Source organism: Heterocephalus glaber, unplaced genomic scaffold (genome assembly GCF_053883595.1).
Source record: "Heterocephalus glaber isolate CG9 unplaced genomic scaffold, H.glaber_assembly_v1.0 deba00001666, whole genome shotgun sequence".
NCBI classification, from domain to species: domain Eukaryota; kingdom Metazoa; phylum Chordata; class Mammalia; order Rodentia; family Bathyergidae; genus Heterocephalus; species Heterocephalus glaber.
The window spans coordinates 19,228,589-19,472,381 of NW_028258406.1; the positions used below are offsets into that span (position 1 = coordinate 19,228,589).

General features: G+C 36.3%; 3 protein-coding genes and 1 pseudogene across 7 annotated transcripts; 3 read left to right on the forward strand and 1 right to left on the reverse strand.

The window, feature by feature from the left end:
• Nucleotides 1-33,446: 33,446 nt before the first annotated feature.
• LOC110348965 (uncharacterized) lies at nt 33,447-35,216 on the reverse strand. Its single transcript, XM_021257773.2, has 3 exons — nt 35,122-35,216; nt 34,634-35,078; nt 33,447-34,408 (listed from the first exon to the last, which is right to left on the reverse strand). Exons 1-3 carry the CDS (start codon nt 35,214-35,216, stop codon nt 34,082-34,084), a joined length of 867 nt encoding a protein of 288 aa, XP_021113432.1. The 3' UTR covers nt 33,447-34,081.
• Fndc3a (fibronectin type III domain containing 3A) lies at nt 34,401-224,652 on the forward strand. Of its 5 annotated transcripts, XM_021257842.2 has the most exons (27): nt 34,401-34,613; nt 35,029-35,229; nt 52,306-52,443; nt 81,175-81,250; nt 127,581-127,657; nt 156,946-157,180; nt 162,652-162,921; nt 164,340-164,398; nt 170,334-170,491; nt 172,343-172,402; nt 173,908-174,046; nt 177,264-177,317; nt 179,909-180,033; nt 181,004-181,178; nt 182,952-183,038; nt 194,381-194,519; nt 195,715-195,783; nt 196,670-196,788; nt 198,653-198,758; nt 198,849-199,024; nt 200,660-200,773; nt 201,492-201,641; nt 201,740-202,023; nt 202,120-202,332; nt 205,204-205,370; nt 206,340-206,467; nt 222,116-224,652. In XM_021257842.2, the coding sequence occupies exons 3-27, from the start codon at nt 52,345-52,347 to the stop codon at nt 222,428-222,430; spliced, it is 3,594 nt and encodes a 1,197-aa protein (XP_021113501.1). In that variant the 5' UTR covers nt 34,401-34,613; nt 35,029-35,229; nt 52,306-52,344; the 3' UTR covers nt 222,431-224,652. The 5 variants fall into 5 exon arrangements, with proteins under 5 accessions (XP_021113501.1, XP_087053474.1, XP_004844229.1 ...); XM_004844172.4 differs by lacking the exon at nt 35,029-35,229 and having other exon boundaries at nt 34,407-34,613; XM_087197348.1 differs by lacking the exons at nt 35,029-35,229; nt 156,946-157,180.
• On the forward strand, nt 194,532-195,079 carry LOC110348992 (small ribosomal subunit protein eS27-like pseudogene; annotated as a pseudogene).
• Nucleotides 224,653-234,424: 9,772 nt separating the features above from the next.
• Mlnr (motilin receptor) lies at nt 234,425-236,783 on the forward strand. Its single transcript, XM_004844171.3, is given in 3 exon segments — nt 234,425-235,075; nt 235,077-235,404; nt 236,291-236,783. Coding segments are annotated over 3 exon segments (1,191 nt in total). The 5' UTR covers nt 234,425-234,544; the 3' UTR covers nt 236,623-236,783.
• The last annotated feature ends 7,010 nt before the right edge of the window (nt 236,784-243,793 follow it).

Here is a 243,793-nt window from a genome sequence, read left to right on the forward strand (position 1 = left end):
CTTTGGAAACTGTATGTTACTGCACCTGGCTAGACTACCATTATTTTTATACAAACTTACAGAAGGAAGTATTCATTAATTCACATATTAACTGAATCTAGGTGTAGGACAGGTGAAAGAAGGCGTGAGTTAAAATATTGTCCCGTAAGTTGAAGGATATACTACTGCTTTTCAGCATCTAAAAAGCATTCTGGTATATATTTTGTTTTTATTTTCTTGGTTTTCATTCAGTTTACCCTTTCTTCACTGGCTTCTCCCTCTGCCTATCTGGTCCCACCTATTTCTAGAAGAGAAATGTCATTGTCATAAAAAAGTAGTACAAGTAAGGAAAAGGCCAGATGAGTACAAAAATCAGAGTTGTGGGAAAAGATATTCTGTCTAGGATATCTAGATAACTATGTGCCTCATAGAAAATTGTGATTCTATTCTAGCCAGGAAAGCTCTGTCTCTGAGAAAGATCAGTGCAGCACTTGTTGTCATACGTAATGACAGGAAAATATGCTAGGGTAGGGCATTACCTCAGGAATTCTGGGCTCTCTTTCTACTTAAAGTAGAAAAAAAAAAAAAGTACTCTGAGACAGTCCAACACCACACAGGGCTGTCTCAGAGTAAAAAATCAGAAAAATCTCCTATAACAGTTAGTATACTATGCATAGGAAAAAAAAAATCTCACATTCCACGCCTTGCTTTTTCCATTAAAAATTATGGGTGGAAATGTTTTGAAATACTTGCCTATCTTATCAACCCCAAATAAAACATTCACTGCAGTCATAACAATTTTTACCTTAGATCTGTTTTGAAATGTTTGCTGATGGTGCAAATGTTCCCTCTTACAAATGTGCTTGTTTTTAAAACAATTCCAAATGAAACCATTTTCTGTTCATATAGAACATTTTATTTTGAAAATTCTTGCTGATGTATGCAAGGTCTGTGCAGTGTCAAGAAACATTTAATGAAACATCCCTGGGAGAACAGCTTAGCAGCATTAGCTTCATTGTACAGATAAGAATGCTGAGATCTAAATAGGTTAACTAGAGGTTGCGGGATGCTTCTTGATGGCTGAGTACTCCAAAAATATTATGTATACAGAAAGAAAAATGTGGTTTTTTGTGGACAAGAGACAAGGGAAAACAGCCTAGAGACAAGAAAAATTTATACTTTTGTTTTAAAAGCTTTCATGGCTAATGTTAAAGAATAGAGTGTTCTCAGCAATGTACAATTTTTCTCATCCAGTGTTTTGGGGAATTATACTATTCATCTACAGAATTCAAGCACATTAGAGGTATATCCATGGCTTTTCTCTGTGGAGTACAAAACATTAAGAAAATTATGGTTATATTATTGCTATCAGTACTGTGCATAATCAGCACATTGCTGATGGTGTATATCCCGTATAAAACTAATAAATAAATTACAAGAACATACCAACTCCAGTTTTTCCATTCATCAAATATTTATTGAGTAGCAACTCTGGATTAGTGAATGTGCTAAGTAAGGAGATAATCATAAAAGGTAGGTCCTATGATCCAGTAGTTTCGTATGTAGAAGAGAAAAATAAGGTATAATCAAATAGTTTAAAATAACAATGAAATTAGAAAAACATGTAGTGTATCCCAGAAGCATGAGAGAAGAGAGTAGTGTGCTCTTTCTGGATAAAATGACAAAATAATTAAAGGATGTGATATTTGAGCAACAGCTTAAAGTAAAACCAGATGAAAGGCATTCCACACAGATACAGTTGTAAGTAGAAGGGTCTCAAGCAGTATTGAGTGCATACTGTGTGACCTGCATGTGTTGAGTACAGGTGGGAAATGAAGATTGAAAGATAGAATGAGATGGGCTTGTGGATGGCTACATTCCATCATCAATGAGGAACCACTAAAGGGAAGGAGTATGATCATATTTGTGTTCTACAAAGACAAATCTGGATGGAGAATGGCTTGAAAGTGTGGTCCTGGAAGTAAACCAGGGCCCATTAGGAAACTTTGCACAGTGGTCCAGGGCAGAGATGAAGACCTGAATAATTATGATTGCAGTGGGAGTAGAAACAGCTTCAGAAGTCACTTGAGTAGTAGAATCAATAAGACTTCAAATAACACAGGAGGTAGTAACTTGGGTTTTATGTGCAGCTTGTTATCTGAGTTAAGATCATGGGAGAAAGAGCAAGTTTAAGAGGAGATAATGAAAAGATTTTACATGTATATGATTTTATTCTGAATATCATACATGACAAATAATTGAATCTGAGATTGAGTGTCTTGTAATACCTTACAATCATCATCTAGAACTGAAGAGCTTCCTAATTCTATTAGGAATGTGTAAGCTTATGAGTTTAGTGGTACTCTTTTTGAAGCTTCCTTTTGCTTGCCTAAAGAGAAAGAGGCTTCTTTCTTAGCCACTTTCTCATCACTGAGACAAAATATTTGAAACCCACAATTTAAAAGAGGACAGGTTTATTTTGGCTCACAGTTTTTGGAAGATTCAGTCCCTAGTTGGCTGTTTCCAAGAGAGGAAAGTCATAGCGGAAGGGCCTGGCAAAGGAAAGCTACTGACACTATGATGGCCAGGAAGCAGAGAGTGAAGAGAAGAGTTGGGGAGGGAGATACATGCTTCCAGGTCACACACACTCCTCCCAGTGACCTATCTTTTCCTCCTCAACACACCTCCTAGCAGCACATTTAGCTAAAGTGTCCTTATTATACAATCACCTTCCAAACACATGAAGCTTTGGGGGAAGATCTATATATGAACCATAACATGCTACCTCTGTCTTCCAAAAGACTCATGGCCATCTCATTATGTAAAATACATTTAGTCCATCTATAAGAGTCACCAAGGTTTTAACAATTCCAGTGCTTTTTTAAAAAGTCCAAGTCCAAAATCTCTGAGATTCAAAGCAAATTCTTAGCTGTAAATGCCTATAAACTCAGAGAGAAAGTTTAATACTGCTGATATACAATGGCACAAGGTAAACATTCCCATTCCAAAAAAGAAGAGATATGGGGATAAAAAGGAATAGAACAAAATCAATACAGAAATCCAGCAGGGCAAACTTTAAATCCTATAACTCTGTGTCTAGCATGCAGGGCAAGTTGTAGCAAGATATAACTTACATGGCCTTAGACAGTCCCACCCCTATGACATTACCAATTGCAGCACTCATAGCTTCTCTCATGGAGTGGCTCTACTCACTGTCTGTAGTTTTCCTTGGCAGATAATTCACATTGCTGGCACTGCCAAATTCCTGGGGTCTCCACAGCACTTGTGGCTTCACTCTCACAGCAGCATGTAGTGTCCTTTCAGGGGCACACTGCCTAGCCTCCCAGGCCATATTCTGAAATCTGGGTGGAAGTCTCCCTGGCCTCACAACTCTTGCCTTCTACATGCCTAAAACCAGCCTATGTGGATGATGCCAAGGTTTGCTGCCAGCTCAAGCAGTAGCCAGGCACCTGTGGATCATGGCTGGAGAGGCCTCCAAGTGCCTGCATGGCTGAGCACTGTGAATTAAATCCTATGGAACCAATTCCATAGATGGTGGCCAGAGCATTGGATTAAAGACCAAAAAACTACCAAGCCACACAGAGAAAAAACTATTCCTAGGTGGTAACTTATAGGTAGTAGAAGACATTTTAAACATTATAATAAAGGGAAGTAACTTCATTGATTTATCATTAAAATAACACCCTGAATAATCCAATAAGAAAAGAATTTAGTTTTTAGCAAAAAAGAGTTTAATTCTAGAATAGATACATTTAATTGTCCATTTTATTAAAATTTTAAAATTAGATGATGTTCATGCTAAAGACTTGTCAGTCAAAACCATTGAAAGTTTGCTGTAATTAACTCAGAGAAATACTTACCTACCTCTTTAACTCTATCACTTTCATACGTATAATCCTATATTTAAGGATGCAAATTGGTTGCTCCATTCTTTAAAGAGAAAATTCTCTATTCCCTCAAAAATTAGAATGTATCAGTTTGAATGATCATTCTGTCAAAATCTTAGACCAGTTTCCCTTGTCAAACTGTAGGCCTGGGTTGTTTCTCTGTTCATTATTTTGTTCAAGGAGCAAATGGATTCAAGTATACTTAGACAATTATTGACTACTGTAATATCATTTACTTTGTGGCAATATTTGTCAAGAGCAGCATAAATCTAGAAAGCTTTTGTATATTTTACTTTGCATCACTTTGAGAAAGAAAAGGTGACAATGGGATATGCATTGTGAACACAATTACAGTTGTTGATCTCATATACAGCACTCACGTTAGTACTACTGGTTAAATAGAAAGTCACCAGCAGTTTGGACAAAAGTATCTAACTTGTATATTTTTTTAAATTTCATTTTATTAGTACATTTTAAGTATACAATATAATGACATTCATCATTGGAAATTTGCACCTTTACATAATCTCTCTTGGTTCTTATATTTTCCCCATTCCCCTGCCCTCCCTTCAACCCCTCCGTCCCTCCCTATTTACAAAGAATTTGTTTCCATTTTTTCATTTTCTCATAATAATTCCATTCCCTTCTATCCTTTCCCCTAGCCCTCCCACTTCCTTCCCCTTTGCCCCTTTTCTTCCTATTTCACATTACCTATTATACATTTAGTCCTTATTTACACTTTCAGTTTCTCACACCAGAGAAACTATTCGGTATTTACACATGTGTGTCCTATTTATTTCACTCAAGAGTATCGCCTCAATGTACATCCATTTAGCTATAAATGTCTCTAATTTCTCCTTTTTTTTATGGCTGAATAATACTCCATTTTATTTTTTTTAAAACCACATTTTCTTTATTCAGTCTCCAGTTGATGGTCAATTGGGCTGCTTCCAAGTTTGGTTTTTTTTTCATTAAGTTTATTGGTACATTTTAGGTATAAAATACACTTACATTCATCATTGGGATCTTGTACTTTTGCATGATGTATCTTGGTTCTTATTTTTCCCCCTTCCCCTTCCCTTCCTTGACCCAATCCACCCTTACCTGTTTGCAAAGACTTTGTTTCCATTTTTTTCATTTTCTCCTATTTTTTCTTTCCTTCTTTCCTTTCCCCTACCCTTCCCACTTCCCCTTTGCCCCTTTTATTCCTATTTTACATTAACTATTATACATTTTAGTCCTTATTTACACTTTCAGTTTCTCACACTAGAGAAACTATTCAGCATTTACACATGTGTGTCCTATTTATTTCACTTAAGAGTATCACCTCAATGTGCATCCATTTAGCTATAAATGTCTCTAATTTCTCATTTTTTATGGCTGAGTAGTACTCCATTTTAGAAAAAAATGACATTTTCTTTATCCAGTCTCCAGTTGATGGGCAATTGGGCTGCTTCCAAGTTTTTTTTTTTCCATTAAGTTTATTGGTACATTTTAGGTATAAAATACAGTTACATTCATCATTGGGATCTTGTAACTTTACATGATGTATCTTGGTTCTTATTCTTTCCCCTTCCCCTGCCTTCCCTTCACCTCCTCCACCCTTTTCTATTTGCAAAGACTTTGTTTCCATTTTTTTTCCTTTTCACGTATTTTTTCTTTCCTTTCCTTTCCCCACCTCTCCCACTTCCTCTACTCCTTTAGACCTTTTCTTCCTATTACACAATATCAATTATACATTCTTTTAATTACAGTATCAAAATGTAGAGGACATTACCACAGATTTTACAGAATTTTAAAGATTATAGAAAGCATATTACAAAAATCTTTTTTGAAATAAATTTGACAACTTCTAAAAAGTACCTTGGAAGACAAATTAATGAAAATGATTCTGGAGCAAATATAAAATTTGAATAGCACCTATTAAAGAAAGTATATTCTTAGTTTAAAAACCTACCTACATGACAACAACAGGCTCATATACATTTGAACTGATGAATTGTATCAAACATTTAAAGAAGGAAAAAGAAGGAACACTTCTCCCCTCATTTTAGGAAATCAACATTGTGCTAATACTAAAACTGGATAAAGATAATAGAAGAAAAAAGTATGAACATAGATCGAAATTTGTTTGACAAATCAAACTATTAGAAGTCAGATCTGACAGTATGTAGAAAGTGGTTTTATTATAGGGATGGCAGTGTTGGTTCAGCATTAGAAGATCCACCCCCATAAGTCATCATTTTAACAGAGGAAAGGAAAAAGCCATATGATCCTGTCAGCAGTTGCAGAAAAAGTATTGGACTAAATTCTACAGGTGTTCATGGTAAAAGCTTTCAGGAGACTAGAAGTAGAACAGAATCTTCTCAACAGATAAAAGACATGTACTCCATACTTCCAGCAAAAATGCCTTATATGAATGGAAAAGATACAATGCTTTCTCCTTAAGGTGGTGAACAGGGGCAGATATGCCTACTCTTCATCTGAACATTAAACTTTGAAACATAGGCCCAAACCAAAATAATCTGGCAATAAAAAGAAACAAATAGTATAGGATTGGCAAGGTAGAACTAAAATCTTTATATGTAGATGAAATGATCATCTACAGAGAAAATACTAAGAAATCTCTAGGAGCCCCTACAACTTGTATCTGAATTTAGCAGGATTAGAAAACACAAGGTATATATAAAAATTCAAGTCTATGTATACTTGTTATAAATGGAGAATTGGATATTGAAATTTAAAAGTTATGTAGGAGTAAAAAGGACTTAGAAAAGTAAAAAGAAACAAAAAACAGTGTTGGAAGACATTTATTACCCAATCTTAAGACTTCTCTAAAGCTACAGTAATCAAGGCAGTATTGGCATAAGGAAAGACATATAGATCATTTGAATAAAACAGAGAATCTAGAAATAGAACCACACATATATGGTCCACTGAGTTTTGAAAGATTATTTGACATTAACATTTTATAGAACATAAACTCAACTCAAGAGCAGAGGAAAAGATAGTGTTTTCAGCAAATGGTACTAGAACAGCTGTTATCTGTATTTTAAAAATTAACCTCAACCCTTCATTTTCATACATAAAAATAACTTGAAAGGATCTATAAACCTAAATATGAATGATTAAAAATATAAAACTTTAAGAAGAAAATATAAGGGAAAATGTTCATGAATTTAGGGTAGGCAAGAATTTCCTAGGATACAACAAACATGATGTATAAAAGAAAAAAAATGATAAATGAGATTCCATCAAAATTTAGAACTTTAAATGACGTTAAGAAAATGAAAAAGTAGTCCTTAAACAGACTATGTTTATAATACATATAACCTATGACCAGAATATATAAAAAACACTTACAGCTCATTAATAGACAACCCAATTAAAAAGTAGACAAAAGAAGATGACAAATAGCCAGTACAGCACAAGGAAATGTGTACAACACTAGAATCAGAAAAATACTAATCAATACAATAACAAGATTGTATTATACACTCATTAGGGAGATGAAGTTAAAAGTTTCAAAAGAACAAATGTCAGCTTAGGTGTGAACCAGTTAGAACTTTTTAATACTTCTAATGTGAATGTAAAATGATAAAACCATTTTGGAAAACAATATAGAAATTTCTTGTATTACTGTTAAGAACCAACAGTTCTGTTCTTAAGTTTTTACTTAAGAGGAATGAAAACACATGTTCACAATAGATTTGTACATACAAGTTGACTATCCCTTATCTGAAATTCTTGGGACCAGAAGTGTTTCAGATATTGGTTTGAAATCCACTTGATCTGCAAAGAGGATAGCTACTCCTGCTTTTTTTTGTCATGACTTTTTCTTTTTGTTGGATTCTCCCCCTTTGCCTTTAATTTCTTATTGCTTCCATAGATTCATTCTGCTGGGCTTTCTGGGGTTGTGATTCTTGTTGTCTTTTCCTAGCATATTGTCTGAAATTTTTTGGAGAGCTGGTTTGGTATTCATGAAGTTCCTAAGGTGCTCTTTATCATGAAAGTATCTTATTTCTCCATCAATTTTGAAAGATAGTTTTGCAGGGTACATCTATCTGGGTTGGAGGCTGTTTTCCTTTAGGGCTTGAAATACACCACTCCAAGCTCTTCTTGCCTTGAGGGTTTGTGTTGAGAAGCCTACTGTGATTCTGATGGGCTTTCCTTTGTATGTGATTCGTTTCTTTTCTCTAACTGCTTGTAGAACTTTGTTCTTCTGTTGGGTTTTTGGAATCTTAACAATTATATGCCGATGTGTAGATTTTTTTTTTTTTGATCAAGGCTAGTTGGAGTCCTATATGCCTCACTTATCTGTATGTCAAGTTCTTTTCCCCTCCTTGGGAAGTTTTCTGCCATCACTTCTGTGAACAGTTTTTTTTATGTCATCTGCACTCTCTCCTGTTTCTTCATTGACTCCAGTCAGTCTTTTGTTATTCTTCTTTGCATCGTCTAGCAGCTGCTGGATTGATTTCTTGTGGTCCCTTACAATTGTAAAGCAATTTTTCTTTTCCTGGTCACTAATTGCAATCTTATCTTCTATTTCTGCAATTCTGTCCTCACACTGGCTCATTCTGCTGTGTATGCTTTCAGTGGAGTTTTTAATCTCCTGGAAATCTGTTTGCATCTGTTTTATGGATTCCATTTGTTTCCTATGTTGGGATTCCATCATGTTCCTTCACTCCTCTCTAGATTTATTAGTCATGTCTTGCACTATGAGCACAATCTCTGCTGTTATGTGAGAAATTATTTCTGATTTCATTTTTTCCAGATACTCTTTCATTGCCAGTTCAGGGAGTCCAGGTGCTTGAGTATCAAAGTGTTCCATCTTGTTTCCCTTTGGGGTTTCTATAAGTGATGTGGAAGTCTGGTTTTAAGGCTTGTTTACATATTTTCTTATTTTGATGGGGAGGTGGTGTGCTGCTGGAGCCCGTGTGGCTCACCTCTTCTGTTCTGGGAATGGTGCTATGGCAGCCCAGAAGCCTCCTCCTCTGTGCTGAGAGAGGTGGTTCGACCCAACTTATATTTTAGTTACTTGAATGCATGACCTCTATTCTCTCTGCATATTCCCTACAGAGTTAGACAAAATTATCTTCCAATGCTAAAGATATTTTTATTTTATTGTTTCATTGTACTTGTTTACTCATTTCTTTTACTTAAATGTTCCTAGTACCTAATGACTTCAAGGGGAAAAAATGGCCTCATACAAATCTTTGAAACTAATTTTAAAATTACCTTTATCCAAAAGATAGTTGATTCATATTTCCAAATTTCAAACAAAAAGTGATCCATTTATTGATTTAAATTATATTATGAGTTCATAAGAAAGCTATTTTGTTTTAAATATATATTCCATTGAGCATTATTAAAGTTTTTCTTCACCAAAATTATTTTATTCATGTTCAGTGAGATGAAAATATGGGTATTCAATCATATATTTGTTCCTGGATCAAAAAGGACACACTCTTTCAATGGAAAGTTTTTCCTCTGAAAATTGCTTTTGATATTAAATTACCATCATGTCCAGTTTTTCCTATAACTTGCCCATTTTTCCTACCTACTTATTGCAACAAATATAGTAGGGTTAACTGATATTGCTAGGTAATTAATGTTACTATAAAATTTATTGTTAATAAATTTTCAGCATAGAATCCATTAATTGAATATGACTTTAAATATATCTTTTAAAAATAGCTTGTCCCATTTGAAATGAATATGTCATTGCAGGCCATTTCAAGGGTTATGGCAAGAGAAAAGTGAGGTGAGAACTACCAATATGGGTGCTTAAATCTTTTAGAAAGAAATTATTATTTTGCTCAACATCATACCCACTCAGATTTACAACTATTTCAGGTAATGATATGTGAAAATTTTAAGATCACAGGTTTTACTTCATGTCTATAGGCAGAAAGATTTTAATATTCTTAGATATTTAATTTGGAAGAAATAACTAAAGAGTGATATTAGCATCAATAAAAGAAGAAATTATCTCTCCTGAAAAAGTTGAGTATGATAAAGAGAAAGACTTATTATCCTCATTTTAAACTATCCCTAGAAATATTTAACCTGAGTATTATGATCAGTGGGATTAAGGGAAAGAGAATGCACAAGACTTTGTCCAAGAGAAATAGGAGCCTAGTTACTTCATGTGAAAATGGAGTCATTTTACAGCCATTTAGGCCACTAGACACAGAAGTGTCTGCACTCTACATCTTTGTTCTCTAAGACAAGGCAGAACCTGTATTCATCAGGAGGAGGGGGACTTCTGTAACAGGCTCCCTGAACAAAAAGAAGCCATTTGTGGCTCAGTGTTTACACAATGCCTATAACCAGGAGGTCTCTGTACTCTCACTAAGCTGTGATAAGAACTAAAAATTCATGGCCTATTAGCTCTTTTAACAAGATGTTTAGATCATTACCAATGAGGGATTATAAATGCCATCTCAAAACTATCAACATAAAAATCTTGGATTCAATCAACATAAAAATTCTATGTATGTACTGCTCCCTATAAAAATGTATTTATCCCACATTTTAAATTGTTCCTAAAACTATGGATTTAGGATCTTTGGATCACCAATGGTTTTTTTTTTTAACATGGTATTCTTTCCATTTTTTGTTTATCTAATCATTCATTCATTCAACACGTATATATTGAACCCCTGTTATGTGGAAGTCTGTGTTAATACTATAAGGCACTTTTTAAAAGCATAAGAAACAGTGCACTCATACTAAATATTTAAATAACATAAGACAAAATCAAATTTAGCACCAAAATGAGTGAGAAAAGGAGTTCAAAAGAGAAAAGCATCTGTGTGGTCCACTTAGAGTCACCTTAAGTTAAAAAGTCAAGTACCTTCTTCCTAGAGCCTCCTTTTCCACATCCCCTACTCCAGGTACCTATTGTCATTCCTCCATTCCTCCTTCAGCCAAACACAAATATATTAATTGGCTCAGGGAATCCCAGTGTGAATTCCTTCCTAACAGACCTTACAATGTCTTTTCTCCCTCTCCTTTTCCTTTCATTCAGTCAATCTCACCTACCCAGTAGACTACCATTTTATGTGGGGGTCCAGTTTTCTGCTAAGAACCTCATACAATTAATTAAAGGTATAGATTTTACCACTATTGTATGCTTTCTAGACTAACTCAAAGAAATTGTTTGATCATGGTAATATTGAACATCATCAGTTTAGTTAGGCAAATGGTGATAGTAATATTTTTTACTAGAAGGCCAATCTATGTAGCCTTCTGTTCTTCCAATGTAATGGGCCAGCCCACAGTGACATTTTCTGTCTTAAATTGGTTTCCCTGCAAGGGGGGATAGATGAGGTGCTGATTGCAAAATGTTCACATGGAGAATGCTCTCCATGGACACTGCAACTGGAAACAGAGAAGCTGATCTACAAAGGTGTTGCAATTGAGACCTCAGCCAATCATAACCAGAGCCAGGATGACCCCTCAGCACTGCTCCAAATTGAGATAAGGGAGTCGGGCCCTTTATCCCCAAGAATTTTTATCAGCCTGTCCTTGGCCACAAGCTGCCTCTTAGTGGGAGTGGTTCCTTGGTCAAGGCAGTTCTTAGTGGCAGAGGACAGTTTCAACTGAGTAACACAATGCACGATAACAGCAGCCAATATGCCCAGAAACTGAGGAAAAAGAGAGTTATTCTTGAGAGGGGGCCAAAGTATGGAGGCAAGATTGGGGAGTGTCTAGTAGTATTAGATTGACATTAACTCCCAAGTTATTTTTAAGACCAGTCTCCCCACACTAACAGAGAGGATGCTGGTATGGTTCCCTTATACCAAGCCTATATTTTATTCTGTGATCAATAAATTAAATTCAATGACACAAGAAGGTGATCCCACTGGGCAAAAAATTATATCCTCTAATCATCCAGTCTAAATTGATGATGGTCTCAGTTGAGTCTCTAATGTGCTTACACATACTTTTTAAAAAATCATTATACTTGTAAGAGATATTCAAAGTTGGTATTTGCGACTCCTTAACATAATTTTGAAATTTAATTTATAACCCTCAGTATACCAGTTTTATCAAATCATAAGCACTTTGGCCAACTTCTGGCTAGATGACTTTGAAATTGTAACTAAGGAAGTTCCAAAGCTGTGGGAGCTGGCTGGGTCACAATAAACATCAAACACACCAGGCATAAAAATGGAGTTCATTCAAAGGGTTTGATAATTCTGTTAATTTAACTGGCAACTCTATTAAGACTATTGCTAGTTCCATGAAAAAGAGTGAAAAACTTTCCAGCATTTAATCTCTGAAGGTATGTTTGATGATTCTTTCAGGAATGATATTATACCCAAACAAATGTATACTACCATACCACAGCTGAAGGACTTGACACAAAGCCTCATGATTCCCCAGTTTAAAAAGCCATATGTTCTTATATTACCCACTTATTTGGGTAAGCAAGTCACACTGCTCATGAGAATATTATTAAAACTCATTATCAGAAGGAAATTAATTCTTTCATGATTATGTATTCCAACAAACATGCAGAAAAACCATGTAGTAAATGTATTAGTTAGAAATAAAAAGAAAATTAGAAGTTGGATTTATATATCTTAGTATAGATTTAACTGAAATCAAATCTAGGGGTGGGAGCATGTGGGAAAGATTAAATGGTTTGAAAATAATTTATCCTTCCAGTCTAATTCAAAATACTAATAAAGACAGGTCATTTTGACTTTCCCTTTGAGCTTTTAAAAGACAGGATCTTCATAACAATACTTAATACTTAAATAATACCTTTCTTCTTCAAAGAGTTCTAAGTATAGTAACTACCTGTTAGAATCTGTTCCCAGCATGGTAGGAGAGCCCCTTACTTCAAACCCAACAAAACTGTTGAATGTCATTGACAGTGGAAGATAGGAAGAGAATAATTGGTGTACAATGATTATGAACCATGGGTAATGAGTGGCTAAATTCCTGAGCCCTTCTACATCTTTTATATATTTTAAAATAAAATTTAATATTGTTTTTCCCTTATCACAAAAGGAATATATGTTTTTGCAAAAAAAGCCTTAGATAATGAAAGAATAAAGAAAAAAGTACTCAGGGAGTCACTAATCCACTTTATAGATGGTAGCAGCATAACTTACCAGTTTTTTTAAGGAAAGCAATGAGACACAGTGAAATGATGGAATTTTTAACCTGAAAGCTGTTCTTGCATAACTAAAGAAATACAATGAATCTATCAAGAAACAAGAAATAGTAAGATGTATTTAAATCCTGCAACTTGATTTTTTAAAAACCATCTATTTTAAAACAAGACAGTTTGGTCTCAATTCTAGCAATCCAAATATTTACTAGTACATGTTAACATGATTTTGCTATTTCTTTCTTTCTGAATTTTTCTCATTTTTTATGCATGTGTTTATTCATTCAGCAACTTAATGCTAGGAGATGAAGAAGATACCTAATTTAAAAAAAAAAAAAGGACTAGGAAGCTGGCTACTTGCTTCATGAGTTGGACTCATCTCATTTCCTTTCCTTTCTTTCTTCCTTTCTTTTTTTCTTTCTCTTTCTTTCTTTCTTTCTTTCTTTCTTTGGTTTTTTGAGACAGCATCTTGCTGTGTGGTTTGTAGTTCAGACTGGCCTTGAACTCACTATGTAGCTCAGGCTGGCCTCAAACTCACGGTAGTCATCCTATCTCAGCCTCCCAAGTGCTGGAATTACAGGTGTGTACCACCAAGCCCAGCTGGACCCATCTAATTTCTAAAATTATAAGAAAATACTACTGATACATGAAAGAAAGATTTAAATAATTACTTAGAAAATAAATACCTTTAAATATCTCAGATTTCTCATTTATTATTTTTTTAAAACAGCTTTATTGAACTAAAATTTACATACTATACAATTTACAAACTCACAATATATGTTTCAGTAAGTTTCAGTTTATTGACAGAGTGTGCAACAATAACCACAATCAAATTTAGATCATTTTTGTTATCCCAAAGCAAAACACTCTGCCCACTAGCTATCATCTCCCAATCCCTCCCCACTAAGTCCAGGCAACCACTGAGCTACTATCTTTATAAATTTTCTTATTCTGGGAATTTATTTATTTTTAAATTCAAAATAGACAGTACCCGTAGCAATAATATAGACTTTAACATATTCAAAGAAATGGAAATCCTGCAAAGTGAGCTCTCACACCATATTGGACTGAAACCAGAAACTGGCAGCAGAAACATACCTAGACTATCACTAATTTTTTTCTCCCCCTCCTTTTCCCTACTAACTGTCTTTTTTTTTTTTTCGTACCGGAGATCAAACTCAGGACCCTGTGCTTGCAAGGCAGGTGGTGGAACCACTGAGCTAAATTCCTGGTCCTATTATCTGTCTTTCATCTCACACTTCTTTCATTTATAAATGTAACATTCCACAACAGATTCTAGATCAAGTTAATTTATAAATTTATTTTTCACAGTACTTAAATCTTTATACCCTCTTAAGAAACTATGTATTTATCTTGCATTACAGTAGTACCTTATATAACGTAAATTTTGCTTCTAAGAGAAACTCTGTTTAAATAATAAGGTAGGGAAATAATTGCAAAGTACATAATAAAGAATTTTTTCATTCAATGAACTCCTTTGAAAGAGGGAAGGAATTTTGCTTTGTTGCATTTCTATAAGACTACTTCCAAGGACCAAATGGATATCATCTTCTCCAGGAAATTTCTACCTCACAATGGCTACAGTGAAATGTTGTGGCACTTTTTGTACATGTATTGTACACACAAGTACACACAAGTCATGGATCTAAGACAGACATCAGATTAGCTATCTTGCTCTCTGAATTTACTTGCCTATATTATAAGTGCTAGATTATAAATGTTTTGAGAGACAACTGTCTCACATTTTATTACATTTTCCCAGAGTGCCCCCCAAGTGTATAATTTGTGTATAATTCCAATAAATTCCTTTCATATAAAACCCAAAGTTGCAATGCAGTAGCCCTGGTGATGTTCAGTGATGACTGTATGTTTTAGTGCATTTTCTCTTTAAAACTCTAATAAACTTTATATTCTTCAGTAACACAACCTTTCTTCTTAAATAAATTGATAATTTTGTGGCTTCCTATGTTTAACAGTAGAAAGATTTTAAGAGGTCTATCGAACAAGTCATTGGTCCCAGGCAGGACCCTGTGAGGTAACTACCCTAACATGTCAGCCTCAGAAATGGATTTCTTTTTATTTTTGCCTTAAAAAATGTCCTTGTATTATGTATCAGGATGTTATAGGCCAGGACTCAGCTGGGTAATTCTGTTTCCTATGGAGTTGACAAAAGATATTTGATGGTATTTTGCTGGCAGAGAGACTGCTCTGGAGAGTCAAAATGGCTTCAGTTTCTTGGTGGTCCCTTGATGGAGATGGCTGGGAAACTGAACTCAGCTGTGTGGCCTTTGCAGAGATCTAGTAAGACTTGTCATAGCTGCTCATAGATTCCAGAGAGAGTTGTTCAAGAACTCAAATTCTTTCTGAAGACTTAAAATTTGTCCTTTGTTTTGTTCTCTCAAAGTGTTGTTTAATTAAATAACATTCTTAGGGAAAATGTTGTTTTTATAATATTCTTACTATTATTATAGGCAGCTAAAATATGGAAATTAATATACAGTCAGAGAGGGATTGGGCCCTCAAGGAAGTCAACACAAAAGATAAAGACATCAGAATTGTAGCTGGAGGCAAATCTGAAGAGAGCCAAGCCTCAGAATGGAAAAGTCTGCATGGCTCCATAGAGATAAACAGTAATTAAAGATTATACTGTAATTAGCACCATCTGGTCCAGTGGGCCCAGATAGGTATCAGCCTCAAGTGGGTGACCAGAACATCCAGAACCATACTCCCCTCCCTTCCCCAAAATGCCTTTATTCTTTCCATATACCTTTGTTTTGTGACTCATTTCCCTATTGGATCGATACTAGCTAATGGCTATATTGTATATGTAATCTTACAGGTTGATTGTAGTTTGACCTATGTTCTACTCACATTTTGATTTTGCTGTACAAATTACTCCCCTGACAACAGGCCTTCATGGCCACCCATTTGGGACTCTTCCTAGAAAACTAGGAGCTATTCTTCCCCTTATTTCCAATAAAACTTTCCTAATTTCTTCTTTTGGTTCCCAACTTCATTCTTCTATGTTGTGAGATCACAAATTTGGCACATTTGATATCTAACAGGTCAGGAGTTTTATTTTTCTTATATCACCATTGCATGTTGTTTTTTAAAAAGTATTATTACTATTACTGATATTATAAAGATCATACATCCAGAGTTATTAGGAAATGCAAGCAATATATAAAATTATAAAACATAAAGTAAAAATCACCTGAAATTTCAATGTCAATCATTGGAGGCTACAGTATACATCATTTTAGAAAGCCCCATGTGTGTGTGTGTGTGTGTGTGTGTGTGTGTACATATATATATGTTTAGGCATGTAGAAGCCAGATAGAATATATGTTTATTCTCTATTTTGATCAAATAAATAATGAAGTAATGGCCAGTTGTTCAGTTTATTTTTTGCTATACCACCATAGGTTATCATTAGTTAACATTAACATAGGTTAACTAATAACTCTAGTCTTGATGTGACTAGAGAACTATCAATCAGGATTTTTATTGTACTGCATAAACCTGATAGAGAAAGAAGAAGAAAGAGGAGGAAGAGAAAAAAATAAGGAGAAAGAGAAGGGCAAAAGGAAGGAAGGAAGAGAGGGAGGGATGAAGAAAGAGAGGAAGGAAGGAAAAGTAAAAGAAAGGAGGGAAAAATAGAAGGAGGGAAGGAAGGGCAGCTTAAATAAATTAGGATTCTATTTTTGTCTATTACTGTATAAGAAATATAGAAGTAGAAAATCCAGGAGTGGTCAGCAGCTCCATGATGCAATCAGACTTTTTGTATCTTCCTACTCAATCATCCTAGTGTTCTCATGACCTTGTGGTCCCAAGATGATGGCTCCACCTCACAGCATTGTTTCTGTATGTTTGGATAAGAATAAGGGGAAGAGAAAAGGATGAAAAATTTCAAATCAGCTAAATCTATACTACTTCTTTTAAAGGGTTTTCCTGGAAGTCCTACTCAATAATTACTGTTTATAGTTCAGAACTGGCTAACATGGTTGCCTTTATCTCAAGGAAGACTGGGAAACACAGGGCATTTGTTTATGACTTGTACATAAGAAGAAGAAAATGCACATTAGGTAGACAAACATCTCTTCCCCAATAATTAATATGAGGTATTTTAATATATCTAGGTATATGTGCCTCTATATATTCCCAAAAAACTTGATTTGTGAGAAAAAATAAAATAAGTAAAACTTTTATTTAAGTAGAGAAGTCTAAACCCACAAGACAGTGGTTTTAGGATAAAATACATCTATGCAAATTGTCAGTGAAAAGAGAATTTCTTCATTTTTAATTCAAAATAACAAATATCCAACATGTAGCAAGGGAAAAATCAATGATGAATAAAAATAGCCCCTGTTGTCAAGGATGTCAGTCTAGTAACATGGATGTTTGAATAGTTTGAATATAATATAAAAATCTCTTGTCTTGAGAAATGCATAAAGGACCATGGGAGGAATAGGAGAGTTTTGAGAAGGAATAAATGGAAAGGAATCTATATGTGCTCTAGACCTAAAGATGAGTAGAAATGCAGCAAGTGGATGAAATAAGAAAAGGACTTTTCAGCTAACAGAAAGTAAAATGCAATGCAAATCAATTACTGACTGACCTCTTTAAAACAGTGTATATGCAGTGCATGTGTAGCCTAGGTCCTTGAGTTTGGTCTATGAATCATAGGCATCTCAATTATGATACTCCATCTTCAATGATTCTGATTTAGTTGAATTAGTGCTTCACAACTAACTCTTCAGAATTCACATACACAACCATCTAGCCTGCTGAAAGAGAAAATAAGTCGGAGACTATATCCAGCACCACATTAAGATCTTCTTTCACACCTATCTTATATAAGTCAAACTATATTTCTACCAAATACTCAAACTATATTTCTGAGTAATGATAATGTTTGGCTTTTTCTGGGGTACACCTCTTAGATACTCTCTCACTGAGGTCCAGGTCTTGAACCATACCCTCTGAAGTTAGGCAAAACAATACAAATATGTTGAAGCATTAGGTATGAAATTTTAGTCTCTTTTTGGGATAGATCTCCTTGGCAATCTAGTAAAGCTTATATACCTTCTTCTGAAAAATACTGTTTTTAAAGGCCTAAAGTAAAATACATAAAAGTAAAACAATTATACTGAAATATAGTCAACTAGTGCCATAGTTTATGCTATTTATAAGTAACATACTAACATAGAAACACTAAAAATAAAGGGATAGAAAAATTATATATGCTGGCTGGGAATGTAACTCAGTACTAGAGTACTTGTCCAGCGTGGACACCTAGGCAGAGAGGGAGAGAGAGAGAGAGAGAGAGAGAGAGACGAGAGAGAGAGAGAGAGGGAGGACAGAGTCAGACAGAGAGACATCAGTCTTCAACATGGAAATGCTTAAAAGCATAACACCTAAATATGTAAATAGTCTGTTACTAAATTACTAGAAGAACTGGATAAAAGATAATCTCAGTGGGAGATTTTTAAATTGAGAGCTCAAATAGAAAATAATTAACAAGTATAATGAAGAGTGAACAATAAAATTAACAAGTTAAATTCAGTAGATATGAATAGTTTTGTACAAATAGAGAAAATACATTCTTTTTAAGTGCATATTTTTAGAATGGCCACATAATATATCACCAAAGAAAGTTTAACAACTTCAAAGAACAGCTATTATGTAAAACATATTCCGTATCCAGAAATTTTTTTTAAAGGTTAGAATTCAAAACTAAAATGGGGAGAGAAAGTGAGCCAGTCCCAGCACCCGGAAGGAAGCTCCCTGCCTCCATCCCAGGCTCCTAGGGCAGAGAAGCTGAGCCGGTCCCAGAACCCGGAAGGAAGCTCCCCTGCTGCCATCCCAAGCTCCTAGGGCAGAGAAGGTGAGCCACGTGGGCCCCAGAAGAACCTCCCCCGCCCCCCTGCCCCGCGGAAATGAGAAAACACATAAACAAGCCTCAAAAACAGACTTCTGGATCACCTACAGCAACCCCAAAGGGAAACGAGATGGAACAATCTGATACTCAACCACCTGGACTCTCTGAACTGGCAACAAAGGAGGATCTGGGAAAAATGAAATCAGAAATAATTACTCAGATAACAGCAAAGATTGTGCTCATGGTGCAAGACATGATTAATAAATCTAGAGAGGACACAGATTTTAAAAAATAGAGGACATGATAGAATCCCAATATAGGAAACAAATGGAATCCATAAAACAGATGCAAACAGATTTCCAGGAGATTAAAAACTCCATCGAAATTCTGCACAGCAGAATGAACCAATGTGAGGATAGAATTTCACATACAGAAGATAAGATTGCAATTAGTGCCCAGGAAAAGAAAAATTGCCTTAAAATTATAAGGGAACACAAGAAATCAATCCAGCAGCTGCTAGATGATGCAAAGAAGAATAGCATAAGACTGATTGGAGTCAATGAAGAAAGAGGAGAGAGTGCAGATGACATAAAAAAACTGTTCACAGAAGTGATGCCAGAAAACTTCCCAAGGAGGGGAAAAGAACTTGACATACAGATAAGTGAGGCTTATAGGACTCCAGCTAGCCTTGATAAAAAAAAAAATCTACACATAGGCATATAATAGTTAGGATTCCAGAAATCCAACAGAAGAACAAAATTCTACAAGCAGTGAGAGAAAAGAAACAAATCACATACAAAGGAAAGCCCATCACAATCACAGCAGACTTCTCAATGCAAACCCTCAAGGCAAGAAGAACTTGGAGTGATGTATTTCAAGCCCTAAAGGAAAACAGCCTCCAACCCAGATTGATGTACCCTGCAAAACTATCTTTCAAAATTGATGGAGAAATAAGATACTTTCATGATAAAGAGCACCTTAGGAACTTCATGAATACCAAACCGGCACTCCAAAAAATTTTAGACAATACCCTAGGAAAAGACAATGAGGATCACAACCCCAGGAAACCCAGCAGAATGAATCCATTGGGCATGACAAATTAAACGCAAAGGGGGAGAATCCAACAAAAAGAAAAAGTCATGAAAAGGCTTTTAAAACTTTTAACTTCATCTCCCTAATGAGTGTATAATTCAATCTTATTATTGTACTGATTAGTATTTTTCTGATTCTAGAGTTGCACACCATTCCTTGGGCTATACTGGCTATTTATCATGTTCTTATGTCTACATTTTAATTGGGTTGTCTATTAATGTGCTGTAAGAGTTCTTTATATATTCTGGTCATAGGTTATATGCATTGGAAATATGGTCTGTTTAAGGACTACTTTTCATTTTAATAATGTCATTTAAAGTTCTAAATATTGATGGAATCTCATTTATCAATTTTTTCCTTTTATACATCATGTCTTTTGTATCCTAGGTAGTTCTTGCCCACCCTGAATTCATAAATATTTTCCCTTATAATTTCTTCTTAAAGTTTCATACTTTTAGGCTTTCTTATTTAGGTTCATAGATCCCTTCAAGTTATTTTCATGTATGGAAAAAAAGGGTTGAGGTTAATTTTTTATGTACGGATACCAGGTGTTCTAGTGTCGTTTGCTGAAAACACTGTCTCTTCCTCGGCTCTTGAATTGAGTTTATATTCTATAAAATGCTATTGTTAAATCTTTCAAAACTCAGTGGACCATATATGTGTGGTTCTATTTCTAGATTCTCTGTTTTATTCAAATGATCTATATGTCTTTCCTTACACCAACATTGACTTGATTACTGTAGCTTTAGAAGAAGTCTTAAAATTGGGTGCTAAACATCTTCCAACACTGTTTTTGTTTTTGTTTTTGGCTTTTCTGGGTCCTTTGTACTCCTACATAACTTTTAAATTTCAATATCCAATTCTTCATTTATAGCAAGTATACACAGACCTGAATTTTTATATATACCTTGTGTTTTCTAATCCTGCTAAATTTAAGTACAAGTTCTAGGGGCTCCTAGAGATTTCTTAGTATTTTCTCTGTAGATGATCATTTCATCTACATATAAAGATTTTGCTTCTGCCATGCCAATCCTATCCTAGTTGTGTCATTTTATTGCCAGACTATTTTGGTTTAGACCTATGTTTCAAAGTCTAATGGACCGATGAAGAGTAGGCATATATGCCCTTGTTCCCCACTTTAGGGAGAAAGCATTGTTTCATCTCCATTCATAGAAGGAGTTTTTGTTGGAAGTATGGAGTACATGGCTTTGATCTGTTGAGAAGGTTCTGTTCTACTTCTAGTCTCTTGATAGCTTTTACCATGCATGAACAGATGTAGAATTTAGTCCAATACTTCTTCTCCAACTAGTGACAGGAGCATATGGCTTTCTCCTTTCCTCTGTTAAAATGATGACTTTTGGGGGTGGATCTTCCAATGCTGAACCAACACTGCCATCCCTATAACAAAACCACTTTCTACATCCTGCCAGATCTGACTTCTAAGAGTTTGTTTTGTTAAACAAATTTCTATCTATGTTCATATTTTTTTCTTCTATTATCTTTATCCAGTTTTAGGATTAGCACAATGTCGATTTCCTAAAATGAGGGGAGAAGTGTTCCTTCTTTTTTCTGCTTTAAATGTTTGATATAATTTATCAGTTAAAATGTTTATGAGCCTGCTGTTGTCATATAGGTAGGTTTTCAAGCTAGGAATACACTTTCTTTAATAGGTGCTATTCAAATTTTATATTTCCTCCAGAGTTAGTTTCATTAATTTGCCTTCCAAGGTACTTCTTAGAAGTTGTCAAATTTATTTCAAAAAAGATTTTTGTAATATACTTTCTATATCCTTTGAAATTCTGTAAAATCTTTGGTAATGTCGTCTAGATTTTAATATTGTAGTTTAAAAAATGTATAACTGATATTGTGTAACAGGAAGAAAAGGTCTAAAAGAGCAGGGTAATTAGGAGGGGTAGGGGAAGGGAAAAAAGGGAAAGGAAAAAGTATGAGAAGAGGGAAAAAATGGAAACAAGGTCTTTGCAAATAGGGAAGGGTGGAGGGGGTGAAGGGAGGGCAAGGGAAGGGAAAAAAAAAAAAGAACCAAGAGACTCATGTAATGGTACAAGATCCCAATGATGAATGTAACTGTGTTTTATGCCTAAAATGTACCAATAAAGTTAATGGGGGAAACAAATTAAAATAAAATAAAAATAAAATAAAATGGGAAACTTTTGGAGGTAATGGATAGGTTTGTGGCACAGATGTGGTGATGGTCTTATAAGTGCATATTTAACTTCAAATTTATCAGGTTGCATACATTATATACGTATACTTTTTGCATGTTGATTATACCTCAATTAAGTAGTTTTTGGAAAACAAAATGAAAACAAGCTATCTTTATTCTAGCCTCTAAAAAAGAATAAAATGTGAATTTAAAAATATTTGAAAAGGAAAAAATATTCTTCTAAGTAATTCTATGGATTATGGAGAAAATTATAGAAGTTAAAACATTGTTAGTACTTAATGGCAATGACCACACTACACTTAAGGCCCTCAGGAAATATCTGAATGAGTAAACTACTGTCCAGGTCTTTTGACTCTCAGGCTAACAACTTTACAATGCCATTATAAGGAATACCAAAAGGGAGTATTTTGAAAGATATATAAAATAAAAGACCAGAATAACTCTAAATAAACATAATAATTTTCAAACTGTCAGGGTAAGGTTGCAAAAGAGATTCGGCTATACAATAAAAAATGCTTTTACGTTTTCTGTAGTGTATAGCCTATTAGAAATTTTGTTTGCAAAATAAGCAAACAAAGAAAAAGTACAGGAGAGTGGGGGATTTAGCTCAGTAGCACCATGCCTGCCTCATGAGTTCCTTCCCCGGTATCAAAAAACAAAACAAAACAAAAAAACCCAAGAATATCACTACCCAAAGTACTTCCCAAACCTATCACCTCTAAATTTAATGAACTTAAAATCTTTAATAATGTATAGGTTGGTGGAAAAGAGAGATATTTTATTAGGTCATATCTATTTACTCTCTTGTTAAAAAGGAAATAATAAATTACTTGAAAGAGTAAAATTAACTGAGAATTCAACCAAGTGTTTTATATCCTTTTCTCAATCAATAAGCATTTTATCCTCCCGAAAAAAGGCAATTTTCATACCACTTATCATATGTAGGTCTTTGCAGCTTTTTGCAGATTGTTCAATAAAAAATTACTACAACAATCATTACAATTATAATCTAGAAAACTTTCTAGATAATGACAATATCTAAGTGTCATTATTAAGAAGAGTAGTAGGCAAGCATTTTAAGGATAATGAGCACTGTTATTTATTTTTCCTCACTTTTGTATTGTACAGATAAAATGAATGCAAAGAGAATAAACAAATCCTGTCTTCTATTAATAATGTTATAAATACTCAGGTATTTAAAAAATTCTTTGTAAACCTTTTGAACAGTGCAAGTATGCAGGCAATACTTTTTTATTTTTTGGTACTGGGGATTGAACTCGGTAAAAATTCTTTTAGGCAAAATGTTTCTTCTTATAGACAAAATGTCGACTTCCTTATAATCAGAGCTTTACTAGAAGTTATTGGATTTACCTTTTCTTCATATGAGGTGGGTTAGGTATTGTATTTGAAAGAAAGGTACTAACTAATTTGAAATCTTCTAAGATTCAGTGGAATGGAAGTCTTGGTTATAATAGACAATCTACATTCAAAGCACAGTCAGTCCCCAAGTTGCAAATGGGTTATATTCCAAAAGTTAATTTGAAAGTCTGCTGTTTAGAACTCGCAAAAGCATTTTGCCATGGAAACAAAGTTATAAATGACAGATTAATTTCTAAACTAACCAACAAAAGTCTATCTAACCCATAACGTGTTTGAATTCAATTACTTCAAGGAGAGGTTTGTAACAGAAGGTAATAGTTCACTGATAGGCTGATGGGTGGTCCACTTTATCAGAATATCTCAATTTAGTGTTGTTAGCTTGTTGTTTTAATGTTTATTCATTTGATTCCTTGAAGATGTTTTAGTCAAATAATATCTTTCTGTAAAAGTACTTCTTTCATTTCTCATAGCCCTGGAGATTATTTTAAGGTTTTGATTTATTTATTTTAAAGCAAGGAATAAATAAATATTCTTTTTTTTCCCTCTGTGATAAAAATCAGTTTCTTTCCTTATAAGGTCTTTTTCATTTGAGGTCTGCTTTTTGCTCTCTTTGAAATTTATGCAAAGTTTAAATTATTTTTCTCATCACGTGATTTGATATATAAAGGTGTTTTTTTGCTTTGTTTTAGTGTATTTAGTTATTTAAAATGCCTTCAATAACAATAGTCATTACCAAGTATCAAGAAAGGTCACTAATCAACAATAACAAATAGGATTTTCATTTTTGTTATTTCATTTCCCTGACCCTTGATTAAAAATAAATGGTTCCTGGGCCAGGGATTTAGCTCAGTGGCACCGCGCCTGCCTCAAAAGCACAAGGTCTTGAGTTTGATCTTCTGGTACCAAAAAAAAAAAAAGTTCCTAAATTCCTTATGTGCCACCTAGTATTTCTTAACCTGGCCCCAAACTACTTGTCTGCCCTGCACCTCCATACATTCCATCATAAACTCTTGTCTTGGCTTCTTACATCCAGATATATAGCCGTGGCTTTTCCCCCACTTTAATGCCTTTGTAGCTGTTTTCCTTCTTAGACCATTCTACTTGGGCCACTTTATTTGAAGCCTATTTTTCAAGGTTCATTTCAAATTTCACACCCTCTAAACTAACATGGAATAATGCAAAGTATGTGGGAGTTTTACAGGCCTGGGTATGAATCCCAGATTTGCCACTTTCTTGGCTGTATGTGTGTAAACCTAAGTTTAACCTCTCAGAGCAATAGTTTTCATCTAAGGAATGGGACTAATAGTACTTTGATCACAATGTTGTTTCAAACATTAAATGAAGGAAGTTAAAATTTAAAACCATAACTTTGACCATTCTGTAGCTACTGATTGCACTGTACTTGTCCTTTTGAAGCCCTACAGGAAAATTTTATCTCAGCTATTCATTTCAATGTTATATCTCTAAAAATCTCTTTTTGCATGAGCATATTTTGACTTCTTTATCAAGTATTTTAAATGTATCTGGCTAAAATCTGTCAGTTCAAGTCCAGGCAAGAAGTTCAAAAGTCAGAAACCATGCTAGGTATTTCAGACAGGGATTTTATCTAAAGAATTAGTCACATAATGTTGAAAGACTGAAAGAGCAAATGCAGGATGCTGAAGGAACAGCTACCACCTGCAAGGCTGCAGAGGCTAGAGGACTAGATAGGAAAACCTAGAAGCTTGGAGGAGAGGCACACTCCTATCATTAGTACTCAGCTCTCTGAAGGAGGTGTTATGATTGGCGCTATGTTAACAAGGGGGGAACAGCTGGCTGATTGTGGTAGCCATGAAGAACATGGCATAGCCATATCCTATGCATGCCAAAGGCTTTTGTCATGGCTTTTCCTGTAGCTATTACCCTCTGAAGGAACAACACTTACACATACTGCAAATAGAGAGCAAAGCATGTCTCACTCATCACTCTTCTAGTCACTCTTTAATGTACTAGACCTTCCCATTGACAAATCCTAGTTTTACTGTATACTATCTTTTGGCATGGAAGCAATAGAAATGAGACCAAACCAAATATTATGAGCGCACAGACATTTTCACAGGCAAAGCTTTCTTCAGGGATTGGGGAAAGGGGGCTTCAGCCAAATTTGGTTTCAGCTGAAAAGGGTCAGCACTGACCAAGTTATTCATAGAACAAAGAAACCAGCAAGTTTTTATAGATTTGCTGAGATGGGGTAAAGTCCAGTAAGTTTCTACTGGCCAGGGTCATGGTTTGAAAAAACACTTCTTCTTGTTTAAGATTTGGACCACGAGATGGTCCTAGTCAACTTGTTATAGAGGCTATTGAATGTGTGTGTGTGTGTGTGTGTGTGTGTGTGTGTGTGCCATTATCCTGTGCAATGTATCCCAGCTTTGTGGGTCTGGGCCTCATAACAGGGCTGAAGAATTTTAGGTGCTTGGACTCCTGTAGCTATTGAAGAAGCACAAACCTCGAGGCAAAAAAGGAGAGAAGAGAAAAATAAAATATATATCCACTCAAATGGGCCATCAACATGTCTACCTGCAGAGCTGAATAGAATCTGACCCAAATGTTAAGCCAGCAAAGGGTAGACATAATATGAAGAGAAGCTGCCAACAATTTTTTATCCCATTCTAGTCACCCATTAGACATTTGCTGGCCCAAGTGAAGAGTCAAGTGCTCTCAGCAAAAGCAGTCTTCAGATAAAGGAGAAGTAACTTAGGCAACTGTTACATAACTCATACATCAAAGGTAGTATCTATAACAAAGCTAGAAACTAATAATGCAATACCCCTCTGGGTGACCTTTAAAATCAGTGATCTTTAAGCTAATTATGGGCAAATGAAGCTAGAGGGTTTATTTAGTTTTTCTCTCAGTAACAATTCCTTCATTTTGTGCAGACATCCAGTTTTTGTGCTTTAATGAGGGTCTCATGACAGGTTGAAAAGGCACAAGAGTAAATTAGCAACATGCTATGCTACAAGGCGTAATGATTTACTGTCCCCAGGGGATTATTTTATTGTCCCAGCCTTTTGTCCCACCATGGTGGTCCCTATCTCACTAGCAAGAAGGAGTCTGGGAAATACAGTTTCCAGACCTAGTCCAAGCATCCTAGAGAAAAGTACAAAAGGGTAGGCTTGGAGCTGAGATCAAAAGATAAATAATAGGCCCAGGGATTTAGCTCAGTGGTTCCACCGCCTGCCCTGCAAGCGCAAGGACCTGAGTTCGATCCCCGGTACCAAAAAAAAGATAAATAATAGCATAAAGAGGAAATCTTTTAATGTCAAGGCATTGGTTCTTTGTACACGGTCTTCACCACAAAAGGTATTCTATAAGCATTTCTTGGTTGTCAATTTATTCTCTCCTTTACAATAAACTTCTCTCTGAAGCAAATTTGGATTATCAATTTAAATTAGATTCTTACTAGAAAGGAATTTGCTCTTATGTTATGTTGAGTAATATGCCTAATATAATAACAATGTTCAATATGTGCTGTTATTAAGAAAATAAATACAATAAATAATTTCATTAATATCCAAGTCCCTCACCTGAAGTTCTGTTTTTATAGCTGGGGTCACAACTTTAAACTTAGACTACAGAGCTCATAGAAAAGGTCCATTTACAGAGGGAGGGGAAAAAAACTTATCCTAAGTGAAGAGAGATATAAAAAGTTCATTTTTAGGTCAATTGTCTAGCATTAGAGGTAAGGACATGGTGGAACAGGTTGTCAATCCCATGAGTTGATGCCTGAGTCCTACAGCTCCAAAAAATTACAGTATTGTATTAGTCCATTTTCTGTTGCTAATAACACAATAGTACAGGTTGAGTCCATTATAAAGAAAAATGGTTTATTTTGGCTCATGTTTCTGGAAATTCAAGGTCAAGAGAGTGTGTCTGTTAATGAGTTCTTGCTGGTAGAGTCCTGAGGGGTTGCAGGGCATCACATGGCAAGAGACAGGGCACATGCATGTATATGTGTGTCTTCTGGTGTCTCTCTTTATCCTTACAAGACTACCAGGATTGTATCATAGGGGTTCCACCCTAATGAATTTATCTAATCCCAATCACCTTCCAAAGGCTTCATCTCCAAATACTATAGTCTGATTAATTTTCTACCATCTTAATACTTCACAATGTAAATTAAATTCCAGCATGAGTTTTGAGAGGTGAAGGGCAAACAAGATTCAGAACATAGCAAGTATATAATTAAATGCTTTACCATGATGTACATAGGAACTCGGGAGCTGAAGACAATAGCAATAGGAGTTGGTACCTATGGAAAACTATATAGTGGCACAGGAATCCATGCTTTAGTCTGGGGTTGGTAGAGAACATTGCAGTGGGAGAACTCTGTTGGCTTTAGAAGTAATACAAGAAAACATAAGACAAAGGAGGGAGATGGTAATGCCATGGTGTCTCACGAAGTCCTAATTCTTGGAGTGTACCTGTGAAAATCCCTGGGGATTCTCAGAATGGGCTAGAAGATATTTGAGTTTGAGAATGTCCTTTGAGACTTCTACTACAACTTTATTTTTTATTTCTAGCTGTAGCTTGGAAAACTGGGTTGTATTTAAAATTTTAATATCTTAGGCTATTAGCTTCCCTAACTTGAAGCTAATTGTTTGTCATCTTTATTTTTTTATGCAAAGCTCTCTTTCTTATAGTAATGGGAATTATTAGTACTAATTAATTTAGTTCTATCTTTTTAATGTAATAGTATTGGGTTTATGTGATCTATCTATCTATCTATATATATATAGTGCAAAGAGAAGATAAAGTCAAAATTCAGAAGTACTTTGGTTTATAAAAACTTTATGGATAAAAATTTGAAATAAGAAAAAATTTTTGAAATAATAAAACCAGTGTTTTATTAGAATTCTTCAACTTATAAATGATTTCCCTAGTTTTCACCATCACCATATGTTTTTGTCCTTATTTAAGAAATGCCTAAGAAAAAAATAAATGCCTACTTCATTTTTACATTATATTTTAAAACAATAAAAAGTAATTATTCTACAGATATATTTATGCTAGCTATCATAAGTAAATAATTGATTTATCTGGCAGTTTTAAAATGCAATTTGTTTTAAATATTTATATCTGAAATTTGAGATTTTTTTCAAGTTTGGTGAATTTAGATTAGCTGAATTTTCATTTTGAAACTTATTTAAATTTCATTTTTCATTTTTTTCCAGGTTGAAATCTCATTGTTATTTTGGTGAAGTATTGCTCTGGTTTTTAAATATGCTTTTTTTCTTTTTTCTTTTTTTTAGGGAGAAAAGGCCAGGTTCTTTGAGAATAGGTTTTTAAATCTCAGGTCATCTTCTGCCTCATTATCCCTATAGATGCCTATCTCTTCTGTCTTTAAAATTGATTCATATGTCATCTGGTTATGCTGGATAACGATCATGATTTGTTCAACCCCAAGGCTGCTATCTCCTAAAGCTGTACAAAACATCAAAGAGCTGTTGACAGTTCCAAAGACAGATATAGAAACTTTATTTTTTTCAAACTAGAGAAAAATCCTTATAATCTCTCTGTTGTTATGTAGACCCTTCAAATGGGAAAGCTATTCAAAAGTCCTGGCCAGTAACCAGATAAGTCTTTCTCCCTTTTGGAAGTGAGACTGTCCCCTACAGGGTGCTTTGAAACCATATCATTTACATGGACAAATTTGGGCTATTAGGATTATCATTTTTGTGATTAAGGAATTCCTTAGTTTCTCTTAGTTTCTCTATAAAGAAGAAACGACATAAAAAACTTGAACCACAGGAAATCACTTTAGTGGACTTTCTTGGTTTTGAAATAAAGCTTAAGTTTCCATGGCTATTGAGGACAGAAAACAATGAGCCAAACTGCTTTGAGTAATAATAAATTAACAAGAATTTGTAAATTGTCTCTGGTGGCTTTTAAAGGAAGGGTGTTATAAGGGTCCCAGGAACTAAAAAAAATTGTAGAGAAGGTTCTTGTTAAGAGTGAAAGACCACAGCCAAATAGTGACAGGGTGGGATGTGAGGACAATGATGCCAGTGAAAAAATTCCCTGTGGTAGGAATGGTTAACATCAATGTCAAGCTACTTTCTTTTCTGTGTCTTCTTTCCTCTGTTACTAGGGTATATGTGATTCCATCCATGGAAAAGCACAGTTGGAGATGGAGATGGCAACATCAGAGGAATCTGAAGCAAGGGTCACCTTAGCCATTCCCTTCCCAAGTTTCCTTGGCAGTGTGCAGGAAGATCCTGGATTTCCCTAACCTCAACTATCCAGGACAGCCTAATCACATGGATACCATTTATTTATTGGCCATTAGGCATATACCAGGCATTTATGCATTATGCTTTTTAATCTTGCAAAGTTTGTTTTTTTTTTTTGGTACTGGGGACCTTGCACCTGTGAGGCAGACAGTGGCACCACTGAGCTAAATCCCTGGCCCTGCAAAGTAGATATTTTATTGCTAGTATACAGATAAGAAATTGAGACTCAGAAAGATTAGATAATATGCCTCAGATTAATCTAATAGTCAATAGTCAATACTAGAGCTGAGATTCAAGCCCAAATTTACCCAATTTCAAAACCAGTCTCTCTTCATCCACATTATACCATACTATTCAGAAATAAACAAAAGTTTTGGCTCCTTTAACTAGTTATACCTCCAAGTCAAATGCTTTTCTCTTCCAGACTTGCACCTAATGAGAGGGACATTAGCAATCATGTTCTTTTTGGCTCTGCTTAATTAGGATTCCCAATTTTGCTAAGAGAATTCAGTCAGCACAATCCCCCCACCTCAATTTGCTGTTCTCTCTGGTCTTCATCACTTCTTTTCTTCCAAACTTCCTAAGAGACATGTCTTCCCTTGCTATTTGACACCTTTATTTCCTTCTCTCCTTTCAACTCACCAGACCATACCAAATGTGAAGTCTGAGATTTTATCCTCCTTGCAAGCTATTAACTTAACCTGCCATAGTTTTGTGGATGCTGGCAGAAGACACAGGTCTTTTGGGTCAAAGGCCAACATTATTCATAATACGGCAGGGAGCACTAGTGTCCTGTTCAGTCAGTCTCCCTGCCTCTCAGGTCTCACCTAAGGCAACATGGTGTTTACATCACAGCTGAGGATCCCTAAGCTTTGGAAACTCCCAATCTTTTATAATGTGCTGCAATAAAACTGACCAAGCTTGAATTCAGAATGAGATACTATCTTTACTATACTGGATGATAAACACATATCCTCTCTGTTCTGGTAGAGGACACTATATCTATTTTCCAAAGCTGTTTGACAAACATTTCAGAAAAGATAGTCCAGAACAAAAGCTTAAGACACAAAATTATGAGAATCTCATGAACAATTATCTCCCAACACATTCCTGCATCTTTCATACTGAAGATTTTTCTCTTGAAAGTGATCAGTAATTTCCTACTTTCATGATCCAGTAATCTAGAAGGAACCATAAAGAACAACATTTAATCATTCAAGAAATATTTATTGGGCACCTCCTTATGTAACAGGCACTATGCAAGCCAAATACACACGATCTCCTTATGAACGGAGCAACAGACACACTATTCACGCATATGAAAATTTAACTATGAACTGTGGTAAATCATATGAAGGAAAGGTATATGGTGGTACAAGAGCTGACATCAACCAGGAATCCTGAACTTGTCTAGGAAGTCAGAAATGTTTTTCCCAAAGACGTCCCTTTCAAACGGAGATCTGAAGGGTGAATAAGAGATATGATGGGCAAAGGGAGAAGAAGAGCAGATGCAGAGAACCTTCAGCTCTTGGGATCACAGCTCATTTGAGAAACTAAAAGGAGGCCAGGAGTCTTCTGCCCAGGAAGCAAGGGGAAAGTAGTGTGAGAAGAGACTGAAAAGGCAAACAGGGCCAGATACCACGTTTTAATAGGTTACTTTAAGAACTCTAATCTCATTCTAGAACATTGAAAAACTATTTAAGGTTTTATGTAACAAGCAACATGGTTCTATTTGCATTATAAGATATGATTTTGGCTGCAAAGTGGAGAATGAATGAAAGGGTGCAGATTATTTGTATAGATCAAAATAGATTGATGATGATTGGAAAGAAGTGGACTTTCCACTTATATTATCTTTTATTAAGAGACTTTGGAGATAAAATAACTAGGGGTTCGACAGCGCTACAAATACAGGAAGATGAGGGAGACATCATGGATGACTACTAGATGTTTGACTGGAAATTGAATAGATGAGGGAAAAGGAAAACAAAAAGAGATCACAAATTCAGTTGTTCTAAACTTTGTAACGCTGAGACATTAAGAAGACATGTCAATGAAGCAGTTCATATCAGATTTAGTATTTAGGGGAAGATTCTGGACTAGAAGCATATCTGTGGAAATAATAGGCATATATATGATAACTAAAGCCATGGGTATGGGTGATATTGCACAGGCTATAAGATTATAATAAGAACAAGAACAAATATAAACTGAATTTTGAGGATCTTTTATATTTGGGAAAGAGAGGAACAGGAATCTGAAAAGGAATTAGAGAAGCAGTGCCCAGAAAAGTAGGGTGAAAACTAAGATGCAGTGCCAAAGCAACAAGAAACATTTAAAGAATTGTGATCAAAGTATTGAGTATTGCTGAGCACTCAGGGAAGACGAAAGTTGATAATAAAAATAAAGCATTGAGGTGACTTGTTTAAAGCCAACATAAATTCTTATTCCACTCTGTGTACCTGGAGAACTTACACTGGGGGCCCAAGTTATGGTCATTTGTGTGTGTATGTGTATGTTTCATTCTCTCCATAGGATATAAATTCCCAAATCCTCACTTAATTCCATCTTACAGCATTGGATATCATACTGCAATCTTCAGGTCTACTTCAACGACATTCTTGAACTAGATGCCCTACTGTCCTTCAAAATAGTTGTTCTTTCTCTGTCTAGTGGGTATGTCCCAAACATACTTTTTAAAACATTGATTATTTTTAATGCTATTTCTTAGCCTACCCCTTGCATCGAGGAATCAGAATTTTGAGGATTAGATTGCAGGATTCTGCATTTTTAAAAAGCTACTAAGCAGCATGTTTTAGAAATTACTATCTTAAAAGTTAAGTTTGTAAACCACTAGTTTAACCTCAGACCAAACAGGCCTAGGCAGCAATATGGAAAAGTCAATGAACTCATGCTCTGATAAGGCTTATATTTTAAAATAACATACAATTACAGTCAGGGGATTTAGCTCACTGGTTCCAGTGCCTGCCTCGAAAGCGCAAGGTCCCAAGTTCAATCCTGGTACCAAAAAAAAAAGCAAGGGCAAACAAACAAAAAAAATCATACAGTTAAGCTTCAGTTATTCCAAGATCAGATAGATCTCTAGCAATTTTGCCTGGAAAAAGGCCAATTGTGGAAGTTAAAAAACGGAAACTTCTCTCACGGGAAAAGAACTTTCGATAGTTAAGAGCAATGAAAATATCTCAAGATACCATTTGATATAGGGTCACTGTCATTTTTACGATGGGAAGAAAAGGAACCTCTCATTAGCTGGCTGTGGATATAAATACTTGACTACTCATCATCTGGAGCCATAGCAAAGAGCAGCAGAGAAAGAAGAAAAAGGAGTAAAAATTAAAATAAACAGCAAAGTAGAAAGCATGAGAGGAAGGATCAAAGTAGATAAAGAGGCAGAAGAGGAGATGAGAAGTGATAGATATTTGAAAAGATGATGAGAACATTACAAAGAGAAAAAAGCACCAAAGTAGGAATTTTATATAACTCAGGGGTCCCCTGGGACTTCAATGGATAGATGGCCAGGCTATCATATAAGATGTTTAGTCACCAACAAAAAGGATTTCATTAACCATTCTATTCCTTAAAAATGTGGGAAATACGTGTATTTTATAGAAATTTTTGCAAAAACAGTTTTAAAACATTGCCATTTGAAAAGGCCGCACAGTTAATACACTAAAATAACCCCAAACGTGGTGCTTGGTTACATTCATCACCATTTTCCAAAGGACATTTCCTGGGGTAGCACTCCGGGTCTCAAAAACTACCCTTCCCGTCTTCCGGAGGAAACAGCAAAAGCACGCAGGCACACTGGCCTTAGACATTATTGCAGCGCCCCCCCATTGCTTGAGGTTTAACGAAACCTCTCCTGCATTCGTTCACTTCTATCTTCGTGCTGTTGTAAAAATTAAGGTAATGGTTTCTACAAAACCTGCCTAGCTAAGAATCCCAGTTTTCAACTGAAGTAAATTATTTTGGGGTGCTGCCAAGATACCGGGCTCTGTGTACCTGGGACTGGAAACCTACGAGCCCACCCAAGTTGGCTTCCTAGTCCCCGGGGGTTAAGTGTCCTCCAAAGCACCTGCCAGCAAGAAGTTCGAGCGCTTGCGGAAAAGGGCCGACACGGTGCGTCTCAGGGGGCGCTTTTTAGAACGTGGATAGAGAAATGAGGGGACCTCGGAACGTCAATTAACTCGCTTCCTGGGGGTGATTCAGAGCCTAGCCGCGGCGGGGGCGACGACGAGCCAGGAGCCGCCGGGCCACGAGAGACGGCCTGGATTGGGAAGGTAGCGGGCGCTTGGGGAGCGTGGCGGGCGCTCTGACTGCCCACGCTCGGCCCCGCTGGGTCTCACACTCCGGGGAGAGACCCGCGGCACGGCGTGCGCGGGCAGGGGTTCGTTGGGGATCCCGGCCGGCCGGGGGCGCCGTCGGCGGGGCTCGCGCAGCCGCACTCAGCGCACCGACTCCCGACTCCTCCTCCCGGATCCGTAGTAAGCATGGCGGCGGTAGCGTTCGTGGTCTCTCGGGTGAAACAGAAAGCGGGAGCTACGCGGAGAGGGAGAGAAGAGCGGGGCTGAGGCGGCGCCGTCACTGCCGGAAAACGACCCTAACAGTCTGTGCGCCAGCAGCCGCGGCGGCCTCCCTCCGAGAACTGGTTCTGCCGCTGAGGTAGAAAGAGGACGATCAGGAACCCGAAGAAGAGGCGCAAGGGGAGCCGCCTTCCTTTCCTTCAGCGCGGCGTGACTCGGAGGTGAGGGCGCGGGTACTCACTCTAGGAAGGTGGCTGACGCCGAGCCGTCCAGCCCCGTCCCAACCCGGAACAGGCGCTGCAGAAACCGTTAGGGTGGCGAGAGGGCCGGGGCGCCGAGCTGGGCTCTCTTCCGTCGGGGGGCCTGGCCAGCCCACGCTTCCATCGGACGCGCTGCCGGGCCCAAGGCGCCCCGTCTGATCCCCGGGGCACCTGCTGGGGCCGGGTCTCGCCCGGGGCGCCTTCCCCGCGGGTGGCGATGGGGGGGGCGGCGGCCCTCCCTTCGGTCCCGCGCCCCTCCCTGGCCACCCGCGGCGGACAGCGCTACTCCGAACGCAGGGGGCGGTGCGCCTTGGCTTTGGCCACCGGGCAGCGCCGAATTTGGTCTTTTTTCTGCCGTTCCCTCGGCTCACCTTAGGGTTAAAAACCTCGAAAACCCGCCCTTCGGCGTTTGATCCTGTGCAGCAGCTGGCAGTATCTGGAGGTTCTTCTCTCCAGGTGAATTAACCACCTGTTCAACCGGGCGGTGGACCGGCGGCTGCAGTCCTCGTCCTCTTTAACAACCTGAATCTTTGAACTTCTGACACGGCTTTGGAAGGGCGTCATGCATTAGGTGAAGGTAAATGAACAGATAATTTCGACGTCAAATTGCAAGCCGAACGTTGACTATTTAACGAGCTTGGTCGTTAATCATTCTATTAAACTATTAGCATTAGAAACCTTGGGATATTGGGGGAGGCAGTAATGGTTACTGGGCATGCTGGGATTCGTAAATTAGAAATTTTATGTAAATTCCTCTGGACCCCTATTAACTAAGAATAACGGGCTGATGAGATTTTCGTTTTCTTTTTACAGTATAATCCTCATTACGTATTCACGGTGGGCTTTTAAAACAGCCACATAATTATTTTGCTTCCTTCTGTGGTCTGTGTTCTTAGTCCTTAAAACCAAACTTGGTGTTCTGTATTATAAGAATGGAATAACAGTTGAACTCTTTCTGTAATATTTTACCACCGTGTTCTTATCAGCACCAGAACTAAACATATGCCACTCAGGAGTTCGAGCCATATGCTAGGCAGAAACAAATTGAGTTTTGTGGCTTTTATCTTGTGTTTGGATAAATATTTTGTCCTTGTGTATTTGCTAAATCTCTAACTCTTGTCATCTTGTTTTGTTTAAATCACCTAACAATCTTCAAGAAAAGTCCTGTCTTCTTATTATTTGCTGGTTTGAATTAATTTTTCTTAAGTAATAAAGTGTCCACTGAGATTGATGGTGGGCCTGAAAGAAAACACTGATGAAGATTTTAAACACATCTTTTATAATGTATACCAGAAATTTTGTTTTTAGTATTTTAGCCCACATGTAATTCTTGGTATCACAAATACTCATTAGTGGGAAAAAGGAATGATGACAGGAAAAAAAAATCTTGTGAAAATTTTTATATTAAATTTTATATTTAAAAGTTTTACCTATCAGATTAAATTTTACTATATTTTTTTCATTCCCTTTATAAATCATCTCAGTTTCTATGTTGGTTAAGTGCAAATTTTTTTTCCCCTAAGCTGACTAGTTTTAGCCACCTGTATGCTTCTATATTAATTCCCTCTTTTTCCCTTTTGTCTGAATCCCTTTTGTCTAAATCATTGGATGTTCAAGAAAAATAAACTAGTTAACATTGGATTCAGTCAAGCAGAAGTATAAAGGTGATTTGCTTTTCCAAATTAATGATGTATGTGAAAAAACAAATTTTTGGTGTGGTCTGTGTCATCACTTCCTCTCTTCATGTGAGTAATTGAGAGCTTGTTTTATTTTACTATGTGCTTAGTAATTCCTTTTGACTTGTTAAAAATTTCTACAATAATATTAAGCATATTTTATTGTTAATTGAGAAAAATTTCTTCTTTTCTGATTAGCCAGACATAGGTAAGGGCTAATTTGGTAAAACCCAAGAAGAAAGGAAGGCATAATTAATATTCTTAATGTCTTTTGTTGCTTTACTTAGGTAAAGAGCATTTAGTTTATATTTAATTCAGACTTATGGGTAATATTTATGCTTATTTTAAAACATTTGTATTTTTTATGTTCATATGTATAAGTCTTGTGCACCATATATCTATCTATCTATATATATATATATATTTTTTTTTTTTGGTTCTGAGGATTGAAGTCAGGACCTTGCGCTTGCGAGGATTTAGCACCACTGAGCTAAATCCCCAGCCCTCTTGCCTATATTTAAAAAATATAATTTGATATTGTAACCAAAATAAGTTTTTTTTAAAACAAAATATTCTTGGTGCTTTTTTTTTTTCCATCAGAATGAGTCTAAATTGTACTTTTGAGAGTGATACAAGGATAGGCACATGATTTCCAATTAGCCATATAATCAAAAGATAAGTCATCAGTGGGGTTTATTTGTTAGCAATTTCTAACAGACTTCAAATAAACTCATAGTATTGTAAATCTAAAGATTAAGAATACTGTGCGCATTATCTATTCTACTGAGCCTTTTTACGACTTTTATTGCATTGCAAAAGAAGAAATACTGTTCTCATGTGTATCAGTGTAAAGAGTCACTTGTTAAAAGGAACTTAGTGATCAATAGTGTTGAAAAGCCACAAGCTTTTGTGATTTTCTTAATACTGTACTTTGGGTTTTAATTTCAGAATATTTTTCAGTGGTCTCTTTTTAGGTCTTGATGCTTAGTCTTCTACCTTTCCACTTTTGTGGCTTTGCCCGTCTTTAGTGTATACTTCTGAGTTTGCAGTTACCCCATAGTCTCCCATCAGATTCCTTTATGGGTGTCATCTTTTGATGTTTCCAGTCATTTGTCACCCATTACCAGCCATGCAGATATTTTTTTCTAAGATAGAGGAATGTTACTTGGGAGATGACAAGTGCTCAGAGGATGGTGAGATATTATCAAAGTAGTGATTTAAAAAAGTTTACAAACTAGTTGGACATTGGAGATCATTAGCAAAAAATATATGATAGTATTATGAATTGTGTGGCACCTTCTATAATTCAAAGCATAGTGAGAGCCAATATGGGCATTTGGAGGAAGTCAGACTTGCAAATTAGAAAGGATTTATATATCAAAGGGAGATTCATTCCAAAAAAGATAGGCATAGTTGGAAATAGTAGCGGGGAGACCAATCTAAGAGCATCCAAGGACTGTATTAGGAGAAAAAAAGGTTAGGTAGAGATGTTAACTATGCCCCAGGGTATGCTCAGAAGAATAGGATGGACTGGACATGAGTTTGGCTGTATTATTATGAACTCAGCACTGAAAGGATTATGCATTTACTTTGACATATTAATAGCTTAAGTTTTGTTTATGCTGGCTAGTTTATATGTGTTTATTTAGCTTACATAAAAGGTCAGCAAACCTTTTTTGTAGAGTTGAGGGTAATAAATATTTTAGACTTTGCAAGGTGTTTATGGTCTCTGTTGAACAGTCTTATTTACTTGCTTGTTTTCAAAAATGTAAAAATCATTCTTAGCTCAAGGATCAAACAAAATAAACTATTGTCTGTGGGTTACATTTGGCCATCAGGCCTGGTTTGCTGACTTCTGTCTAATAATTGACTAGATAGTTGTCCACGTGGTACGTTCTATGAAATATCTTCCATCAGTTTTTTCTATGTGATTGTTGGTTTGTATGACTGTCATTTAAATATTTTTTTCTTGTACACAGAAAGTAAAGAAAATGTGCCAAAATACTACTACTGTACTTGTTTAGTGTTCAAACTTCTACTAAGATCCTGGAGTCATTTTCAGAACTAGGAAGTGAAAGAAGAAAAACCTTTAAGCCAGCCCTTAATGGAAGTGAAAATGCTACACAATGGCTTAATTTAGAATTTCTTCTGGGTTCTTATGAACTTTAGGACTGTTTTCTCTAGTTCTGTGAGGAACGCTATTGGTATTTTGATTGGTATTGCATTAAATCTGTGTATCAATGTTGAAAGTATGGTCATTTTGAAAATACTGGTTCTGACTATTCAAAACATGGGACATCTTTCCGTTTTTTCATGTCCTCTTCAACCTCCATTGTCAGAATACTACAGTTTTTATTGTAGAGGTCTTTCACGTCCTTGGTTAGGTTAATTCCTAAGTATTTAATTTTTCTTGATGCTATTGTGAATGGTATTGTTTTCCTAATTTCTTTCTCAGTGAGTTCATTATAGGTATACAGAAATGCTACTGAGTTTTTGGTGCTGATTTTATATTCTGCTACACTACATTACTGTAGGAGTCTTTCGGTGGGATTTTTTGACTCTTCTATTTAAGATCATGTCCTTTGCATATAATGATGATTTGACTTCTTCCATTCGTATATGTATCCCTCTTTTATCTTTTCTCTTGTCTAATTCTTCTGGCTAATGTTTTCACAAGTATATTGAATGTGAGGGTTAGTAGCAGACATCCTTGTTTTGTTCCTAGTTTTAGAAGAAAAGCTTTCTGCTTTCCCCTGTTTAATATCTTAGCAATAGATCTGTCATAAACAGCTTTCATCAGTCTGACATCAGGTCCTTCTATACCTGTTTCTTTCAGAGTTTTAATCATGAATAGATGTTTGATTTTGTGAAAGGTTTTTTTGTGTCTTTTGCTGGTTTATCTTTGCTTCTGTCTATGTGGTACATTACATGATATCCTTGCACCTCTGGAATGAAGCCTACTCGATCATGATTTATGATCTTTTTCATGATTTGTTGTGTTCTGTTTGACAGTATCTTCTTGACATTTGTGTCTGTGTTGAAAATGTCTATGAAATTGGCCTGTAGTTTTTTGTTTTTCATTTTTTTTCAGTTGAGTCGTTGGCTGGTTCTGGAATCAGGGTAATGCTAGCTTCTAAGAATTAGTTTGGGAGTACTTCTTCCCTTTTACTTTCATTAAAGAAGTTTTAGGAGTGTTATGGTTTGTGTCTAGATTTTCCCCCCAAAGCCTCATGTGGTCGAAGGCTTTTTCTGAGGTACTGAATCTAGATTAAGGGTTGTGTGATTGCTAAACCACATGAGTGATTGGTTTGGCAGTGCCCTGATCCCAGCAGTCAGAATAAGAAAAAAGGGGCAGGGAGACGCTCTTAAGGTCTTTTTTTGCTTTTGCTGCTTCCACCACTGTGAACTAATGTCCTCCTGCCACTCTGACTTTGAGCCAGCCGATTGTAGATTGAATCCTCTATGAACTGTAAGCCAAATAAACCTTTCCCCCTTTAACTTGGTGTGTCAGGTATTTTGTCTCAACAATGAGAGAAAAGTGACTAATACAAGTAGTATTGTCATTAGATCTTCCTGACGTTCTTGTAGAATTTATAAGTAAACCCATGAGCTCCTGGGCTTTAGTTAGTTGGTTGGTATTTTTTTGTTTTGTCTTTTTTTTTGTACCGGGGATCAAACTCAGGACCTTGTGCTTGCGAGGCAGGCACCAGAACCACTGAGCCAAATCCCTGGCTGTCCTTTTTAAATTATTACTTCAATTTCATTGTCTGTTATTGGACTATTGAGAATTTTCATATCATCTTGGTTCAATTTTGGTTATTCATATAGATCTCATAATCCATGTTTTCTGGATTTTCCAGTTCTTTGGACTACAAGTTTTTGAAGTAGTTATTGCTAATCTTCTGTATTTCAGTAGTATCCATTGTGATTTCATGTGGATATATGAAACACATCCAAGCAAATATCCAAGAGAAAATAATTCCTTTGAAAGTATCCACAGTAGAATGAGACAGTGTGAGGTCAGAATATCAGATATAGAAGACAGAATTGCGGGTAGCAAACACAAAAAGAAAGATTTCTTAAAAATAGCAAGGGACCATGAGAAATCAATTCACCAGCTGCTAGTTGATGCAAAGAAAAATAACTTAAGATTGATTGAAGTCAATGAAAAAGTAGGAGTTACCACAAAAGGACATAAATATTCACAGAAGTGATGGCAGAAAACTTCCCAAGCAGAGGAAAAGAACTTGACATACAGATAAGTGAGGCATATAAGGACTCCAACTAGCCTTGGTCAAAAAATACCTACACTTAGGCATATAATTGTTAAGATTCCAGAAACTCAACAGAAGAACAAAATTCTACAAGCACTTAGAGAAAAGAAACAAATCACATGCAAAGGAAAGCCCATCAGAATCACAGCAGGCTTCTCAACACAAACCCTCAAATCAAGTAGAGCCTGGAATGAAGTATGTCAAGCCCTAAAAGAAAACTTCCAATCCAGATTGATGTACCCTGCAAAACTATCTTTCAAAATTGATGGAGAAATAAGATACTTTCATGACATTGAGCACCTGAGGAATTTCATGAATACCAAACCAACACTCCAAAAAATTTTAAACATTATCCTAGGAAAAGACAGTGAGGATCACAACCTTAGGAAGCCTAGCAGAATGAATTCATCAGGCAAGACAAGTAATTAAATGAAAAGAGGGAGAATCCAACAACAGGAAAAGTCATGACAAGGAAAAGTCACAACAAGGATAAGTCAATAGATATCAATTATAACCATCAATGTTAATGGTCTAAATTCACCAATCAAAAGAAATAGACCGACAAAATGGGTCAAAGAACCAGGACCCAACAATATGCTGCTTACAAGAAACACAATTCAAAAAGAAATGCATAGACTAAAAGTTAAAGGGTAGAAAACAGTACTTCACATGACGGGAACCTGAAAAAAAGCAGGACTGGCTATCCTATTTGCAAATAAAATGGATTTTAAACCAACACATATTAAGAGAGACAAGGCCACTACATCCTTGTAAATGGAACAATCCAAGAGGAAGAGATGACAATCATAAATATATATGTCTGAAATATTAGTGTACCCAACAACATAAAACAGATATTAATGGACACGAAAAACCAAATAAGCACTAATACAGTTCTAATGGGGGATGTAAATACCCCACTGTCACAAATGGATCAACAACGAAATGACAAAAAATTAACAATGAAATACTAGAACTTAACCAAACTTTGGAACAAATGGACTAAATAGATGTCTATGGAGTGTTCCACCCCACAGCATCAGAATATACATTCTTCCAGGAGCTCCAGTGGCGCAATTGGTTAGCGCGCGGTACTTATACAGAATATACATTCCTCCAGCTGCTCACGGGATGTTCTCCAAAGTAGACCACATGCCAGCTCATAGAACATGCTTAAGAAAATGCAAAGGAGTTTAAGTTATTCCCAGTATGTTGTCAGACCACAGCGCAATGAAATTGGAGATCAACAGCAAAAGAAACCACAAGAACTTCATAAACACATGGAAATTGAACCACACCCTCCTAAAAAACCATTGGGTCACAGAGGAAATTAAAGAAGAAATTGGACAGTTTCCACAATTAAATAACACCAATGCAACATACCAGAATTTATTGTACACAATGAAAGCAGCCCTGCAAGGGAAATCCAAAGCAGTGAATACCCATATTAGGAAAACTGAGCAAGCTCAAATAAACAACCTGATGCTGAACCTCAAGCTTCTAGAGAAAGAAGAGCAAGACAAGCCCAGAGCTTGTACAAGAGAGGAAATTATAAAGATCAGAGCAGAAATCAATGCAATGGAGACTTAGAGAATGGTACCAAAAAATAAATGAATTGAAGAGTTGGTTCTTCAAAAGAATAAGCAAAACTGACAAACCCTTATCCAACCTTATCCAAAAAAAAAGGAAAGAAAAGGCCCAAATCCATGCAGTTAGGAATGAAAAGGGTCGTGCTTACTTCGGCAGCACATATACTAAAATAGGAATGAAAAGGGTGAAATTACAACAGATCCAGCAGAAATCCAGAGGGTAATCAATACTTAGAGAACCTGTACTCCAATAAGATAGGAAACACAGAAGAAATGGACAGATTCCTAGATACATAAGAATTACCAAAGTTGAATGAGCAAGATATAAAAATTGTAAACAACCCAATATCAATCGATGATATTGAAAACATAGTTAAAAACTTACCAAACAAAAGCCCAGGTCCAGATGGCTTCACCACTGAATTCTACAAGACTTTAGAGAAAAGCTAATGCCACTATTTCTAAATCTTTTTAGTGAAATTAAAAGGGAAGTAATACTCCCAAATTCAGTCTTGGAAGCTAGCATTACTTTGATTCTAAAACCAGAGAAGGATCCAACTGAAAAAGAGAGCTAAAGGACTATCCCTCTAATGAACATAGATGCAAAAATCTGCAGGTATTAGCAAACAGAATACAGCAGATCATCAAGATTATACACCCTTATCAAGTAGGAGTCATCCCAGGGATGCAGGGATGTTTCAGTATATGCAAATCAATAAATGTAATACACTATATTAATAGAGCCAAGGACAAAAACCATATGATCTTCTCAATACATGGAGAAAAAGTGTTCAACAAAATCCAACACCTATTGATGATAAAAACCCTACAGAAAATTGGAATAGATGGTCTTTATCTCAACCTGATAAAAGCCATCTATGAAAACCCAACAGCCAACATCATACTAAATGGTCAAAAACCGAAAGCTTTCACTCTAAAATCAGGAACAAGACAAGAATGTCCACTATCACCACCCTTGTTCGATATAGTTCTGGAAATACTAGACACAGCAATTGGACAAGAGAAAGAAATAAAGGAATAAGGATAGGAAATGAATAAGTTAATTGTTGTTATTTATGGATGACATGATACTCTATATAGAAGACTCCCAAAACCACCAAAGGACTTCTAGACTGAATAATCAAATTAAATAGAGTAGCTGGATACAAGGTCAGCACTTAAAAACAGTAGCCTTCCTGTACACAAATAACAGACACACTGAGAGCAATTGGTGAAACAACTCCTTTCACAATAGCATTCCAAAAAATGAAATATCTGGAAATCAGTCTAATGAAGGAAGTAAAAGACCTCTACATTGAAAACTATAGTACTCTGAAAAAAGAGATCAAAGAGGATATCAGAAAATGGAAATATATCTCTTGTTCTTGGGTAGGAAGAACCAATATAGAGAAAATGGCCATACTTCCAAAACTGTTATACAGATTTAATGCAATTCTGATCCAAATTCCAATAGTATATCTCACAGAATTAGAGAAAACAATCCTAAAATTCATTTGGAACCAGAATAGATCTAGAATAGCAAAGGAAACTCTAGGGTACAAATGCAAGGCAGGGAACATCACAGTCTCCAACTTCAAACTATACTGCAAAGCTTCCGTGATAAAAACAGCATGGTATTGACCAAAAAACAGACCTGAGGATCACTGGAACAGATTAGAAGATGCAGAAATAACTCCAGACATACTCAGCTACCTTATCTTTGATAAAGGAGCCAAACCCCTTCATTGGAAGAAAGATAGTCTCTTTAATAAATGGTGCTGGAAAAACTGGGTTTCAACTTGCTGAAGATTAAATCTAGACCCATGTCTTACATCATGCACTAAACTAATATCGAAATGGATCAAAGATCTAAATATTAAAGCAGAAACACTAAATCTACTGGAAGATAGGATAGGTAGAACCCTTGAAGACATTGGCATAGGAAAAGACTTTATGAACAAAACCTCAGTTGCATGGGAAATATCACAAAGAATCGGCAACTGGGATCTCATCTTATCAAAAAGCTTTTGCACAGCAAGAGAAACCACCAACAGAGTGAAGAGACAGCCCACAGTATGGGGAAAAATATTACCAGCTCTTCCTCAGACAAATGACTACTGTCTAAAAGACATAACCCCCCAAAATCAGGCCCCCCAAATTTAAAGACCCAATCCAAAAATGGGCACCTGAAATGAATAGACACTTCTCAGTTAAAGAGATAGAAACAGCAAATAAATACATGAAAAAATGTTCATCATCACTGGCCATTTGTGAGATGCAAATGAAAACAACCCTGAGATTTCATCTCACTCCAGAAAGAATGACTATCATCAAGAAATCAACCAATAATAAAATAAATGCTGGTGGGGTTGTGGGGAAAAAAGTGACCCTTCTCCACTGTTGTTGGGACGGTAGACTGGTGCAACCACAGTGGAAATCATTGAGGAAATACCTCAAAAACCTGAAACTAGCAGTTTCATTTGACTGAGCTATTCCCCTTCTTGGTATTTTCCCAAAAGAATTAAAAGCATCATACCACAGTGATATATGCATACCTGTGTTTATAGTGGCATGGTTTTTAATAGCTAAATGTTGGAAACAGCCCAAATGCCCATCAACCAATGAATGGATAATGTGGGGTTTTTTTTTAATAAAATGGAGAACTACTCAGCCATAAAGAAGGATAAACTTGAGACATTTATAGCTAAATGGATGTACCTTGAGACCGCACTCTTAAGTGAACTTAATCGAGCACACGTGTTTAAATATCACATTGTTTCTCTGGTGTGAGAAACTAATAAGTATAAATGAGGACCAAAATGTACAATAGATTATTGTAAAATAAGAAGAAAATATTCAAAGAAGATGAGGAACTGGGGAAGGAGGTAGAGGAAAGGAAAGAAGAGAAAGAAAAGGAGAAAAGGAGAAAATGGAAACAAAGCTTTTATAAATAAGAAGGGGTGGAGGGGTTGAAGGAAGGAAAGAAGGATGGGAAAAAAAATAAGTACCAAGATATATCGTGTATAGATACAAATTCCTTATGATAAATGTAATCATTATACCTAAAATGTACTAATAAGCTTAATAAAAATTAGTAGAACAAATAGAATGTAAATCCTAAAATCATTAAATTTCTTGAAGAAAAATTAGGCAAAAATTCCTTAGACCCACCATGAAAACATCCACAAAATGAGGTGATAAATTGAACTTTATCATAATTTTAAACTTCTGGTCTTCAAAAGACAGAGTATAAAAACAAGCCATAGGTTGAGAGAAAAGGCTTTACAAATCATTTATCTGATAAAGGCCGATATCCAGCATATATAAAGCATTATCAAAACAGTAAGAAAAGAACCTAATAACAAAATGGGCAAAAAGAAAATATATTTAACCAATTAACTAAATGGATAACTAATAAGCATTTGAAAACATGTTCATCATTAGCCATACATGCCTATATTTTGATCATATCTATCCCTCCATTCTCCTCTCTTACACTGTCCTCTCCCTTATTCCCTTCCTTTTGTCCCATAGTCACCTTTTTATGTTCATGTCATGTTTTTATTAATAACGCACATACTAGGGAAAATACAAGGCATCTATTTTTATATTTCCAGTTGGAGGTAAAAAATATCACATCTAGAATGGGGTCTTTAAAAATGAGCTGTACTTTTTACATTACTAGCAACTTGATATCTTCGTTATAGATGAACACTTTATGTAAAAATTAATTTAGTCTTACATCTGTATGGTCCTGCAACTGGTTATCAGGTTAGCCTGGAACTTGTTAGAAAAATGAAATGAATGACAGGACCTTTCTCCACACATACTGAATTTGTGGAGGCCAGCAACCTAAATTCTAATAAGTCCTACTAGTGATTCTGAATTTTAAATCCATGGTCTTAGAACAATAGTAGGACTTTAGACACTTAGATACTGGTAGTGGTGGAATTTGTTTCAAAAAGAGCTCACATGATAGCACACCTAAGATTTGTGCAATTCATTTTACCTTTTTTAAAAATATTGAATGCTAGGTACTGAAACGTGCAGAAGGGTTTAAGAGTGAACCATACAGGTGTCTACAATTTTGAAATGCATTAAAAATATATGTAGATAAAAATATATGTGATAAATATGGATAAAAGAATGTATGTGATAAAAATGTCCAAAAAGTGTCAGTTTAGAACCCAGATGGTGGCAAATGTGTTTATTGTTCATTTGTTTCAGCTTTCCTATAGGGTTGAAATTTTTAATAATATAAAATCTGCACAATTCTAATTTAAAATTTTTTACAAGTGTCCCAGTATGTGCTTTTAGAGAAAATAGTAATGGTAGGTGATAATGAATTTTTAGTATCTTAACATTAATTATGAATAAAGACATATAAGAGTTTGTTTCAGTGAATTGTTGCTGTCAGAAATTGAAGTTTTTCTAGTCAAATTAAAATTGAATATTAAAATGAGATCTCAGTAATGTTCTGTAAATTACCTCCACTGATTGGCTCTTGATGGTTCAAGATGAAAAGGTTTATCAATTATATATGGTCTAGTTAATGTTATCCCCCCCTTTTTTTTGAGATAAAGTCTTGCTGTGTAGTCCAGGCTGGTCTAAACTCATTGTGTAGCCCAGGCTGGCCTCGAGCTTGTGGCAATTCTGCCTCTTTCCCCTGAGTGCTGGATTTACAGGGATGTGCCACCACACCTGGCTAATGGCACTTTTAAAGACAGATATAAATTTCTAGTTTTTGAGACATTTTATTATCAAAGCCATAAAAATCAAGCAAATAGATTAAAAAGAGATTTTGAAAGATACGGTAAGCAGTAGCAGTTCTTCTGATTCAAATAAATTTTAATAAAAATAAAACAACTCAATTTGAACTGAATATTTGATGATTTAAGGAATTACTGATTTTTATGTATGGTAACAGTTTTGTAGTTATTTTTAGTTTTTAAAATTTTTTGAAGTTTTTTTGAGACAGGGTATTGCTCAAATTCAGCCTGTCCTTGAACTCACTATGTAGCCCAGGCTAGCCTCAAACAAAGCAGTCCTCCTGCCTCCACCTCCCAAGTGCTGGGATTACAGGCATGTGCCACCATGCCTTGTTGTGGTTATGTCTTTTAAAAAGTCCTGTCTTTCAGAGATGCATACTAAAATATTTGCAAATGAAATATGCAATTTCCTGAATTGTTTCCAAATGATATAAAAGAAGTGACTGGTAATATAGATTAAACTAGAGTAGCCTGAGTTGATATGAAGCTAAGTGTGTTAGGTATATAGAGGTTCATTATACTATTACATTTTTGGTGTACATTTGAAATTTCCCACAAAAACCAATTTTAAGAAAGATATACGTTAAATTTAACTTTTTCACCATGATCTAAGAACCTAACCACTACTTATTATAATGTTTTTATGGAAATATTTTCCAAATATCTGACTTCTAATGAAAGGCAGCCTGTTTTTTAGTTGACGATTGCCTCTATTTTTTTTTTTTTAACATAATGGTCTTAGTTGCAGTCTTACACCAAATCTTGTACTAGTATTCCTTTTGTACTTCCAGTGTCCAAGGAAAAGAAAAGTGGGCATTGGGGACAGAAGGAAAAACAAACTAGATTAATCATAAGTCTTTTGAATGATGAAGAGTTGTCTTTGTTTTTTTCTGTCAGTCATTTAAAAGGATAGCTTTTTCCCCTTATCATCCTCTTGCTTTCTCTATGAATATAGATTTCTTTCACAAATATAGAAGAGCACAATTGTTTGTCTTCATAAAAATTTACATTAAAATTTAGAAATTTATAGTCAATTACATTTAATTACTTGAATAATGTATTTAAATACATTTTTAAAAGCTATTTTCTAGAATGCAGTTCAGTGTCAAAAAAGATAATTCAAAGAATTAGTCTTGGGGAAAATATAAAATAATATCTTACTAAGATATATCATGTATAGGTACAAATTCACAATAATGAATGTGATAATAAGGTATACCTAAAATGTACCAATAAACTCAATTAAAATAATATCTTGTTTTTATTTTTAAATAAAGTCTGAAATTTTCCTTTAGGTTCTGGTAAGAAGAGATATAATGATTTTGCAGAATAATTCTTGTGCCTTGCATCTCAGGAAATTCCTCTATGAGTGATTTTTAAATGCCTTTTTAAAACCCAATGTAGTAAAGTTTAAAAGATAAAAAAATCCAAAAGTTAAAAATGAAAACATGTCTAAATTACAAAAATACATTTTAGGATATCAGTTCATGAGATGAAGTAGTGATTAGATAAAGTCCAAGTTCAACCAGAATTTATTGAATGTCTCTGAAAGGAAAGGGAACTGAAATGGTTTAATAAGCCAATGTGAATCTGTTGTTGGCTTATAGCTCTTCAAGACTTAATTTTAAATTGAGATTTGTTGAAAGTGGTATAATCAGATCCACAGTGTATATTTTTTAAAACCTTGAAAAATAAAAAAGTTACTATAATCCCATCTTCTTTTTTGGTACTAGGGATTGAACTCCGGTTCTTGGGCTTGCCAAGCAGGCGGCGGAGCCACTGAGCTAAATCCCCAGCCCAGTCCCACCATCTTGATAGCATTTGTAATGTAATTTTCACATCTTTATCTCATTTTTGTATGTATGTTTTCAAGTGCTCCTTGAATCTAGAGCTAAATATGTTATGTACTAAATCTCTCATCCTAGAATTATATTTGTAAAGATTTGACAATAAAATTTTAGACTTACAAAAGAGTTGCAGCAGTTGTACAAAAAGATACTCAAGTTTTCTTCAGATTCCTGAAATGTTAATATTATTACTATATAGATGAATGTCTGTATAGATGTAGACATTGATATGCTCTCCAGTCATCTTTACTTCTGTTCAAAACTTAGTTGTTCAAAATTTACAAATTTGGTGGTCTATTTGTAAACCAGTGTACACTGTGTGTTATGAGTTAGAGTATAAAGCATTTTCACTTACTTTTAGTTTGAAATGAGCCTTGAGTGGGTTATTTACTCCATGGAAGTTAACAGCACAGTACAAACCATTCTTTTTTTCTTTTTTGCATACATCAAATATTACATTGTAAAAATAAAAAATAATGCATAGCTAAAACCAAGAGGCGTTTGTGGTCACAAAATAAGATAAGAATATAGAAAGTAAGTGGTAAAGTTGTCAGGTAGTTCTTTTAGAAATGGCTCGCCAATTAAAAGTATTCTAGGTCCTTCTTGCCTCAAAGAATTGGATGAGACCACCCCAAAATGGTGCCAACAGCTTTTGAAAACTGAGATGTGAAGGAGCAAGGGAAGATCTAGCTCTGTGGAGCAAACTTGGACCATGCAAAGAGAGGAAAGGATAAAAGCAAAAATAAAAGTATACTCTGCATCTGGGAGACAGAGTGGGCAACTGTGAGGAGTCACAATAATGGGCTACTCATAGCGTCTCTCTTTTATGCCATCCACGTCTTGTGGGAACCCACAAGAAGTTCCACTGAGAATTATTTGACACTGTCCTGGGATATTGCAATTGACGGGTCCTGCTTATTTTCTTAACCAGCTTTAACACACCTTGCCTCCTATATTAGTAACAAAATTAGAAGAAATGGATTGAAAGAAGCTGCTGAGAGTATCTTCTATCCAAAGAGTGAAAGGAATTTCCAAGTTAATGCAACATTTGAGTTGCAGGATGGAAGGTACCAATTTTAAGCTCAAATAAAACACCTACTTTGCATTTAGTGTGGTAGGTATGATTAGGCAACAAACCATTTCATAGATAAAACTGGTGTGTTACAGATTTTAAAAAGAATAAAATTAAAAATGATGCTTTAAGTGGAATGGTAATATTAAAAGTGCATGTGGCTCTGTACCCAGTCTTTAAAACATTTACTATTCCTACAGTTAATTTAGAGATTAACAAGAAATCTTTTTATGTTTGAAGCTTCTAGTCCATCTCTTGAAAGCAAACTATGAATGAATGCTTAGCATTACATTCTAAAATTTAAGTAGAAACAGTGGCCTGCAGTTTTAGTTAAATACACTATATAAAATATACAGTAACAATAAAAATAGTTCAATAGATTTTATTTTTTTTAAGTTAAATGATTTTTTATTAATTTAGAAAAATCAGCAAGATGGGATGGAGAATGACTGAAGTTCCAGTTATTTGCAAGACAGACAGGAGAGTCATTTGAACCCAGAAATTTGGGGCCAAAATGGGTAACAGTGTGACTACATCTTTTGATTTTAAAAAAATCCAATCCTCAGCACCCGCTGAGAGAGAGAGGGAGAGAGGGAAGGTGGGAGTGGGGGAGGAAGAGAAGGGAGGATGCAGAGGAGAAGAGGGGAGAGGAAAGGAGAGTTTATAAAGACTCTCTTTAATCCAAGATTGACTTCCTGGAAATATTTCTTCTTACACTGAATTATATGAGCTGTAACAGGGAAAATGACACCTTGATTCTTTCCTATCTTAAAATTCTTTGTTCCACAGAAGGAAATTATTTGACACGATTTAAAGTACTCAGCAGCTTTACATATAATTACATATACACTGTGTGTATATATAAAATTCTTATATATGTATATATATATGTATATAGGAAGTTGGTTCTAAAGTGTCTCACTAATTAATGGTCAAATTTCTCCTATGTATGCTTAGTTGCCATTAAAGTTTTTGTTTTCCTTTAGATAGTGTACTAATCCTTGAGTTTTTTTAAACTAAATTTAACCTTGTACCTTAATGATCACATGATTTACATACAATATGTAAATATATATGTGCACATTATGTTTAAGTGACATGTCCTTCATTAGTTAAACAATATAAAATATTCTATACTATTGCTTTAACTATGAAAACTTAAATAGATACCTGTATTGAGTAATTTCAGTGTCTTAGAGCAGCTTTTACATGTCTAAAGGGAAAACTTTTCAAGTTAAATTAACTTGTGTGTGAATTTCTGCAAGGATTCAAGATTTTAAAATAACATGACTTTTATAAAGTTAAACATCTTGATCCTTAACTACTGAATTGTGGAATGCATCCAAAAATGTTTATTTTACCTCTCCGAATAGATGTAATAAAATTTATGATTGTGCTTAATTTGCTCATCTTAAAATGTAACTTGGTAATGTTTTATTGGTTGGCATTGTACAGAGTACAACTAATAATCCCTATATCGTATGTTCTCTTTGTTTGATACTATACAGTTAAAGATTTCTAATGTATGTATTTTGGTCACTGAGATGATTTTGTTTATTGTAAAATAAATATATATCACTTAGAAAAGAATAAAACCAAGCTGGGAATGGTGCTGGATGCCTGTAATTCCAGCACTTTGGGAGGCTGAGGCAGGAGGTTCGCTGAGAGTTTGAGGCCAGCTTGGGCTACATAGTGAGTTCAAGGCCAGCCAGAACTGCATAGTGCTATCTTGTTTCAAAACACCAAAAATAAACGAAAAAGAAGAAGAAAAGTATAAAACCAGATGTAGGGCCAGGGATTTAGCTCAGTGGTTTTGCCACCTGCTGCGCAAGCGCAAGGATCTGAGTTCGATCCCCGGTACCAAAAAAAACAACATGTATAAAACCAAATGAACAAGTAATGTAAGAACTTAACACTTAAAACCTAAAGGTTCTTATCCTAAACCTGAGCAAATGATTGGCCATTTTGCTTTGTCTGAGGAATCCATATAAAAAAATCATAATTCTTATTTACTGCTTTGAGGCAAATAGGGTGATGAGGGGAATTTGGTCTTCATAATCACCTTGTTTGCCCTTAGAAAAAAAACAAGTGGTAGAGTTGCCTTGTTTGGTCACTGTCAGTGTCTGTCCCAGTCTCAAGATTAAGTAGTGTTGGGTAAATTAACAAACATAGAGATGAAAGGAGTGGAGAGACAGACATACATGGAATTTAAATAGCAGCTTCTGATTTATTAGCTTTAATATATCCTACTACTTTGACAGTTGGAAAAGTTTCAATATATATATCTTCTTGAATGGTCTCTTAACTGAAAAAAATAAATAGTATTATACAGTTTCCTGTGGCAATATCTTTGTTAAAGAATGAGACAAATCTTGAGTGTATTTTAAGAATATGTACATAAATGGCTATATACTTTTGTTTTTCAGAGTTGGAAGGTTATCCAGTATATTAATGTCTTATTGATAATGGCAGAACATCCACCTCTACTGGATACAACTCAGATTTTAAATAGTGATATTTCTCTTCTGTCTGCCCCTATTGTAAGTGCAGATGGAACACAACAGGTAAGGAAACTGAAATGTTTATTTCTTTATGTCTAGTACACATATATTTCTTTCAAAGATTACAAAATGTAAACTTCAAATTCATGTTTTGAACTGTAGTTCAAAATGTTTTGATTTTGTAAGTTGATAAAAGAATAGGACTGTTTTTAAAATTGCTCCCAAAGTATCTCACTAATTAATGGTCAGATTTACTGTGTGTATATTTAGTTGCCATTAAAGTTATTTTTGTTTTCTTGTAGATAAGGACTAGTGTACTAGTCCTTCAGTGTTTTTAATTAAGTTTAACCTTTTACCTTAATGATTATTATAATTCATTTCTTCAGATTATTATGAAATAATAACTTGATTCTGTAATTAAATTACAGTGTAAAATATAAAACTTTATCTTTTTTTTCTTCCCATCTTCTCTTCTCCACCAGAACCTTGTCCCCTACCAAAAGCACATACAAAATTCCTGAAAAGCTACTATGTTCTGTTACCCCAACCCAGGGTTTATAGATATAGTTGTGTGTGACTCACTACTCTAGTAAGTTGTCCTGAAACAATGGAAACGATGGTTTTCCACAAGCAATTACTATATGCCAGACAATGTACTTATTTTTCCACCTACCTTATATGGTAGGTATTTTAATGTGATAGCCAAGAAAATGAAGACTAGGGGTATAATAAATGATAATGAGGAAGAAAAGGAATAACTAGAGTACCCATGATATAACAAGTATTGTGCTATGAACTTTATGACTTCATTTAATTCTCTTAACAATCCTCTAAGATGGTTATACCTGTCCTTTTGCAGATAAACAAAATGGGTTTCAGAAAAGCTAAATAACTTCATCAAGATCTTACAAGATAAGGGATTGCTTTTTTAACATTGCTATCTAAAATCAGTAGTGGACCGGGGATTTAGCTCAGTGGAGCCACGCCTGCCTGGCAAGTGCAAGATCCTGAGTTCAATTCCCAGTACCAAGAAAAAAGATTTTTAAAAGAAGAATAAAAATCAGTAGTGATTGGCTTAGCTTCTAAATTATCCTGTTTTCTGCAACCAGGACCAAAAATATGTGTGTCTGGCTTTAAATTTTACATGTGTTTAGATAATTTTTAGTGGAAACTTCATTTCACCAATTTGTTTTTCATGGTCAAATTTAAGTGTATTAAGATTTTTTTTCCCACAAAAATTACAGATGTGACAGGTATTCACTTTAGTGAGAATTTTGGAGTATCTTCTGTTATTATTTGCTACCTCAGACCAATTACTGGTTTCTGTTGCATAAAAGAATTAAGTAGTTACAGTACATTGATGTAGCTGTTATAGTTGTATATACCAAGGGACAAAACACCAGCATGAAACCACCACTACAGTGGCCTCTCAATACTTCCTAAGTCATTTTACTCATTGCTAGGACAAAATATCCAACACCCACAACTTATAGGAGGAGAAATTTATATTGGCTCACATTTTTAAATCCATAGTTGGCCAGCTCAAGTCAGGAAGACATGGCGAAAGGGTTTGGCAGAGAAAAGCTGCTCACATCATGGCAGACAGGAAGCAGAGAGAGAAGTTAGGAGAGAGTAGAGTTAGGAGGGTCACACTCTGAGACTTAAGGCAAAGTATTAGCTTTGAGCCCCTATAAAAATTAAACACTGCTGACATATACTAGCACAGGGTAAACATTCACATTCCAAAAAGGAGGAATGGGAAGATAAAAAGGAATGGGATCAAAGCAATACAGAAACTCAGTAGTGCAGACATTAAATCCTGGAGCTTTGTTTCTAGCACCCAAGCAAGTTGTGGCAAGATGAGAACTCCAAAGGCCTTGGGTGACTTGTTATGGCTTGTATCTAGATGTCCCCTTAAAGACTCATACAGCCATAGTTGGGGGTTTTCAGAGGTGGCTGGATCTAGGGTTTGTGCTGCTGGGATCAAGGACATGATGCTGGGATTGATTCACAGTGCAATGCTGGGATTAAGGGTGTGAGTGTTAACCACCCTAAGGGTAAGTAGCCTCAGCAAGATATAAGGGACAGAAAGAGCTATGGTCTTGACTGGTTGCTTGCTTGCTTTTGCTATCTATGAACTATTTCTCCTCTGCAATGCCTTTCTGCCATGCCACCTTGCCTTGGAGCCAGCCAACTATGAACTGAAACCTCTACAAACTGTAAGCTAAATAAACCTTCCCTCCTTTAACTTTGGGTTTCGGGTATTTTGTCTCAGTAATGAGAAGAGTAACTGAGGGCTCTGCCCCTCAGCACTGCCAGGTGCAGCTCTAATGGATTCTCACTTGGGGTGGCTTTGCTCCCTGACTGCAACCTTCCTCAGCAGACATTCCACATTCTAGTATCTCCAACTTCCTGTTGATTCCACTGCACTTTCAGCATTATACAGTTCCTTCTCAGGGGCACACTATCTGGCCTCCCAGGTCTTCTGAAATCTGGGTGGAAGCCTTCCAGACCCCACAACTATCATTCATTTTCTGCATACCTACGAAACCAGCAGTGTGTGAATAACACCAGGGTCTGCTGTCAACTCAAGCAATAACCTGACCCCCTTGCATCATGGCTGCAGAGGCCTCCAAGTATTTAGATGGCTGAGCACTGTGAATTGAATCCCAGAAAACCAATTCCCTAGTCCAGTGATGGTGAACCTTTTAGAGCTTTCAGTGATACAAACAGCCTGCTGTGGCATGCTGTAGGTTCACCACCACTGCCCTAGTCAATTGTTTTTGAACAGAGCAACCAAGAGCTGACTCCCCAAAGAAAAGCCTCATTTTTGCAAGGTGAAAGATGAGGCCTTATTGTATCCAGTGGGATGCCCTCAAGGCATCTTTCCTATTGTCCTGATATAGAGTACCTGGCTCCTCTTTAATGCTAATCTTTTTAGTAACCATGCTTTCCTATTCTCTAGATTTGTAGGTCTTTCCTTTTTGAAGAAGCTGAAAACTTCAGATGGCCCTATTGTTCATGTTTTTTAGTAAAACCTGCCTAAAAGACACTAGTAACATCTTAAATATTGGTTTGCTTTGAAATTTCCTCCTCCAGATTAATCCCCCATCTTCTTTAATCTCAGTTCTCTTGCAAAGTCTCAGGATATGAGCAAAATGTAGCTAGATTTTTCTGCCAGAGCATAAATACATGCCTGGAGCCCAACTACCAATGGACTGTGTTCCCAACTGAAACCTCCTGAGCTTGGTCTTTACTGTCTGCCTTTTTGTCTTCTGAGCTCTGACCAAAATCTCTTATCAAGCTCTGCTTAACAGCATTCTAGAGCTGTTTCTCCATCTCACATCTCCAAACCTTTCCAAACTCCTCTTGGAAATTACTTCCAAAGACTTGTGAGCCACATAGCTGGGTCTTTGAAGTTTTCTGTTGTTTTCAAAGAAAGGCTTTTTACTGTTTACATTTCCCAAAGAAGGAAGGAGGGCAGGCTATAGGGTAAACAGCAAATTTTTGTCAGGAGACAGAGCCAAGAACTAGGAGGAAGCCTAAATGAAAGCTTTTACTGGGAAAGGCGGGGTAGAACAGAGCAAATAGATTAGGACTGGTTTTAGTAATTCCAACAGGCTTTGGATTTCTAGTTATCTTCTCCCTGGCCCTGAGATGATCTAGAATAGTGAAAATAATGACTGGGTATATATATAAGAATTCGATAAGGTGACTAGGGTTATAGACTTGGGATTGGTTGGTTTACAAATGAGAGGAGTGATCCTGGCCAAACCCTTTGTTATCTCTAAGAATTGACTATACTTTGAGAGGCAGCTCTCCCATGCAGATTAAGATGACTAAAAGGAACAAAGCTGGGAAAACAATATAATAATAATAAAGAAAATGTGGATTAAGATTTTATTAATGATGCACAATTTAAAAATATTAAGGTGGTAGAATTGATTAACAGAATAAGTCTGAGGATAAGAATTTCCCTGGGCATTTTCTTTGGATACTTGGATGGCAGGAACTTTCAGTAGACAAGTCTTATCAATCAAGGTAAGCAAATAGCCTCCTAAAGTCAGTTTACCAAAAAGTACCTTGTTCCTGTTCTTTGTCCTTCATGGGTTAGGTGTGGCTTTGCCTGCATAATCTTGACTTGAGACCCAGATAGCCTCTATGTGGAATGTTGCTGGTAACATGGTGAACTAAATGCTGACCTCCATTCACCATCAATGGACTGGGAATAATCTTACTTTAGAGAGAGCAAATATGTGGGGAAAAATAGTCTTCTACAATAAAGAGAACAGAAGTAGCAAGTTTGGGACTGAGGGAACATGAGAGAACTTCATTTGATTTTGAGGTATTTGTGGATGTATAAGTAGAGATAATAAAAATATTAGCTACAGTTTGCACCCTCACCGTGTTTGATACTGACTAGAGTGTTGTATATATACATTGTTTCATTTAATTTTCCTAATAGTCCTACAGAGTCATTTAATATTTCTGAAACTAAGAGTTAAGAAAGGTGTTACTTGTTAGAAAGTTAAATAACACCTTTTGAAAGGAAAATCCCAGGATTCAAAACTAAGTCTGTAAGATTCCTAATCGTGTATTATGGTTTTAATGTCAGTAAAAACAGTTAAGTTAATGGACTAGACTTCATGAAAGAGATCTGATTTGAGCCAGGGATATAGAAAGTATCTGAATTTTATGGATATCAAAACCATAGGAATGAATGAGGTTATTTGTATTGAGAGAATTTGGACTTGGTGTGGGGCTAGTACTGTAATGTAATTTCTGATACAGTGCCCAAATAAGTATGCCTATGATGCCAAAATGAAACCAGTTTATACTGCAGCTTACCTTGAACACGTTAAAACTGTTAATCACGTATACATATTTTATTTCCCTGGTTTTTCCTTTCACCTTTTTTGGTGGGCTCCTTGTTTTCCCAATTGTTATTATCACCATAGGCAACTTTGATGTTAAACAACTGCCAGGGATTATTTTAGAAATACTCCCTAGGAGGAATGCCGTTTGCAGTAAGAGAGCTCTGAGTCAGGTCAAATAAAGACAAGGCCTGCAACACAGGGTTTTCAGAGAACTACCAGATGGACCAGTTAATGGCAATTCTTTGGAGACGAAACTTTTATAGCGCTCCAAATCCATTCTGTCCCCTCTGATAGCTACTGTTTTACTGATTTTCACTACTACTGTTGGTTTTCAAGGCTACTGTGAAGTTTGGGAGAGGGAGAAAGGAATATAGCAAACTGAAGTGGATTAAAGTTCATTGTTCATACCAGGATTCAACTGTTATCCTTGAATGGATTGTTGCAAGTTAATTAACTTCTGAAAAACTTGAATTTGACCATTTTTACTTGTGTTCTCTTTGCTGGTATGGAAGAGTAGGTTTGGGAAGATTGATACTCCACCATTCCCAGTGTCATCCAAAATGAGGTTTTAATGAGTAAAAATACAAAATGATCAGAGAGTAGGTTTAATTCTCTATGGAGTATAGCAATTTTCTGAAGTTATTTTAGATTTCTTTTTATTGATGCCTAAACTTTGTAATATAAGTATCTTATTTACTAACATCTGCAGTGTAATCAGTTCCCACCTTAAATAAATACATGATTGTATATACAGAATAAAATTATATTCAAAGCCTGATAAATGAATAGTCTATAAGAAAGGGTTTTGTTGTTGTTGTTTTGTTTTGTTTTCATCTGACTCACCTCTTTAGAATAAATAAACCACTTCATGGTCACTGAATTTCCCTACTGTGGGCCCTGAATCTTTTCTCTTGATAGGTAATCTTTCACTCAGTCTTTCAGGCTCTTTGTTTGGACACTTGATTGAGAATTATCCCCAAAATATTCAGAGCCTTTTGTTCAGAGGAAACTGAAAAAACAGCAAGAGAAAGTAAAGGCACTTCTCCTTTTCTTTGCCACCTAAAAGAAATCCTAAAAGATACATTTCTGAGATTAGCTTTTACCTAAGTGCTTTCTCTCTATGAAAGCTGTGTTTGGTCTCACTGAGTTGCCAGACTGTCCAGGCTGAGGTCAAACTTGTGGTCCTCTTGCTTCAGCATCCAAAGTGCTTGGATTATACTCAGCTTTGGGGCTGTCATTCTTATAAGATATCTCCTTTAAACATCTTGCTGCTCTTTTGCCCTAAACTCTGTTGTACTCTGACAACCTTGGATTTATCAACAAAAGCATTGATGTTCTAATTCCTGGATATTTTACAATTAGAATAATTCCTAACTATCTGATTAAGTGACTCTGTAGTTCTGTAGTTCACCAGCTCTTATGCCCTAGAACAGTGGTAGTGAACCCGTGGCACATGTGCTGCAGTGGGTTGTTTGTATTATTGAAAGCTCTAAAAGGTTTACCATCAGTCTTCTAGAATCTTATAGAAATTATTTACTTCTAAGTAATATAGTTTGGCCTGAGGTGAGGAACCAATAAAGAATAACTTGTAAGCAACACTAAATACATGCATTTAACTAAGTTATCCACAGAGATCTAAGAATTCTTTTTTTGTGTGCGAGATCTGAGAATTTTATAAAGTAAATTTGATTCTAAACTTCTGTAATAAGAACTATTAAATGAAAAAGAGACTTCTTATAAAAATGTTTCCAGGATTTGTATTTGTGTTCTTATATTAAAGTTATATAACATGATACTTTTTTTAAAAAATTGTAGATGTTTGTAGAAATAGTTCTTTTTCTACTCTTTTCATTAATAAACTCTGGTGATTATATATTCAAAACCCTGTTGTGTATCTTTTACCATCAAGCTCACTATCTAGGATCCTAAAAGGATCCATTTCTTTGATTTTTTTCAAAAAAGAACATTTTGAAAATAGGACTAACATATATACACATATAATCATGTACCTGAAACATCATGAAATTATAAACAGGGACTGACCTCAGAAAGCAGGGTCTACATTTTATCATATACTTTTTTCTACTGTTTGAATATTTTTAATGTTTTGAACATATTACTCGTTGAGTTTTTAAAAGCCCTAGCAATTAGAAAAAGAAAAAAAAACTATACATTCTAAATGTACATATATATATCACAAATGCAAAAGCTGTGAATAAATAAATACCAATCTGTTAACATAAGTGGTTTTTCTGAAAAGGGGATTAATTGGTTACAGATAGGAAAATAGATTTTGCTTTATCTCAGCTGTTTAAAATTTTATGTTTACATTTAAGATTTAAAAATAATGAAAAGTGTCCAAATCATTTCTGTACAGCCAGTTTAAAAAAAAAGTGAACGCATTCCCTATAACCAGAACTTTCAAAAATAGAACTTTCTAGTACCCCCAAAAGACTCCTGTGTGAGCCCCTTCCCAAGAAATATTCCATCCCTCCCAATTATCTTTTTTCCTCCTCAAAGCAAAGATTAGTTTTATTTTTAAATTTTATAAAAACAGAATTGTATGTTATTTTTTGTCTACTCTCTTTTGTACAACATTGTACTGTATATGTGAGATTCAATACATGTAGCATAGTATTTGCTGCATAATAGTCCATTGTATGAATATGGCTTGCTTTCTTCATTCCTCTATTGATGGAAGTTTGGGTTGTTTTCAGTGTTGGGCTATTACAAATAATACTTCAACAACATTCTTGCAATTGGCTTTAGTTATACAGGTACACAAATTTTTTCTACATTAACTTAGCAGAGGAATGGATCATAGGATTATGTTTATTCAAATTTTCTTAATTCAAATAGTACCTGCTTGTAATTTATCATCTCTACTTATCCCAAACACCTCAAATTCAGTTGACCTCCTCTCAGATTTCCTCAAACACCAAGTGTGTTAACTTCCTATGTTTTCTTTACTGTAGAAAACTGTTACTTTCTTTTTTTTTTCATTAAGTTTATTGGTACATTTTAGGTATAAAATACAGTTACATTCATCGTTAGGATCTTGTACCTTCACATGAGTATCTTGGTTCTTATTTTTTTCCCCTTCCCCTGCCCTCCCTTCACCCCCTCCACCCTTCCCTATTTGCAGACTTTGTTTCCATTTTTTTCCTTTTCTCATATTTTTTCTTTTCCCTTCTTTCTTTTCCCCATATTTTTTCTTTTCCCCTTCTTTCCTTTCCCCTACCTCTCCCACTTCCCCTACTCTTTTAGACCTTTTCTTCCTATTACACAATATCAATTATACATTTTAAAAATTACAATATCAAGATCTAGAAGACATTACCACAGATTTTACAGAATTTAAAAGGATATAGAAAGCATATTACAAAAATATATTTTTAAATAAATTGGACAACTTCTAAGAAGTACCTGGGAAGACAAATTAATGAAACTGACTCTGGAGGAAATATGAAATTTGAATAACACCTATTAAAGACAGTATATTCCTAGCTTGAAAACCTACCTATATGACAACAACAGGCTCATATACATTTTAACTGATAAATTATATCAAACATTTAAAGCAGAGAGAAAAAGCCATATGATCCTGTCAGTAGTTGGAGAAAAAGTATTGGACTAAATTCTACAGCTGTTCATGGTAAAAGCTATCAGGAGACTAGAAGTAGAACAACCTTTTCAACAGATTAAAGACATGTTCTCCATACTTCCAGGAAAAATGCCTTATATGAATGGAGACGATACAATGCTTTCTCCCTAAGGTGGGGAGCAAGGACAGATGTGCCTACTCTTCATCTGTCTATTAAGCTTTGAAATACAGGCCCAAACCAAAATAGTCTGGCAATAAAATGACACAATTAGGATAGGATTGGCAAGGTAGAAGTAAAATCTTTATATGTAGATGAAATGATCATCTACAGAGAAAATACTAGGAAATCTCGAGGAGCCCCTAGAACTTGTATTTGAATTTAGCAGGATTAGAAAACACAAGGTATATACAAAAATTCAAGTCTATGTATACTTGCTATAAATGAAGAATTGGATATTGAAATTTAATATGTTTAATATGTTATGTAGGAGTACAAAGGACCTGGAAAAGTAAAAAGAAAAAGAATATAGTGTTGGAAGACGTTTAGTACCTAATTTTAAGACTTGCTCTAAAGCTATAGTAATCAAGGCAGTGTTGGTGTAAGGAAAGACCATATAGATGGTTGGAATAAAACAGAGAATCTAGAAATAGAACCACACATATACAGCCCACTGAGTTTTGAAAGATTATTTAACATTAACATTTTATAGAGCATAAACTCAATTAAAGAGCAGAGGAAAAGATAGTGGAAAACTGTTACTTTCTTCAAATATGTGCTGTCCATTTATAGGTTTTGATTATTTTTCCCCTCCTACTTTGACAAATAATTTCCCCCTTTTAAGAAAACTATCAGTTTACACTCTTCCCCCAGCAATGTATTGCTAGCAGTTATCCTAAGGCAGGTAAACATTTAGAATTGCAGTTTTTTTCATTTAGTTATCAGGGTGGATGTGTGTACAATTCAAATTTAGAGGGAATATTCATGTACCTCCCACGTGAACAAATAGAGTTTTAATAACATTTAAAAATATATTCTGAGTTTTATTTTTGGTTTTTGTTGTGTTTTATTTGTTTTTATGCCTGACATGAGATGATCATTTTCTCCAAGAAGAAGTTTTGAAAATACTTGATTTGGATAACTCCAAAATTAGCCAACCCCTTTACACTCTTGTTTTGTTTAGTAATTATTTTCAGTAACAAAATTCCATATTTCCCCATTTTCTTGCTGCCTCAAAATGGAATTAGAAAAAAATTATTGCCACCATTCTATTTTCTTCAGTATTATAAATTGTTCCCCAAACATCTTCCTGTGCATACTCCGTATAGATAGGTAGGAATCACAGATATGTGACAAATGATAAATCATTAGATTTGAAATTGGTTAGATATGGTTAATTCTCAAATAGTGCTTTTTAAGGAGTTGAAATGCAATTCAATTTCATAAGTATTTACTAAGGTAAATATAGTAGGTTAAGTTATATAAAGGTTTCTAAATACAAGATGTAGTTTCTGATCCTAAAGATTTATAAGTAAGTGTTTGAGTATGCCTACACACACATAGTGTTATAAACTAACATATGGATTAAGCACCAGAAGTGTTTAATACTTAAATATAATTGAATAATCTTTTCCCAAGATTTCAACATGACTTAGAATTATCCATCGTGAATAAAATAGCTGTTCTTTAATTAGTACACATCAATCCCAGGTCGCATGTGTCTGTAAACATGTTATTGACCACTTAATAGTCATTATACCTATACAATTCAGAGACTAGCATTTAAAAGCTAACAGAGCCCTGCACATTAATGAATGGTTATTATGTACCAAAAGAATTTCATGTTTAGCCAAAGTTGGCCACAAGCATGCCTGTATACAAAGTATCCTCCATAATTAGGGTGATTCATGGGACTAATTAAAGGTTTGGGGAAATAATGGAGAGTGGAACTATGCTTTGAAGAAAGTAAATGCAAATTAAAAGTCCAATGAGGATATAAATTTTGAGAGAGCTGACAACATAGGCAGTAGAGCAGTGGAATCTTGCATATACTGCTGGCATTTTACAGGTGTGGTCTGGCAATATTTAATAAAACTGAAACTTCACACCCAAATAAATCTAACATGCTACTAGATATTTCTCTTATAGAAAAGGCACATGTACAGAACTGTTCATTGCTGCATTTTATAACAGTGAAGTAACTGGAAAAATATAAATGTTCCAAAGTAAAATAGATAGGTTTTAGGGCATTTATATAGTGCAGTACTAGATAACATATATCGGTATTCTACTGTATGAATCTATACTATGAATATGTCTCAAAACTATAATTTTGAGTAAAATAACAAGAAAAGGATATGTAAGATATCATGTCACTGATATAAACTAATCAAAAGAACCCCCCCCCCCAAAAAAAGACTCAAGACAACAGTATATAGTAATAATGAATAGACCTGAGCAACATTTATCAACATTATAAGTCTGGTTGATTCAAGAAAGTAATAGATATAATACTTTCTACTTTCCTGTATATTTGAAATATTTTAAAATTTTTAAAAAATATGACTATATGTTATCAACTAGAAAGTGATAAAAGGGTTTTAAATGTTAACATTTCAAGTTTTAGATTTGAGGTAGTATTAGGTAGTCAGGGCTGGGGATTTAGCTCAGTGGTTTCGCCGCCTGCTGCGCAAGCCCAGGACCCAAGTTCAATCCCCGGTACCAAAAAAAAAAAAACAACAAACCTCTAGGACAAGTATTAAGTAGTCAATAAATTTTCAAATATTCATCAGTGAAATTGTTAGTCAGCTTTGCATCATTGTGGCAAAATATCTGATATAAACAACTTAAGGAAAGATTCATTTTGGCTCATGGTTTCAGAGATTTTAGCCTATGATCCCTTTCTCCATTGTTTTGGGGCCTATGGTGAAAAGACCATCATACAGAAGGGCATGACAGAGGAAATCTGTTCACCTTCTGGTGGCCAGGAGGGAGGAAGAGAGAAGGGGTTGGACACGCAAGTGCATCATTAAGCTATGAACTCATCTCACTATATCAGTGAAGCTATGCTAATATCAAACACATAGACTTTTAAGTCAAAAAAGTTACTAGAGGAATTATCATCTTTACAGTGATACAGGCTAATCTGCACCTAACAACAGACCCTTGAATTATCTGAAGTAATAATTGTTGGCATTGAAGAAAAAAATAGACAGCTGAACTATTATAAGTGGAGACTTTAATACTCCACTTTCAATAATGAATAGAACATCCAGGCAGATCAACAAGGAAATACAAACACTGTAAACCTAACAGACATCTATAGAACACTACACCCAATCGTAGCAACATGCAGTATTTTCAAGTACACATGGATCATTGTTCCTAATAGGTTATATGCTAGGCCATAAAATAGATGAGTCTTCTTACATTTTATCTTGGCTCTTGTTTTTTCCCCATTCTCCTTCCTTCCCTTCCACCCCTCCACCCCTCCCTATTTACAAAAACTTTCATTTTTTCCTTCTTTTCTCATATCCCCCCCCCATTTCCCCTTTGCCTGTGGAACTTTTCTTTCTATTTCACATTATCTGTTACACATTTTGGTCCTCATTTACTGTCACCACTCATGTTCAGTATAGTTCTGGAAACATTAGCCATAGCAAGAGAAAGAAAAGGAATAAAGATAGGAAATCTTTATAAATTTTAAAAGCCGGAAAGTGTAAAGTATATCTCCAAAAACAGTGGAATGGAATTAGAAATCAAAATTTGGAACAATAAAAAATATAAATAAAATAGTATGTTACTAAATAACAAATAGGCCAAAGAGAATCACAAAAAGAAATGAGAAAATACTTTGGGATGCATGAGACAAAAGCATAGCGTAAGAAAATTTATGAGATAGAGTTGAAACAGCACTTAAATTTGTAACTGCACAAGCCTATGTTTTTAAAAAAAAGGACCTTAAATCACTAACTTTCCACTTTAAGAAAATAGAAATAAAAGAGCAAAGCTAATAGGAGGAAGAAAATAGTAAAGAATAGAAATAAATGAACTAGAGACTAGGAAAGAATTAACAGCACCAAAAGTTGGTTCTTTAAAAAGATCAACAATATTGCCAACTCTTTGAGTACATAATCAAGAAAAAAAAAGACTCAAATTACTGAAATCAAGAAAGAGGAGACATATCACAGATCTTGTAGAAGTAAAAATGGATTATTAGGGAACAGTCTGAATAGTTGCGTGCCAATAATTGATATCCTAGATGAACTGGTCAAATAATCCAGAAAGAAACAAAACAACTAAAAAGTAATTATACATTTCAACTAAGTGAGATCTAGACCAGGAATGCAAATTTCGTTCAACATATATGAAACAGTCTTTGTCCTATTTCATAGAACAGAAAAAAGACAAAAACCACATGATCATCTCAATAGGTTCAGAAGAAGCCTTTGACTGAATTCATCACCATTCATGATTAAAAAAAAACACTCAGTAAATAAGGAACTGCTTCAACCTTATAAAAGATATTTACAAATAAAACCTACGTTTAGCATTACACTTAAAAGTAAAGACTGAATGCCCTTCTCTTAAGATTAAGATCAAGACATAGGTCTGTTCTCACTTCTATTCAACATTTACTGGAAGATCTAGCCCAGTTAAATAAGTAAAGAATTAAAGGCCTCCTTCTAGGAATAAAACTATCCAAAGGTAACATCATCTCATAAAAAGAAAATCTTAACCCACTAAATACTATTAGAAGTAATAAATTTATCAAGATTGTAGGACATAAGTTCAATTTAGATAAATCAATTGTATTTTCATATACTAACAATGAACTATCTGAAAATAAAGATTTTTAACCAAGCATGGGGACACAACACCTGTAATCCCAGCTGTTCAGGTGCTGAGGCAGAAGGTTAAGTTCACTGCCAGCTTGAGCAACTTACCAGCACCCTGTCTCAAAATTTAAAGAAAAAAAAAAAAAAGGAAAGGGGTCTTAGGATGTAGATAGATCCTAAGTGATAGAGCACTTGCCTAGTGTGTGAGGCAGTGGGTTCAATTTACTGCAAAAATAAACCAATAAATACATGACTTTTACTCTAAAAAAGTAGAAAATATCATGAAAGAAATTAAGGAAGATTTAAAGGGAAAAAGATCCCATGATCATAGTTCAGAAGACTTAATATCTATTGGAATACTCCCTAAATTGGACATACTTAACACATTATTTACCAAAATCATTATTTCTTTGCAGAAATTAATAAGTTGATCCTAAAAGTCATATGGAAATGTAAGGGACTCAGAAAAACCAAAACAATCTTGAAAAAGAAGATAGTTGGAGTACTCAACATTTCCCAGTTGTAAAATGTAAACTACAAAGCTATAGTGACCAAGACAGTATGGCACTAGCATAAAGATAAACATTGATCTGGAACAGAATTCAAAATAAACCTTTATGTTTATGGCCAGTTGATTATTGACAAAGCTGCCTAGATGATTTAGTTAGGAGAGGGTAGTCTTTTCAACAAATGGTGCTGACTGAGTCAACTCTGTAACTGAATGTAAAAGAAAGAAGTTAGATCCATACCAGCCATATACAAAATTAACTCAAAAATGAATCAGAATCCTAAAACAAGAACTAAAGTGTAAGACTCAGAATAAAAAATAGGGATAAACCTCCATGATCTTGAATTATGGCATGGTTTCAAGGTATAACACCAAAAACACAAGAAAAGAAAAATGAAATATAGTGTCCTTGAAGTTGAGTAATTTTGTTAGAAAAGATGTCATCAAGAAGCTAAAATGGAGATACTGTAGTGCTTCACACTTGCTAGGATGGCTGGAATGATAATGTCAGTTAATAACAAATGTTAGCAAGGAAGTGGAAAACTTGGAACCCTCATGCACTGCTGGTGGGAACATAAATTAGTAAATCCGCTTTGGGAAACAGTCCGGCAGTTCTACTCCTGGTTAGATACCCAAGAGAAACAAAATGTATTTCCATGCAAAAAAAAAAAAAAAATGTACAGCAGCATTCATAATAGACAGAAAGTGGGAGCATTCCAAATGTCCATAAGATACATGAATGGATAAAAAGTGGTATATTTATACAATGGATTATCATTTAGGCATAAACTGGTGTGAATTACGTTAGTATATGCATCAGCCTGAATGAACCTAGAAAATATGCTAAGTGAAAGCAGCCAGCTATGAAAATCTAAAAGTCTCTTTAAATTAATGAAAATGTTCTCAAATTGTTATGGTTGTACAATTCTGTGTGTATTCTAAAAAACACTGTACTCTTTTTAAAATAAATTTTATAGTACATGGACTATATCAACAAAATATTTTAAAACTTATTTACACTTTAAATATGTGTTCATATAATTTCAATGTGATTGATAATGGTCCAGAAATAAATTATAATACTGCTGCCAGTCTTTCTTTGATAGATAGGTTATAGAGTCATTTTCAAAATTAAAACAGTAATAGATTATCATTTCTAGGTAAATGGTGTTAAATAGTTTATACACTGACATTGTCTACTTCCTTAAATTGTAAATATACTGACGTGCTTTAGTATCAGGAAGGAAAAATAAATTAGTAAAAGTATGACTTTAAAACAGAATATATTTAAATTCTGACTTGTTAATTGACACTGGATGATCCAGAGGCAGATAATACTGAAACTCTTTTGTTGATTTAGTTGCTCTGGTGACCACATACACGCATATACATTAGAAAGCTTATGGTACATTGGCTAATTTGTTAGCAGTGTTGGAAGTAGTTGTTAAGAGTATACTGATACTTGGTTATACCTTTAACATCTCACCACTCTGTGTATTTTCACTGGACAACTCTAAAATGTAAGCTACTACCAGAACAGAGTCTGTAACGGTTGCCTGATTAGGGACAATCTGAAGCTCAACTTGTCAGTCAAGATTACCTACTATTTAGTGAACTGGAACAAATTGGAACACCTGGAGCAAAAACTGTTCAGTCTTTTTTTTCCCCTTCACTGTGAGCTACATCCCTAACCCTTCCTTGTTTATTATTTTGAGATAGGGTCTTGCTAAATTGGCCACTTTAAGCAGTTCTAACTGCTTCTTAAATGTAGATTTTTATAAATAATTTTATTCTCCTATCTTAAAATTATTTTTATGTGTTCAAACATTTAAAATAAGCTTTGGCAAGGATGTAGAGAAATTGGAACCTTCATACATCATCGGTAAGCATGTAGAATGGTATAGCCATAGTGCAAAAGTTTAGTGGTTTCCCCAAAAAATTAAACATGAAGTTACCATCTGACCTAGAAATTCTACTCCAAATAAAATAAGATTTGGAACAGGGACGAGAATAAAATAGTACAGTTTTTTTCATTTGTGATTTCTGAACTAATTTATAAGACAGTCTGGGAAAAAAATCATTTTAGCTATTTTGAGTGTTTGAAGGTAAACCCTTACCAATTTGCTCATTACTAGATACCTAAGATCTAATAGTGCCTGGTATTTACATAGTTCCAAAGTAATACTTTTTAAACAAATATAACAGTAGACATCACTTATTGGTGCTTGTGTGTGTCACACCTATGTTGTGAGCTTTATAGATCTCCTGATTCTTCAACAGTCCGATGTAATTATTGACCTAAAACGAAGATTTAAGTGACTTACCCAAAGTTCAAATTGTGAAGCATATTGAAAACCCGATGAGCTACTCAGCCTTTTTTTTTTTCTTTTTTCTTTTTCTTTTTCCTGGTACTGGGGATCAAACCCAGGGCCTTTGCACTGAGCTATGTTCCTAGCCCTTTTTAATTTTTGAGACAGGGTCTTGTAAGTCATTAAGTTGCCTAGGCAGGACTTTAACTTGCCATCCTCCTGCTGGGATTACAGCCAAGTATTACTACACCCAGCTCCAGAGCTTTTCTTCTTAATAAATATGCCTTTTTGTTCCTCACCTAAATCCATTCAGATGAGAACAGCACTATTTTGCATTTATATACTCTTGAACATTCATTCAGAAAATTAGTTTAATTATTTTGTAATTATCCCAGAGGAAACTGCATGGCAAACGAGTACAGTTAGAAGCAAGGAATGAAGATAGTATATTTGACTGGACTAGAGTAGCTTGCATCAAACATGAGTACATGAGTAAAGAAACACCTGAATGCCAGAGGATGATATTATTCTCTTCATGAATACTCTCTTAAGAGATCACATGAAGAAAGAGCTAAAAAGTTTAGGTTAAAAAATGAGTTTTTAAGTTATTAGTAGGTTTTCTTTATTTTTTAAGAGTAGGTTATATGTGCCCATGTTTCTTTAAATATTCCTGATTTGACAATCAACTAATAATATTAAAGCAGTGTCTTGCATTTCCTAATTCTCTGTTTAGTTTCCCTCTTTATCTTTCTCTCTGAGCAAATTCCTCTTAGTTTGTCATTCTGTCAGGATAATGTTGGTAGCATGTACAGTAGCTTTCAAAATGTAGAAATTTTAAACGCCAAGAATGTGGCTCAGCAGCACAGTGCTTGCCTGGCAAGTGGAAAGCCCTGAGTTTGATTCCTCCTACCCAAAAAATGTCGAATATTTAGGAATCTTATATTACAAGGTAAATTATAGGTAAAATAAAGATATTTAGGTAATTTAGCCATATTGACTTGATTGCTTTAATCATTTCCTGCTGATTCCCTCTGTCCTGATACTAACTAATCTACTTTTGGTCTTGACTCTATTAGAATGTAATGAATACAGTGATCTTAGAATTTACAGTATCTACAGAGAGTTTCATAAACCATTTTGAGTGGTACACGAATCTTTTGAGATTTTTCTGTGGCCTATAAGTTAAGAACTCTGTGCTTTAACTTCATGCTGGTTTCAGGTAGCCCCCCCGCCCCCTTCAGTAGTTCACTCACTGTCAAAGTCTAACACTAATTAGGAAAGGAATGGAGAAAATAGAATAGTTTAAAAAAATTTTAATGAGCTATGGATTTGTTGAGATTATTAAAAATGTGCAGAAAATAAAAACAAAATGAAAACCCTCTACTTTTGAAGTTTTAAGTTTGTTTAAAACAGTTCTTGCATCACAAAGGCGATCAAGAACAAAATAGCAAAAAAAAACTTCTAAAAAGGTAATGAAAATATTTCATATGCTTAAGCTAAGTAAAATTCAGTCTTAAACATATATATTACCAAAGAGGTTGAATGTATTCAACTAAAAAGGCGAGAAAATAACCTAATAGGCTTAAGGAAAATAGAAGAAAGGAAATAATACAAGTTAAAGTAAAAATTAATGCTTTAAAAGACACGTACTTAGGGAGATGTCCCTCTGCCATGCCACCCTGCCTTGGAGCCAGCCAACTATAAACTGAAACCTCTACAAACTTCTGAAGGTGACAGAGAACAATTAAAGAAACTTACTGAGTTAACAGAATATCTGAAATATACTTTGGATGAAGAAAAGAAGAAAAATGGTGAATTACAAAAAGAGCTAACTGAAGGAGGGTTCTGGGTTGGCGTGCCACAACTCCCAGTGCAGAGGAGACTTCCAGGTCAACATGCCACAGCTCCCAGCGCAGAGGAGGCTTCTGGGTCAGTGGGCCACGGCTCCCAGCGCAGAGGAGGCTTCTGGGTCAACGTGCCACAGCTCCCAGCTCAGAGGAGGCTTCCAGGTCAATGAGTTACAGCTCCCAGTGCAGAGTAGGAGGCTTCCACATCAATCTACCAGCACTCCCAGCACAGAGGAGGTGAGCTGCACAGGTGCCAGCAGCACCCCGCCCCACCCCTGTCAAAATGAGAAGACACATAAACAACTCTCAGAACCAGACTCCCAGATCACCTGCAGCAACCCCAAAGGGAAACAAAATGTAACACTCTGATATTCAACCACCTGGACTCCCTGAACTAGCAATGAAAGAGGATCTGGAAAAAATGAAATCAGAAATAATTTCTCACATAACAGCAGAGATTGTACCCATAGTACAAGACATGATTAATATTTCTAGAGAGGACACAGATAAAAAAATAGAGGAACTGAGGAACATGATGGAATGCCAACATAGGAAACAAATGGAATCCATAAAACAGATGCAAACAGATTTCCAGGAGATTAAAAACTCTATTGAAAGTCTGCATAGGCTGGGGATTTAGCTCAGTGGTTCAGCTGCCTGCCTCACAAGTGCAAGGATGCGAGTTCACTCCCTGGTACAAAAATAAAAGAAAGAAAGAAAGTCTACACAGCAGAATGAGCCAATGTGAGGACAGAATTTCAGATATGGAAGATAAGATTGCTATTAGTGACCAGGAAAAGAAAAATTGCTTGAAAGTTGTAAGGGAACACGAGAAATCAATCCAGCAGCTGCTAGACAATGCAAAGAAGAATAACATAAGACTGATCTGAGTCAATGAAGAAACAGGAGAGTGCAGATGACATAAAAAACTGTTCACAGAAGTGATGGCAGAAAATTTCCCAAGCAGGGGAAAAGAGCTTGATATACAGATAAGTGAGGCATATAGGACTCCAAATAGCCTTGATCAAAAAAAAGTACACATAGGCATATAATTATTAAGATTCCAGAAACCAAACAGAAGAATAAAGTTCTACAAGCAGTTAGACAAAAGAAACAAATCACATACAAAGGAAAGCCCATCAGATCACAGCAGACTTCTTAATGCAAACCCTCAAGAAGAAGAGCTTGGAGTGGTATATTTCAAGCCCTAAAGGAAAACAACCATGAACCCAGATTGATGTACCCTGCAAAACTATCTTTCAAAATTGATGGAGAAATAAGATACTTTCATGGCAAAGAACGTCTTAGGAACTTCATGAATACCAAACCAACACTCCAAATAATTTTAGACAAAATCCTAGGAAAAGACAATGAGGATCACAACCCCAGGAAGCCCAGCAGAATGAATCTGTTGGGTGCAACAAGAAATTAAATGCAAAGGGGGGAGAATCCAACAAAAAGAAAAAGTTATGACAATGCTGTCAATATGTATCAGTTATAACCATCAATGTTAATGGTCTCAACTCACCGATTGAAATAGACTGGCAGAGTGGATCAAGAAGCAAGATCCAACAATATGCTGCATACAAGAAAAACACTTAATTCAAAAAGAACTCATAGACTGAAAGTTACAGGGCAGAAAACAATACTCCATGCCATAGGAACAAAAAAAAGTAGGATTACCTATCCTCTTTGTAGACCAAGTGGATTTCAAACCCACACTGATTGAGAGACAAAGAAGGACACTACATCCTTGTAAAGGAAACAGTCCAACAGGAAGAGATGACAATCATAAATATCTATGCACAAAACACTAATGCATGCAACTATATAAAACAAATACTAACGGACATGAAAACTCATATAAGCACTAATTCTATAGTAGTGGGGGACCTCAATGCCCCATTGGAACAAATAGATAGATCAATTAGACCAAAAACAAGCGACAAAATACTAGAACTCAATCAAACTCTTGAACAAATGAACTTAGATGTTTACAGAGTGTTCCACCCCACAAAATCAGAATACACATTGTTTTTAGCTGCACACAGGTTGTTCTCCAAAATACACCACTACTCACTCATGGAACATATTTGGGGAGGTGCAAAGCAATTGAAGTTATCCCCTATATATTATCAAACCATAGTGTGATGAAACTGGAGATCAATAGCAAAAGAAACCACAAAAATTTCATAAACACATGGAAATTGAACAACACACTTCTGAATAACCAATGGGTCACAGGAAATTGAAGAAATCAGACAGTTCCTTCAATTAAATGACAATACAACATATCAGAATCTATGGGACACAATAAAAGCAGACTTACCAGGGAAATTCATAGCAGTGAATACTCATATTAGGAAAACAGAGTGAGCCCAATTAAACAACTTGATGCTGAACCTCAAGCTTCTAGAAAAAGAAGAGCAGGACAAACCCAAAGCTCATACAAGAGAGGAAATGAAAGATCCGAGCAGAAATCAATGCCATGGAGACCAAGAGAATGATACAAAAATTCAATGAAGCCAAGAGTTAGTTCTTCAAAAGAATCAACAAAATTGACAAACCCTTGGACAACCTTATCAGAAAAAGGAAAGAAAAGGCTCAAATCCATGCAATTGGGAATGAAAAGGGTGAAATTACAACAGACCCAGCAGAAATCCAGAGGATCATCAATACCTACTTCGAGAACCTATACGCCAATAAGATGGAAAACAGAGAAAAAATGGACAGACTCCTATATATGTATGAGTTACCAAAGTTGAACTAAGAAGACCTAAAAATTCTAAACGACCCAATATCAATCAATCCAACTGAAAACATAATTAAAAACTTACCAACTAAAGACCAGGTCCTGACAGCTTCACTGCTGAATTCTGCAAGACATTTAGAGAGGAACTACTGCCACTACTGTTTAAACTCTTCAATGAAATTGAAAGGGAACCAATACTCCCAAATTCATTCCTGGAAGCAAGCATCACCTTGATCCCCAAAGCAGAGAAAGACGCAACTGAAAAAGAGAACTATAGGCCAATCTCACTAATGAACATAGATGCAAAAATCCTTTCTAAGGAACTGCCAAATAGAATGCAGAAGATCATCAAGAAGATCATACACCCTGACCAAGTGGGATTCATCCCAGGGATGCAGGGATGGTTCAACATACGCAAATCAGTCAATGTTACATACTATATCAATAAAGCCAAGGACAAAAACCATATGATCATCTCAATAGATGGGAGAAAAAGCATTTGACATTTATGATAAAAACCCTACAAAAAATTGGAATAGATAGTCTCTACCTCAATCTGATAAAATCCATCTATGAAAAACCAACAGCCAATATCATACTAAATGGTCAAAAACTGAAATCCTTCACACTAAAATCAGGAACAAGACAAAGATGTCCACTATCACCACTCCTGTTCAATATAGTTTTGGAAACTAGCCAGGACAATTAGACAAGAGAAAAAAATAAAAGGAATAAAGATAGGAAATGAAGAAGTCAAATTGTCATTATTTGCAGATGACATGGTACCCTATATAGAAGACCCCAAGAACTCCACCAAAAGTCTTCTAGACTTAATAACCAAATTCAGTAAACTAGCTGGATACAAAGTCAACACACAAAAATCAATAGCTTTCCTCTACACAAAAAACAGACAGAGAGAAATAGGGCAAACAATTCCTTTCACAATAGCATTCAAAAAACTGAAATACCTAGGAATCAATCTAACAAAAGAAATCAAAGACCTCTTCTCTGAAAACTATGGCACTCTGCAAAGAGGGATTGAAGACGATATCAGAAAATGGAAAGACATCCCTTGCTCCTGGGTAGGAAGAATCAACATAGTGAAAATGGCCATACTTCCAAAACTGCTATATAGATTCAGTGCAATCCCAGTTGAAATCCCAGCAGCATACTTCATGGACCTTGAGAAAACAATCCAAAAATTCATTTGGAACAAGAAGAAACCCAGAAGAATAGCAAAAGCAATTCTAGGTAACAGAGACATGGCAGGGGGTATTACAACCCCCAACTTGAAACTATACTACAAAGCTACTGTGATAAAAACAATATGGTACTGGCAAAGAAACAGACCTGAGGACCAGTGGAACAGATTAGAAGATGGAGAAACAACTCCAGACACACTCAGCCACCTCATCTTTGACAAAGGAGCCAAACACCCTCACTGGAGGAAAGATAGCCTCTTTAATAAATGGTGCTGGAAAAGATGGGTTTCAACTTGTCAAAGATTAAAACTAGACCTATATCTCTCACCATGCACTAACCTAAAATCAAAATGGATTAAAGATATAAATATTAAAACAGAAATGTTGAGCCGGCTGGAACAGAAGTTAGGTAGAACTCTTGAAGACATTGGAATAGGAAAAGATTTTATGAACAAAATCTCAGTTGTCCATGTACTAGCACAAACAGTCAACAAGTGGGATGTCTGCTTACTAAAAAGCTTTTGCACAGCATGAGAAACCACCAGCAGTGTGAAGACACAACCCACACTGTGGGAAAAAATTTTCATCAGCAGTCCCACAGAGAAAAGTCTACTATCTAGAATCTATAAAGAACTTTAAAAAAACCAGACATCCCAAATTTAAAGACCCAATCCAAAAAAGGGCATCTGAAATGAACAGACATTTCTCACACGAAGAAGTAAAAGCAGCAAATAAACATATGAAAACTGTTCAACATCACTGGGCATTCGAGAGATGCAAATGAAAAGAACACTGAGAGTCTACCTCACCCCAGAAAGAATGACTGCTATCATGAAATCCACCAATAACAAATGCTGGCGGGGCTGTGGGGAAAGAGGAACCCTGCCCCACTGCTGGTGGGAGTGCAGACTGGTGCAACCACTGTGGAAATCAGTATGGAGATACCTCAAAGAACTAGGACTGGAAGTCCCATTTGACCCAGCTATTCCCCTGCTGGGTATCTTCTGCAAAGAATTAAAAGAATCATACCACAGTGATATATGTGGACCCATGTTCATAGCAGCACAGTTTGTGATAGCTAAAACTTGGAAACAGCCCAAATGCCCATCAACTGGAGACTGGATAAAGAAAATGTGTTTTTTTAATAAAATGGAGTACTACTCAGCCATAAAAAATGAGAAATTAGAGACATTTATTGCTAAATGGATCCACATTAAGGTGATACTCTTAAGTGAAATAAATAGGACACACATGTATAAATACCAAATAGTTTCTCTGGTGTGAGAAACTGAAAGTGTAAATAAGGACTAAAAGTTATAATAGATAATGTGAAATAGGAAGAAAAGTGGCAAAGGGGAAGGGGTAAGGGAAAGGAAAGAAGGGAATGGAATTAATATGAGAAAATGAAAAAAAGGAAACAAAGTCTCTGTAAATAGGGAGGGATGGAAAGGGTGAAGAGAGGGCAGGGGAAGGGGAAAAAAATAAAAACCAAGAGTATGTAAAGGTGCAAATTTCGAATGATGATTGTCATTATATTTTATACCTAAATTGTACCAATAAAAGGATATACAGTTAAAAAAAAATAAGAAAGAAACCTTCTTAGCTGACTACTATTGCCTCTAAACATAATTCCATACTTAATTGTTATCCTTTGGCAGGTTAATCCTCCATGGCACTACTGTGCCCAAGTAAAACTCTTCATTGCCATTAAGGTGACTCACAAGACCCTGGTTCTCATCTACCCTCCCTGCACTTCTCACTTTTCCTCTCTGTTCTCCCACTACCAGATCCCCCAATGCTCACCCATCTTCCAACTATATGGAACTATAGAACTTCTTTTGATTTAGTGAACATGTTAAACTGTTCAGGACATTTTCAGTCCTTGAGCTTCGCAGTTATTCTTCTCTGTGCCTGAAAGGCCTTCCTATATTCTTACATAGCTAACTCCTTCTTAGTCCTGAGGAATCTGCTTAAATTTTACATTCTCCGCAAGAAAATGCATTCAGACATACACACATGTGGTCAGGTAATAATGTAGATGGTACCTAGTGTTAAGTGCTGTGATAGCATTTATCCCACTATAGCACTTCTCTCTAGTCAACATCAAAGAAATGTTTGAAGAAGAAGAGTAATAACTGGTGCACCATCAGAAATCTAAAGTTAAATATTGTTTAAAATTATTAAAACATTTCCAAAGCAGCTTTTGCCAGGATATTAGTGGTGTGAGAGACCATGTATTGGTTAGGGTTCTCTAGAGCAGCAGAATTGATAGATTATAAACTGTGTGTGTGTGTGTGTGTGTGTGTGTGTGTGTGTGATCATAACATATGGTGAATGTTTAAAATTTTTAAAATTTATTATAGTATTGCCATTAACCCCCCCTAAACACACCCCCTTAAACACTTACCCATCATTATTGCCTCTTTCTTTAGCAGTTCTGGAAGTTCTCTTTCATGATTGTCTGTACAAGGTATGACTAAAAATATGGTGAATGCTGCTGCTTAATGCCATCTAACAGGTTTGTAAAAAACATTAGACTGTATCCTCTTCCACCTTATTTGCCGGAATGGCATTGTATGACTTCTGGCTTTTCCCTAAAATAAAATGACCATGAAAGTTAAACGTTTAGATGTGTCTTATTTTCTTGTCACTGGGACACAATACCTGACACCCACAACTTAAAGGAAGAACGGTTTATTTTGGCTAACAGTTTGTGGAGGTTTTAGCCCATAGTCATCTTGTCTCCAAGGCAGGCCTGCATGGCAGAGGAACATGGCAGAAGAGAAAGAACCCATGACATGGCACCAGGAAGCAGAGAGAAGGATCACAGGAGGAAGAGGATATACAGTATATAAATAAATATACACCTTTCCAGGCCACACCCACAGTGACCCACCTCCTCCTACCAAGCTTTACCTTCCAGCCTCACACCCAGCTATAAACCCGTTAATGGACTAATCCAGTGATGAGTATTATATACCCATGACCCAGTCACCTCGCAAAAGTCCCATTAATGAGTGTATGAGGCTTTGGGAGACATTTTAGGTATAAACCATAACAGAATGGATTCAGGACATTAGGTAGCCATGACAATACAACTAAAGACTTCCAGAAGTGCTTCAGAAAATAGCAAGTACAATGGGATAAGTGTGTTCAAAGCAAGGTGGAGTATTTTGAAGGATTAACAGCAATGTGTCTTTTACTGTAATTTTAAAAATTTAAACATTTACCATATTTTTGATCACACATATATAATTATGGAAGGGAATTTATTAGATAGGCTTATGGGATCAGAAATGGGAGAGTCTAAAATGGCCATGTGTGTGCTGGAGGGCTGGAGGATCTAGCACCTCTTCAGTGTAAGAAGCTGGAAGCTGCAGAACAAGAGAGATCAAGAGTATAGTACCATTCCAAGACCAAAGGCCTGGAAGCTCTCTGGAGAGCCACTGGTATGAGTCTGTGTTGGAAGGGTGATGAAACTGGATACTGATGTCCATGTGCAACAGCAAAAGACACACCTCAACAGAATGAATCTCTTCAACCCTGCACCAACTTCCTCTTTTCTCTTTTGTTCCATCCAGGCTACAAGCCTGTTGTTGGTGCCAACCACAGCTGTGGTGGGTTTCCCCCTCTCAGTTTATTGGATGCCAGTCATCTCTGAAAACACCCATCAACACACTTAGAACTGTACTTTACTAATGTTCTAGGCATTTCTTAATCCAGCCAAGTTGCTAATATCATGGTTTATGGTCAGGGGACGGAGGAGTGTATTGTGTGCTAAAGGAAATATCTTAAATTTAGCAAATGATTAACTCTCTGGGAAAAATAAATATCTTTGACGCTTCTCCAGGGGTTTAAGTGCATTCAAGAACTAAATAAAAGCAATTAAATTGTCTAAAAATTAGAAGAAAGTAAAGCTAGTATTTACCATACCTCTAGATCAGTGTTGTCCAATGGAATATAATGTAAACCACATAAATAATTAAAAATTAGTGGCCACCTTAAAAACTTTAAAACAGGCAAAATTAATTTTAATGTTTTATTTAACCTATTAACCACAGAGTAATCTTTATTTTTGTTTCATATCTATTTAGTTATTTTTAATTCATTAAGTTTATTGGTACATTTTAGGTATCCAATACGATAACATTCATCATTGGGAATTTTTACCTTTACATGATATATCTTGGTTCTTATTTTTTTCCCCATTCCCCTGCCCTCCCTGCAACCCCTCCACTCCTCCCTATTTACAAAGACTTTGTTTCCATTTTTTTCCCTTTCTCATATTTTTTCCTTTCCCTTCTTTCCTTTCCCCTACTCCTCCCACTTCCTCCTTCCACTTCCCCTTTGGACCTTTTCTATTATCTATTATACATTTTGATTCTCATTTACATTTTCAGTTTCTCACACCAGAGAAACTATTCAGTATTTACACATGTGTCCTATTTACTTCACTTCAGAGTATGGCCTCAATAAATCTTTATTTTTTAAAAGTTAATATTTGAATTATAGGAAACAAAAACAAAAGGCAAAAAACAAGATAATTTACAGTTATAAGCAGCTTGGATATGTCCTAGGTCCTGCATGTATATACATGATATGCTATTTTGTGTGACTGAGGTTGTACAGTGTGTGTTATACTTTTCTATACATCATGAATATTCACCAGTTCAAAATACCAAAGCTACAAGTGGTGTTTGTTTTGGTACGGGGGTTGAACTCAGGATCTTGACCTTGTGAAGCAGGTGCAGTGCCACTGAGCTAAATCCCCGGCCCTACAAGTGTATTTTTGTTAATCAAAAATATATTAAACTAATTCAGTATGTTAGGAAAAATTGTAATCTTGCCTTTCTTTAGCCCAGATTATTCTTTCACCATGCAATCCATATAAAAATTATTAATTGAGTAATTTACTCTGTTGGCTTTTGTATTAAAACCCTTTGAAGTCTAGTATGTATTTTGCACTTACAGCATATCTTATCCAGGCAAGCCACACTTTTAAGTGATTGATAGCCATATGTAGCTAGTAGCTGCTAAAGCTGCACAGCATAGCCATAGATGAAATTAAATACAGAAGCAATAGAAGATACCACAAAGGGAAAAATGGATAATATTAACTATAGAAAAATGAATAATTAAATTAAGAGGAAAAAATACTTGGAGCATAATAGCATAGTACAGTATTATTCTTAACATGCAAAGAATTCAGTGAAATTACCAAGAACACTTAAAAGCCCAGAAAATAAATGGTGGCATAAACTGGCAATTTACTAAAGTGTTACTATAAAATATAAAAATAGTAGTGATTTAGCCAGGAATGGTAATACTCCCCCGTAATCCTAGCACTGTGGAGGCTGAGGCAGGAGGATTTCAGTTCAGCCCAGCTTGGGTGACTTTACTGAGACTTTGGCTCCAAATTGAGAGCTGGAGATGTAGCTCACTATGAAGGCCCTAGGTTCAGTCCTTAGTACCACTTTTTTTTTTGTACCGGGGATCAAACTCGGGACCTTGCGAGTACCACTTTTTTAAAAAAGTACAAAAGTAGCTGGGAGTGTAGCTCAGTGGCAAAGTGCTTGACTACCATTCATAAGGCTCTTTAGCACTTGGAAAGAGGGATAACTTGAAACAGTAGTATAATATTCTGTGTTATCTGTCAAAACAGCAAAGACTATAAAGACTAATTTTCCAGGTTACACAGAATATAATAAAAAGGTACCCTTAATAGACTATGAAAGGGACTATAAACTAGTAAAAACCCTTTAAAAGACAATTTAGCAACAGGCACCAGAATTCCTTTTCTGGGAATCTGTCATGTGGAAATAATACTAATTATAGGGAGGGAAGAAATATGTATCAAAATGGTCACTTTGAAACTTGTTTATAGTAATGGGAAACTTGAGAATTACCTAAATTCCTTACATTAAGGAAATGGTTAAGTAGTTTATAGTATAGTCATTTGATGGAATGCTTTGAGTAGTATGACTATGTTTTATAATATTAAGGTTTTAAAAGATGCAAAATTGTGTCTAGAATTTAGAAGGAGAAATCAATCCTACATAGAACAAGACTAAGAAATTTATTAGAATGTTAACAGTATTTATTTTGGACTAGAAAGACTTCAGGCCTTTTTTTCCAGTTCTCTGTGTTGATTTCTCAAATTTCATAAAATTAGTATATATTTTAACATTATAAGGAAACTGCTTTAAATGGTGGGATTAATTTAACACATTCTTGGATGTAATTTGAATGTCATACTAATTCAAGTATGCTCACCTCATGCTCTACCTATCAGCTAGCAACTGATTAACTCCCATAGATAATCCAAATAAATTAGGGTTTGGGCCTGGGATTTAGCTCAGTGGTTTCGCCGCCTGCTGCGCAAGCACAAGGACCAGAGTTCAATCCCTGGTACCAAAAAAAACCCCAAACAAACAAAAAAAGCAAATAAGTTAGGGTTTGACTCCATCTTTGTTTCTTTTGGTTTGTTTGTTTTGTTTTTGTTTTTTGCTTATTTGGAACTGGAGATCGAACTCAGGTCCTTCCTTTTGTGCAGCAGGCAGTGAAACCATTGAGCTAAATTCCTGGCCCCATCTTTGTTTTTGGGTGAAGTTTATTGACTTTCCAATAAAATTTTGTCACAGTTTTCTTTGGGCCCTTCTAGGCCAAGTCTGATTCCCAGAAGAAAATTAAAATAATACATTTTTAACAAACCAACGTTATACATGTGTAATCATTTTTCCTTCCCGGTTTCATAAAGTTAAATAACCCACGTCTGCTCTCTTACTAGCAGCACTTAGCATTTTTATGTGTTGATTTGCTCTTTGTATTTTGTGTTAATACTTGTTTCCCTCATATAAAGGTTATTCTGGTACAAGTTAACCCAGGGGAAGCTTTTACTATAAGAAGAGAAGATGGACAGTTTCAGTGCATTACAGGTAAGAATAATAATTTATTACTGTTTGTGATAAAAGACAAAAATTTATGATATATAATAATATATATGGTTAGAGTTTCTTGTTTCCCACTATCACCACACAAAAGCACAAATTCTAATAGTGTATCATTTAACTATTCCAATAGCCTCCTCACTAGTCTCTTTGCCCTGGTTTCTTCATTAATCTTACTATAGTATATATTGTTCATTATCACTTTCTTGCTCAAAAATCTTCAGTGAATCTGGTCCAGGTTCATTAGTCTTTCATAAAGATCTTTCAACCTTTTTAGTCTTGTTGCCACTTTCCCTCCATACTGCTTTCCTGCAGTCTTTCTAAATCAGCTTATTCACTCCTCAAACCTCTCTTGTGCTGTCAGTATTACTTTCCTTATCAGAATTCTACTCCTATTACCACCATCCCAGACTATTCAGGATCTACCAGTGTTTCAAGACTGAGCTCAAATCTTAATCTTTAATTTTTTTTTAATCTTTGTGGGAAGCTGTCCTGTGAATTATAAGATGTTTAATAGAATTACCTGGCCTCTGCCCACTAACCACTTCTTCCCCCTGATGTGTATGGGGGGGGAGGGTGCAAATTGCTCCCAGTTGATATAAATCATTTTCATATGTGAAGAGAACGCTAGAAAAAAAATCACTAGCTAAGGTAGTCCCCTGCTCTTGTGTTACTGTTGTCCTTATGAGAAGGGAAAATAGACACAGACACATAGCCCAACAGGAAGATGAAGGCAGAGGTCCACAAATCAGGGAATGCTGAAGATTGCCAGCAAACCATTAAAGGGGGTGGTGGTGGCAGATTCTCCCATATATTTATTGGAACCAGTCTTCCTGATGCCTTAGTATTTGACTGCTAGCCCCCAAAACTATGGAACAATAGATTTGTTTAAGTCAAAAGAAAAATCACTAGCTTTGGAATTAGAGAGAGAACCTGAATTTAAATTCCATCTCTACGTGGTCCTGCATATGTTACTTATAAGTATATTTCTATCAGTAAAATTCTTGTCCCTGGCAATAATAGTACACCTCACCAGATAATTGTGAGGGATAACTACTATGTGTGTAATGTACTTCAAATCAGACCTGGCATGTATGAGGTGTTCAATAAATGGTGGTGATGGTCACTGTGGTATGATTGTTAATAGAAAAGCGATCTCTATCGTCTTTGAAACCTTACAACACCGGTTATTTTGGCATGCATTTACCAATTAGCTATGTGCTGTCTTTTAGTGTTTCTTCTGATTATATTTTTCAAATTATTTGTTTTGACTTGAAATGTTTATTTAGTCCAGGTAAAGTTCAAGCTCTGTGAACAGGTAACATTTCTTACACTTAATTGAAGATTATATCCCCTTCAATTCTTAGTGTTCCAGAAAGCTCATAGTTGCTGCTTTAATTTTTAAGAGTATGTTAGAGGTAAGGTAACTATATACTTTATCATCCAAACTGGGATATTTTGGAGAGTAAAAGGACTTTTGTAATTACTCCGTGACTCCTTCAGGTAAACTGGAATTTAAGGTATTCCTTTCTGTCCTCATTTATCCCAAACTGTCTAGTCTGTTTAACTTATTAACCTAACTCTTTTCGGGAAAGTAATTAGCTCAGTTAAGATAACTTTACAAATAGGAAGAGTCTACATATTGTGGGCTTAAAAGACTTAAAAGATTTTATAAGCAATGAAATAATTTCCTAATCTCCCCCTTTTTTTTCATGGACATAATTTCTTTTTAATTTTGGGAGACACAGTCTTTGTATGCATTTCAGGCTGGCCTCGAACTCACTATGTAGCCCAGGCTGGCCTCAAACTCACAGCCATCTTTCTGAGTGCTGGGATTATAGGTGTGGGCCACCATACCCAGCTCCTATAATTCCTTTTTTTTTTTAGTACTGGGGATCAAACTCAGGACCTTGCACTTGCCAGACAGCCACAGCACCAATGAGCTAAATCCCTGGCTCTATAATTATATTTTTTTAATATGTACTTCATAGAATGTACATTCCTAATAGGGCACAATGGATTATTTGTATAACTTTTAAAATTGTTTTCCATAAATATTGTTTGTAATGGAAACATTTTAGTTAATATAACATTTTAGTTAATATAACATTCATTTTTTTTAAAAGTATTTCAGATGGAGATATTTGTTACTGCTTTAACATGATTTAAAATATAAAATTTGATAATCCCAGTTGGATAACCTAACCTGGAATTGCAAATAGCTTATACTTCAAAAGCTAGTTTGTAACTGTAATCTGTAAAACTCCTCCTCATAAATCTGTTAAATTGATTTTACAAGTGGCACTGATCTCTTCAGTTATGGCCAAAGGGCCTATTGGATTTATAATGAGTGTAATGCTAACAAAGTATCTTAGTAGTAAGAAGTAATTACCATGTGAAGATAGTTTGCACAGAAACACATTGCTTTGCCTCATTGGAAAACAGACTCCTTTCTCCATGTGACAGATTATAAGAGTGGAAACTTTATTTAAAAATTACTGGGTAGAATTTTTTAAAGCACAGGAAAGGATAAAGGGAACCAGACAGAAAGTAAAAAGGTTCTTTCTCTCTTTATTTTTAATCTGTCCAGAATAACAAGATGGAATGTAGGTGGTATGAATAGTAGTGAGCAAGGGGCTAGAGTTGAAATATTTGTATGTTCTCATTCCAAGCAAGAGAAAAGTACAGGAAAAGTCTGATGACTGCTGGTGTTCATCTCTTCCATTTTGCCACCACTGTCATGTGGCAAGTCCTTTGTGAACTAATTCTAGAGCTAGGTAACAAGGAGAAAGTCTCAAAGGAGGAAAATCATAGCCAGTGAAGCTGAAAGGAAAAATGGCTCAAAGCCCATCAAGTCAGAAAAACTATTCTACAGTAGCCACTATACTTATAATAGGAAATCTTTATAGTAAAACCTAAAGAATGGAGATAAATACAGTACAAATTAATAAACATTTGAAATAAAGATTCTCTTTGAAGTAGTTAATTGCCTATCAAAAATTTTTTGTCAAAAACTTATAGAAACAAAAAACTAGGTTGACAGAGAACTTTAGAGTTCTAAATAATCAGCTTTTATTAGAAGTTGAGAATTTGAGTTATAGCTCATTATGGGCAGGGCTTAGTAGAGTACTTTTTCTACTCTAGCATACTTCCTGGGGAGACAAATTGCTAACCTTTTTTTTTCCTGTGACTTTACTAAGTATCCACTATGCTAGTTGCCAGGAATTCAAAGAAAAGCAAGGCACAGATCCTGCTGTTCAAGAACACTGTGTGTAGTAAGGGAAGAAAAATGGAAAGTTAGTAATATAATAATATAAAGAGACCCATTAGGGAGATGCGTAGGGTATTGTGAGAGCATGGAAAAAGGGGTACTGTAACACAGAGTGGTATGTAAGGAAACAATGAGAAAGTGACATGTGAGCTGTTTTTAAGGAACTATCAGTTGACCAGCTGGACAAAGAGTCCCAATTATTGTAGACAGAGGGAACAGTGTTCAAAAGTAGCAGAAGGAAAGAAAGACTTGAATTATTTAAATAACCACAGAGATTAGAAGTGCTGAAAAGTTGTATGAAAGGAGGATATGGCTCGAGATGTATCTGCAAATGTAGACAGATCTAGAAATGGCTTGAGCAACAGACCAAAAACTTTTTCCTCCGAAGTACTGGAGATTGAGCCCAGGGCCTTTGGATGGAGCTACATCTCTCAGCCCTTATTTTTTGAGACAGAGTCTCACTAAGTTGCCTGGCTAGGCTTGAACTTGGCCATCTTCCTGCCTTAGCCTCTCAGAGTGCTGATATTGGCCCCACGCATGGCTCACCATATTGAATACTTTAACTTTATTATGAGTTTTGGAAGAACCTTTAAAGAAGTGTATATAGGAGTATTAACATCCAATTTACAGTTTTTGCAAAGCCCAGTGAGATTTCCTGTTCTGTTAATATGTGGTACTTATTGGCCCAAAAGTCTTCCTAAGGGTTGTTTCTCTACCTTCTAAAAAAGAAACAAAAGGGAAATAAGTTATTGTACTATGGGCCAAATTCAAGGACTTTTGAATATCTGTTTTTAAAAATACACATTTTATATGTGCAGTGAGAAGGGATAAAAGTAATTTGTTCATTCAGTGTGTTCAGTTTATTGTTTCATATCATTCTGAGTCCTCTACAGGATCTCATTTGTCTTCCCTTAACTCTTCACCTTATTCCACTGAAAGTTCAGTCCTCTATTGATCACTTTGCAGTTGGCCCTTCTTCTCATTGTTAGGTTTATTTACGCTGTCTGATATGGGGCCTTACCTAATTTTTTTGCCATCTTGAACTGTGATTCTAGTTTCATCACAGATACAGTATTACATTTAAAATGAGAGCACTTAGTATCTTGAATCTGTCTCAGTTTTTTTTCTATTAAGAAATATTTTGAAATTGATTTAAAAACTTGATGTTTTATGCTTTTGTAGTGAAGTGCTTTGATAAACATTTCAACAGATTATCTGAAATGATAAGAGACTGAAAATTAAGTCATTTTTGCTTGGTATTTTGTACATAGGAAAGTAAACCTATATTAAATGAATAAATTTTAGATTTAATATTAACAGGTTTTTGTAACATATGCTAAAGGCTGCATTTCATAGTTTTATTTTGCAAAAAGGTATACAGAATAAGGAATGAAGCAAGATTTCTAAATTGGGTTATTAGAAATGTCACAGAAGCATATTTCTTGGGGGTTTTTTGCTTAAATTCTTTTATTGGTACATTTTAGGTATACAGTAGGCTTACATTTATCATTGGGTACTTGTACCTGTACATGATGTATCTTGGTTCTTATTTTTTCCCCATTCCCTGTGCTCCCTTCACCCTTCCCTATTTACAAAGACTTTATTTCCATTTTTTCCTTTTCTTATAATTTTTCCTTTCCCTTCTTTGCTTTCCCCTTCCCCTCCCACTTCTCCTACCCCTTTCAACCTTTTCTTCCTATTTCAAATTATCTGTTATTCATTTTAATCATTTTAATCCTTATTTACACTTTCAGTTTCTCACACCAGAGAAACTACTTAGTATTTACACATGTGTGTCCAGTTTATTTTACTTGAGAGTATGGCCTCAATATGCATCCATTTAGCTATAAATGTCTCTAGTTTCTCATTCTTTATGGCTGAGTACCATTCCATTTTATTAAAAAAAAAACACATCCTCTTTATCCAGTTTCCAGTTGATGGGCACTTGGGCTGTTTCCAAGCTTTAGCTATTGCACACTGTGCCGCTATAAACATAGGTGCACATATATTGCTGTGGTATGATTCTTTTAATTCTTTTGGGAAGATACCCAGCAGGGGAATAGCTGGCTCAAATGGGAACTGTAGTCCTAGTTCTTTGACGTATCTCCATACTGATTTCCACAGTGATTGCACCTGTCTGCACTCCCACCAACAATGGAGAAGGGGTCCTTTCTCTCCACACCCGCACCAGCATTTGTTATTGGTGATTTCTTGATAGCAGCCATTCTTTCTGGGGTGAGGTGGAATCTCAGTGGTGTTTTCATCTGCATCTCTTGAATGACCAGTGATGTTGAACATTTTTTCATATGTTTATTTGCTGCTTTTACTTCTTTGTCTGAGAAATGTCTGTTCATTTCAGATGCCCATTTTTGAATTGGGTCTTTGAATTTGGGGGGTCTGATTTTTTTTAGTTCTTTATATATTCTAGATAGCAGTCCTTTGTCTGAGGCACGGCTGCTAAAAATTTTTTCCCACATTGTAGGTTGTCTCTTAGCTCTGTTGGTGGTTTCTCTTGCAGTGCAGAAGCTTTTTAATAAAAATGAGATCCCAGTTGTTGATTCTTTGTTCTAGTTCCCATGCTACTGAGGTTTTGTTCATAAAGTCTTTTCCTATGCCAATATCTTCAAGAGTTCCACCTAACTTATCTTCTAGCAAGTTTAGTGTTTCTGGCTTAATATTTAGATCTTTAATCCACTTACATCTTAGTTTATTGCATGGTGATATGGGCCTAGTTTTAATCTTTGGCAGGTTGAAATCCAGTTTTTCCAACACCATTTATTAAAGAGGTTATTTTTCCTCCAATGAGGGTGGTTAGCTCCTTTGTCAAAGATGAGATGGCTGAGTATGTCTAGAGTTGTTTCTGCATCTTCTAATCTATTCCACTGATCCTCAGGTCTGTTTCTTTGCCAGTACCATGCTGTTTTTATCACAGTAGCTTTGTAGTATAGTTTCAAGTTGGGGATTGTGATACCCCCTGCCATGTCTCTGTTACCTAGAATTGCTTTTGCTTTTCTAGGTCTCTTCTGGTTCCAAATGAATTTTTGGATTGTTTTCTCTAGTTCTGTGAAATATACTGTTGAAATTTCAATCTGAATTGCATTGAATCTGTACAGCAGTTTTGGAAGTATGGCTGTTTTCACTATATTGGTTCTTCCTACCCAGGAACAAGGGATGTCTTTCCATTTTCTTCTGTTGTCTTCAATCTCTCTTTGTAGAGTGCTATAGTTTTCAGAGAAGAGGTCTTTGATTTCTTTTGTTAGATTGATTCCTAGGTATTTCAGATTTTTGGATGCTACTATAAAAGGAATTGTTTCCCTAATTTCTCTCTCAGTGAGCCTGTTATTTGTGTACAAGGAGGCTATTGTTTTTCGAGTGTTGACCTTATATCCAGCTACTCTACTGAATCTGTCAATTAAGTCTAGAAGTCTTTTGGTGGAGTTTTTTGGGTCTTTAACGTAGAGTATCATACTGTCAGCAAATAATGACCGTTTAACTTCTTCCTTTGTTATCTTTATTCCTTTTATTTCTTTCTCTTTTCTAATTGCTGTGGCAATGTTTCCAGAACTGAACAGGACTGGTGATGGTGGGCATCCTTTTCTTGATCCTGATTTTAGCATGAAAGTTTTCAGTTTTTGACCATTTAGTATGTTGATGGCTGTTGGTTTTTCATAGATAGCCTTAATCAGATTGAGATAAAGACCTTCTATTCTAATTTTCTGTAGGGTTTTTAGCATGAATGGGTGTTGGATTTTGTCGAATGCTTTTTCTGCATCTATTGAGATGATCATATGGTTTTTGTCTGTACTCTTAATATAGTGTATTACATTCATTGATTTACATACGTTGAACCATCCTTGCATCCCTGGGATAAATCCGACTTGGTCAGGGTGTATGATCTTCTTGATGACCTTCTGTATTCTGTTTGCCAGTATCTTGTTGAGGATTTTTGCGTCTATGTTCATTAAGGAGATTGGCCTGTAGTTCTCTTTTTTGGTTGGGTCTTTCCCTGGTTTTGGAATCAAAGTAACACTTGCTTCCAGGAATGAATATGGAAGTATTGCCTTTCAATTTCCTTGATGAGTTGATGAGTAATGGTAATAGTTCTTCTTTAAATGTCTTGTAGAATTCAGCAGTGAAGCCATCAGAACCTGGGCTTTTCTTTGTTGGTAAATTTTTTATTACATTTTCACTTTCTCTCATTGTAATTGGGGTGTTTAGAATTTCTATATCTTCTTCATTTAACTTTGGCAATTTGTATCTAGGAATCTGTCCATTTCTCCCATGTTTTCCATTTTATTAGAGTACAGGTTCTCGAAGTAGGTAGTGACGATCCTCTGGATTTCTGCTGGATCTATTGTGACTTCACCTTTTTCATTCTTAATTGCATGGATTTGAGCCTTTTCTTTCCTTTTTTTGATAAAGTTGGCTAAATGTTTATCAATTTTATTTATTCTTTGGAAAAACCAACTCTTTGATTGATTGATTTTTTTTGTATCGTTCTCTTAGAAGCATATTTCATACAGAATATGTGCTAAACTCTTAAGATCCTCGTTGTAAAGCTGGTGATAAATTGGTACCCTTCTTTAGATATCATCTATTCAGTGTAGCCCATGGTTCAGTTTCACTCCTCCCTTTGCCCTGAGTATATATGCAGAAATAAATGAAGTCAGATATTAAATTTTACAAATATTTATAGCCCGAGTTTCTTTCATTGTACCTAAAATATAGAGAACATTCAATAAATGTTTAAGTTGAATGAGGAAGAAAAAAAAGTAACATTTTTTGAGCATTTCTGTGTGTCAGTCAAATGGAATCTAGGTAGCTAAAAACTGTCCTTATCAAGCGGTAGGTATGACTTCATTTTTCTTTTCCACAATATTTCAAAATAAAAAAGTGAGATTAAAGAATAAGAACTTGTTATTTAGTGGTTTTGCATTGGTGTAGAACTTCTATTTTGGCGTGATTCCATGCTATTACATGCAAGAAAATTACAAAAGCAAATACGAACCATAGACCAGCAGAGACCAGCTGTACCCGAATTGTTTTTGTATGCTCTGGCCTCTTCAAGAAAAAGGCCTTTCATATCTTTATGGGAAGACATCACTTTGCCTTTTGGCTAAGATCAAGTGTCTGTATTGGAAGACAGAACAAAATTTGTTCATCAGACCATTGCTAGAATAGTTTTTCTTATGTTGTGTTATCTAGGACTGTGTTCTCAACGGCCCTCTTTCTGAGCATTTTTAATCAGCACTTTGACAAAAATAAAGGACATTTATGAAACTTTTAAGTGACAGAAGATACAAAGAGTATTATTAAATAAATGTCAAGCTCAAAAAATCAGAATATATTGAAGTAAGTTAATAGAATAAAATTTAATAGGGATAAGTATAAAGTTCTACTTTTGATTTTAAAAATTAACTGCACTGGTACGTTTATGATCTGTATTAGTCAGAGTTCTTTTTGAAACTGTTGTCTATTAAATACAAAAGGAGTTTATTAAGATCCACTTTCCTCTCTATAGTTCAGTAGAGAGAAGAATGTAGCCAGTGCACTGTGGGAGCAGAAGAGGCAAGCTGCAGGTCCCCAAAGTGAGATTTAGAACCCAAACTGGGTGAGGAGAACATCATATGAAATAGCCAAGTATTTGGAGTCAGCAGGGAATTGACACACAGGAAAGTAGCCTGGTACCGAAAGTCAAAGGAGGCTGAGAAGGGGCAGCATGATATATGATGTAAGAACCTAAGCAGGATGAGGAACCACTGACACAATAGGGTAGTCCACCACAAAGAGAGCTCAGGAAACAGTGAAAAGGCCATCTGTTGAAGGGTTGGCCTGACATGGGTTGCAGAAGCCCCAGGATCATGTCAGACCTTCCACATGCTGAGATTGTCTTGGAATAGAGAGTCAGAGCTTAAGTAAGATTTAGGAGGGAAAAAAAGACATCCACAAAAAGATGTTCTGATTAGGAAATCACAATCAATACTGATTGTACTCCTGCTCCTTCTCCACCAAGAACTCAGTATTACTTGCTTACAGCAGGTTACAGCTGAAATTGCATAAGGCACCTATCATTGCCTCATAGATTGTCAGCACCTATGGGAGTGATGATCTTTACTTAACACCATGGTGTCTTCTCAATCACAAAGGAACTTCAGATCCTACACCCCAAAACAAAGGACAGCATTCACTGTGATGCGTGAGAGAAGGATTTAACTTTATAAATAGAATGTGTTTATTTTCACTGAACTAGAGTTAAATCTGAGTCATCTATTGAATTTTCATTTGCAAAAGAGAAATAAGTGATATCTTGGGCTGCAAAAATAGAAATATAACTTCAATGCACATGGGTGGTCTATGCAGGTTAGATAATATTTAAAAGTACTGACAAACTGAAGTTGTCCCAAGGGCAATAACGAGGCGAACATAGAAGCATGAAGTCATTCCTGTGAAAGACTGTAGAAATATGTGAAAGATGTTTGACCTACAAAAGAGAATCGTGACTTACTTGGAAGACATTGTTCTCTGTATCTCTTCAGGGCAGCATTTAGACCAACAGGTAAGAGTAATAAGGTAGCAGGAACTGTACAATAATTTTGACAATATACAAATGGAGTTATAGTTTTGTTATACCCAAGTCTTGCCATTATATGTGTTCATGCACTGGTTTGATGATACTATAAAAGCAATTCCTGCATAGAAAGAGAAGTTTGATTAGGTGAGTTCCAACATTCATTTTAATTAAAGATTCTTTGATTTCTGAGTAATCTGTACATTAAACTGAGATCTCTAGTTAATTCTAGAAATGAGAATTTTGTATGAGAGTCTTAAATTTAGTAAGTATACCTGTACACAGTCACATTTCATAAAGTAATTGAGCTAGTGAATGGTTATGGCTCAGAATATACCTATAAAAAGAATGCCAGCTAATTAATTTACTGACACCAATTACTGATGAAATAAACACTTGGGGAAAGAAACTCCCACTAAATTTCTGGGGGCTGGATCAATTATGCTGTCTTCATCTTGGTACATAAAACCTTATTTAACTAAAGTGTTCACAAAACACTACTTTTCATTTTGTTTCCTTAACAGTAGAAATTGTCTCTTTTCATTTCAGGTTGTGTTCTAAAATAACGCGTTTTGCTTAGCAGGCATTCTGTTGATAAGTTAAAATGAACTGTTAAAATATTTTAGGTATATTTGCGTATTTGTTTGCCTTGCCAACTACCATATACCAAAAAGAGGCTTTTATACTTCAGGATCTTTTAGTGCCTCGAAGTCTCAAGTATAAGTACTAGTTAAGATTGTACAGTTATGAAAATCTGGTTTCCATAATTAATTTAAGTACATAAGTAATGAGCTATAGATATCACCTAGATGTTGACCATTTAACCAAAGATCCTGGATTTCTGCTTATTTTCTTATTATTTGACTCTTACATATGGAAAAAATGTCAAGGTGAATTCATGTTTGTTGGGAGGTGTCACCTTTGTTTTCTCACACATCACCCTAGAGAATCCAAGAACATAGTTATAGAGGATATTTAATTTGTTTTGCATGAATGGTTGAACTTGATGCCTTTTAAGGTTCTTCATAAGCTTAAAATGCTATAACTATATGTCCTTGGATAGATAACTTAAATTCTGGCCATTGTTTTGCACATATTTGAAATGAGGATGGGCAGGTGTAAATTAGATTTTAGGTTCCCACCAGCCCTCAAATTGTTATATATGAATATATAACATAAATGAATATATAACTGCTGATTATACCATATCTTAAATTTATTTTAATAATACAGAGATCAGTATTCTAAAGAATTTTTTACAAAACCACTGTCTTTTTGTCCACTAACTTTCCATTACTATATATCTGACTAAACTAAAATTTTTTAAGTTCTACTGGAATTGCACTGCTTAAAACAGTATGTAATAGATTCTTATTACTACATGAGTAGGCATTATTAACTTTTTTATAATTAGAAAAATAAACAGTGAAGTTGTATCCTTTATACATTTCTTAGAAAATCTTAACTGCTCTTAGAAAATACCTCAAAATTTAGGTAACTTTTCAAATTGGTAAAAATCACACTACTGTATTTAAAATTTTGCCCTTTAAAGTTCCCCTTCGTAGATGAAAAGTTCCATTAGAGTGACTCAAAATAGTTTTAAAACTTTAATGAGTCTTGTTTGTGAAAATGAATCATAACAGATCATCCATTCATAAATTCAGCCCATTTCCATTTAAAATAATTATGACTCATCCTGAGTACATCCAGTAACAGTCTCAGGTTGTCCTTGTAGGCTATTGACTGTTACTTTCCAAGAGAAACTATGTTACATATGACTTAGTTAAAAGAAAGCTGCAGCATTTATGTTAAAAAAGAAAATACAGATAAATGAAATTTGCCTGTATTCATCAATTCTTTATGTTCATAATAAATAAAATATTACTGTTAAAGTTTTTTCTCTTGGAAGTAGAAAAATCTAAGCTGAAATAAGTCCGAAAATCTCAATTAAAATATTTTTAATAAGTGATGGAAAAAGGAAATTAAAGCCCCAAATTATGAATGTATTAAAGAGCTTATATTAGCCTTTCAATAAATGTTTTTAAACTCTTGCATTCTGGCATTGGTAAGCAACTGAAATGGACATAACAGGGAGTAAGCCTTTTTCTGAACTGGCCTCACAAAAATATTTTTGCTTTGTTTTGTCTTTTCATAATCATTCTTTTGTAAAAAATATTATTTTATTAATTAGGCAGAAATATGAATGTGAAATGTAACTCTTTCCTTTTCTCATGACCCTAATTTCCCTTTTAAGAATGAAGCCACTTACTGAAGGTTAGCTAACAAGTAGGAAATAGATTGACTTAGAATGTAAAAAAAATGGAAAGATTAGATCCTTTCAAAGGCAAAAAAAGAAAAACGAATTTTAAAGTGAAAAAGGAGAGCTAGAGATTATCCTTTTGAAGAAGAATTTATACTAAGGTACTTTAGGAGCTTATACTTTAGGAACTCTATGTCAAGGGAAGTTTGTCTATTTTGATTTTAAAAGTTGTCTTTTGAATATGTAAAACTAAGCAGTTGTAAAAATAAGTTTAAAAAAAGATAAAGTATTTTTAAAGGGTTTGATTGTTTTTTAATTAAATTACCATCCATGTAGGTTTTTTTTATGTACAATTAGTTTTGTTCTAAGCAATTAAAATTTGCAAATCTTCTGTATTTTCTATAGAAGAAAAATTATTTGACCTAGTATATTATTCCCTCCTTCTTGAAACATGATTCTGTTGACTTTCCTTTTACAGTTTATATACTTTGTCCTACCACACTGTCAACTCCTCTTTTTTTTTTTCCGGTACCGGGAATCAAACTCAGGACCTTGCACTTGCGAGGCAGACACAGTACCACTAAGCTAAACTCCCAGCCCTGTCTTTTCTGATGTGTATTAAAATTTAGGTTCAAAAGTATGTAGCCTTTAAGTGAAATAAGCCTATCACAAAAAACAAATATGTGATTTCCCCTTATATGATGTACTAAAAGTAGTCAAACTAATAGAGACAATGTACAGTGGTAGTTAATAAGAGCTGGTGGGAAGGATGAATGAGGAGTTTTTATTTAATGGATCAGTTTTAGTTCTGGAGATGGGTAGTGATGATTGCATGACAGTGTAAATATACTTAATACTGAACTGTTCACTTTAAAATGTTAAATTTTACATATATTTAGTGCAATTTTTTAAAAATTTTAATAAAGCTATTTCCATTTTTACTTAAAAAAGAAAAGAAAGAAACGTAAGTGACAGAAACCAGACATCAAGAGCTTAAGTACTGTTTGTAGGCAGATTTCTTAAGGTAGTCCCCAAGATTATTTGCCTTATTATTTTTGTTTTTGGTTTTTTGGTTTTTTGGTTTTTTGGTACCGGGGATTGAACTCAGGTCCTTGCGCTTGTGAGGCAGGCAGCAGAACCACCGAGCTAAATCCCCAGCTTATTTGCCCTATTGTACACTATATCATCTTCAGGACTGTGAATATGCATATGATGAATTTCATATGAATATGATGAACTTATATATTTGGGCTACATTACATGATGCAGTTGGCTTTTAAGAGAGATTGTCTAGAGTAAACCTCACCTATCAAGTAATCCTTTAAAAACAGCAGGGCTCTGCCGGAAGAACAAAAGATTTGAGGCACGAGAGGTAATGCAACAGGTGAAAATTTTCTTGCTGGTTTCATAGATTGTTTGGGCTCTAGGAGCTGCCTATGGCCCATAGCTAACAGCTAGCAAGGAAATGGCCCCAGTTCTACAATTGCAAAACTGAATTCTTACACAACCACATGAAACTGGAACAAGCTTCCAACCTGCAGATGAGACCCCAACCTGACACTTTAATTTGTGCCTTGCAAGACTCTGACCAGAGAAACCACACCAGGTCAGAATTCTGAACTACAGAACTGTTAATTAATGAAGGGATTTTTTTATAATTCTAAGTTTATGGTAATTGTTACATAACAATAGAAAACTAAAATAACATGAACTATTTTTTCCCTCACACATATTATAGTTCAAAGGTAGGCATTAGTGCTTATATAGCTTCTCTGTTTCATAGGTCATGCAAGTGACCTGTTTGCTTCTATCTTGGTCTGCCACACCTAGGAGATTACACTCTTCTGCATAATCAAAGATGACATACCACCATGTCCATTTCCTGTTGTGGCTTGTGTCTAGATATACCCCCAAAGCTTCATGCAGTCTTTTTCAGAGGTAGCTGAATCTGGAATATGTGATGCTGGAATTAAGGGTCTGTGATTAAAATCAATACATGTGAGTGATTGGTTTGGCACCGCTCTAATCCCAGTAGTCTGGATAGGATAAAAAGGGCAGAAAGATACTGATAAGGCCCCTTGTTGTTTTTGCTACCTCATGGGCACCATGAACTGTTTCTCCTCTGGAAGCCCTGTCTACCACGCCACCCTGCCTTAAAACCAGCTGATTATAGACTGAAACCTCTACGAATTGTAAGCCAAATTAACCTTTCCCCCTTTAACTTTAGGTATCGGGTATTTTTTCTCAGCAGGAAGAGAAAAGTTAACTAACATATTTCCCAAATGGAATAGAAAAGGGCAAAAGAATAAAATGAGATATATGCACCTTTTTTCTTTACAAAGACACTCTGGAGAGTACCTAGATCATTCCTCTCACATTCTTACTGGCTATAGTTTAGTTAACCAAGTAATCTTGGGGTTCAGAGATGAATTTGTGAGTAGAGTTCTTAGTTTAGAGTTAATTGGTTTCAGTCCTGTAAAAATAAGACACTGTAGTTTCTAGTATATAGTATTGAATGGCTTAGTAGTACACATGTTAAAATATTTCAGAAAGTATATAGTTGAAGGAACTGGCCATTATTGAGTTCCAAGTAGAGCACATCTTAGGTAATTTATGTTTGAGAAGTGACTGTAGTGTTAAAAAGTGTGTAATCTGCAGCCAGACTGCTTTAATCAGGTCCCAGCTGAGCCACTTAGTAACTGGTAACTGGGCAAGTTCTTAACCTGTATCTCAATTTCCTTGTACATAAAATGAAGAAAGTAGCTGTCTCATAGGGTTGTTGGAGAGGATTAAATAGATTAATTATATGAACAGTGCTTACAACAGTTACTGGTACATTTTTTTTTCAGTAACCATTAGCTAGTTTCATATATGTGAATTAAGTTAGAGTCATTCTCCCCCCTCCCTTTCCTATTACTTGAGAATCTTTTTAAGACAGTGTCTTTGTAATTAGGAATAACTAAATGCTGAAGTGGAGACAATTCTATTGTTATATCCAAAAAATAATAAACATTTACTTAGTTTCTATATGCATGGGATTATTATAGGTGCCGCGGGGAGGGGAGGGGAGTCTTACAGACTAGTAAACTGCTGTTATGTCATGATTTTGTACCATGTTCACTTAAGAAAGGCTGATAGGAGTGCAGACACCTGTATGTTTTAAACTTCCACCTGACTTTAAGATGCCTTAAAAATTATTTTTTAGAAATCAAAAAACCCTTCCTTTGAATTCCAGATCCACCAGTACCTAGATATGAGACTTTTTTGAATCTTAGGTTCCTCACTCTTATAATGTTAAATAAGATTAATGTAGTGGACACAGCATAACCCTGACAAACAGTGAACACACAATTATATTATCATAGATAAACTGTAAGCCCCAAAACACAAATAACAATATAAACTAATAAATAATATGCGCCACATTCAATGTAAAGGCCAGACAGTATATACCACAGGAAATCAAGGACCATTTTTTATCATAGGGGTGGTCAAAAGGATACTGAAAATAGATATGAATAGTATGGGGTTTTGAAGGATTAGAAAGATTCAGAAGGTTTGTTGTGTGTGTGTGCATGTGTGTGTGTACACTCATGTCTATGTTCACATGTGCATGCTTCTGAGTGATTTTTGTAAGAAAGGGCAACATGAACAAAGATATGAATGGGCTCTCTGCAAGAAATATTCTCAGGCAGTTGTGGTAAACCTATGGCATGTGTGCTGCAGCAGGCTGTTTATATCTCTAAAAGGTTTGCCATCACTGTTCTAGGGTCTCTACTAAGCCTGGAATATCTAGAGAAGGAGATTTCTGGAAGTGAAGCTAGAAATATTAGAGGCAGGTAAGGAAGTGCTTAGAAAATGAGGGTAAGGTCCTGTGCTGTACAAAATAGAAAGGTTTACTTAGTGTAGTAGTGAACCTATGCACAGGGTATTACAAAGTATCTTTCTGATTAACTGAAACCTAGACAGTCCTTTCCTAACTCATTTTACCCAAAATATATACAAAATAATATTTAAATTCAGCTATGATAACCAGAATATACTGAAAAATAATTCAAAGTCTTATGTAGGGCCTTCAATCATTATAAATATCAATACTGATATATTGTACTATAGTTGTTGATTATACAAAAGACGGAGTTGAATAAATTGCTAAATCTAGATTCAAATATTGCTTGGAGGTTGCTTTTTAAATCCATTCTTTAATTAAAATATTATTATTATGTGCAATCACTATTTAAAGACACTATGATGAGCAACATAGACTATCCCTGCCCTCCATGGTTTATAGTCTCCTAAGGAAGACAGAAGATTTAAGGAATCAATGAAGTGAGAAATGCTGTGATTAATAAAGCAAAAGGGAACTATGGAAGTTAGAGCAGAAGCACCCAAACTAGCCTAGGAGGTTAGGACATACTTCCTGGAGGACACTTACAGGATGTGTTCAGTCCTCTAATTTTTCCTCTCAAAAATGGAAGATTAAAAAGTTTTGTTAAGAGTTTTTACTTAATCATTTATTTTATTATACATTATTAAGGGTGTCAGCAAGGAACATGGGTATAGTTCAGTGACAGAGCACTTGCCTACCATGTGTGAAGGTCTGAATTTGATCTCCAGCACCACACACACAAAAAAAGAAATAAAAGATATGAACAGAATTAACTGTTTATGAGTTCTTTAAATTATCATTAATAAATCAGATGTATAGAAAATAATTTGGGCATATTTCCTTTAAATGTATGATATGATTGCAAGTTTTTTTTATCACACTTTCTATAAAGTTCAATTTTGACAAATATGAATTGCATAAATCATATAATGATCTTTAAGCTTTTAAATTGTCTAATTTTACTTTCTTTTTATAAAATGTTTAGATTATTTTTCCTGAGTTCATTCAGAAGTTCACACAGCACTTCTGGTACAGATAAGTAGATTTTTAAACTAGTAAAAACTAAAAAAAGAAGAAACATCCCAAACTTTTAAGTATATACTTTTCTAAAAATTAAGGTAGGAAAAAAAGAAATTAGTGTTAATGGAAGTAATTGAAGAATTCTGATAAATGAGAAGAGCAGATAAAAAAAAAAAAAAAAAAAAACCAAGACAAGGAATCTTTAGACACTGAGGATTTTATTGACCCAGAAAAGCATCGATAAATGCCAGCCTATATTACACACTGTGTACTTTGGATTTTTTTCCCTTTCACCAAACCATTCTTGTGAATTGATGCTGAGGGGGAAAAACAATATTTACTACAAACTTACTTTGTGTTTTATGTGTATTTTCTTAAATTTATAAAAGAATATCTAAAAAGATCACCTTCCATATTAAAAACAAAAACCAGTCTCTGACAATAACTTCAATAGAAGAATCTCCTTGTTATAAGGTTAATGGATCACAAATAGATTTACCTTAGTGTAGGCTTGTAGTAACTGCTGTCATGTTTTTAGACTCCATGAAGTACTAATTTTAACATAGGACTCTCTGATTCCAAAACTTATATGATATTACTACTTAAAGATGTCTATTCATTTTTAAAGTTGAATTTTAACCAATAGTTTTCATCTTTTATAGTTTAATAGAGTTCTCTGTCTTTGGTATCCCCTTCTGTTTCTTTGTATCATATAAATCCTTAAACATTTGTGGAAAATCCCTTTTTTATTATAGTAAAATACATCTTATTTCAACATTTTTTATTTTTAGTCTTGATATGTTAGAATTTCACTTCTTTGTACCCAGGTTCCCATGCACAGGCACTTGCCACAACACGTAAAACACCATCACTAAATGCATGCTCTTTTCTCTGAAGATAAAATCTGCTTTAAATCTCTTTTCCTGTCCTAAAGAACAATTCATTCTTCAGAACTACTTGAAAGTCTTAGGCTCTGCTTCACATCCTACTAGGGGAGATAGGCGAGTAACCTATAGCTAAAAGAGAGGGCAATGACAAAATGCTATAATGAAATTACATGTACCCAAGTAAATTTGGGAGGCCACATAAGAACACTCAGACCAGGATAGGAGAGTCACTACGTGCTTCAGGAAAAGATGATGACTAAGAATTAGAAGTCTCAGCTGTCTGTGAGGCAGAAAAAATAGTATGTGCAAAGGCTGGTGCACACAAAGACTGAAAAGGTATCATTAGAGAGGTTGATTGGAGAATAGAGTTCCTAAGAGGAGTGGCTGGGAATTAGATTACAAAAGGACAAGGGCCCCGGATTTAGCTCAGTTCTTGGTTCTGCCGCCTGCCTCACAAGCACAAGGTCCTGAGTTTGATCCCCAGTACCAAAAAAAAAAAAAAAAAACAAAACCCAAGCAAGATTTTGGGCTGGGGATTTAGCTCAGTAGTTCTGCCGCTTGCCTCACAAGCATAAGGACCCGCGTTCGATCCCCGATACCAAAAAAAAAAATGGACATACAGCCTGACCTATAAATGACTTTATATTCTATCCTAAAGCTTTCCTATAGGGCTGGAGATATAGGTTAATGGTAGAGAGCATGCTTAGTGATACCCTGGGTTCAATCTCTAGCAATAAAATTTTAATTTTAAAAAGTAAGATTCACATTTGTTCTTGAAAGGAACAGGGAATCGCTGAAGAATTTTAAGCAGGGAGGTAACCAAAATAGTAGCAATGAGGGGTCTCAATCTGGACAGTGAGATAAAACAAAGATGATTTACAAATTCCACAATCCTTTTGGCAGAAAAACAAACAAACAAGTCCCTTTTACTATGCTGTAGAATACAGAAAAAGAAAGAATCAAGTTTAGCTAGGAAAAAGATGGTGATAATTTATTTCTGAACAGATTGGTTTCAGAATACCTTTTCATTTTATTACTTTTGTTTGTAAGAAAGGCTTGAAATGGAAATACAAATTTCTCAATATGTAGTCTGAAGCCATGAGATTTTAATGTGCTTGAGAAAAGAATGTAGAGTTAAGAAAAAGAAGATTGAAATTGAGGATCAAGAGAGATACATCTGAGCGAGTGTGGTGGTGCACACCTGTAATTCCAGCACTCAGGAGGCTAAGGCTGGAGGATTGCTGTGAGTTCAAGGCCACCCTGGGCTACATGGTGAGTTCAAGGCCAGCTTGCACTACACAGTGAGACCCTGTCTCAAAAATAAGTAAATAAATAAAGAGAGATACATCTAAGGAATGAGTAAAAGAAGAAGAAATACTAGGTGTTATCAACAATATGGTGAATTTTTTAAAAAAATTTTTCAAAATAAAGTCTCACTGTAGTTCAGGCTGGCCTTGAACTCACTATATAGCTCAGGCTAGCCTCAACTCTTGGCAATCCTTCTGTCTCAGCCTCCTAAGTGTTGGGACTACAGGTGTGCACTACCATACCTGGCTTGGTGAATTTTTTTTTTTGAGAGTAGAAAGAATTTATAGATAGAAAGATAGCTTCTGTCTGAGAGAGATAGAAGGGGAGCCAGAAAGTGGGCTGCCCACCCACCCTACTTCTAAGAAGTGTTTTACTGAGCAAAGCCATGAGGTGAGGTGGGTACAAAGTGGGACAAAACTACAGTCAGCTAATAAAATTACAAGTATAATCACTTAAGTAATATTGATCCAGTGGGAAATCATGAGGTGGGACAAAACTATGATCAACCAATAAGATTACAGCAAATATAGTTGTTTAGGTGATATTGATTAAATGGGGATTGAGTGGGCAAGCTAGTCACTTAGCACGCATACACAGAAGGAATGAGGATTTCCAGGAAGGAATGAGATAGGGAGGTTTTCTTCCACACCCGAGGTGATTGATACCCATTTAGAATATCAGTCACTGCTGTTCATCATTAGGAGAAGTATGTGAGTGTAGTTGTTCCTCTTTTTTAAATCCTGGCCTTTAGTAAATGGGCCTCAGTTGTCTTCTGTATTGACTCCCTTTAGGGCCTGGCCCTGTCTAACTGCCTATAATATATCCAATTAATTTAGCAGTCTACAGTATTCCTCCCTCTGAAGAGGTATCCCTAACTTTGGTTAGGGGTGAAGGGGCATAGTTTCTGCCTAACTGCTTTGAGCTGAGAAGGGTCAGTGTAAGTGAGTCTTCAGTCAGGAGTCCTCACCAGAGAGCTAATATAATGGACCTCAAGTAGAAGTCATGTTGTAGTTTAGTAGTTATGAACTTTCTTTACAAAGTCAATCCAGTGGATCCTGGTAAAAGGAGTCTAGCACATTTGTTATTGTTTCCATCCATATGATCACTTGAAGTTTGGCAGCCTCTAGGCAAGAATAAACAAATTTTTCAAGAAATTAGAGCAAGTATAATCAAAGCATGAGCACTAGAATGGAAAGGCAGGTTGGGGAAAGAGCCATGTTTAGAAATGGTTCTTAAGGGACTGGAATAGTGATTGTAACCTTCTGGCTCTTAGACTTCTTTTCTCCTTTATCTGTAAGTCTGATATTTTATCATAAGTCTCTAGTTTTTTGGTGGTTTTGAAGGACAGTTTTAGCTAAGAAATTTTAAAAATTCTTGTAGATTCTACCATAGGTTTCTTAGTGACCCATAGCAGTAGTCTACTATCAGTGTAGCTGAAAACTACTAGAAGGGATCAGTGATTAGAGGCCCTTTTTATATCTAGCCTTATTACTGTGGTCTTGGTTTTGTATCTTTTAGTTATACCTTTCTAATGGATTTTTAAGACCAAGTTAAAGTTAGACCTGTGTAAATCAAAATTAACCTCCCACTGTCTGTCAAGGTCAGTTAAGCCTCCTCAGGCATTACTTTGGAACCATGCATAGAGCCTCTTAGCTCCTCTGTCAGTGTGAGCCATTAGGATGGATCACAACCTTGCTTGACCATGTTGCTTTCAGTGAAAGCATGGGAGATTTTTCCCTCTTGGTGACCCTCCTTTGGCACACTGTACATTTGTTTATTCTTGTACTCTGGGCTCCAGCAGACTCTCTGTTCAGGAGATGATTGTGGTACTCATCAAAGTTGTAGGATCCTATAGAAAACATTCCCTCCTGTCCTGGGTCTCATTGATCTTGGAGGGCCAGGGCCAAAATATTGCCTGTACTCTTAAGCCCAGTTACCTTTTTAGTTCTGGTCTCCAAACTTTAGTTGGTGAACACCCAGAAGATCAGTGAGATTAGTAGTGCAATAGGAGCAGTGAGCTTAACTATTATAATTTTATCTGGCATTAAGTTCTTTTGAAATATAAAGTACAATTAGAGGACTTATTTCTTATCAATCATGGTTCTTCTAGTAGTTGAAGCTCTGTAGAATGTTAGCAGACACCAGTTATATAGTTTTACAGAGAAAACTTGAAGTCAATAGCCACACATAGTATTTTAGCATGATAATTATGATGATATTATCTTCACAACACACTTAAATGTCCATCTTGGGATAGAGTAGCTTTTAGTCAAACATATCTTAATCTGATCACAAGATATTAAATGACACATAAAAACTCCCATCTATATTATTATTCTTTAATAGGATGCCATCTAAGGAGACTATATCAGCCTATAAATGTACCTTAGAAGTTTATAATGTTTAGTCTCTAATTTTTAGTATGTGATATGGTTTGGACTGTTTGGTGCCTGAGCATCCCTAAGTGTAGTGACACATGTAACATACATACTGTATTAAAAAACTTATTATTTAACTGGAGAGCTGATGCTGGCTTGATGCAAGAGAAGGGAAGATACCTGAGTCCAAAAAAAAGGTTATTACCATAAACAATATCTTAGAAGACCTGTACACCTGGAAGGCATGAATACATTTAGTAAACCATGAAATTAGCAATACTGAATATCACAACTATATGAAAACCTTTGTCCCTTAGTTTAGTTTTGTTCTGAGAGTGTCTTCTAATAAAACATTATTGTTTTACCCACAGAAAATTTAACTTTTTGCTGATGACGAATGTAAACATATCACAATATATTTAGCAATGCTTATTGGGGTGAGTCCCCCATAAGACTATGGAAATTATTGGGGTGTCCTTTGTGAACAAAGGCTGGAACAAAATATTTCCAGGCAGCTGCTCCTTTATTTACCAAAGGAAGTCCTGTCTAGCAGTTTCCCTAAGCCCAAGGGTCCCCATTTAATTATTTTAACAAATTTCTAGATAACCTATGAGAACCAGATTGTAATAATTAACAAATTATTGTTTGTTTGTTTGTTTGGGGGATCAAACTCAGGACCTTGTGCTTGCCAGCCAGGCAGGGTGCCACTGAGCTACATCCCGGCCCTAACACATTATTCTTGACCAATGAAGGATTCTCCAGTTCTTATACATAGACAACAATAGCATTGCATTTGTAAAACCAGTCTTGGCATCATTTTGATCTGCTGACAACCTGGATGGAAGCTTGTCTTTAAGGACATTTATGTATAAACCAACTTAAGTTATAGGCAGATACTTTAAAAATCTAAAAAGGCAAAAAAAATTGTTTTACGGAAAACAACCATAAGACAGATTGGACAGACAGAGAAAACACACATAAGACAACTTGTTTATAAAGCCTTGGTGAATGTTTAAATTTCTAAAAAATTTATAGGAAAAGACACATTGCCATTAGTGCCTCTCAAAATACTTCTCCTCATTTCAAACACACTTATCCCATTGGTGTTGCCATTTTTTGAAGCAGTTCTAGAAGTCCTTTTTCATGTCTAGATATGCATTAGTGGCTGCCTCCGTGTCCCAAAAAGACTCAAAAGTCATTTTGACTTTAGGGAAGAGCCAGAAGTCACACAGTGCCAGATCTGGGGATGAGAAAATACTGTAATGATTTTATACCCCTACCTTTCCATTGTATAGCACTTGGCAACAGCTTTCACTGTATTTTTTGTCACACCTCCTAAAGACATCAAAGAGAACATCCAGAATTGCTACAGAAAGTGATAAGAACGATGAATGTTCAAAGTTAGGGGGCATATTTTGAGGGGAATTAATAGCAGTGTGTCTTTTACTGCAGTGAATTTTTTTGAATTTAACATTCACCATATGGTTCAGTCATACCTCATAAGATTACTTAATAAGGAAATATGCAGGCCTCCTTTATCTAATTCACTAGTACTGGAACACAGTACAACAGCTACTGTCAGATGTTAATAGATACTATAGGAACAGAAAGACCAGTAAGTTGAAATACTAAGAAAAAATTTATTTGCTATAAGCTTTACCAGTGTCTTTAATATGCTGATATTCATAATGAATTTTCAGAAAGTAGTTATCATTTGCAGCATGTTCCAAACTCTTTTCAACATGAAACTTTTTTAGACACACATTTTGAAACCAAATTTTATAGAACCCGATCCTTGAGCAAATTCTCTTGTTTTAGCTTCCAGCTTTTATTATTTTAATACTCATCATTAACCTACATTCTTAGCATCCAAAAATAAAGAGTGTGTGTGTGTGTATGTGTGTGTGTGTGTGTGTTCATGTAAAATCATTCTAGGGGGAGGACAACAACATAAGGAAAGATAAAAGACAAAAAATAGGAGAAATATTTGCAATAAAGTTAACTTTTTTAACATATAAAGAGTCCCTGCAAATCTAATACAAAAAATAGGTAAGGCCTAGGAACAGACAGATCAAGAAAAGGGAAAATAAATGGTTCTTAAACATAGAATATTCAGCCTTATGAAAAAGAAAATGAAAACTGAACTGCAGTGAGTTGGTTTCACCTATCAGGTTGCTGCATATCAAAAAGTTTGGTAATTACTGATGAGGATGTGTTGATGAGGATATGTATTAGTACAAATGCTGAGGAGATTTGGTCATACCAAAACTGTAAATTTTGACGAGGAATGTAGCTCAGTGGCACCTTGCCTGCCTGGCAAGCACAAGGTCCTAAGTTCAATTCTCAGTAATGGGGTAGGAAGGGTATAGACTGTAAATTCTCTGACACAGCAGTTCCATTCTAGTAATTTATCCTACAGATACACTAACGTGAAAAGATATTGTACAGTGATAGTCATTGCAGCATTGTTGTAATAGCCAAAGATTGAAAATAACCTCAATGTCTATTAATGGGAGAATCGCTAAATTATAGTACATTTTTACAGAATATAATGTAGCTATTAAGAAACTGAAGCATCTTTGCATGAACCGAAAAGGAAATATCTCTAAGATATATTAAGGTACAGAACAGTTTTGTATTTTTTGAAGAATATACATCTAATGCTTTTATATTGATGGACTATCTCTGAAAGGATTTATAAGAAACTATGAATAGTTACTTTTGGGAGAGAAACTGTATAGCTGGGGAACCAAGTTGTAAAGGAAGGCCTCCAACCTTTGATCACATGTCTCCAAAGTATTTCATAGCCATAACCAAAGAGCTTGGAAAAAACCCTGTCCCCATTCTTGCTCTGCTTAATCTCATCATAAATAATCCACATAGATAAGTCTCTGCTTCCCAGTCTGATAATATTTGAACCTGATTGAAATGAAAGGGAGGTGAGGCCCCTGTTCCCCTCTTTGTTTCTGTGGGGACTTTTTTCCTTTCTCTTCTGTCTTTAGCCTACCATCAACAGTGAGTTTTTAATGTACTTTTTTCCATTTTAAGTCAATGCTACCTGATAGGGACATCCCTGAAGAGGTTAGCATGAGTAGAGTATAATAGGAAGTATAGCAAATGATCAAAATATATAAAATAATGATAGAGGAAAAATAAGGCCTTATAATCTAGTCTTCTCCTGATGAAAGTACACTAAGTATAGTGAAAAACTACAGTAGCGTTTTCACCATCTATGAAATATTTGGTTTCTGCTATGGAAAATCTAAATTTAAAGATTATTCCTGAAAGAGAACCATGAAGTCAACTGTCACAGCAATTTTTAGGTATTTCTTTCAGAAGCTGTGTTAGCTTTCCTGTTGCTGGGACAAAATATTCAACACATGGAATTTAAAGGAGGAAAAGTTTATTTTGCTCACATTTTCAGTGGATGCAGTCAGTGTCTGGCTCCAGGGTAGAAGCAGCGTGATTGAAGGGCATGATGGACAGCTGCTCACTCCACAGCAGCCAGGAAACAGAGAGAAAGGAGCTTGGGACAAGAATATACCCTTCCAGGTTGTACCCTGTGACCCACCTCTAAAAGAACATTCAGCTATGTACTCATCAGTGGATTAGTTTGATAAGTATAGCACCCCTCTATGATCCAGTCACCTTTCAAAACCCCTCCCTCTAAACATATGAGACCTTTGGGAGACATTTTAGATCTAAACCATAACAGATGGTGACCATTAAAAATAAATTAATTAAAGTTTTAGGATAGGGGTCAATCTGTTTATTTGATGGATTGATAAATTGCGCTAGGGATAGAACTCAAACCTCTTGCATGCTAGATCCCTAACACTACAAATTTTTTCTTTTAAAATTTTTCCTTAACACTAAAGCAAGTGCCAGGGGGTATGAAAAAGGTTCCTTTGCATGTTTTCATGTTAGTCTATGTCAGATTAATAATGATAGAACAAATGGTTACTAGATACCTCCAGCTTTCATCTCCCTGTGGCGTTCCAATTCTCCCTTGAAGAGAACATGAACTAAAAGGAAAGATGTTTTAAGAATGTAGGCCTAGTTTCTTTCAGGAGAACCTACAGTTCGGTATGAACATTGTGTGGCAAGCCTCCAGGGGAAGTTTTTGTTCCTATTACAAAAGATTTCTAACTATCTGTGGGTGTGTTTAATTTAGGGAGAAGATATTTTAAAATCTGTAATGCTTACTCAAAATGATCTATCTTCTGTAATCCAGCTGTAACCATTTAAAAATTTAATAATTTGACATCCAAGGATACTAATAAAAGCTATAGGAAGGAGAAGATAGTGGGAAGAAAGCCCTGGGATTGCAGTGAATTATCAGGTCTTGATATAGTGCTTCACATCTGAAACTAAATGTTATTTGTCAAGCACAAAATATTATATAAAATGCTTAATAAATGGTGATGTATTCTGCATAACATTGTCTAAAGAGCCTACCACCCTAGTCCATTTTCCTAACTTACTTGGCAGGTAGACCCCTAAGACATGTTTTTAAGGGTCTATTTGTTAAACCATAAAAGCTATGAAAAAGCTTAAATATATAGTCTGTTGTATGGGAAATCTATAATTAAAATTAAAAGGCTTGGAGCCAGGGATTTAGCTCAGTGGTCCTGCCACCTGCCTCAAAAGTGCAAGGTCCCAAGTTCTATCCCCAGTACCAAAAAAAAAAAAAAAAACAATTAAAAGGCTTAGCTATTATGTAAAAAAAGAACATTAGAACCCTTTTTGACATTGGCAGTACTGACTTAACGCAGTCTTTTTGGTGGCTGACTGGTCGGCCCTGTCACTTGTATATTTTTTTTAGCCTCGTGACCTTAATTTTTGATCCTGATAGGATTTGCGTCATTGATTCATATCACTGCTGTGTGATGTCAGCGTGTGGGTGTTTTTTATTGAAACATAGTTAACCTAATGTGCTGCAGTAAATCCCAAGTACTATTTCCTACTACAAAAACAAAGAATGATTCATCATTGTTCACATTAGATTGCTACTATAAATAGTAGTGTTCAAAACCTGCTGCATCCATGCACACTGATACCATAGCCTCTGTAAATTTCTAACAAAAGCACTAAAAATAACTTCCTGTTTAGAAACAGGTCCTTGGTAAACATATCTCTTACTTCAAGTTTTCTATTTATATGCAGTTCAATTTAGTGCTAAAAGTAGATTCTCATAGTTATCAAATTTATTTTACTTGTTTTTATCACTAATATATCTAAAATGTAATTGTATACATTTTTAATTACCTGTACATAGATAAATGAAATTGTCCATAATTCTGAATATGTTTAGGCAACTAGTGTATGTATTCTTCTACTTCATCCAAATTTTTAAAAGAGTAGTTTTTAAGGAAAAGAAAAGCCCCTAAATATCTAAGCATAAATGACCTTAACTTTTCTCTCTCTCTTCTGTAACTTCCTGCCTTACTCTGTTCCCAAATTACAGTCACCAATTTGTGAATTCCTACGCTAGAGCTCTGTGCTGATTGCCTACCTTGTGTGACTAAATGTTGCCAAGTTTTTTAAGCCTTGATAAATAAGCATTCCCTATTAATAAATAAGGTGACTTTGTATCAGAGTTTGTCAAGGACAGTGCTGGTTTATGCCTTTATTCTTGGAATCTAACTGCTTTAACATTTTTCTCAGATTAATCATTTTTTCACATCTTTTTTCATTAATGCATATGGGTTATAGAGATTATTGGGTTTAATTATGGATGATCTGTACATGTACATAGCATACTTTAATTATTTTCACCTCCTTATTGCCCCCTTGCTTTACCCTCCCTCTGCCTAGTTTCACATTTGGGGGAGTTTCATATCTATCCCCCTATTACCTGCCCTTATATTCCCCCTCATTGCCTTTCTCTTCTCTAACAATAGTCTTCCCATACTTTCTTGTCGTCTTGTTTAGATTCCATGTATGATATTAGAAAGAACATGTGATAGATGCCTGAGTCTGGCTTATTTTCCTCAATATCACAATCTCCAAATTCATCCATTTTTCTGCAGATAAAAAAATTTTCCTCTCTATGGCTGAATAATATTTCATTGTGTATATTCTTTGCCTGTTTGTGTGTTGATAGGTATCTAGGCTAGCTCCATATCTTGACTATTGTGAATGTGCCAAAATAAACATGGATATACAGGTGTCCCTATAGTATGCTGAGTTTCATTCCTTCAGGTATATTCCAAGCAGTAAAATAGCTGGATCAAATAGTAGCTCTGTTTTTAGTCTTTTAGGAACTTCCTACTGATTTCCTTGTTGGCTGTGCTAATTTACATTCCCATCAGCAGCATAGGCAGTTTCCATTTCCCTGAATCCTCACCAGTGTTTGCTGTTTTTTTGTATTCTTGTTAATGGCCATTGATTGGGGTGAGATGAAGTATCAATGTGGTTTGCATCTCCCTAATGGCTAAAGATGTTGAACATTTTTTATTCAGCTTATTGGCCACTTGCACTTCCTGTTTTAAGAAGTATCTGTTTTATTTATTTGCCATTTATTGATTGGGCCATTTGATTTTTTGGCGCTTTTAAAAATTATTTAAACATTCTGGATATTAATCCAGTGTTGAAAAAAATAGCTGACCAAGATTTTTTTTCATTCTATAGGTTGTCTCTTTACTGGTTGTTTCCTTTGCTGTACAGAAACCTTAAAATTTGATATAGTGCCAGTTGTTATCTTGCTGTTATTTCCCATGCTACTATAGTCCTATTCAGGAAGTCTTTTCTTGTTCTGTGGCTTCAAGTGCTTTCCCTATGTTTCCTTTTAGCAGTTTCAAAGTTTCAGGTCTTATACATAGGTCCTTGATCCATTTTGAATTTATTTTTGCTCAGGATGAAAGATAAGTATCTAGTTTCAATCTTATACAAGTGGATATCCAGTTTTTTCCCAGAACTTGTTAAAGAGGCTTTCTCTGGTGTGAATTTTTGGTTACCATGTCCAGAATCAAATGGCTGTATTTGCTTGGATTTGTTACATTCCATTGGTCTACATGTCTATTTTTGTGCCAATACTATGCTGTTTTTGTTACTGTGGCTTTGTAGTGTAATTTGAAATTGAGTATTGCAATGGCCTCAGCCTTGCTCTTTTTGCTTAGGTTTGCTTTGACTATTCTGGGTCTTAAGTTAAATTTATTTAACTTAAAAGTCTTTTTTCAAAGTCTGAAGTAAAATACCTCCTACTATTTTTTTTTTCCCACCATTGAGTTTATTGGTACATTACAGGTATAAAATACATTTACATACATCATTGGGATCTTGTCCCATTACATGAGTCTCTTGGTTCTTATTTTTTTGCCCCCGTCTCCTGCCCTCCCCTCACCCCCTCCACCCCTCCACACTTGCAAGGATCCCGTTTCCATTTTTTTCCCTTTCTCATATCTTTTCCCCTCTTCCCTTACCCCCCCTAGACCTTTACTTCCTATTATACAATATCAGTTACACATTTTTAAAATTAAAATATCAAGACCTAGGAGACATTACCACAGATTTTACAGAATTTAAAAGGATATAGAAAGCATATTTCAAAAATCTGTTTTGAAATAAATTTGACAACTTCTAAGAAGTACCTTGGAAGATAAATTAATGAAACTAACCCTGGAAGAAATATAAAATTTGAATAGCACCTATTAAAGAAAATATATTCCTAGCTTGAAAACCTACCTATATGACAACAACAGGCTCATATACATTTGAACTGATAAATTATACCAAACAATTAAAGCAGAAAAAAAGGAACACTTCTCCCCTCATTTTAGGAACTCAACATTGTGCTAATCCTAAGACTGGATAAAGATAATAGAAAAAAAAAGTATGAACATAGATAGAAATTTGTTTAACAAAACAAACTATTAGATGTCAGATCTGGCAGTATGTTGAAAGTGGTTGTGTTACAGGGATGGCAGTGTTGGTTCAGCTTTGGAAGATCCACCCCCAAAAGTCATCATTTTAACAGAGGAAAGGAAAAAGCCATATGATCCTGTCACTAGTTGGAGAAAAAGTATTAAACTAAATTCTACAGGTGTTCATGGTAAAAGCTATCAGGAGACTAGAAGTAGAACAGAACCTTCTCAACAGATCAAAGACATGTACTCCATACTTCCAGCGAGAATGCCTTGTATGAATGGAGAAGATACAATGCTTTCTCCTTAAGGTGGGGAACAAGGGCAGATATGCCTACTCTTTATCTGTCCATTAAACTTTTGAAACCTAGGCCCAACCAAAATAGTCTGGCAATAAAACGACACAATTAGGATAGGATTGGCAAGGTAGAAGCAAAATCTTTATATGTAGATGAAATGATCATCTACAGAGAAAATACTAAGAAATCTCTAGGAGCCCCTAGAACTTATACTTAAATTTAGCAGGATTAGAAAACACAAGGTATATATAAAAATTCAAGTCTATGTATACTTGCTATAAATGAAGAATTGGATATTGAAATTTAAAAGTTATGTAGGAGTACAAAGGACCTAGAAAAGTTAAAAAAAAAAAAAAAACAGTGTTGGAAGACGTTTAGTACCTAATTTTAAGACTTCTTCTAAAGCTACAGTAATCACAGCAGTGTTGGTGTAAGGAAAGACATATAGATCATTGTAATAAAAGAGAATCTAGAAATAGAACCACACACATATATGGTCCACTGAGTTTTGAAAGATTATTTAACATTAGCATTTTATAGAATAAAGCTCAATTCAAGAGCCGAGGAAAAGATAGTGTTTTTAGCAAATGGCACTAGAACACCTGGCATCCGTATATAAAAAATTAACCTCAACCCTTTATTTCCATACATGAAAATAACTTGAAGGGATCTATGAACCTAAATATGAAAGCCTAAAAGTATAAAACTTTAAGAAAAAATTATAAGGGAAAATGTTTATGAATTTAGGGTAGGCAAGAACTACCTAGGATACAAAAAACATGATGTATAAAAGAAAAAAATTGATAAATGAGATTCCATCAAAATTCAGAACTTTAAATGACATCTCTAAAATGAAAAGTAGTCTTTAAACAGACCATATTTACAATGCATATAACCTATGAGCAGAATATATAAAGAACTCTTACAGCTCATTAATAGACAACCCAATTAAAAAGTAAACATAAGAAGATGATAAATAGCCAGTACAGCACAAGGAAAGGTGTGCAACTCTAGAATCAGGAAACTACTAATCAGTACAGTAATAAGATTTAATTGTACACTTATTAGTGAGATGAAGTTAAAAGTTTTAAAAGCCTTGTCATGACTTTTTCTTTTGTTGGATTCTCCCCCTTTGCGTTTAATTTGTCACGCCCAATGGATTCATTCTGCTGGGTTTCCTGGGGTTGTGATCCTCATTGTCTTTTCCTAGGATATTGTGTAAAATTTTTTGGAGTGCTGGTTTGTTAGTCATGAAGTTCCTTAGGTGCTCTTTATCATGAAAGTATCTTATTGCTCCATCAATTTTGAAAGATAGTTTTGCAGGGTACATCAATCTGGGTTGGAGGCTGTTTTCCTTTAGGGCTTGAAATACATCACTCCAAGATCTTCTTGACTTGAGGGTTTGCATTGAGAAGTCTGCTGTGACTCTGATGGGCTTTCCTTTGTATGTGATTTGTTTCTTTTCTCTTACTGCTTGTAGAATTTTGTTCTTCTGTTGGGTTTCTGGAATCCTAACTATTATATGCCTATGTGTAGATTTTTTTTTATCAAGGCTAGCTGGAGTCCTATAAGCCTCACTTATCTGGATGTCCAGTTCTTTCCCCCTCCTTGGGAAGTTTTCTGCCATCACTTCTGTGAAGAGTTTTTTTATGTCATCTGCACTCTCTCCTGTTTCTTCATTGACTCCTATCAGTCTTATGTTATTCTTCTTTGCATCATCTACCAGCTGCTGGATTGATTTCTCATGGTCCCTTACAATTTTAAAGCAATTTTTCATTTCCTGGTCACTAATTGCAATCTTATCTTCTATATGTGAAATTCTATCCTCACATTGGTTCATTCTGCTGTGCAGACTTTCGATGGAGTTTTTAATCTCCTGGAAATCTGTTTGCATCTGTTTTATGGATTCCGTTTGTTTCCTATGTTGGGATTCCATCATGTTCCTCAGATCCTCTATTTTTTTATCTGTGTCCTCTTTAGATTTATTAATCATGTCTTGCACTATGAGCACAATCTTTGCTGTTATCTGAGTAATTATTTCTGATTTCATTTTTCCCAGATCCTCTTTTGTTGCCAGTTCAACGAGTCCAGGTGGTTGAGTATCAGATTGTTCCATCTCGTTTCCCCTTGGGGTTGCTGTAGTTGATCCGGAAGTCTGTTTTTGAGACTTATTTATGTGTCTTCTCATTTCCCCAGCAGGGCGCAGGGGTGGGGGGGTGGGGGGGTGCGTCTGGCGCCTGTGCAGCTCACCTTCTTTGCCCTAGGAGTGTGGAATGGTGGCGGGGGAGCTTCCTTCCATGTGCTAGGACTGGCTCAACTTTTCTGCCCTAGGAGCATGGAATGGTGGCAGGGGAGCTTCCTTCCAGGTGCTGGGATTGGCTCACCTTCTCTGCCCTAGGAGCGTGGAATGGCAGCAGGGCAGCTTCCTTCTTAGTGCTGGAATTGGCTCACCTTCTCTGCCTTAGGAGCGTGGAATGGTGGCGGTGGAGCTTCCTTCCGGGTGCTGGGACTGCCTCAGCTTCTCTCCCTCCTACTATTTTTGCAGTTATAATATCCTCTCTTTGTGAAGTGATATAATGGTATAGATAGGCTTCCTTCTGTTTCTCCTTAATTTCTTCTTTCTATTTAATGTCTTTACTTGGCTTAATTAAAACCTGGTTAATAAGTCCCCAGAATTAGTTTTGAAAGTTTACTGGCACATAAATTCAAATGCTCGGGACATAGTACATTAGAACACAAATTTGTATTGACCATTTTTCTGGTTAATATGTAGTCTTGTAACTTCACCTAGCTTTCCTCATCTCCTAATCCAAAATATGTATCTGGCTTTAGAATGATCCTTATATTTGCTTTCTATTGTTATACATCATATAAATAAAATTTTTGTTAAATTCATACCTTAGTATAAATAAAGGAGAAAATTACAGGGAGAGAAAATGGTGAATAACTATATGGCCAAATATGCAAAGTCCTCAAAGTCCCTAAAAATCAAAAGAGGAAAAACAGATGAGAAAGTGAGAAAAATTTAAAAGGATGAACAAGATTTGATTTGTGTCTAATCCTCACTCTCCTTATCTTCCTGAGATTATTTTCATGTATCATTGTCAGTCACCCCCAGCAACAGGCTCCCTCCCATGAAGCACTTCCTTAACACCATTTATTGGCCTATCCTTAGTTGCTTGACTCTGTGGACATGCATTAGTCATGGTCCAAGCTGCACATACTTAAATTACTTCTTCAGAACTTGTTCCTTAGTGTTGCCTCAAGGATTAGAGTTGTAGTCATAGGGTTAGTCTTTTGAAGATCAGATAAAAAAATTGTAGAGGAAAAGATAAATACATTTCACTTCCTATCCTTTTATATCTTAATGATCTAAAACTATTCTTTGCCTAGCTAGTCTGTCTCTTAAATTTTCTGACATGCAAATAACCCATACTTATTATTGCAGTCTAATCTTCAAAGTTAGCTCTTTTGAGTTTTTAATTCACTTCATAGATAACAGTCTCTTTTCTGCAAGTCAGCTGATTCAGCTATTTATTTTGCAACTATTTTGAAGGATACATTACTTAAAGTAAGACTTTTTTATTGCTTTACTGAATTTTATATATGGCAAAAGTCAGTATTGGGTCGTTCCTGCTTTAGTTTTTTGCAAGCCAAACCATTGGTATCATTCTTTGTGGTAGTATGTATCATACTTGATCTGCAGAAGGACTAACTTTATAGTGTGCTCATTGGTATATAATTTTAATCACAGCATTTCATCTCACACAAACAAGAGTATTTTTATGGCTTAATTCTAGTAAGGGTATATGACCGGCCTCATTTCTTATTTATATTTTTTCTATATTATTTTTCCATTTTAATTCATCACGTTGTGTTTTTGTTGGTTTGGTTTTGGTGGTAAATGTATCTCTTAAATCACCTTCAATTATCTTGCAGAACAAATTTGGCCTTTAAGTAATTCATTTTCTATGTAATATCCCTCACTTTCTAGAAACTTTTAGAATCTTTTCTTCACAAGAAGTCTCACTGTTTCAATGAGATACCGTTTGGTATATTTTGCTTTGCTACATAATTAGAAAATATTTGAATTGTGTTGTATTGGATCGTCCATCTAAATGCCAGGATTTTTGGTGTTACTTTTGTATGCATCTTAGGAATTACTGACTCCTGTCTTCCATATCCTTCTGATAAGACTTAACTCTATACCCTTACTATTCTTAAAACTCATTTGCCTTAGAGTTGGTGACGTGGTCCCTGTTTTGAAGGATTTTTCAGTAATAGCAAGGGAAATGTGGATGGATTTGTTTGCTAAAGACCTTGTTAATTTGATAATCATCATCAAACAGCTTTTCTATGGGAATAAATATAGAGGATTCATTGAGAATGTTACAGTTTATAGTATGTATTATGCAATAATTAACATTTTTTTCTATCGTCTGAATATGATGTTGGCAAACTTTAAAAAGTATCTGCTTTTAATTTTCATAACATCTCAAATATTTTGCATAGAACCCTCTTTTATTTTATTTATTTATTTATTTTTGGTACTAGGGATTGAACTCCTGACCTTGCGCTTGCAAGGCAGGTGGTGGAACCACTGAGCTAAATCCCCGGCCCAACCCTCTTTTAATAAGTTGGCTCATCATAGCAATTGTTTGAACTCATTTCAACACATTAACTAGCATTTTTTGAACTGTTGATTTTCAAGTAGATTTATCAAGACAAGCCCTAGTGATATAGGGGGAATAGATATGACTCCCAAACCTGCTAGATATCTGAAACACGAGTTCATGTTCTCTAAAATCAAAGAAAGAATTCTAGTAACAAAAGAGGCTAAGAGTAGGAAAAATTTATGGAGAGAAAGATAGCTTCTGTCTAAGAGAGACAGAAGGGGGACCAGAAGGTGGGTTGCCTGCCCACCGTGCTTCTCAAAGGTGTTATATGGAACAAAGCCACGAGGTGAGGTGGGTACAAAGTGGGACAAAACTCTAGTCAGCTAGTAAGATTACAAGTACAGTCGCTTAAGTAATATTGGTGCAATGGGAAATTACAAGATGGATGTGAGGTGGGACAAAACTATGATTAACCAATAAGATTACAGCAAGTATAGTCACTTAGTTAATATTGATTAAATGGTGATCAGATGGGGAAGCAAGTCAGGGTAGCAGGTATATAGGGAATGAACAAGGATTTTCAGTAAGGGATAGGTAGGGGACCTTTCTTGGAAAGGATGGGTGGAGGTCCTGGTCCCTAACCCAGGTGATTGATACCTATTTGGAATATCAATCACTGCTATTTATTCCTAGGGTAAGTATGTGGGTGCTTCTCTCTGCCTCATTTCTTTCTCTGTGTTGAAGGCCCAGCTTTGTCTAACTGCTTTATAATAATTTCTAACTAACTTAGCTCCTATCTGCAATACAAGCACTATTCTTGGGTGACATTGTTTATACACTAAATTGTGTACCAAGCACTGTTGTGCTTTATGAATAGGACTCATTTATTCCACATTATATTTCTGTGAAGTAGAGTAACTAGTATTTATATTTTACATACGAAGAAACTAAGATACAGAGAGGTTAAGTAACTTACAAGGTCTCATAGTAACCACATTAAAATTAAATGGCCTACCACTGAAATCTATGCCCTTCACCACTACTTTATGCTGCTCCTGTTGTTTAGGATATAACAAATAATTACAAATCATAATAAAATGAGCAATAAAATACCACAGTAGTACCAAAACTCACTTGAAAATATTTTGATGCAAGTGAAAATATGTGGTTTATTCAATATTGATAATAATCGACTGATACTGTATTTTATAACCAGCTTACCTAGCACCACCTGTTTCTTGGAGAGCATGGCAAGCCTTGGTCACAGACTTAGACTTCATCTCATAAATAATAAAGAATTTGATTATGGGTTTTAGAGAGGAAAAAACAATCAGGTTTGTTTTAAAGATCATTTTATTGCTAATGCTAGAGATGTATTGATGCCTAAGGACTGGGAGCAAGGGACCCATTAGAAGAATACTAGAATAGTTCTAGAAAGAGCTGAATACTGCCAGAGTGGGCAGCAGTAGAACAGGAGAAAATATGGATTTGAAAAATATTTAGGAGATTAAATTGTCAGAACTTCCAGCAAGCTGGTATGGGAGATAAGGGGGAAGGTCTAGGATTACTGAAGTTTTGTGTTGAGACCAAACTTTAAATATATTGTGGGACATACAGAAAGTGGTGTGAGTATTAATGAAAAATAACTGGTTTTACGTGAATTGAGTACTAGAGGCCTAGAACTCAAGGGAAAGTCCAGATGAGATACATAATATAAGCTTTCATGGGAGTAAATAAGATCATCACATACAGAATAACAAATAAGCCAAGAGCAAAATTCCCAAGAAAACAAAAACTTAAAGGAAAAACAAAGACCAGAAGCCATCAAGGAGTTGAAAAGATATGATCAGAGGTAGGAGAGGAACCGGGAGAGACTAGTACAGTATTTAAGATATTAAGAAGGAATAGTTAGAGAGTTGTCATCAATGTTAATTGGATTTGGCAAGTTTGATCTTAGTGACTGTTGCCAGTATGATCTCAGTAAAGTGGTGAGGGCAAAGCCTGACTGCAGTGGACTGAAATATGATTTTCCAAACTTTATTTCAATTTGGTAGACTAGATGCTCTGGATAACCATCATCTTATAAAATAAGGTCTTCTTTAAAATAATTTTAATTGCCTTGCTATGTCCTTATCGTAAGGTATTGGGAGTGGAAAACAATGGCTGGGACAGTTGGTTATTCATTTGGGTTAAAATGGAATCAGACCTTTTCCTCATAACTTACCCAAAAGTCAATTCTTGAGAGTTTATGTGTGAAAAGATACATATAAAAATAATAATAAAGGAGATTGATTATGTTTATGACTCCAGAGAGACAGCAATTTTTTTTCCTCCAGAACTGGAGAGTTCATTCAGGGCCTTCGCACTGAGCTGCATCATAAGCCCTTTTTATTTTTATTTGTTAATTTTGAGACAAAGTCTCACTGTCAGTAAGTTGCCTGGGCTACTGTTGAACTTATGATCCTCCTGTCTCAGCCTTCCAGAGTGCTGGATTTACAGGCATGTTCCACAGTGAGAACAATAGATTATAAATGGATATACTCAGGAAAACTGTTTCCACTTTCCATGAAAACTAATACATAATCCTAAAACCCAGCATTTTTCCTCTTAGGTATATACAGCACTTTAAAGAAACGTAGGCAAAGAGATATATAGAAATATGTTCATAGTGGCAATGTTCTATCTAAAGAATTAGATTCTATTCTCTATCTTCCTTTACTTATCTGATGATGTCACCAAGTTTCAGGGATTAAAAACCTATCTACCAAAAGCTATGGAATTTATACCTCCAGACTAGGTGTCTCCTTGAATTCCAGAATAATTAAACCAACAGTCTGCTACATGATATCTCCATTTGGATGCTTAGTGGACATCTCAAATGTAGCATTTCTAAATTTTTTTGTTGAGACAGGGTCTCGCTGTGTAGTCCAGGCTGGTGTGGAACTCACTATGTGACCCAGGCTGGCCTTTGAACTCACAGCAATCCTCCTACCTCAGCCTCATAAGGGTTGAGATTATAGGCCTGTGCTACCACACCCAACAGCATTTCCAAATCTGAATATCTAATTGTCCCCAAGTCTACTTCATCCACTCTGGTGCCATTACAATTAGTACTGATAAGAATGTTCTAAGCATTTTCATTGCCCATATATGTAGATGTAGAATTACTTGATTATAGGGTATGCATCATGCTCAACTTTAGTAGATAATGCCATTTTCCCTGTGTTTCCCATATCCATCAGCAATATGTCTGGGTCAAATTAATTCTTTTAAAATACAATTCAGATAATATCTTAAAATCCAACAATGGCTACCCATTTCACTCAAAGTAAAAGCCAAAGTCCTTATAGACTCTAACTCATTTCCTTCTTTACCATAGTGACTTCACTCCTTTTTTTCCCATGCTGCTCATGCTGCTCAGGTGATGTTGATGTCTTTGTTAGCACTCAAACATGCCAGTCAGGCTCCCATCTTAGGGCTTTTGCATTGGTTGCTCCTCTGTGTAGAATGATCTTTTCCTCAGATAGACCCATGACTCATTCATCTTTCAACTCTTTGTTCAAAAGTCACTTTCTCAGTGGAACTTAACTGATCTCTGTATTTTAAATTGCAATCCTTAATGTCCCCACCTCACCACCACTCTCTCTGAGCATTCAGTCATCTTCACTCTGCTCTATTATCTTATTACTTCATAGCATTTTGACATTCAACCATATTTTCAAACCTATCACCTTCACACATATATGATGTACTTGAATATGATTTACTTATTTATCATATTATTAATTATTTTCTTCTCCCAGTGTAAACTCTACAAGAGCAGGAATATTTGTCCATTTTCACTTAGAGATATATCCAAGTGCCCAGAACAGTATCTGGCACATTGTAGATACTCTATACATGTTTGTTGAGTGAATGAATGGCAAGTGAATGATAGAGGAGAAAAACACAATAACAGAAGTTTCAAGAAACTGGAAAGAATAAAATATATACCGATAGTATTGTAGAAAGCTAAGTTAATTAGATATCTTGCAGTTAGACAAGGCCGACCCTCCAGGAGTCAGTATGTAAGACAATCCAGATACATTGAAGGTCAGCATTATAAAAAGAGAAACAATGCTACACTCACATACTTCCCCTAGAGATGAATAGCAGTGATTGATTTTCTTTCTTTTTTTTTTTGGTGCCAGGGATCAAACTCTGGTCCTTGAGCTTGTGAGGCAGGCAGCTGAACCACTGAGCTAAATCCCCGGCCCTTGATTTTCTAAATAGGTATCAATCACCTTGGGCAGTAGGGTCTAAAATCTCCCTAAAATCTCTTCTAGGGAAGTCCTTATTCCTTCTGTGTATGTTTACTACACTCATGACTAGCTTCCCCATTTGATTGCCATTTAATCAATATTACTAAATGACTATATTTGTTGTAATCTTGTTGGTTGATCATAGTTTTGTCCCACCTCATGATTTCCCTTTGGATCAATACTACCTAAGGATCTACACTTGTGATCTTATTAGTTGGCTATCGTTTTCTCCCACCTTAAACCCACCTCACCTCAAACCCACCTCACCTCGTGGCTTTGCTCAATAAAACACCTTTGAGAAGCAGGGTGGGTGGGAAACTCACTTTCCCGTCCCCTTTCTGTCTGTCTTAGACAGAAGCCCTTTTTTCTCAATAATTTTTTCCTACTCTTAAACTCCATTGTTCCCAGAATTCATTCATCAATTTCAGCGAACGCAAACTCACGTTTCAGATATCTAGCAGGTTGGGATTTATAATATTTCCCTTATTTGGATTACTTGAATACTTAATTTGGATTACTTCAATAGAATAAAAAAGTATATTTATTTACTTGAAAGAATACATTAAAATGGTGAAACTAAGACTCAAAAGCAAATACATTTAAGAGATATATGTGATTTTTCTTATAGAGAATTTTGTGTTTGTGTGGGGGTTTTTTTGTTTTGTTTTGGTTGTTTTGTTTTATTTTTTGGTGCTAAGGATCAAACCCAGGACCTTGTATGTTCTAAGTATCCAACCACTGAGCCATACCCCTAGCCTACTACTGTTTGTAGGAGAAAGGTAACAATAGTGAGGCATGATGGCACACACCTATAATCCCAACTACTCAGGCGGCAGACTGAAGTTTGAGGCCATTCTGAGCAATTTATTGAGACCCTGGGAGACCTCTTAAAGTATGGTAAGGATCTCTAATAATCACTCTAAAAAACAAGACACATTATTGACTGAGGATAAATTCCTAAAATGGAGCCCAGGCGATGCTGACAGCTGTATTAAAATGGGAGATACTAAATTTATACACATGCCAATCTAAATACTGTTTGATTCCAATAGTTCAGGTCTAAGAAAAGAGAAGATAATTATCTGATGGATTAAAAGTGGAGATTTTCGGGGAGGGGGAGTAAAAATAAGATATGGATAGGAAGGAAATCAGGCAGGCTTTGAAGGCAGAGTTGGATCAAGAGAAAAAGAGAGAGATCATTATATGGAATAATAAAAGGTGTAGAAGAAAGAACTAGAAAGATGAAAGATGTAGTGACCAGAAACTTAAACACGAAAGTTTAAGATTTCAAAGGTGAAATAGTGGAATTCTGAGTTTCGAGATGTGTTCTTGAACATGGTGTACTAAGAACAGTGTGTAAGAGAAGAGTTCAAGAAATATTAAACCTAGGTTTGGGACATTAAAAGTAAAAGGCAAGAGTTGGGATAGAAGAAAAATTGAACTCATTGTCTAAGTTCTCAGTAAATAAGGACCGAGTGTGACAGCTGTGAAAAAGAGGATGGCACCACCAAAGCATGATCTCAAGGAAAAAGAATCTAGCTTGAAACAACAACAACAATGATAATGGGAAACAGCTTCGGGGTATTTGGAGACTACCAATATTGCCTCAGGAGAGGACTGGGAACTATTGGAAGGCAGTTTGGTTTAGGCAGCACAAGAACAGATGTTTTGTGAAAAGGTTAAGGATACTGTGAAAATTTATTTATAATGGAAAAGGGCTTCTAGTGAGCACAAAGGGAAGAACTGGGAAACACAGTCAATTAAAGAGAGTCAAAGTGAGGCTCTAAGCTACTGGCACTCAAGCCTAGCTACTCAAGCTACTAGTTAGGGCTAGTAGCAATAATCTTAGCTACTTGGGAGGCTGAGGCAGGAGGACTGTAAGTTCAAAGCCAGCCTGGGCAACTCAGACTTCTGCTGCAAAAGTTTTCAAACAGGAGCATGGCAGAGAATGTAGCTTACTTAGCATTCTCAGGGCCCTGGGTTCAATGAGGGGTGGGGGCGTGTTAACAGCTGTGTGTGAAAGTGACCCAAAATGAGGAAATGGGCTGCAGGGGCTTGCTTTTCTTTAAGGGCTTAAGATCAGAGACATGGTTGGATTTACAGAGAGGGTAGGTTTAACATTTATCAGCTAGGTTCAGTTAAGATCAGGAGACTCTGCTCTTCTTGTTCTTCAGGGAAGCTCAGCTTTTTATTAGGAACTTAAAAGTTAACAATTACCCGCCCCTCATTGTAGGAATAGACCTTTCTTGTCTAATCTCTTCTAGGGAGTCAAGCATCTGTTGAGACTTATTGCTCCCCAAATTACCTCTTGCCGGTTTTTCTAATCATATTTGAGAGATACCATTAGATAATCCTTCCTGTTTGCCTCACTGCCTGTCCTTGGCAAGTTACTTAACTGTTCTCTGCCTCAGTTTATGAAACTAGGATACCTACTTCAGTTGTGAAAATTGAGTTTACACAAGCAAAACACTCTGAATGGGGCCTAGCACATACTCTGTTTTATATAATTACTCTCTTTGAAATCATACATTCATCATACTTTTACTTAACAATAACTATCATTTTCTGAGTGGTACCAACCAGTATATTTCATGCTTACATTTATTTATCTAATTTGATTCTCACAGCAATACTATGAGGTTGGTTATTTTAACCTTTTCATAGAAAGAGACTGGAGTTCAAAGAATAGCACTAAACTGCCTTGCTGATAAATACTGAAGCTATCATAAAAATCTTTTGATACTAAAATCTATTTTTTCTACTGTACAACCTGTTAATAAATCACAATCATTACTCTATGTTTGTGTTAGCTGCTAATAAATTTCCTCTGAACTTACATAGCATTATAAAGTAATAAAAGACCTCCCAAAAGTTCTTACAGCACCCCCCCCCAGCGGAAGATTGGTTTCTTCCGAGTCCCTGCTTTTTCCTGAGTATACAGCTCTGAATATGAACCTAAGCATTCTTCAGATTTCATGGATATAAGTGAGAGTGAAATTCAGTTAGCATCTGTATTAATGTCCAGTTTAAGTCTTTTTTTTTTTTAGGTTGTCTTTTTAAAAATCAGAAAAAGAAAGTAAAATCAATAGGAAAAGCGGTAACATACATACACACACACACCTACACACACGGTAGGGAGGGATTGAGCCCCAGGCTTCCCTACATGTTATGCAAGCAGCACTACCATCGCGCTACATCCTCAGCCCAGTGATAGTCATGAAAAGCAACTATCAGCCTGAAACATAAATCCTGCTTTGAGGAGCATGTCATTAAAGCTATTGTATACACAGTTCTTTATGTATTGTGGATATTCCTTAAGGATTGGGGATGAAAAGAGAATTAAGTTACATAATGGCATTTCCGACAAAATCTTTTAAATTAATAAATATTGAATTTATCCCCAACTTCCTAAGTGAAAATCAGCAGCAGGATGGATAAAGTTAGAAAATAGTGCTTTCACAGGTGTTACTCGTGAACACAAAAGAGACCCGCTTTACATAAAATATTTCTGTAGATATGTTTTGGTGGGCTTTAGGTTATTTTGTAAGGAAGGCTCAAAAGATTATCAGATTCAAAGCGGCAGCAGCAGCAGCAGAAATCATTTTTCCGTATCAGAAACAGTGCAAGCTGGAGTTTGCCTCCCCCTTCCTTTTCTTTCCCGGTCACTGCAGGTCATGTGATAGCGATCACGTGACTCGGTCAAAGGCTCTTTTCCTCCTACAGCTTTAAAAAAAAAAGGAAGAAAGAAACCGTTCACCAATTAAAGCTGTTAACGTGTACTATGCTGTTTCTGTTTCCCTGCTGGATTTTCTTGTTCCCTGCTGCTACTGTAAAAACAAAATGAGTGGTAAGACTTGCTGTTTTTAAACATTTGCTTTATTTTAAACCATAGAAAGCATTGTTTTAAAGTCATGCCGTTTGTTTTTTTAATGCATATCAAATATAATCGCTATAAAATATTCTAAATTGTTATTCTGTAGTTTTAAAAGATTAAATTCTATATAGAGTTAGGCTGATTTTATTTTCCACAAAATATCCCATTCTAGGGTCTTTATTTTACTAGGTTTTTCTTTTCAAAACTAAAATCTGAAAATTGGCACCATATTATTTGGAAGCCATTGTGAAAGCTTACTTATGAGGAGAATGTGTAGCACGTCAGCAGTTTGTCGCATTTGCAAAAATATAAACGTCTGAGCAAATTTGTAGTTTTTAAAAACTCTCTTAAATGTAAATTCATATTAAGAAAAAAATAAAGAATTTAACTTACACTAGGTGAAAATAGCATATGTTTTAAGTCATTGATGTCACTTTTTAAGACCTGGAGTGGGAAGCTTCTCGAAGACAATTAGTGAATAAAATTATTTCCTTTTCTTCAGGTTGTTAAAATAGGAAGTATTCCCTTTAAAATAATGAATAGGCCTGTGATTTGAGGTAGATTTTGCCTAAACCATGTAGATGCTGAAGGAGCTATTAGATGTATCACTATTCAGATACAGCTATTCTTGTGCCAATTGTGCATTTAATGGTACAGTCTAACAGATTTAGGTTTTTTGAAACAGAATATTCCTCACTGCATACAAATTTAAGTCAGTTTAATTGTTAATCTTTTAGAACTTCCCAAATTAAAAAAAAAGATTGTTGGAACTAAGGAAGTTATCAAACATTTGCATTATTGAGTATTCAAGGTGTTAGAGTTTTGCTTCTATACATACAAGAATAGCAACAGAAATGGTGCTGTAAACATTGTGGTTCTAAACATCAATACTTATTTATACATTAGGAGGTTTATGCGTTCATGTTGAATGTTACTTCACACCAATATTTTGTATATTAAATATAGTACTGACAGATTTTTTTAAAAAAGAATTAACCATGTACCATTTCTGCCTCAGACTAAGAAAATTTACTTGCTAAGATGAAATGATTACTTATTAGAGAAATGAGTTATTCAGTCTTATTCATGGACTGTAACTAGTAATATATGTACTGCTGTTTTATTTTAGGTTAGGTATGTTTTGTTCTATTTTTAGTACCATCCTAAAATGTAATTAAAAGATATAGTCACATTCTGTGCTACTAAATTTTAAACTCTTAGTGGCTATCAAAGTATAATATGGTTTGAATTGTAGCTACATAGTATTTATATGGTCATTCTTCTAGTTAAGAAAAAAAACAAAGAAGTTACATAATTTTTTACACGTAATCAGCAAGCTCTAGTGACTTAACATTAGAATTAAATTTGACAGCATGCAAAAGGCCCCACAGCCTTTCTTATATTCAATAACAGTTCAAGAAAATGTTGATTTCCATTATTAAGATTATAAATACAGTTTTTAGTAAATTCTTTTTCTGGTTCTCAGCTAAATTTTGTATTTTATGAATAAAATCTAAGCCACCTCTCAGGATTTAGAAAACTAGTTTACTTTGTAGTTTTATATAAATTAACTAATGGAGGTAGACTAGAATTAGTGTAAAATTATTCTCATTTCCCTTGAGCCCAGAATGCAAAAGTTAAAAGATGTATTTTGAAGATGCCTTTTTGTGTAGCAGTTTAAAGTGGCTCAGCAATTTTAGTAAATTAATAGGCGATGTTTGCATAAACTTAAGAAATTGTTTTTCTTCCTTTCTCTCGTTTTTTAATTTTTATTAGTACATGTTTGCAGAACATAATGATTACCTTTATTATGGGAAGTTGGTCCATGTATATAACACTTGTTAATTCTTTCTTAAAATAAAAACAGAAGCAGGCTATTAGAATATATGTAGTTCTTAAGACTCAAAGTACATCAATTGCCAATAAATGAATAGTATTATTTAATGTTTATGTTATAGAAGTACATACTTAGAAATGAAACTGTCTGATTTGAATCCCAGTTCTACTATTTGGGCAATCTTAACTCTACCATTAGAAAATGAGGATAATGGTGATAATAAGAAAACAAATACAGTTTTAGTATTAACTATATAATTAAGATTTTATTCTGACCAGCATCTATTTGCTTGGCTTGTTTTAAGTGAGAAGAGTGTTTTTTAAAGTTATTTTTATAGACAAATGAATAACTTAGCAGTGTTTTTCCTCTCCCTCCTTCAACCCCCTCCTTTCATTCTTTCACCCCTTTGATTTCTCTTCCCTCTCTTATCCTTTCTAATTTCCCTTCCTCTTTCTCACAGCCCTCTTTACCTTCCCCTGGCTCCTCCCTTATCTCTCCTTCTTTCCTTCTCTCTTTTTTCTTTCTCTCTCCCCACCTCTTTTCCTCTCCCCTTCCTTAATATTTCCTCTCTTGTGCCCCCCTTTCTTAACATAGTCTTTGCTCTTTCCTTCTTTGCCTCTCTCTCCTTGCCCTTCCCCTCCCCCCATCACCACTGTATTGCTTCACCCTTCCCCCTTCTCTAAAAAGCTTGGAATCCAGATTTGCTGGAACCATCCTGCTCTTTATTCAGCTTTTCTGAAGTATGTGCAATGTTACCTGTGGTGACATTCACTTTCAGAAATAAATTCTGCATATAAAAGAGATACTTTCGCCCATTTGATTCTTGTGCTTCTATTTCCTTAAAAATAAGTAATTTCTTTGGAAAAGTTTCATTTCAAGTGATTAAAAACTGATAAGTGGGCCGGGATTTAGCTCAGTGGTTCCGCTGCCTACCCTGCAAGTGCAAGGACCGAAATTCGATCCCTGGTACCAAAAAAAAAAAGCAAGCTGATAAGTAAGGGGACATCATACTCTGAAGTTACAGAAAGGATCTGAAGGTGAGATACTTTTCTTAAAAAGTTAAGTAAAATAAGAAAAATTTTAATTCCTAGAAAGAATAAAATACACCTTCTAAATGTCCTTATTTTACTCCTAGAAAAGTTAAAAGAGGTGATAAATAATGCATAATATTTATAAAAGTTATTTGGAAAGCATAATACTGTAGAAAAGTGAAAGGAAATATAGGATAAGAGAACCTGAGGTTTCTTTTTTAGAACTTTTCAGTGTAAGAAACAAAAAAATTGTCTTTGGGTAAATATACATATATGGCATATCTTTAACTTTCTTCTTAAGCCCCCACAGACATTACTTACATATTACAGGTGTCTGTTAACCCTAAAAAGCACTTTTCAGGTATCTTAACTATTCTTTCTCTTACTGCTCTTTTTTCTTAATATTTTCCTGTTATTTTTGAAAATTTTGCCTTTTCATTGATTTTAAATGCAAAGTTCAGTTTTATTTTCTTCTAGGTCGATATTTTCAACTTGTACAATCATAAAAGTTACCTGGGATATTTATAAAGTAAATGTAGTGATTCAAGATTATAGGTGTACTAAATAAGAATCTCTAGAAGAGCCTATGAATTTTGTTTTAAAAACTCCCCACGTGGGCTGGGGATTTAGCTCAGTGGTGCCACCACCTGCCTCTCAAGCGCAAGTTCCTGAGTTTGATCCCAGACACCAAATAAAACAAAACTCCCCAGGTGACTATAGAGGAAAGTTTGAGAAACACAAAGATAGGTAAACGGTAATCCGTGCACTTTACAAGGTAAATGTTTATAACAAGTCAACAACCCTGTAATGTAGTCACTATTGACTTGAGTATTTAGATGAAGTAATAAAATTGTTTTCAACTTCAGCTTGGTAAGCAGTGGTGGATTAATGCATTATTTCTGTGATCCATTCAGGTCCTGCTCAGGTTCCAATGATGTCCCCAAATGGTTCTGTGCCTCCAATTTATGTGCCTCCTGGCTATGCCCCACAGGTATGTTTTGTTATTTTTCTTTTATATTTATGAAAATAGTTACTCTTTTTCTTTGATCTTGATGAAAAAATAATACTTAAGTACTGAGGTTAATTCCATGTGATATCTTTGATAAATCTATTTCAAGTATTTTAGTACATTTGGAAAGAAAAAATTTTGATAGCACCCATTTGACCTTGTCCTTGGGTATTGAGTTAACTGAATATGTGAATCTGAAGTTCGCAGGGTGCTTATGGTAATGGTTTTTTGCCCCCCCCCCCCTTTACTGGGAATCCAACTCAGGACCTTGCGCTTGCCAGGCAGACGCGGCACCACTAAGCTAAATCCCCAGCCCTAACATTTTTTAAAGTTACGTTTGCTTAGAAATAAGCCAACACAATACTTACAACCTTATTCATACAATGGTTTTCAGATACTAGAATGGCATATTGTAAATAAAAGAGAATTTAAACCTACAGCCCTAATGGCCAAAGGGATCAATATCATTGCACACCTGCAACCCTTTTCTGTTCATGTGTTGGCAAGCTCTGACTTAAAGAATAATGTACTGTTGGGCCGGGGATTTAGCTCAGTGGTTTCGCAACCTGCTGCACAAGCGCAAGGATCAGAGTTCGATCCCCGGCACCAAAAAAAAAAAAAAAAAAAGTAATGTACTGCTAAGTTTCATACACAAGCAAACGGAATTAAACTAGATCTGTAGGTAATTTGGTGTCTTCCACTATTGAGATTCTAGCATTGCACTCATTGCCTCGCAACTCTTTTGGGAAATAATTAACTTTCTCTTCCTAGCACTGAATTTACACTTGTTTTCTTCAGGCCCTCTATTACTTCCTCTCTGATTGTGGCAAAATATTGCTGGAATCTTGTGGTAGATTCTTTGCTAACTCTGTGGTACACACCACTGTATGACAACAAAAACTAAATACTAATGCAGAGAATGAAAGTTGTCTGAGATTGAGAGTCAGAAAATCTGGATCCATATCTTGGTTCAAACCCTTGCTGGCTGCTAAGCTCTGGGCAAATCAGCCTCCTTGAATCTCAGGGCCCTCAGTGTAAGATGAGAATGATAATATGTAAGATAACGTATTTAAAAGTACCTTATAAACTTAGAAGAATAGCCTCTGCTCACTGTCTCTACTTTTGTTTTAACACACTAACTCTGCATTCTGCTTGTGTTGCCCTGCTAAAATTGCCAGATCCGAGGGTCCTTTTTCCAGTCCTATTATCTTTGATATTTTCTTTGACACTATTAATATGATTTACCCCATATTTCCTTGACAAGATGTTCTGTTTTTCCCACTTTTTTATTGCTCCTACTCAGAACTTTGTTTACATTCATAAAAACTTACTCTAGCAATAGTTTAGTTCAACAAACATTTATTGAGTGGTATGATATGCCAAGCTCTGTATTACATCCTAGTAACATTTAGATGAAAACAAATTATTTCAATTTTATAGGATATCCTGATGTTCTCTCATCTCACCTTTTTTTTTAATGACAAACTTTTACCCTTCCCATTTCAATCATGAGGTTTGGGAAGCAATTTCCCTATACTTTTCAAGGTACTTCTCCTTTTGGACTCTTCTTATATATTATATATCTCTCATAATTAACTTATCATTTCTTAATTCTCTTTCCTAGGAAAATTATGGATTTTTATAGTTCCTATATTCAGCAATTCAAATAAGTATTGAGGACTCCTACATGTCAGGCCCTCTTGAGTGCTTGGGATATATCTGTGAATAAAAGAGGCAAAGATTGTTCTGTGAAATTTACATTTTTGTGGAGAAAAATCAAACGAAAAGCATGATCAGTGGACGAATTAATGATTTAGATGGTACATGATATGGGAGAAAAAAAGAAACTAGAACTGGTTGTTTTAAATCAGGGTAATAGAACAAGCCTCACTGGAAAGATAGCATTTGAATCAAGTCTTGAAGGACAGATAGGAGTTAGTAATACATTTATCTGGGGAAAAAGAGTTCTAGAAACAGAAATAGCCAGTGCAGATGGCCTAAAATGAAAGTATATTTTATGCCTAGGAACAGCAAGGAGACCAGTATGGCTGAATTCAAGCATCCAGGCAAAAATAATAGTAGGGAATGAGGTCAGTTCCTGAACTAGATCATACCTGGTACTCATCTTTTCTCTGAGTACAGTGTCTGTGAGATAATATTTATAAATCACTCAAATCCAGGTCAAGATTCTTTATCTTTAGATCAACATCCACTAAAATAACTTGTAAGAAAGTTTCTTGGTACATAAAGAGCCTTCAGTTGGCCTATTCACTCAACAAAGTGCAGATTTCTTGACATTTGAGGCCTTATACAGTTCCATTTTAGTTTACTTTTGTACTTTTATGACTTCTCCTGTGTTCACATAGTGTTTTCCTTTCTCCATGGTTTTATTAAAGCTCTTATTTAGGGAGTGTTATTTATTCTTCCATTTCTGCCTTTTGACATTGTGTTCTTTGAGGGCCTAGGTTGAGTTATTTGTATTACTTCTTGGTTATAATGCATCCTACCTAAGAATATAATTGTGTGTGACTTAAACTCCTATAGGATTTTAGGTTCCGTAAGGAGAGGAGTTGTCTTTTATGTATTCATGTATTTTTTGCATTCCTATAGTAACTGAAATGTAGTAAGTATCTCATAAATAGTTGTCAAATTAATAAACTTCAGTGGTAATCTTACTTGGAAAGATTATGTGAGGCTAGTGGGTTTACTATTATCAATCTTAATTTAAGATCAAAATTATCTCTAAGAAATGTATTGTTTTTAAGCACATTGGCTAATCTACACACAAAAAAATTAGCTTCATCATTATTGAAACAATCTAAGCAGCCAAACATAAGACTGTGTTCATGCATTTTCACATCATTGTCAAAACACCCTTATACGTAATCTCTGATATTAGAAAACACATGTCATTAAGATCCAGGGTTTAGGCTGTACTCAGGATATATCAACCTGCAAATTTGTGATGTTAGTACTAATTTCATGCCCCTGTTAAGTTTAAACGCATTTCAAATATGAACTCATTGTTACATTTTTTAACATCACTTTTTAGAGTAATATTCAGCACAGCTAACCACTTGATACATTGTCCAGAACCTGGCACATAAATATAATGTTAACAAATCAAGAAGCTAGTGGTTGAACCAAGAATTAAGATAAATAGATAGCTATAATAAAGAACAGATCAAATTTGGCTCTATGGGAGCCAAGTGCCACATACATGAATAGCTATCATCTAGTCTATTAGACTTTTTTTTAAATTTTATTTTATTGGTACATTTTAGGTATACAATATAATGACATTCATCATTGGAAATTTGCACCTTTACATAATCACTCTTGGTTCTTATTTTTCCCCCTTCCCCTGCCCTCCCTTCAATCCCTCCATCCCTCCCTATTTGCAAACACTTTGTTTCCACTTTTTCATTTTCTCATATTAATTCCATTCCCTTCTTTCCTTTCCCCTACCCCTCCACTTCCCCTTCCCCTCCACTTCCCCTTCCCTTTTGCCCCTTTTCTTCCTATTTCACATTATCTAATACCTTTTAGTCCTTATTTACACTTTCAATTTCTCACACTAGAGAAACTATTCGATATTTATACATGTGTGTCCTATTTATTTCACTTAAGAGTATCACCTCAATGTGCATCCATTTAGATATGTGTTTCTAATTTCTCATTTTTTATGGCTGAGTAGTACTCCATTTTATTAAAAAAAAAACCACATTTTCTTTATCCAGTCTCCAGTTGATGGGCAGTTGGGCTGCTTCCATGATTTAGTTATTACAAATTGTGCTGCTATGAACATGGGTGCACATATATCACTGTGGTATGATTCTTTTAATTCTTTGGGGAACATACCCAGCAGGGGAATAGCTGAGTCAAGTGGGACTTCCAGTCCTAGTTCTTTGAGGTATCTCCATACTGATTTCCACAGTGGTTGCACCAGTCTACAGTCCCACCAGTAGTGGAGCAGGGTTTCTCTTTCCCCACAGCCCTCCCAGCATTTGTTATTGGTGGATTTCATGATAGCAGCCATTCTTTCTGGGGTGAGGTGGAATCTCAGCATTGTTTTCATTTGCGTCTCTTGAATGACCAGTGATATTGAACATTTTTTCATATTTTTATTTGCTGTTTCTACTTCTTTGAGAAATGTCTGTTCATTTCAGATGCCCACTTCTGGATTGAGTCTTTAAATTTGGGAGGTCTGATTTTTTTAAGTTCTTTATAGATTCGAGATAGTAGACCTTTGTCTGAGGAAGACCAGGTGAAGATTTTTTTCCACATTGTAGGTTGTCTCTTCACTCTGTTGATGGTTTCTCTTGCTGTGCAGAAGCTTTTTAGTCTTATTAGACTTTTATACCTGATCCACCCTCATAATAAGTTTTATCACCTCTTTCCCTTACTTATGTGTTTCTGTATTTAAAGCCAGTGGTCTAAGGAGGACCAAATAAAATTTTTGCTGTATCACTATGTATCTAATAATTTAGTACATAACTAACAGGATTCAACAGATTTATATATCCTAAAAAGTTGGGTCAGGTAAGCAAGCACTGAAAAATCTTAAATCCAGTGTTGATACCGTTTGGATCCATCCCCGAGGAAATAACAATGCTGCCCAAGAGCATATTGGGACATAAAAATGAAAGATCCAAAAGATAGATCTTGATTGAGATTAAAATCAAGATTTAGTGAAAGCACTTAACAAGCAAAACGATGAAGAAAACATACCCAAGATATATCAACCTTCACATCTGTGATGTTTATACTAATTTTATAACCCATGACTGTTTGACTGACTTATACATATTAATCGGATCCCTACTGTATCACAGACCCTGTATTCAGATAAAAGATGAGTACTAGTATGATCTAGTTCAGTTTAAAAGCACTTCAAATATGAACTGAATATTCTCTTATTTTTCTTAATTTTTTAGAGTAATATTGGATAGCCAAGGTACCAAACATTGAGTTACTTTGGGAGTAATTTGTTCTGTTTTTCTTGTTTGAAATATGCCAAGCTCATATCTGCTTGTTATATTTTATACTCTTTACATTCTTACTGAAGGAATCTGGGGTTATTTTGTAATCTTTGTAACTTACTGCTCTGATATTTTAGTGCTATGTTCAATAGTAATGAGAAACTAGATTATTTTGTTCTGTTGACCTTTAGTTTTGAAGAAAAGTTGATGTTAATAGGCACAGAATGTCCTTGTCACTATAAGGATGGACTTCAAATGACAGTTTTTCTCCTTTCCACTTGGGAATAGCAATAGCTCTTAAATGAGCAAAGTAGACTTCATTTTTTAGTGTATGTACATGGCTTTAGTTTTTAGACCAGAGAAAATGGATGGTCTTTTTAAGTCACTGTTTTAAGAAAATCTTTCATTAACCATGACACTATTTGTTTTTTGGTACTGGGGATCAAACACAGGACCTCCCACTTGCCAGGCAGGTGCTGTGCTGCTGAGCTACATCCCAGCCCTTCTAGATGGGTTTTTTTTCTTTGGTTTTTGTTTTTGACCACGACACTATTTACAGTGCTGTCCAGTATTGTAGGGAGACCTAAAGCTAATTAAAATAATATGCAGAAAGCAAAATTAAATTGTTCTCCAGAAGCTTAAATATAAAGGAATATTAGTTTTGCAGATGAAATATGGAAGATACATTTAGTAACAAAGAACAAATATAGCAGTATATTTTCATGTATTTTCTGATTGTGATTATCAGAAAATACAGAAAAATTGTAGGGAAAAAAACTGCTTTGAGTGTTACAACCCAGAGATACTTTCTGAAATATTTAATATACTTCCCTTCAGCCTTTTTTTTAATTACAAAATTATTGACATTTCATATACACAATATTTATACTTCATATGATCATTTCTCTGTATTAGTAAATATAATTCAAAAATATGTTTTAGAGGCCACATAAACCATTTTATCAATATATCTCTTTACAGTTATTTTCATTTTGTGGTTTAAACTCTTGCCAATTTTTTTTTTCAATTATAAAGTTACAGTGAATATCTGTACAATCCTTAGCATAAATTTTTGGAATTTTGAACTTTAAGTACATATTAAAGTTTATTTAAGTTTGCATTCTAATATACAACAGTTAGCTATATCATCCCCAACATTAATTACTAGGATATACAAATTATTGTCACTTTGTTGAATACATCTTTTCTTCATGATGGAAATCTTCAAGCTTACATAAAAGTAGAATAAGTAGTATCATTAACCCCTCTTGTAACCATGACTCCCTGCTTCAACAGTTATCATCAACAGGTTTATCACACAATGATAAATGTTGTTTATCACACGTACCCTCTTTTTTTTAACTACTAGAATATTTTAAGCAATTTCTAAAATATTATCATTTGACTTATTGTTTTTTTCTCCTTAAACATAACCAGCAACCTCAGTTGTTACAGTCAAAATATAGTTGTCTCTAAAAAGTAGAAAACAGCTTCAGAGAAGGTGAACTGTTTGGAAAAGATGGTACATAGTCTATAAACCAAGATTATATACTTACTCATAGATAAGCTTCATATCTATTTCAGAGGCCTGGCCCTTATTTTAGGCATAATGTTAATAAACTTTATTATCCCCATTTAACAAATAAGAGACAATTGTGAGAGACTGACATACTAAACAGAGGCAGAAATATGTGCAACTCAGTTAAAATGTCAAATAATCAAAAAAATATAAAATTTAACCACAAAGCAAATGATGCCACAGAAAGCAATAGTGACAGGAGAAAGCACTTTAATTTACTATCAAAGTACTAGCATGTAGTTCCTAAGAACATTATTGCATTGCAAGACAGAGTAACACTTGATATTTTAAGTTAATGACTTATTTTTTTTTAAGTTTATGAACTATAAATGGGACTCCTAAAAGGGAACATCGAAAGTTCTCTATCTTGTAATGGCTCCCTTAAGTGGATTTTTTTTTTTAAATAGAATGTGGGTTGTTATAGAGATGAGAGGGTACCTAACAGGGAGGGGATTGTAGAGCTCATAATGTAGAGAAAAGGCCAGTATCAATTTAAGGATAAGTGTCAGGTTACTCCTTTGAGCAGTACTATTTCACTTTGCCTTGTGTTAGCACCCAGTGGTGAGGTCAGTGTATTTTGCAAAGTTGCTACAAACCAATCTGATCTTAGCTATTGTCTCTGTCTCTCCTGGGGTGAACAGCCAAAAAGGATGAGCTGAGGATGTGGAAGACTAGAAAGTAAGGAACTTACAGGTTCAGTGAAGATGAAGATTTGTAGTAAGAGCTGGAGAAAAAGGTTGTGGTCACTTTGACATCATATATGTGTGTGGCTGGATATATAAAATAAAAGGGATGAGAGTGTAGCTCAGTACAGAGGCCCCAGGTTCAATCCCCAGTACTGCCTAATATATATATAATGAATGAATGATCAGAAATAGCTATGCGGTAGAGGAGAAAGTTTCATTTCATGTTGTTTCTTGAGACAGGCCCTTAGTATGTTATTTTTTAAGAGCTTAAAGTTGGAGTGGTTCTGGATTGAGGTGTGACTACAGAAACAGGTTGCTAAAAGTGGAAAGGAAGCAAAGATTATAGGAATCAAAGAAATCACAGAACTGTAATAGCTTCATGGTGTTAAAAAAGGAGAGAGAGCCGGGGATTTAGCTCAGTGGTCCTGCCGCTTGCCTCACAAGCACAAGGACCCAAGTTCGATCACCAGTCAAATGATAAAAAAAAAAGAGAGAGAAATTTACCACTCCAGTAGAACTAACAGAGTACGTATATTTCTGATCGTATTGTTCATTCAACAAATACTTTTGGAACATCATCCATGAGCTAGGTACTGTTCCAAATATTGAAAAGAAAACAGTAACCAAAGCAGATTTATTGTGGAACTTACATATTCTATTCGGGAAGACACACATACAATATAAAATGTTAGGTAGCAGATACAACTTCTGTTCTCTGCAGTTCTCAAATATATCTTTGTTCAATAAAGGAAAGAAAAATAGCTTCAGAAATTAGTGGCATCTGTGGTTAAGGAATCAGACTGCTGATATATTTCATTGTCTTGTCTGTTTGAATTTTTACTAATATACACTAAATTGAAATATAGTCTCTTTTTTTTCCTTTTCACACTATATTAGTTTTATTTTTATCATTACCATCCATGTACCTGTTGATGTGAAATTCAATGTCTGCATGTTTGGCTGCTCTCAGCAGCTAGGCCTTTGGAGACTAGCAGATAGTTTTGAGATTTCTGTCCTCCCTTTGAAGTTGTAGGCTGGTGGTACAAGCCACCTGATGGGACAGTCATGCATGTACTACGGTGATACAGGCCATCCGGTGGGACAGTTATCCATGTACCACCAGAGGTTCAAGCCAACAGAAACATGTTAACCAATGAAATCCTTACTTGTGTTGTGAAACAAGACAGTAAAAGATCTATGGATTTTATCCACACAAAGTAGATTTGACTGTGCAATCTAGAGTCAGATTGTTTGAGTTCAGATACTAGCTCCTCCACTTACCTATATGATCCTTGGAAAGTTAGTCAACATTTCTACACCTCAGTTTCAACAACTAAAAAAGTAAGATAATAACTAGCTACTTATAGTATTATTGTGAGAATTAAACAGTTAATATTGGTCCCTTAAGAAACTTACCACTAGGTTATAGAGTAAGGCATATGCATCTAAAAAAATTAACAAATAACAGTGTTAAAAATGACATTGACAGTTAAGTGGATTGTCAGCTTGATTGGCTTGAGAACAGCCAGGGGATTAATAAATTACTTCTGGGTGTGTGGGTGAGTCTTGGAGGCATGGCCTTTGGGTCTATATCTCGTCCCTGGCCCCTTCCTCTCTTGATACCATTCCCCTGCTCTTCTGTACTCTTCTGTCATGATGTTTCTGCCTTGACAGCAACCATAGATGGAATCCTCTGAATCCATGAGTCAAATAAACCTCTCCTTCTTTAAATTGTAGGTGTTAGGTATTTTGTCCACCAAGGGGAAAGATGACCAATGCAAATATCAAGCAAGTGATTTAGGATAAATGGAATAAAAATTATAGGAGGCAAAGACAACTGAGATTGTGGTGCCCAGAGAAGTATTCATACAAGAATAATCAGAAAGATTATTACAGACTCCTAGCCCCACATCTCTACCAATATCAGCTATTGTATAGCCCATGTTTTCTGCTTCCTTATCTGTCACAAATTACTCTACTCCTGCCCCAATTCACTGCTTCCATTGGAGTACTGGTGCCTGTACAAGAACAATACTCTAGCATTTTTTTCATCAATTTACTTTCTGTTGGATCTTTTTTTGGTAGAACTGAGGGTTGCACCCAGGCAAGCACTCTACCACTGAGTTATATCCCCAGTCCTCTGCTGGATCATTCATATTAATATATCTGCCTGCTGTAATTGTTTTCACTAAGAACAAAAACAAAAAACAAGTAAATTTCTTGATTCAACTACTTTATCAGCCATAGCTCCACTTTTGTATTCCCTTTATAGCAAAGCTTTGCAAAATTGTGCTGTTCTCTTTTTCCACTTTCTGTCTTAGATCCAGTCCAGTCAGGTTTTGGTTCTGTGATTATACCAAAAGCTGTTCTCATCACAATCACAGTGGTATCCACATTGCTAAATCCAGTGGTCACTTCTCAGTCTTCATCTTGATCTATCAGTAGCTTTTGACACAGTTGATGCTTTCTGCTGATAGACCTCTCCACACTCCAGCCTTTCTTAGTTTTCTTACCTCACATGGTTGTCCCTTTCTTTACCCTTCCAGAATATCAGTCTATTCAACATTTCCACTTGATCTTGTTCTACCCCTCAGACTTCCTCCATCACTGTTAATGGAATACCATTCTTCTATAACTTCTTTCTCTCACTTTCCACATAAAACCATCTGCTAATCTTATTCTGCCATTAAATAAATCCAGAATGTGGATCACTTCAATCACCTCCACTGCTACCACTCTGGGCAACCTTCCATCATCTCTTGCCTAGATTACTGCAGTGGCTTTCCAAATAGTTTCTCTACTGTTGCTTTTGCGTCCCAACCTGTTCTCAACTCAGCAGCCAAAATAATCCTATGAAATAATAAGGTTATGTCAGAATTTCTTAACCTTGCTACTATAGACATTTTGGGCCAGATCCATTTTGTTTTAGGAAGTTGACTTTTCTTTTTTTTTTTTTAAGCAGGATCTCACTATGTAGTTCAGGCTGGTCTTATACTCACTATGTAGCCCAGGCTGGCCTCAAACTCAGAGCAATCCTCCTGCCTCAGCCTCCCGAGTGCTGGGATTACAGGTGTGCACCACCATACCTGGCCAGAGATTGACTTTTCTATTGTAAAATATTTAGCACTCCCTGGCCTCTCCAGACAGTAGATGCCAGCAGTACACCCCTGAGTTGTGCCAACCAAATATGTCTCTAAATAAAAACAGATGTTCTCCAAGGTACAATATCATCTGGAGTTGGGAAATCCTAGATTATGTCACTCTTTAGCCTAATATTCTCTGATGGCTATTTTATTCATAGTAAATGCTAAAATTCAAATCCTTGGCAGATTATGTGGCTCTACCTGATCTCACCACCTCATCTTCCCTTTATCTCTTTAACCTTCTCTGCTTCTTTCTTTCCTTTGGTGCTCATCCAGTCACACTTGCTTCCTTCCATTCCTTGGAAATAGCCTCACTTACACTGGAAAGGCTTAGTTCTGTTCCCTCTGCCCAGAACAATATTCCATTTTTCTGCATGACTAATTTCTTTACTTCCTTAAGGTGTCTGCTCAAATTTCACTTTGCCAGGGTAGGGATAGTGGGAGGGGCAGGGGGACGGAAAGAAGGGAAAGGAAAAATTATGAGAAATGGAAAAAATGGAAACAAAGTCTTTGTAAATAGGGAAGGATGGAGGAGGTAAAGGGAGGGCTAGGAATGGGGGAAAAATAAGAACCAAGTTGCATCATATAAAGGTACAAATTCCCGATGGGAAATGTAAATGTGTTGTATACCTGAAATATACCAATTAAAGAATTTTTAAAAAAACAAACAAACAAATTTCACTTTGCCAGTCGGGCAAAGATCACTATCTTTTTTTTTTCCCCATTAAGTTTCTTGGTACATTTTAGGTATAAAATATAGTTATATTCATCATTGGGATCTTGTACCCGACATGAGTATCTTGGTTCTTATTTTTTCGCCTTCCCTTGCCCTCCCTTCACCCCCTCCACCCTTCCCTATTTGCAAAGACTTTGTTTCCATTTTTTTTTCCTTTTCTCATATTTTTTCTTTTCCCTTTTTTCCTTTCCCCTACCCCTCCCACTTCCCCTGCCCCTTTAGACCTTTTCTTCCTATTACACAATGTCAATTATACATTTTTAAAATTACAGTATCAAGATCTAGGAGACATTACCACAGATTTTATGGAATTTCAAAGGATATAGAAAGCATATTACAAAAATCTTTTTTGAAATAAATTTGACAGCTTCTAAGAAGGACCTTGGAAGACAAATTAATGAAACTGACTCTGGAGGAATTATACAATTTGAATAGCTCCTATTAAAGAAAGTATATTCCTAGCTTGAAAACCTACCTATATGACAACAGCAAGCTGCTATACATTTTAACTGATAAATTATATGAAACAATTAAAGCAGAAAAAAGAAGTAACATTTCTCCCCTCATTTTAGGAACTCAACATTGTGCTAATCCTAAAACTGGATAAAGAAAATAGAAGAAAAAAGTATGAACATAGATAGAAATTTGTCCAACAAAATAAACTATTAGAATTCAGATCTAGCAGTATGTAGAAAGTGGTTTTGTTATAGGGATGGCAGTGTTGGTTCAGCATTGGAAGATCCACTCCCAAAAGTCATCATCTTAACAGAGGAAAGGAAAAAGCCATATGATCCTGTCACTAGTTGGAGAAAAAGTATTGGACTAAATTCTACAGCTGTTCATGGTAAAAGCTATCAGGAGGCTAGAAGTAGAACAGAACCTTCTCAACAGATTAAAGACATGTACTCCATACTTCCAGCGAGAATGCCTTATATGAATGGAGAAGATACAATGCTTTCTCCTTAAGGTGGGGAACAAGGGCAGTTATGCTTATTCTTTATCTGTCCATTAAACTTTGAAACCTAGTCCCCACCAAAATAGTCTGGCAATAGAATGACACAACTAGGATAAGATTGGCACAGCAGAAGCAAAATCTTTATATGTAGATGAAATGATCATCTACAGAGAAAATACTAAGAAATCTCTAGGAGCCCCTAGAACTTGTATTTGAATTTAGCAGGATTAGAAAACACAAGGTATATATAAAAATTCAGGTTTATGTATACTTGCTATAAATGAATTGGATATTGAAATTTAAAAGTTATGTAGGAGTACAAAGGACCTAGAAAAGTTAAAAAAAATAAAAACAGTGTTGGAAGAGGTTTAGTACCTAATTTTAAGACTTCTTCTAAAGCTACAGTAATCAAGGCAGTGTTGGTGTAAGGAAAGACATATAGATCATTTGAATAAAACAGAGAATCTAGAAATAGAACCACACATATATCGTCCACTGAGTTTTGAAAGATTATTTAACATTAGCATTTTATGCAATATAAACTCAATTCAAGAGCCAAGGAAGAGATAGTGTTTTCAGCAAATGGCACTAGAACACCTGATATCAGTATATAAAAAATTAACCTCAACCCTTTATTTCCATACATGAGAATAACTTGAAGGGATCTATGAATCTAAATATGAAAGCCTAAAAGTATAAAACTTTAAGAAGAAATTATAAGGGAAAATGTTTATGAATTCAGGTTAGGCAAGAACTACCTAGGATACAAAAGACATGATGTATAAAAGAAAAAAATTAATAAATGAGATTCCGTCAGAATTTAGAACTTTAAATGACATCATTAAAATGAAAAGTAGTCCTTAAACAGACCATATTTACAATGTATATTGTTGCACCCAGTGAGAAAGAACCAACCAGAGATTGATATTAAATCCACACAGGAGTTTATTACTGGCCAGGACCTGAGCCAGGCATCAGACTTGAGCCCCAACTGGGGGGAGACTAACATGTTTTATACACCTTTGAAGCCAACATTTTCTAGGACCCCTATGGGATAGAACTAGCAAAGCAAGCAAAAGGCACAGAAGCAGAACATCCTGTCATTAGAACATTTATAAAATACTAGTTGATTAATTGTTGTTTCTAAGAGACTCTCTAAGGGGTGGAGGTTTCTAAGCTTCCTCCTTTTGAGTTCATCTAAAGGGCAGGCAGGTGCGTCGTTTAGCAGCAATATGGAGTCTGTCTTGCTAACTAGGGTCCTTCATTCCCCACTGGTTCTTGTAACTTAATCATATCTTTGATTTCTGTATTTATTCTTCGGATTCTTATAAAATATCTTCTAAAATCTCGTAATTTTGTCTCAACACCATCAGTTTAACTGCATCAACCCTCTGTCTAACATATTTAGTTAGAGCATTTATAATACAAGGTCCCACAAGCAGAAGCCGAAGTAAGATAACTAAGGGGCCTGCTACAGCAGAAAGTAGGGTAGTTAACCATGGGGACCAATCAAATAGATTATGAAACCAATTTTGATCCTTTTGTTGAGCATATTTAGTCTTTAAATTTTCCCTGACCATAGCTAAGGTATCTCTAATGACACCAGACTGATTAGCATAGAAGCAACAGGTTTCTCCTAGGGCTACACATAACCCTCCCTGTTTCATGAACAGGAGGTCAAGTCCCCTTCGATTTTGTAGGACCATCTCAGGTAGGGAATCAACCTGGTTCTCTAATCTGGAGATCGAGTCTTCCAGGTGACCCAAATTTCTGGCTGCTTGGTTGCTTAGAGCTTTAAAATTTGTGTCCTGAAGGATCAGGGAGGAAATTCTAATAACCGCTGACCCAGCTATTCCTAATCCTACCAGAATGGGCACTAAAACGGGAGCAGCCCGTTTACTCCTATAGTGTTCAGTGGTTAATCCCAGATGTTCACAACCCCCTTTTCCATTATAATACAAGACTTGTGGAACAACATACAGGATGACCCAAAATAAAGTGGAAGATTGGGTAGCCAAGACTGATTTGGGAATACATTTAGTCAAGCCCTCGGTGCAAGCAAACCAAGCATCTTCTGGAGCCTTGTAGTAATGGGAGCCTGAGGCAGGGTGATTATTATAACTGTCATTACATAGATCTCTATAAGGTGATGTATCCAAACTGTAGTTTGTTCCTATTAGGCAGGTTCCTTTTCTTTGGATTTCCCCCGAGGTGAGTCGAGGGTGGCTCCAATCACAACCTGTTGAGGGGGACAAGTCTGGTGTAGCCACAAGCCCCAACCCCCAATAATATGGGGGCTTGGGGTTGAGGCAGAGCCAACAATCTTTAGCCTCCTCAGGCCTGGATTTGTTGAGGAGTAAATGGATGCTCGTCAACATTTCCAGCATGGGGCTGGGGGTTTTATCTTGTGGTAATATAGTTGGAAGAGTGGGGGATTCTGGTTTCTGAGTAGGCAAGAGCACAGGCTTAGGCCTTGCTGTGGGGATAGGTAGAGCAAAGTCCTTGCTGGGCCCCATAGGTCACTCAACCCACTGGCAACCTCTCTGGATGGTAAATTCTGACCCAGGATCCCACCAAGACACATGTAATCTAATTCCCCATGTCCTTCCAGTTACCCACCCAGGATCTTCCAATCTTTGGGGTGTAATGGTAATCAGATAACATATGCCAGTATCACAGGTTTTATCGTGATATACGGTGGTGGGAGACATTTTTAACCAGGGATCTGTAATTTGAATGGACCAAGGAGCTGTAGTCTCACATCCCCATTGGGCACAATGATAGTCATTGCCTTTACCATCCCAATATGGGTCTTCATTTTCTGGACATACATAATGGATAGGATGGAGTCCCCATTTAGTGGGAGTACAGCACCCAGATTTTGTACAGCCCCTGTTCCCATAATACAAGGCCTCCTCAACCATATGACATAAGCTAGCGGTAAAGATGACCTCAGATGGGTTGGGTCCTCTTTCTATTTTTGCCAGGATTTTTCCACTAGAAGTTAGTCTTAATTCCCAAGTTTCTGAACAGGGAAGAAACAACTTATTTGTTCCCCTGAGCTGACATAATTGATAGAGAATATATACCAGGAGTACTAGTCCTCTTTTCCCAATTTTAACTTTTAAGTCTCCTGGGGTGCTTAGGATCTTCCATCGTGCTGGTTCTGGGCTCTGCTGGTGCTGACTTGACCTGGGTGTGATGAATCCAAGCTATGACACCAGCTACTTTGACCGTGGAGGGGGTTACCAAAATAACAGGGTATGGCCCCTTCCAACGTGGCTCAAGGCTCTTAGTCTGATGTCGACATATCAGGACCAGGTCTCCTGGCTTGAAACCATGGGGCTGGAACATTATAAAGGGTTTTTCTCGAGCTTGTTGTATTGTAGCCTGAATCTTACTCTGAAGAATCTGTAAGGCTTGAAGAGACTGAAGTAAAGAGACACAAGAACTCTCTGTTCTCTGTTCAAGGTTTAACTTAGGGAGGAGTGGCAGTGGCCTCCCATACAAGATTTCAAAAGGGGTAAACTTGTCAACATTTGGGGTACATCTAACTCTTTTTTTTGTTGTTGTTGTTACATCTAACTCTTAACAAGACTAGAGGAAGCAGATTGGGCCACCTACTGTTAGTTTCTAGAACATATTTAGTCAGGGTTTCTTTCAGGGTCCTATTTATCCTTTCCACTTGACCTGAATTTTGTGGATGATAGGCACAGTGTAACTTCCTATTGATATGTAGTGCCCTTGCCAATAATTTGGATATCTGTGCTGTGAAGGCAGGCCCCTTGTCGGACCCCAGGTAACGAGGGATGCCAAATCGGGGAACTGTCTCCTGGAGCAAAACCTTAGTCACTACGTTGGCTGATTATCCATGACTGGGGAAAGCTTCTAGCCAACCTGAGTAGGTCTCAACCAATACCAGTAAATATTTGAACCTATTGCTGGATTTTATTTCAATGAAATCAAGTTCCCAGTGTTCCCCTGGCTCTCTTCCCCACAGTCGATTATCTTCACTCCTTGGTCTTGCCTTCGAGTTTACCTGTGCACACACTTGACACCTGGAACTGATGTCCTGGGCCATAGAGGTCAGTCCTGGGATTGAAAACTTAGAGCTTATTAGTCTTTTTAACTTTGATTCTCCCAGGTGAGTTAAGTGTTGTAACTGATGAACAAGTTGTCACTCCAGGGCCCAGGGGAGACAAATTCATTCCTTTGTCCCATTTTACCAACCTAAGTCCAATTTTGTACCCCCTCGCTTTTGATTTTCCTCTTCCTCTTCCGGGGTGTATGTGGGCCTTTCTGGCAGATAGCCAAAGGGTTGGATGGGCAGAATGTCTATTGGCCCCACTGGTTCTCTGGCCACTCATCGGGTGTATCATCCACCTCTCGGTTACCGCGGGCCTCGAAGCTGTCTCCTTTTTGGTGGCTTTTGCAATGAATAATGGCCAACGCTTTGGGTTCCCAAATTGCCTCCAATAAGGCCAATTTTTTTTTTTAATAGTTTTCCCTTCTGATGTCAATAGCCCTATCTGCCTGTAGATGTTGCCATGCACGTGGGCAGTGGCAAATGCATACCAGCTGCCAGTGTAGATGTTTACAGCCTTGTCTCGACCTAACCTCAGGGCTTGAGTTAAAGCTATTAGTTCAGCCCTCTGTGCCAATGGCCCCCAGCTTAATGCCTGTGCGCAGTGCACCTGTCCTCCTGGACTGACTATGGCCACCCCCGCATACCTAACTTCATCTTCCACGAAGCTGTTTCCATCGGTGAAGAAGGTCTCATATGGGCATTGCAGGGGAACATCAGTCAGGTCTGGGGGTTGGTGGTAGAAGTTGTCAGAGTGTCCAGACAGTCATGGAGGGGCTTGAGTACGAGTCAGAGTCCTGGAGTAAGGTAGCCAGATTGAGGGTCGTTTCTCTGGTGAATTTGATGCGGGGAGCATCAGGCAGCAGGGCCTGGTACTGAGTCAGGTGGGCGTTGGAGAGCCATCATTCTGGGGCTCCTCTCAGCAATGTCTCCACTGCATAGGGTGTGGTGATGACTAGGTCCTGTCCCAGGCTGAGCTTATCTGCCTCCTTGACCAGGAGGGCAGTGGCTGCAACTGCCCTCAAAGAGGTAGGCCATCCACTTGCCACAGGATCCAGTCTTTTAGACAGGTAGGCCACAGGTCTGTTCCAAGGCCCTAGTGCCTGAGCTAGCACTCCTTTGGCTATGGCTCCTCATTCAGCCACAAACAACTGAAAGGGCTTGGTGACATCAGATAGGGCCAGGGCTGGTGCTGACACTAAGGCTTTCTTTAAAGCCAAAAAGGCAGCTTTCTCCTTTTCTCTCCAGAAGGACTGTCTCTTGTGCCTGGAGTGCAGCAGTAGTGACTTTTTCCAGTTTCTTGGCTAGGACTTCCTCGGGGAGATGTCATGATTATCATAAACTTTCTGGGCTGTGCTCAGGAGTTCAGTCCTATTCTTTCCCTCAAATCCCTCCAATTTCTGTAATTTCTTTCTAATGTCTGGGGCTGACTGGGAAACAAAGGCCAGATTTAAAGCTGCTGCATTTTCGTGAGCCTCTGGGTCAATAGGAGTAAAAACTCTATAGGCTTCCAAGAGTCTCTCTAAAAATGCAGCCATAGACTCCACTTTTCCCTGGTGAACCTCACTTATCTTACTCAAACTAGTGGGCTTCGCTCCAGACAGGCAGGTCTGCAGACACCCTACCGAGTAAATGAGTCACACGGAACACGACAAATCAGCCCATGCCCTAGCAGCAGTCCATTGGACACCCCCCCACACTCCTCTGTACAGCCACCTGGTTCCACACTACAAATATGCAGAGGACACTGGACCACTAGACCACAGTACTGAGTCCCGCCGCTCCTGGCCCAGAGGTAGGCACTTCTGAGCTGCCGTCCCACTGCTCCTGGTCCAGAGGAAGGGGCTTCCTGGCCACCATCCCTCCTGCTGCTCCCAACCCCTGTCCCACCTGTCCCAGCTCACAGGAGGTAATCCATGCAGGCGAAAACAGCCCCCCCCCACGCAGTCGAAATGAGAAAACATAAATAAATCTCAAAACCAGACTTTCAGATCACCTACAGCAACCCCAAAAGGAAATGAGATGGAACACTCTGATACTCAACCACCTGGACCCACTGAACTGGCAACAAAAGAGGATCTGGAATAAATGAAATCAGAAATAATTTCTCAGATAACAGGAGAAATTGTGCTCCTAGTGCAAGACATGATTAATAAATCTAGAGAGGAGCTGAGGAACATGATGGAATCCCAACATGAGAAACAAATAGAATCCATAAAACAGATGCAAATAGATTTCCAGGAGATGAAAAACTCCACTGAAAGTCTACACAGCACAGTGAGCCAATGTGAGGACAGAACTTCAGATATAGAAGATAACATTGCAATTAGTGACAAGGAAAAGAAAAATTGCTTCAAACTTATAAGGGAACATGAGAAATCAATCCAGCAGCTGCTAGATGATGCAAAGAAGAATAACATAAGATTGATTGGAGTCAATGAAGAAACAGGAGAGAGTGCAGATGACATAAAAAAAACTCTTCACAGAAATAATGGCAGAAAACTTCCCAAGCAGGGGAAAAGAGCTTGACATACAGATGAGTGAGGCATATAGGACTCCAAATAGCCTTGATCAAAAAAATCTACACATAGGCATATAATTGTTAAGATTCCAGAAACTCAGCAGAAGAACAAAGTTCTACAAGCAGTTAGAGAAAAGAAACAAATCACAAAGGAAAGCCCATCAGAATCACAGCAGACTTCTCAACACAAACCATCAAGGCAAGAAGAGCTTGAAGCGACATATTCCAAGCCTTAAAAGAAAACAGCCTCCAACCCAGATTGATGTACCCTGAAAAACTATCTTTCAAGGTCCAGGGATTTAGCTCAGTGGTTTTGCTGTCTGCTGCACAAGCACAAGGACCCGAGTGTGATCCCCAGTACCAAAAAAAAACAAAACAAAACTATCTTTCAAAATTGATGGAGAAATAAGATACTTTTATGAAAAAGAGCACCTTAGGAACTTCGTGAATACCAAACCAGCACTCCAAAGAATTTTACACAATATCCTAGGAGCAGACATTGAGGATCACAACCCCAGGAAGCAAAGCAGAATGAACCCATCTGGCATGACAAGAAATTGAATGTAAAGGGGGAAAATACAACAAAACGAAAAAGTCATGGCAATGACTAGTCAATAGGTTTCAGTTATAACCGTCAATGTTAATGGTCTCAATTCACCAATCAAAAGAAATAGACTGGCAGAATGGGTCAAGAAGCAAAATCCAACAATATGCTGCATACAAGAAACACAATTAATTCAAAAGGAAACTCATAGAATGGAAGTTAAAGGGTGGAAAATGATACACCATGCAACAGGAATCCGAAAAAAAGCAGGAGTAGCTATCCTCTTTGCAGATCAAGTAGATTTCAAACCAACACTGATGAAGAGAGATGAAGAAGGACACTACATCCTTGTAAAGGGAAGAATCCAAGAGGAAGAGATGACAATCATAAATTTCTATGCACCAAACACTAGTGCGCTCAACTATATAAAACAAATACTAACAGACATGAAAAGTCATATATGCACTAATACAATTGTAGTGGGGGACCTCAACATCCCACTGTCACAAACAGATAGATCAACTAGACAAAAAATAAGTAATGACGTACAAGAACTCAGTCGAACTCTTGAACAAATGAACTTAACAGATGTTTACAGAGTCTTCCACCCCACAAAATCAGAATACACATTCTTCTCAGCTGCACATGGGTCATTCTCCAAAATAGACCACATACACATAGAACATGTTTAAGTAAGTGCAAAGGAATTGAAGTGATCCCCTGTATATTATCAGACCATAGTGCGATGAAATTGGAGATCCATAGCAAAAGAAACTCAAAAAATTTCATAAACATGTGGAAATTGAACAACACACTTCTGAATAACAAATGAGATACAGAGGAAATTAAAGAAGAAATCAGACAGTTCCTTCAATTAAATGACAATGACAATACAACATATACAAATCTGTGGGACACAGTGAAAGCAGTCTTACAAGGGAAATTCATAGCAGTGAATACTCATATTAGGAAAATGGAGTGAGCCCAATTGCTGAACCTCAAGCTTCTAGAAAAAGAAGAGCAAGACAAACCCAAACTCATACAAGGGAGGAAGTTATAAAGATCAGAGCAGAAATCAATGCAGTGGAGACTAAAAGAACGATACAAAAAATCAGTGAAGCCAGGAGTTGGTTCTTCAAAAGAATAAACAAAATTGACAAACCCTTAGCCAACCTTATCAGAAAAAGGCCCAAATCCATGCAATAAGAAATGAAAAGAATGAAATTAGAATGGACCCAGCACAAATCTAGAGGATCACCAATACCTACTTCCAGAACCTGTACACCAATAAGATGGGCAACACAGAAGAAATGGACAGATTCCTAGATACATATGAATTACCAAAGTTGAACAAAGAAGACCTAAAATTTCTGAGCAACCCAGTATCAACCTATGAAATTGAAAATGTAATTAAAAACTTATCAACTAAGAAAAGCCCAGGCCCTGATGGCTTCACTGCTGAATTCTACAAGACATTTAGAGAGGAACTGCTGCCACTGCTGTTTAAACTCTTCAGTGAAATTGAAAGGGAAGCAATACTCCCAAATTCATTCCTGGAAGCAAGCATCCACTTGATCCCCAAAGCAGAGAAAGACCCAACCGAAAAGGAGAACTATACGCCAATCTCACTAATGAATATACATGCAAAAATCCTTAATAAGATAATGGCAAACAGAATGCAGAGAAGATCATACACCCTGATCAAGTGGGATTCATCCCACGGATGCAGGGATGGTTTAATATATGCAAATCAATCAGTGTAATACACTATATCAATAGAGCCAAGGACAAAAACCATATGATTATCTCCATAGACACAGAAAAAGCATTTGACAAAATCCAACATGCATTTATGATAAAAACCCTACAAAAAATTGGAATAGATGGTCTCTACCTCAAACTGATAGAAGCCATCTATGAAAAACCAACAGCCAATATCATACTAAATGGTCAAAAACTGAAATAAAACCTTCACACTAAAATCAGGGACAAGACAAGGATGGCCACTATCACCACTCTTGTTCAATATAGTTCTGGAAACATTAGCCATGCCAATGAGACAAGAGAAAGAAATAAAAGGAATAAAGATAGGAAATGAAGAAGTCAAATTGTCATTATTTGCAGATAACATGATAGTCTATATAGAAGACCCCAAGAACTCCACCAAAAGTCTTCTAAACTTAATAACCAAATTCAGTCAAGTAGCAGGGTACAAGGTCAACACACAAAAATCAATAGCTTTCCTCTACACAAATGACAGACTCACTGAGAGAGAAATAGGGCAAATAATTCCTTTCACAATAGCATCCAAAAAACTGAAATCCCTAGGAATCAACCTAACGAAAGAAATCAAAGACCTCATCTCTGAAAACTATGGCACTCTGAAAAGAGAGATTGAAGATGATATCAGAAAAAGGACAGGCATCCCCTGCTCCTGGGTAGGAAGGATTAATATAGTGAAAATGGCCATACTTCCAAAACTGCTATATAGATTTAATGCAGTTCCACTTGAGATCCCAGCAGCATACTTCATAGATCTTGAGAAAACAATCCAAAAATTCATTTGGAACAAGAAGAGACCCAGAATAGCAAAAGCAATTCTAGGTAACAGACACATGGCAGGGGGTATCACAATCCCCAACCTGCAACTCTACTACAAATCTACTCTGATAAAAACAGCATGGTACTGGCAAAGAAACAGACCTGAGGACCAGTGGAACAGATTAGAAGATGTAGGAACAACGCCAGACACACTCAACCATCTCATCTTCGACAAAGGAGCCAAACACCCTCACTGGAGGAAAGATAGCCTCTTTAATAAATGGTGCTGGAAAAATTGGGCTTCAACTTGCCAAAGATTAAAACTAGACCTGTATCTCTCACCATGCACTAAACTAAAATCAAAATGGATTAAAGATTAATAGAAACTCTGAACCAGTTGGAACAGAGGTTAGGTAGAACCCTTGAAGACATCAGTGTAGGAAAAGATTTTATGAACAAAACCTCAGTTGCCCGTGAACTCGCACAAACAATCAACAAATGGGATCTCTTCTTATTAGAAAGCTTCTGCACAGCAAGCGAAACTACCAGCAGTGTGAAGAGACTATCCACAATGTGGGAAAAAATCTTCACCTGCTCTTCCTCAGACAAAGGTCTACTATCTCGAATCTATAAAGAACTTAAAAAGATCAGATCTTCCAAATTTAAAGACCCAATCCAAAAATGGGCATCTGAAATGAACAGACATTTCTCAGACAAAGAAGTAGAAATAGCAAATAAATACATGAAAAAATGTTCAACGTCACTGGTCATTCGAGAGATGCAAATGAAAACAACACTGAGATTCCACTTCACTCCAGAAAGAATGGCTGCTATCATGAAATCAACCAATAACAAATCCTGGTGGGGCTGTGGGGATAGAGGAACCCTGCTCTACTGCTAGTGGGAGTGTAAACTGGTGCAACCACTGTGGAAATCAATATGGAGATACCTCAAAGAACTAGGATTGGAAGTCCCATTTGACCCCGCTATTCCACTGCTGGGGATCTTTCCCAGAGAATTAAAAGAATCATACCACAGTGATATATGTGTGCCCATGTTCATAGCAGCACAGTTTGTAATAGCTAAACTTGGAAACAGCCCAAATGCCCATCAACTGGAGACTGGATCAAGAAAATCTGGTTTTTTTATAAAATGCTGTACTACTCAGCCATAAAAAATGAGAAATTAGAGACATTTATAGCTAAGTGGATGCACATTGAGGCAATACTCATAAGTGAAATAAATAGGACACACGTATAAATACTGAATAGTTTCTCTGATGTGAGAAACTGAAAGTGTAAATAAAGACTAAAATGTATAATAGGTAATGTGAAATAGGAAGAAAAAGGGCAAAGAGGAAGGAAGTGGGAGGGCTAAGGGAAAGGATAGAAGGGAATGGGATTAATATGAGAAAAATGGAAAAATAGGAACAAAATCTTTGTAAATAGGGAGGACTGGAGGGGTTGAAGGGAGGGCTGGGCAAGGGTGAAAAATAAGAACCAAGAGAGATTATGTAAAGGTGTAAATTTCCAATGATGAATGTCATTATATTGTATACCTAAAATGTACCAATGATTGGAATGAATAGTTGATAATGCAAAATAGGAAGAAAAGGTCCAAAGGGGTAGGGGTAGTGGGAGGGTCAGGGGAAAGGAAAGAAGGGAAAGGAAAAACATGAGAAATGGAAATAAAATCTTTGTAAATAGGGAAGGGTGGAGGGAGTGAAGCTAGGGCTAGGAATGGGGAAAAGTAAGAACCAAGATGCATTATGTACAGGTACAATTCCCAATGAGAAATGTAATTGTGTTGCATACCTACAATGTACCAATAAAAGAATTTAATTTAAAAACAAAAAAAAAGCTGCTGGCAATCATCCCAGGTTGGCTGATGGGTACGAAAATAAACAGACTCAAGAAGAGATACTAATGCCTGAGGTTTTTCAGAGAAGGGAGAATTTTGATGTTTCCAATTGTAACGATCACTAGTTCTAAAAGGGACATAAATCACTCCAACCCTGGGCTCTATCTGTTTTAAAGGAAAAAGGGAAGAGGAAGACAGGGCTGATGGACCGTGGTCCTGTCCGGATCGAGTATGGGGAGGTGAGCGGACCTGGTCTGAGGAAGAGTCTGGAACCAGAGGGCCTGCAGTGGGAGATTTAGGGCCCCTCCCCCGGGTGCCCACTCTACCCACATGATAAGGGGGAGGTCGGCGCAAATTGTCCTCAGGATCAGACTGGAGAACACTTTTAGTGGTTGACACAACTATCAGAGAGGGGCTCTTTTCTGGTAGGTTTCGATTTCCCCTTCTCCTCCAATTCAGGGTTCCCAAAGGTTGATCAGGAACTGTACATTTTATAAAATATTTAGGGGGATCTTCCAACATATCAATCGAGATGTTGATATATGGGAATTGATCTGGATCCCACGGGGGCCCCAACTCCTGTGACCACATTCCAAACCTTGCAAGCAATGTGCATAGAATAAATTCCCACCGGGGGCCAACCGACTCCGAAACTTGGCCATTCTGATGGACACAGAGTTCGCAATTTGCCTTTAGAAAATTTTATGCCCTATTCATCTTCTCTGTGGAATTAATTTTTTTGAAGTTATTCAAGACAATCAAGTGGAGTTCCTTCCGTGGACTGTAAGGAACCCTTAGTTTTAGCCTGTGAAGACACAAAAGGCACACAAAGCAAGCAGAGAAACAGACAACAATAAACAGGCAAGAACAAACTTTGGCCAAGTAAACCTCTGTGGCCGAATGGATTCGGACCCCACCCATGGAGTCACTCTTCTGAGGACTCCGACCCAATGAATCTGCTCACTGTCACAAAGAGACTCTAGGTAAGGGAGTCTGTGCCATGTCCAGCTTCCTCCTACCTACCCACAGTGCACTAAGAATCATTCGATTCTTACCTCTAGAGGCTTTCCTGATAAACTCCTGCAGGTCGGTTGATTGGCGATAGGGCCCAACTGGGACCAGCCTACCCGGCACCCTGGAATACCGTCAGGGTGGCCTCTCCTTCCGCAGACCGGTGTCCAGAGGGGCCAAACACCGCCAATGTCCAATCTTGGTCTCTCCTAAAAAGAAACAATGGCTCCAAGATAATAAGCTCCAGAGCAGCTGGCTCTCTGGCTGGGGCCTCCAAGAATGTTGCACTCAGTGAGAAAGAACCAACCAGAGTCCGATATTAAATCCACACAGGAGTTTCTTACCGGCTGGGACCCGAGCCGAGCACCAGACTCGAGCCTCAATGGTGGGGGGGGGGGGGACTAATGTGTTTTATACACCTTTGAGGCCAACAGTTTCTAGGCCCCCCTATGGGATAGAACTAGCAAAGCAAGCAAAAGGTACAGAACCAGAACGTCCTGTCCTTAGAACATTTGTAAAACAATAGGTGATTAATTGTTGTTTCTAAGAGACTCTCTAAGGGGAGGAGGTTTCTAAGCTTCCTCCTTTTGAGTTCATCTAAAGGGCAGACGGGTGGGTCTTTCAGCAACAATATGGAGTCTGCCTTGCTAACTAGGGTCCTTCACATATAATCTCTGACCAGAATATATAAAGAACTCTTACAGCACATTAATAGACAACCCAATTAAAAAGTAGACATAAAAAGATGATAAATAGCCAGTATAGCACAAGGAAAGGTGTTCAACTCTACAATCAGAAAAATATTAATCAGTACAATAACAAGATTGAATTATACACTCATTAGGGAGATGAAGTTCAAAGTTTTAAAAGCCTTGTCATGACTTTTTCTTTTTGTTGGATTGTTCCCCTTTCCATTTAATTTGTCACACCCAATAGATTCATTCTACTGGGTTTCCTGAGATTGTGATCCTCATTGTCTTTTCCTAGGGTATTGTCTAAAGTTTTTTGGAGTGCCGGTTTGGTATTCATGAAGTTCCTGAGGTGCTCTTTATCATGAAAGTATCTTATTTCTCCATCAATTTTGAAAGATAGTTTTGCAGGGTACATCAATCTGGGTTGGAGGCTGTTTTCCTTTAGGGCTTGAAATACATCCCTCCAAGCTCTTCTTGCCTTGAGGGTTTGCATTGAGAAGTCTGCTGTGATTGTGATGGGCTTTCCTTTGTATGTGATTGGTTTCTTTTCTCTCACTGCTTGTAGAATTTTGTTCTTCTGTTGGGTTTCTGGAATCCTAACTATTACATGCCTATGTGTAGTTTTTTTTTTTTTTTTTTGATCAAGGCTAGCTGGAGTCCTACATGTCTCACTTCTTTGTATGTCAAGTTCTTTTTCCCTCCTTGGGAAGTTTTCTGCCATCACTTCTGTGAACAGTTTTTTTATGTCATCTGCACTCTCTCCTGTTTCTTCATTGACTCCAATCAATCTTATGTTATTGTTCTTTACATCATCTAGCAGCTGCTGGATTGATTTCTCTTGTTCCCTTACAATTAATTTTAAAGCAATTTTTCTTTTCCTGGTCACTACTTGCAATCTTTTCTTCTATATCTGAAATTCTATCCTCACATTGGTTCATTCTGCTGCGCAGACTTTCAGTGGAGTTTTTAATCTCCTGGAAATCTGTTTGCATCTGTTTTATGGATTCCGTTTGTTTCCTATGTTGGGATTCCATCATGTTCCTCAGATCCTCTATTTTTTTATCTGTGTCCTCTCTAGATTTATTAATCATGTCTTGCATCATGAGCACAATCTTTGCTGTTATCTGAGTAATTATTTCTGATTTCATTTTTCCCAGATCCTCTTTTGTTGCCAGTTCAGAGAGTCCAGGTGGTTGAGTATCAGATTGTTCCATCTTGTTTCCCGTTGGGGTTGCTGTAGGTGATCCAGAAGTCTGTTTTTGAAGCTTGTTTACATGTCTTTGCATTTACAAGGGGCGGGGGGGGGGGTTGCTTCTGACACCTGTGCAGCTCACCTTCTCTGCCCTAGGAGTGTGGGATGGCGGCGGGGGAGCTTCCTTCCAGGTGCCTCTTAAGATTTTCTAGTCCTGCCACTCCCCAGAAGTCTCTGCCAAGATCACTATCTTTTATTCTGTAATCTTCCCCTTCCCGCAATATTTATAATTGCCCTTAGCTGTAGTGCTTTTTCTGAAACTGTTTATCACTTTGCAACATGCTAAATAATTTACTTTTGTTGTTGTATTCAACCCTGTTAGTATGTGGGCCCCCAACAAATACATCATTCTAAGGTTTTTCCTTTCTCTTGTAAGTTATCTGTTCAAAAACAATTTTTTAAGGTGTGAAGGAGGTAAAGTTACAGCTAGATTTGTAAGGTAGATAAGATTTGTATAGGGGTTTTTTGGCAGGGGTGTTGGTACCAGGGATCAAACTCGGGACCTTGTGCTTATGAGGCAGGCATGGTTCCACTTAGCTAAATCACCGGCCCGATTTGTATGCTTATAGAGGAAGGAAAAGCAAAGTTAAAAAGGAAAATAGCATAAATGAAAGTACAAGGTACAGAAATATCTAGGTCAGTGTGAAGGCAAGTTTTTTAATATAGCAGCCTGAGGTTTAGGAGTTAGCACAGAAGAAAGATACAACTTAGAAGGTAGATGGAAACTAGGCTGAATTATAATCCTATCAGAAATGGAGAGTCTTTTTAAGATTTTTTAATTGAAGAGTGATAAAGATGAAAGTAGTATTGTGACAGATACTGGGGTTTGGCTTACTCATAATCCATTCCAAACTGCTTCTGTTGTCCTTTTCTGTAAGTTCAAAACTAAAAAGTGAATAGTGCTCAAATTACCTTCTGCTAGGCTTTGCTAGGCTTCTAGATTTGATTCAGTTTCTACCAGAAATTCAGAACTGAGTTAAATAAGCAGAAAGCGTATGAAACATCCATTTTGCCAGAAGCAAGGCTTTGTGGTTCTAAACCCAGCATATATAAACAATAATATTATGTATAAACAGTGTATTATATGTTTGGTATTCCAATCCCATGTTACAGACAAGTTATATCCCACTCCAGAAGATAAAAAGTTTAATAATCTTTTTAATACTTGTAATTTAGGTTTATCTGTACCCAAATAAGTGTGTTTTAGTGTACCCATACCTACCAAACACATCACTGTATACAGAATTCTTTATCCTTAAGCATGATAAAATAATTTGCCTTATTTTTCTTTTGCGGTACCTGGGATTGAACTCAGGACCTCAGGACCTTGCACTTTCGAGGCAAGTGTGGCGCCACTGACCTGAATCCCCAACCCCAGTTTGCCTTTAAATTGAGAAAGTAAAAGAGTAAATGAAGACCAAAATGTATAATTGATATTGTGAAATACGAAGAAAAGGTTCAAAGGGGAAGGGGAACTAGGTGGGAGGAAGGAAAGAAGGGAAAGAAAAAAATGAGGAAGGAAAAAACAGAAACAAAGCTTTTGTCATTAGAGAGAGGTGGAGGGGTAGGAGGGAGGGAGGGGGAATGGAAAAAAACAAGAACAAATATATATCATGTACAGGTACAAATTCCCAGTGATGAATGCGATCATAGCATATACCTAAAAATGTACTAATAAACGTAATGAATAAAAAAATTAAATATAAATAAATTAGCTCTTTACATTGCTAATGTTTTCTCTTTCCTGAGAAATGGTATTATCAGCCATTTGTTACACCTCAAAGGGTTATTACTTAAGTTTAAAAGAATAAGGGTCTTACTTTAGTGTAGGAATTTCTTATTTTGATATAAAATCCTTCAGCCTTTTAAGCTTTCCTATGTGTCCTTATAACTCCTGTGAGGTTCAAAGGTTCACCTATCAGCTTTTTAAAATTTATTCCCACAGCTGTGGTCTTATTTGGAAACAAAAAAAAGCCACAGATACTTTTTCTACTTGAAACTTAATACATTTATTGTTTGTCTCACTTGAAATGATCACCTACTGAGATTGCCCTGGTCGTGGTTATAAGAATTTTGTACCTAAATCTAACATGGTTTATCTTTAGAAATCTAGATTCAATATCTTTTCTTTATTTGGGTTTTCCACAACCTGTTTTCCTTCTACACTGAGTCATAACATGGAAAAGGAAATTAATCCTGACCTTGTTATATCTAAACCAAAATCACTGCCTCACTAAATGCATGTTAAACACAGGATAAGTACATAGTATTATAGCTCATTTTTATTTAGCCATTCTCATCAGTATTTTAAGATTTATATTGAATTTTATAACTACTTTATGTTGTTCTGTACTAATTCACATGTACCTCTTTTTAAATAGTGGTGGTGGGGACTAAACCAGGGCCTCACACATGCTAGACAAACACTCTACCACTGAGCTACATCCCTGGCCCTATTTAATAAATTCTTGTCACATTCATTCGGTAATAAAAATTTAGTTTCTAATAGTGCAGAAATTCAAACTCTAACTTTTTTTTTGGTACAGGAATCAAACTCAGGACCTTACACTTGCCAGGCAGGCAAGGCGCCACTGAGCTATATCCCCAACCCCAACTCTAACATATTTGAAAGCAAAATTTCTTATACCCTACAAAAGAAACTTAATCTTATTTTCATTTTGTAGGTTATTGAAGACAATGGTGTTCGAAGAGTTGTTGTGGTTCCTCAGGCCCCAGAGTTTCATCCCGGTGGTCACACAGTCATCCACCGTTCTCCACATCCTCTACCTGGTTTCATTCCTGTCCCAACAATGATGCCCCCTCCACCACGCCATATGTACTCACCTGTGACTGGAGCTGGAGACATGGCAACACAGTATATGCCACAGTATCAGTCTTCACAAGTATATGGAGATGTAGGTAAGAAGTGAAAACATTCTTGCTTTATGGAGTTGAATATTCTTTGCTTGGATATAAGAGATGTTATCATCACAACATAAAAAAGGAACAACAGGGCAGATGATTTAGCTCAGTGGCACAACACCTGCCTTGCAAGCGCAAGGTCCTGAGTTCAATTCCCTGGTACCAAAAACAAACAAAAAAAGAAACAACAGGGCTGGGGGATTTAGCTCAGTGGTTCCACCTCCTGCCTCACAAGCTGAAGGACCCGAGTTCAATCCCTAGTACCAAAAAAAAAAAGAAAGAAAGAAACAGCACATGGTAATAATACTACAATCGTTTTCTGTTACCTAAGGACTCTGTTAAGTGCTTCATCCTCATTATCACCCTTTAAGGCAATAAGCAAACAAAATGAAAGAAGGAACATAACTTATATTGTACAAGATTATATAGTATTTAGTGGAGTCATGTTCAAACAAAAGATATTTTCCTCTATCGTGCAGTCTAGATTGAGGAAATTTCAGCCAGGAATAACTGTGTGTTTGTTAAATCCTGAAGTCCATGTTGCAACTATGCATCTACACAGGTTGCTAGTTTCAGTTCTGTGAGGAATTGAAAAAAACAGAATGAGCCATTAACCCCTGCTTGAGGGAGCTAATAAGGGAAGAAATAATAATCTTATTCTTTCCCATGGTTTTAAATACTCTTACTGACAATGCTCAAATTTATACATTCAGTTCAAAATATCTCTGCTGAGACCCAGACTTCTTTTTCTAACTGCCTTCTTAATAACTCCACATGGCTGAGTCCTGCACCACAGCCAGAAGATATCTAGTGTTAATTTCAGTTTGGTTCCCCCAAAACCTGCTTTGGTCTCTGTCATCTTCATTTCAGTAGATGGTGTGATAGCCACTCAAATTTACTAAAATGAAAGTAAAGATCAGATTTAATTTACTCCTTTTTCGACCCCTCCCCCACCAATTTTGTATCAGTTTTATTTTTGGAAGTTTCCCAAATTTCTGCTTTTTCACTGCTATTAAAATTCAGTCCACCATCAGATCTTGCTGGGACAACTGAAATAGCGGCCTTCCACTTGTTTTCCTGTTTTAATCTTGGTCCTGATAATCTATTCTTAGCTGCCATAAGTTTAAAATACTAATCAGACAATTTCTACTGTTTAAAAAGCTTTGAGTTCTCGCGACATTTAGAATAAAATCCTAAACTGTTCTCCTAGACCAGGGTTTCTCAAACATGCCACCATTGATGTTTTTGGATAGATAAGTCCTTTTTTTGGAGGCAGAACTGCATAGTAAGATGTTTAGCACCATCTCTGGCCTCTCCCCACTTGTTGCCAATAGCACACAGCTCCAGCACCTCCAAAACACACATTGTAAAAATTATGTCCAGACATTGCTCCAGACACTTTTACTGTGGTTGTAGACCACTACCCTGTAGCCCCTGACTGCCTTTTCCTGCTGCTTGCTCCTATTCCTTCTGTTTTTCTAAACCATCAAGCTCTTTCTTGACTCAAGGCCTCTGCATGTGACATTTTGTCAAGAATGTTCTTCCCATTTTCTTTAGGCAGTTTCTTTCTTCTTTTCAACTTCAACTTTCAGAAGTACTTTCCCCAACTTTATCTTATCAGTCTCCAGCACTGAAACCTAATATAGTTTGGGAATTTTTGTTTGTTTTGTTTTTATTTTTCTTATTTGACTGTTTCTCTCCCTTGACAGTAAACTCCCTAAGACTTGAATCTAGTTTATTTTTTGTTGTTTTTACTTGCACTTAGCAGTGTCTGTCACTTATGCTCAGTAAATTTATAGAAGAGTCTAAATAAAAAATTTTATGTACAAAACTGCCTATAAGTAGTAGATATATTTATATACATATGTGTATATAAAATATCATATGCCATATGTACTTTCAAACTTCTCTTGCCCAAGTAATGCAAATTGATTCAGAAAGTCTAGTTGGGGCTTGAGATTCTGCATTTCTAACAGACACTTAAGTGATACTCATGCAGTGATCCAACAGATACACTTTTGAGTAGTAAGGGTTTATACTGCACATTCATCCCATTCTTCTATCTTGTTTATTGCTAATTATGACTTAGTTTATTAATATATTTGAGAAAATTATAAGATAAAATTAGATATTATAAATCATTGCTACTTTGTATTGTTAAGATCCATTATTATTTAGAGGGGATATATATTAAAATACATGGATATGGTTTACAGTAACATTTAAGTGAAAGACATAAATCTGCAAATCAGCTAGCAACAGTTGAAGGCAAGAGTTATATTGTGTTGGATTTTATATGCAAGGAAATTACCACTGGAGCCTAATAACTGACAGTGCTGATTTTCTAGCCAGTAGCTAGACCCCTTTCCATGACCCCTTTTCCATGCACATTTTATGGATTCCCAAAGTGGCACCTGATGCAACATTTCATTGTCACCAATACTATTTTTGAGCCTGAGCTTTGCTAGATACACTGTGCTCATAAATGTATAATCTCATTTGATCCACGATAAAATTGTGCAAAATACAGAAGAAGAAACTAAGGCTTGAGAATGTGAAGTACTTTGAACAAGATCATGTAAGTTAAGTTACTAAGAATTTCAACCCTTTTAGATCTGTTGATAATAAATTTCTGCTCTTCTATAATATATTCTTTAATTTTTCACCATTACTTCTTGTATCTTGAGTAATGGATAAAATACAAATGCATTTGAAAAACACATTTTAAAAATGTGTACTGATTATTGTTCTTAAGTTTTTATTATTTGTGTTAAATTATAATTCATGGCTTTAAACTACATTTCAATGGTTTTTAGTATATTTACTAAATATACTTTTGCCAAGTGTGAGATTGAGTGATTTTTTAGTATATTCCCTAAGGTTGAGTTTCTCTTATCCACAATGCTTGGGACAGACCAAAAGTGACAATTCAGATTGTTTCAGGTTTGGAAATATTTTCATATATACAATGAGGTATCTTGGGAATGGGACCTAAGTCTAAATTTTCTTTTTTTTTTTTTTTTTTTTGGTACCAGGGATCAAACTCGGGTCCTTGTGCTTGTGCAGCAGGCAACAAAACCACTGAGCTAAATCCCCAGCCCTAAGGGACCTAAGTCTAAACATGAAATTTATGTTTGTTACATTAACCTTGTACACATAGCATGACGGTTGTTTTTATGCAATTTTTGTTGTTGTTGTTGTTGTTTTTTGGTACTGGGGATCGAACTCGGGACCTTGCTCTTGCAAGGCAAGTGCCAGAACCACTGAGCTAAATCTCTGGCCCATGTGCAGTATTTTTAATAACTTGGTATACTTCATCTGATGAGGTCAGATGTAGAATATTCCACTTGTGGCATTGTGTCAGCACTCAAAGTTCCAGATCTTGGATCATTTCAGATCTTTGAATTAAGGATGTTTAACCTATATTTACTATATTCATGGCCTTTAATTCCAGAATGTTTCTGTCATCCCCGAAAGAACCTTTATACTTACCTATTTTCCCACTATCCCCTATACTACTTTCTGTCTCTGTGGATTTGCCTATTCTAGACATTTCATTTAAATGTACATGCAATGTATGTATTGCATGTAAAATTTTTATTTAAATGTTCATTTTCCAAGTGATCTTTTTATGTAGATTTTTTCACTTCACATGTTTTTAAGGTTCATGTGAGTTGCCATCTATAGTGGCATTTGATTACTTTTTATAGCAAAGTATTTGTTGGCTCTGCAACATTTTGTTTATTCATTCATTAGTTGGTGGGCATTTGGGTTGTTTTCACTTTTTGTATATGAAAAATGCTGCTATGAAACATCTGTGTACAAGTTTTTGGGTTGACATCTTTTCTTGGGTGTGTATACCTCAGAATTGAATTTCTATGTATGTAATACAGTAATTCTGTGTTTAGCTTATTTAGGAACTGCCAAACTATCTTCCTCAGTCTTTGTACCATTTTATATTCTACCAAGAAGGTATAAGGGTTCCAATTTTACACATTCTTGCCGAAACTTGTTAGTGTCTCTCTTGATTGTAATCATCTTGTTGACTGTCAAGTTTTTATCTCATGGCTTTGATTTGCTTTTCCCTAATGACTATTGATGTTGAACACCTTATATATAAATGGCTTATTGGCCATTTATATATCTTCTTTGGAGAAATGTCTGTTCACATCATGCACCTATTTTTTCACTGAGTTATCCTTTTTGTTGAGTTACACATTTTAATTTTTTATTTTGAGACAGAGTCTCACTAAGTTATTGTGTAGTCCAGGGTGGGCTTGAATTTGCAATCATGTGTCAGCCTACCTGAGTGCTGGAATTGTAGTCATGTGCCACTACACCCAGCTAAAACTGTTTTCTTTGCTAAGGCCTTTAATGCTTTTCTCTTTAAAAACTATTTTTCTCAGAACACATTTTAAATTTAAAATTAAAATGTATTATATTGCTGTGTGATTTTTTTTTTTTTTTTTTTAGGATGAGTATTTCATCTAAAACACAACCTGGAAATTATAGATGTTGAGTGGTGTGATGTTTTGTTTTGTTTTGTTTTATTTTGTTTTTTTGGTACTGGGGATTGAACCCAGAGCCTGCTTACTGAACTATATCCACAGCCCTTTTTAAATTTGGAGACAAGGTCTTCCTGCCTCAGCAGCACCATGCCTGGCTGAGTTTATAATATCTTAAATTACAATATTTTATATAGAGATTCTATTATTAAACAATCCAACTTGGTTTTGGTGTTGTTGTTTGTTTGTTTTGCTTATTCCTAAAACTTTTAGTGATTTCATTTTTGAATTATAAAAAAATTTAGGCAGACAATCATTTTCTTCTTACCCCTTTTACATGTTTGAAATTGAAAGAAACGTGAAAAGTAATAGCTCACAAAAGAGTAAAAGAACAGCAACAGTAGACAGGTCAGTTCAAGTCTAATTTCTTGCCGATAATAATCATAACACCATGAAACTGTTTCTGTGGAGATTAATAGTAGGGAAATGATGAAGCAAAAACTGTGTAAATTTTCTTGAGATATGTGCAGTGGTAACTTGGTACTCATTATTAATTGGTTCCAGGAAGAGTGGCAAGTACCAAAAGTAATGAATACCAAATAAATTGTTTTAGCTGAAAAAGGTAATAAGTCACCAGGTAATGAACACCAATAAGTTCTAGCTTTTATGTTGAGTACCAAACAAACAACTAGTATCAGGACGAAATTTTTGTGTCAGAAGGCATTGAGTGCCAAATTCGACAAATTTCAAAGCAGTCAAGTACCAAGGTATGACTGTATAATTATAATCAAGTCACAAACCTTGATTATGTCAGTGGAGATACAGAAATAGCCTTGTTTTGTAAAATTCTTCATAATATTTTATAGTAAGTTTTATGTGATAGACTTCTTTTCCTATTTTCTTTTCATGCCATAAACTTATTTAGAATAATCTTTTTAACATTTTTTTTTTGTTTCTTCCTAGATGCTCATTCTACACATGGAAGGTCCAACTTTAGAGATGAAAGATCTAGTAAAACATACGAACGTTTGCAGAAAAAATTAAAGGATCGCCAAGGAACACAGAAAGATAAAATGAGCAGTCCACCATCATCACCCCAGAAATGCCCTTCTCCCATAAATGAACATAATGGAGTTATAAAAGGGCAGAATGCCAGTGGTGTGAACACAGGATCAGCAAAAAGCAAATCAGGGAGAGGCAAAAGTAATATACAAGTTGATACAGAAATAGAAGGTAACTATAAAATACTCAACCATTTTTACTGATTCTTTTACTTACTTAACCTGATAAAAGTATATTCTAACCTCTCAATCATTTCATCCTTGTCTAAATAACAAGGCTATAAATATATAATGTAATAATTCTAAATATAAGACAAAGTTTTAGAACCTTACCTGTTATCAACTATTGCTTTTGATAACTTGGGAAATTTCAATTTATAATTTCACATATATTGTTAATCTCTTACTGTTTGAGAAAATTTCTACTTGCTATGCAAACTCAGATAATATTATCCAGAGTCTGTTTCATTTATGCCTGGGCCGTTGATCAAGCTGTCAAGTTTTATCAAAATTATTTCTCCCAGCTTTTTTGTGTATAAATCCCGGATAGTAACTAGTTAAGTCGTTAACTAATCTCTTTACATTCTCTATAGTTAGGATACACTAGTATTCTCATTCTTTTTCTTCCAAAATGTTTTTTCTCTTAAAATCTCTTTTATACCTTGCTTGGATCCTTCACCTAACCTGTGACTACCACCATATTAACACTGAGTGCTACTTCTTGATATTTACTGGCATCAGTCTCAATAAAATAAATAGAAACTGGGTTAAACAACCTGTCTCCCATGTGCCTACAATGCAAAGTTAGTACCCAGATATTTTTGACTATAATGTTCAGCCTCTTACTACTGTGTATCTTGACTTTTTATAGTTTCTTTATGTGTGTCCTTTGGGTTTCTTTGATACTGTTTCTCATTTAACTTACAAATTTCATCAAACATGACTATGAAGCATACTAAGTAATAAGATGCTTTCAACTTTGAGGAAAATATCAAAATATAAGCCATTTTAACTCTTCCTACCTTGTTTTTCCTTAAAATTTTCTTTTTGTCACTAACAAATTTTAAATAATGAGTATGACTTGTATGTTAATAACATTTACAAAAATGTTCTTCAATTTTTGAGACTTAGTGAGCATTCTTTTCAGCACTGATGTTTCAGAACAGTTAAGCTAAATTTTCATGTATGCAATTGGTGGCTTTAAGTTATGATCAAACAAATTATATTGCATTTGGGGAAATAATAATTATAACATGTCATGAAAAAATAGTTAACTTGTTAAGAGGCACAAGATTGGCAAATAAGGTCTTTGCAGAGAGGAGAGAATATTTTTACCACTGTAAATAAAAATGCACTTTCTATGAGAAAAATATACTCTTCAGATATACATATGCAGTCGTGTTATAATTAGTAATCACAGTTGAAATCAAAATAGAAATTGAATCATAGAATACTAAAGGACCACAAATTTATGTGTATGAACTAAAGATAAAAACTAGAAAATAAGTCCCAAATACCAACCTAGTTTCAGAAGTAATATTGAGAGGAAGAAGGGATTACATTTGAAGTTTTTTTAATTTATTTTTTCAGAAAAAAATGAAGAAACTAAAGCATATGAAGCATTTCTTTCTAACATTGGCAAACCAGTAGTAAGTATCTCATATATTTTCTCAACATTTACATTTAATGTATTCATTTCATGTTTTCATTCAGGCCTTATTTAAAACTTTCTAGAAATACAATATCAGTAATGGCTCATTATGTATCTGATTTAAGAAGAGATACATTGAACAGTAAAGGAGAATATTGAGACTGGAATCCATTTTTTAAACAAGGATACAATCTAAATACATTACAGATTATTGGAATAGACAGAACTGATAGTGTGGATACAACTGATTATTATAACTTTTTTAAAAATCCATTTATATTATTCTACATGAAATATGTCCGGCCAACTCCAAAAGCAAAAAGAGTTTAATAAAATCAAATAATAGAACAGCTAGACGAAACTTAGTATTCCTCAATCTTTTGTAAGTATAGATAGAATAAAATAGAAAAAAATCAGAAAAATACGTGGCAGCAGAATTGGCTTACATAAAAGTTTCTGTATACATTTAAAATAACCAGTGTAGGACCAGGGATTTAGCTCAGTGTTTTCACTGCTTGCCTTGCAAGCACAAGGTCCCGAGTTCGATCCCCGGTACCAAAAAAAATAAATAAATAAAATAAAATAACCAGTGTAAAATCTATTATCTGCTTGGGAAAATATTTATGAATGTTTACAATATTAAGTGTTCATACAAATTAAACATTTTAAACTAAGAACATAGAGTTCTTCACTATTCAAAAGAAATACGAATTCTTCTGAATATGTGTGAAGTCCTACTTCAAAAAAAAAAAATGCTAAACAAGCAAAATGTTTACCGCTACAGCATTAATATTAAAAAATAAGACAACTAAAGAGAGACATAGATAAGATAAAATTTTGTATTGGACAAAATGATACAGCCATTTAAAAATACAGTTATGAAGAATGTGGGAATATGCAGAGATGCTTTTGACATAAGTCTGAAAAAAAATGCCAGGGACCAAACTATATAGGTACCATAATTACAGTCTAATAAGGAAAAGACTAGCTGGTCATGGTGGTGCACACTTGTAATCCCAGCAATCTGTTAGGCTGAGACAAGAGGATCAAAAGTTCAAGTTCAGCCTGGGCAACTTGGCAGCTAGGGAAACCCTCCCTCAGAATTAAAAAAATATTTTTTAAGGCTGGCGATAGTAGCTCAGTGCAGAGGCCCTGGGTTCGATCCCTAGTATCTTTGGGTATAAACACTAGAAGGAAAAACACCAAAGTATCAAAGTAATTTTTCTGATAGTCTTTTTTCCTTCTGCTCTTTAAGAGTTATAATTCCACTCCATTTTAAAAGCAAGCCAACTGAAGTGCCAGTGATTATAATTTAATTCTGAATTTCTTTATTGAGTTCGTGTGTGTGTGTGTGTGTGTGTGTGTGTGTGTGTGTGTCTGTGTTTTATTTTATTTTATTTGGTACCGGGAATCAAACTCAGGTCCTTGCGCTTGTGCAGCAGGCGGTGAAACCACTGAGCTAAGTCCCCGGCCCTTTATTGATTCCTTATTATAAAAGGTGTAATATAGAATTATAGAGTAATTATAAATCTCCTTTTACTCCTTCAATTTTATCATGTTTAACACTTTGGGTTTCCTTTCCTTCATCTTTCAATTCATTTGTATATGTCTATTCATCAAAATACTGTTGTTGTTTACCTTTTTATGAAAATGAGGTCGTAGTGATATTGGAGAAATATAACTCTACCTGCTAGATGTCAGATGTGCCAACTTCATGTCCCCCGAAATTGAAGAATGACTTCTAAAGAACAGTGAAGGTTAGGAAAGATTCATTGAGAAATAGCTCCTGAGAGGCAGGAGAGGTCCTAAAAGTGGGTTGCCACCGAGGCGCTCCTGTCTGGGCTAATCTGTACAGCAAAGTCACAATTCGGGTACAACATAGTTCAAACTATAATTGACCTATAGGATTACAAGTATAGCCACTTAGCTAATATTGGTCCAGTAGGGAAGCGAATCACATAGCAAGGGTACATGGAAAGAACAAAGGCATTTTAGGGAAGGGACAGGTCTGGATGCATGTTCTGGTCAAGTACCTGGGCGACTATTGCCTAGCTGGACTCCCTGTACCAGCTAGTGCTAATTACAGTATAATTCCAAGTTATTACTTATCTCTTAGAGAAATATGTATGTCTGGCCATTGCATCTTTATCTTGAGGCCTGGCCTTCTTCAGATGCACCTCCAGCCACAATTCTGATGTCTATTTTTCTGCTGACTTCCTTGAAAGCCTTGTTCCTCTCTGATTATATTAATTTTTACTGATTTAGCTGCCTGTGTCATTATGTTGCCTTTGAAGAATAAGTTATTCAGAAAGATACATATTGAGCCTTTTTTTATATGCCAGTAAATAAAAAATACAAAGTAGAAACAAATGCTGTGTGATAGTAAAATGTGCTATTATTGAAATAGAGTCATGTGATGACAGTTCTTAAGTAAAGCAGTCAGGAAAACCATGGAGCTCTGAAGAGTGAGAAAAAGTACACTATGAGTAAGGAATGAAAGGCGAATACAGGAATGAGCAAGCATGGTGAGGTGATCAGATAGAAAAAACTTTAATCACTAGACCACAATAAGTTAGGGAAAGAATGAAAGATGTTAAACAGGCAATAGGATGAGGCTGTTTAACATGCAAAAGAATGTATCTTAATTTACAAAAGAAAGGACTATACCTCCCTAGCCCCCCAAAATTCATGCTCAAATATTTTGTTAAGAAAAAATAAATTGCTAGGCCAGAGATTTAGCTCAGTGGTTTTGCAGCCTGCTGCGCAAGCGCAAGGACCCAAGTTCAATCCCCGGTACCAAAAAATAAAAAAATTTAAAAAAATAAATTGCTGTGTTTTAGTTATTGCCCTTAACGCCTTTTCCACAAAAGCTTATCTTTTTTTTTAAAGGGTTATCTTTTTATTTTACCTCATTTTAAGAAGTTTGTATTATAAGCCAGTCCCTCGTCTAATAGGCTACTATGGTCCTACTTTTCTGATAACTCCCAATTAGATATGAACACACTTAGCTTTCTTTCATTCTAATTTGTTTTTAGAGACTTGAGTATATACATGTAAATAAATATTGACTGTCTCATAATAATAGCTAACACAAGTTTACTAGTATTAAATTCATAGCACTTCAAATGCATATATACATTATTTAATTCCTATAAAAGTCCTAGGTGTACTATTTTTCCCCTTTTACAGATGAGAAAAAGCAAGAGTGGGGTTTAGAAAGTAGCAGTTGTGCCAGAATTGAAACTCAAGAGGTATCTTTCCAAGATTTGTTTATATCCAAATGCTTCTCACTAGATTTACTAAAAAAGGAAGTTAGTACTTTTAATAGGATCGGTGCTTGAATAACATCATCACTACTGCTAGCAGCATTTACTACAGTAAATAATATTACAGTACATAATATTAAAAATACTATTTTCAATATAAAGCTTAAGGAAATTTTTTAAGCTTTTAACAAAATTCTTACCTGGCATTATTGAAAAGATGTAATTTATTGAAATAATAAGCCCTGTATTATAAAACTAAAAAAAAAATCTGATGGTTTTGATTTGTTTTAGTTTATGTTAAGTTTGAGTGATTGTTCCTCTTTGATTAAGTTACTTGACTGAAAATATAGGTCAGGGTTTTTGTTTGGTAGTCATTGTGTGTTGGGTTGTTTTTTACATAGTCTAGTTCATTTACAGCACTAAATTAAGTGTATTTATTCATTTACTATATAAGTATTTGACCACTTAACAAAATGCCAGATACTGTGCTAAAAGCTAGAGATAGGATGAAAGACACAGACACCACCAGCCTTCCCCAGAGCTTAATGTACTAAGTACCATGGAATAAATACAAAATTAGAACTGAAGTGCCAGCACAAAGAGATAGAGTACTCTCAGGGTGTTTAATGGAAACTGTACATTGGGATGAATATTAAGGAAATTTTACTCTGCAAAGATGAAATTTAAAGGAAAAGTACTGGGGGGGATACTACAGGCAGTATTGCAAACAGATTGGGTGGCATTTGAAAATCATTGGACATGACACATTTGAGGAACAAAAAAGAGAAAAGAAAAAGCACACATTTTGTGCTACCTATACTTTTGATGGTGTAGTAAGTATTCCCATAGCCAGATAAAATAAACTTTATAAAGTAGGTGCCAGTTAATCCCATTGCCTGACTCACCTTATGATTCCTGTTCACATTCTCACCATTTAACACAGCAGTGGTCCTTGCATAAAATCAAGAGACAGTGTGTGTATGTATGTGTGTGTGTTGCACACATGATAACAGGATGTTTGTTTAAAAACAGAATATGGGGAATCTGCACCTTCTGCAGGCTAAAATCCAGGTGGATACTGCTTACCAAAATAAAAAAGTCATTTTTAAGTCTGTTGTGAAGGAAACATAGTATTAAGGCTTTAAAACAGTATTATAATAAGTAAAATATTATGTCTTGTATGACTTCATCAGAATAAATACAGTTGTGATTTTCAAATTTATTCAGGCTTTGAAAGCTTTGCAAAAGAAAGAAAACTATATAGGGATTCTTTATTCTGCCCAGTTAAAATATATATTTTTAAAGCAAGCATTTATATATGTGCCGTTATATAATCTGCTACTTTTATAATCCATCTTTAAAGTGCTTATCAATCCCTAAACCTTTTTTCCTCAGTGTTAGGCTTCTATAAAAGAAAGACATAGTCATAAGACTATTCCAGTAGTACAGATAGATGTGAAACACAATTGAAACCTCGGGTTTTTTTCCCTCACAACTCTCCTTGCATCCCACCACACACGGTAAAGGCAACAAAATACATTTGCATGATACATTTTTAGGCATTTTGTACTTTTTTAAAAAAATGTAAAAACACTGCAATCATACCACATAGCCTACTAACTAGGTTCCCTTTTTCCCCACTATTATGTAGCCCCAATACACTGATAAAATCTTTAGATAGCAGCACATACATGATTTATTACCTCACTCTTTTTTTAACACCTCCATAATGTTAAGAAGCTAGTTCTAGGTTTTTGCCATTATTAATGCTGCAGGGAACATTCTTATGTGTGTGTATTTGTGTGCATTTGCAGGTTTATTTGTAGGATATTATCCTAATGGAGGGAAAATCCTGAAAGTGGAATTCTTGAATCAAAAAGTAAACATGTTTTTATAATGGTTCCCAAGTTGCCCCATATAAAAGACTATACCTTTGTATAATTCTTACTTTTAAGAGATTGCCCATTTCTCCAGATTCTCAACACATTGGATATTATTAACTTTTCAGCCTTTTCCTGATAGATGAAAAATAGCTATCTTGTTTCAACTTACATTTATTTAATTACAAATACAATTATACATCATTTCATATGTTGTCCGTTTATAGTTGTTTCCTTGGTCCATTCATGTTCTTCATTCATTTTTCTCTTGAATTTTTTTAAATTATGATAATACTTTCTAAGTTGAGAAACCCTTTCAGATATATTACAAGTGCTTTTATTTTCTTTTTGTGGTATTTGGTATCCACACTTAATTTTGTCTGTCTGTCTGTTTGTTGTAGTACCTAGGATTAAACCCAGGGCACTCACACTGAGCTAGATCCACAGCCCTTTTTTATTTTTTGAGACGGTCTTGCTAAGTTGCCCAGGCTGGACTCAAACTTGGCAGTCATCCTGCCTCAGTCTCTCACAGTGCTGGAATTACACACATCCGCTACCATGCCCAGTTTTGAATGGCCCCAATTGGTCTTTAAATATTTATTGAACCTGTCCACACTTTCAGAACAAATTCTCATCTATAAATGACCGGGTTTCTATTTATCAGTTATTTTATGTCAGTTTATACTAGCATTATTTAATTTAATCTTTTAACCCCATTGGATATTTCACTGCTCATTATGCACATTGCATTTGTTTTAAGGAGCTTTTAATTGTTATGTTTTTGCAGGCCTCAGACATCCAGGCAAGGACAGTAGTACTTACCTGGTCACCACCTTCCAGCTTCATTAATGGCGAAACAGATGAGGCTACTGTACCAGAGCTGTGTGGTTATGAAATTCTGTTGTCAAGTACTGGAAAAGATGGGAAATACAGATGTGTTTATGTGTAGGTATTTTTTAGGTTTAGCTTCCTCTCTTTATGTAAGTTACTCAGTCTTTCCCTCTTCATGTTTTTATTTTGATCCATAAGTTAACTAGTGAGTAGTACTATATAAATAGTTTAAAAACAGGCTGGTACATATTTTTGTCTGTACTCCCTCAGAATGATCCCTTTTCATTGGTCACCTTCATCATTTTTTTCCCAGTATGCACCTTAACAGATATTCCATATTCATATATTCTTAATGCATTATGTACAAATTTTAATAGAACCCACAGCTAAGGAATAGAGGACCTTTGATTTGGAACTCATGAAGTATTATAATGATCCTTTAAGAACTTGGACTTTATTCTTGCATGTACAAGCTCTTGTCTGATTGTAAAATGAACTTAGTACCAGAGTTCCTCATTCTTACATTGATATGTTAATAATCATATTTTTAAAACCTCCAGAGTTCCTCATTTATCTGGATATGTTGTCATATTTTTAAAACCTATCATAGTTCTCTGTACTTGGATCCTATCATAGTTCTCTTTAGTTGGTTCAAAAGTATATATACCAGAAAGCCTTAGAAAGAGTTAGTGGCTAAAATTGAGACATTTATGGTCAACAATTTTTAAATATATTTTTTCCACCTTTGCTCATATAGAAGTTGCTTATTTTAATGAAAAATAAGGGTAAAGCCAATTATTAGTCATATTGTAAGCACAGCAAAGATAGTTGTAAAGGAGTTAAGTCATTTAAATTATAACACAGAACGCTATCTATCATCAACCTTCTTTGTATCTTTTTTCATAAAGTAGCTGTAAGGAGAAAAGAAAGTGAAACTGTTCCATGGCTCTCATCGTGTCACATAAAGTTATAAAGTTGCCCTGCCTCCTCTTTAGCAAGATTCCCCTGTGTTTATTCTATTCAGTTTTCATAAAAGAGATAACATACCTATGAATAAATAGGGGACAAGAGCCATCAACATAAAAGTTTTTGTGTTGATAGCTGTTTCTAGTTATCTATGGCTACTTGCTAAAGAAGAATTTATTTCCATTTGCAGCCTAATCAGGGACAAGGAAGCACAAGGAGGATATTAGTCCCCTCCAGTTAGTCTTCTAAGGATACTACTGCAGCTGCCCAGTTTACTAAAGTGTACCTTCATCAGTGAGACATACTTACCTCTCATCTATTTATTCACTTTAATTTGAGAAACAAGGTAGATAGGATGCAAAGATGATGAAGAGAGGAAAAGAAGTCCATGAATTGGAGAGAAGAGAGCCTTGATTAAAAGAAATGGAATAAGGAGGAGTGGTTGAAGAAGAAACGGGAAGGAAAAATGGAGAACAGGCCGTCATTTATGGCCACATATCCAAATAATAGGTGTAACAAATAATTATTTTGTGTTCCGTTATATTTAAAAATATGATAGTGGACATGGGAAATACTTTATTTAAATACATTTTATATTATGATTCCCTTTTTTTTCTTGCTTACTAATTAACTTAAACTGCAGTATTGTTAATAAAGTTTCATATTTTTCCTAGTAAAATTCAGGGGCAGACTCTATAAAAAGAACCTGGTAGTTTTGCTTTTAGTACCATGTTATGTGAAAGATCGATGTTTTAAATTGAAAATGATTTCATTTTGAAAGTTAAATATCTTTTCTATCTCTACTCCAAAGTAATATGCAGATGTATAGATTTAAAGTTTGGTATATACCCAATTGGATAAATTCTATATTAGATCTGAATATAATTGCAATTGGTAAAGAAAGAAGCATTATAATTTCATAAAGTACCACAGGCTATTATATATCCATTAGAAATGCTTGAGACACTGAAATGTTACTTTTTTTTTGTTTTCCTCCAGAGGAGAAGAAACAAGTGTCACTTTAAATGATCTCAAACCAGCCACTGATTACCATGCAAAGTAAGGAACTCCTATATGTTATTTGTATATGCCACAGCATAGGGTTATGGCATTGGTTGGTTGGTTGGTTGGTTTTTTTAAATGATTTCCTTAAAATTCTGGAATAGAATTCATTTTGGGTTAAAAATATGGACTTTGGTTTTTCTGTTGGCACAGTTATCAACATTTTTAAGTATGTAACTTAAGTATTAACATTAAAGAGAAGATTAATTTTGTAGGATCTAGGGATTGAAATGTATAGAATGTTTACCATATCTAATTTAGTACTGAAATTTGTCCCAGTTTGGAAGTTTTTATAAATCATAAATAATACTTGTTTTTTCTGTCATATTTGGGGCAAAATTTAGGATATTAAAACTCAGAATTTCACACAATTTGAAGTAGTATCTCAGATGTTTTCTAGTTTTCCCAGTATATTTTATCAAAATTTTATAAATTCTAGTGCTTCCCCGGCTGGGGCCCAATAGAACATTTAGTCACGCTTTTTGTTTTTTTGTTGTTTTTGGGGGTTTTTTTTTTTTGAGACAAGGTTTCACTGTGTGCTTCAGGCTGGCCTTGAGCTCACTATGGAGCCCCAGACTGGCCTCGAACTCACAGTGATCCTCCTGCCTCAGCCTCCTGAGTGCTGGAATTACAGGCATGCACCACCTTATGTAGCCACCCTATGACTACACCCTATGTAGTCACCCCATTTTTTAAAAACATCTGTGGTTGGGATTATTTCTATTAATCCTTCAAGTAAATTTCCTGTGGCTAAACCCAAAATATTGTATAACCTAGTATTTTCCACATTATGGATTGCAACCATTACTGAATCATGAATTTAATTTTGTAGATTATATTCAGCTTCTGTGTGTGTGTATGATGCTGGGGATCAAACCTAGGGCCTCGTGCATTCTAGGCAGTGCTGTACCACTGGGATATACCCCAGGCTTGCTAGTCAGCATTTTTTAAATGAAATAGGATTAAGTGGAATACACTATCAGTGTATTAACAATATTGTTTCAGGAAACTGTTATTTTAGGAAACTTGTTGTATGTGTGCATACATATATGCACAGACACAGTTATGTTACAATTTAAAATGTGTTTCTATTGGTTATAGTTAAATGAGAAAACCATGGGTTTATACTATTTCTTAAGGGCTATACTTTGATTCTGGTATTCATATTTTCCTTTTATGTGTGCATGGTACTGGGTTTGAAACTCAGTACCTTTGCACTGAGCTACATAGCCCCACTCTACCCTCCTGGAGTTTTGGGGGGGGGGTGCAGTTTTTTTCCTTGGAGACAGTGTCTCTCTAAGTTGCCTGGGCTGGGCTTATACTTGGGATCCTCCTGTCACAGCCTCCTAGAGTACTGGGGTTACACATATACCATGGTACCTGGCTATATTTTCTTGATAAATCATTTAAAAGATACATTACTAACTTGAAATACCTAAAGATGATACAATTGAAAATATAATCCACTGATTCTGCAAGGTAAAATTATTTTATCACCGTAGAGTACAGGCAGAGTCCAATTCTATAAAAGGAACTCCTTCAGAAGCTGAAAGCTTTACTACCTTGAGCTGTGAACCTGATGCACCTAATCCACCCAGAATAGCCAATCGAACCAAAAATTCACTCACTTTACAATGGAAGGTAAGACTATTCTACAGAGTATTTCTAACTTGACATTTCTTTTTTTTCCCCCTATAGTATTAAATGTCAGTTGTTTTAGAGACCAAAAAAGCTTTAAGCTTAACTAACTTACTCTTGCTTTTTACGTGTATGAAATAAGTGTTTGTTTTGTTTCTTATACCTTCAGAAAAGTCCTGCTTACTGTATGTAAATAAATATAGCAAAAAAGGTGGATTTATAATTATTAGTTATTACTTTATACATGTGATGAGATTCCTAAGAGTGACTCAACCTGTTGTTCTTGTTTATAATATTTTGTAGTGATGCTTTTATTTTCTGAATTTTGTCCTAAAACCAGATTAATAATAGATAAACTCATAGTTTTTAAAATATCAATATGATGCCTTAAAAGGAATAAAGTTATAGAACATATATATAGGATAATATATAGTTTAATACATAAATATTTGGGCCAAGCTATACAAGAAGGTATAATAAAGTGGACAGACACTGTACATAGAAGTAGTCAAATACCATAAGCAGCATTGCAATTAGTGGCATGATTTTCTGAATTAGCGTACAGGTCTTGGTGAATTTCTAACCAAAATTAAATGCAAGCATTTTGGGAAAATTCAATATTTGTTCAAACCATGCATGAAATACTTACAAAATAAAAATTAGATTACAGGCTCTGATAATCACACCTACAGATATTTTACCCACATAGACATCTAGGAGGACATCAGAGGTCCTAGAAGAAGGAAACAATTTCTTACTGTGCTGATTGTTGCATACTATAGGACTGTCAGCATCCTTGGTCTCCACTCCATAACTGTCAGCCCTTCCTCCTGCATTATTGTGGTGAAATCAGAACCACCCCTCACAAAATTTCAAAGTACTCCCTAGAAGGAAATACTACCCGTGTTGGGAACCTTTGATTTACAGTGAGTTATAACTACTCATCTTAATTATCTACTCTTACCTCAAGAACAAAAATCAGAGCTACTTTTCCTTCTGAAACCTTTTGAAGATAATTAAAATTCAGATTTGAAACTTCTGCCTTTAACACTATTCCAACAGCCCTGTACATGACAAAGACAGTGCTACTTCTTCATGCTGCCCATACAGATTGTACAGACATAGACCTTTCTACAAATGGCCCTGTAAAACACACAGTAATCACAGCAGTTGAAGAAAAAAACCTATTGGAGATAATGTATACCTCAGAGATTTTGAGAGAATTAAACAGATCATTTCTGTTAGGTTTTTGTAGTAGGCCTGACACATAAGGAGCCTAATGCCTATTGTTTTTATTTAATTTCAAATATAAGAAATCTTGCTTAGTTTAGTGACTTGAATATTCACACTTTTGACTCTGCTACATTACCAAATTTAAAAGCATTCTAGTGGGGGTTAGCCCAGAAAAAGAACAGTGGCATGAGTTGGCACTTGGGGTAGCAGTTGAGAGAAGTGTTTTATCTGCTGACATTGTTTAGAAATGCTGGACAATAGTGATGATAAAAAGCTGAAGTTTATCTTTTACTGTGTTTACTGCCAGGAACCATACTGACCTACTCATCCCTTGGAATATTATTTGATAGAAATATTGGCTTTGGGATCAGACAGACCAAATTCAGTTCTGCATCACTTTCAATTTCTGTGATTTAATAGTATATTATGGAGTTGATATGATGATTAAATTAGATAACGTAAAACACTGTACACATAATAGTTTCCCCTCCATCTTGAATAAAAGCTGGAAAATAGGTCTCAACTTGTTCAAAATAGATGTTTTCATAGCCTCACCAAAAATGTTTTTAAAAGAAAAAGTAAATGTGAGACTTCAGCAAATAGAGTAGAGCAATCTGGAGTCATTAACTCTTTGGAAATGTATTTTTATACTCTTCTTGCTCAGACTTGTGATCTCTAATTTTGAATTCTCTTTCTTTGCTATATAAAAGTTAGAATTTCCCAAGAATCCATTCTTTGCCCCTTTCTCATTATATTCCCTTTTAACTGCCACTGGTGTTGGAATCAGAATATCACTCTAATTTAACAGTATATTTAATTTTTTTTAAATGCAAGATCTGTTTCAACAAATAATTTAGACCTCTCCATGTTGTAAAAGGCTCTTTCCAAAAAGCTTAATGATCCTTGATCATAACTATGTACATAGGTACATAGTTAGTGGTATTATATAAAAACCAGATTGACACCAGAAAATTTGTAAGCTCTCTGCAGAATCATTTCCAAAGCTCAATTTGTTTACAAGAGGAGTTTGACTCCGTTGTCTTCAACTTTGAAGTTGTAAAAACAGTGGTGATCATTTGTTCAACAAATAGAAATAGGTTGAAGTTATAAGAAGAAAACTGAGTTAAACATAAGGTTGATACTCTTAAGAGTGATTTAATACTGTAATAAAATGTCAAGCAAGACTACAAATTTTCACCCTCAAAAATGAATATGAGTCATTAGTCTTAGGTGATGAATACATTAAGTCTAGAAGGGATCCAGACATTGTGCCTTCTTGAAGTTCCCTTCAGCACCCTACAGTAGTTCTTCATTCTTTAGCAAAACTCCATTTAAATTGTAAGATGGGCTTTAATTTTATTAAATTTTTTTCAGTACTGGGAATTGGATGGGAGAAGGACTTTGCCATTTTTACCGCATTCCCAGTCCTTTTTGTTTTATTTTATTTTAGTACCAGGAATTGAACTCAGGGCCTTGTGCTTGCCAGGCATGTGCTGTGCTGCTCAGCTACATTCCTGGCCCCTTTATTTTTTATTTTTAGACAAGGTCTTGCCAAGTTGCCCAGGTAGAACTCGAACTTGCAGTCTTCCCACCTCAGCCTTTATTAAATCTTTAATGACAGAATAAATTATAAGAAACTTAAAATTGATGAAACTTGAAAGAAAAACAAAGTCATTTTTTTTTAAGGATTGTAAAAATTAAAGTAGAGGCTGGGGATTTAGCTCAGTGGCACCATGCCTGCCTCGCAAGCGCAAGGTCCTAAGTTCGATCCCCAGTATCAAAAAAAAAAAATTTAAAGTAGTCTTTGCTAAAAGAGATTATTACTTGAGTAGCCTTTTGTTTTGTTTTTCTATAGATGTTTTTCCAGGACTAAGTGACAGAGAACATCTGCACCATAAAGTAGATTCCTTAGATTAGATCATTAAAATACCATTTATGAAAGTACTAGTTTGTATTCATTTTGTTTCTTTCTTGGTGTTTGTTTTAGGCACCTAGCGACAATGGTTCTAAAATCCAAAGCTTCATTTTAGAATGGGATGAGGTAAATAAATTTAATCTTTTTAAATGTTTAAAAATTATATGCTTGTCTCCAGATAGAAATAACATTTATGACTATTTTAATTTTGTTTCTCTTTAAGAAACAGTATGTATCATCTTATATGATTCATGAGTAGGCTAGTAGTGTTCTTAGAAAATATTATAGACTAACTACCCTGTTTTGTTTTTCACATCCACCTTAATGGCAAGAGTATTCATTTCTTTTTTGTGTGTGTGTGTGTGTTAAATTCTTTTATTGGTACATTGTAGGTATACAACACAATTACATTTCTCATTGGGAATTGTACCTTTACATAATGCATCTTGGTTCTTATTTTTTCCCCATTCCTAGCCCTCCCTTCACGCCCTCCACCTTTCCCTATTTACAAAGACTTTATTTCCATTTTTTCCATTTCTTATCATTTTTCCTTTCCCTTCTTTCCTTTCCCCTGCCCCTCCCACTACCCCTACCCCTTTGGACCTTTTCTTCCTATTTTCCATTATCGATTATTCATTCTAATCATTGGTACATTTTAGGTATACAATATAATGACATTCATCATTGGAAATTTGCACCTTTACATATTCTCTCTTGGTTCTTATTTTTTCACCCTTGCTCAGCCCTCCCTTCAACCCCTCCAGCCCTCCCTATTTACAAAGATTTGTTCCTATTTTTCCATTTTCTCATATTAATCCCATTCCCTTCTATCCTTTCCCCTAGCCCTCCCACTTCCTTCCTCTTTGCCCCTTTTCTTCCTATTTCACATGACCTATTATACATTTAGTCCTTATTTACACTTTCAGTTTCTCACACCAGAGAAACTATTCGGTATTTACACATGTGTGTCCTATTTATTTCACAGAGTATTCATTTCTTAAGGCTGTTGTAACAAATTACCATAAACCTGGTGACTTAAAACAACTTATTTATTCTGTTACAATTCTGGAGGCCAGAAATCTGAAATGGATTTTACAGGACCAAAATCAAGGTGTCATCATGGTAGTGTTCCCTCTAGGGGTTCTTGACCATCGTTTCTGTAGGGTGTCTTCATTACTTAGTTCATGACTATATCGTGTTGCCTTTTCTCCCCCTTGCTTCCATTGTTACATCACTTTCCTCTTCAATGTTCAAATCTCCTCCGCTTAAAAAGTCACTTGTGATCCACCAAGATAATGTAGTTTCCCATCTCAAGGTCCTTAATTTAGTCATGTTGTTTAGTCTCTTCCATGTAAGGTAACATTCACAAGTCCTAGGGATTAGGATCTATATAACTTTGGCAGCCATTATTAAGACTGGCACAGGTTTTGCTATCAGTTGTCGTGTTCTTTCTTGTCCTGCAGCTTCTACCAATCTAAGAGGATGGACCGGGAGAGTGGAATACATTTCACTGATAATTGGGGAATTCAGCAGTATGTTAAAAGAATAAAGCATAACCGAGGTTTAGTACAGAGTTCTAAGAGAATTGAGAATTGAAAACTCTATTAACACATCACATTAATATAAAAGGGTAACTTATCATCTTAATAAATGATGGGGGTATTTGTTAAAATTTACCATTCCAGTTAAAAAAAATCACCCATTCCAATTAAAATTCAAAGCAAATTAGGAGTAGAAAAATAATTTTTGTTCCATCACTAAGCCATTTTTGTTCAAAACAAAAATAAGTCAAAGTTGCTAATTTTCCTCAACTCTATATTTAACATTATGAAGAAAGTTATAGTTAATGTAATGTAACTTGAAACTAAAACAAGTTAGATGGCCGTCATGTCTGGGCTGGAGAGCAAAATTCCGTTATTTAGAGGTGATACAATTTCCTACTTCAACCACTACTAGACTCAAGTGAATATCATTAAGACTAATAAGAGTTCAGTAAAGCAACTAGATACAGACTAAAGTTGTTCTTCAAAGAAGTCACCTTTACCACCCTTTTTGGGGGGACAAGGGAGGTGGAGATTGAAGAATTTAATCCATTTTATTTAGCATCTTAGATTTCTTTTGCATCTTAGATATTTTTGATTACCTTGAGCCATCCTAATTTTTCTCTCTCCCTTCTTATGGCCTCTAATTGGCTGTTCTCTGTGTTAGAATTTTTTTTTTTTTTCAGTATTAATCTGGTCAGTAGCAGCTCCAGATCTTTACTTTAGAACATTTAGCATATGTAGGTGGCAGTTCGGGGGTTGGTAGGGATCTCTTCTTAAAACAACTTGCCTCCTCCTTTTTATAGTGAGGGAAAGCTGGCCGTGGTCTATATCAGAGCTCCTGTTCTTACTACTACCAATTAAAATTGTAAGATCCATACCTGGAAAGTTTCTGTTACTCCATCCAGAGATTTAACATTGGCTAAAACACCATACTTAATTCAAGAAGCTATACAAAGATCCTTACTTTCTAGTTTTTAAATTCTGTACTTTATGAATTATATTATATGGAAGATGTATAATATCTCAGATTTTTCTTGAGATCCATGACTTACAGTTAACAGAGAATATTTTTAATGTATACTCGCAAATATGTGACTACCAAAAAGAAATTGATAGGGATTTATCTTTTTATAGTATTATATTTGATTTATAATAATTAGCCATTTCTTTTAGGGAAAAGAAAATGGAGAATTCTGTCAGTGTTACATGGGCTCACAGAAACAATTTAAAGTTACTAAACTGTCACCAGCAATGGGTTGTAAATTTAGACTAGCAGCCAAAAACGAGTATGGTACAAGGTAAGATACATTTCATAAAATAATTTAAGTATTTTAGCTTATCTGGTCAACTCCAATGTATGATTTTTCAGTCCAAATTATCCACTAAAAATTCTGCTTTTCTGTTGTGATATAGTTGCAATATTACCAGCCTAGGAAAAGCTATAAGAAAAACAGAAAAACCCTAACTTATGTAAGGAACACAGAAAAAATTAAAATCAGCAATTTTTCTGATTTCAAATATAAATTAACCTGTTCATGTGATCAAGAAGTTTTTCTATTAAACCTCAGCATATGTACTTTCATTGTTTAAAGTTGCAAATGTACTAATAAAAAAACACAAAGGAACAAATAAATTTAAATTTTTTTTTACTTCTGGTGAATTCTAAGAGCCTCTACAATACCTAATTTAAATTAAAAGACCTTTCGATAGGCACATTGAGACTATTTTAGAGATATGCCTCCTTACCTTTATTGGTGTGGTAGGTTTAATTATACAATTGAGAATTTGCATTTTCTGTCTCATGTGCATGGCATTATGTGAAAGTGTATTTAAAAGGAACAACATTTATACCAATAGAAAGCTGTTATTTATATTTCCCCTACAAAGTGTTTTGTGTATTTCTTCATTTGACTACATGCATTATAGATATAAAGGTTTAAAAATCTGAACAAAACTACAATTTCAAAAGAATGCTAATTTATTTCTTGATTTCTGACCTTGTTACCTCCAGGACATTATCAAACCCAAAATATATTATTTGGATTATAATTCACTATCAAGATTTTTCATCTTCTATAGCTTGGAGTATAGCTCAGTGCCAGAGTGCTTGCCTCACTTACTCAGTGCTTTGGCTTTGATCCCCAGTACTTCAGTAAATAAACAGATATTTCCATTTTCAAAGTACATCATTAGTTAAAAAAAAAATTGTTCATTAGCTATAAAAATAATTCTTTTTCATTCCTGCCTAAAAACCATTTGTTTCAACAGTGGCTTTAGTGAAGAAGTCTTATATTACACCTCAGGCTGTGCCCCTTCTATGCCAGCAAGTCCTGTATTGGCTAAGGCTGGAGTTACATGGTTGTCCTTACAGTGGAGTAAACCCTCAGGAACACCATCAGATGAAGGAATTTCATACATTTTAGAGATGGAAGAAGAAACTTCAGTAAGTGTGGTATTTAGAAGGGATTGGGAGCAAGAGGGAATTCAGTCTTTTGTTTTCTTGATGTATAAAAAGAGGTGATTTAGTTTTAGAGTGTTTTGGTTTGGTTTGGTTTGGTTTGGTTTGGTTTGGTTTGGTTTTTGGAGGATGTATATGTCTGTGCTTGGAAACTTTAAATATATCCATTTTGGGCCTGGGGTTATAGCTCAGTGGTAGCGCACTTGCCTACCATGTGCAAAGCCCTGGGCTTGATCCCCAGTGCGACACACACACACACGCACACACATATATGTATATGTCCCTGAGAGAAATAGGGAGAGGGAAAGATCACCACAGCCTTCTAGACTAAACAACTTTGAAAGATGAGGGAATGGTATGTCTGCCTTCTCCGAGTGTGTTCATACATTGCTTCCCAAAGTGCCAGAGAAGATTTTAAGGCTCACATGAGACTGTAACACAGCCTGAATCTGGTGACTTGTCACTCATCTCCTGTGAACTAGAACCTAGCCTCCCTAGAGTTATGGTGTCTTCTATCAATTCTATCCATAGTTCAGTAGCTTTAAAGAGTTCATATAAAGCAGTATAGGTCAAAAATAAATGCTGCACTCCTAGGTTATATACCTAGGGGAATGTGAAAACATAGATTGATACAAAAATTTGTACACAGGACTAGGTTGTAGCTCACTGGTTGAACATTTACCTAGCATGCATAGACCCTTGGTCTTATCACAGCACTGTAGAACACAAATACATACACACACATACGTGCACACATGCACATGTGCGTTCATAGCAGCCAAAAAATAGAAAGTGATGGCTCGCACCTGTATTCCCAGCTACTCATGAAGGTAAAACAGGAGGTTCGCTTGAGCCCAGAAGTTAGAAGCCAACCTGGGGAACATAACGGGGGGGTGGAGGAGGGGCAGCTTTCGTGTCCATAAGTAGATGAATGATTTGAACAAAATTTGGTATAGTCAATAAAATGAAACATCATTAAGCCATTAAAAGGAGTGGAGTACAAACAAATGCCACAGCATGAATGAACCTAGAAAATATTATCATAAGTAAAAGAAGCTTATCACAAAATTCAACATTTTAAAGTATACAATTCAAAGGTTTATAATATATTCACAAGATCATGGAACCATTACCTAATTCCTAATTGCAGAATAAAGCCTGTCTTTTCTGGTTAGCAGTAGCTTACCCCCATCTTCTTATCCACTAATATACTTTCCATTTTTATGGATATGTCAGTATCCATTTAAGTGGAATCACATAACATGTAGTCTTTTGTGACCAGCTTCTGAGAAAGTAGTAAAGCCTTGTCTTTGGGACTGTAAATGGCATTCTTAAACCTAAGCAATATTCTTACCTGCCAGCACAACCAGCCATCTTTTTATTCACCTAAATACAACTGTGCCTTTGGGACAAATTTAAGTTTGCTGAATAGTTATATCTGATTAACTCTTGCAGTGTCTCTGGGAAATTCTTTTTAGTTCTGAAAATAGCTCACAGGTGATGAAATTGCCACTGGCCCCTACTCTTCCCTCAATACAAAAATCTTTTCCTTGGCTACCAAAATAAACTCCCTCATCCTTCTACAAAAGTTCAGTATCATTTCTGGGTCCATCTACTCAAGATAGAAGCATCAAGGTGAGGGTTACACTCAACAGAAAATCACAACACCCATAATAAGAGATGAAGAGGAACCGGAGTCATTGTTATTCCCCATTCTGCTGTTCGACATCTAATGAAGATTTTGTTTTCCCTTTCCAGGGATATGGTTTTAAGCCTAAATATGATGGAGAAGATCTTGCTTATACAGTGAAAAATCTCAGGCGTAGTACAAAATATAAATTTAAGGTAAGCTTCAAAAGTCCCTGAAAGGCCCTGAGTTTGATTCCCAATACCAAAAAAAAAAAAAGAAAAAGAAAGAAAGCCCCTAAAAGATTGGTTTCTTGTTTTTATTGTTTTAAAGTCAAGTATATACTTCATTCCTTGGGTTTTAAATCTTAACTGTTAATTTGACTTTTTCTAATAAGCTTTTTTTAAATTTTTGTGTGATATAATGCTTCTCAGACTTGATATATTTAAATTCAAAACCTCAAAACCAGTTTTAATATTTTATAGGACTCTTAATTTGCTTGTGAACAAACATCTTTGAAAATATGGATGTTATTAGAAAATACTGAAAATATGTTGATTTATCACTCTTGCTTACTTGAAGCAGTAGTAGGCTTTGAAAATTCTTCCATGGATATTTGTGAAATTTATCTTCCCTACCATTGCATCATTGTATGGTATATTTTTGCTCTTTGATTCGGTCATTAAATACATTGCTGGGTTTTTTTGACAAACAGTGCTTCAATTAGTTAATTCACCAGTTAGCCAGTTTAAATATTTGTTAATATTAGTTAATAAATTCAACATTTGAACTTTCTACCCATGTTTATTTAATCAAATCACTTTAAGTCACTTCAAATTGTTTTCATTATGAAAAATCAAAGGTAATATTTTAGTACTCCTTCAAAACCTTAGAGAAAACACAATGATTGGAAATTTGATTATACAGTGCATAATAATATTTGCTGTTTATATATAAATTATTTTTTAATAGCTTCATTTTAAAAAACTTCAATGGCTACATTATTTAAATTTCCAAGTATGGTTTTCATAGTTATAAAATATCTGATAAGTATCCACTTTCAGTCTAGTTTGTATAATGATGTTAGATTGTTTTTGGTTCAGTGATGATTATCATACCAACAGGTCTTCTAAGGAGGAAGTTTCTAATGTCTTTGTAATTTGTTAAAATTCTTACAATTCTATCATGTAATACCAAGGTTTATTGCCAATTAATACACATACAGACACACACAAATATGTTAAATTGTTTACTGACCTCTATAAGCAAATTTATATTTAAAACTGTTAACTATGGTGAAATAGGAAGAAAAGTTCTAAAGGGGAAGGGGAAGTGGGAGGGGTAGGGGAAAGGAATAAATAAATATGAGATAAGGAAAAAAATGGAAACAAAGTCTTTGTAAATAGGGAGAGGTGGAGGAGTTGAAGGGAGGGCAGGGAAATGGGGGAAAAAAATAAGAACCAAAGATATATCATGTGAAGGTACAAATTCCCACTGATGATTGTCATCCTATTATATACCTAAAATGTACCAATAAACTTGATGAATAAAAAAAAAACTGTTCATTATGGCTCTCAGTCAGATTGCACGGGAGGAGAGGTATATGGTCAGACCCTTTAAGGAGATAGATGGTCATTCAAACAGCCACTCCAGGTAACAGGGTGGGGGTGGGAAAACACATCCATAGGCTTTCTCTTTACACATCACTGAATCATAGGAAGGAATTACAGTATATACAGGCTTATTAAATAAACATAATAAGCTTAGACCCATGGTTCTCAAAGAAGTCACCAGACTATTCTATCAGCATCATCTGGGAAGTTGTTAGAAATATAAATTCTGTGGTCCCACTTGGACCTACTAAATGAGAAATTGCAAATAACTCAGTGCTGGGTGGAATTTGAGATCATCTGATCTAGAGGAGGGTAAAAAATAAAAGAAATCGAAAATGACAAGTTCTAGGAGCTCAGACATGTCCTGTATTTTAAAATATTCTGAGTTGGGGACCCCTCAGGGGGTTTTTGAATCATTAAATCCCATTGTCATGGCTCAGTCTTTTCTAGCTTGACCTTGTAGACTCTTCTTTCAAGCAGTCCTAGCAAAGTAAAATCTTAATACTTTCTTTAAAAATCTTACAACACTAAGTAAAAAAGAAAAATACTAAAAATATGCACCAAGATGTACTATGTAGGCATAGCATATTGCTCTTCTTAAGAAATAAGAGCTGAGGCAAGAAGAATGAAGCTTGGACTACATTGTAAGACTCTGCCTCAGAAAACAAAGCAAAAACAAAAAATTATGATAACCTAATACAGATTAAAGTGATGGAAGGTGTTGGTAACCATTAAAAAAAGAAATAAGAATATGATTAACATAGGATGAATTTCTCATATTTGCTAAATGCTGAAATTTTCCATACTAAGGATAATCCCAGGATACTTAAAATACTGAGGCAAAATTAGGACAATGAAAACGTATTGAGGATAGAAGAAGAATGAAAATAAAATTTCAAAACATAACAGCAGTTAGAATTCTTGAACTCATTTAAAATTAAGAGTGGTAACTCTTAATTCCATTAAATGGCTCACTGGAGATGGAACCAGGACCTGGTATCCAGATTTGCTTTAAAAAGGCTTCAGAGGCTGGTGGCCATTCCTTGTAACTCTGCACTAGTAAGCTGAAACTTTGGTTTCCCTTTTTTTTTTAATTTAACATTTTAGTACATATTTGCATTATATAATCTTTACATTCCTTATATGGAGTTGGTACATGTATGTAACACATCTTCATTCCTTTTTTCATCACCTTTCTCTCCCCTTGTTCCCTTTCCCTCGATCTCTCGAGCTCCTTCCCATTTGAAAAATATCTAACACCATGCTTCCTATTGTCTTTTATGTTGCTCTTTATTTATAGTTTGAGTTTCTAATATAAGAGAAACCATGCAATATTTAAGCTTATGATGTGTCTGGCTTCCTAAACTAGTTTTTCAAGCAACAAGGTTTGAGCACCAAATATCAAAGTTTGAACACCTTGAGCTAAGACTGAAATCTTTCAGATTTTTTTTTACTTCAGATTATTCCTTGTCTTTGAGGATTTTTCACAGGTGAAGGTAAATCAAAACAATCTGGATACAACAGTTTCTCTTAACAATCTGTGTGATATTAACATATACCTCCGCATCTCTGATAGTACAGTTGCATTCTCCTACTACTACTCATGTTATCTAGGGTCATTTAATGATCTGTCTTCCATTCTCCCCTGCCCTAATTGAAGGCAGTGTCCCAGCTAAATGTTTAGTGTTCTTGGTATATCCTCTTGTCTCTTGGGCATGTCATCTCAGCATTGTGCCAGCTGTGATTTCTGCCCTGAGGAATACTGTATTTCCATACATGTTCTGTCCATAACTGCTTTCCAGCACTTCTCTCACCTTCTAATATGACTTCTGTTTTATACCTAGATTAATCATTCTGAACCACAGCTTTCCCTCAAAGAAACAGTTTCCTTAATTTGAAATGAAGATTCTTCATGTTCCTATTCAGTTTTTTAAATTTAACTGCTTTCAATTCTTACTTCAACCAGGTACCTCACCAAATTCATAAAATTACTCATCTTCCCTTGAGTGGAACTCACTCTTCATTCTTCACTTCTGCTCTTATACTCAGGAATTTCTGTCCTCTTTCTTACCCAAGAGTTCTCTATCATACTTGGTGGCCAAGAATATCATATCGCTCCCATTTCCTTTGTAAAGCCTTCCTAAGCTATCTCGGGCCTTGGTATTCTTCATCTGCCCACTTTTTTTAATAGCTTTATTGCCTGTGTTTTACATAAAGATTCTAAACTCATTAGCTGGAGCAGTGCTTTCCTAGCCCTAGGTTCAGTGCTTAGCAATGAAAAAAAATAATACACAAATGTCCATAGCAGCATTATTCATAATAGCCAAAAAGTAAAAGCAGACCTGGGTACAGTGGTTCGTACCTATTGTCCAAGCTGCTTGGGTGACTGAGGCAGGAAGATCATGTTCAGGAATTTAAGGCTAGCTGGACAACATAAGACTCTATCTCAAAAAGAAAAAAAAAAAAAATCCTAAATTCCTTGAAATTGAGGATTGCACACCACCTAAAGTTCTTAATGCAGTGCTTCTAGTCTATTTTTAAAATTAGGAAGAAAAACATTGTCTTTATGATTTTATTATCTTCACTACTAACTGAAGAGGGTACTTATAGTGAAAAGGGGCAATATAGGCCAAGGAACTGAGCCTTTTGGGCTGCCACACCACCACCCTGAGCACCGAGGAGCAGAGCCTACCCAGCACCGAGGAGGTGAGCCTTTTGGGCCACCGTACCACCACCCTGAGCACCAAGGAGCCGAGACCGCCCCCCAGCACTAAGGAGCTGGGGCCATCGTACCACTGCTCCCAGTACCGAGGAAGTGAGCCTCACAGGCATCAGCAGCACGCACCACACACACCCCCCTTGAAATGAGAAGACACTTAAACAAATGTCAGAACCAGACTTCCAGATCACCTACACCAACCCAAAAGGGAAACGAGATGGAACAATCTGATACTCAACCACCTGTACTCTCTGAACATCAGGCAACAAAAGAGGATCTGGGAAAAATGAAATCAGAAATAATTACTCAGATAACAGCAAAGATTGTGCCCATAGTGCAAGACATGATTAATAAATCTAGAGCGGACACAGATAAAAAAAAATAGAGGAGCTGAGGAACATGATGGAATCCCAACATAGGAAACAAATGGAATCCATAAAATAGATACAAACAGATTTCCAGGAGATTAAAATCTCCATTGAAAGTCTATGCAGCAGAATGAGCCAATGTGAAGACAGAATTTCAGATATAGAAGATAAGATTGCTATTAGTGACCAGGAAAAGAAAAATTTCTAACGTAAGACTGAAGTCAATGAAGAAACAGGAGAGAGTGCAGATGACATAAAAAACCTGTTCACAGAAGTGATGGCAGAAAACTTCCCAAGGAGGGGAAAAGAACTTGACATACAGGTAAGTGAGGCATATAGGACTCCAGCTAGCCTTAATCAAAAAAAAAAATCTACACATAGGCATATAATAGTTAGGATTCCAGAAACCCAACAGAAGAACAAAATTCTACAAGCAGTTAGAGAAAAGAAACAAATCTCATACAAAGGAAAGCCCATCAGAATCACAGCAGACTTCCTCAGTGCAAACCCTCAAGGCAAGAAGAGCTTGGAGTGTTGTATTTCAAGCCCTGAAGGAAAACAGCCTCCAACCCAGATTGATGTACCCTGCAAAACTATCTTTCAAAACTGATGGAGAAATAAGATACTTTCATGACAAAGAGCACCTTAGAAACTTCATGAATACCAAACTAGCACTCAAAAAAATTTTAGTCAATATCCTAGGAAAAAACAATGAGGATCACAACCCCAGGAAGTACACCAGAATGAATCTGTCATGCACAACAAGAAATTAAACACAAAGGGGGAGAATCCAACAAACAGAAAAAGTCATGACAATGATAAGCCAATATGTATAAGTAATAACCATCAATGTTAATGGTCTCAATCACCAATCAAAAGAAATAGACTAGCAGAATGGATCAAGAAGCAAGATCCAACATTATGCTGCGTACAAGAAACACATATAATTCAAAATGAAGCTCATAGACTGAAAGTTACACGGTGAAAAGCAATACTCCATGTGACAGGAACCCAAAAAATAAAAGCAGGAGTAGCTATTCTCTTTGCAGATCAAGTAGATTTCAAATGAAAATCTGAAACACTCTGGTTCCAAGAATTTCAGATAAGGGATGGTCAACTTGTATGTACAAATCTATTGTGAACATTTGTTTTCATTCCTCTTAAGTAAAAACTTAAGAACAGAACTGTTGGTTCTTGACAGTAATACAAGAAATTTCGTTTTTCAAAATGGTTTTATCATTTTACATTCACATTAGCAGTATTAATAAGTTGTAACTGGTTCACACCTAAGCTGACATTTGTTCTTTTAAAACTTTTAACTTCATCTCCCTAATGAATGTATAATTCAGTCTTGTTATTGTACTGATTAGTAGTTTTCTGATTCTAGTGTTGCACACCTTTCCTTGTGGTGTACTGCCTATTTATCTTCTTGTGTCTACTTTTTAATTGGGTTGTCTATTAATGAGCTGTAAGAGTTCTTTATATATTCTGCTCCTAGGTTATATGCATTATAAATATGCTGTTTAACAACTTTTCATTTTCTTAATGATGTCATTTAAATTTCTAAATTTTGATGGAATCTCATTTATCAGTTTTTTTCTTTTATACATCTTGTTTTTTGTATCCTAAGAAATTCTTGCCTACCCGAAATTCATGAACATTTTCCCACATAATTTCTTTTTAAAGTTTTATATTTTTAGTCTTTCATATTTAGGTTCATAGATTCTTTCAAGCTCTTTTTATGTATGGAAATAAAGGGTTGAGGTTAATTTTTTACATACGGATGCCAGGTGTTCTAGTGCCATTTGCTGAAAACAGTCTTTTCCTCTGCTCTTGAATTGAGTTTATGTTCTATAAAATGTTAATGTTAAGTAATCTTTCAAAACTCAGTGGATCACATATGTGTGGTTATATTTCTAAATTCTCTGTTTTATTCCAATGATCTATGTCTTTGCGCCAACACTGCCTTGATTCCTGTAGCTTTACAGGAAGTCTTAAAATTAGGTAATAAATGTCTTCCAACACTTTTTTGTTTTTTCATTTTCCTTTCCTAGGTCCTTTGTACTCCTACATAACTTTTAAATTTCAATATCCAATTCTTCATTTATAGCAATTATAGATAGACATGAATTCTTATTTATACCTTGTATTTTCTAATCCTGCTAAATTCAAATACAAATTCTAGGGGCTCCTAGAGATTTACTAGTATTTTCTCTGTAAATGATCATTTCATCTACATATAAAGATTTTACTTCTACCTTGCCAATTGTATGCTAATTGTGTCTTTTTATTGCCAGACTATTTTGGTTTGGGCCTATGTTTCAAAGTTTAATGGACAGAGGAAGAGTAGGCATATCTGCCCTTGTTTCCCACTTTAAGGAGAAAGCATTGTATCTTTTCCATTCATATAAGGCGTTTTTGCTTGAAGTATGGATTACATGTCTTTAATCTGTTGAGAAGATTCTGTTCTATTTCTAGTCTTCTGATAGCTTTTACCATGAACACCTGTAGAATTTAGTCCAGTACTTTTTCTGCAACTACTGATAGGATCATATAGCTTTCTCCTTTCCTCTGTTAAAATGATAACTTACGGGGGTGGATCTTCCAATGCTGAACCAACACTGCCATTCCTATAATAAAACCACTTCCTACATACTGCCAGATCTGACTTCTAATAGTTGGTTTTGTCAGATTTCTATCTGTGTTCACACTTTTTTCTTCTATTATCTTTATCCAGTTTTAGTATTAGCACTATGTTGATTCCCTAAAATGAGGGGAGAAATGTTCCTTCTTTTTTCTCCTTTAAATGTTTGATATAATTCATCAGTTCAAATGTATATGAGCCTGTTGTTGTAATATAGGTAGGTTTTCAAGCTAGGAATATACTTTCTTTAATAGGTGCTGTTTAAATTTTATATATCCTCCAGAATCAGTTTCATTAATTTGTCTTCCAAGGTACTTCTTAGAAGTTGTCAAATTTATTTCAAAAAAGATTTTTGTAATATGCTTTCTATATCCTTTTAAATTCTATAAAATCTGTGATAATTTCCTCTCAATTTTGATATTGTAATTTTAAAAATGTATAATTGATATCGTGCAAGAGGAAGAAAAGGTCTAAAGGAGTAGGGGAAGTGGGAGGGGTAGGGGAAAGGAAAGAAGGGAAAAGAAAAAATATGACAGAAAAAAATGGAGACAAAATCTTTGCAAATAGGGAAGGGTGGAGAGGTGACAGGAGGGCAGGGGAAGGGGAAAAAAATAACCAAGATACATCATGTAAAGGTACAAGATCCCAATGATGAACATAACTGTATTTTATATCTAAAATGTACCAGTAAACTTAATTGGAAAAAAATATATATGATCACCTCAATAGATGCAGAAAAAGCATTTGGCAAAATCCAACACATATTTATGATAAAAACCCTACAAAAAATTGGAATAGTCTCTACCTCAGTCTGAGAAAAGGCATCTGTGAAAAACCAATAGCCAGTATCATACTAAATGGTCCAAAACTGAAACCCTTCACACTAAAATCAGGAACAAGAGAAGGATGTCCACTATCACCACTCTTGTTCAATATAGTTTTAGAAACATTAGCCACAGCAATTAGACAAGAGAAAGAAAGAATGAATATAGGAAATGAAGTCAAATTGTCATTATTTGCCGATGGCATGATACTCTATATAGAAGACCCCAAGAACTCCACCAAAAGTTTTCTAGACTTATTAACCATATTCAGTAAAGTAGCTGGTTGCAAGGTCAGCACACAAAAATCAATAGCTTTCCTGTACACAAACAACAGACTCACTGAGAGGGAAATAGGGCAAATAATTCCTTTCATAATAGCATCCAAAAAACTGAAATCCCTAGGAAGCAACCTAACGAAAGAAATCAAAGACCTCTTCTGTGAAAACTATAGCACTCTGCAAAGAGAGATTGAAGACAATATCAGAAAATGGAAAGACATCCCTTGCTCGTGGGTAGGAGGAATCAACATAATGCAAATGGCCATACTTCCAAAACTGCTATATAGATTCAATGCAATCCCAATTGAAATCCCAGCAGCATACTTCGTGGACCTTGAGAAAACAATCCAAAAATTCAGTTGGAACAAGAAGAGACCCAGAATAGCAAAAGCAATTCTAGGCAACAGAGACATGGCAGGGGGTATCACAGTCCCCAACTTGAAACTATACTACAAAACTACTCTGATAAAAACAGCATGGTACTGGCCAAGAAACAGACTTGACCAGTGGAACAAATTAGACAATGCCAAAACAACTCCAGACACACTCAGCCATCTCATCTTCAACAAAGGAGCCAAACACCCTCACTGGAGGAAGGATAGCCTCTTTAATAAATGGTGCTGGAAAAATTGGGTTTCAGCTTGTCAAAGATTAAAACTAGACCTATATCTCTCACCATGCACTAACCTAAAATCAAAATGCATTAAAGACATAAATATTAAAACAGAAACGTTGAACCAGCTGAAAAAGAGGTTAGATAGAATTCTTGAAGACATTGGTGTAGGAAAAGATTTTATGAACAAAACTTCAGTTGCCCATGAACTAGCACAATCAACAAGTGGGATCTCTTCCTATTAACAAGCTTCTGCACATCAAGAGAAACCAACAGAGTGAAGAGACAACCCATGTGGGAAAAAATTTTCACCTGCTGTTCCTCAGACAAAGGCCTACTATCTAGAATCTATAAAGAACTTTAAAAGAATAAGGCCTCCCAAATTTAAAGACCCAATCCATAATGGGCATCTGAAATGAACAGACATTTCTCAGACAAAGAAGTAGAAATAGCAAATAAGTATAAGAAAAAAATGTTCAACATCACTGGTCATTCAAGAGATGCAAATGAAAACAATGCTGAGATTCCACCTCACCCCATAAAGGATGGCTGCTATAATGAAATCAACCAATAACAAATGCTGGTGGGGACTGTTGGGAAAGATTAACCCTGCTCCACTGCTGGTGGGAGTGTAGACTGGTGCAACCACTGTGGAAATCAGTATGGAGATACCTCAAAGAACTAGGACTGGAAGTCCCATTTGACCCTGCTATTCCCCTGCTGGGTATCTTCCCCAAAGAATTAAAAGAATCATATCACAGTGATATATGTGTACCCATCTTAACAGCAACACAATTTGTAATAACTAAAACTTGGAAACAGCCCAAATGCCCATCAACTGGAGACTGGATAAAGAAAATGTGGCTTTTTAATAAAATGCAGTACTACTCAGCCATAAAAAGAAATTAGAGACATTTATATCTAAATGGATGCACATTGAGGTGATACTGTTAAGTGAAATAAATAGGACACACATGTATAAATACCGAATAGTTTCTCTAGTGTGAGAAACTGAAAGTGTAAATACTGACTAAAAGGTATAGTAGATAATGTTAAATAGGAAGAAAAGGGGCAAAAAGGAAGGGGAAGTAAGGGTAGGGGAAAGGAAAGAAGGGAATGAAATTAATATGAGAAAATTAAAAAAATGGAAACAAAGTCTTTGTAAATAGGGAGGGATGGCGGGGTTGAAGGGAGGGCAGGAGAATGGGGAAAAAGTAAGAGCCAAGAGAGATTATGTAAAGGTGCAAATTTCCTATGATGAATGTCATTATTTTGTATATCTAAAATGTACCAATAAAATTAATTTTTAAAAAGGGGACAGTTCTAAAATATATATAGCCTTAAAATATTTATTAGGTGGATCTTTATGACTTTTAATAAGACTTGTTACATTATGGTCTCCTGTAGTAATAAAGCAAGTAGATGCTATGTACAGAATTGATAAGTGCTTCAAACCTCTTTGTCATCTCATTTGTAAAGCAGTAGCATGAGAAAGCCTATTTTGTAATAATCTTAAATATGTGAGAAGTCTGAGGAAGCCTAAACAAAGTTGAACAACTAAGCTAAGTTTTACCAAGTTCTTCTAGGTTGCATGAGTTATTTGGAAGCATGGTAAATTTACTGAATAAATCCTCATCCAGATTGCCATGTAGCATCATAGGCTCTGTCTATAATGAAGTTAAAACAGGGGTATAATTAAATTTCTAAAATCAAATATAATGACACCTAGATACAACTTATATTTTTCTATTGCTACATAAGAGGGTTACCCCATAACTTAGTAGCTTGAAAAGACTGTATTATTTATTTATTGTCTCACAGTTTCTGCAGGTCAAAAATTCAGGAACAGTTTAGCGGGGTGGTTGTAAGACAGGGTCTTCATAAGTTACATTCAAGAGGTCAGCTGTGGTTGCAGTCATCTGAAGCCTTCAACTGGTCCTAAGGGTCCGGCTTCAAATTCACTCACATGGACCAGGACCCTTCAGATCATCACCCCACAGTCTTCTACATAGGCAAGTTATGTATACTGTCATCTCTGTAACATTGTTTGAGGAAATCATTGATACAAGTTGCACACAAGGGAACAGGAATTATGTTCACCTTATGAATAAAGAACGTTTAAAGAATTTGTGGATGTCTTTGTAATGCCCCCAAAATTAAGTAAAGCAAACCTGAAGCCCCTAAAGGATTATTAGACTATAGGGTCTGTTGCTTTGATGACTATTGTTTAATGTCAGAATGTTAGACTTTAACACTTGTATTCCAGGACTGACTCTAAATGGGAAGTACACTTGCATATTCTTTGTATATGCCATCTCCCAATTAAAGACAAACAACTCTGATAAACACAGGCCATCACATTCTGAAAATATATTTAATAATTTAATTGAACCTATTTTTCTTTGAGTGCTTTGTTTATTAAGCCAATACCATTAGGTAACAAATATACTACATTATGTCATAATGTTACTATGTTAAGTCAAGTCTTTGTGTTACCACAGGTTATTGCTTACAACTCAGAAGGCAAAAGTAATCCAAGTGAAGTAGTAGAATTTACTACCTGCCCCGATAAACCAGGAGTGCCTGTAAGGCCTTCAGTTAAAGGAAAAATACACTCACACAGTTTTAAAATAACTTGGGGTAAGATACTATGAATATTTATACATTATTATTATTATTATTCTTGTATTTGATTAACAGCTCAAATATGAAAATACTTTAAGAGATTTGAGAGCAATATGGGTGGGCTGGGCTTGTACAGTGATCACCTTTGGTAGATATTTACTACATCTGTCTTTAAAAGAAGAAAAGAAAAATATGAAACTACGACCTCAAAGTTCAAATTCCTATTTTATGGATATAAAATATCCTGGTTGCTACAAGATTACTATGGTTTCAGCCATGCTTAGACGGTGATTCTTGTGAAGGTTGTTCAGCAGTGTTACGCCATCATACAGGAGGAAAAGCCAACCTTAGAGAAGGTTGTTCATTTAGAAGAAAGCACCATTAATGATCTGCACAACTTCCTGAATTTATGTTTTCTTGCAGAAAACTTTATCATGAGTTCAGTAATTCTAGTTAATCCCATAAATTAAGGTAATTATTTTTTATTATTATAAGGTATACAACAATGATCTCCTATTTTGTTGTCAGTTTTTCAGTAAAGTTTTGATTATGCCTAATTTATTTTTCTAAACAAATTTGTTGGTGCAGTAAGAAATATGAGATTCATTCACTGAGGTTCTTTTTTGTGGAAAGCTGTGTGCCTCCAGATACTAAGTTCAGATTTGATACGAGAACTGGGGATCCACTGTAAGATACTGAGCAGAGGCCACACTGTGTAAAATGAAAGATAACTGAACTTGCACCCAGAGTTTTCTGGTTTATCCTAGCCTTCAAGAGAAATGAAAATCAGTTATTCATTTAAAACAAATATTTATTGAGCAACTGCTTGTGTAATAGTTAATGGTAAAGCAAAGATCATACAGTCTTTGAAACTTGTTCCCTGTCTAAAGAATTCAGATCAATAAAACGTCTTTGTAGTAATTATAAAATATCCACAAATATCGAACCACCTTAGAATCTAAAGTGACTGGGATTTTGTATAGCCATTAAAAATTGGTCTAGAGAGCCAAATTTATAAACATGGGGAAATGTGATAAATTGAAAAACAGGTTGAAAACAGCATGGGTACAGATATTAAAAATAAAACAGTGCAGGTGATTTTTTCTTTTTAAACAATCTTAGTTTGGTGTTCTGTTTATTAGGATTTTCTGTCCTTTTTTACGTTGTATGTACCATGCCAAACTAATATCACTTTTGTTTCTTTGAGTAGATCCACCAAAAGATAATGGAGGGGCACCCATTAATAAGTATGTAGTGGAGATGGCAGAAGGGTCTAATGGTAAGAAGCTATTTGATAGATTTGTTTTAGTTCACTCATTATTTCAGTATGCTGTTCACGATTTTACATTTTGTATCTTTTCTTTCCTCTTTTCATTTGCTACCATGAAAGATATTTACTTCACTGTGGGCTGTCCTTGATTTTTTTTGTTTGTTTGCTGCAGTTAGGATTTTACCTGTTATGACCTCCAGAAATACAGTGAATCAAATGTCATTTACATTTTCTTATTTTTTTTCTTCATTTGTTTACATTGCTTGGTTCTACTTACCCAGGCTAAGTCATTATATAACTATGAAGTGACCTAAATGTTAATTTATTGAATTAGATTTATACCCAGATGTACCAGAAAAAAATTATCTTCTAAAATTTAACTCAATTTATATTAGTTTTAGTACAAAGTTTTTATGACAAGTGAACTTCATGTGTGCATATCACATGTAGCAATTTTTATTTCTATAAAATGACATTTCCTGCAAAAAATAAGAATATCTTTTTTTTTTTTTGGTACCAGGGATCGAAAGGAATGTCTTTTAATTAAAATTGAACTTCCTATGATATTGGCTGTCTCTATTCTGTTTGTTATAATGTTATTACTGGACCAGTAAACACATTTAAAATACTTAATTAAAACCAAATTATCAGTCTAAGCCAAAGTCTTTATGGAATTAGAGATGTTTCACTTCAGCAAAGCCTTGCAGATTTGTCTAAGAAGCTGCACGTACAAAGAAAATTAGATCATTTCTAGGAAACATGTAACAAGCTAGAATTATTTCTGACAAAGTATACAAACACTTATTTAGTGAAGCTAGGATACCTGCCATGTCCATGATACCAAAACATTAAACATCACCTTACAGCTGATTGAACACAATTCTTCACCTTACAGGAAATAAATGGGATATGATATACAGTGGCGCTACTAGGGAACATCTTTGTGATCGACTGAACCCAGGCTGTTTCTATCGTTTGCGCATTTACTGCATTAGTGATGGAGGACAGAGTGCGGTAATGTTTATTTACAGATGATGATGTTATTGTTAAAGTTTGGCCAAGTTAGATAGGATCTCCAAATGCCACCTTAAATATTGAAATATGTCTACAAATGTAGAAAAGTAGTTTCTACAACCTGAGTTGATAAGGTTATAATTACCAGAATATTCTGATATAATATTTTGCTCCTACTAACTATTCTGTGAATATCTGTTCTCATTGGTGTTTTCCCTTGAAAAAAAAAAAATACGTACACAAAAACCAATCGAGAAAATTTTATAAAGATAAGTTTTAAGATGCTGCTTATAACCATACCAGTCAGAAACAAATATAAAATAGTTATACAATGATTTACTGCTCTATAAATTATGTCAGGAGAAACCATAAAATATTATTTATTATTTAAACACAGATAATAATGTTTGCTTATTTCAGAAAAATTGGCCCTTATTTTATTATTAGAGAGCTGTGTGACCAAAAGTAGATTAAATATACCACTCATTGATTATATATAAGACATTTACAATGATCTGGACAGGTATGTTTTTTAATAGGAGTAATTTTTTTTTTTAGGAGTGATTTTTAAATGAATTTAATCAAGGATAGTTTCTTGGAGCATTCATAATTATTTTTCAAATAGAGTTTAACAGTGAAGGGGCCGGGGATTTAGCTCAGTGGTTCTGCCACCTGCCTCACAAGCACAAGGTCCCGAGTTTGATCCCCGGTACCAAAAAAAAAAGAATTTAACTGAAAATATTTTTTAAATGTATTATAACCATTTAGTTTAAAATGTAAGTATTATGAAACTGCATGTGAATCTTGCTAAACCAGTTTATAATCCAGTTGCATTATTTTAACCAGTAAGAAAAATTTCCCCAGCACTGGAGGTATATATACCTCAGTGACCTAGCATATGTGAGTGAGACCCTGAGCCTGATCCCAGGATTGCAAAAGAAAGAAAGACAATCTCCCTACATTTCAGAAAAGCAAATACATTCACACGAAATCCTATTCCAATACAGCATTCTTATATAGAATATCTTTCTGAATAAAATAATGAACAAATACCATATTTGTGATTATAAAGAATATTAAGCATAAACCTTAACACAAATTAGCTAAGAAATGTGGCACTAAATTTATATGTCTATGTTTTTAAGAGAATATCTTTTAAAATACAACTGAGAGACTTAAAAATATATAAATATGGCATAAAAATTTAAAGCAATACCAAATACCTAAAAGGTATCAAGTACCTAGAGAAGCTTATCAGATACTAGAATTATTTTTAAGCAGAAAGAAAGAAAAGTTTTCTTTTTAATAAATAAATTAGCATTTAGGTTAAAAGTTCAGTAACCATGTGTCTAAACCTCCTAAAAACAATGCAGCCAGCATTTACTGAATATTAAAACATCCCTCCTGCAGTTACCTTTAGGCAGAATAAAAAATACTGCCTATCAAGTTGTATTGGGTAGTTTTTTTTTATTATAGAAAAATTTTGAAGGCTCATCTTTCAGTAACTTTCTTCTTTGTATATAATAGATGCATAGTATATGTCTGTCTATAAAAATTTGTGTGGTTTTTTTTGTTTTGTTTTGTTTTTGTTTTTTGTTTTTTTGGTACTAGGGATCAAACTAGGGTCCTTGCGCTTGCGCAGCAGGCGATGAAACCACTGAGCTAAATCCCCGGCCCCAAAAATTTGTGTTTTAATGATTTAATTAGGTTTTATATTCCTTTTCAGTTAATAGTCAAGTACAAACAATTTCAAGTTATTGGTAGTCTTTGTGTTCATACTATTTTCCTTTACCAAATGCAATCTGATGATTTGGTTTGGGGCATTTTTGTTTTGTTTTGTTTTGTGTTGCTTTTGTTCTGGCAGGTCTCTGAATCTTTACTTGTCCAGACTCCAGCTGTGCCTCCTGGCCTTTGCCTCCCTCCAAGATTACAGGGTAGACCCAAAGCAAAAGAAGTACAGTTACGATGGGGTAATTTCCAAATATCTTGGTAATAAATTATCATTAACTTAGCACTAAAAATGTTCATCATCTTCACCTGCATAAATCTTTTCACCTTAGGGCCCCCTCTGATTGATGGTGGATCACCCATTTCTTGTTACGGTGTTGAAGTGTCTCCTGCAGAAAAAGATGAACCCAGAGAAGTTTACCAAGGCTCTGAAGTAGAATGTACAGTGAGCAACCTTCTCCCTGGAAAGACATACAGCTTCAGACTGCGTGCAGCTAACAAAATAGGGGTGAGAAGACCATGCTGAATGAAAGATAATCACAATGGTGGTTCCTTTTAATACATATCATTCCCACTATTTAGCCATTTTGCTTTCAATGTGTGACTCTAAATTTTATAATTTTTAATAATTGATGAATAAAAAGTCCATATGTCTTATAATTTTTTAGAGAATCTTAGTGTTTTCAAACTTTATTTAGAATTTCCATCAAGCTAAAGTTTATTTTTCAGGCAGTGTTTTGTTTTTTTTTAATTTTTTTTTTTTGAAGCAAAACATTTATTGGTACATTTTAGATATACATGTTAACATTCGTCATAGGGAATTTGTACCTCTACATGATATATCTTGCTTCTTTTTTTCCCATTCCCCCTCTCCCTTCGACCCCTCTTCCCCTCTTTTTTTACAAAAGCTTTGTTTCCATTTTTTCCATCTATTTTCTCTTATTTTTTCTTGTCCCTTCCTTCCTTCCCTCTCCCCCCTCCCTTGTTCCCCTTCTCATTTGAACATTTTTTCCCATTTCCCAATATCTATTAAACATTTTCATTCAAGCAGTATTAATAAGATTTACTTAATCAGTAGCCCGACTATATGCAGCATTTACTTCCAGTTGGAAACTAGTTGTGATTCCTATTTTGCATAAAGAGGAAAAACTTACATTTTAAGCATTTCTAGTTTTGTGCAGATAATTTTTAAAATATTATCTGTATGTCCATACAGTTCAATACAATGGACAAAAAAGGTGATATCTTCGGTTTACAACTCTAAAAAAACGAGAGCTCAGAAAAGCCTTGCCCATGATCACACAAACCAGTAAGTGATAGAGTAAGCCCTAGGTTTGTCAGACTCTAGAGCCAAAGCTCAACTGTGACACTTCTCATCTCTCTTCCTTAAGGCAGTTTCTCTAATGACAAGGCAGTCATTTCTTAATCTCAAATGAGCAAACTATTCTGTAATTAAAATTTGACAAAATTAAACTGACAAGTGTCCCTTTTCCCCATTATTTCAGATTTTAGAGAACTATACAATAGTTCATATCTGTCGCTGAGTTTGGATTTAATCTGTAAACTTTTTAAAAACTTCTATCCAAATATATTGTGGGCAGCCCTTAAGTCCTTCCTTTCTATGTGAAATCACCATATTATGAGCCTCACAAGCTGCAATACATATGGCATCTTTAATATTGATGTCCTAATCCATATTTTCAGGTTTGCGATAATTTGTCAAAATGATCTTAAATATTTGCTTTCTATATTTCCAAAAAATATACCGTACATCTTTTTACCCTTCTAGAGCTATCTAGATTTTAAAATATAATTTTATGCTTACCATAACCCGTGCCTCTAACTGGTATCCATTTCTTCATTCCTCACATTTCTTATTATTCCACCCTTTACCAAATCCAATTCATGAAGAGAATAGAAGTGGGAGAACATGTAGTAAATGAAAGTTAAAAATTCTCTTCTCCTTCATGTCCAAGATTTTAAAATTTACTTTCTGCAAATGCTTATAGAATTTTAACTAAATTGATCTGGAAGGATAGGGAAGATGGACTTAATTATTAGTAAATCTTTCTTTAGAATTTGGTGTTATCATTGGGCAGTTAAGGGTGAAAAATGAAAACACTGATTATGCTTGTTTTTCTAGTTTGGACCCTTTTCAGAAAAATGTGATATTACTACAGCCCCTGGGCCACCAGATCAATGTAAACCCCCTCAAGTAACTTGCAGATCTGCAACTTGTGCACAAGTGAATTGGGAGGTATTGTAATTTCCACTAATTTAAGTTTACTTTCCTAAGTTATTGGAATAGTTTATATAGAAGAATAAAGATATTGCTCATTTTGTCTTCTGAATTTTGTCTTATTACACAGAGAGTAAGCCCTACTTAAATTCATATGGTAAAAAGTGAGTTCTGTTTCTTTGAAGAATTTGAGTAAGATATAGTGACATTTCACCTATTTGGACTTTTGTTCATAATGTGCTTTGTATTTTTATCAAAGATTTTGTCTCAATACTGAGATTGTTCAGCTACTGGTGAACTTAATGTTTAAAAGAACCATCAATAAGAATAAATGTAATACTATTTCTATTATATTTATCATCTCCAGTGTATTTTTTTGTATAGTAATAATCAATAATGATAATTATGTGTTGTTTCCTTTGAAATTTAACAAAGAAAATGTCCTGTATGGTTTAACATTTAGTGGAATTATTTTGAAGTATATGTGCCTTAAAATACTCTTTTCTAAAATAATTCTTAGTCATATTTTTTCTAATTCAAAACGAAGTTGTATTTTTGACCAGTCATAAATTCAGATCATTTTAATGAATAAAGCTGTATAGTACTGATTTGCATAAATATTTTAAAGAAATTAAAAAACAGTCCAGTTTTCAATATACTCAAGGAAAGAATATTTTTGCCCAAATGTTATTCAGTCAAATCAAGACTAAGAACTTATCCTTTTCTTAACTTAAAGATTCCTTTGAGTAATGGAACTGATGTCACTGAATATCGCCTGGAGTGGGGAGGAGTTGAAGGAAGTATGCAGATATGTTACTGTGGGCCTGGCCTCAGTTATGAATTAAAAGGACTTTCACCAGCAACCACCTATTATTGCAGAGTCCAGGTAAAAGTGATCAGTGCATGCTCTGACCAGAATTTTATGTTTTATTTGCAATTTCATGGTCGTGTCTTTGTTAACTTGGAGGCTTTGTTAATTTGTAGGCTCTGAGTGTTGTGGGTGCTGGCCCTTTCAGTGAAGTAGTAGCCTGTGTGACTCCACCATCGGTTCCTGCCATTGTGACTTGTCTTGAGGAAATAAGTGATGATGATGTAGAAAATCCCCATTATTCACCTTCTACATGCCTTGCAATAAGATGGGAAAAGCCTTGTGATCATGGTTCAGAAATCCTTGCCTACAGCATAGACTTTGGGGATAAACAGCCCCTGACAGTTGGAAAGATTTCAAGCTATACCATAGACAATTTGCAACCAGATACAACATACAGGTACACTCTATAAAAACTATAAATTTTTACCTAGACCAGAGAAACACTTTAAATAAAATAATCATAAACTAAAATTTTTTTTAATGTGACACTCAGAATACGAATTCAAGCCTTGAATAGCCTTGGAGCTGGTCCTTTCAGCCATATGATAAAATTAAAAACTAAGCCCCTCCCTCCTGATCCACCTCGTCTGGAATGTGTTGCCTTTCACCACCAGAACCTTAAGCTGAAATGGGGAGAAGGAAGCTCAAAGACACTGTCAACAGATTCTATTCAGTACCACCTTCAAATGGAGGATAAGAATGGAAGGTAGAATTTTTGCTTTTTTATGTAGTTTTTTTTTATATTTTAAGTACATAAATTTTCAAAAGCTATAGAAATAAGTTGGCAAAAACAGTTAAGACTCATAAAAATTGTTTCTAAGTATGCGATTTTCAAAATATCATAAAACAAAGTGTAGATTTCCTGTTTATAATATGACTGGGATGCTAGGGGGAAAAATTAAGTGGGCTGTATTTTGGTTCTCTTCTCAAACCCATTTACTATAAATGATTATAGTAAGTCATTTATAGTAAATGATTGTGATTTGCTTAAGGTCTCAGAGATCCTTAAGGAATCACACTTTCCCGTGGCTGTGACACAGGCCTGCATACTGAACAAACACAATTCAGTTCCTAACTGGCAATTCTGGTTAGATTCTATGATTAATTTTCCAGTCTCTTTCCTATACTTCCTCTCATTCAGGTTCTTATCTATTCCTCTTTTCATTTTCATGTATATGTTATACTGTTTGCTATAGACCATGCCATATACTGTCCTACTAAACGATGCATTCCATTTGCAGTGTTACTCAAAATATTTGTGACATTAATTATTCAGACCCAGGTATGATGGTGCATACCTGTAATCCCACCATTTGGGAGGCTGAAGCAGGAGGTTTGTCTCCAGTTTGAGGGCAGTGTGGGCAACATAGTGAGCTCAAGGCCAGCCTGAACTACATAGCAAGACTCTGTCTAAAAAAATTTTTTTTCAAATATCAATTTAGGGCACTTTATTCATATTATATCCTATATAAACAATCCCATCTACCCTCCATAACTGTTAATATTCTACTATTTAAAATTTTTGCATTTTATTTTTTCTATTTTTAAGACAGAATCTGGCTCTGAAGTTCACATTAGCCTTGAACTCACTGTGTAGCCCAGGCTGGTCTTGAACTTGCAATGATCCTCCTGTCTCAACCTCCTGAGTGCTGAGATCGCAAGAATACGTGCCCAGCTACAATTTTACTTTTCAACTTTTTACTTATTGTATTAGAATTTTGTCTATCTGATGGATTGAGAGTACTAGTAACAGTTTTTCCCAAGATTAACTTTGTTTTTGAATAGTACTTGTAATAAATACTCTATCAGAAATACACATTTTAAATAACATATAGAATAACTTGTGTATTATATCACCTTCAGGAACATTACACAAAATAGTATTGTTCATTTACAAAATCTGTATGCCTGTGAATGTTAGCCTTTGTTCTTGGAAGAATTTTTGTACTCTTGGTAGCCTTATCTCTAGAAAGTTCTTTTCCTCACTGCAGGTTTTTGATGCCATTTATCTTTCATACACATTACTATTATTGGATGAATTCTTTAAATTCTTTTTCATCCTCTTTATAGCATTCACATGTGGGATAGTACAAAAGGCTTGACAAAAAAAGTCTAGTTGGTATAATGCTAAAAGACAGCAGACTAAAGATTCTATGAAATATAAATTCTATTACATTCTATTATAGAACTTTAAACAATAATCATTTAGCATCTAGAGTTTGTTTTTTGGGGGGGTGGGGTACGGGGATCGAACTCAGGACCTTGCACTTGCAAGGCAGGCGCTGGAACCACTGAGCTAAATCCCCGGCCAATCTAGAGAATTTTTTGTAAGGTATGAATGTAGTCTGTAGCCTTTGGTTGTGGAAAATCAAGAAATTAAGACTTTTTATAATGTCATACATTTATGCATAAACTTAATAAATTAAATCAATTTAATATCTTTGGTTACTTTCCTTTCCTTTGATTTTTCAAAACTATTTACACTTGCTATGGAGTGGTGTCAGAATGCTACCTTACCTGACCACAGGTTCTGTCATTTTCAGCTTTTTCAAATAGTTTTACCACTAGTTTTTTCTTATCATTTAAAAAGATTTCAAAAATTTATAATGACAAGGCTTATCCAATTATTATTTCTTGGAAATGCTGTGACTTTAGGTCATTAAATATTGGTTTATTTTTAACTTGACTGCATTTTTCAGACTTAGTAATACATGAGCATTCATTGTTTCCCACTGTCCAAAAATTTTTTAAACAGCCAGTCAAAACTATCGGGACACATTCAACTTATGGATAACATATTAGGAGAGATATATATAATGTTACACTTGTATAAAATATATGGGTGGGTGACACACACCTGTAATACCAGCTATCTGAGAGGCTGAAGCAGGAGGATTGTCAAGTTGAAAGCCAGCCTGGGCAGTTTATCAAGACCTGTCTCAAAAGGCCTTGGAATGTAGGTCAGTGGTAGAATACTTGCCTCCCAGACATGAGGCCCTGGGTTCAATCCCCACAAGTCCAAAACAACAACAAAAAAAACCCTCTGAGTCAAACAGTTCACATAGATAAATCTGTAATTAATTCTTTCATACTCCTACATGAAACTCTAGAAAACATCACTAAAATTATGCCTGGGAATTAAGAATTAGCATTTTTCCAAAAAAGACAAAATTAAAATAGAAGTAAATGCCTGGCTTGTTTCTATCCTATAGAGGACAAATTGTGTGGATATGAGTTTAATTGGAAATAATTCATGATGAAAATTGTGATGTTCTGGTACTCTAAAAATGTATACTTTAAGAGATAGCAGTCAGGAACAAAGTTGTACCTGAGGAGAAACAGTTAACAATTAGACACAAAATTTAGCAACAGACTTTCAGAAAACCAAGTCAGATTAGGAAATCCAAAATATCTATGATATTCGTTATATGTTGAAAAACATGGACAAACCATTCCTGGCATTAAATTTGTAGAATAATTTCTTATCCTTAATAGTCTCAACTATACTTTCTAGTAATTTTAAGGATACTTTTTACAAGATAGATAAGATTTTATTTAATAGTTATTTTCATTTTAGGTTTGTTTCCTTGTATAGAGGACCATGTCATACATACAAAGTACAAAGACTTAATGAATCAACATCTTATAAATTCTGTATTCAAGCTTGTAATGAAGCTGGGGAAGGTCCCCTCTCCCAAGAATATATTTTCACTACTCCAAAATCTGTCCCAGCTGCCTTGAAAGGTAAGTTATACATTCTGTAATTATTTTTTTAATAATAAAATTAATTTTAAATGTATTTTCATAAATTGCTTTATTTACTTTCATTAAAATTTCATAGACAAGCCCACCTACTGGGATTTTCACTCAGTAATAAATACTATTTTGTCTAGTACATTGATACACAAAACCTGGTCTAAATACAAGTTAGTGATCTTTTTAATAAACATAAAAATACTACATTGAATAAATAGGCTGTGTTTCTGATAGGATCTGTTGCTATTTCTGCTATCATAAACTGTTTTTTTTAATATTTTTTAAGTCATTACTATTTCATTCACTTGTATTCCAGAGGGAAAGTGAGGCCTTTCACTAAGTGAAACAGATTTTTAGCTAACTTGGATTTTTCAATCAAATTTACATAAACATGTACACATATTTGTATAGACATGTATGTATGTAACTTCTGAGTCACTCTTATTTTAAAATGACCCTGGCAAGGATTGCATTTTGTACATTTCACCAAAAAGACTTAAGTTTATTAGACTGTGAGGACTGGTTACACAGACTTCTAGAACAGTGTTTTGGATCAGGTACTTGACCGTATCGTTTGTTAAGCAGATCCAGAGTCAGCCAGACTCTCCTTGAATAGTCATTCTGATAATGTTAATGAGTATCAGACTCACTCTTCTGTTGTCTCATCCAGTTAGGTGTCTAAGCCTTAAGGAGAATATTGCTTTTAATTCATTTGTATGTAGATTTTTAAAATTCACTGATGTGGGCCGGGGATTTAGCTCAGTGGTTCTGCCGCCTGCCTCGCAAGCACAAGGTCCCAAGTTCAATCCCTGGTACCAAAAAAAAAAAAATTCACTGATACTTATTTTTAACTGGGTTTTAGAGAAGTGTTGATTTTTTATTAAAACAAGTATCTATGGGACATGCCACATTAAAAAATCAAAAGGAACAAATCTTATTTATATTTGTTTCCTATAGCTCCCAAAATAGAGAAAATAAATGATCACATTTGTGAAATTACATGGGAATGTTTACAGCCAATGAAAGGTGATCCAGTTATTTACAGTCTTCAAGTTATGGTGGGAAAAGATTCAGAATTCAAACAGGTATGTGCCAAGGTACAATTTTGTATTTTTATTTCTTTTTAATGAAAGATTTGATGATATTTTTACTTTTCTAATTAAGGAACATTTTTTCAATACATAATATGTTCCAAACATCCCAGGATTCAAAATCTTATTAGGCACGTACTACACTGGAATAGATTAGTCACTCAACAAGTATTCCTTGAAATCTGTGCTAGACATTCAGGATATAGCAACAAACAAAAAGTCTTTACTGCCATGAAACTTACATTCTAGTGGGGAAAAAAACACATTATAAGCAAAAACATCAACACACAGTATTCCAGAGTGTATTAAGTGCAATGGAGAAAAAACTAACCTGGGTAAAAGATTCAGAGCACTGCAGGGGGACTTGCCCAAAGGAAATGATAGGGTGAAAAGTGCTCCGAAAAGAGACCCCACAGCTGAAGTGTAGTTGCTAAATTTGATCAACAACAAAGAGGCTAATATGAGTGGGACAGAGGGAGACCCCTCTGAGACCCAATAGGGGAACTGTTGATGGCATCAGATAGTTATAGTAGTCAGTGGCTGCTACTGATAGAAAGTAAAGATCCAAGTCGCACGGAAGACGCCAAATCACCCCACTGCAGACAGGCAGGTAGGTCTGCCCATGCCCTACCAAGGTCCTGAGTTGCAGAGAACACGCCGAATCAGCCCACTGCAGACAGGCAGGTCTGTGCATGCCCTACCGAGGTCCTGAGTCGCACAGAACACGCCAAATCAGCCCACTGCACGCAGGAAGGTCTGTGCACGCCCTACCGAGGTCCTGAGTGGCGTGGAAAACACCGAATCACCCTGCTGCAGACAGGCAGCCACCTGGTTCCACACTACAAAGACGCAGAGGACACCAGACCACCAGACCAAGGTACTAAGTCCTGCTGTTCCTGGCCCCGGGGTGGGGGCTACTGAGCCGTTGTCCCACTGCTTCTGGTCCAGAGGATGGGGCTTCCCGGTCACCATCCCTTCCGCTGCTCCCAGCCCAGAGGAAAGGGCTTTTGGGCCACCTCTCCCACTGCTCCTGGCCCAGAGGAAGGGGCTTCCAGGCCACCAACCCTCCCACCACTCCCGGCCCAGAGGGAGGGACTTCTGAGCCGCCATTCCACTGCACCTGGTCCAGAGAAAGGGGCTTCTCGGCCACCATCCCTCTCACTGCTCCCAGCCCATAGGAAAGGGCTTTTGGGTCACCATCTCTACCGCTGCTCCCGGCCCCTGGCCCACCTCACCCAGCTCAGAGGAGGTAATCCGTGCAGGTGCTAACAGAGCCCTGGCCCAGTCGAAATGAGAAAACACATAAATAAGTCTCAAAACCAGACTTCCAGATCACCTACAGCAACCCCAAAGGGAAATGAGATGGAACACTCTGATACTCAACCACCTGGACCCACTGAACTGGCAAAAAAAGGGATCTGGAAAAAATGAAATCAGAAATAATTTCTCACATAACAGGAGAAATTGTGCTCAGAGTACAAGACATGATTAACAAATCTAGAGAGGAGCTGAGGAACATGATGGAATCCCAGCATGAGAAACAAATGGAATCCATTAAACAGATGCAAATAGATTACCAGGACATGAAAAACTCCACTGAAAGTCTACACAACAGAATGAGCCAATGTGAGGATGGAATTTCACATATAGAAGATAAGATTGCCATTAGTGACCAGGAAAAGAAAAATTGCCTCAAAATTCTAAGGGAACATGAGAAATCAATCCAGCAGCTGCTAGATGATGCAAAGAAGAATAACATAAGATTGATTGGGCTCAATGAAGAAACAGGAGAGAGTGGAAATGACATAAAAAATCTCTTCACAGAAATAATGGCAGAAAACTTCCCAAGCATCGGAAAAGAGCTTGACATACAAATAAATGAGGCATAGAGGACCCCAAATAGCCTTGATCAAAACAAATCTACACATAGGCATATAATTGTTCAGATTCCAGAAACTCAACAGAAGAACAAAGTTCTCCAAGCAGTCAGAGAAACGAAACAAATCACATAGAAAGGAAAACCCATCAGAGTCACAGCAGACTTCTCAACACAAACCATCAAGGCAAGAAGAGCTTGGAGTGACATATTCCAAGCCCTAAAAGAAAACAGCCTCCAACCCAGATTGATGTACCCTGCAAAACTATCTTTCAAAATGGATGGAGAAATAAGATACTTTCATGACAAAGAGCACCTTAGGAACTTCGTGAATAGCAAACCAGCACTCCAAAGAATTTTACACAATATCCTAGGAACAGACATTGAGGATCACAGCCCCAGGAAGCAAAGCAGAATGAACCCATCTGGCATGACAAGAAATTAAATGTAAAGGAGGAGAATGCAACAAAAAGAAAAAGTCATGGCAATGACAAGTCAATACGTTTCAGTTATAACCATCAACGTTAATGGTCTCAATTCATCAATCAAAAGAAATAGACTGTCAGAATGGGTCAAGAAGCAAAATCCAACAGTATGCTACATACAAGAAACACTCTTAATTCAAAAGGAAACTCATAGACTAAAAGTTAAAGGTGGAAAACAATACTCCATGTGATAGGAACCCAAAAAAAAGCAGGACTAGCTATCCTCTTTGCAGATCAAGTAGATTTCAAACCAACACTGATGAAGAGAGATAAAGAAGGACACTACATCCTTGTAAAGGGAAGAATCCAAGAGGAAGAGATGACAATCAAATATCTATGCACCAAACACTAGTGCACCCAACTATATAAAACAAATTCTAATGGACATGAAAAGTCATATATGCACTAATACAGTTGTAGTGGGGGAACTCAACACCCCCCCGTCACAAATAGATAGATCAACTAGACTAAAAATAAGTAATGAAATACTAGAACTCAATCGAACTCTTGAACAAATGAACTTAACAGATGTTTACAGAGTCTTCCACCCCACAAAATCAGAATACACATTCTTCTCAGCTGCACATGGGTCATTCTCCAAATTAGACCACATACTCACACATAGAACATGTTTAAGTAAGTGCAAAGGAATTGAAGTTATCCCCTGTATATTATCAGACCATAGTGTGATGAAATTGGAGATCCATAGCAAAAGAAACTCAAAAATTTTCATAAACACGTGGAAATTGAACAACACACTTCTGAATAACCAATGGGTCACAGAGGAAATTAAAGAAGAAATCAGACAGTTCCTTCAATTAAATGACAATGACAGTACAACATATCGGAATCTATGGGACACAATGAAAGCAGTCTTACCAGGGAAATTCATAGCAGTGAATACGCATATTAGGAAAACAGAATGAGCCCAATTAAACAACCTGATGCTGAACCTCAAGCTTCTAGAAAAAGAGAACAGGACAAGCCCAGAGCTCATACAAGGGAGGAAATTATAAAGGTCAGAGGAGAAATCAATGCAATGGAGACTAAGAGAATGATACAAAAAATTAATGAAGCCAAGAGTTGGTTATTTGAAAGAATCAACAAAATTGACAAACCTTTAGCCAACCTTATCAGAAAAAGGAAAGAAAAGGCCCAAATCCATGCAATTAGGAATGAAAAGGGTGAAATGGCAACAGACCCAGCAGAAATCCAGAGGATCATCAATACCTACTTGCAGAACCTATACGCCAATAAGATGGACAACACAGACGAAATGGACAGATTCCTAGATACATGTGAATTACCAAAGTTGAACGAAGAAGACCTAAAAATTCTGAACAACCCAATATCAACCAATGAAATTGAAAATGTAGTTAAAACTTATCAACTAAGAAAAGCCTGGGCCCTGATGGCTTCACTGCTGAATTCTACAAGACATTTAGAGAGGAACTGCTGCCACTATTGTTTAAACTCTTCAGTGAAATTGAAAGGGAAGCAATACTCCCAAATTCATTCCTGGAAGCAAGCATCACCTTGATCCCCAAAGCAGAGAAAGACCCAACTGAAAAAGAGAACTGTAGGCCAATCTCACTAATGAACATAGATTCAAAAATCCTTAATAAGATAATGGCAAACAGAATGCAGAAGATCATCAAGAAAATCATACACCCTGATCAAGTGGGATTCATCCCAGGGATGCAGGCATGGTTCAATATATGAAAATCAATCGATGTAATACACTTTATCAGTAGAGCCAAGGACAAAAACCATATGATTATCTCCATAGACACAGAAAAAGCATTTGACAAAATCCAACATGCATTTATGATAAAAACCCTACAAAAAATTGGAATAGATGGTCTCTACCTCAAACTGATAGAAGCCATCTATGAAAAACCAACAGCCAATATCATACTAAATGGTCAAAAACTGAAATCCTTCACACTAAAATCAGGAACAAGACAAGGATGTCCACTATCACCACTCTTGTTCAATAGAGTTCTGGAAACATTAGCCATGGCAATTAGACAAGAGAAAGAAATAAAAGGAATAAAGATAGGTAATGAAGAAGTCAAATTGTCATTATTTGCAGATAACATGATAGTCTATATAGAAGACCCCAAGAACTCCACCAAAAATCTTCTAGACTTAATAACCAAATTCAGTCAAGTAGCTGGTTACAAGGTCAACACACAAAAATCAATAGCTTTCCTCTACACCAATGACAGACTCACTGAGAGAGAAATAGGGCAAATAATTCCTTTCACAATAGCATCCAAAAAACTGAAATCCCTAGGAATCATCCTAACGAAAGAAATCAAAGACCTCTTCTCTGAAAACTATGGCACTCTGAAAAGAGAGATTGAAGATGATATCAGAAAATGGACAGACATCCCCTGCTCCTGGGTAGGAAGGATTAATATAGTGAAAATGGCCATACTTCCAAAACTGCTTATATAGATTTAATGCAATTCCAATTGAGATCCCAGCAGCATACTTCATGGACCTTCAGAAAACAATCCAAAAATTCATTTGGAACAAGAAGAGACCCAGAATAGCAAAAGCAATTCTAGGTAACAGAGACATGGCAGGGGGTATCACAATCCCCAATATGCAACTCTACTACAAAGCTACTCTGATAAAAACAGCATGGTACTGGCAAAGAAACAGACTTGAGGACCAGTGGAACAGATTAGAAGAATCAGAAACAACACCAGACACACTCAGCCATCTCATCTTCGACAAAGGAGCCAAACACCCTCACTGGAGGAAAGATAGCCTCTTTAATAAATGGTGCTGGAAAAATTGGGCTTCAACTTCCCAAAGATTAAAACTAGACCTGTATCTCTCACCATGCACTAAACTAAAATCAAAATGGATTAAAGATTAATAGAAACTCTGAACCAGTTGGAACAGAGGTTAGGTAGAACCCTTGAAGACATCGGTGTAGGAAAAGATTTTATGAACAAAACCTCAGTTGCCCGTGAACTCGCACAAACAATCAACAAATGGGATCTCTTCTTATTAGAAAGCTTCTGCACAGCAAGCGAAACCACCAGCAGTGTGAAGAGACTATCCACAATGTGGGAAAAAATCTTCACCTGCTCTTCCTCAGACAAAGGTCTACTATCTCGAATCTATAAAGAACTTAAAAAGATCAGATCTTCCAAATTTAAAGACCCAATCCAAAAATGGGCATCTGAAATGAACAGACATTTCTCACACAAAGAAGTAGAAATAGCAAATAAATACATGAAAAAATGTTCAACGTCACTGGTCATTCGAGAGATGCAAATGAAAACAACACTGAGATTCCACTTCACTCCAGAAAGAATGGCTGCTATCATGAAATCAACCAATAACAAATGTTGGCGGGGCTGTGGGGAAAGAGGAACCCTGCTCCACTGCTGGTGGGAGTGTAGACTGGTGCAACCACTGTGGAAATCAGTATGGAGATACCTCAAAGCACTAGGACTGGAAGTCCCATTTGACCCCGCTATTCCACTGCTGGGGATCTTCCCCAAAGAATTAAAAAGAATCATACCACAGTGATATATGTGCACCCATGTTCATAGCAGCACAGTTTGTAATAGCTAAAGCTTGGAAACAGCCCAAATGCCCATCAACTGGAGACTGGATAAAGAAAGTGTGGTTATTTTATAAAATGGAGTACTACTCAGCCATAAAAAATGAGAAATTAGAGACATTTATAGCTAAGTGGATGCACATTGAGGCAATACTCTTAAGTGAAATAAATAGGACATAGATGTGTAAATACCAAATAGTTTCTCTGGTGTGAGAAACTGAAAGTGTAAATAAGGACTAAATGTATAATAGGTAATGTGAAATAGGAAGAAAAGGGGCAAAGGGGAAGGAAGTGGGAGGGCTAGGGGAAAGGATAGAAGGGAATGGGATTACTATGAGAAAATGGAAAAATAGGAACAAAATCTTTGTAAATAGGGAGGACTGGAGGGGTTGAAGGGAGGGCTGGGCAAGGGTGAAAAATAAGAACCAAGAGAGAATATGTAAAGGTGCAAATTTCCAATGATGAATGTTATTATATTGTATACCTAAAATGTACCAATGATTAGAATGAATAATCGATAATGGAAAATAGGAAGAAAAGGTCCAAAGGGGTAGGGGTAGTGGGAGGGGCAGGGGAAAGGAAAGAAGGGAAAGGAAAAATGATAAGAAATGGAAAAAATGGAAATAAAGTCTTTGTAAATAGGGAAAGGTGGAGGGCGTGAAGGGAGGGCTAGGAATGGGGAAAAAATAAGAATCAAGATGCATTATGTAAAGGTACAATTCCCAATGAGAAATGTAATTGTGTTGTATACCTACAATGTACCAAGAAAAGAATTTAATACAAAAAAAAAAAAAAAAGAAAGTAAAGATCCACCAATATCTGGCCTCCTCCACTAGGTACTCCATTTTTGAACCTTTCTGAAGTCAACTTGATGTTGATGGTTCCCTTAATCCCTCTAGCCCCAAAAAGCTTAATAAAATAACACTTTGGGAAAATGAACAATAAGGCTAAGATGATGTGGAGATCATATAGGCACAGTGATGAACCTTTTAGAGCTTTCAATGATACAGCTGGCTGTGGCACACAGGTGCCATAGATTCACCACCACTGTTTTGTAGAACATTATAAACTACAATATACTGCAGTTTTACTCCTTGTGAAATCAGAATGCAGTAGAGGATTTTGACCAGAAGAGTCAACTAATTAGATACAATGTCATTTTTGTTACAATGTTGAAACTAAAGTGAGACAGGTGCAGAAGCACAGAAATCAGTAAGGAGGCTTTTATTATAATAGCAATAGTCATACTAGCATTTAAATATAAGGCACAGTTACTATTACGAAAGTCTACAGGAGGAAGTATAACCTTCCTGGCAGAGAAATTTCCAAGATAACTTCCTTGTAGAGAATGAATTAACAGAATGAGGAGTTGTCAATGTTTGTTATAAAAACATATGACTCAGTATCTATAAGCATTCCATCTGATTTTTCCTTTTTACTGTTAACTTTATTTTCAAAGGCTTTTAAGCTGTTTTTTCCTTGTAACCTTGTATTTTCTTTTCCCACTAAAAAAATCAGTCATTCATCTGTTTTATTCCAGCTTTGTACTGTTTTAATTACTAATAAAAGAATTTTTAATATATATACTTTTCTTGTAAATTGTATAGAAATATATTTAACTAAAATTATGAAATGCCTGGTAGAATTATATGTGGCATGTGATTGTTTTCTTTATTAAGCCGTCAGTAAATTGACATGATAATTAAATTTGAAATGTAATTTACAGATAAGCAGTCTTCCTTCCAAGGAGGAAGCAAAATTAATATTAAAATATAATTATGTTACATGTTTAAAGGAAATAGGGACCCGACATTTGAGTAATGTATGAATTTTGATAAGCTTATATCCCTACGTGAAACAGCCATGCTAATTCTAATTTAACTTAAAAGCTAAATTGTGTAGTTGTGCATGCCTATAATCCTAGCACTTGGGAGGCTGTGGCAGGATTGCCAAGACTTAAAGGCCAGCATGGGCTATATAGTGAGTTAAAGATCAGCCTGAACTACATAGCAAGACCCTGTCTAAAAAAAAAGGTAAATTAGCCCTATTGTCACTTACACTTTCTTTAGATTATAAAATGTAAACTTCTTGCCTGGCAAACATGAGGTCCTGAGTTGGATCTCCAAAAAAAAGATATAAACTTACAGTATTGATTAGAACTTCATACTATATATGCTCATCTAAATCTCTTCACTATTTGTAAAATCCTGAAATTTACTGGCAAGTTACATTCCAAAAGTTTGATTTAAGAGTTCAGTTTCTTTCATGTAATTTGTAAAAAAATAAATTGTTTATAATTTATTTGGTACTCAGCCCACATTAAATATTATGTTTAAAGAGTTATAGGGAAGCTCCATCATTAAGTTGCTGTTCTAACTTCAAGAAAGTTGTTTAGAATCTAGCAAGCAATCAGGAATTTTATAATGATGATATTTTGTATAGCCATATGAAGGTCATAATAAAACTTGCTTTATAAAGAATAATTATTAATTCCAGCTGGATTTTGGAACATTTTGCAAAAGGAGTATCACTTAACTAAATTTCTAAGGGCTGTAATACTTGGGGAAGCAGGATTTCTCAACTGTGACTTCAGTGAGGCTCCATGAGTGAAGCACAGAGTGGAGGAAGCCAGGTATTGATAGGTCTTTATTCTCTAGCAGTAGGAACTACTGGTATTTTTAAGAAGGTAGTGTTATTTTAAAATTGATATTTTTTTTAATGATCAGTAATTAATCATTCTATTCCCCCTTTACATGCATCTGAAAAATGACAGGGTAGGGACAGAACAACGTGAACCCTGTACTGTTAGAATTATCATCCATTAAAAGAGCATTAGCTAATGGTCACTAAATTTACATATTAAGGAAATTATATATAGAATACTGCAAAAACACAGTAAAAAGACTGAAGTTTGCCCATTTCTGCTCAGGAAGTCCCTCTGCTCCCAAGCTTCATAGTACGTTGTCCTTTTGACTCCAAAATATACTGCTACTATTACTGTTTCTCCTCCTTTTGATCTTCCTTTGGTTCTCCAGTGCCAGAACTTCCAGAGCCTTCTTTTTCAGATGCCATCTTTTTGTATGCCATTTCGAAGAGCTTCAGTGATGAGGGAAGATGCTGCCTGCCTGATGTTTTCTCCTGTTTCACTGTCTTTTCGAGCCAAGAGCTCCCTCATTTTGGAAATCTCTTCCTTTAGCTTGTTGCACTCATCAACAGGCAGTTGGTCCTTGAACTCTTCCATCTTTGTTTCTGTGTCATGAATTATTCCTTCAGCCATATTAACTGCTTCAACTCGTTCCTTCTTTTGCTGGTCTTCCTCAGCATACTTCTCTGCATTTTTAACCATATTTTCTATATCGTCTTTGCTTAAACTGTCAGAAGACGGGATTACAATCTGCTGCTCACGTCCTGTACCCTTATCTTTGGCAGAAACACGTACAGTCCCATTTGCGTCAATGTCAAATGTAACTTCAATCTGAGGGACTCCACGAGGGGCTGGGGGAATGCCAACCAAAGTAAACTGCCCAAGAAGCTTGTTGTCTCCAGCCATCTCTCTCTCACCCTGACACACTTTAATCTCCACTTGAGTCTGTCCAGCAGCAGCAGTAGAAAACACCTGGCTCTTCTTGGTTGGAATAGTGGTATTCCTGTTAATAAGTTTGGTAAAGACACCTCCCAGAGTCTCAATACACAGAGATTGAGGAGTGACATCCAGGAGCAGCACATCTGTGACATCACCAGCCAACATACCTCCTTGAATCGCAGCTCCAGTGGCCACAGCCTCATCAGGATTGACAGCTTTACTCGGAGCTCGGCCAAAAAGATCCTGTACAGTCTGCTGAACCTTAGGCATCCTAGTCATTCCACCAACAAGAATCACTTCTCCTATGTCACTCTTGCTGACTCCGGCATCCTGCATCGCTTTCTGGCATGGAGCAATAGTCCTCTTGATTAGATCAGTGACAATTCCCTCAAACTGAGCTTGAGTCAGCTTCATATTCAAATGTTTGGGTCCAGAAGCATCCATTGTAAGATATGGCAAGTTAATGTCAGTCTGCACAGATGAAGAGAGTTCACACTTAGCCTTCTCAGCAGCTTCCCTCACCCTTTGAAGTGCCATGTTGTCTTTGGTCAAATCAACTCCTGTCTCTCTCTTGAACTCCTTCACAATGTGTCGTAACAAGGCCTGGTCAAAGTCTTCACCACCTAAGAATGTGTCCCCATTTGTAGATTTCACTTCAAATACTCTTTTCTGAATTTCCAGGATAGAAATATCAAAAGTTCCACCACCTAAATCATATACAGCAATGATTTTGTCTCCGGATTTATCTAGACCATATGCCAGTGCAGTGGCTGTTGGTTCATTAATCACCCGAAGCACATTCAGTCCAGATATCTGGCCAGCATCCTTAGTGACCTGTCTCTGCGAGTCATTGAAATAAGCAGGGACTGTGATCACAGCATTTTTTGCAGTGTGCCCCAAGTAATTTTTTGCGGTCTCTTTCATTTTCATCAACACAAATACTCCAATCTGACTTGGAGAATAGAGTTTTCCATGAGCCTCAACCCAGGCATCACCATTGGAGGCACGGACAATTTTAAAGGGTACATTTTTAATGTCTTTCTGTACTTCAGAGTCATCATAGCACTGGCCAGTGAGATGCTTGGTGGCATAGAAAGTATTGTTTGGGTTGGTGACAGCTTGTCGCTTTGCTGGCATGCCAACAAGTTGCTCCCCATCTGCTGTAAAGGCAACAACAGAAGGGGTGGTTCTGGCACCTTCGGCATTCTCCAGCACCTTTGCTTGTTTACCCTCCATTACTGCCACACAGGAGTTGGTAGTCCCCAAATCAGTACCAACAACTGCACCCTTCATTGCTTCTGATGCATAATCTCTCCTTGAAACAAATCTAAATGCCTCATGACTAAGGCCATTCCAGCCATCCTGGTGGCAGGCGACCATGCCCCGAGAGGTGGCGACCCCTACGAGACAGGCTGCTGCAGCTCAGCTGGCCTAAAATTGATATTTTTTAACCCAGTCTCATTTAGCTGTTTGATCTCTACAGTGGAGGATAGTCTCTTTAATAAATGGTGCTGGAAAAATTGGATATCCACATGCAGAAGATTGAATCTGGGCCTATATATCTCACCATGTACTAAACTAAAATCAAAATGGATCAAAGATCTAAATGTTAAAACAAACACTTAATCTGCTGGAAGATAAAATGTCTTAAAGACATAGGCTCAGGCAAAGGCTTTCTTGTTGAACAGTGGCACAAGAAATAGTACCAAGAAACAACAAATAGGACCATATCAAATTAAAAGGTTCTTCACAGTAAAGGAAACAACCGAAAGAGTGAAGGAAGAGACAGCCTAGAGAAGGGGAAAAAAATCTTTGCTGCTAGTCCTCAGACAGAGGACCAACATCTGGAATCTATAAAGAACTCAAAAAAATTAAACCCTCCAAAATAAGACCCAGTCAAAATATAGGCAACTGAAATGAATGAACACTTTTCAGAAGAAGTGCAAATGACCAATAAATACATGAAAAAGTGTTCAACATTGCTGGCCACTAGATAAGTACAAATTAAAACAACACTAAGATTCCGTCTTACTCCAGAAAGATGGATGTCGTCAAGAAATCAAATAATAACAAATGCTAGCAAGACTGTGGGGAAAATGGAACCCTTCCACATTGTTGGTAGTTACATAAACTGGTACAAACATCATGGAAATCAGTATGAAGATTCCTCAAAAAAACTAAGACTAGAAATTTATTTGACCAAGCTTTTCCCCTTCTAGATAGCTTCCTGAAAAAGACATTATATTACAGGGATACATGCATACCCATGTTTATAGCAGCATAATTCATAATAGCTAAATCTTGGAAGTGGCCTGTATGCCCATCAACAGATTAATGGATAGCGAAAATGTGATATTTATACTAGTCTGCCATAAAGAAGGATAAACTTGAGGCACCTTGGGTGGCTAAATGGATGAACCTTGAAACCATAATATTAAGTGACGTAAGTCATACAGGCTTAAATATCACATAGTTTTTCTTCTTTGGGAAACCCAAAATGTAAGGAGCAAAGTAAAGATAACAGGAAGCAGAGAGATCTTTTCCAAATGGGAAGGAGACCACGACATAGAGGAAGGGGGAGAAAGAGAAGGGGAAAGAGATGAGAAAAAAGAATTGCAAGAAAAAAATAGAAATAGAGCTTTGAAAATGGGAAGGGGACCAAGAGAAGGAGCTGGGAGGGATGGGATGGGTAGGGACCCCCCATGATAAATGTAACCATTGTGTACTAATAAATAATAAATAAAATTGATAGTTTCCAGGCTAGCCTATAAAAACTTATTTAATCTGTATGTTTCAGCAATTAAGAGTCATCTGAAGGCAAATTAGCCTGATGGCAACAAATATTTATGACTCTTAGCCAGGCTTTAGAACGTGATTTCTTTGCTTTCTTACCTTTCTTCATTCCTCTTTCATCAGTCAGTGACTTTGTCCAGAATCTTCATGTCTTGTCCTTAATAGCACTTCATCTAGAATTGCCTCCATTCTCCAAAACGTTCTCCTTTTGCCTCCCTTTCCTCTCTCACACACATCCTAACTCCCATATGCACTGTATAGCTAACCTTACTAGGATGAGGGGGAAGATTTATACAAGTCTGGTGTCTGCTGACTCTAATCCTTTGAGGAATATGTACGTATTTAAAAGCAAGTGCTTTCCAACCAAAAACAGCATTTCAAATGGTGTAACTAGAGGACATAGAAAATCTAGAGTACAGTAGGACCACTTCCAAAGCAAATCAACTCCCTAGAAGTATTCCAAGTAGCAGGAAAGCCAATTTGAACCAGCTCATAAGCAACTAAGTGTGAATCATTTTAGGTAGGAACCTGAAGACAGGCAGACTTGGTGGTTCCAGGAGTTAATGAAATCATTTAGGTCTTAGTTTCTCCCACTGTCTTCTGTGGCTCCACTTAGCAGTGGAGAATCAACTCACTTGCATTGAGGAGAAAGAAAGTACTTAGATTTCAAAGATCAGTAACTATGCTAGGACTGAAACCAACCAGCCCCACCTTTGGAGTTTGAATAAGGCCAGCTCCTTCTGGTACATGGGCTGGGTAGGGGAGGATTTACATACCATCCAAAATCAGGGTAAATTAAATTTATCTAATCAAGAAAATGGGTTTTTAGAGTGGAGAGAGATATGCCAATAGGTAAGATGCTAGGTTCTTTCTTACTGACCCTAATTTTTCTTTTGTTACAATATATTCATAATATTAAAATAAGACCAAATACCATTTTATGAAACCCTAAATTTATTTAAAAGTTTCTCTATAAAATTCTGTTGCAGTTGGTATGCTGTTGGAAGTTCTTGGATAACTGGATGTGTACAAATTTCATGAGCTTAATCTGCATGTCTCTTAAAATGCAGAGTAAAAATACTAATTTCTTACCTCCCATTCTCTTAACTGTAAATCTATATTGATATTTGCCTCATTCTACCTATAGATAATTGAGTCATAATAAATGAGCTCTTTTAATTATACTTAGTGTTATCTGAATAATACTAAGAACCAAAAACTATGAATTTATAATTTTTAGTCTTCCTTTTTCAATTAATGTCAAATATATAATGGGGAAGGGAGTAGGCATGGTCATTTTAATTCTTATTTCTCATTCTAAGACTTAACCCAGGTCATCTCAAGCTTGAGGCTTGTTTCTCCTAGGTATATAAACCTTAAATAGGCTCCAGCAACTTCATCTGTTTTCTTCAGTTGTGTATCTCCAGCTACCTCTATCTCCCTGTATATCCACCGTACATCTGAAACACAAAATTGAAAATTTTGATCTCATCATCTTCCCTCCCATTTTCTCCTTTCCAGCTTTCTAACTTCATCAGTATCATAGGCATCAGTGATCAATATCATGGGCCGGGGATTTAGCTCAGTGATTTCGCTGCCTGCTGCACAAGCGCAAGGACCCAAGTTCGATCCCCGGTACCAAAAATAAGACTGCAAATGATCAGTATCATCTTTATTTCTTTTTTTCCTACCAGATCTTATTCAGAAGTCATTTCTACCTCTATAACAACTATATTAGGACCTCATAACCTTAAGTGTAGCAAGAGCCACTGTATTACACAACTTAGAACTTCCTTCTGTCGCCCATACAGCCTTGTGATCAGGATGCCTTAAACACTATTTTAATGTCACATTTCTAAAGTAGCCCCTTTCAAATTAGACCTAAATTTATAACTAGTATAATTAATGTATTCTTCTTCTCTCTGTCAGATCTCTTTATTTGTCACTCTTCTACCATTTGTTGAAGGTTCACGTTTGTTTTAGTTTTGGTTTTGGTTTTGTTTTCTTTAATCATAATATTACCAGTGCTCATTTGGAGACATAATGGAAAATAAAACTTAAAGATAAAAATTAAAATCACTTGTTATATGCATATACAGATAGAAGACAAATACATATTTATTTTGACTAAATTGGCTTCATTATATTTGTATAATTTTATACTCCTTTCTAATACAACCTTTGATTTAAGTTAATTATTTTACCATCGCTGACATTGATCATCTCTACATCCCTACTCCCTGAAACATTCATCTGCATCCTCAGAACTAGTACATATTTGCCATTTTATGTAAGTTTCATCTGAGGCTTCTGTCAATAAAAATTATTTTGTACATTTTCTGAGCATGTACATTTTGACTTAAAAGTCAGTACACTAATTTAATGGTCTTTTATTAGGTACCTACTATAGGCTGGACTGTGGAGACACAAAATGAGAGATCTTGTTTGCTTCTTTGGGAACAAACCAGTTTGTAAAAATTTAGATTTATAATAGACAAAATTGAACCAGCTAAAGTGCTTGGAAGAATGCCAGCCCATGAATCTATTGATCTGACTTGTACCCTATCAGCTAGCTGGAGGAAGTCTACTGGGAAGTGAGCCTTGGTTTTCTCTTTTTTAGAGTGAGAGGAGTGGGCTTATTAATGAGAATAGTAAGTTCCATATTCGAACCTGCACTGTATGCTGGGCACTGTGCTAAGCACTTTAACAAGTGTTAGTTCATCTCATCCTCAAATTACCATACAAGTTAACTATTGTTATGCCTGTTTTACTGAGATAATTGATCTCAAATTACCTGAGTATGAAGTGATAGAGCAGAGCTGGGATCCCAGGATGACCAGTTTTGGTATACCTCTTTCTATTCACTAGCATACTCCCTTTTTAAAAATCTGTTGAAATCCATTCTTTAAATTTCTCTTCCAAGGCATGGAAGAAGAATTAGGTCTAAAGACCTTAGTCTCTGAATTCTAAGCAATCTCTCCTATCTGAAATCTTCTCAAGTGATTTGCTGTAGAAAAATTGCCTTATTTGTTGCTTCATTCAACAAAATGTTTAAAATTGTATAAGAACTCCGTGTCTTCTCACATTTTTGGAAAGCAAGGAAATGCCGGAAAGCTCTGAGGATAAATCATGCATTCTGACTTGTTCAAATTTGTACCCTTACGCAGCAGACAGACAGGTACTTTAATGATTAGGTATTTCTTAATTGTCATTAAGAGGATTAAACTCAGTGTCACATCAGAATTCAGAAACTAGGCATTAGTAACACATTTTCTGTCCACCTTTCACACACAGTTCTTCCAATATTTTTTAACAGGTTTACAAAGGTCCTGACTCTTCATTCCGGTATTCCAGCCTTCAGCTGAACTGTGAGTATCGATTCCGTGTGTGTGCCATTCGCCAGTGCCAAGACCCTGTGGGGCACCTGGACCTAGTTGGTCCCTACAGCACCACAGTGCTCTTCATCTCTCAGAGAACAGAACTGCCAGCCAGCACCAACAGAGACACTGTGGAAAGCACCCGGACACGGCGCACCCTTAGTGATGAGCAGTGTGCCGCTGTCATCCTTGTACTGTTTGCTTTCTTTTCCATTTTGATTGCCTTTATCATTCAGTACTTTGTAATCAAGTGAAAATATAACTTTAACACTGTATTACATTTTATTTTGTCATGTACTAAAATTACTTCTATATTGCTTTTACAAAAACAGTGGTATTTAGCACTGGCATTGAGACTATATAGCACATCATTTTTGTCATTTTCAGTGCTTATACATATTGTTAGGTAGAGAGGCTGGCACTTTATTAGAATGCAAGCCACAGAAATACCAATTTGGGGAGGGGTGTTTTTTTTGGTTTTTTTGTTTTTTGGTTTTTTGGTTTTGGTTGGAGCTTTTTATTTTTTTTGTTTTTCTGTTTTTTGACATGCCTTCTTGTAGAACAAACTTTCTCAGAGGCAACAATTTATAACTGATATTTTGACCAGACAACATGAGTGTAACAGTGATAACCTGATTTTTTAAAAAAATTATTATCAACTGAAATTTTCAGAATGACCAGAATTTACACTAACATGCTATAAAAAAATGTTAAAGTCTGATGCTGTGAAAGCAATCTAGTGCTGTATTTCTACCTCCTCATTTGTCTTAATTATTTGGTAAGTGGGATTATGATAGATAACTGGAGAGGCTTAGCAAACAAACTGGATGAAAGAATATGTGTGAAAAAAGGAAGCTTCTTGTTTGATAAATGTGGAGTTCTTCATTACAAGTATATATTCATAAATTCACAGATGAGTCACTTAAAGAAAGCACAGGCAGTTTATGCAGCCTAAAAATATTTTAATGTTTACTCAAAAAGTACCTCTTCAGGTTTGGAGAACATGGAAAAGAACAGGACTTTTAGATCATAGCTTTTAAAACTTAATCATAACACACTCTGAATTTCAAAATTATTTGGCTTCTGTTTTGTGAGTTTTTGAACTATGAGTATTTGTATAAGGGCATACACCTACTTACATGGCATATATATAAACTACCCATACAAGTGTAGAAGTGTAGAATATATATATACACTCCATCCCTCTGGTGTAGGCTAATTTTGAAGGACTCCCATAAGTTTTGCTGCTGCTCCCATAACTACTGCCATCACCAACAGAATTCATAATCATACCTAACCTTTTTGTTTGGGGCACCAAATCTGAAGACAAAATTAATTTGCACCAATAAACTTCAAGCTGCTTTCTTTCTTGAAAAACTAATGTTTAATGTATAATGTCTGTTTGGATACTGTTCCAAATTGTTGATTGCATGTGGTTAATGTTGCATTAGAGCACTTTGCAATTGCATAATTCATTTATGTTTTGTGAATTTGCATTTGTGAGTTACTGGATGATCAGATTGAATTTTTGTCAAGTATCACATTGTACATCTTGCCTAGATGTTGATGACTGCCAGTAATAATAGTTAGTAATGAAACTATCTGCAATTCTTGTTTTATCACATCTATTACCTGTAAAACACCTGTAACTAGCTTTTTTAATTTATTATTTGAATTTTAGAATAGTGGATCACTAATTTTTAGTTGCTGAGATTAGCATTTTAGTGATTACTAAGCACTTCAGTCCGTCTTTGAAAAAAGGAACGTATGTTTTGTGCTTTGAAGATCTCTGAAGAATTTCCCTTATAATAGAATGGGCATGTATTGTAATTGTTTTATGTCAAATGATCTGTGCTGTAGAAAAAAAAATCATTAACCTTTGTTCAAAAAAGAAACAGATAAACTTGGCCTTTCCGAGTGGTAAGAATGATCTGTCACTATAATATACTGTATGTTTACATTATTTAAATTTAATCTCTTATGTATAGGGTGATAATCTTTCCCCAAAACAATTGGGATTGTTTTCTAGAAACTTCTTAAAAATGCCACATTTGGCAGAACAAACGAGTTTGAGTGTAAGAGCCCAGAGATTTCTATATAGTTGAATGTCTAAAATGGTAAAATGTACCACTGTGGCAAGTTACAGTGGCTTATGTTTTTCATAGTAATTCAAATGAACTCCTATTTTTGATAGTAAATGTCATTTAATTGTGTACTTGCCATTTGAGCCTCACTGCAAAATTAATGCAGGGGAGGAAAACAATTTTTAATGTAATCTTGATTTTACCTCATATACTGTACATTCCAAAAACTCTAAACTTTTTAAAGATTATAGATACACTACCAAACATACCACCTTAAAATTGTATAAGGTTGAGCTTCTTACAAATGAAAATTATAATAAGAATACATAAACTATGTAGCAAAAGTATCTTTAAAATCCATGGAAAATAAAAGTTGTATCATTCTTTTTTGAGATATGTTTATTGTATTCATATACATTTCATTATTTGCTGCTTCATTGAGAAAATGAAATAAGGTCTCCCCTCTTCCAGTGGGCTTAAAACAATTTTCCCAGTAGTGTCCAAATTTTCAACCTAAGAGGACCCATATTCATTATATAAGATAGAGCACAGTAGACCAAAGAATGAAATTAGAAGTTTTATCCTAGTACTTCATTTTGTGCAATTCATTAAACATCTTGCTTTACATACATAAAGAATAAAATGAGTCTGAACTAAACTTTTCATTGGGAAGGAAAAGCTGGGGATGGTGTCACATGCCTCTAGTCCAAGCTATTCAGGAGACTGAGGCAGGAGGACCTCAGGAGTTCAGGGTCAGCCTGGGCAATATAGGAGACCCAATCCCTAAATAAAGAAGTTTTCTCAATGAGAAGAAAACCCTTGACCTCTCCTTCCTTTCCTGCATTCCTCACCCATTACCTAGCACCTTCTTTCTCCTACCTCCGGTCCAAAAGCCTTCCTTTTTTTAGTACAGTACTGCCAGGTCTGCCTTCCACCAAAAAGTTCAACCTTCCCTCTCATTCATCTTCCCTCAAACTTTCTATCCCATGGACCTCCTCTTGGGGATTCATTGCTTTTAAAATCCAAGTGGATCTCTAATTGCCACACCATGCAACTACCACATGATAAAGTTTAAAATGTTAGACAAGGGAAGGAGAGGTATGTTGGATGTAGGACCATCACTCCACAAAAGCAGCTAAGGAAGAGTCCAGCTTTGAGAAGGACATAATACCTACAGGTTTGCACCTATCACCTCTTTTTCTATAGACTGGAAACAAATTTTATATAAAAAGGGCTTCAAGACTAGACAAACTGAATGAGTCACTGAAGCCATGTGACTGATAATCATGATGGTGAGTATCTCTTGACCACTTAATGTATCCTAGGCTTTGTGTTCACTGCTTAACATCCATTATCTCGTGTAATACTCTTACTGGCTTTATTATGTGTATACTAGAGTACAGAGCAGTCAAGCTGTCTCCCAAAGATCAAATGGCTAATAAATGATTGAGCAGGGATTGGAATTGAATGTTGGTCTAGTGCACTTATACTTAACCACTATCCTCTTCTGTCCCCAAAAGTCCTCAGTTCTAAGAAGGAAATTAAATTAGTATTGCATTTATGAGAACTTTTATTGACTACTACCTGTATGCTAGGCATTGTGCTAAGCACTTCGCCATATCCAAAATAACCCACAGGCCTGAACCGAAGGAACTCAGAAAAGAATTTGGTGTGGGGTATTGAACTAAATGACAAACCAAATTGCTTTCATTTTTAATTTCGTCTGCTACTTTGACTTCCATTTGAGCCCAGACTGAGCCCTAGGAATAAACCATCCTTTTAAATATCCATCCAAGAATGAAAGTACCTCTCTTACCCCCAGATGAGACAAACTGATGTGCTCAAAAAAATAGCACAGATGCAGATGAATCTAAAAAAAAGAAAAAAATGCTAAGTGAAAGAAGCCAGACACAGGTCATATATTGTATGAATCCATTTAAATGAAATACACAAGTAAAACCATAGAGACAAAGTTAATGATTGCCTTGGGTGGAGGGGGAGGAAATGGGGAGTAAATGCTCAATGGGTATAGGGTTTTATTTCAATTGGTTGAATTTTATTTCGACTTTTAAAAAGAATGTAAAACATACCTAAAAACCAATATAGTACACAGATCACTTAAGACTGGAAAATTCTGGGCAACATCAAGTCAGTAAAACCAACCTAGTCATTAAGCTCACTTTGCTAAGAGACAGGCTAACTTCTCACTTCCTTTCAAACTCCATCACCAAGGCGCTGGGAATTTAGCTCAGTGGTTCCCATGCCTGCCTCACATCCGCAAGGTCCTGAGTTCGTATCCCTAGTGCCAAAACAAAAACTCCATCACCTCCCTATGTATCCCCACCCCTTTCAGTCTGCAAGAGCCTGGTTGACAACTAAATGTCAAAATATGCTTGATAGCTCTTAAGGGATTTGGCTAGCCCAATCATAAGTACTAACTTTGTCCCTCACTATTTCTGGGATGAAAAAAGAAAGTACCTTTCAGTTTCCATTTACCAGTGGCAGCTGCTGGGCAGTAAGAATATTCATTTTTAGTAGGATAAAACCTGTACTCTTGTCATCCACCTTCACAGGGGGCTCACTAATCTTTGTCATACTGAGCCTTTTTCTCAGGAGAACCCGTGACCAACAGAAAGTTGCTAAAGAAATAGCCAAATGTGTAAAAAATCTGGGCCTAGAAAAGTTGCTTGAATTTGCTCTGCCATGTGTCCCTGCTGTGCAGAGAAACCTGGATGGCAGCCTTTGGGGAATATGGCCTAGACCTCCAACATCTTCCCGTTTTGCAGAACACGCTGAAACTCTAGAGCTTTATATGAAGTTTCCCAAATATAAAGGGTTAGTCCAAAATGTTAGGAAATGTAGGCTAGGAGTGTGACTCAGTGGTAAAGTGCAGGCTTATGTGCAAGGCCTTGGGTTTGATCCCTAGCACTAAAGAGGGAAAAAAGGCTAAGAAATGTGTGTTCTTTTCTCAGTGTCCTTTTGCACAAGAGTTTGTGTTCTCAGCCTCTGTTAAAGATGGGGTCAGCCTAACCCTTTGGATGAAATCCTCTAGTTATTGGTATATGGCCTGCAGGTTACCAGAACTCCTTAACTGGAGACCTTTTACAAATAAGAACCAGCTCTACACGATTTCATACTGGGCTTTCCATCTCCTGGTGCTTACATTCAGGTGGGCATGAGTGCATTGGTTGATTTCATACCTGTGTGAAGATACAGGTCTGGAGACAGCTTCATTTTATTGAAGTTGTTGTATGGTTTTTGTGACTTTAATTTTTTTAACTCTTGAGGACTAGGTACAGTAGCAGTAACCAAACTCAGATCAACTATAGGAATCTTTTTCTGTTTTTTTTTTTTTTGGGTACCAGGGATCAAACTTGGGATTTTGCACTTGCCACTGAGCTAAATCCCCCAGCGCAACTACAGGATTTTTTTACTACATTCTCTGCCCTAGAAGATGGGAAAGGAGTGAAAACAAATTGGGGAGATCATGCCTAAAAGGTAATATATTTAAAACCACCCAACAGTAAGTTTTGTTAAGAAAATTCTATCATCCTGGGTGTGATGGCACACACCTGTGATCTCAACACCTGGGAGCCTGAGGCAGGAGGATTGTCACCAAGTTCAAGGCCAAGACTGAGCTACACAGTGAATTCAAGGCCAGCCTGAAGCACATAACAAGACCCTATCCCAAAAAAACAAAAATGGGATGGGTGTGAGGATGTGGCTCATCGAGAAGGCACTGGATGCAATCCCCAGTACTGGAAAATAAATAAAAGTTATGTTATGCCATGTAGCCAGCATTCATCAAGGGTAACACTTTTACTGAAGACAGTCAAGCTCAGCCTAGAGCCTTAAATCAGTATTCTGTAGTCACAATGGAAATAAGTTTCTAGTGAATATTTATTGAAAACCAGGTGTCTGCTCTCATTAGAACAAAAGGGACTCATCATGTACATATCACAATCAAAAGTTTTTGTTCAGAAAATCAAGTTATAAATATGGTAAATTTTTTTCTAACCATAGAAATACTATTTCAAAGAAATACTACAACTTAACCATTAAACTAGTACTTGAAGTTGAGCTTTCATGGTAGGACTTTTTCTTTTTAAAAAAATGCCTTTTTAATGCATTCATGGATAACAAGTATTTTGTGACTCCTCATTCTAGGCTCAGAAGGTAGTCTTTGAGACCTTGTTTCTAACCTTGGGTTGCTGTGTGTTGCTGTCTGAGGCGGGTGGGCATGGACCGCCAAATGTTGAGCTCTTGTCAACTGAGAAGAAAGTCATGCAAATTTTAAAGTTCTTCCAAGAGACTTTCATGTCCTGGTTATTAAAAAATATGAATAATTAGGGCCAGGGATTTAGCTCAGTGGTTCTGCCACCAGCCTCACAAGTGCAAGGACCCAAGTTCGATCCCCAGTACAAAATAAATAAATAAACTTTTTAAAAAGATATGAATAATTGATATAACTTTGTAAAAGTTTTTCTTGAAATGATCTAATATTTAAAATATATATATTTTAAAAGTTGTGTGGTGGGAATGTGAAAGCAGAGAAATCACTTGTAAATGGAAAATTTTCTCTGCACAACCAATTGTAGAGGAGAGGGGTCGACTTTAGCAAAGAATAAGTTACAAAAATTAGATGTATCAAACCATTTATATCTAATGTGGACAGTGTAAAATTGATTTTTAAAATATTTAAAATATTTCTTAATCAGAAAGAAAAATTCTCAAAGCCTTTTGAAGAGCATAAAATGATGCAGATTGTAAACTTGTATAAAATTATCTTGGTGAGAATACAAATTGTAAATTAGATATTTGTAATTGTTTACCATTTTGATGTTATTTTTTTTCCTGGAATTCATCAGAACTTTTGTTTTTATTTTTGTTTTCTTTTTCATTTTTTTTAAAATGTGCTGGTTTTGGGCCAGGGATTTAGCTCAGTGGTTCCGCCACCTTCTTCTCAAGCGGAAGGACCTGAGTTTGATCCCTGGTACCAAAAAAACCCCAAAACACACACAAAAAAACTGAACTGGTTTTAATGCAGGAGCCTTTTCTTCCCTAGAAACCCCATTCAAACAGAAAAAAAAAAAAAAAAAAAAAAAAATATATATATATATATACACATACATACACACAAAACAAAAACATACACACACACACACACACACACACACACACACACACACACACCGCAAAACAAAAACTGTAAAAAAATATTTTTAGGGGCCAGGAATGTAGCTCAGTGGCACCGCATCTGCCTTGCAAGTGCAAGGTCCTGAGTTCAATCCCCTTTTTTAAGGCACCAAAAGGTAGTTTTCATCTGGTGTTTTTCATTTAAGTTTTAAGAACAACTAGTACATATTTATACATTTTTTGTGCAAAAGTAAATGAATGGCAATAGATTTTTTTTTAAATATTGCATACTTCTGTGTGAAAAAATCTACATAATATTTCCCTTAAATATGCATTATTTTAATTGTGAGTTTTTACTGAATTAATCTGAAATGTACAAGCCCTGGATTTGCAACAGAGTGAGAAGTTACTTTTTTTAATTGGAAATTCTGCAGAAATTAGAACTCTTACCATGGTTCGAACTAAGAAGGGAAAGTAGAGAGAGGAAAAGGGTGAGATTTTCCAGCACACTTGTATATGTGTATTTCAGAACCTTTTTTAGATCTAAAAGTTGTACATTGCTGGGAAATTCAGAATTTCTTTTGTTTCTTTTTTTCCTTCCAACATTTTACAGTGAATTTCTTTTATATATAGCAAACAATTGGAAAAATACAAAAATATGTGAAGTTCACTAAAAGAAACTACAGTATAGTGCTGGTACAGAACACTAAAAGACTGATAAAAAGAAACAATAATAAAAAGCCTCCATATTACATGTCATTCATATATCCTTGTGGATGAGAGCTATGTACTTTAACACACTTTTTTAGAGGAATAAATTATTGAATTACTGAAGAAGAAAAGAAAAAAAGAAATGTGTGTCATTTGCTGTAGGTACTCACTTTTCAATCACTGCCTTATATATTGGCCCTTCTGTGAGAAAAGCGAATAAAACCTACAGTTTTTATAAGTTTCAACAGAAACTGCACCTGCGTGTGAGTGACATACCCTAAAGCTCCTCAAAGCTTTCCCTGTCCTCCCATTTGTCTACAAAATTTCTGGAAGATGCTTTTCTTAGCATCCATGCAGCTGATAGTGCTATGGTCCACACAGCAAGAGGCCACACAGCACAGTGGTTATGCCTGTGCAGTCTGGAACTGGACTGGACAGCACTCCCCATAATTACTGGCTACCCCAGTGACCTAGAATAACTGGATAACTTCTCTAAGCTTTGATCTTGTCTATAATATGGAGATATCAAGAGGATTCCCCCCCCATAACAGTTAAAGATTAAATGAGGTGAAACATGCAAGTATTTGGAAGAGCAGTTTACACACAGCTTCATTTTTAATCCAGGACATTCCCACCCTGCCAAGGGCCAACTTGTGAGGCCTCCAGCCAGGGGCCAAAGGCCTATTAATGACACCAACCTCTTCCAGGGACAGGGCCATATCCAAGCCAGACCTGGACTCACTCCTGTCCCCACATGATCACCACAGGAGAGGTACACACCATTCCGGGTCCACTGAGAACTCCCTCTCATTAGATGAACTATGAAGTCAGAAAGCTGGTGAAAAGCTAGAGAACTAAAAAAGTAGAAAACCAATTTGGTCAGTTTTTAGATGCCTTGCCCCATATCTTTCTAAAACATGAGATGACAAGCCAATAATAAAGGCTCAGCTGCACTGTAAGAGCCAAGTCTTGCTTAAACCTCACTTTCACAATGGTATCCAAAAAACCTGCTATGCATCCATCTCTTTACCGTGCTTTATCTTAAAGTGGATTATCAGTGAACTCTTACTGCATACCCGATGCAATCAGAGCACTGTTCTCCATACTGGAAATCATGAAAATAAAGGCCCTTGCTTCTGTAGAGGCTTATTCATTCCCAGAGATAAATATTTATCAAATTCTCATTTTGAGCCAGGTACTAATTCAGGCACCAGGGAAAGAACAATGAACACAATAGATTAAAAAGCCCTGCCTTCTGGTGCAAATGATATTGGGAGATGAAGAGACAGATAATAAAATAGCTGAGAAAATTAAATAGTGTATTGGTAATAAGCTGTGAAGGGGAAATACAACAGAGAAAGGGGATACCTGAATGGCAGATGTGTGATGCAGAATAGGCAGTGGACAGGATTCAGCTGGCAGGGGTGCTGACTAGAGACCTTGAAGATGCACCAGGACAGGAGAGGCACTAGGCAGAGGCTGGAGTAGCCCATCAAGCCATGGGGCATAATGGAAGAAATGAAACAGACTCAGGGATCTATAACCTATGCAAGCCAAGAATTCCCCTGAATCAAAGGAAAGGACCACACATTCACAAGTCATAGTACATTTGCCACAGAAGATAGCAGAGCAGCTGGTGACTAGGCAGGAAGGGAACATGGAACTGGAATCTAGCAACTGGCATCCCAGGCACCCTAGGAGCCAGCACAGACTTAAGCACTTGTCCCTATTCTGGCTGCACAAAGACATTAAAGCACCTGGGCCCCTATCCCCACATACCTGGGTCACCTAAGGGAAAGACCCCATGAAAAAACTGAACCCTACCTAGAGGGTCTGTGACATTAATCAACTGGACTGTGCTGTACTCGGGCTAGATCATTTTCTCTTGCTGCCTAACAGCTGAGAGCTCAGAGAAAATCATATCAACTATAAATGAAGAAATTACATTTTCTCTGACTAAGGGGAGGAGGAAAGGAAAGAAAAGAGAAAAAGTAGAGACAGTAGATACTCTACAGTGAATACAGTGAAACTCTAAATACAGTTTTGCTGAAATCACAGAAATGATCCAGAAGGGAGGAAATGTTGATGATAGATGAGAGAGGGAATTAATAGAATGATTCCTTCCAAGGTAAATAGAGTGCCTAAGGGGCTGAGCTGACTCCAGATACAAGCACCACCAATTCATTCATCTGTCCAGGAGGGAAAATGAGGGAGTGTATGCATGGTAGTAAGAAGTTTAGAAATTGCCTTCTGATTGCTTCTTTTTTTTGTTTTTCCAGAAAAACAGGCACACAGTCCTAGAGGGAGGAGGGGAAGGAATTGTTGGTATTTACGGAGAGAGGAGGGCACACGACAGGAGTGGGGATGGGGAGGAAGTAGGGTATTTAGATGGCAGGAGTCACCAGGCTCTAGTGAAACAACTCAACAGCTAAGTAGAATCCTGCATGGAGTGGGCAGAGAATTCCACTTAGCCACTTATGCCAGTGCCCTCCTTGGGTAGACAGAATTGACAACAGAGAGCAGGGCAAGGGAGCTGAGCATGACTGCCTGGGGGTGAACATGACAGCTCATGGAATTTAGGCTGGCAAATGAAGGGAAATGAAGACACGAGGCAGGTGAGGGACAGACAAAAAGGTAGGAGTGACTGACTGGAGGACTCCATCCGGTGAAGGATTATAGGAGGGAAGGCACAAGTAAAAGTGAGCTCAAAAGAGTGGGGATGGGGTGAGAAGTAGGGATGACTGCAGTCAATACAGAGTGCTCCCACTTGATAGTAAGGAATAAGCTGCATCTACCAGAGTGGCTTACAGATAGGATCCAGGGCATGATTCTTGATAGAAGGAGGCCAACAACCCAAAAGGCCAAGGCAAGATGCACGTTAGTGGGTGTGTACTTGTGAGAGACAGCGAGGCACCTCGTCCTCAGGGAACAAGGGTGAGTGACTGGGAGGGCCTGTAGACTGTGGCGCGATGAAGCTAGGCTTTAGGGTGGCTAAAAATAGTGATGGGGGTGGGGATGACAGGAACCCCCACCAAGCCATGGTTCCTGCAAGAGACAGAGAACTCAACAGAAGCATGTTTCTAGTGTGAAGGCAGGTTTCAGGTTCAAAAGAAGTAAAAAGGGAACTTGGAGATAAAAGCTTTAAAAATATATATTTTTGGTTTTATTTTTTTGAGACAGGGTCTCACTATGTAGCACAGACTGGCCTCAAACTCACAGTGATCCTCTTGCCTCAGCTTCCCAAGTGCTAGGATTACAGGCATGTGCCATCACGCCAGGCAAGAAGGCTGAAATTTTAAGCCACAAAAAGATGGATGAAAAAAAAATCACTAGACATGAGTTTATTCACACAGAGATACAGGACTTGGTAGAAGAGCAATATGGGAAGTTTCAGCGAGGATGATGGAAGCAGAGACAGACTGAGGAGGTGGAACTGGACACTGGTGAGACATCAGGCCTGCAGGCTCTGGGATCAGACCAGCCACCTTCCGTGTCCCAGGCTACCTGCTTGCTCTAAAGAGAGACCCACTTTGTCCACAGGAAAGGAGCTGCTCAGGGCATAGGAGTAAAGGGAAAACACAGGGCCAACCACAACCTAAGCACTGCATGTCAGCCATTGTCATCAAGACCATAAGGACTGACCCAAACACCAGTTTTCATCCTTTTCCTAAATTTTCATTCTTTCAGGTGTTGGCAAATAGCCTGGTTTATAAAACATTCTGTAGATAAAAACAGCATATGGCACGTGTAAGACATAACATTTAAGTCTAGTTCTTTATGGTGAGTAAACATGTTCATATTTGTAGATTTCAGAGACCCTTGAAATTAGTCAACCTCCTCCACTACCACTTGCAAAGTGGGCTGGGTGAGGTTAGCACTGGTCCAGGGTCACATTGCAACTCCTGTGGAGCCAAGACCAGATCTGGGAAGGACTCTAAACTCTGATCTAGACTGTTCTACTATTTAGGATTGTACTATTTCCTTCCTGGTAGTCATTGAGAGCATTTCCAAACCTCCAGGACACAGCCAGCACCCAAGATTCCTCACAAAGTCCCCTGTGTACCTGGCTGACAAAAACACCCGCACTGCGCTGGGTCCAAGGAACCAGCTTCTCTGGGATTCAGAAACTGCTACCCAGGACGGGGCAGGGCTCGTGCACTGCAATCGCCGCCCGGTGAGGTGTGCCAGCTGGTAGCCAGAGAAGCGCCCTGGAATACAAAGGGACTGGGAAGGCCTAGGAGCCAGGCGAGCCGAGGCCAGGGGTGGAGACTTCGTGCTGCTGCTCCCAGCTCCCTGCAGCTTCTGCCCCAGCTCTGATCTGCGGCTCCCGAACCTCTCAGAGGCAGGGCTTGGCTGTGCGCAAAAGGGCTCGCCTGGGCCCCCGCGCCACCGCGTTCTGCCATCGGGCCGGACACGCCTGCTGGGCCGCTAGTTCCCATGGGCAGCCCCTGGAACTGCAGCGACGGCCAGGAAGGTGCTCGGGAACCGCCGTGGGCAGAACTGCCACCGTGCGACGAAGGCCGCTGCTCAGCCTTCCCGCTAGGGTCCCTGGTGCCGGTGACTACCGTGTGCCTGGGCCTGTTCGCAGTCGGGGTGACTGGCAACATGGTGACTGTACTGCTCATCGGACGTTACCAGGACATGAGGACCACCACCAACCTGTACCTGGCCAGCATGGCCGTGTCCGACCTGTTCATCCTGCTCGGACTCCCTTTCGACCTGTACCGCCTCTGGCGCTCGCGGCCCTGGGTGTTCGGGTCTCTGCTCTGTCGCCTGTCGCTCTACTTGGGCGAGGGCTGCACCTCCGCCACGCTGGTGCACATGACGGCTCTCAGCGTCGAGCGTTACTTGGCCATCTGCCGCCCGCTGCGGGCCTGCGTCCTCGTCACCCGGAGCCGCGTCCCTGTGCTCATCGCTGCGCTCTGGGCGGCGGCGCTGCTCTCCGCGGGGCCCTTCTTCTTTCTGGTGGTGCCTCCAGCAGGACCCAGGCATCTACGAGCTGCCAGAATTTAACAGGACTGAGCAGGTTACTCTGTCACCTGGAGCGCCGCCGTCCCCGCCTTCCGGGCCCGAGGCCGCAGCGCTGTTCAGCCGCGAGTGCCGGCCGAGTCGCGCGCAGCTGAGTGCGCTGCGCATCATGCTGTGGGTCACCACTGCCTACTTTTTCCTACCTTTCCTGTGCCTCAGCATCCTCTACGGGCTCGCTGGGCGGGAGCTGTGGAAGACCCGGGGTCTGCTGCAAGGCCCGGCTGCCTTGGGACGGGAAAAGGACCATCGGCAGACCGTCCGCGTCCTGAGTAAGTGCTGACCTCTCTGTTCCAAACACAGCAGCCCGAGGTCTGCACCGCCAGCGGGGCCAGGGAAACTCTACTGGCCCTCGGTTCTACATCCGGTCTCCAAAGAAAGCTATACCCTGTCTCCCAGTACTAGGTTCACGAACTTAATTCTTTCCACGATTCTGGTGGCAAAACAAACTGGACGAGAACCGAATCAAATAAGGTCAACATTGAACCTAACCATTGAATGTGATTCGGTTCTTGTCCAGTTAATTCTGTTTTAGACCAGAATCGTGGAAAGAATTAAGTTTGAGAACCGAGGCACCACCTTCTGGGGAACACCTGGGTATCCCAGAAAGTGAGATAAGCGGTGGTCTAGTGAACAGCAGTGATTTTCCGAAGCCGCTCAGGGCTCTTGATCCTATTGCCTCTGTCAGATGCTACTGCTGTGGATTACTCAGTACCCTTGAGAAAACAGGGTAGATTGCAGTAAGCTTAAGATTTTATTGAATGTTAAGTTATCCTGAAGGCTAAAGTGAACCATGCCCATATCAAAAAAATCAAAGATTGTGTAGACCTGTTGCAGAATTCTTTCCAACAAAGAGCAAAGAACATGTCTCTGAAGTGGGTTTGTGGAAGCAAGCTTGCCAAAACAGCAGTTGCCTTTCTGGTTTGTAGCCAGACTTGAGAACACAGATATGAGCCTAACATGCAGGCAGGTTTAAATAAATATTGATGCAGTTAACCAACTGGATTGTTTGTTTGTTTGGTTTTGGTTTTTGGCACGGGGATCTTGCTAGGTACAAGTTCTAATTTATTTTGCTGTTACTGCAGATGGTTTCTTGGAGGGATCCTTATTTGATTTTGAGTGCTTTTGCTAATTATGGCACCTGTCTTGTTTTTGCAGTAGTCGTGGTTCTGGCATTTATAGCTTGCTGGTTGCCTTTCCACATTGGCAGAATCATTTACATAAACACGGAAGACACCCGAATGATGTACTTCTCTCAGTACTTTAACATTGTTGCTCTGCAACTTTTCTATCTCAGTGCATCCATCAACCCTATCCTCTACAACCTCATTTCCAAGAAGTATAGAGCAGCTGCCTGTAAACTGCTGCTCACAAGACCATCCAAGCTGAGAGGATTCTCTCCTCCAAGCCGGGAGGATCCTAAGCAGGACACTGGAGAAGACAGTGCTGGCTACACAGAGACAATGACTAACTCAAAGACAATGGCCTAACCAGCCCAGCAAAGCCAGTTCTGGGATTCTGGGGACAACAGATCTGTACAGACATAAGTGCAAGTGAGGGGTGGATGCTGTTAAGAAGACTGGAGAGTGGTTACAATTTTGCAAGTTGGTTAAGAAATTGTCAACAAGATTTTTTTTTAACCAAGGTATGAAATGTAACTACTCCAATCATTCTAGTCTCTCTTTCATGTATCTACATTCACTTTAGCATCATGAAATGCCACAAAATTTGCTCTGGAAAGGTTTGTAGTTCTTCATTCATTCTCTTCCTTTTTTGGAATATGACTGCTCATTTTATAGTTAAGTGATACAGAGAGACATTGCCTCCTAGATCAGGGGTGTATTTTGTTTTTATGTTTGAGATATAAATACAGTGATGCACACACAAGGAACCAAGATAATGAGAAACTGGATCCAAGGAATTATTTAATGCCTATGTAGGGCAGCAAAAACTTTTAGTAGCAAGTAAGAAAAATTTTGAAGATAGGCTTCAGTGTTCAGGGGTCCCACACTCTCCAGATTGGGAGTAAATCATAATGTTAAGGCACAATATCTTCTTTAAGAACTACAGTGGATAGAACTATTGCAACTTACCAAGTTGCATTATATAAAGGTACAATTCCCAATGAGAAATGTAATTGTGTTGTATACCTACAATGTACCAATAAAAGAATTTAATACAAAAAAAAAAAGAACTATTGCAACCTACTTCTTCCTGAGATTTCCTGTGGGGTTTTTCTGTTTCAATTGGCCTTGAAATAGCAAACTTGGACTTAAAGCCCCAGGGCAGAGAGCTGTAGCAGAAGTTGGCCTTCTGAGATGACTCCTGATGACTTTGTAAAGAGCTTTACTGCCTTACCTTTCCTCAGCCTGCTGGGTTGAGTATTATTATTCCTCTCTTACTAGTGATGGAACTGAGTGTTAGATTTCCAAACCAGGAACTCAGGGGACTCCATGTGAATCTAGACTTTAAGATTGTCATGCACACCCACACTGAGATGCCACAATTAATGAAAAACACAGGAGTCCATGGAATGAAAGAGAATGGATTGGACATTCTGACCAACTGTTACTTTGTGTTATCTTTTGTAATATAAAACCTAAACATGTTTTCATAGGGATGCTGCTGTGTCACACAACTCCAAAGGGCCTCATTCACAGCATAGTCTGTATGAATTCTGCTTTCTGGGGGTGGGCAGGGCACAACTTGCTCAATTGTATTTAAAGCCCTTTTCTGGTTTTCAGAGGGATAAAGTTCAAACCTAATGGTAGTATATTGTTGACATTTATGAAGAATTTGCTGTGAGATCTTTATGAAGGTCCACAAATACCAGATAACAGATCTACAATACCAGAAAATATCACAAATAACAGAAAAGTTTCAAATGCTATAAAATACAACTTCACCAGAGGTACAGTGAAAAACAGAAATAAGGTCATGGGCTGGGGATTTAGCTCAGTGGTTCCAGCACCCGCCTCGGAAGCACAAGGTCCAGAGTTCGATCCCCGGTACCAAAAAAAACCAAAAAACCAAAAGTAAGATCACAATGAGATTGCAAACTGGAGAGTTAGCCTATGTTGCTCGCTGACTTGGTGACTCCACTTCTCACGCGCAGTCTGGACAGCCTCAGCAAGTTTCTAAATTACTTCATGTCACAGAGCACTATGTTTCTTTTGAATAGTTAAAACTACAAGTGATGAATACATAAACAATCAGGTACTTCTTGACGTGGCAACAAAGTTCTACTGCTTTTTTGTTCTATTAGCCAAATACAGGCAAAGCATCCTAACTCTCTGGCCCATCCTCCACATGTGCAGGAGTGAAGGTGGCTCTAGCCTACCTCTGCTCACAGACAGTGAAGCAGCAGACAGCAGTCACTTGGGGAAGCATTGCCTAAATCATGTACTGCAGATTTTCAGGAATTATATTTCAAAAGGGCTCTGTGGTCAAACGTGGCAGAAAAACATCACATTGGGTACCCTTCTACCCCTCTTCCCAAGTCACAGTATAAGTTGTTGTTTCACTCGGGATTTCCTTATTTTATCATAGAAGCAATTCCCCAGCTCCCTCCCCAGGAACAGTCATTGAAACCTCAGGGAATGAGGAGCACTACTGGGAAGGATTGATATGGGAATTCTCCTGGTGGAGGGGCAGCCTTGTGCTGCTGCCTTTTCTCTGAGTGGTGGCATTAAGTCAGGATGTGCTGGAGCTGCCTGGGAAGCCCTCTCTAGAACAGTCAGAAGTCTGCAGCAGCCTCTGTCCTAAGAAAGGTCACAGCAGAGAACCTTAATGATCATTGTAGAATACTGTAAATATAGAGGCCAAGACTTCTCCTTTGAGCTCTTATTCAGATTCTAGAAAACAGGGATTTATTTTATACTTTTCTGGGACCAAAGCATGTTCCCAGGTGTGGTTGTGGGGAGGGTCATCCTTCCCTTTGCAGCAGGACCCCTGAGATGGAGAGTCTGAAGCCCATTGTCCCTTCAGGGTCCCAGTATGGTCTTAGCCCGTTATTGTACTGTGAAATCAGTGAAATGTGTCACTCTTTCTTTAATGGAATAGAATGAACAAGAATAGAATAGAATATCAACATGCCACATGTAGTGAGGGTAATTATTGTGTTGTGAAACTTTTGTTTCAATTATATATTTGTTGGTGTCTTTCTTGGTTCACAAAATAAAATGTATTCTTATTGTGGATCATGGTCACAAATGTTTGAAAAGTTCTTTTGAGATCTATAATTGTTCTCTTCCCCAACTGGGTGGCCTGATCTTGCACTGACCACTCAGGATACAGTATAAGGAGGGTCCTGGGAAGACCTAGAGTGGCCAAGTCATTCCAAACCAGCTGTGGTTTTCAGTCCTGAGCATTCCTCTCCTCCCTGGGTGCTTCCTGGAGGCTACGATCTGCTGGCCCCTGACAGAGACATGTGCTGACATTCAGCAACCTCTCTCTGAGCCCCTTTCCCTTCTTCAGGCCACAGGGTTTTTGTCACATTAGGTGAGCTGCCAAACATGGGTGAGGGTTTGCATTTCATTCATTCATGTGGCGAATATTTACCAAGTAATTGCCAGGTGTCAGATGTGTAGGATGAACTACACTGGAAAAATTAGTCCATGCTGCAGTGTCAAAATCAATCAATGCTTTAATAGCATTTTTATTTGAAATATGTAATTGTATCACCTAGACAAACCACAGATTCAGCTCACAGATTAACAAAAGCACTTATATGAGATACAAGGACAGAATATTGGGCTTCTCCTCTTTTCTGTAGGCTTCTCCTCTTTCCACTTTTGAAGAAAATGTTCAAGGCAATTTGGTTCTATACTTTCTACATCCAAGGAGTCCCTGTGCCAGGCTCATAGGCATACAAATGAGCTGTGTATAAATGATGTTTTAAATCTGAACATGCTTTCTGCTGACCCTTGCTGTTGATGTTATAAAAACATTTGCCAGTGTATAGAAGTGTTGTATATAAGTGGTTGCACGTATCTAGGGTTTTATACCAGACATGGTGGTTCATCTATAATCCCAGCACTCTGGGAGGTTGAGGACAGGAGGATCACAAGACTGAGTCCAGTCACAGCAACTTAGGGACTTAGTCAAGATTAGTGACTTGGGTCAAAATTTAAAATACAAATTTTTCCAAGGGCTGGAGGTATAGCTCAGCCTGGGTTCAACACTCAGTGCAGAAACAAAACAAAACAAAAAAAACCTCGACAACAAAAAGTAGCTTTACTTAAAATTGATGAGATTAAATTTTATTTGTAAGCTTACTTTCTACAAATCCTGAATTTTGCACATTACAGAACACTGCTCAACTCTGAGTAGCCTTCAAAATCAGCATTTCCCTTCTGAGAGTGGAAGAACATTTGTCCTCATTGAGCACTACAGGAACACTTGGTGGCCAACCACTCATTCATTGGTCCCTCACTAAGTTATTTTTTTTCATTGGAGATCAAACTCTCAGGCAAGTACCCTACAACTGAGTTACACTCCAGCCTTAACACGCACTTTGCGGGGGCGGGGGGGGGGCTACCGGGGATCGAACTTGGGACCTTGCACTTTCAAGGCAGGCGCTGGAACCACTGAGCTAAAACTCCAGCCCAGCACACACCTTTTAAAGAATATGGGACACCAGTGTGATAAGGGTGAAAAAATGTCAGCCAGAGAGGGAGAGCTAAGTGTGGAGAGCCGGGGCAATGGTCTGTGCGGTTCTTCCCCATAGGCGGCTGGTTCCACTGGCTGTAACATGCTCTCTAAGGACAGGGGCCATGATTTATTCCACTCTGCCTCTTTTCAGGTAGATAATGTGCACTGAACTCAAATGACTGCAAGTGAGGGGACAGGGTCTTTACCCCAAGAGATGGAGACAGGCAAGTGATCAGATGACTGGGGCTTTCCTTCTAAGCTACTGGACAGCACAAATACCATAAGACCAGTGTGACACAGCATGGAGAAAGGGGCTCTGCAAAGAAGGAGAGGGTACAGATGTAATAGGGAGCTGCATCCTACAAAACAGACATAGAAGGTGCCCGGAGGCTGGGACGAGGAGACCAGCTGAGACTCATCATTCGCCCTGACCTGAGTCTAGGACACTAGGTAAAGAGCAGCTTCAGCACTTTCCAGTGCCAGCACCCTCCCCCCATCTTCACCCAGCACCACATGCTTTGGCATCTCCCACCTGGCATCTCTGGCATCACCCATGCCTTCCCAGACCCAGGCTGGCCCCTGAGGAAAGGGCCACTGCTTCACCTCTCCCTTATCTCATCTTTGCAGTGAATGTACGAGTCTAAAATGCTCTATGAATTTCTACTACTGGAAAATGATAAGGGGATAAAATGAGCTGGTTTTTTGGGGTTTTTTTTAAAGCAGCTGAGTGTGGTGGTATATGGCTTCAATCCAGGCACTTGTGAGGCTGAGGCAGGAGGATCATTTGTTTGAGGCCAGCTGGGGCTGCATAGTGAGATCCTGTTTCAAAAAGACAAATAAAAAAGTGAATGCGTGGAAGTTTCAGTTATAACAAGTCTTAAAAGCTTCAGGAGCTAAGGATGTAGCTCAGCAACAGTTTGCCTAACATGTATGAAGCCCTGAGTCTGATCCCTGGCATCTGTCCCTCCCAAATTTTTTTCATTGTGACAATTAGGCCTGCTCCTAATTTGAACATAAAACAGAGCTAAACCTTATCTTTCTTTGTTCCTGTTTTACTTCCACAATAGTCCACTACTTTGTCCTTAGTGGCTACCAGTGCCTGTTTCTGGGGCATTTTATTCCCTACCCTGGCTCCATAGGTCAGTGGTTCTCAAACTTCAGCCTTCATCAGAATCATGGAAGATAAGTTAAATTAGACTGTTTTACCCCAGAATATCAGATTTATAGTTCTAGGTATGGGGTAGGACCCAAGAATTTTCATTTCTATCAAATTACTTCCTTCTGATGCTGATGTTGATGGTCTGAGAACCTGGACTACAGGTTCTTGCTACAGAATATGAGTCATTAGACCAGCATGACATTAACATCTCCTAGAATTGCTAGCATGCAAATGTTCAGGGCCCATTCCAGACCTACTTAGAATCTGCATTTTAACAAGATCCCTAGGGGGTTCATATGCTCATTAAAATTTTAGAAGTATTACTCTAGAAACTAGATCAACAGCATCAGAATCTCTGGTCCCAAAGAGCATTTAAAGTTCCTCAGGTGATTCCAGCGATTAGACAACATTTTGAGCCATCATTACAAGATTCCGCTACAGAAATGTCTTCCATGCTCACCCCACCACTGCCCTCTTCCCTTATTCCAAGATAAATGAAAAGGAACAAAAATGCTGAAGTTGGTTTGGGTGGTAGTTTCATAGACAATCATGGATGAGTTGGTCTCGGGGTCCCAGAGAAGGGGCTGCCTCCTCAGCCTTGATGCAGATAGGCTGTGACAATGGCTTGCTCAACCCACAAAGTCACATTAGCTCTCCCTTTCATCACTGAGTGACAGCATTCCTAAAACCCAGAGGCTGACTGGATTCTGGAAAATAGCGTATCATAACGCCAGTATTTTAAACAGGAGAATTTAAGTCATGAGCTAGCTGAGGTAGCAGTGAGTTAGCAGGGAAGATAAGGAATTCCATTGGTTGTTAACAGTTCTTTTTAAAAAATTAATAATACATAATGGATAGAAGGAATAACAATGTATAGCCCTGTAAGATGAGAGTTTAGCTTGCAGAAACTGTTAGGATTTTATAGCCCAGTAGAAAAGTTAACCCCAAACAACGATACTATACACCTATTAGAATGGCCAAAAGTCCAGAACAGTGACATCAAATATTGGCAAGGACATGGAGTAAGAACTATCATTCACTGCTGGTTATATGGATTCAGCTTAATATAACAGCAGGCATCTAAGTCATAACCACCATGATTACCCGCAAGTAACCCTAGTCAGTTTTGCCTGCATATTTTCCCAACAAACTATAAATAAAACCACTAGAGAGATATGTGGAGATTTATAACCAGAGCCTGGGGCCAGGAATGTGCTTGATTGTTTGATATTAGCTTGAGATATACCAGATACATTCTGGTTTGGATGAAGTCACTTTTGTTCTAATATATATGCCCCTCATCCTGATCCAAATTGCAAGGATCCAACAACTGGTCTTGCTGCTGTCAGAGATCATATTTTTGTCAATACCCCACCACCACATTGAACTCTGTGCAGTCATAGGTCTGCCTCTTTCTTTGGTCTCAGCATCTTGGAGCAGGTTGTCATAAATCAGTACTGGGTTGTTTCAGAACACTGATGAAAATGCAAAATGGTCCAGTCACTTTGGAAGATGGTTTGGAAGTTTTTTGTAGAACTAAACATAATTCAACCACACACTTTAGCAACTGTACCAAAGGAGTTGAAAATTTATGTCTACACAAAAACCTGCACCTGGGTGTTATAGCAACTTTATAAATAATTGGCAAAACTCATCATAAACTCAAAAGTAACCATGATGTCTTTCAGAAGGTCAATGGATAAAAAACTGTAGTATACTCAGACAATAAAATATTATTCAGCTCTAAAAAGAGTTAAGCCATGAAAAGATATGGAGGAAGCTTAAATGTGTATTACCAAGTGAAAAAATCAATCTGAAAAGGCTATATACTGTATGATTTCAACTACATA

Excerpts from the sequence above, each read along its gene's own strand:
- Fndc3a (XM_021257842.2), top strand. The coding sequence starts at position 52,345 with ATGGCAGAACATCCACCTCTACTGGATACAACTCAGATTTTAAATAGT. Across the intron at positions 180,034-181,003 it reads AAAAACGAGTATGGTACAAG|TGGCTTTAGTGAAGAAGTCT; the intron begins GTAAGATACATT and ends TTGTTTCAACAG. Across the intron at positions 183,039-194,380 it reads GTACAAAATATAAATTTAAG|GTTATTGCTTACAACTCAGA; the intron begins GTAAGCTTCAAA and ends GTGTTACCACAG.
- LOC110348965 (XM_021257773.2), bottom strand. The coding sequence starts at position 35,216 with ATGACGCCCTTCCAAAGCCGTGTCAGAAGTTCAAAGATTCAGGTTGTT. Across the intron at positions 35,079-35,121 it reads TCCACCGCCCGGTTGAACAG|CTGCTGCACAGGATCAAACG; the intron begins GTGGTTAATTCA and ends AGATACTGCCAG. Across the intron at positions 34,409-34,633 it reads GCGTCAGCCACCTTCCTAGA|CTCCCGCTTTCTGTTTCACC; the intron begins GTGAGTACCCGC and ends CTCTCCGCGTAG.